Raw genomic sequence first — 288,358 nt, forward strand, 5'->3', positions numbered from 1 at the left:
CTCTGAAACAATTTTTTTTTTATAATGTAACACAATTTTAACAGCATTTAATGCATCAAATTTGTGAAGGTAATGCATGTTAAGAAATATTTAAGTCTCTTTTAGAGATAGATTCACATTTCCTGCAAAAAGTCATTTCTTATCTGATCTGTTGCTTTATTGCTTAGTCAACTGTCCGAAGACTGATTTGAACCTCATAAGTGACACCAATAAGGCATCACTCATGAGGCAACTAAGCCAGGAGATAATGAAGTAGGGTGGCGAGTTCCTTTGCCCATCCAATGCACACATCGCTGTAGAGCGGCGGTGTCCAAACTGGATATCGTGATTACATCGTGTCGCTCTACAAACTCTCTGTCCTTACGAGCAGGAACAGAATGTTTCGTACAGAATGGGAAGAGGAATTTATTCGCTGTTCTGTCGGAGAAAATGTAATATGTTGCTTTGCTCAACGGTTCAATTAGTAGTAGTATATAGAGGCGACATTACAGGGCATTACGCTGGAGACACAGGCATATAACAGGTATTGTTATTATTATTATTATTATTATTATTATTATTATTATTTATCAGCAAGTGTTACCATAATTCTTATATACATAACTGAATATATAGGCCTACATCTTCCCTTGAGGGATAAAATAATTACTACGCTATATATCCATTTCAATTTCTTTCTTAATCTGTTGATGACTATTATCAATTATTTATTGTAATAATAATAATAATAATAATAATAATAATAATAACAATAATAATGATAATAATTATTGTAAGAGGAAAATGTAGATGTGTTTAGTTACATGTAATTCTAAGTGTTAAACAATTACAATTTACTGTTAAAATAAGATAATTTGGATCAAAGAAATGATTAACATAATGAAGGAAAATTGGTATATTAAAAATAAAAATTATATTCGACAAAACTAATATTTGAAGAATGATCATATTCTAGAGATGAAAACCAATGTCTTTTTCACAATCTGATTTTGAAAGTAGTCGATGCTTGACAGTCCTTTTACATTATGTACACAAAAATACGCTATTTTCACCATTTATACTGTCATAAAGAAAGTAGGCTTACATTGACCAAACGTTTAATACATTACTATACACCATTTATAAATTAAGTTCTGTAAACCACAATTAGATTGACCCAGCGCGTGTTACTTTGGCCTACACACGATAAGGGGTTTATACAATTTTTGCACTGCGAGTTTCACCCACATCATTTATTTCTACGCGCCATACGATAATCGGCTATTTTAAGAATAACTCCCGCTATCAGGTTTGTCTATAACGGCCTTTGTTGAACACCTGTGAAGTTCATGGCGTTTGTTGTTGTGGAAAGAGTAAATTAATATTGTGTAAACTTCCTCCTTAACAATGAATACCGGTGAATGAAAAAATCAAGTAACTGTATTTTTTAAGCTCGAAGTATTCGCACACAAGATAATATGTAAACAATATTTGATTCCCCATGTTGAATCTTTCGTACACTACAGTACTTTAACACTTGAATATAAATAATTGATTGAATGGCGATCTTACTCGTGTTAATTATGTAAGCATATGTGCTTACACATACAACCCAAAAACCAAAAACTCAACACACTAGAACAATATGAAATATACAGACACACTAAAACACACCCTAATCAAATTCTCAACACACAGATCAATTTCAGAACACACATACTATTTGACACAACTCTTCATCACACGAACGCACTCATACAACAGGCAGCGAAGTTGAGATAGCGCCGAGATCTAGTAGGCTCTGAGGATGGTGTCAAGTAACACCGAAACAGCTGTAAGTCACACATGCTTACATAATTAACACGAGTACTGTTCTCCAACCAGGAGATCAACCGTGAAAGGAATGTGCTTACTATTGCATCATCTATTGGAGCGAAGTAGATAGATAATATTACCGTTATAACGTCAGTTTGAAAACCATGCGCTCTCCTGCATATATTATTTCCTGTATGGAGGGATTAAAAGACCAGGAGATTAACAGTGATCTAATTTTGTAACTAGGGTAGTATAAATATGTGTTTATCAATGTTATCATTTGTGCTGTGAGAGCTAACAAATAGAGATACGAGTACCCACGTATGTGACCTTATGACATCTTATGACATCAACATTCATTCACAGCATTACCCCGCTTCGTCTCATTCTCCAAGGACTTTCTCGTGGTTGGAGTACAGTAAGATCGCCATTTAATCAATTATTAATATTTGATTATTGTAAAACCGATTGGCAGAATTTTCTATCTAAAAATAAATAGCACCTATTCACGTGGATAGGGGGGGGGGCTACATTGGCCCAGGCCAAAGTAATACCTAGCGCTAAATTTTCTTTCGTTGTAACTGTTTGCAGGCCATGTCAGATCATTGAAATTTAAATGGCCATCATTGGCTGTTGGAAACTTCGTGTAACTCGGAAAAGCCAGTTATATCCAGCTGTTATCACGTAAATGGAATTTATGCTGACTATATGCATGCAAGTGTTACTTTCCGGTATTGGGTATGCCCCAAAAGATAAACATTTTATTTTACCAGTGGCGAAGAAAATACCCCCTCCACAAACAATTGAAGAGGGGTTTTCTAAGTCTTCGAGGCGTCAACTTAAAGGGTACACGGGAAAAACGATCAAGGTCCATCAAAAATCGAAATTGAGTTAATAATGTCATCTTAGGCCGGGTGCACACACAATCAGACGCGACGGGACGGGAAGCTACGTTTTGCTTTACAACGCCTAGCGACAGCTTAAAACTGTCTGCTCGCGACAACTGATTTGCTGGCTGTGTGAGTTTGAAAAACTGGCTTAGGCTAGAAAATGGCGTCAATAGAAGAGGACTGTCTATATGAAAAATTCTATTGTATTTGGTTATTATTTCCTAAGGACGTTTAATATGCCCAAAAATCTATATGATTGAAAGAGTCTTAAAATTAAATACTACTAATGTATTGCACAAACGTCATTTTGTATATAGATGTAGATTCATTTTCCGGGCTGAGAGGCCGTCGTCTATAAAACCAACTAATAGATAGTTAAACCAACTAATAGACCACGGCCTCTCAGCCCGGAAAATGAATCTACATCTATAGACTCCGGCCGTGAAAGCCTACACTGCAAGGTCATTTTGTATGTTTATGACTACTGCACGACTCACAATAAAGAAAAATAATATATTAAATCAATAATGAGTGACAGTGTAGAGCAGATAATTAGGCTTACTACAAATTACACTGGTCAACAATCATATTGCGCCAGACATAAAACTAACAAATTCTTACTAATTTCGACCTCCTGAATTCAAAAATAACAAGCACTTCGGGTTTTCCAGATATACAATATAATTCATTTTCTTTGCATTTTATTTAAGAAATCATCGCATTTCGTGTGTAACTATTTTGTTTTACAAATGTGAAGACTCATTATGTGAAAAAAATATATATATTAGTAAAGGGTGGTTCAAAAAGAGAACCGGGTTTGATATATCAAATTGAGAAGTTTATTTCTACAATAAACAGAAACAAAATACATAAACATGTTCATATAACCTTCCGATTTCATGTATGAAACATGATGTCGGGCATATGACCTCCTCTGCTGCGCTGGCATGCAAGAACTCTGTCCATGAAATTCACTATGACTGCACGACAAGTTTCCACTTCCATTTCGCCGATAACTCGTCCAATTTCCTCCTTCAAGTCATGGATGTTTCGGGATTTATTGGCATACACCAATGATTTAAGATGACCCCAAAGAAAAAAGTCACAAGGAGTTAAGTCACATGACCTTGGTGGCCATTGATGATCAGCATTGCGCGAAATGAGGCGATCCGGGAACTGCTAATGGATCAACTGAATTTTGTAGGGATGGTAATTAAGATCATACCGGAGAATTCTCCATACTGAAGCCCAACTGTTGGGAACGTCGACGAATTGATTTCATTGGGCTAACAGCCACACTGTTACGAACCACCGCAATGTTCTGCTCAGATCGGCCAGAACGACGACGCCCAGGACTTTTATGGTTTACTGTTGAACCCGCCTCAAAGAACATTTTCATAAGTCTGCGAAGTGTTGATTCATTCGGTGCTTCATTACGCCCTATAATCGCGCGAAGTCGCCTGACAGTTGCAGCATAACTTTCTCCATTGTGATAAAACGTTTTCACGATTAACACACGTTACGCACAAGTGAACTACTCCATTGTTGGGGTAAAAACATGTTGGAGTTGTTCATCTCGCCACGCATCTCGCCGTGTGGCGATTAGGAAACAAACCAACGATATATAATGGGTAAAAACATGCTGGAGTAGTTCATCTCGCTATGCATATCGCCGCACATCTCGCCGTTCAGCGGGAATCAAACTGGTTTGATTTTCAAGATGCAGCTGCCTGAAACTAGCGTTCTGATTGGTCGGTTGTCGCAACGGAACGTCATGATTCTCTCCATTCGTCCTCTCAATGTAAATGCTCAGTTGTGATACTGCTGGCCGTGTACATTGTTATTTATTAATAACAAATATTGCCGTGTAGATTTACAGCCATGGATAAGGAGGAAGTAATAAGGAAATAAGTCGTACCAAAACTTGACAAGTGTTAATGTAAATGAGATAAATAAAGACTTTCAGTGGCAGTAATTAGTTCATTTTCTGTTAAATTGTTGGGCAGTTTCTTTTCTTATTTTTTTTTAATTTTGCAGTTCTTAATTGCTTATTATATTACAGTATGTTCATTTTTAAAGCCATTATTATTATTATTATTATTATTATTATTATTATTATTATTATTATTATTATTATTACGTTTTCAGAACAAAAAGTGTTTATACCGACGTCAAACTTTTGTACAATATTTTGAAAGAATATGTGTTTCTTATTGTGATTGACAGTGAAAGATTTTTGCTAATAATAAGTAATAAATTTTGATAATAGTACATTATTATATACTGTATAATTATTAATTACCTGAGAGTCACTAACGACCTCTCTTCAGCACTGATTGGTTGTTTATGTATGTTAGTGCACACTTTTTGGATTTTAGATTCTATTAGCATCAAGATGTAATTGAACGTTGACAGAGACATTCTTAAATATTCGTAAAATCTATCTGAAAATGCCTTAAGCTGCTGATATAATTTACAGAATTCACCAAGTTTAGTGCGTTCCTTATTGATTGGATGCACGCTGTATTTTCTTCTTCTGTTGGAAAGTAACCACCACTTCATTGCAGTACTCGTAGATAAATCGCCATCACTGTCAGAATTTGTAAACATTTTTAAGTACTAATAGGTACGACCAATAAATTTATTAGTGTTTACCACGTTGTGTTCGTGGAGAATCTCACATCTGTACTCATTGTCCGCGTAACGGCGAGAATCATGGCGAGGTGAATTGCTTCACTATGTTCTGCTGAGGCGAGATGCGAGATGCACGGCGAGGTGAACGGCGAGATGCGCTACTCGGAGAGGCGAGATGAACAACTCCAACATATTTTTACACTTAGACACAGAATGCGAGAATGCAAGAAATTCAAACTGAGTCACCAATCCGAATGTTCCTGGAAATAGAAACTAAACAAAACAATGTCACCAACCGACAAACGAAAATTTACTAGCCGTTTCAAAACCGGCGCTCTTTTTGAACCACCCTATATAAGTAGGCCACCATGTAAGAAGCACTTGTAGAAACGAAAATTATTTTATTGCCCTTTTACGAGTCTATTTGGAGGAGGTGAAACAGGTTCGCGGTATGAATTCGCTTGAGTTTACCTGATTTTACTTGAGATGTGTGTTTTCTTTCACTGAGCTTTAATTACATTATTGTAGTTTATATTTTGCAGTAGACCACCCTGTCAAAACCACTTCTAGAAGCGGAAATTGTTTTATTGTCCTTTTCGGTTCCATTTGGAGGAGAAGAAACAGGTTCGCCTTATGAAATCGCTTCAGTTTACCAGGAGAATTCCGTGGTGTTAGTATTCTGTCTAAGACGTGTATTTCTTTAAAGTGTGCTTTAATGATAATATTCAAAGTACAAATGGATTTGAAGGTTGTAGCATTGCTTTTTGGAATGCAATTAGGCTACACAAAATTTTGCTGCTTTCTGTGCGAATGGGACAGTCGCGCATTATAAAATAAAACAACGAACACTAGAGCCAGAGAAAAAAAAAATAATACATCAACCCCTTGTACCTCAAAGCAAAGTAATTTTACCCCTTTACACATTAAGTTAGGGTTAATGAAGAATTTTGTTAAAGGGATGAATCATAAATCTGAAGCATTTAAACATATCCAGGAAAAATTTGCTGCTATTAATGATTGAAAAATAAAAGAGGGAGTTCTGAATGGACCACAATTAGAGAAATAATGAAGGACAATCACTTCGAATCTTTGTTGGAAGGAAAAGTGAGAGCCGTCTGGATTGCATTCAAGGAAGTTGTATTAAATTTTCTGGGTAACTGTAGAAGTGATAACTATAAAGAACTAATAAATAATTTACTGTTGGCGTATGAAATTAAGGGTTGTAACATGTCCCTGAAAATTCACTTCCTTCACTCCCATTTTGACTTTTTTCCCCGAGAATTGTGGCGATTTCAGTGATGAGCATGGTGAGCGTTTTCATCAAGAAATTTTAACTATGGAAAAATGCTAGCAGACTATTGTTGGACTTTAACTGTTGATGTACCTGATGCCTAGTGTAAAATAAAATGCAGAAAAAGAAAGCTGTAATCTTCTGAACAGTGAATATTTAACCTTATTATCATTATATAAAGCAATATTTTGAATGGATATAAATTCGAAAATTTCTCAAAAACCGTAACTAACAACTATTGTTTATTGTCATATTCGTATTCAGGAGGCTCAAATTATATAGGAAACATGTATCACATGCCCAGCGCAAAAAAAAAGTTAAAATTTGTTACGCAGTGTTGTTGTTATTATTATTATTATTATTATTATTATTATTATTATTATTATTATTAATTATTATTCACCTGGTGCTTTCATCTTACTTGCAATTTTTCAGATTCTTTTTAGAAACCACATTATTGTCGTGATATTGTTTCAAAGACTACAGAACGTATCTTTCCTATACTAAAACAACTAATTTATCCGCATCCAGCTCCATTATCAATAATGTGCACTACACAACAATAGTCCATGTTGAATCTTGCGTACACTACTTTTAACACTTGAATATAATTAATTGATTAACTAGTGGACTTACTCGTGTTAATTATGTAAGATTTGTCCGGCTTACAGCTTTAATTATGTAAGTCCACTAGTTAATCAATTAATTACAACAATAGTATTCGTAGATAGTGAAAGCGTGCAATCATAGCCACTACTAACGCATGCGCAGTACACTGCAGCTATCAGACAGTCTCCTCGCGACGAACGTCTAGCAGTCATTCGATGTTGTCTCTTCGTGTCTCCTTGTGTCTGCTCGCGACCGTCATGCCGCGTCTGATTCTGTGTGCACCCGGCCTTATAGTGGAAAGGGAGTACTATCATGTGGTCTAGTTAGATTTCCGTCAAAACGATCATGGTCCTGGAAAATAAGCGTTAAAGTTTTCATGTAGCCTACTTCAGAAGAACGATCAAGCTCCAGTCGATTCTGTGGAAGAACGATCAAGGTCCATTTTTCTAATCTGCTTTTCCTCCTATGTTTTGCCGTATAATGCTGCAGGCTTGTGTTGCTGGCAATTTATGTATAATGACCTGAATGATAATTTAGTTACTTTTTCACAGTTGAGTAAGAATGCAATGATTATTTTCGCACTAAAGTAAACAAGGTCTTATTTGCAGCTTCTTTCAGGCTTGTGTTAGTTGTTCCGGATGTTGCCTTAAAATTAAGTCATAAGTGAAATGAAAGTACCGGTACCAGAAATAACGGAGAATATAGCTATGCAGAATGCGAGTACGAAGAAAATAAAATTTTTTTGACATACGTACTTCTAACTCATCGAAAAGTCATGAGTCAAATTACAGAAGACGCTCGTTTAAGTGTTCAGGATTGAGGTGTTCTCAGAATATTTTACTTATAGAAAGGAGTAGATTAATGAGGGAATGAAGTCTAATGGATTCCTATGTTACATAGAATGCTCACCTGACAGGGCTTATCATTGTAAATACTATGAGATCATAGGCCCTACAAGAAATATCCATTAATGTTTGCGAATTATTACAATATCAGTTTTGGGTATTACAGAAGTGATGCATGTATTTGCGATAAATTTAGAACCAATATATCTCAGCTTGAATCAGAAATAAACAACTATAAAGATACAACTCAGATACACAATTTGAATAGACAAAAACCAAATCTCACAACGAGTCAAAATGAACTACATAAGAGGAAAGGAGATACTTTGTATGAGGCAAAGCTTTCAGATTGTTTGGATACGTTTGAAATCAGAAATTTTATGATTAAGGAAGCAATTTGTATGGATTATCAGAAGAATCTTCCGATTCCTAAAATTTCAGCAAGTGAAGCGTATTACCGCAGGCAACTATAGTTTTTTTCGTGCTAAGTCCACACACTTTCTACTGGGAAATCTGTATTTTGTACGTAATGATGAAACGGTTTCGAACAAAGCGCCTGATGAAGTAGGCCTATGCTTAATGTAGTGGTGTCCACACCTGTCGAGTAACGGTCAGCGCGTCTGGCCGCGAAACCAGGTGGCCCGGGTTCGAATCCCGGTCGGGGCAAGTTACCTGGTTGAGGTTTTTTCCGGGGTTTTCCCTCAACCCAATACGAGCAAATGCTGGGTAACTTTCGGTGCTGGACCCCGGACTCATTTCACCGCATTATCACCTTCATTTCATTCAGACGCTAAATAACCTAGATGTTGATACAGCGTCGTAAAATAACCCAATAAAATAAAAAAATGTAGTGGTATTTCTGTTTTGAAATTCCGCCTGACCCTGTGCGTGAATTCTATATGTTCTTTGAATCCTATTGAGGACAGAATAACAATTTTGAAGGTTTTTTTTTTTATAAAAACAGCCCTTGTCACTTTTTTTTTTTTCAAAATGAGATTACGATGTCATAAGCTAAATGGAGACTTCTACTACAGCCTGGATATATCCTTTACATGAAAATCAGCCCATGTCAAGCGTGAGGACTTGTCAAAGATTTGGTGGTTCTATAAAAATAACCCATGTTATTCGTGGTTTCGACTAAAACTGCCCATGTCTTTAGTTACATTCTAATTGGTTATTTAGATTGATTCAATCCAGTATTGCTTTCAAATACACAACAATGCAGTTTTTAGGATCTGTTTTTTCACTTCCTGTAATTGGTAGTGTTTGTAATATTATATAGTGGCTTCTACACGAGAGGATGCTAGTTTTCCGCTGCGGAAAAGAAATAAGGTGGAGAAGAAGCAAGACATTATAAGAAGATTAGAAGTACAGGGGAAAGAACATATGAACCATGTTGGGAAGCATGTGGAAAGAAAAACTATTGGCGTTGATTGTAAGTAACCAGTAAATTTCTGTAATATTTGAACTGTGACAAGCAAGTATTTATTATTTAATTATTAAAAGGTAAAGCACAATGAACTAATTGAAATGTAATAATAATTATTAAAAGTCGTATTATTATATAGTCAGTCAGATGGAACATTTTTTTAAATTTCTAGATGCAAGAGATACCATTGCTTCGAGACAGTATTCGAGGAAGATCGAGATGCATTATTCCATAATTTCTAAAGATTAGAATCGAAAGATTTACAAGATTCTTATTTAGCAGGGATGATTAGATGTGAAACAGAGACGTTCCCGTAAGCAGAATATCAACCCTTCAGCAGCAGAGAGCACAGCGTTTGCACACAGGGGAAGTTTGTTTTACAAGGCAAGAGTTACGAAGGACGATGCAGTAGTTGACGTTCCAGTATGTCGGAATGCCTTCATAGGCTTCCATGGAATAACACGAGGACGTCTCCGTACCATTCAGGCGTCACTGATGAGTGGACAGACTTCGCTTAGAGATTCTAGAGGTAAACATCAAAACCGACCTAAATCTGTACCAGAGGAAACTGAGCTACTTATAATGGATCATATTAGTTCTTTTAAACCTCGGCAGTCACATTACTCCATCAGAGACAATCCCCAAAAACTCTATCTGCCAGAAACCCTCACAATTAAAGATATGCACAAAATGTTTTTCGGCTCTTATAAAATTAATGTACCTTACAAAGTATACTGGCGCATATTCAAGGAAAAATTTAATATTTCTTTTGGCTGGCCTAGATCAGATACTTGCACTCAATGTGACACTCTCAATCAGCAGATAAATACAACTACAAATAATGATGACAAAGTAAATTTCATAGATAAAAGACAGCTTCATCTTTCTAAAGCTGAGTCTTTCTACAGGTTGAAAAGACTTTACAAACAAAGGGCACAAATGAATCTGGCAACCGTCTTAAGTTTCGATTTTATGCAAAATTTACCTGTATCACATCTAGAATCAAATATTCTCTACTATTCTCGACAATTGTGGCTCTACATTTTTGGAGTGCATAACTTAGCTGATGACCGTGTCACATTGTTTACTTATCACGAGAGTGTTGCAAAGAAAGGGCAATGTGAAGTCACATCCATGCTCTTTCGATATTTGAAAGAAGAAAATGATTTGAAACAGGAATTAATCTTGATATCAGACAGCTGTCCTGGCCAAAATAAACATTTTGTTATGGTTTATTTCTGGTACATTCTTGTGCACTGCTTCGGTATGTTCAAAAGAATAATTCATCTCTTTCCAATGCGTGGGCATTCCTTCCTGCCCAACGATCAGGATTTTTCGATCATAGCAAAGAAGAAACGAAAGGTGTGCGTGGAAACACCTGAGGAATGGAATGATATAATATCTTCCTGTAGGTCCCAACCAAATTCATTGAAAGTCACGAGGATGCATCACCAAGACTTTCATAATGTTAAAGAGGCAGTGCAGAAATACTTTCGTAAATCTTCTGGAAATGAAATGAAGCTTAAGGGTCTTAGGATGTATAGAATAGATCGAGAATCACCATTCATAGGGGTAAGGGACTCCTATTCAGGGGCATGGAGATCAGTTAATATACGTAATAGGTCAGCAATTCCTCAAGAGCTCTCTTTTCCTCAAATGTGCAATGTACCTCCAAAAATAAATTACTCTAAAATGCAGGATTTGAGAAAACTTTATGGTTTATTAAGACCAAGCAATCGTCAATTTTTTGAAACTCTTGTACAAGAAGAAGGGACTAACATTCATGGTGATGTAGACATTGATAATTCAGACAACGGCAGTGGGGAAGACAATTATTGATTCTAAATTTACTAGTAATGGATACTACTTGTCTTGAAACAAGAGTGGAAAGTCCTCTGTTGAAATGTTGCTGTGAATTAATTCTATCATATTTGACAATGTTTTGTTCATAAACATATAAAATAAAATATTACCAATGTTCATTACTGTAGTGCTGTAATATTTGAATTTTGTAATATATTAATGTTTGAATTGTTGAAAAATACATAAAATTAAATATTATCCACTTTTATTCCCGTAGTGGTGTAATATTTGAATTCTGTAATAAATTAATGTTTGTTTTTTCATAAACACGTAAAATAAAATATTACCAACGTTTATTACTGTAGTGCTGTAATATTTAAATTATGTAATAAATTAATGTTTGTTTTGTTCAAAATACATTTAATTAAAATATCGCCAATGTTTATTGCTGTAGTGCTGTAATATTTGAATTTTGTAATATATTAATGTTTGAATTGTTGAAAAATACATAAAATTAAATATTACCCACTTTTATTGCTGCAGTGGTGTAATATTTGAATTCTGTAATAAATTAATGTTTGTTTTTTCATAAACACGTAAAATAAAATATTACCAACGTTTATTACTGTAGTGCTGTAATATTTAAATTATGTAATAAATTAATGTTTGTTTCGTTCAAAATACATTTAATTAAAATATCACCAATGTTTATTACTGTAGTGATGTAATATTTGAATTTTGTTATGAATCAGTTTTTTCAGCATCAAGAATAACAATCTATATTTCAAAATTTTCAGCCAAAAACAACCCTTGTCACACATGCCCACCTTCAATAATTTATAATAGTCATATTTAAGCGTTAATTAATGCGAATTTTATGTTACATTATTTCACATAACCTGTAGAATTATTATCATAAATGTCTTGCTTATACTACAGTCTATGTAGATGGTAGAAAGTTTTTTGCTTTTCCTGAAAAATTAACTTTTTTGACAAGGGCTGTTTTTATAAAAAAAAAACCTTCATTTTATTGTGATCCGATTTTCCCATAATGAAGAAATTTTATTGTCCGTCGGCAACATTTCCAAGAAGAGGCCATTTGTACCTCGAGTGCAATAATAATATGGAATTTATAAACAAGAAGATAAGATGTGAGCCGTTATAGCTGGTTTGCGAAACCGGATTTTCACTACCTATCATAGTTTCCCCAAGTGCATCATGATGCTGGGTGGGTACCGGTCCCATACACTGGCCGAAATTTCTTAAGAAAATTTCTTCTCCCAAGAGGATTCGAACCAGCGCGCATTCTGTAACGCGAGTCATAGGCAGGATGCCTTAGACCGCGACACTACGGTACGGGACTTAATTTTATTTATTGCTTTTTAAATTCAAATGCTATTAAACATCCAAATTAGTCTACAATAGTCATTTTCTAACATTATTTCAATTATATTTCAAACCAGTGAAAAGAAATCAGAAGAAGAACAATGCGAAAGAGTTAAAAATTTTCTATCGCTTTATATGGTGACATATTTCAAAACGGCAACATTCAATGACTTCCAGATAAAGAAGCAGTTCTGCAGACCCGCAGTACAAGACCATAGAAAGGAAAACGAGTTATTATATTTTGAAATTATACATAAAACTGCCAAAAAGAAATTAAATCTTTGAGATAGAAGTGGTGTTTCACTATAATGCACTTGTATTCCATGTATCTCGAAGTTTCCTGTTTGGACCTTGATCGTTCTTACTTTGGAAGTTTACACATTGTTTGTTTATATTGTATTTTCCATTGTTGCCATCCAAATTTAGAACAAAATGTCATGGTATAATTAGTAAGAAATCATCGTTCTTTACATTCCACTACGTCAATTTCTATTAAATACACACATAACTAAGTATTAAGTGTTTAAACTTTAAAATTCGTTTTTCTCGAAACTTTCTAAAATGGACCTTGATCGTTATTCCCGTGTACCCTTCGTATATAAAAGATCTATAGTTTTGTTTTGTTTATTTTGTTTTTCAGCCTTATCAATATAATGTATCTTTGTGTACCTCTTGCGATACCATTTTAGACACTGTATTGTAAACATTACTTGTAAACAAGAATTTGTAGTATAAAACATTGGAAAAGTTTAAATATTTGTCTCAAAATAAATATTTGTTTCCTATTTCAGGCAGACTTATTTTTAAGACTATTATTGCCAGTTTGTAGTTCAATTTCCCAGGTGCTGTATTACATTGGCCCAGTTTAATTTTACTATGGTTATAAATGAGAAAACATAGGTTGTCAAAGTAACTTTGGCCCAGAGCTTTGAACTAAGTTTTGTCACATGTACTATTATCCGTGACTATTATGTTATGATTGTTGAAATGCTTTTACGAAATGTTCCCGCACTCATATATGAAATTTGGATATTTATCTCCGAAATTTTTACAAAAAACCAGCAAAAGAACATTTAAAATGTATTTCAGTGGGTCAAAGTAACCCTGGTTTACTGTATGCTATAGTATTATTAAATCAAATACCTTGCATTATACTACATAACATTGTACATCGTCGTTGATTTTATGAAATCTCCTATGTGACAATACAGAGCATAATTTTCTGGAGGAAGAAAAAATTAATTACACATCAATAGGCCTACACTGATCCTCGATGATGTCATCATATTCACCAACGTTTTCTAACGAATTATCTAATATTCTTATATAGGCCTGTTGATATGTAATTACTTTTCTCTTTCTCGTGAAAAAAAAAAAGTTCTATACTGTCACATAGGAGATTAACATTGAACCATTCGATTTAAAATAAGCTAATCTCAGTTATCCAACATTGAACTAACATTCGATATGTGTGTTGTGTTCCCCTTTAAGTGATTTACAGTAAATTGTGACAGTCAGATGAAAGTTCTCTAAATAATTACTTACTTGTTTAAAATAAGGCTGAAAGTTAGAATTATGAAACAAGTTATATTACCTATACTACCAGTTGTTCTGTATGGTTGTGAAACTTGGACTCTCTCTTTTAAAGAGGAATAGATGTTAAGGGTGTTCGAGAATAAGATGGCTTAGGAAAATATTTGCGGCTAAGAGGGATGAAGTTAAAGGAGAATGGAGAAAGTTACACAACGCAGAACTGCACGCATTGTATTCTTCACCTAACATAATTAGGAACATTAAATTCAGACGTATGAGATGGGCAGAGTATGTAGCACGTATGGGTGAATTCAGAAACGCACATAGAGTGTTAGTTGGAGACCTGAGAGGAAAAAGGCCTTTAGGAGGCCGAGATGTAGATGGGAGGATAATATTAAAATGAATATGAATCTAGGGACTGAATTAATCTTGCTCAGGGTAGGGACTGATGGCGGGCTTATGCGAGGGCTGCAATGAACCTCCGGGTTCATTAAAAGCCATTTGTAAGTTTGTAAGTGATGTAGTGACATGTAATGAAGCAATGTTCTTTTATTTCTTGATACCTCTAGCCCGGACGCGGTATACTATTAAATATTTATATTAAAGGCTAAAAAAATCTTATTTTAACATGAAAAATGAAAAAAAAAAAGTTTTTTTCTTGATTTATGAAAAACATAAAAGGTGGCTAAGGCTCGTTTTGAAACTATAGGACTCAAGTTTAAGAACCGCTGTTCCATTACACATACAGGGCAATTACAAATGATTCATCAGGTTTTAAGTCAAATATTTGCGATGCAATCATGAATCGAAAGAAAAACTCTGATGGCCGGTTTGTCCAAAGTATTGTTAGAACACTTAACGACTGTTAAACCTTCAACAGTCTGTTAATACAGTTTTTCCATTTGTTCAACACCAGTTTGGCTTAACAGGTTCTTAACCGGTTGTTAACTTTAAATGTAGAATTTCAGGCCGTTAACTCATTTAATAAACAGTTAAACATGGCGAATAACACCACAGCTATTCAGACAAAATTTGTGAAAATAACATGTTATGTTTCTCTTTGAGGAATGTTTAGAGTAAGGGCCGGTTTCACCAAGCTTCAGTAAATCAGTCCAAATGAAACATTAACTAGTACTGAACATTAAAATATTTACACGAATACGTATATATTATGTGCGAAAATCGAAAAATCGAAAGAGAATTGGGAGGACAAATTTAAAAGGTACGCAAAACGCGTCCTTGCAAGGGGTTGGGGGCTGTACAAAACTAAGTATGTGAGCTCCAAGCCTGTTGGCCACTAGTTTCACTCCGGGTTACGCTGCTCCACTGAAGGAGCTCTAGAAAATTTTGAAGGGGAAGCCGAAATGATATTATGTGCGCTGTCTCCGTAGACTTCAAGGCCAGCAGCTATATCTGCCTCGTCGCGCTAATTACGTCATAACTCTCCGGTGGAGCAGTCAGTAGCGAGTTGGCTTGCTATCCCATGGGCCCGTGATCAATTCTCGGCGGTAACAATTTTTTTTTATTAACGTAACTAATTTTTATACATGTTACCTTTCTTCATTTTTTTAATTTTGTGTAGTGGAACGAATTATTTCGCAACTCTGGCTCCACTAGGAGAATTTAAAAAACTCTTGGGAGATCAATTTTCTTCCCGAAATAAAACTAAGATAAACAAATAAATTAAAGAAAAATAAAATAAATACACATGTGGATCTAATACATTGTCCACATGCCACCGGCGTCTATCACTGCCTGGCATTTTCGGGGCATTGAGTCCACCAGATCGCGGAAATAGTTCTGGTCCTTAGCGAAATCTTCCCAGGTAGCCAGAACTTGATCCCAGAACTGATCTGGATTTTGAGGTGGGATGTCTCGATATTTGTCAATCCTCTTTTTTCATGCTTTTCCGTGAACCGTCTTTGAACGTTTATGGCGGTGTGCGCGGGGTGATTATCCTGCTGGAAAATTAAATTTCCATCGGAAAGAAAACGATTATAAATTCCAAGAATCCAGCTCTTTCGCTTCTGTTTTAAAGCCATTGCAAACATATCTTATCGCTAGCTATAATATAATTCTAATAAATGAAAGTTAATATACCAATTAAGTTTTGTTATGTTTCAAATGCACATTATGTATTAATTTACTAATATTTCTTAGGTACCGGTATGTAGTTATAATAATCACTTTCATGTCTTAAAATAAAACTCAATTGCATGTTACCTAGTTGACTAGTTTCAGCTTTGTCTCAGCCGTTTTTATGATATTCTAACCTATGATCAGTTTCTTATAAAATTTTGAGTACCGGTACCACGATCTTCGTGACGCGGTATCTTTTGTGAATTTTTGTGTCATTCAAATTATCAAAATGATCGGTTTTTAAATGGTTAACATTATCTCCATTTGACTCTTAATTTTCGAGCAGTTCCAGATATAACAATTCTGCGTCGAAACGTTCCGCCATTTTATATTGCAACTAATGAATAATTAAAAATTTAAAGACGGAAATTTCTATCACTAAATTTAATGATAGTTTTACTGGTTCGTTAGGCTAAAGATGCTTGGTGAGATATAAAAATGATTTAATGAACCAGTAAATACATTAATGAATCATTAAAACCTTAATGAAGCTTTGTGAAACCGGCCATAAGACTGGTAATATATAATTTAAAAGATATTTTGGAATATTAATATAGGGAAGATAATCTTTATAAGTCAACTGATTATCATACTGACGCTTATTTCGGTGCTGAGCTATTACCCATTTAATATTGAGGAAATGTGCGATCTCAACGTGGCAAGAAATTGAAGTCAGATTTGAATATCCTACAAACAGAAATAGGCCACTTGTTCCAATTCACCAGCTACTATTAACTCTAGATTCTATGTTACTGGCTCTTCAACTATATCCGATGTCAATAGTGCTTCAAAATACGCAGTGAGTAAATAATAAAATGTTTCAGCAGCAATTGCTTCTTTAGGACGAAATTACATATAATTTATGCATGGACCTGAATTAGAGAATTTTATATGATACGGAATTCTCCTCGGGGTTTTGTGTACAGTTGACTACACATACATTCGTGTAATTATTGTCACCTAGTGGTCATAATGCTGAGATTTTTCTAAACAGAAATTCGTATTTAGCATTATAAAATATAGCCATACTTATAATAATAATTATTATTCAATAGTAGTCAATGCAACTTCATTTATCAACTCTCTGTACTGTATGAATCATGGCTACTGTAACAGGTTATGATTTTATACATGTTTCATGACTTACTCTACAGTACAGAATTTAAATAAGTAATAATAATATCAGCCAATAAGAAGTGGTCTTACATATGCAAAATCATTACCAACTGCTGTTGAGTAGTTAGAATAGTATTAACGACAGTTAAAGTTAAGTGTTGGTTATTTTAAACAAAATTGTGTTGGAAAAATGGAAAACATCTTAACAAAACGTTAAAAATAAACCAGCTGTTAATTTAACATTTGTTAAGCCAAATTAAACATTACTTGGAAAAACTGGCCATTAAAGTTTATTTTTCCATTGTTCTAACTCTGGCGCGTGTAGACAGACGGCAGCACAAGCATAGTTTTCAAAATGGTGTCTGCAGCAGAAAGCGTTCGCAGTTTTGGAATATGAAAAGTCCTTTTCCTTTGTTACCGTACAGCTTGCGTTCCGGAGATAATACCCTGGAACCTCACCACCAGGTCACCAAAATATTCTGCGACGGCATAGTCAATTTAAGGCAACTGGTACCGTGAGCAAAGGTAAAAGCAGTGGACGCCCAGGAGTTTCTAATGAAACAGTGGAGCGAGTGAGGGCGAGTTCCATTCGCAGCCTTCAAAAATCAACATACCGGCCAGTAGGGAACTAGACATTCAGCAACAGACTTTATGCAAAAATTTTACGAACCCGATTGCGAATGAAGCAGTACCGCATACAGTTACTGCAAAAACTAAAACCTGAAGATCTTGTCAAACGGTATGAATTTTGTAATTCCTGCAGGCCGCTATGGAGGAGAATGATGATTTTGAGGACTTTCTAGTGTTCAGTGACGAGGCCACATTTCACTTGAGTGGCAAGTTACTCGTCATAATGTACACATCTAGGGCAGCGGTGGCGAAAATGCTATCGTGCGCCGAGCCACTGTGTAAGCTGCAACGTGCATAGAACCTATGGAGGGAGGCGGACACCCGAAGGGGAATTGAAGCAACTGTCTGACATTAACGGTTTTTCATTTTCCTTACGTCAAGCACTTAAATAAAATTATATACAGTACAAGGTTACAAACTAATGTTTAGTACGTGTAACGAAGAAAGAAATGAACAAAAAAACATAGGACACATTATCACAACCTGAAATTAATTGTCTTCAGAAGGTCTCTGCGGCAGAGTTTCAAAATCAGGAATTATGTCGCTTACTGCCAGTCGTAGTTGATCACGAAGGTATTTGTCTGTCAGTCGTGATCTAAATTTGATTTTTACTATTTTCATTGTTGAAAATAATTTTTCACAAATGTAAGTTGTAGCGAACATGGCTTCAACAGAGCAAGCGAAAGAACGAAGCTTCAAATATTTATTTTTTGCCAAAGATTTGAAAAGTTCAGCATTTGTCAAGTCCTTACATCTAGCTTTCATTTAACATCACATTGTAAATATGTGAATTTAAATTGAAGATCTAACCGCATTATTCGAACATCTGCTGAAAAAGGATCGACGTACAGCGATGATGATGATGATGATGATGATTATAATAATAATAATAATAATAATAATAATAATAATAATAATAATAATAATAATAATAATAACAACAACACTTAACCTTTTAATGTTTCTTCAGTAACATGTAGTAACTTATAATGTCGTTTTATGTTATACAACCGTTTTCCTAGTAATACTTGTGAATAGCCTAAATCATACATTTAATATTCTCATCATATTGTCAGCAAAAAATGAATCCTCCCATCCTACTTGAAACTTTCGTTTTTATAGAGGTAAATGGTTTCGAAAGAGATATTGCGACGATACGCCACTCGCAGGTCAGAGACAAATATACATGGAACGGAGTTTGACTCCAGTGAGTGAGAGGGTGGGGGTTGTAGGTAGGAAGCAAGGGAAATGCACTGCAAGCCACAATGTGCTCGTGAGTCGCATTTTCGCCGCGGCTGATCTAGGGTATCGAAAAACCACGTTTGACAGTGCAACAATGAACGAGAGTCTCCAAAAGTGAACGTGTTTGCTGCAGTGTCTAAATCAGTGGTGACCAAAACTCGAACTGCAGTGATTACATGCGACAGACAGCCTATGGAGTAAGGAGACGAAGGAAAGGTATTTGGGATGAAAACTACAGCCAGTGGTGGTTCCTGCACTAACATCTTGATCAATCCCGCGGATAAAAATCTCAATCTTTGCTGTATCAGTAATGTCGCTGCTGTCATCAAGAGCTAGTGAATAATATACGATTTTTCTTGCTTTCTTTCAGCCTTCCTCTTGAATATAATCAGGAATTTTCTAAATTCTACTCCCGATACTTGGTCGAGAAACTGGTAGTTTTGAAAATTAAAAACTTCTTATGGACAAGTTATTTAAGCTATTTTAATCATTACTCTTTTGGGAAATTCTGTTCTATTAAATGGCTTTGGAGTGAGAGATATTTCAAACCCCATTAGGTAGCTGACTTCCTTACATTTATTTATGTCATCTTTCTCTTCCTGGCTATGATTTAAGACATGTCATTTCCTGGCGTTTAACAGTTCGTTGCACATAATATTGAATCAGTTGTCCTAAAATATATATATTTTTTATTTTAGTAGGTTATTTTACGACGCTTTATCAACATCTTGGGTTATTTAGCTTCTCGATGAGATGGTGACAATGCCGGTGAAATGAGTCCGGGTCCAGAGCCGAAAGTTACCCAGCATTTGCTCATATTGGGTTGAGGAAAAATCCCGAAAAAAATTCAACCAAGTAACTTGCACCGACCAGGAATCGAACCCGGGCCACCTGTTTCGCGGTCAGACGCGCTAACCGTTATTGCACAGGTGTGGATCTAACTTAAAAATTTAAATGAATAACTAATAAATAGTTACCCTCATCTAAAAATTAAGAAGATTAAAATTGAGATAACACCTAATAATTTTATCCTTCTAGGGAGAAAATCTAAAAATATCAATATTAATGCACGTACAGAAGAGTTATAGAAACACATACTTTTTTGTGGTCAGTAATAATAATAATAATAATAATACATTATTCACCGTGGCAATTAATGTTTCTATATACTCCTAATTGAACCGTTGAACAAAGTAAACATATTACATTTTGTCAGACAGAACTACAAAAAAAAAGTTCTCATTCTTTACGAAACCACTTCTTACTTTTTGTCAAGAGACAAACTTTGTAGAGCGACATAATACCGCCACTGCTTGTCTTCAGTACGCGAATTAAACACAAAGCAATGTACAGGAAACTCCTCGTACCTGTTTGAATGACTGTGATTACACGATGTAATCACGACACTCGCTTTGGTCACCGCTGGTCTAAATCAAAGGTGTACGGCCCTTCCTTTTTTCACGGAGCTAACTGCAACCGGTATGTCATTCCTCGATATGGTGCAGCAATGGTTGTTTCCTGGAGTGAGTGAGGATTCCAATAACTTCATATCCCAACTTGATGGGGCGCCACCCCATTGGTACACTAAAGCGCATCGCTGCCTGAACACTGAATTCCTTCCCCGTTGGATTGGGCGATGCGCTGAAGATGACTTAGCGTTATTACAGTGGCCTCCTAGATCCCCCGACCTAACAGTCTATGACTTTTTTCTCTGGGAGTGTATAAAAGACATAGTGTACGTGCCACCACTACCAGCAACTCTGGTTGAGCTCAAAGATCGAATTACAGACGAATTTACGACCATTACCAGGCATAAGCTACTACGCATATGAGACGAACTTCAATATCGCATCGATGTGTGTCGTGTAATGAGAAGCCACATCGAATACTTGATTAGGTGTGTCCGAAAGTTGAACAGTTTCTGTTTATTTTGGTGTGTCATACATTATATTTTTCTTTATGCAGCCGCTTGAAACCTGACGAATCATTCGTAATTGCCCTGTATTCTCCTTCCCGTGTCTATGTGTAATCTCTTCTTTCCACGATACCGTCGGAACAACGACAGATTCACAACAAAGGAAAGAGGTAATGGCAGAGTTTAAGATGAAGGTCGTTGGTGCAGTGACGTTGAAGATAATAATTGTGATAATGGCAACGATGATTTTCCATTAATTGTGTCTTATTTTACTCACCCACTTTGCTAATTCGAAGTAATCTGTTTTCGGACACTTCATAACTTCATCGTAAACTTGTACATCAAGAAATGCAATCTCCTGAAATACTGTAACGAGATCAAATCTGCGCTCAAACCTGTCTTCATCATCTTCATCGAAGAATTCAGGATACCGCCTGCAATTAATTATAAAGGAATTGGAACATAGATACATCACAGTCACGAAGCTCAATACGTAATAAATATGCATCCATAGAATGTTGCTGACCACTAGGATCGCTACTATCGCCTCATTACAGACAATACGAAATAGTACAGGCACAGTCTATTGTTCCTAGTACTCTCAAAACTCAAGCTTCGTGACTGTATATACTACACTGTGGGTACATTACATTCATAGTTCTATGTAAGGATATACGTAACATTATGAAAAGAAGAGAGACAACTATTTATAGTTCCATACTTCCCCCAAAATATGAAGGTGCTACCAGAAATTCACGATTATAAATAAAAATATCTCCTCTCCCAAGCTTCCCTCAAATAAGTAACAAGGGATTTATGAAAACCTTTGGATTGCGTCACATGACTATTCTTTTATGTAATTTTGAGGTTAGGTACTAGTAATTATAGATTTAAGGTTTAAAGAAATACTACTACAGGCAGGATGAGTACATCCTCTCCAATAATGAGATAATGGAGCGAAACGGACTGTGTAACGATACAATGAAAGAAACAGAAATGGGAGGAGAAACACTGTAATTAAGAAGTGCGCGTTATCCTAAATGAATTTTAAGCCGTGAAGGAGAATGTATGACAGCTCCAAGCATGTTCGCCATTTGTCTTTCTCAGCTTTTCATCGTTAGTTTGAATGAACTTAGATATCTGGCTTCTGCAGTTCATATGTTTTCTATGGACTTTGAGGTTGCACTCGGAAAGCTACAATTGAGACACATTAATTTCTTCTTGATTCATGGCTTGCCGGATATTCACTCACCCATCAGCTTCCACTTTCCCTATTTATAGACCAGTCTCTCATCAATGTCCGTCTCAAGGATGGGATGGAGTGAGGTGAGAATAACAGTCGTGATCCGTCTTCCTAAATAAGCCGTAACTTGCAAAAAAATTCCCGCTGTCTAGCAGGCACGAGCTCACACTGTTCTACCCCCTTATGTCACAGTTTATGAGTTACGCGAGAGTGTTCTAGAACTATTGTAGTCCTTAGTACAGCAGTGAGTGTGGTCCAGTGTTGTGTGTTTCGGGATAATAGAAACCGAACGAGATGCTAGCACTAATGATATAATTAATTCATTGTTAGAGTATTCTTTTTCAAGAAAGGAATAATACTGAAAGAAGGAACATTTTAACCCTAGAATGTATAACGGGGTGACGTGTCACCCTACAAAAACTTATATTTTGTTGCCACATCTTTGGATAGCTTTCAACGGCTCTCAAATCACAGGTATTCATTCACTAGCCTACTTAGAGTAAGCTTACATAGTTTCCATTCTTCAGTAGGCTGTGAATTTCAAAGCAGTAAGTGCACGCGTTTCACGTGCTTCTTGGAGTGGTTAGAAACCCCAGATATACAAACACGTTTGTAAGTTTTTATAGCCGCTTCTTTTATTGGATTAGTGATGGCTGTAAGAGGTGATGATATAAACTCTGATGTACGTATCGGGACCTGGACTGAAACAAATGAAAAACCAGATTAGCTTTATGTCCCCGCGCTAAAGACAAAAAATAAATAAATAAATAAATAAAATAAAATTATCTTGTGTGCAGTGTAACAAACTGGCATGCTCAGAATACAGGAGAGATATCTGCGTTGAATGTGCAAAATGAGGGTATACTTATCCTGCAAGCCTCAAAATAATACTAAAATTACTTGAAAATTATGTAATATTGTTAGAAACATGTCTCTTCTAAAAACAGTGTATTCAATTTTTAAGCAAACTGTAATATAGTAGTATATCCCAACTACATGTTATAAATTTTTTAATTTATGTGTGAAAAATAATAGTGTGACAAACAATTTCTGTTTTTTAAATATAAAATAATTACATAATTTTATAATTTATCGGTTACCAGCAATTTTCAAGCATTGCATTTCCATTATAGTTATTAAGTTCAGAAATTCTTACATAACATATCCATAAAGAAAGCAATACAGAATAAAAGCCATTTTACACAATACACCCAAAAGAATATGTGGGGCGACTAGAAACTCCAGGTATACAACCAAAGCTGTCAAAAAGGGTATGCAGTCCAGGGTTAAATAAAGACAACCCTACATCATCACTGACAATTTTTCTGAAAGATAATCTTAAAATGGGAGCTTTCAACACATCCTGGTATGGGCAACATAAATGGTTATTTGGTAACGTGGTGAGAAATAAACTTTTTTGTTGGGAGAGTTTTCTGCTTTCAATAAAAGAAACAGTGTAGCCTATTGAGGGCTACAGCGACCCAGAAAATTATTTCCAGTAGAATTTCAACACAATATAGCTACTTTTTCAGCTGAACATAATACTGTATTATGTATGAATTGCTTCATTAATAGGCTTCGGGACTTGGGACCCGATACAATAAGTTTACTGTGGATGTACTATAGGCTGTTGACTCGTTGCAGGGGTGAAAGGTAGAGATGTGTTGAGGTAACAACGTTGCTATTTAGAAGAGAGTACGGTAGTATGGGGACACACACATGTGTACAGTACATTCTGAAAGTAAATATACATTACACAATGATAATGTCAAAAGAATGTGAAAAACATTTATTCTCCTGTCTTTTATAAGCATTTGTGTTTAATTATACACAGTGTTAATGGTGGAAATAAACATGGAGCAATTTTAATTTCACTTATCCTGTTGGTCGTCTTTAGGAAGTGCAGTTATAGTGTCGAATTGCAATGTACTACAAGATACTTTCTGAGTATCTCAAACGTAAATGTTTTTCGCTTATCTGCCAAACAAAATTTACACTGTGAAAAGCTGCTCTCTACGTCGCATGATGTGATAGGAGCAAAACGAAAAGACTTAACATCATTGCAGTCTCTAAAGAGACAGTCCTTTATTCTCGGGTGACTGACTCTGTCCACTAATTTGCTGTTTATGTTACACAATGTTCCATATCCGTTATATTTACATAAACTTGATTTCCACTTCTGTTTTACACGTTCAGTAACCGGTGTACTTGGTGTCTCATTAATTCTCTATGCCATTTCCTCAACTAATTTGAGGGGTTCCGGCATCTCTTGTTCTGACTTTTCTAACCATGTAATAGTTTCAGACACAGTTTGAAAATAGTTATGTATGAAAACCAAATTATTCGTCAGAACCTTCAAATTCAGAGCATTTTTCTTTGCGTAATTGTTGTCACTCATTCTATAGTACCTCCACCCACTGTACGCTTTACCACTATACTCAGTACGCTGTTATGCGGATTTCCCACTGAACTGTTCTATTGGGTCCGAAGTCTCGAAGCCTGTATCATTACACTGAGAAAGTTACTGAAATAAACTCACAACATAGCAACTTTTTTGTGAAGACATTTAATTATATTTCATTAATAATAATAATAATAATAATAATAATAATAATAATAATAATAATAATAATAATAATATATTATTATTATATTAATAATAATATTATTATATTATTATTATTATTATTATAGTAATAATAATAACAATCACAATATCATCAATAATAAACGTGGGAGGTAGCCTACTGAAACCAGTTACATCAGGCCTCATCAAGAATTTCGGTCACCGGCAGCTACTGGTATGAGGTCGTTCTAAGCCAGCGCTGTGCCAATTTAGCTATCATGATGACTTGTGATGATAATGCATTAATGATACTATGATAGTAGCAAAGAAAGCCGCTGTTTTCGGATATCTGCGCTAGAGCGGATTTATCCACCGAAAATTTGAGAGGATCCGTCCTCACTGCCGTAAGTGAGAACCATTAGCTAACTGTGTAGCGGCGAGATCTATATTTCGCTGTCAAATTTAATGTAGAGTTTATTTCAACTTGTGTTATGGAAAATAATAGTGTTGTGGAGAGTACTCACTTTTCGATCAAGTCACAGATGCTTCGCATATAACGACTGAGGGAAATTCAGTGTTCCAGTTCTGATATGTAGTTTCCACGCCGAAATTGATTGGGTTTTCTTGAAAAGCGATCCAAGATGCTCTTATGAGATACGCCGAACCGCACCAGCACAGCAAAACACACATCAATCAAAATAATCTGAAACAAATACACGATGAGATTACAAGTTATTGTTATTATTGTTATTATTAGGCCTTGCAAGTTAATGAAATGTCTTCTTTTTTTCTCAGACATCACAGACAATGCAGGATGCAATATAAACTCGTTTCATTTCAACATGAACCAACATAGCCTACTTTTATTTTGCAAGTTTTTGCATTTTTCGAACTTCTACTATTACAGGTCTTTTTTAGGAAATGCTCTATTTTTTGTTGCATTTTTGCAATTTTCTTCTTTTGAACGAAATTCTTTTAAGGAGTAGTCTTCTACCTACTGCAGATTGCTTACGCAATTCGATTGTGTCATGCAGAAATTGTCCTTATGATTGCGTCACCCTTGACTCCTGATCACGTGTGTTACGTGCTCCCCCCAAATTCAACGCAACAGAACAAATAGGTACTGCAGCCGCAGTGCCCGCAATCAGCATATTGTATCTCACAAGTTAAGGCGTAAAAATTCTTGAAGTAAAGCAAACAGCGATCCTTCTGCTCTTTACTGCAATGCAAAATGAAAGCTACGTATGTCTGGGAATTTCGGTTCCTTCTACTGTAATATTAAAATATGCATTGACGTGATTTCGTAAAATTCGTTATTATTATTATTATTATTATTATTATTATTATTATTATTATTATTATTATTATTATTATTATTATTAAAATTTTGGTAATTCTATTAAATTTTAATGCTATATTTTCAGAAATGTAAGGTCGTTTTAGACGACATTTTTATGTGATTTTAAGTCATCGACTTCGAGTCCTATTTATTACACATTTTATATAGATATAATAAAACCTGTGAAATTAACAATCTCTATAACATGACCACCTGCCTTACTTGACCACATTTTTTATCGAATCGGGAAGTTTTAATTTGTTTATAACTTATATAAAATTTACTCTGTCAGTTGACTACCTGTTTTAACTTTAATCTTGACCACAGTTCGGTATATTTTATGCAATTTTTACCTAATAACTTGACCATTGTAACAATAGTTGTTGCATTTGTGTAGTACTGTACAGCAAAATGTATCAAGTTCAAATCTCAAGCATCTTTAAAAATTTGTCTGTATTACTAACCAGGTGTATATTTCTATTTCATTCCCAAGACTTATAAATAACATTGTCCATAACGAAACCTCAAAGAGTCTCAATTTCGTTCATCCCGATGTTGTTCCCCATATTTCAGTAAAGAAGAAAATCGGCTAGTTTCAGACTTTTCGGTAGGTACTTCACTATATTTACAGATTATCGACGACGAGGAACTCTCGCCATGGCGAACAATCGATTTCAAATTACGCAAACACAGTTGGTGCCCTATTTTTTCGAGATTGAGATGGTAGGTTTTCTATTAGCGTAGGTCGAATTTAGACGTTACTCGTACATTATACGTTCGAGGAGAGTAAAGAGTAATTGTGGAGCACTGTTGGTGGAATGACAAGGGAAAAACAGGAGAAATCCGAGGAAAGCCCTCAAGACCTTCACTTCGTCCACCACAAACGATTTCGCTACCACCGAGATTTCAGACAGGGTCAGCGGTCGTGGTAAGCAAGATCTCTACCAACTCAGCTACAAGTCGTTCCATGGTGGTTGAAGCATGACCTTGAATGCGCTGTGAACGAAAATGCGTCTACTCCGTAAGATTTCCACACGTAACCTGCGCGAGGTAAGGCCATGCTTCAACTATAGTGGAACGGCTTCTACTAAGACGTCTTACCGTCAAGGATGAAAAACACGCTGAAAAATACGATGTAGGTTTGTCTTGTGCTTCGATTTCATTCTCCATCCTTTATTACCACATCGCTACTAATCTTGTGATTGGCTGAGTTCCTCGTTTCCACGTAAACAAACACAGAAGCCTGTAAAGGAGAGCATAAGTCATTAATCGCAAGTTTTCAGAAGAACGAATGCAAAGTTTGAAATGAGGACCAATGGCATTACGGTGGGCTGGAAATCGGACGCTCTGCATCATTATGGAAGAGAATCGACATATGATCTCTATACTATCTGAAGAAGTACAGTATTCACATGGAGTTTCTGCCGCGCAACAGAGAGTTTATGTCAGTATCCCAGTGTCTCCATAAATGTATTCCGACAGCATTTTATGACGTGTTTTCCATAATTAAATTATACCCTATAATATTAGTTTTTTCAGCAAGACCATGACTGTTTCTTTCTGCCCCTTTCATGACCAAAAACTTTTACTGATTTCGATAGGTCAATTGATGAAAAGTAATGATTCAACGAATCCCTTCAATTGCATGAAACGTTTATGATCTTCTTGATTGTTTTTTGAGCATAGTTGTGATTGTAAGGAAGTTTGGGATTTGAAATGAAATTGGGATCTATTTTAATTTCTGTCTTTATATTCCCCGCATTTAAATTTAACAAGGCGTAGCCTTCTAATTAATTATTTCATAATTGCTTCCTCATTCCATGAGGCCTAGTCTCGAGACTACAATGCAATTGATAGTCTAAACGGTTCACACATTAATATGACGCCGATCAATTGTTAAAAATTGTAATTAATTATTTGTTATTTCGACATTAATACCATAAGTACTTCAGATTTAGATTATGCCAAATTAACTATTTGTGTTTTATACTTCCCGCATTTGTTAATCAATCCCATTTGTGAAAGAATAATTTTTTATTAAGTTAAAATTAATTTGAACGTTTCGTTAAGTTTTTACATTATTGTACTCGTATATATTTCCCTTCTGAGCGGAACAGTGCATCTTTATGCTTGCGTGACGTAGCGCCCTTAGATAACGTCACCGTATTAACAGAAAGTGTAATCAGATTTCTAGAATGTCAAGAGCATAAAGCTATGGTTCCGCTACGGCGATCATCGCAGAGCGAACAACGCCGTCAATTAGCTCTACGTGAAAATATACGCAGCTGGTTTCTTTACGACGTTCATCGCTGGCTGCAGCGATGTGCGTTGGCGTTCATCGCTCTGGATTGATTTCACTTCAAATTGAGAGCGATGATCGTCATACATTCAGAAAACAAAAGAATGACGGTAAAGCAATATGGCTTCAAAACGTGTACAACTTCTCAACAATAAATGACGATATTTTAATTAATTTTGTTTCCAGTCATCCTGCCTGTATGATATGGGTTCGAAAGTATATAGAGATGCCCATAAAAATAAATGTTGTGGAAGGAAGTTGGTGAAATTATAGGGAAGGGTGACAGAGTAACTTGTTTTCGAGATAGGACAATAAACAATATTACAAATTAACTTTTTAATGACAGTGGTTATAAAAATGCCGAATTGAGTGTTTTTAAGCAGGGATGTATAAACAGGGTGTTAAGAGAATCTCTTCCATGAAATTTCAACCTTTAATAACGACGATTACAGTAATGTAGGTCTAATTAATTAGCCTACTCGAGACTATTTTAAAATTCAAATGAAGTGTGTCTTATCATTAGATTTCAGTTGACTAGCTTGGCCATAGCTTGAATATTGAACCCACTACAATTTATAACGAACAATGTAATTTATTTTGTCGACATGATTTGCTCGCTCGGAAAATACAAGTATTTTTCCAGAAAAGCTAAAACAAAGAGGGCACAATATTCTTTCCCTTCACCGACTTCTGCGAGCTTTAGCTACATACTGCATATTGATAAACACAGACCTAGTATTAGTCTGCAGCCACATGTATTTTCAATACGGAATAAAAATCGTTTAATGCCTACCTATATATTCTAATCCACTGTTGTAGCCCCACTCCACTTGTTAATTTACCAACATAACATGCGAAAGATCCAGGATGAATTACTGTAGCCTACCTATGTGGCCAGTTTCCTTAGTATTGCTCCTGCACCTGTCGAGTATTAGGTTTGTAACAAGCAGACGGAGGAAAGCTACATATTTCTGAAAATTATAGAATTTAATAAACATGAATAATTGTTTTAACATAATTGCAATGTCATTTCACGGTACCGGTAGGCCTATCTTAAAGTAATAGACAATTTCTCGCTGGATGGTTTTTCAACAAATGAAGTAGGATTTCTCTTCACATCACTTTCAATTAAAGACAAAATAAAATTGAACTGCTCTATGGTAAGTATAAAATAGTCTTTGAATTTAATTTGATCAGTAGGCCTAAGTATATGTCTACAAATTAGCGCATTGAAACATCCTTCTGTACGTCTGGTTTTAAACATATCATTGGTTTGGAGTCTTCTGTCTATTGGTGTACATTATATTTAATTCGGTCATATTCTTCTTCCTCAAGAAGTAATACAGAATTATTTTTTCCCTATATAAAGCCATTTGACAACTTGTAAATTCTCAACTCAAGTTCATTGTTAAACAGCTGGAGAAAATCGATATTGATCTGCGATGTCCTCGATCGACTGATTGTCGATTCTTAGAAATCGATTATTCTCTACAGCAAAGACGGCGATGTTCGCTGCAAAAGGAAACCGCATAGCCGACGTTGAGCGCTGAGCGATCATCGTCAGCGTTGTTCGCTCGGCGATGATCGCCGTAGCGGAACCAAAGCTCAACGTTTTATGTTAATACATCGTTAGGCCTATAGGCCTATGAAAATGTATTTTTCTCTCTACGTTCAGTGAAAGCAAAGTAGGGCCGCGTTTAGTAGCTCTGAGAGCGGTGAAGAGGAGCTAGGGGAACGTAACCTTTCGACATATGAGTGCGATATGCCGAGCTGAGATAACATTCATTAGGGTATATCATTCGTTGAAAACATTACCGCTCCATAATCTGTAAAGGTCCTTTTTAAATCTCTGCCTCTGTGCAACGTCACAGTTTGCGTTTAGAGGGAAGAGAGATAGCAAAATGTTGTAATGTTTTAATAGCTACTATACTAAAAAGCATGAGATTTCTGCGGATGATATTAAGGTGCGTACACACTTAGCGAACGAACAACGAACGATTGAATTCGCTGATTAAAATCGGTACGTGTGTACGTCGCAGCAAAGGCAAACCGATCGTTTGATTTGCTTTCGGAAGTGTTCCGTCGTTTGTCGGTACATCAAAGGAAGTTCGTATTCGTTGTGGACGGGATTTTCCACGAGTTAGTAGTTCGTAGCAGAACGCAGCGCTTAGTTCAATTTCACTAATAGGATGTCGAAACTGGAGTGGGCGGAAGACGCTGTTATAAATCTTAATAATAATAATAATAATAATAATAATAATAATAATAATAATTTATTTAACATGGCAGAGTTAAGGCCATACGGCCTTCTCTAACACTCAACCAGCATATAGGGAGCAGGAAACTTCATAGAATCCCAAGGATCCTACTTACCACAATAAAGTAAGAAAACATGATGTTTGGGAAACTATTGGAAAGATGTTCAGCTGCAAGATAGGCGAGTCAAACACGTGCAAAATTTCAAAATTTTTTGTTTATTTATTTTCAGTGGATACATGTTTGTTGTTTATTGTAGGGAGCAGAAGTCAAAAAAGAAAATTGAAAATTGAATCCCTACTGATATCATTCCGGAGGGAAAGACAGAAGTCCACAAAAAGATCTGGAATGGGGAGTGATGAAGTGTACGAGTCAACTTGGTTCGCGTATAAACATATTATGTTGTTCCTGTTGGACAAATTCACGCCCAGAAAAAACAAAGTTCCAACCTTGTGCACACAAAATAAATTATTGGCACTGAAAAGTGTCTTTTCGTAAGCATGATGCGCATTCGACAAACACAGACAAATCTCTCTTTTTAGTATTTTAAGATAATTATTGTCAGTGAGGTATCCGTGTACTGAAACTTTCCCCTGTCTTGCAGTCGTACCTTAATAAAATCTTCCAGTTCCTCAATTATAGCTGTACATACTTCTGGAACAATCCTGATAATTAGCTGTTTCGACACTTTGAATAAATATATTAAACTTTTATACGAATTTCTTGTAGCGAGATATCGAACTGTTAATGCTAGTCTTTACTAAATAGGTATTGCTTCTCGCCAGCCCGTACCTTTCTTGGAAATTTTTGGCCCTATTTTGCACAGTAATACATATTTCGAAGTCTGTTTCTGAAATGCGACAGAAGTTGTAAAACTGTCCCGATTCCATTCGACGTAAATCATGAAGCAAGTCAGTGCCTATATTATATATATATATATATATATATATATATATATACACACACATATATATATATATATATATTTTACTAGGTTATTTTACGACGCTTTATCAACAGCTTAGGTTATTTAACCTCTGAATGAGATGAAAGTGATAATGACGGTGAAATGAGTCCGGGGTCCAGCACCGAAAGTTACCCAGCATTTGCTCATATTGGGTTGAGGGAAAACCCCGGAAAAAACCTCAACCAGGTAACTTGCCTCGATCGGGAATCGAACCCGGACCTTCTGGTTTCGCGGCCAGACGTGCTAGCCGTTACTCCACAGGTGTGGACCGTCTCTATATTGATTGTGACTTTCGTAGAGTGGCGTCTGCCACCATCGCCTTTTGGTGTTTAACTTTCTTTTTGTTAAACTGTCTATAATAACAACGGCTGCGCTTGCTATAGTTATATTTCCGTCTGCCTTTATTGCGGATAATCAGCGAACGTGAATGTTTTCTGACAATTTGCTGGTGATTTGTACGTTGCTCCAAACAGCGAACGAACAACGAAGTTTTGCTTCATCATTCGTTCGTTGTTCGTCCGCTAAGTGTGTACGCACCTTTACAGGATCGAAGGCTCATTCGACAACGACCGAACATTATTGATTGGCGTTGCAAGAATATGACAAAAATTAAACGATTTAGAGCAGAGCAAAGACAAATTGTCTCTATGAGTCTTAGATAGACACCGATTTGAAATTCCAAAAAATGGTGGCAGAAAAGAAAAGATGTTAGAAGGAAACAAGTCCAAAAGGCTTATAATAGTAGAATAGGTTTCGAAACTGAATTTCTTGATGGTGGCTCAACTACTGGTGACCACCACAAAGAAATGAATTCCACCAGCTTTGAAAAATGGCTGAGTAAGCGAGTAACTCAAAACTTGCCACCTGCCTCTGTAGCACTACGAGTCTACTAAGGACGAAATAATTCAAGTAAGTGGAGATGATGGAAGTGGTTGTGATGATGACGGTGATGGTAGTGGAATGAAAGTCCTAGTGCTAGTGATAACTCTGCCTTAGCTATGCCTTTGGAGTGAAAAACACACTGTTTTATGTGAGAGTAATAGACTGTGTATATAATTATACAAATTGGGTGTAATATAAGCAGTAATATGTAGGTTCTGTTGTCAGGAAGTCAAGAGGAGAATAGCAATGGCAAAAGAAGGTTTTAATACAAAAATGAGCGTCTTCTGCCGACCTCTGGAAAAAGAACTAAGGGAGAGACTAGTAAAGTGCTTTGTGTGGAGTGTGGCATTGTGTGAGGCATAAACATGGACATTGCGACGAAGTGAAAAGAAGAGACTAGAAGAATTTAAAATACGGATATGGAGAACAATAGAGCGTGTGAAATGGACAGATAGAATAATAAATGAAGCTGTGTTGGAAAGAGTGGGTGAAGAAAGAATGATTCTGACAGAGAAAAAGAAATTGACTGGGTCACTGACTAAGAAGAAAATGCACTGGAACAAATAGTGACCGGAAGAAAAGTTCGAGGCAGAAGAAGATATCAGATGATGGACAACTTTAAGATACACGGATCATATGCGGAGGTTAAGAGGAAAGCAGAAAGTAGTGAAGATTTGAGATTGCTAGATTTGCATTGAAAGAACCTGCCTTTGGGCAGAAAACTATGAATATCCATTCATTCATTCATTCATTCATAGTGTTCTACCCAAGGGCAGGTCTTTCACTGCAAATCCAGCATTCTCTATGTCTCTCCTATTTTCTGTCTTCCTCTTTGTCTCCGCATATGATCCATATATCTTAATGTCGTCTATCATCTGATATCTTCTTTTGCCACAAACTTTTCTCCCGTTCACCATTACTTTTAGTACATCCTGCAGTAGGCACTTTTTCCTCAGCAAGTGACCCAACCAATTCCTTTTCCACTTGTCTTCAGTCTTGGTTTATCTCTGCCGGTGAATGGCAGTTGGGATTCGAGGTTTTTGTTTAATCAAAATACAGTTCTGTATTAACAGTAAGTGTTTTTACTCACGAACTGAGCTATCTATGGGGACGTATTCTTTATGAAGTGTATATTACACTGTCTGCAGCACATTAACGTATAATATAGAGAATGAAGTTAAATTGAAAAATAATCATATTTATATTGAAACACATTTTTTAAAATGCTGGCATTTCATTTCGATACAGGCTTCAGTTCTTTTGTGCATATTATTGCACTATAGACTATTGTACCGTACCTACGTAATTCCAATTACCAGTTTCGTCCTTCTTGCTGGTAACTCATGTTGAAATAATTCTTTACCTACTCTATAAAAGAGTACCTTACGTACTGTAAATTAAAGCTTCACTTCTGCCCGATCCGAAAAGATAAAATTACTCAGTCATGCTATCTATTGTGCGTCCAAGTTGTTTTGTCGCAGGGTCATAGAAAGGGGTGAAATCACCTGACAGTTAATTGCTTAACGAGGCTCTTTTATTTAAGTTATTTTAAACAGTTGTATAATATTATGTAGACGTCCAATTCATAACATAAATTAATGTTTTCAGAAAATAATTAAGACAGCTCCGCCACTAGACTTTACAGATTGGCGAGCAGAAGTGGGTGGGGGAAACCGGGATGCGACTTAGGCAAACGGACGACAGTATCTGTACGAAAATATGATTCAGTATTGAAAGCTCTTTCGTCACTGGAAAACGCGAACATATTTCTGGAACGTACTATACTCACTAACTCAGTACTGTTTATTATGACCGTAAGGCTACTTTGACAGCATACGCGGCCTTGGTTCTGTGTGGACGGTTGGAAGTTTACTAGTAGAGGGGGGGGGGAGTGAAGTACATTCAAAACTCTGGTACAATAAAAATTCAAGTAAAAATAAAATGATGTCCCTGTAAAATATTTTTACTTACTTCACAGATTTTCTACGCAATAAAGTTTGCATACTACTAGTTTTTCAAATCTACATCAAATAAATAACCTATTGATAAATTTTATAAAAATATGAAAAATTAATATACAAGATTCTACAGGGAAATATTGTGGCTACATGTTATTAAGTCCTTCGTCCTTATACTGTTGGTATCTTTCGACTGTATGTTTTAGTCTTCTGTTGATCCTCGCGTATGCGTACCTTCCAGCGTAGAACTCTGTTAACATCTAGTGTGGGTGTATGTTATGGGTTGTCATGATTAGGTCATAATTAAAGATAAGAATTTACCCGCAGACACTACAAGGTTAGGTATGCATAGAGCATACATGGGCACAATTTTCGGTTACGTCGTGAGGCACTCGATTTGAAATAGTTTGTTTACTAGGAGAGGAGACTCCAGAGTAGGATGGGAAATATAAACTGCTGTGACCTGCGTCACCTTATCGTAATCGCTAAAGCTGTCAGTGGCGAATTATTAAGAAAGTGCTTGGATAACGTGAGAGATTCGAAAACTTTTATTCAATTTGGCAAATTAATTCGGCAGCTTTAATCATAAACCTCTTTACTATTTCTCCATCAATGAATTGATTTGAATCACAGGCGAGAAATTGCAACTAGCCAATAATATTCCATCACGTTGTCTACGTTTATTTTCTTGAATATTCCGACGTTTCTCAAGATTACTTAATAGATTTGCACGTTCTCGGCCTAAAATAATTTAAGAAAATCATATTTCGTTTTCTACGCACATTTGATATTTTTTTTAATAAATTTCTTTTGGAAATAATACGTACAAATAACATTTAATTCCTCGTACCTTTCAATGCAGCGTGTTTAAGGTATAATGTCGTATTTAGTATACTATGCAAATGTTAAGATCATAAATTTTCTTCGGAATAGTACGAAAAATAACATTTAATTTGTCTTACCTTCTAACTCAGCATGTTATTTATGACATAAGGAGTAATGTCGCTGTATATTAGATGTATTAATGCCTAATAGGATTTTCGAGCATAACATACATAGTATTTTTCCCCTTCTAAACAGCAAAAAAACTCTTCCTCCCATTTCTCATGAAATAATCGTTTTCTAACGCGTACACACTGCTTTGATAATGCCATTATGCCACCACTGATATTGCTTATGAAACTGATATAGAACATGACCACGCCTAGTAGCTACGTGAGGGAGGAACGGGTACTGTGACGATGATGTCACTCAGAGCAATAAGCTCTGTGAAGGTCAGTGAGGCACAAATTCTCAAGTGAGGCACGATGCCCATCTGTGGCATAGTGTGTTCGTTGTACGCACGAGAAACATACCCCCATTCAATTGCTGCGACACAAAACACATTTCAGTTGTAACCTGGTCATACCTCAGGCTTCACGCCATTCATGACGTAACGACAGTTTAAACATAACCAACCTAATATCCTCATGTTGTGGTATAAATTCCTACCTTTAGTTATAATCTTCTTGCTTTTACTGCACAGTACACACTTGTAATACATAAGCAAATACGCGTAGATGATCCAGAGAAAATGATTTGGTACGAGTTCACTATAGACCCCTACCATTTTGTAGTCAGTCGCAGAATGCAATGCTTCATTATTTTGCTGACACTACCCTTTAGCTTCTCTAAAGCTACATCTAAACCAGAGGTCATCAGCATAGAGCACCCTCGGGCTAGCGTCTCTTACCCGCGGATAAACAAATGGAGTACTACAAGGAGATCCGATGAGTCCAACCCTATTCAACACAGCCACGGCAGATATGAACAGAATCACCAATCAATTACTCGTTACTAATGTATGCAGACAACATGGCGCTAGGATCAAGTAACATAACGGATCTTCAGATGGCAGTAAACAGATTACATGAATGGGCAGAAGAAAAGGAATTCAAAAGAAATAAAAGCGAGACAATAATGATGATCTTTAGAAGAGGGGGAAGAAAAGCAGTGGAAGACAGGATAACAATAGATGAAGAAGAGCTCGAAAAGACGAACTCCAACTACCCGGGCATTACGTTGCAGGCGACAGGGCTTTCTTTCAGATTACAGTGTTGCCAATTTAGGGGTTTTCAGGGGGAAGTTTCGAGAGATAAAAATGTTAGGGGGATTTTTAGAGGAAAGATAAATTTTAGAAGGGTTTTTGGGATGTTTTTCTAAACTACGTCATTAGGATTTATATTAGAATTAATTATAATGAAACTACTGTGTTGTGTAATTGAACAATGAATATCATGATTATGAATCTCTCTTCGGCCAGTATCGCATCTTGCAAGCATGTTTTCTCACTTGCTCTCTTTATTACTCGTATTATGATTATGACGCTCTCTCCAGCCCGTCGTCGTGTTGCACATATGTTCTCCTTGTCTTGTTTAAGTCATGGCCGACACAACAATGTCTGCAGTAAAATGCAGTTAAACAATTTCTTCAGTCTAAATTTATGCTTTTGATACAACTGATTTTCATTTCTTTTATATTCTACATTTCTATGTTTTCTTAATTAGATTTCATTTTATATTAAATATTATACGCAACAATTGTCAGTCGTGTGATCTATGAATCACATTTATAGTTGGAAACTATTGTCTGCCCAAGTAAAAGTCGGCACTCGACAAGGTGCAAATGTTATGGACTTTCAGTGTACTGTGGCAATATTTGCAAAATGCAACACATTGTTATCCCCAATGGATAAGTAGCCAAGCAGTTCGTAATGCGAGAACGAATTATGAGAAATCCAAAGAAATTAAATCATGATTTAAAATAATGTATGTATGACTATTACTTTTTTCGCCCAATCTACTTATAAAGCAATTTCAAGGATATGTATCTTTGGAATAAATATCTTATTCTAATAATTAAAAATCCTTTCATGTAAGAAATTAAATTATTCTTTTTTATACTTTCACGTATAAATATCAACTCTGTAACATAATTTACAATTAATGTTTTGATTTTCAGGTAAGTCAGTTATTAAATACAATAAATGACGTTAAAATGTTCAATCTTATGACTTATCAATTTAATATTAACATTTTTTAATACATGTTAAATATAAATAATGTATAAACGTTTTCTCCTTTTACGGCATCATCAGATACAATTTGCTTCTACGATATCTAAATTACATAGTGGAATTTTTGTTTTCTCTTATAGTAAACCATCAAATTGGTATAATAATAATAATAATAATAATAATAATAATAATAATAAATAATTATTATTATTATATAATAATGATTCAAGAGTTTTATGTATTTTACTTGTTGGAAAAAATTTTAGGTTATCACTAAAGCTGAGACATCCAGGACGTTTGTCGTTAAGTTACGTGCACCCAAACTATAGCATAGCAAGTAGAGATAGCAGGGAAGGTCAGTGTACAGGCTCTGTACCCTGTTCTACAGAGTAAACAACAGAGAATAAGGTGTATACTCACATGACGAATAAACTGGAGCTCAGGTCTCGCCATCATTACTGGATTGGCGAGTCTGTTGCAGTAAACACTACTTATGTTTTGATTACGTCTTCAAACCCTTTTATAATGTGTAGCAGAATAGACTGCAGCATCCAGCATGTCCACCATCTCATTACAACGGCGGTAGAGGGACTCCAGGAGCTATTTCATTGAATTTAGTAACCCGACCTGGTGCCTTAAAATATAAATATTTCTTTAACATTCGATATGGAATTGTTCACATCCCTATAGCAGGAGCGAACTTCTTCGGCTATTCGATGTAGCCCATGGGTAGGATAACTTTCGGCTAAAGTAGCTGAAGTTCCTTATCTGCTTTTAACATGTAGCATTCGTGATGAAAATAACTACATTTTCATTATTTATTTCGTCTGGCCATATTGTAAGAGTGTCATAGGCGTTTGAAAAACTTTGATTATATTTAAATGATCCACTTTCTCAAGAATTTCAAAGGTTAATAAAAATTTTTATTGGGCTTGTCTGGTAGAAGAATGCCCGTAACGACGTTTGCAACAAATCGTCCAGCGGCGTCTGTGCTTTCATCGATGGAAATACATATTTTACTATCTCCTATAGGCCTACTTAGTCGTAAGCAAGATGTAACATCATAATGGCATTTCGGTATATAGTATTTCCGTAAAGTTTACTGACTAGGGAGTTCCCTTTTCATGTATTTCAGCATAAAGCTTTTAAAGTGTGTATTTTCAAGTTATTTATTGGTATATTGACACATACCATCATTTCACATAAATCATGAAATAATCTTTATATCTGTGGTACACATTGAATTCTAACTTACATGCGATTGTTGTCCTTCTTCCTCAGTTGAAACTGTCATCTGTGCTTTATGTTTTTTCGTATTAAAATGTTGTGTTACGAATTTACGTTTCGTACCTGTAATTTCTGTGCTACGTAAATTTCATAGGATATTTACCCCACTTACTGCGAAATGATGTGTGTCTAATTCCTCCATCAACTTGTTTACTGTTGATATAATTTATGATTCTGCCATTATAAATATTATACGTTACGTAAGATAGATAATACAACCCTGGAGGTCTGTTCACTACACAGCGTAAATGTGTTCTGATGCCCAACTCGCATGTCTGTACGCAACCACTCCCCCACCCTTTCATACTATTCACCTTCGACAAACATCGAAATACAGTTAACTTGATATCATCCTTAGTCCTAGATGTCTCAGGTTTAGTTATAACATACATACATATGAAATTTTCTCCTTTCTACCTGTCAACGTGGTAAATCAGAATATTTAATGTTATTATGATAAGTCGAAAAAACTTCAACACTTTGTGGAGTAGGTATAGATATCTATAATTTGTGGAGTGTTTTATATTGTAGAATAATATAGCCGCAAGAAAATTATTACTTTTGAATTGGTTTTATCAATGATACCTAACGAAAAATGTACCAGAAGTTTACTGCTTAAGCAGTGAGTTGAAGGATCCGTAACTTTCAAAACCGATTGTTTCTCAATATTCTTATGTAGAACGAAAAAAAACCATTAAAAATAGTAAATTGCTTAAAATAAAGTCTTTCGTTTTTCAATTTTAACAGTACATATTGTATTATTTTAGTGCATATTTCCTGGATTTTAAGTGCATACGTGCAGGCATATTTTTCCGCTTTTTACTGCTTATGAATCCGCCTCCCCTTCCACTTATGAGGTTCCAATCTTTTTCGGATTTTTTATTAAACAACGATATCAGTAATATCTAAAAAGTAAATTATCATTCTTGCACATGAACGTGCTTGTTCAATTTCTTAACCAAACTAGAAAAACAAGAAAGCAAATTCCTTGGACGTGTGATTAGCATGGAGTAAAACCAACACAACACAAAACAGAATAAACAGTAAGAAAAACTTATTACTCAAACTCACCACAAGTTCCCACTTTCCTACCCAGGCTCATTGATTTTATGCTCAAAAACACTATTACTATTGGCCTACCAAGTTTTTTTAACTGGCCTATATTTTATAACCCATTCTACAATTGGATAGGTAGGGTTAAGTAAGGCTATTATGATAGAAAAAAATCAATCCTTTGCTCTAAATTTTCTATCAAAACATACACAAATTGGAAAAAAGTAAGTTATGTGCTACTTTAGACATATATGAAGGATTTGGATTTAAATTTATTTTCTACTTGTAATAATGGATAAAATTAAAACAAAACCAGTTTATCATAATAGCCTTCTGTTGTTTGCTATTGTGACAGGCCTACACCTAGAGGGCTGTACTTAACTCTGGCCATATTATACAGAGCAATGAAGTAAGGCTATTGTGATACACACCTGTAAAAATTTGGTAGAAAACATTAAAACTAACTAAGATTTATCAATTTTTGTAAGGACATCTTTTTCCCATAAAAATCTATACAATTCATTAAAACTTTGAAGCGGTCGGACCTCGTTGGGGCGCCATAATATGCGGCGGTCGTCGGTCGTCGTTGGGGCGCCAGAATCTGCGACGGTCGTCGGTCGTCGTCGTTGTTGCCCACGACGCCTTTCCTTGCCCTCGGCTGACAGCTCCGTCGTATATGGAAAGTATCTCAAGGATGGCACGTTGATGTCAGTAATTAAAGATGTACACTAATTAATTTGGGCGCCAGCCTCCTCGAGATTACTCCGGTAGAGGTATGAGATTCCCAGGTCAGCTGCAAAAACGGTCGGGACATGGGGTTTGGGAGACGTGCTCGTAGGTTGAAATGATGTAGGCGCACACCAGAAGTTGTTGGTAAGAACTATGAAAACGTTTATTATTATTAAGTGTTCGTTTCAGATTAGCAGAAATGCGCGTCCAAGTGTATAATATCTCGCTCTCACTTCCCGCAAGTTGGTAGACTAATTTCTGAGTTCACGTAATTATATATTTAGTACTATAAAACACCAGTAATATAACGGAGAGTTCATAACGTGATGACAATTTACTCCTAATGTAATAATAATGATGAGAAAAGAATTCAGACTTATGATAATGATGCAACACACGACTTCTTACTAAACCCACTGAAAAATTCTAAGTCCGTAAATTGTTATCCTTCCTAGTTAGGTTCGCCGAGAATATGTGGAGTACGTCCTCTCTGTACGCTGTCTATATGCCTTCTGTCTCTCTGCCAAATCTACCCTCTACTTTCAACCACCAAACTTACAATTTCGCCCTCCTATCTATAAATCACGTGTCTCTATTAAGAATCCTGATTGGCCATGATTACTCTTACGTCACTTAAGACGTGTTCTTCAAAAATTGTTCGTTAACTAGGTCCTCTCCTACTTCCGGTGTTCTGACAATTCTCTGACATATACCAGATCATCTCTTTTGGAACCTGGCTTGGCGTCATCTTGCTGACCACCCGCAGGCAAAGTCCACGCATTCCCTCATCGGTCAAATCTACGCCTGGACACATGTTTCCTGTCCGCGTAGCTTGGCTCCGGCCTTCCTGCCCACCTGTTACTTCCGTCTCACATTCTGAAACTTTCTTACACGCCCCACACTTACTATCCATATGAGAATATTAACACGAAATACTAATCTAATGAAAACCTCCTTATCCTATACGAGGAACCGTCTCAACTTTAACACCTTACTGTCAATGCTAGAAAATTCCTTATGTCCAAATAATTTTTTGTGCGTAAAGAAATACTGTAGATTGAGAAAATTATGATACAGTTTGTATTGCTGTAATAAATTAAAGTAAGTTTTGAAATAATTATTAATGTCGTTCCAAACTTATGTTCAATTTTAGCAATAAGAAGAATGACTATTAAGCTAAAATGTATTTATTTATTTACTCTGGTGGAGTAAGAAGAATGACTTAAGGAAAAATTACTAGATAAATAATAAAAATAAATCTATATGTGTAATTTTATAACTTATACAGTATTTTAGGTGCCAAAATGTCAATTCAAACATTACTCAAGAGCTAAAAAATTATTAAATACCCACCAATTGATCAATTTCCTTCATTGTACACATACTATAATAATAGCCCTAAAATGTGTATCACAATAACTCCTCTTATTCACATACTAATTACTACTAAATTACTAATCATTCACACCTTTGCTTAAGAGAAAAATGAAGCCGACAATATTCTGAGTGAAAGGAAAATCTAAAAATTATTCTATCTTTATTCATTCAAGAGCAACAACAAAAAGTAACAGAGTATCATATCAAAGTTTTTTCAAGAAACAAAACTGCCTTTTCTTTTAAGAGGAGACTCCACTGAAAACCATGAAAAGTTTTCAAAATATTTTAACAGACTATTTCACTTCTTTAGAATGTATATTTTCATACCAAATTTACTACATTAATGTAGCGGAGGAGAATTTTCATAGGTGTGTGTTACATAAATATTAATTTTACTTTCAAATCAATTTTTCAGTAAGTTTATTTTTCTTGATTCAACAACAAATTTTTTATGCCAAATATTAATTGAATGTATAGTAATGTGTCTATATGTCTTGTAAATGTAACAAAAAAAAAAGGAAGCTTAAAAATTTAAATCTCCTACTAAAAACTAGGGTTTGAAAACATTTCGTAAAAAAAATAGAAAAAACCAAAAGCCAAAAATATTTGAGAGTTTAAAATTTGGATTTGTTAGTTCTTTACATAGTAAATACGATCGCAAAAATTGGTTGAAAAATAATGATTAGGAAAAAAGTTGTCATTTTTAGTGGAGTGTTCCCTTTACATTTATGAGGTTGATAATGATTTTTTAAAACTCTGTTCAATATTGTTCCTTAAAGAGCATAAAATTTACTTCCATAACCGCAGTTTTAAAGATTTTCAAGCTGAGCCGTCGGCACACTTTAAACTCTGTATCAAATTAACCCGCTTTTTTTTTTTTTTTTTTTTTTTTTTTAATACTGTATATACTCGCCCTACTTGACCCTGTATGCAACTCTTATTCTACTATATCACCTTTCAGTCCAATGTCTTTCGGATTGAGCAATGAAGCGCAGGCCGTGGACTGTCGTACATCCCAGATACTCCTTTACTGCAGACACTGAAGGATAAGCTTCACAGATTCCGGTCGTGAAAATGGGCCATTGTTTGGTGTAAAATTCATTACGCTAAATTCCGGAAGTTAATGCAACAACCGGGCAATTCTATTATATAAACGGAATAGAGAATAAATAATCTGAGTGTACATTTAAACACATTTATAAAACAATAAATTCAAACGCCTCCTACCGTTGAAGGAAGTCAAAACAAACTGAGCAAAGACCGAAGTTTATTTACCACAGCTGAATTTAACGTAATTTATTAAATGCTAAACACATATCGAAATAAAAACATTATACATTCTTGCACTTAGATCAATACCCGTATAATGTTTGATCACGCTATGGTCTCTGTAAGATTAGTAAAGCAGATAAATCACTGCCCTATGAAAACAATTGCATGAAGTGGTAGGTTTAGATTTTGGAAAATCATTAATTTATGACGTAACAAGCAAGTATACGTGTCAGTATACAGCATTTAAATATCTGCAATCGTATTCAGCCCCTTCATGATCCACATTTACATCCTATACGGAATCTTGAAGAAGAGAAAAATGCGGCTCTTGGAAACTTAATTTTACTAAATCGTCTCTTCCCCCAAAGACCAGTGGGAGGAAACTTTCAGAAATTCTAAGAACGAGATCTTTCCAAGCTTGGTGTCAACTGCTACATGAAGAGAAAGGAGTGATTATGTATGCTGAGTGCTCTAAAGCTAATTCATGGATGTCCAGCAAAAAACCTCTTTCAACATCTGAATACGTCAATGCGGTGAAGCTTTCTTGCAAATTTATTCCTGTAAGATCCGTTCCTGGCAGATCCTTTAATACAGTGGTCGTCAGCACTCGCTGAAATGTGCAATGAGTACGCAATGCCGTCCCGTGTGCACTGTCGTGCAACAGGGAGAGATAGAGAGCATACCCGCTAGCAGCTACGAGAGCACTATAGTGCACGTCGTTTTCCGCGGGTAAGAGAGGCTAGCCCCAGCGTGGTCCGTGCTGACGACCCCTGCTTTAATACAACCAGTTGTAGGCATACTGACTGCAGCGAGACAGAAACTATTGGTTACGTATGGGGATTCTACAGGAAAAGCGGAACAGATATCATAGAGTGAGGACAAGTATTGCAGAAGTCCTAAGACACCTTGGTTGGGAAGTTTATGAAGAGGTTCACTGCATTTCGGCCACAGATTCCAACAGGCGCGCGGACATCATAGCCATCGACAGGGTTAAGGATAAGGCCATGGTATTAGATCCAACCATCCGCTTTGAGAGAAACTTCTCACAAGCGGACGACGTCAAGAAGGAAAAACAAGAAATATAAGAACCATGCCTACCTTTCCTCTCGTCTAAATATAACATACCTATTAATCAGTGGGTCGTCAAAGGTATGTTATTTGGAGCAAGAGGTTCCCTTCCAAAGTCTACCTACCAACTATTAGTGAAATTAAAATTCCAAGTCTTTCAAATACAAAACATCTTATTACAAATTCTTAGAGACTCTTTACATATCATTCAATATCATCTATATTTTCAAGGACGGCAATTTTGTCAATATGACATTCGGCATCAAGCGCAGCCTAAATCCAAAATTTAGTATTTTTTTAATTAATCGACTTAAAAAACTTAACTGTTCTGTATTCTGGATCCTTGTGGTCACCCTCACTGGAGGGCTGATGATTTAATCAAATCCTTCTCAAGACCTTATTGTAAGTAAGTCTTTCTCGTATCGTAGCAAGTATTGTAGAATATGCATGAATTCACACAGCAAATCGATAAACATCTGGTAGAAATGCAACAAATTACTTAATAATAATAATAATAATAATAATAATAATAATAATAATAATAATAATAATCCCTAATAGTGATAATAATAATACCTAATAATATTAATGTTTCTGATTGAGGTTCTGGCTGATATGTAGGCTATATCTATTATCAGGCAGTACATCTCACTGGACAATGCTATGTGTCAGAGGAAGAACAAATTGTATGTATGCATCTGAAGTCTGATTAGTGTCACAATACATTATGTAGTTAATCGGCGATGCATGCAATGAAGGAGGAAAGGAACTGGCCACCCTACCCCATTATCTACAAGCCTAGTTGCCTCATAAGTGGTGCTTTGTTAGTATCACTTATGAGGTTCAGACCTGTCTTCGGACTGTTGACTAAACAACAACAACATTAGAAAGTTCCGACGAAGTTGAGAAATAATTAGATGTTAATTTGCATCTGAGCAGAGCATAGGTTATTATGAAACTAAGAAAAAGAAACCGTGGTTTGATGAAGATTGTTGCATCGTAGTAGAAAGAAGGAAACAGGCAAATTTGAAATTTTTACAGGATCCAGTTGAGGAGAAGAGAGATAATCATTTCAATGAAAGACGGGAAGCAAGTCGTACACTTAGGAATAAAAAGAGAGGTTACTTGAAGGAAAAACTGAATGAGGTAGAAACAAATAGTAAGAATAAAAACATTCGAGATTTATATAAGGGTATAAAGGAATTTAAGAACGGATATCAGCCATGGTAAACATGATCAAGGATGAGAATGGTGACTTGCTTGCAGACACTCCATCAATCCTAAACAGACGGAAAAACTATTTTGCGCAACTACTAAATGTACATAGGCCAAATAGAAATGATCGGGACGAAATTGGAATACAAACTGCTGAGCCATTTATACCCGAACCCACGCTTTCAGAAGTCGAAATTGCGATAGAAAATCTGAAAAAGTACAAGTCTCCAGGTATCGATCAAATTCCAGCAGAATTAATACAAGAGGGTGGAAGTGCATTACATAGCGAAATTTATAAACTTGTACTTGCTATTCGGGAAAAGGAAATTGTACCAGAACAATGGAAGGAGTCCATAATTGTACCTATTTTTAAGAAGGGGGACAAGACTAACTGTAGTAACTTTCGAGGAATATCACTTTTGTTGACGTCGTACAAAATTTTGTCCAATATTCTTTTGAGAAGATTAACTCCGTACGTAGATGAAATTATTGGTGATCATCAGTGCGGTTTTCGGCGTAATAGATCAGATTTTTTGTATTCGACAGATAATGGAGAAAAAATGGGAGTTTAAGGGTACAGTACATCAGTTATTCATAGATTTCAAAAAGGCGTATGACTTGGTTATGAGGGAAATATTATATGATATTCTTATTGAATTTGGTATTCCCAAGAAACTAGTTCGATTAATTAAAATGTGTCTCAGTGAAACATACAGCAGAGTCCGTATAGGTCAGTTTCTATCTGATGCTTTTCCAATTCACTGCGGGCTAAAGCAGGGAGATGCACTATCGCCTTTACTTTTTAACTTCGCTTTAGAATATGCCATTAGGAAAGTTCAAGATAACAGGCAGGGTTTGGAATTGAACGGGTTACATCAGCTTCTTGTCTATGCAGATGACGTGAATATGTTAAGAGAAAACCCACAAACGATTCGGGAAAACATGGAAATTTTACTTGAAGCAAGTAAAGCAATCGGTTTGGAAGTAAATCCCGAAAAGACTAAGTATATGATTATGTCTCGTGACCAGAATATTGTACGAAACAGAACTATAAAAATTGGAGATTTATCCTTCGAAGGGGTGGAAAAATTAAAATATCTTGGAGCAACAGTAACAAATATAAACGACACTCGGGAGGAAATTAAACGCAGAATAAATATGGGAAATGCGTGTTATTATTCGGTTGAGAAGCTTTTATCATCTAGTCTGCTGTGAAAAAATCTGAAAGTTAGAATTTATAAAACAGTTATATTACCGGTTGTTCTGTATGGTTGTGAAACTTGGACTCTCACTCTGAGAGAGGAACATAGGTTCAGGGTGTTTGAGAATAAGGTGCTTAGGCTAAGCGGGATGAAGTTACAGGAGAATGGAGAAAGTTACACAACCCAGAACTGCACGCATTGTATTCTTCACCTGACATAATTAGGAACATTAAATCCAGACGTTTGAGATGGGCAGGACATATAGCACGTATGGGCGAATCCAGAAATGCATATAGAGTGTTAGTTGGGAGACCGGAGGGAAAAAGACCTTTGGGGAGGCCGAGACGTAGATGGGAGGATAATATTAAAATGGATTTGAGGGAGGTGGGATATGATGATAGAGACTGGATTAATCTTGCACAGGATAGGACCGATGGCGGGCTTATGTGAGGGCGGCAATGAACCTTCGGGTTCCTCAAAAGCCATTTGTAAGTAAGTAAGTTGTAAGTAATAATAACAATAATGATAATAAACCCTAATAATGATAATAATAATGATAATCCCTAATAATAATGTAATAGATTAATAATAATAATCCCTAATAAAACAATAGTCCACACCTGTGGAGTAACGGCTAGTGCGTCTGGCCGCGAAACCAGGTGGCCTGGGTTCGATTCCCGGTTGGGGCAAGTTACCTGGTTGAGGTTTTTCCGAGGTTTTTCCTCAACTCAATATGAACAAATGCTGGGTAACTGCTGGACTCCGGACTCATTTCACCGGCATTATCACCGTCATCTCATTCAGATGCTAAATAACCTGAGATGTTGATAAAGCTTCGTAAAATAACCTACTAAAAATAAAATAATTAATAATAATAATCATAATAATAATAATAATATGAAAAACTAACAAACCAAATAATTATAACCTGTCACTGATTCTCGACCTAACGAAATGTCGCTTTCTATCAATCCACCTATCTAGCAAGGCATACCAAAAGCCGGAAGAAACCAAAGCTAAACAGGCACTGACACTCGACCTTCCGAAAACTCGCTATCTGCCCGTCTATCTACCTACTACCAAAAGGCGTATCTGCAAGGTAGACCATAAAGACATTGGCCGCACCCATTTCAAATGTGTGAATGTAGTGTACTGAACGCTTACTTAATTTATGCCTTATGTACATTTGTGAAATTATTCCGTCTCTCAATTTAATCTGATCAATTATAAAACGTAACGAAATTCGACACTGTATAATGTGCTGCGTAGCAAGTTGGAAGATTCAATAAAGTTAACAATTAAACAAATAGTAATGAAAGCATTTTTTGTCATTAGCATGATAGGTACACTATACGCAGACACATTTGATAAAAATGAAACCATAAAATGGTGGGTGAAAGAAAGATGCCCACTAAATATCTTAAATCAGCGGCTAAGAATACAGAAGGATTAATGGATTAATATATTGAGCGCTATTGTTTTCAGGTACTCACCATGAAGAGTAACACATTTGTCGTAGCTTGAAGTTATTTGAATCCCTATGAAAACTGCATTATCGAACAACAAGAATCATTGTGGATGCTCTCCGTCTCCACCTTTAAGAAATAATACTACTCTCCCCTCCTCCGACCCTGAACGAGCAACAAACTGACAAGAGTCTATTGAGGACTCTTGTGATTGGTCAGTTAGACGTGCCCCGTTCTTACCGCTGCAAACATGTTTCAGCATGTGATCTGTGCGAGAGGGAAAAAAATGAGCTGTCAGAAAGACAGTTTGTTACATAATAATATTTTTTTAAATTTTAGTAGGTTATTTTACGACGCTTTATCAACAGCTTAGGTTATTTAGCGTCTGAATGAGATGAAGGTGATAATGCCGGTGAAATGAGTCCGGGGTCCAACACCGAAAGTTACCCAGCATTTGCTCATATTGGGTTGAGGGAAAACCCCAGAAAGAACCTCAACCAGGTAACTTGCCCCGACCGGGAATAATGATTAATATTAGATATACTATATACGAATCTATCGACAAGGAAGTTCATCTCAGACTAAAATCTATTCCCCTCCATACCCATTGGTGGTACAGCCACGGCACATGATAAGGTCACAGGACAGGTCTTGCCTCCTCTATTGTACCTGCCGAAGGCGATAGTTTAGTTTAGATTTTTTTTTTTATTTTGTTGCGTACAACACCGTATACGATGGTTTTGAGTTATTGAACTGTGTTTTATGTAAATACTACCACAAATATTATTAATAATAAATATTAAAATTTTTTTTAATTACAAGAGGAGTAGAAAATGTTAAATGTATCTTAAGAATATACTTTATCTCAAAAATATAAAGAATTTGGATTCAAGATAAATACAATATAAGTTATTTAGACATATACCTCATAAAGACAAAAATTCAAATTGATGAGAACGTACGTAATATTAATAGCAAAATACAATTTAAAATAACTGAAATTAAATTTGCAAAATAATTATTAATCCGTTATAAAAATTAGTATCTCCTTGTTTTCCCCTTGCATTCCTTAAATTCCCCTTGTTCTCCTAGTTCCGAGCGTTGTTCGTCAAATCCAACTTAAATACGGTATGTATTATATCTAGCTATCCACCTCTTCGCAGGTGAACGCACCCACACATAGTTCTACGTATAGAGCGTATACTATAGTAGACATGCAGCGTAGTAAATCTATGCACCTGACGACAGATGATGTACCCACACGTAGGCCTGGGTTCTGCGTAAAATAGCTAGTATAGTAAAAGTATGTCCCTGTCGATTTTTCGATATTATACAGCTCAAACAATCGCTAACACTGTTGTTTTATTACTACCAGTTTCTCTATAAAAATAAACCACTGGCGTAGTCTATGAGTTGGACTCTGAATTCGAGGTTACTCTCGGACGTCGGTTCTTATGTGAGGTGAAATTTAGATAGGGGCACCATTTCGGCACACAAGAAATGTCACGAAATCACTGCTGCCTGTCACAGACATCGGGACTGTCAGTCAAAGGCTTAGGAGTTACCTGTTACAGACCTCCGCCTGTCACATAATAATCTTTTTACTGTCTTCGGCGTACTGCTGTCACAGGTAAAGTGGTGCTTAGTCATATTCCAGTTTGGCTGAATCCGATTATGTTGTAGGGTTACTTCCTTGGTTTCACCAGCTAGAAGGCGAATATCAGGTGATCCCTGCGAATCCTAGGGTTTATCTCACAAAATACCATCTCACTATCACTAATCCTACCTACACTATTTTCCTGCTGTTCTTACTAAAAAGTGGAGGTAAACAAAAGCCTGTGGTAGCTAATGTATTCCTCCGAAAAGTGCCGCTTTCTATTGGTTTTTACATTCGAGCGCCATGGGCATAAACTGAGCTCAGAGAACACAGCTTATGTAATATACAGGGTGTTAGGGATATAAGTGCAAATATTTTGGTTTTTTATTTGGTTATTTAATGACGCTGTAAAAACTACTAGGTTATTTAGCTTCGATGGAATTGGTGATAGCGATACGAGATCTAGGATTCGCCATAGATTACCTGACATTGGCCTTACGATTGGGAAAAACCTCGGAAAAACCAACCAGATAATGAGTCCACGTGGAAATCGAACACACGCTCGAGAGCAACTCCGGATATTTCGCAATTTTTCCATAAATGTGTCACGAATTTTACGGTCAGATGCTTTATGACCAGAGACTGGAACTTCGGCAGAATGCCTTTTTAAATGTGTTAAATCTATCTCCATTTTGAAAGTAAATGTGTAAGAATTATACCTTTGTGATTGAAACATCACAGTTTTATGTTGCTCTTTTCTGTCTTTTTTAATCTAAATGACTAATTTACAAAATAAATGCTTTTTGCCTTTATTTGATTATTTATCTATTATTTATTAATTTATTATTAAAATTGCCTACAGATATATTTTAATTTATTTCTATAACCGCTACAATGAAAGAGACTTCACCGAATGTATATTATTGTCTTTCAGTCAGTTCATATTCTCTTTGCAACAATGACTGCTGCCGTGCAAAAATGTATAATAGTAGGCTTTTTAATTGTCACTTGTGTTTATTTAACAAGGCAACAATGAGTGCGGGTCTAACGTTATTTATAACAGTTATTTTTCTTTCAGTTTTCATTGCGACGTTGTTGTCAAGATGTCGAAATTCAGTGTTCCTTTACGCAGTAAATTGCAATGTTACGTTAATACTTTTGGATCCGACGTATTTTGTATTGATGGTAAAGTACTTACATGCAAAATATGTGAGCAGTCAGTAAACTACGAAAAGAAATATTTCATATAGCAACATATCAGTACAACCAAACACAAAAATGCAATTTCCAAGGCTACTGGGAAGAATTCTTTGTTTCCAACAGTAATTGCATCTTCGAGTCGAAAATCTCAATTTGCATTCGACTTATGTAAACCTTTTCTTGCTGCCGAAATCCCTTTGTAAAAATTACAGAATCCTACATTAACACAGTTTTTGGAGAAGTATACGAACGAATGTGCCTAGCGAGTCAAGTTTGCGAAAATGTTACTTAAGCGAATGTTACGCTGACACAATGAAAATCATTAAAGATGAAATTAAAAATAAGAAGATCTGGATTTCTATCGACGAGTCATCTGATTCTACGGTTCGTTTCATTGCCAATGTCACTGTTGAGCCATTAGATCCTTCAGAAGACGAATCAGTGAAACCATTCCTGCTTACAACATAGTGTCTGGAGAAAGTTAACAATTCAACTATCGCGCAGTTATTCACCAATTCATTAGTTACTGTGGCCTGAAGAAATTCAATACGACAACGTGTTACTTTTCATCAGTGACGCTGCACCATACATGAAAAGGCTGGAATAACTTTAAAAGTGCTATTTCCAAACATGCTTCACGTGACCTGCGTAGCACACGGCTGTCACAGAGTGTCAGAAGAGATACGATGCTTGTTTCCGGATGTCGATAATTTGATTTCCAGTATTAAGATCTTTCTAAAGCCCCATCAAGAATTTTGACATTTAAATCCATTGCATCGAGGGAAATAGCATATCTAACATTAGTGCGACCGTTAATGGAATACGGAACTACATGTTGGGATCCCTATAGAATATATCAGATAAATTCCTTAGAAAGAATCCAGTATAGGGCAGCTAAATTTGTTAAAGGTAAAAGAGAAGATGGGAACGATACGATAAAAGAACTTAAATGGGAAACTTTGGAAAACAGACGTAGGAAAACTAGAATAACATCATTGTATAGAGCACATCTAGGTCAGAAAGCATGGGTAGACATAACGGCTCGGTTAGAAAAGCCAACGTACTATGGTAGGAACGATCATGATTTTAAAATCAAATGTAGGAAACAGAAAACGGATGTAGGTAAATTCTCATTTTTAAATAGAACTATAAATGATTGGAATGACCTACCTGCAGCGGTCTTTGAGGGCTGTCCTTCCTTAAGGAGATTCAAGAATAATTTAAAGAGTTGTGTATAAAGTGAAAATTAAAATTAAGGTGACATTCAACATTTAATTTTTTAAGGTGGCATGTATTTATCTAGCCTGACGAGTTTACTTCCTTGGTTTGAATTGTAAATTATTTAAAAATAGCGTGTAAGAGGGCCTTAGACTAGAAATGTTTAGTTTAAATGTAGTTCTGTTTATAAGTACAGTATGCATAAGAATGCAATTATTTTACTTATTTGAACTGTTGTATCAGTGAAGCGAGGTGAGTCAGTGAAGTTATGGTTTTACAGTGCAGTGAACAGTTCCGATCAGTGATAATTTATAGCGTCAATGAAATGTGTTCTATAGTGTCAGTGAAATGTGTTACAGAGTGTCAGTGAAATGTGTGCTAAAGTGTCAGTGAAATGCGTCATAGTGCCACTACAGGGAATGAGATGAGAGTAAAGTGAAAGACTATTGAAAATTATGTAGGACCTATACATAATCATGTAGGTTGTGTTGTAAAATTAGGTGTTTTATTTTATGTTTTATTATTATTGTGTTAAATTCTATTGTGTATTCTTATTGTATTGTGTATAAAATTGTATATGTGTTGTAAATTTTATTATGTATTGTAAATTTTATTGTGTATTGCTTATCATTTTAACTGTGTATTGTTAATATTGTATATACCACTGCCACCGGGTGCTTGCCCACTTGCAGTGTAAATAAATACATACATACATACATCAAATACATCTCTGCCCCCCAAACCTATCATAACGAGATAGGGGACATGGGTCTCAGCGGCACTTTACTACGCTTCAAATTTCCTGACTATGACTGAGGTGGTGAACGCTCTGAAGGATGAAGGATCTTCAATTGTAGCAGCCAAGAAAGTTCTCAATTCTTCGGAAGTGAAAAATGATTTAACTTTCATTGCGGCCGAGTTTGGTTTCCTGCCACAAGTGATCTGCCGCTTCAAGAAAGAGGGCAGCCTTTAACGAAGTCAGTGAAAATTGTGGATGATGCAGTGCAAAGAATGAACAGTGTACCAGGGAAACGGAGTTCATTAGTTAGGGAAAAGTGTAAAAATGTGTTTTCCAAAACTTGCGATCTTGATAAATTTAGAAAAATTTCAAAATTTCTACAAGGTGATAGTTGAAATGGATCCTACAATGATGCTATGTTTTAGATTTGCTCCAATAACCTCTGTCGAAGTTGAGAGGTCATTTTCTCATACGAAATATGTGTTATCTGACAGGAGACTCAACATGACCCCAGAGAATTTAAAAAAGCATTCGGTTGTCGTGTGCAACGAATAAGGTATTGCAATACATAGGCCTTTTAAAAACATTTTCATTTTTGTGACAAGTACAACCCTAGCATTTTGTTTAAAACTTTAAAGTTCTTTAAAATATGACGATCGAGTTATTGAATAGTGTAATCTAGTAAATAAACGGGCCTAGTGCAAGGTTTTTGTAATTGCCTTTTACTAGGTATTTTAGCTATTTATAATGCCTTTTTTGCTTGCCTAATTTAGCTATTTATGATGCCTTTTTACCTGCCTATTTCAATAATTCATAATGCCTAAACTTCCGGTCTCTTTTTATGACTGATCCTTATGTGAAATGCCTTTATGTTTGGACTATACGCCTGTATGTTTAGACTTTCTCTTGTCTCCATTATACACTCTCTTCCTCGGGCAGTTAAGTGTCATTAAGCTCGCAGAAAGCTCGTGCATCATTTGACGTAGTATAGAGGAAGGATTCATTGACCCCGAATTAGCCGATATTCATTAATGTACGGAACAACAAGATAATCTGCAATCGTGGTAAGGGTGCTCTATTAGCTACGATTTTCAAATTAAGTTAATACTTAAATTTTATATTATTTCCATTTTGTATCATTAAACCATATTCTTCCATTATTAAATTGTATTTGTAATAGTCGTAACTATGTCAGAAGTGCCCTGATTTTTAACGACTCCTTATATTCATATCAACTGTTAGTTTTTTCTAGTTTTACTATTTTCTTCTCGTGTAAAATGAAGCGAATGTCTCTCGGAAAGTGTAGGGGACAAATTGAAACAAAAAGCTGCATGCCCTGAGTTCGTATAGTAAGCTCAATATATGAGGGGTCTAGAAGCAAAACTGACAATGTCCACTTCACCAAACTTCATAGGAGAGATGAATTTGTTAGAACTCAGTTACTAAACAAGATAATTTCACGATTTTTTCTGGAATAAAAGTTTTCTACTCTTATATCACTTAGAAAACATACATAACCTAGAATCTGTACTCTTATATCACTTAGAAAACATACATAACCTAGAATCTGTAATGAACTTTGTGTACTGAGATGATGAAAATAGGAGATTGCCAGGTTTACAAAATAAGAACAAACGGAGATTTCCAGTTTTGTATCCAAACATACTGTGGGGATTGCCACAATTGTATTTTAATTGCATGGGAAATGACTGTTCAAATTAAGTTCAATGGTTGTTCTCCGTTGACCCTAGGTCAGTAGGTAGCATCCTGTTGCATGCATGTCGAAGTGCATGATGGGAATTTTGTATAAATGTAAGGTATAAATTTGCAAACACAAACCTGTTTTGTACTGTTCCTGGAATTTTGGTCAATAAAAAGCATCACACAGAATTTGTATTAATATATTTCTTTTCCTGTATTTCTTTAAACCATGTATTGTGGGTCCCTATCACCACGGCATGGCGCATCCTCAGGTTGCAGATAGAGGAGACGGCCTCCAGATATGGAGGGTAGCTGCGAATATATTATATAAGCAGTCGTGGACAGCCGATAAGGGGAGGTCCTCCAGCTTTAGGGTTGGGCGAAGGGCTAACAACCCATTACCGTAAAAAACAGCTAGTTACGAATCCATACAATAAGCCTCGGAATGACGTTTGAGATGGGCAGGGCATGTAGCACGTATGGGCGAATCCAGAAATGCATATAGAGTGTTAGTTGGGAGACCAGAGGGGAAAAGACCTTTGGGGGGGCCGAGACATAGATGGGAGGATAATATTAAAATGGATTTGAGGAAGGTGGGTATGATGATAGAGACTGGATTAATTTTGCACAGGATAGGGACCGATGGCGGGCTTATGTGAGGGCGGTAATGAACCTCTGGGTTCCTTAAAAGCCATTTGTAAGTAAGTAAGTATTTCTTTAAAAATGGTCCTATTTAAAACGTAGATTTAAACTGAAGATTTACTAATTTACCTATGTCGAAAACATATATTTCTGTACAACAAATTAGAAACCATCAGGAAAAATCCAGCATAAATTCAAACAGTATCCACAGTTTTTTTTCCTTCCTGTAAAATAACTGAAAATGGACTTAACTCGTTTTGGGAGAAAGTTCTTGAATTATGTTAATATTTAAATGTTTTTACATGTCTCTAAGAGATTTCCATAGATTCGTGAAAAACCGTTTCTGAATAATAAAATATTCTTCCAATTTATTTTGTGTAATTTAGTCTATAAACAGTATGGAGGCATGCTAAGTTAGTTTAAAGAATGTTGCATTTACACTATTTCTAAAGGGCACAAAATATTTATTGTAACTCTTACAAAAAACAAACTTAGGGTGAAGACATCGGCAATATTAAGAGTATCAATATATATCCAGTATAGCATTATCTGTCCACAAAATTATCTTGTTTTTGTAAGGAAAGGAATGCGATATAAAAATCAGATAATAAAAATACGAGTAATGACTGAACCAAAAATATTATACCTCATATATTGTGTTCTTGCGTGATTAACTAGCTATAGGATTACGAGCCCTTACTAGGAAACTGACACGCGTGACATTTGGGAACCTTTTATCTTCACAGCACTCAAAATGAATTCCTTTTGTAACATTCGTGATTATCAGGTTATAATATCAGGCAGTGAATACACGCAACAAAAAGTTCTTCACCTATACAACACGAATCAAGTACATAATTTCAATATGTCTGGAAGTCAATGGAATGTTCAAAGTTAAAGAGCTAATTCGTGCTACTCTTAGGTTCAAATTTTGACTGGTACATTACCTGATTGTTTTTTTCTTTCAGTTTTTAGTAGATATATTTTTAATTCTTTTACGACGCTTTATCAACTGCTATAGTTATCTAGCGTCTGTATGAAATGAAGCTGATAATGCCAGCGAAATGATTTCGGGGTCTAACGCCAAAAGTTACCCAGCATTTGCTCTTAATGAGTTGACGGAAAACCCCGGAAAAATATTAACCAGGTAACTTGTCCCAATCAGGATTTGAATCCGAGTCCGCTCATTTTACGTTTAGGCAGGCTAACCGTTACTCCATAGCGATTACTTCACCGGATATAAGGCGAGTACTCGTATCAGGCAATACCATGACATAGTTATATAGTCGATAACTAGTAAAAAGGAACTTGTACTAATGTAATGGAATTCTACTAAGAATTTCCATATGAGTTAAACTTAATTATACAATAAATGATGATCAGGTGTGCAGGTGGGGGGGGGGGAGGGTATTGATGCGAATGTATAAATTTTGTTCCAGTAAGCGATTCAGAACTGATATTGAACATCTTTCGACGCATGCGCCAGTTGACTATGTTTTCAGAACTAATTCAGAATTTTACGTTGTTGGAACGTTTCTTGAACTGTTCTTTCACGGCCTTCGGATTTTCTTCTCATATATTCATCTTCCGAACTTAATTCTTCGTAAAATATATCGCAATCAACTTCGAAATTACTCATGATTGACTATTTTTTTTTATTTTACCCTGCATAGTCTCGAAGCATTTTAACAATAACTTCAGAGTAAACCATCTGCGCATGCGTCAACAGTTCAGAATTCCCAGTCCCTGCTCTTAATTGATAGACTATTTCACTCGTTCCGAACGAGTTCTAAAGCACGTTGGCACAGGTAACTGAGAATTCAGAATCGGTTCGGAATCAGTTCTAGACTTGTTGAAACGCACATTGAGCAACTGCGCATGAGTAGGCAGTTCAGAATCGATTCTGAATCGTTCTGGAACAAACCTATAGTCTCTCATACCAAAAAAATGCCAACCTTACCTTCTAGTGGTGCACTCTGCTTTTAAAACATACGAAGTTATGGCGACTAAGAGCCAGATAGATAACCAGACATTACCTGTGGTGATAGGAGGAAATGCCTTTCGCACAGTTAACAAAACCTGTGACCTGACAAGTACCTACGCCGTAAGGTGACAGCCCCACCAAGGTACTCGAATATTATATTATAATCATGCGTAATATCTTGAACAAAACTGATTAAAGAAACGAAAGTAATGAACGGATTAAAAGAGTGAGTTATTTTAAGTTCTTTCATTATATAAATTTCAGACTCTCACGTTGATTGTATTCTGTTCTTTAACTTTTTGTTAAATTTTAACTGCTTGTATACTTTGTGACCTTAACTCTGCCAGAATAAATAAAGAATTATTATTATTATTATTATTATTATTATTATTATTATTACTATCGATTGCTTTGAATTGATAGCTTCCGGTTTTATATCCTGCATATCCCAACATTTTGGAAATATAGTAAAACCCGGGTTATATGTAACTAAAGGTAAATTATTTAAATTACGCACAACTCAGAACTACGCACAAGTAAAGCTTGAACATAAGATAATTTTCGAATGAATAGGAATCAATTTATGACAACTTAAGGATTCTCTTAAGAGGGGGGACATACACCTTTAAATATTTTTATATACTGAAAAAATGGTGAATTCCTAGGACAATTATTTACAGTAGGCTACTATCGTTATTAAAAAAAATGTATGATATTTAAGTTGGAAAATTTTTTTAAATTCTTCAGATCGTTTCCAATAAACTCTAATTCTAGTACTTTCAGAATATCAGTTCGACTATTGTAACTTCTAAACAAAGGTCTCTGCTTGTTTTGCCCCAAACTAGGATAGGGCCTTAACTTGCTTCAGAGTAAGTAAACACTACTCCCTTCCACTAATTAAAACTCTACCTGCTGGGAAGAGCGCTCCCCACTCCCCGGCTGAAACATCAGTGAATGGACAGTACAGCCGATAGAAACTATAATGTCGTCACTACTGTCGGCTAGGGGACACGTGACAACTAGTTAAGGATGCCTATCCCGATACAGCTACTTTATCCGAACCTTAATAATATATGGACAAGCTTTGAAATAGATCTGCAAGTTCTCAATAAGTCGTATTGTGGTTAAAAAAGTGTTTGGGAAAATGATGACGTAGTAGATTAAGTATAAATCGACGGTACAGTTGTAAAGGCAAATAACTTGAAATTTAGAGTTCTGATAAAACTGCATTTTAAAGCTTTATGTTGCTGTATAAAATCAGAGACACGTTGAAATTATTCCAGATTATGTTAATTACATTTCATTATCTAAGTTGCTATAAGTTTCAAATTCGAGTGTGTTAATTGGTATTTTCACAGCAATATGAAGCTCTAAAATTCGGCTTTCTCAAAACTCTTAAATTTTGTGTTGTTTCTCTTTTGTACTGGCCCGTCGAAATTATTCTTGTAATTGACAATATCAGCAGTTCTTTTACAATCAGCAAATGGGGATGAAATTTTATGTTATATATTTATTACGACTAGCTATACTGACTACTTATCTGTGGAGTCAGCTGTGTAGATAAATATTTACCGACAGAGTCGTTGCCCAGGGTGCGCCATAGGAGACTGGTCTACACTACTCCCGCGATGAGATGACATGATGATGGGATGCCACAGGAGGTACCAGAGCTACCGGAGAAAATCCATGTCTTATCTGGATCAAGGCCTTGCGCAACACAAGTTATAAATCGGGGGTACACCGGGGATAGAACCCAGCGCTCTAGCCACTAGATCACCGTGGCGGTTCAATGTTATTATTATCATCTATGATAACCATGAAGACAACGATTTGAAACGGAATCACCCAGTTGGATTAATAATTTTAACATATAGGCCTAATCATAACTTACATACCTCAAAGCAGAAATAATATTTTACGTATCTAGGTTTGATATGTTACTATTATAAAGAAAACAGTGAGAAGAAAGTAAATTAATTAGAGATAGAACTAAGAAAGGCTCAAAATGAAAGTTTTTTTGGTGCAGTGGTAGTTACACTTTGAAGCAAAATTAGTAATGTTTGCTAAATCTTACAGGATGATTCTCGAAGACTGTGCCACATTTCAGGATCTAATTCCTGGCATCATTGTGAAGAAAAAATTTCATATATATACATGTGTCTTATTTTGAATAATTTTGGATAAAATTACGGTTCTTTCTTCCGTAACACGCATCCTTGTGAACTCCTCTCTCTCTGGACGACTGCAGCGTTACAGTACAGCTGATAGCAGCGACTCAAAGTCTCGTGACATCAGGGTCAGGTTTAGAGATAAAGCAATACCGGTACAACGAATCTACCTATAGTCGCGTCGCTGTTATTTCCGGCGTGACTCCTCCTCTTTCCTTAGCCTTAGGAAGTGAAGGCTCTATAAAGTCTAGATTGGTAGTATCGTTCACCAATTTTGTTCTTTCGTTGCCGAGCTACCAGACGAGTTACTGTAACATGGGCCCATCATGGTCTCCTAGAAAATAATTATAGTCAAGCATTGAAAGGTTTATTCTTTACAATCGTATTAGGTATTTATGTCACCGTTTTATAAGCTTACGAATATTTAGAAGCACTCTTCGCTATCTATTTGCCGCACCGTTAAACATTATCATGTCGTAGCTCCTATGATAATAAATCAAACGCACTGTAATTGAGCAAATAATTGAGCGACAAATAACATCCTCGTGTGCTTTCTATGAACACCAACGAAAGAACAAAAATGGCGGGCGATTATATTAAGTATTTATCGAGTCTTAGAAAGTGCATAACGTCATCAGCAGTGAATGACAAGACGCACACGTTTAAATGTAGCCAACCTGCAATGTGATTGGCTGCAGGAAATAAGAGCAACGGGACTATAGCATCCGAATTCAAAATAACGGAAGTTAGGAAATGTGTAGCGCGAAGTTCACACTCGGGCGACTTCATGTATCGCTGCAGAAGGTGGGGTCTTTGAAAACCGAGTTTAATACAGATTTTTCAGTAGACGCGCACGGACGGTTTTTCGTCCGCTTATCCGCCGCGGTTAGAAAATCACTTTCATAGAACACATTGCTTGAAATTGATGTGAACTCACGAGCGGATATTTTACAGCAGCGGTTTTAAAAACGCAACATGCTCTATTTTCCGAGCGGAGCGCCAACCGCGCAATATTATGAAACACGTGTCAGAATATGTTAGTGTGCACTAGCTGCAAAACAACCGCTTAATAATGAAATTGTGATATATTATCTCAACGCAATGGAAAGTCTTCGAAAAATAAGGAAATAAGAAGCCTAATTTCAAAGACTCCCTCCTACAAATTCTGAAGGATAGTAGAACAGAAGAAATTGATAAAGATAAATCTTTCTTGCTCTCATTATTGCCGACTTTTCGAAAACTTTCACAACAACAAATATTGACAGTAAAAATGGAATTTTTTCAAGTAGGCCTATTACAAAAATTCATTTTTCACCTAAATAGCTAATCCAGGTCACCCAGTCATGGAGGATATCAAAACACATTTATGCATATCAATTCTCACCTCCCCTCTCCTTCAAATGATCATGTTCATCTGGAATGCCACCACATAATCAGTCTACACATTTGACTCAACCTGAGCAGATGGTTCCACTTCAACAGATTCAGACTCCTCACACAGAACAGACTTCATCTACAGCAATGTATTTTTCAACATATGTACCCAATTCTGAACAAACGCCGTCCTGCATTAGGCTACACCCAGTGGTTTTTCATTGTCGCCTAGTGACAGTACAGTGCTCTCATCAAATTAATCTGACTTATTCGAACTGCATTAACATAAACATATTAAATAACTTGCTTCATATACTCGTATGTAATGTCTTATGTAAATTGTAACGATTGAAACTAAATATAAATATTGTTAACCTTATGGTGACTGCTAGTCTTTCTTCTGGTGGTACTGCCTACTGATAAGCTATGTGTGGCTGTATGAAGTTTAATAATACGTTGAATGAATTTTTACTCATTCTAAAATATCCAGAAAGTTTTTTAGGATATGATACGGAAATAAAATTTGGAGCTCCCTTATTGTTCAAGTTTCGCTTACAATATACTGCGCATGCTGTACAGTAAACAAGAGTACCTGTATATATGGTACTTGTGAACAGTCGTGCGAAATTGCTGCCTAGGCCTACATACAGGTTGTGCCGTTTATATTTCGGCACGTCAGTTTCTCCTTTCCATTTCTTTCCTTTTCTTCTATCCTTATGCCTTTCTCTGTTTGTTCTAGTTCTTCTTACTCTTCATAGATGGCTTAGCTTCTCTCATCTTTCTATTTTTTTCCGTTTTCTCTGGGTCTGTTCCTATAACCTGTGATGAGTTGAAGCCTGGGGAGCAGTTATTATTTTATAATAACGTTTGCCAATTGGTTAAGATCGAGGGAGCAGTAAATATTTCATAATAGCGCTTTCTGATTGGTTAAGATAGAGACGCCTAGTTTCATTTCGATTGTAGCGTCAGTCTGGTGGATGGACTCTTTCAGGTCGGATGTGTGCCGGCAGTTGAGGATGTGTGTTGTGATGGGCACCAGCTCCTATGTAGGCCGGGGATCGAACTGGGTTCGATAAGTCTACTAGAAGCTGCATAGTCCACGGTGTTGTGGGAATCTGCGAGAGTGTATCACAGAAGATATTCGTGTGGAATTTAGCGGCGAGTTTTGGGATGTACTCATTATCTTGAACTGCATTCATTTTCCTGACTGACTAGCGTGCAGTCAACTCTGGTTAAATACTGGTCGGTATTCTTTATTTCAGATTATCGTTTCTCTAGCTGTGATATAACTAAAAGCTTACCACAAACTACAAGCAGTTCAGTGAGTTGGTTTTGCCTTACGTTTTACTTAGTTTTTGCAGTAGAACGAATTTGAAGAGTATGAAATTCACAATGAAGGCACCCATTGTTGTGTGACGTTTGAGGGGTGGCCAATTTGTATGTTACGGCTATGTGTGTGCTGAGTGATGGTTATGTCAAGGTTGTATGACAAGATGGATGCCAGCGTGGGGAAGTACCTACCTATGTAAGGTAATTAGCTGGATTTGGTTTATGTTACTCTGTGAAGAAGATATTTTCTGCGCTACGAATTTATTCTGGGTTGTTTATTCAAAATAAATAGTTGTGTTTAACATAGTGAGTGTGTGTTGTCACTTGACTACCTCGACACGTAGATTACTATCCTGATCATAACGATTCATGGCAGGGTTATTTTATTATTTAATTGTCTTGTATTCCAACCAGCAAGACTGGATAGATAGAAAGGCCGAGAGCGCCTCAAGGTGGACTCCCATCAAGACTCGCTCCAAATTTTAATTCCGTATCTGTACAAATTGAGGGAAAGAAGACAGAGGACGGACACTGGAAAGTTTTCTTTTCTCAATCGTACTATCAGGGACTGGAATGCTTTACCTGCAGACCTACTAAAGGCTTTACCAACAACCAGAAATGTATTTAAAAATAGGCTTAAGGACTTTACTAATAGACGATAATTATACACAGTATTTAAAGGGTGTAATTGATATTTTGTTATTGAAGTGTTCTATCAGTGAAGAATTATGTTGTGTCAGTGAAGTGTGTTGAGTAGGTGAAACGTGTTCCTGTCAGTGAAGCTTTATAGTTTACAGTGGCAGTGCAAAGTATTTGAACAGTGAAATGTTTTTAAAGTGTTAGTGAAATCAGGATAGAATCAGTGAAATGTGTCGTAGTTCCAGTGCAGTGAGTGAGTTGACAGCGAAATGAGTGTAGTGTTGAAAGGTACTTGTGCAGATATGAACATATCATACTCGTGGGTTTTAGTTCGAACATAGGTTTAAGGTACAAATTACATTTACTTTAAACGTAATTTAAACTGATCGTGCTTCATTTAATTTAGGATGTTCCCTGTTATTATTATTATTATTATTATTATTATTATTATTATTATTATTAATTATTGTTAGTATTAATTATTAGTATTATTATTAAATGTATTTTTTATTAATTGTGTTTATTATTGTCTTTATTGAGTGTAATTAGTTACCACTGCCACCGGGTATATACCCATTGCAGTGTGAATAAATACATACACGAATCTGTCCCTTAAGCAGTCTTTGGCTTGAGAGGGGATGGACCCACATTCTCTTTCTTCGCTGCTTTCGAAGACGTAATATAAATATTACAGATTTTCCATAAAATTCATGTTTTCTTCTTGAGTGTTATCAGCTAGAGCTGCAGTAGACTGAGAGAACAGCGGTTTTTTCACCGTTCGTGCGCCCACTCAAATCAAAAGAGCTGTTTTCTTACTGCCGCGGCTAAATATCCGCACGGACAGAAATCCGCTCGTACGCGCTAACAATATGAATATTCTTTAATGAAAGTGTAATAGTACACTTTGTACCATTCTCATAAATAATTTAAATGCTTAAAACTTAATAATTTCCACGTTTATGTCTAACATTCAGGAGAGTGTAACTCAATTTAAAAAATGTGACATAAGTTCATATGAACTTCTGTCATCACAATGATGTCATAAATCAGATCCTAGAGTATGGCAAAATCTTCGTAAATCATCCTGTATTTAAATGCCTTATAATTCTCTGATGGTAGTAAAAAACCAATGCCATCGTTTAGGTGTAAGATCACACACAAAAATGGAATCCTGGAATAGACATCACACTTAAATTATCTCGAATTTTATTTGATAGATAAGCAAGATGAAAATGAACAAGAAAAGTTCAGACTCATCGAAATAAAATGGAATCGGTTATCGGTTGAAGTGACTTTCCGTAGCAGTATAAAGAACATAAGATATAGATAAAATGTAGAAAACAAAAAAAAAAAAAAAAAAAAAAACAAACAAACAAACAAAACACACACACATACAATTTAATACAAAGTCAAGAAACAATGAAATGTGAAAATACTGGTAATATTTGTGGACTATAACAGATAATAAGTTTTCTAAATGAGAATTAAATCACCGATGAATATAAAAGAAACGGATGGACCCAGGGACGAGTGGAAATGGAACGACCTAGTACCCATTAGCTTTGGGATGGAAAAGGAGGGTGAGGGAGGAGAAGCAAAAAGAATAATAATAAGAAGGGTAACAATTTCAGCTCTGGCATGGAAGCAAAACTTCATAAATCTTGTTCGTTTGGAATGCTTCAGTTTTGTTACATTTTTGGACAATAAATAAAAGTACACGATTTACTGTTACATATTTATTGAATAGCAACTTAGCAGGCTGTGAAGGCCAAAACATTATCGAAAACATCAAATAATACAAACTAATGCAAATGCTTGGATGACACATTACTGTCTGATCTTTTCATTTATCTCGTTCGCATGCATAAGTGCTAATTAGTCAACCAGAGAGCCGAGGCAAAGCGGCAGTAGTCTTGTAATAGTTCAGAGATACAGAGATAGCGCTGTTGAGGATGGAAAATCGCTACGAAGCTAGCAAGTCGCACAAGCGCACGAAATAGATGAAAAATTTCTAGGAGAATGTGTATCGTGATAGACATATGGCCCTCTCGGGGATACGACATACAAGGTTTCTTATATTTATGAAACAATATACACCTCAGGACTTTTAACTTTAGTGCAGGTTTTTTGTTGTATATACTTCACTGTGAAGAATGAGTGACTAAGCAACAGAAAAGAGAAAAGAATTACTATGTCAAAAATTCAACTCGTAAAATCACAGTAATATCAATTCCATGAGTGTCTTAGGCATGTCAATAAATTTTTATTCACTTGCTACTGTATGAATACGTAGGTGGGTACAGGATTTTCTATTCTTACGTTCAAATCACCTTTAATCAGAGTCAAAAGTCATCAGTTCATTATCATTGAATGATTCAGTTTACTTAAATTCTACACAAGGATTAAAATCTATTACGCATATTTTGGTGCTAGACTTTTAACGAATCAAAATTTAGCACACAAATCAAAACTTTTTACACTTATTTAATAGTAAATATATACATTTTTTTCTTTTCTTTCTTTCTTACTTTCCGTTCATTTCATTCTGCTCCTAATCCATCTCCTCTTCCTTCTCTCTTCTCTCACTTAATCCTTCTTTCTCTTAATATTCTTCCCTTCCTCTTTCTGCTTTTTCCTTTGTTCTATCTTTCACCCTTTTCCTTTTCCAAATTTTATTTCTCTTCATCCTCTTCCTCCTTCGCCTTTTGCTCTTTCCCTTTCTCTACGTCTTGTCCTATTTATCTTCTTTGTTCCACTTTGTGCTCGTCTGCATCTTTCTTCTCATCCTCTTTATTCTATTCTTCTTCTTACTTTTCGCTTCCCGCTTCTTTTCTCTTCCCAGTATATTCTACGAAATAATTCCCTCTATCTTGTATATTCCGTAAATGATTCTTTAAAAAATCGACGAAAGGGAAACGAATGTTTACTATACATGTGCATTTTTAGTGGAATAAATGCTATCTGAGTGCAATTAAGACATTTATGCTCGACCATGCCGAAATGTAGTAATTATACACCTGGTAGAAGCCCTTTAATGGACCTCAGTAAAGTACACCTATTCATTAAAGTTCAGATTTTCCACCAATCAGAAAGCAATATGAAAGCGCAAGTATAGATTATTCTCGGATATGCAATTGAAAGACAACTAGCGAAACGTCACGGAGACTGGAAATCCAATACTATCGCAGAAGGTTATGTTCTGTTACTATAATAATTAGCGTTAATTGTAAATAATATTCAAATAAATTCAATTTGTCATCTCGTTTTTCAATGTCTAAATCAATTTCCAGGTTATATCAAGATTAATGTTCATTTTACTCTCTAGATTATATCAAGGTCAATGACATTTGTTCCTGGGAAAAAATCAATACTTTCGCGTTTGCGCACATCTCACAATTTAAGAGATTTTGCACAAGGTCACTTCCGCTCCCCAGTCAGATAAGAATAATATGAATACTTATGAATAATTTCAAGTTAGAAATATGGTCAAGCATAAAAAGTCGTATGAAACTTGCCTATAATGGTAATTAAGACGCTCGTATGAAAATTATGAAACTCGCTTGCGCTCGTTTCATAAAAATACTCGCGTCTTAATTAATACCATTATAGGCTCGTTGCATAATGTACTATTGTGTGACAAAACTGTTTATCAGATCTCTATCATACCACAGCGAAAATATTGGTGAGATATGGGATATTAATTTTACATGTGTCGCGCAGGCGGATAAACCTGCTTTACAGCTGGGATGCGTTGAGTATGCTTGGCATTTTCTAGGAAGGCTTGAGCTTCCGCTAGACGTTTCATCCTATCCACTTTGGGTGCGATGTTTTTTGCACCCTGGTTCATCTGAAAAAATCAGAACTAATAGAAGTGTACAAAATATAATTATCTCACAACTAATTTATTCACTGTCTATATTTAACATAAATAATTTTATTATTCATTATCACAATTTTCAAACTGCATATTTCAGTGCGGGTTCTAATTAGTCATGCCAATCGAATGTCGTGGAAATTATGCCAATAATATCAAAATATATTTTTAAATTAACGAGTGGTATTCTGATTGTGAGTAGAAATCTATTTTTATTTTAAAATATTTACCACAAAGTGCATATACAGAATGTTCATTAAGTATGAAATGTTACCCATAACATCTTAAATTCTAATTGTACAGAAAATATTATAAAAAAGCTGTTAGACATAAACCACACAATACAATACCATACACGGGTTCCGGCTATTTAATCCAAGAATATTTCACACAAGGGACAATTCAACCAAAATATTTCACCCAAGAGATTTAATTCAAGAATATTAATCCAAAAAGAATTCACCCAATATATTCCATTTTTACCCTCACCCTAGGAACATTCACGCAACAATATTCCCATATCCATATTCATGGTAATATGGTAATATTTATATTTTGTAAACAGTTTTAAATTTGCAGTTGCTCATAAATCTGGTCTAATGGTTGGCCAGGGGAGAAATTATACAAAGTGAAAGGAATGGTATGATTTTGGTCCACAAAGGTTATCTATACAACTTACACTCTAACTTGCATTCTAACAGAACTAAATTTTATTGAGTTTGTAGAAAAAGACCAAATTGCACAAAACGGGCTATTACTATAGCGCCGGATGTACAGGTTTTGAAGGCTATTGGTCACGATCATCCACCATCGCTAGAAGAAGTGGAAGCCCTAAAGCGTTTTATTAGGTTAAAGAGAGCTGTAGAGAATGAGCCTGTTGCAAGTCCAGTGTAAATTATCCAACGTGAGCTGGAGGGTGTACCATCAGGAGTACTCCCGTTCCTTCCTTTGCGTGAGTCACTAAAAAGGAACATCAATAAAATACGTCAGAGGAAATTTCCCTCAAACCCAAAGTCACTATCAGATCTTTATGCTTTACCGCAAGCATTTCGAATAACAACAAGTGGTGAACAGTTTTTGATGTTTGATAATTTTGATACCATAACAGTTATGATGAAGAAGACTTTGATCGAATAATAACATTTGCTTCGAAATCCTACCTACGAAAACTGCCCGTTCTGCAACCTGGTATACAGACGGGACATTCCATACAGCTCCAGACATATCTACACAAATTGTTATTATTCATGGTGAATATGCAGGCGAAGCCTTTGTTGTTTTTGTGTACGCTCTTCTGTCCAATAAAAGAATGGAATCGTACTAACTGATTCTCACGTTAATCGTGCAGCAATACTCCAAATATGGATGGGATAGATCAGAACCATCTGTAATAATATCTGACTTTAAAATGAGTATTATCCCAGCAGTTGAGAGTGTATTTTCTCGTGTCACAATTAGTCTGTTTTTCCATCTAAAACAAAGTGCTTGGAGAAAAATCCAAGAAATGGGGCTTCAGGCTTGTAACAGTCGTCGTCGCCCTCGGCTGCCAGCTCCGAAATATGGAAAGTATCTCGAGGATGGCACGTCGATGTAATAATTAATTATATATACTGATTAATTTGGGCGCCAGCCTCCTCGAGATTACTCCGGTAGAGGTATGAGATTCCCAGGTCAGCTGCAAAAACGGTCGGGACATGGGGTTTGGGAGACGTGCTCGTAGGTTGAAATGATGTAGGCGCACACCAGAAGTTGTTGGTAAGAACTATGAAAACGTTTATTATTATTAAGTGTTCGTTTCAGATTAGCAGAAATGCGCGTCCAAGTGTGTAATATCTCGCTCTCACTTCCCACAAGTTGGTATACTAATTTCTGAGTTCACGTAATTATATATTTTGTACTATAAAACACCAGTAATATAACGGACAGTTGATAACGTGATGAGAGGAAAGAATTCAGACTTATAATAATAATGCAACACACGACTTCTTACTACACCCACTAAAAAAATTCTAAGTCCGTAAATTGTTATACTTCCGAGTTAGGTTTGCCGAGAATGTGTGGAGTGCAACTTCTCCGAACACTGTCTATCTGCCTTCTGTCTATCTGCCAAATCTATCCTCTACTTTCAACCACCAAACATAGAATTTCACCCTCCTATCTATATATCACGTGTCTCTATTAAGAATCCTGATTGGCCATGATTACACTTACGTCACTTAAGACGCGTTCTTCAAAAATTGTTCGTTAACTAGAACATCTCCTACTTCCGGCGTCCTATTCTCTGACATATACCAGATCATCTCTTTTGGAACCTGGCTTGGCGTCATCTTACTGACCACCCGCAGGCAAAGTCCATACATTCCCTCATCAGTCAACTCCACGCCTGGACACATGTTTCCTGTCCCCCTAGCTTCCCTTCGGCCTTCCTGTCCACCTGTTACTTCCGTCTCACATTCTGTAACTTACACGTCCATGCTTCTTACTATCCATATGAGAATATTAACACGAAATACTAATCTAATCAAAACCTCCTTATCCTATACGAGGAACCGTCTCAAATGCCCTCTCATAACAAAGAATATTCCCAAGGGAATATTTGTTGTTATGAGACGCCCCAAAATAATACCTTCGCTACTAGTCTCCGGTGTCCCCTAATTAGTCACACTTGGATACACCTTTTGCTATGCTTATAAACAATGTACAAATTTACACTTACAATTATTACATATTTACAACTATTCACATGTATGAATCTATATACACACCTCACGCCTGCTTACATCTCACACGCCAGTTTAACTGACTTCTACCTGACATATATACAGCATCCAATCGTAACATTCAGGGCACATCCGAATACAATGGCGCTCTCTCACTCACATTCATGATCGGTTCCTTGATACATACTTATACTTATAACATAGAAATAAGAATTATGAACCACAAAAAAAAAATATACGCTAAATAATACATAATACATTTTAAAATACCAATTATCCCTTTATATTATACTTCACACATTAGCTTCAGCCTTGAAAACACATTTACATTCATAAAACCGAAATAATTATTAACCAGAATCAAAATTATACCAAACGATACATAATACTTCTGAAATACTGACTCTATTTATCATATCTCATACATGAGCTGCAACCTTGAATACACATCTCGAATAACGTCCCCTCAATATAGAGGACAACTTTATGTCTCGAACTAAAAATGAGGGTCTGGCACTTAATATTGATTCTAAAAAATGGATACATATTCAAATCGAATCATTCAACCTCTACAAATGAATGAACATAAATGAAGTTAATTTAAAAAAATATTCTATCATTATTATTAATCATTATTAATTCTTATTAATATCATCTTTAAATTATTGCCACAGGGAATACTACTTATCGCATGATCTTATAAGAAAACACACAAAAACAACTAATTCTGAAGGTGGCAAAAAGAAAACAAAAGTAACAACACTTTTCACGAGGAAACATTTTCAGCACTGAAATCAGTTCTTGGTTCTAGTTGCTTATACCGCTCAAAGACTACATGCACAAAACAAACACATTCTTATTTTTCTTATAATTAAAATCATATTATTTTTCAACTTTACACAAATTCTCGTTTATTAACCTGGTACGTCGCCTGGATGTCTATCATAAATCGGATCGTCATTCTCCGAATGGGATCGTCTGCGGCCTTCCTCATATGTCATTGTGCCATTCTTAAATTGACAGTTTACACGTGGAGACACGCTACTCCTCACTTTAAATCTACCAGCATGCTTCCACTTAACTTTTTCTCCTCCTGCAGAAAAATGAGGCCTCCAATAGCCCTTCCTATATTCACTCCTTTGATCGTTGCAGTACCGCTTCCTATTGTTAGAAAATCGGTTCACAAAATATCGCGTGTCATTATTGTAGGGTTGTAAACCATGACCGCCAGCACTGTGTGGCCGATCCCTACTCCAACCGTCATTATGGTCATTGCTTTTGTACCCTCTGTGGGGTGGGAAGGCTTCTTCTGCCCTCCGCCCCATGTTTGTGATGGTTTTAGCATTCTCTTTCTCGCTCCCAAACTCATAAAACTTTTCGATTACTCTATTTACTTGCTCCTTGAATGCTCTATAACTTTCTAACACCTGGCTCTCTAACTTGATACTGTCCTCGGCTAGTCTATACTGCAATTCATTATTATTCTCATCGAGATTATCGTCCAATCCATTAATATCCATATTTATATTACTTTCCACCTCATTATTATTTTCGGCTACCTTAATATTCAATTCCTCAGTATTCTCATTAATATCCTCAGCTAATTTACTCTCCACTTCATTACAATTTCCTGCCATCGTATTATTCAATCCATTAATAATCTCAGCTAACTTATCTTTCAGTTCAGTACTATTTTCATCTAGTTTCTCTTTCAACTCATTAATATTCACAGCTAATTTAATTTCCACTTCATTACAATTCTCAGCTAGTTCATTACTCAATTCATTGATATTCTTAGCTAACTTATCTTTCAGTTCAGTACTATTTTCATCTAGTTTTTCTTTCAACTCATTGATATTCACAGCTAATTTAATTTCCACTTCATTACAATTCTCAGCTATCTTATTATTCAATTCACTAGTATCCTCAATCAATTTACTTTCCACTTCATTACTATTCTCGGCTACCTTATTATTCAATTCACTAATATCCTCAATTAATTTACTTTCCACTTCATTACTATTCTCGGCTATCTTATTATTCAATTCACTACAATTCCAGACCAGCATAGATTCCAATTTCCTATAATTCCCGGCTACTTCATTTCTCAAATTAACGAACTGGCTCTCTAGCCTGCTAGTATGGCTCTCTAGCCTGCTACTATTCTCAGCCATCTCACTCTTCAAATTATTACTAGTTTCTATCATTTCGTTCCTCATCTGATTCATCTGCTCCAATATCCGCTCTAACACATTATTCGACATGACATTGTCCGAACCTAGCGAACTTTCTTTATCTTGGCTAGTACTCGTCCCTGCTGTAGTCTCCATTTTTTTTTTTTTTACTTCTAGTCTGGCTCCTTAGCGACATGTAATATATAATATATCTTCAACAATTCCCCTTAAACTCAAAAACAAAATAAACGCTACCAAAATGAATTACACACATGTACATATATATGGACACAACAATTGAAATGAAACCCTTTATGCTTACGTATCGACGTCTTCTAGGTTACGCCTGGTTGATCGTCTCCCCCACCGTCCATCATTGTTCTCAGCTGTTTGGGGTCTGCATGGTGTTGTGGCTGTCGGTCGTTGACACTGCATGATATTGCAAGCTGCTCTACTAACACTGCGTCGGCTGTCGGCTCTCGCGTCGATCCCCGCTGCGATCATTGTTGCCATCAGCCGCATTAACCCTGCGTCGGCTGTCGTCTCTCGCGTCGATCCCCGCCGTTGTCATTGTTGCCATCTCGAGCCGCATTAACCCTGCGTCGGCTGTCGGCTCTCGCGTCGATCCCCGCCGTGGTCATTGTTGCCATCTCGAGCCCCACGTTGGGCGCCAAATTTTGTAACAGTCGTCGTCGCCCTCGGCTGCCAGCTCCGAAATATGGAAAGTATCTCGAGGATGGCACGTCGATGTAATAATTAATTATATACACTGATTAATTTGGGCGCCAGCCTCCTCGAGATTACTCCGGTAGAGGTATGAGATTCCCAGGTCAGCTGCAAAAACGGTCGGGACATGGGGTTTGGGAGACGTGCTCGTAGGTTGAAATGATGTAGGCGCACACCAGAAGTTGTTGGTAAGAACTATGAAAACGTTTATTATTATTAAGTGTTCGTTTCAGATTAGCAGAAATGCGCGTCCAAGTGTGTAATATCTCGCTCTCACTTCCCACAAGTTGGTATACTAATTTCTGAGTTCACGTAATTATATATTTTGTACTATAAAACACCAGTAATATAACGGACAGTTGATAACGTGATGAGAGGAAAGAATTCAGACTTATAATAATAATGCAACACACGACTTCTTACTACACCCACTAAAAAAATTCTAAGTCCGTAAATTGTTATACTTCCGAGTTAGGTTTGCCGAGAATGTGTGGAGTGCAACTTCTCCGAACACTGTCTATCTGCCTTCTGTCTATCTGCCAAATCTATCCTCTACTTTCAACCACCAAACATAGAATTTCACCCTCCTATCTATATATCACGTGTCTCTATTAAGAATCCTGATTGGCCATGATTACACTTACGTCACTTAAGACGCGTTCTTCAAAAATTGTTCGTTAACTAGAACATCTCCTACTTCCGGCGTCCTATTCTCTGACATATACCAGATCATCTCTTTTGGAACCTGGCTTGGCGTCATCTTACTGACCACCCGCAGGCAAAGTCCATACATTCCCTCATCAGTCAACTCCACGCCTGGACACATGTTTCCTGTCCCCCTAGCTTCCCTTCGGCCTTCCTGTCCACCTGTTACTTCCGTCTCACATTCTGTAACTTACACGTCCATGCTTCTTACTATCCATATGAGAATATTAACACGAAATACTAATCTAATCAAAACCACCTTATCCTATACGAGGAACCGTCTCAGGCTGCATATCTGTCCTTCGTACCTGTAGAGGAAATTTCGTCAAATTTCGATGCTTTATTTCCGACTATTCCCAGACAAATGGCAGATTTTGCTAAATACTTTCAGAGGATATAAATTGGTGTTCGAGCAAGAGGTCGTCGTCCTGAAGTTGAAGCTTGATACCAGCCAGTGTTATGAAACCAGTTTCAAGCAGCTAGAAACAACGAGCCTCGTACGAATAATATAACCGAAGCCTAGCACACCAGGTTCGCAAACATTGTAGTTAAAAAGTGTCCATCATTATACAAGCTAATACATCACATATAGGAGGAACAATCAGATATTGACACGATGGCCCGGGAGTTAGATGTTGGAAGTAGAATCAGAGAACCACAAAAAAGGAACTACCAGAATCTGAACAGAACATTGCATCCTGGTATGATGATTACAAAGATGATGGTAATATTATTGGATATCTGCATGCTTGTAGTCATAATATGACAATGTAAATTATGGTGCTTGACAGAACTACGAAATTAAAAATGTAAAACATGAATCTAATACATAAAACAATAACATTATACATTTGGGGCAATTTTCTTTGGTTGAACATTCTTTTGGATTAATAATTTTGGACAAATTATTCAATGGATGACTGTTCCGAGGATGAAAATGCTCCTGGGCGAAAATTCCCTGGATGAATTGGCACCAAACCCCATACACATATGGACAAACGAATAATAATTGCAGCCAAGTTGTCAACAGTTGAAATCGTTTCACAAAATGCTGTTTCTTCCTAATTCCATACAACTAAGAGGAACAAACAGTTTTACATCAACAATGGGAAAAGACTAGAATTTTGGTATATGGTATACACATTTGAAACAACGAATAATGGCACCCAACTGTCAACAATTGAAACCGTTTCACAAAATGTGGATTCTTCCTAATCCCATAAAACTAAGGGGGAAAAATAGTTTTACATCAACAACGAGAAAAGGATAGAATTTTGTTATACTGACCATAAAATTTAGAATAACAAATAAATGTAGCCAAACAGCCAACAATTGAAACCGATTCTACCTAATTCCTTAAAACTAAGTCGAAAAAAAAGTTAAAACCGCTTCATAAAATATTGAACATTCTTAATTCCGTAAAAGTAAGAAATTAGATTGTCTTAACAAGAAAGCAACAACAAAGTAAGACTAGAATTTTGTTACGCGGAATACACATACATGGAACAATGAATGATTCCAGCTGAATTCTCAAAAGTTGAAACCGTTTCAGAAATTGTTAAATCTTTCTAATTCTATAACACTAATGGAAAAAAAAAATTTGAATCAAAGAACAACAAGAAAAGGCTAGAATTTTGTTAAATGAAATACAAAATATTATTTTAACAATGAATGACTGCAGTCAAATTATCATCAGTTGAACTCGTTTCACTAAATGTTGAACCTTCCTAATTTCACAAAACTAATGGAAAAAGCTGTTTTATATCATAGCAACAACAAGAATTTTTTTATGTTTCTGATATAGGAGTACACATTGTCGTTCAATCTGAAATATGCAGTATTGTAAATATTTTGTTTGTCGTTCTACTAGAAGTGTTGATCATGGAATAATTAACACACTGTTTCGTCCAAGTCATAAGTAAACCTATAATGTTAATGACGTAATGCACCACTTTTATTAAACAGCTGATATACCGGTACTATTTGTGTGTTGCAGAAAAGACAGAACGCTAATTAAGTTACATGCCACAAATCACCATGGAGTGGAGTAGCATCATCTGTACTTAATCCATTAATTTTATTACACTGAAGTTTAATAAAAATTTGTCTCACCAAAAATATGGATTACCCAACAAATTTAATTTATACAAATTTTAAAGTATCAACTATTGAAGAAATTTATAAATATAGTTTACTAACTTACTACCACCGAAATCAAATAAAACATAAATCTAATCGATATGAATATCATACTCGAAGACAAAAGTCCACTTTCCCACTAATTGAGCCTAAATGTCATACAAGTGCAACACTTTCACATGGTACTAGTTCCGGCCCAAGACTTTATAATAAAATTACAAATCATTTTCCAAATTTGAAACATTTTAAAATTAAACCTTTAAAAAAGAAATTTATAAAATTATTCATGAAAGATATTATTAACAAATGGTGTATTTTTTAGTTTTTTATTTCTGTCGACTATATTCTTGTTTTTATTGAATGTCATTGGTTTCAGTCTGATTGTCAATTTATATTAAATATGTTTTTCTCTCTTTTTCTCTTTATTTTTTTTCGGTTGTCGGTCTGAATTAAGTTAATTAGTGCATTTAGTAAACTGTCTTTGTAAATTTTATGTTATACTATTGGCTAAGACACAACGTACACGTGGTTGGTTCTTACCGGTAGTGGCTAGAAACATTTGTCTTTGTATACTTGTGAACTTGTACTCACTTATCTTACTAGTTAAATAAAAATAAAAATAAAAATTATTATTGATAGTCATGAAAAATATTCAAATATTATTATACTCTATGGACTTGTGCTTGATCACGTATTTTACTTCTTTGAATCATATTTTCCTGGACATTTTGATGACGGAAGAATGCTTATAAATTGCCTCGTCTATGATTCAGTGCTTCAGACAGCCCGGATTCTATCCCCGTATTGCTCGTAATGAAAACTGTAGTGAACAAAGCAGATTTTCATAGGAGTTTTCTCAGTGTATAGTCCGGGTCAGCTTACTTCATACCCTAAGGGTGAAACCTAACCATTTTTCCCCCCATTACTACATATTCTAGTGGATTGTGTTGATTTTATAGTTTGCAGGTTGAATTTTCTTTTGCCAACTTCGTTTCGAATTCCGATACTGACAAATACTACAAATTGTAGTGATTTTGTAACTGGTATGTTGGCAGCTGAGACAAATATTGACAATATTTGACGATACTGGAGTTCCATGAAATTAAAATGTAGTAGATTTCTGAGCCGGTTACTGAAAGCTAGTGATATTTGAACATATTAATAATTAATTAATATTAATATTAATATTAATACATAATAGTTATTTTATGTGTTGCGTTGTGATAATAATTTAAAACTATAGTCAGTAAGTTTTCGGAGTTTGTACTAATAATTTCATGTGGTCAAACAAAATACATTTTCAGGTTAGGTCTCGTGAGTCAAACCAAAGAATTTCGTATTGCCAGAAAAAATACTTGACAAGTTCATTCCTTTCCCGTATAGTTTGAGTATGAAAATATGTGACAAATTATTGTATTATTTAGAATAACCTTCCAACATAAAGTAAGGTAAGTAAATAAGTCATTTAGTATGTAAGATCATGTGATATCTGGTAACAGTTGGCAACACTGACAAGACGGCAATATTTGCTGTTTAGGAACTAAGTGATCCTCACTATAATCCTGTTTCCCTCTTTTATACCAATAGACCTACTCTCCATCCTTCCACTCCATTTCATAATCTACAATAGTTAAAATTAGACTGGGATTAAGTCGGAAATAGTAAAAGTCTCAAATTGAAAATACTATTTATATAAGAAGCATGTATAAATGTAAAAGAGTTAGTTAATTATTCTTTTACTGATACAAGATTTAAGGGCTTGGAGCTCAGGGTCAAGAATAGGTAGGATAATCACCTGTCAGCATTGTATTCACGAATGCCATCCGAACCACCTATCAAACTGGAACAATCATCGCTTATTGGGCGCACAAAGGACCAATATAAACCTAAATGTATGGACCGAACTCCATCTCGCAAAGCTAGCCAGCCAGCCAGAGAGTTGAAAAATGGCAGTTTGCATGCCGCAGTGAAACGTAGACTTTTTCAAGATGAGTTCTGCTTTGAGCTTAGACTACTCTAATGGAAGAAAATACTGTAGCTGTCCTTATCTGGACCTTCATAATGGAAGCCAGCGCGTCCTCATTTCAGTTGCACTGTAAACTAGTCAGAGGCACATTCAACTTACGGCATTGTAACCGGCTGTAACGCGCTTGTTTATTGGGGAGATCCGGCAACTCTCTTGCGGAGTGGAAAACGAATCGACGGTGATTCAGGCCTACAGTCTCGTATAAATAAGGCGCAGATAAGAGGTAATAGGAAAACGTTATTCTGGTCTTACCTTTTATCAAAGCATAACATGTTGAAAATGATATCCACATTTCTGAATGCAAGAAGCACATCGGTATAGAAATAAATATGTAATTAAGTAAATATGTAACTAAATAAATAAATACATAATCAAATAAATCTTTTCTCTATATACCTTCAACCGAGAAGATAATTTTCACAGACAACTGTCTGCAAAACCATCAAGGGCAACTATTTCAGTAATGTACGAGTATAAGTCACCATTGATCCCTTTTTCGTGATTTCTCGGAACATACCTGTGAATGTTGCTGTTGTGTTCGTTCTCCTTTCCTTTCCTTCTTCAAGTACTCGGCATTTACGAACAGTCGCATGGTGAAGTGGTAAAAGAGTTCCACAAAACTCAACAGACTGGCGCCCACTAGGAGTCCAGCCGCTCCTCCCATAGACACTGAAGTCACATTTTACAAATATTGTAACGAGTGCGTGGACATATAATATTCAGTATTTCATATACTACTGTCAGTCATCAACGAGTTTTAGCCGAGTAAGGACGTGTGCTGAAGGAGCGGAGTCTGAACAGCGTATAGAGGCATTGACATACGAACGAGTGATAGAGCGGAAGGTACATTAGAAAATGGAAAAAGTGCTACAACGAGAAGTGATAAAGAAGAGGAGAAATGAAGCTAGGAATGGAGGACTACAAATGCAGAACAGTACAGGAAACTCGAATAATCAAGTGGATATAACATCAGGAAGCTTGATATGCAGAATAAATAACATCTGTGCGAAGATTGATTATCTGGTACGGGATAATGAGCAAATGAAAGAGAAAATAAAATATTATGAAGATAAGCAAAGAAAGAAGAATTTAATATTCTTCGGGGTGGAAGAAGAGGGTCATGAATATGAAATGGATACATATGAGACTGTATGCAACGTGTGCGATAAGATTTTTGGTATCGACGTGAGAGTGGGCCACATTGAACAGACTTATAGAATTGGGAAAGGAAGATTTAGACCTATTTTAATTTCTTTCGTAAGCATGAGAACAAGAGAAATTATCTTAAGGAACTTAAGAAAATTAAGAATGACGAAAATAAGGGTTGAAAAAGACGTAAACTATGAAACAAGAAGAAGACGCAAAGCGCTGATACCGTTCATGATAGCTGCTAGAAGTAAGGGAAATTTTGCTAAGATATATGAAGATAAACTGAAAGTCAACGGGAGATACTATGACCTGGAGTTTTGTGAGAAGAATATAAATCATCCGGAATTTGGATTAAATAACGTGGTAGAGAAACATCAGAGGCAGACTGACAAACACGCGCAGCGGGAATCGAAAGCAGGAGTAGAGAATGAAATCAAGCGAACAGTTCAACTGGCTTCGGAAGCAAACATTGGAGCTAATGTAGAATACGAGAAGCATGCGGCAAAAAATGATGAATCAGGAGTCGAAGCAAGAAGGCGTCACACGCAGAAAGAAGACATTGAACCAGGGAGCAAAAAACGGATCACCAAGCTAACAGACAGGAAGAAGTACACTTCTAAGAAGAGTGGCATAAAGGCTACAGCGGCAAAGAAATATGCGAATGAGAAGATAAAGAAAGGTTTAAGTTGTGTCATGATGAATGAGTCTAGTGAAGAAGAGGGAGCTACTGATGGTTATGAATCGTGTGAGCGGATAATAGAGGTAAGAAGAAGGAAAGAGAAGGAGAGGAGTCCAGGGTTGGGAATAATAGGAGAATCATCGAAGGGGAATACGGAGAGTATAAGGAAAGGAGTCTTTGCGAGTGCAGATAAAAGTGCAAGTTACGAAAGGGACTGCGGGGAAGAGAAGAAAGAAGTCGAGAATACAACTGACGACGAGTGCGCAGAGGGTCAAAGATCAACAATCGTGGAGATGTTTGAGAGAGAACTAAATAAGATACGCGAGAAAGTAGACGAAACTTATATAAAATGCAGCGAGTTATGTGATATTTAAGGACAACTGTCAACGAGAGCGCAGAGGGTCAAGTTCAGAAATCGTGGAGGTTTTGGAGAGGGAACTAAAAAAAGATGTGCGAGAAAATAGGTGAAACTATATAAAAATTCAGCGAGTCATGTGATAGTTAAAGAAACAAGGAAGTGCAAACTAAGACGTGTGAAGTGTAAAAGTGAACCAGAGGAAAGATCTGCTTAGTCTGAGGCATAGATAAATTGAAAATCAATGATAAAGTGTACGTTCTCGAATACTGTGGAAAGAATTGTGACAAACCAGAGTTTTGGACTGAAATCTAGCAAAGACAGGTGAATCAAGGCGCATTGAAACGGAGGTTCAATGGACGCGAAAATATGCGTACGTCAAGGCAGCACGCTAGGAAGAATGGAAAAAATGCATACGACACAAAACTTCAATATCAATGAAGCGAGAGATGGACAATGACGATACCTGACGTCTACTTCGAGTACGAAACAGCTGACCAGAATAAACCAAGGAGGAAAACATAACGTGCGGACGAAGGATTAGGGAAACAGCTGGAAGTGTTTGAGGTCAGGAGCATAGACAAGATTAATGGGGTAAATGCAAGAGAAGACATGAGAAGAACGAGTGAAGGAATGAAGCGACTACCAGATATTAGTGATTGTGAGGACTGAATAGATAGGGCGTTGGAGAGGTTATAGCGAAGAAGAAGAGTGCTAAAAAGTGAGTGCAGGAAAGTTAGAGGTGGCAAAAGTGTAAGAAAAGGAACAGAGAAGAAAGTGTTAAGTGTAAGAAGATAGGGTAAGAGTGTAATAAGATAAACTATCAAACAATGAATACAATGAGAATTAAAGTGGGGGAAAAAAAATATATATGTGTGTACTGTATATATCTGAACAAATGTGAAGTGGAATGAGAGAGAAATTGGAAGTGTAGGCTAATTAAGTGAATTAGATATTTGATGTTTTTCAATGTTTTGGATTGGGAGTAGTAGCAGGTAATATAACTGTAGGAGTATTATCGAAATAAATATATGGATAGGGGTAATAAAATAGGAAATTTAGGAATGAAAGGGAAACAGTCTAGGTAGGAGGGAGAGAATAGATGAGAATAGAGGGGGAAGGACATATAGCAATTCAGTCATAACAGAACATTAGAAAGCAATCAAGAAATTCTCGGCAAAGAATACCTTAATAGAAAAGAGTTATATGTATAAAGGGATGGTGGATCGAAAAACAGAAATGTGAAGGTCCACCATAACTGTGAATTGTAAAGTTGAATGACAAATAAATATCAATATCAATATCAATATACTACTGTTGTATATATTGGGTCATTACTATACAGAGTGATTCACGAGGAGTGAAGAAGAAGATGGCAAAGCTAGCCATCGAAAGCTTGGAAGCAAATCTCCAACTCACCTGGCTGAGAACCCGAGAAGAGTAATTCTATGTGTCATATTCTTAACCCTTAAGCTGTCGCGCTTAACTACCCCACCCACTTTAACCGTTATTATCTCGAGTATGGGAATTCCGATTTCAAAAATATTTACTGTTATTGTTGTCTTACCAACTCCAATAAAGGCACTGAAAGTTTCAGTAGTACACACTTACTGAATACGTAGTTACGAGCTCTGTAATATCTGACTGGGGTGTTCACAACACCTCGCGCGACTACTTAAGGGTTAATGTTTTCAGAGTTACACTAATTTGTAGTTGTTAAAAATACTTTTTATTCTTTGGTTTTAAGGTTAGAAGAATGTTACAAACAGAGACTGAACTATTCAGAACCATACTTCCTTTAATCGGCTAGTATTCTGAAGCTAAAATGTGTTGTTAATCCCTTAGATGCTTTCTACAGATTTTTTGTTTCAATTTTTAACTAAAAATTACATTATTCTTAAGCACTTAACACAACAATTGTTACAGATCACACGAATTCCTGCAACTTGATTCTTTACAGTTCAATTTTGTATCCTAATGTACAGGCTTAAAAATTTTACAAGAATGACGTGATTTGTAACAATTGTTCTGGAAAATGCGTAAGAAAAATGTAATTTTGTGTTTAAAAATTGAGAAAAATTTCTGTACGTAACAACTATAGAATTCACAACAACACATTTTTACCTTCATAACACTAGCCAATTAAAGAAATTGTACCTCTGGATAGTTCATTCTCTAACAGTAATATTCTCTTACCCTTAAAACTAAAGAATAAAGGTATTTTTTAGTAACTTCGAATTACTGTAACTCTGAAAATATTGACAGCAGGACTCATGTTTATATGACTTTTTTGTTCAAAATGCCTTCGAAAACATGTTCCGTACGTGGCGGTAACTCCTCGTCAATCGGCCTGTATATCAGGACCGACTGCACATGTCCAGCCTGCCGATGCAGCATCTTGCTCCCGAGGCTCCCATCTATCAACTTACCCTCAAAATGTGAACTACTATAGTTCGCTTCACTTGTACACGCTTTGCTTGCATTTTATACGAAATCACTTATCACGTGCTGGTATGTGAAATAGTTATGGTGCGTCATTTGCATACCTATTAAAGAACGTCTTTTTGTATGTAAGAGTTATTTTATATGGGTGAAAACTTTCGAAGATGGGAACACGAGCATCCAAGATGAGCCTTGTAGCCGTCGCTCTCGAACTGCCTCCACGGAACGCAACAAGGAAACGTTAATGAGTTCTGGGATGCATGTTGATCGAATTTCTTGAATGGACAGGCCATAAATGCTGTCCACTATATTCAGACAGTTTTGAAGCTCCATCGTGCATTGCGCGAGAAATGCCCTGGAAAGAAGATCATCCTGCAACACGATAACGCGTGGCCTCACACTGATCGTGTCACCGTGGAGAAAATCAGAAAACTTGGGTGGGAAAATCTTCCGCAATCTCCCTACAATCCCCCACTTGGCACCCTCCGACTACCGTCTTTTCAGTTCTGTAAAGTAACAGCTGCGAGGCCAACGCTACGAGACGCTGGAGGACATCAGGAAAGCAGTGCGTCAGTGTCTTCGGGAAGATGAAGCGGACTTCTACAGCAAGGGAATTTTCAAACTTACGAAACGGCGGGAAAAATGTGTGTAAAGAAATGGAGACTATGTTGAAAAGTAACTGTAGATTAAGATGATGTACCTGGTTTGTCTAAAAAAATAAAAATTAAGATTTATAACAATGGGTTGCTCATAACTTTCGGTATGACCCTCATAATAATAATAATAATAATAATAATAATAATAATAATAATAATAATGTATTAAAACAGAATGTAGGCCTACTAATAAAAGTATAAATAAAGAACTGTTTTTCAGTTATAGACATTTAACACTGATTTGATTTACTTCACATAAGGGCATGATAAAAATTCGTAAATACTGTTTTTGTTATTTATTCATCTGTATGTGAATAATGCCAAACTTGTATTAACTTTCTATAGTTGCATACTTATTTTACGCGCTTCTCTTTACGTCCATGTCAAACTACAACTGAATAACTCTATTTTACAAATTATATTGCAATCCCCCTATAGAGTATAATAAACTCTTTGAAATAGATTATATACATAATATGCGGACTCCTTTTGTGTATAGGAATGGTCTCCATGTAATTTTCGTTCCACCAAGTCCTTTTTTTATATCAGTACTAGTGGCTTGTGCAGCAAACGCTGCAAATTAAGTTCGTTAGACGTTTAAATAAAAATTTTTCAGATTGATTTTCAACGAAAAATACCAGACATTTTGAAAATTATTTGCTAGCATAATAATGAAACATACTACCTCTGGATGTTATTTGTATGCCAAATACTTTTTCCTGAACCTATCCACCTTCAGTTTTTGAGTTTTAACGCGAAAACGTAAGTAAAAATGTCAGGACGATCATGTGGGAGTAAAGCAATAGCTATTTCAGATCATTGTGGATTGTAGGTGAAAGTTAAAGAAATTCAGGGTTTCTATGCTTTGGAACAGTAGACATACCATCTTGGTGTAGCTGCTGCATGTAGAGCTTGAAATTTATTGGGTAAAATCATTTTATCTTGCTAAGAGATCTTGCTGAAATGATCGGGATACTACAACATTTTCTAGGCCTCTTACTTTATCTATAAGTAACACCGTCTTTCCTTTGGAACTGTAATTTTTGCGCTCTCTCGAGCCAATACTGAATCTAACCACACCGCCATTAAATATATGAAAAAGACCCAAGCCACGTGATTAATAACTATAAAATATTTGATTTTTAATAATAATAATAATAATAATAATAATAATAATAATAATAATAATAATATTATTATTATTATTATTATTATTATCTTACGCAAGTTTTGTAGTTTATATATTAACATCATGGCATTAACTATAATAATAATAATAATAATAATAATAATAATAATAATAATAATAATAATAATAATTCATTTTTAATGGTAATAATGTCATCAAACCACCTCTAGTTTCGTAGATTTTTATATCCAATACCAGCTGTATTCAGAAAATTACACACCGCAGAATCAGACCTGTAAATAATTTTTAGTAAGTTTTGAAGCTTTTCATAACCAATTGAATTTGAACTCTAGCAATCCTGCAGGTCATGGCCTTCGTGTAATAGCTATTGTTTATTGTAGTGTGTGTTTTGTTTGATTTTTAAATGTAATTAATTCTCAAAACTGACGAAAGATGGATTTTGGAAAATAGGAACATTATGTAGGAAAACTGACATTTCACTGAAAACTACTATTTTTCCGAAAAACTTTGGGTTCCAAGCTTCAAAATGAGGGGTCATTTATTAAAATCCGTTCAGCCGTTGTCCCGTAATTTCCATTACCAGTTCAAATTATATACAGTATATATAGATACGTGGAATATAGAATACCAGTAACATAATAAATAATTTATAAATTACACAGCTATACATACAAACTGAATACAAGAACACAGAATAAATTTAACTTCAATATAAACCTTAAAACTAGATAGTTTTAAATGTAAAAGGTATCTAAATTGATTTTAATATCAATGTCTCGAAAATATTCTATTTACCATTATACAAAACTAACAAATCTATAAATTTTGTTATGCAAGTCTTATACAAGACTTGGATTTGTAAGGCCTCTGAGTGTACAATATAAGCTACTTACTTACTTACAAATGGCTTTTAAGGAACCTGGAGGTTCATTGCCGCCCACACATAAGCCCGCCATCGGTCCCTATCCTGAGCAAAATTAATACAGTCCCTATCATCATATCCCACCTCCCTCAAATCCGTTATCCTCCCATCTACGCCTCGTCTCCTTCAAGATATGTTTCCCTTCGGCCTCCTAACTAACACCACTGTCTGACATATACAGTCACGCAGCTCAATACGTAGTATATATACATCCGTAGATAGTTGCTAACCACTAGGATCGCTACTATCGCCTCATTACAGGCAATGCGAAATAGTACCTGCACAGTCTATTGTTCCTAGTACCCTCATCAACTCAAGCTTCGTGAATGTATATACTAGACTGTGCTAACACTCTATATGCAATTATGGATTCGCCGATACGTGCCACATGCCCTACCCATCTCAAACGTCTCGATTTTATGCTCTCTTAGCCTCAAAAAGTTTCCTAAGCATCTTATTCTCAAACACCTTTAACCTCTGTTCCTCTCTGAAAGTGAGTGTACAATATAATCATTCTATTTTTTGTTCATTTGTCATGAGTTCTTTTTTATACCAGGCAGCATAAGTATAGATAAATAATAATCTTATTTGTTAAAATTAATTAGGCTATCTTACTTGTTAAAATAGATCACTTTGAGAAAGCACTGGCAATTCTTGGCGGTGTTGTCGACATACAACAGTCAGTAGCCTGTATAATGGACTGTCTGAAACTTTATAGACTTTCTAGCCTTGTGTCGATGACGCACTTACACCTGAGGTAGAGTGTTTTAATTAGCCTACGTATATTAATAATAATTACGTACCTACAAGGTCAAGTTTTCCTCTTACAACAGTCCTCTTAAACAATTCTGTTGGTAGGTGATTCAGTACTATATCCAGTTCAGAAAATCCGGTCTTAGACCTGCAGAATAAGAAAAATACTATTCAATAAAATTATTTTTAATAATGACCTTTTTAAAGCTTATAAACTTATTGAGCTATCAAGTGCATTCACAGAGACCATAGAATTTTCGCATTTCTTTGAAAAAATTTGCAACAAAAAAATTTTATACCGGATGTCCCAAAAGTCCCTGCATTGAATTTAAGGGATGATAGTAAGTGTCAAAACAAACTTTTTTATTTTTCAGGCAATTTAGGAACAGCGTCGCGTCCTTAGCCTGCTTGACTGCATTATAATTATTGGGAGCGCTGTGTAAAATAAAGCAAACACTCTGCTGGATAGATTGCTGCCCGCCCACTCCGTGCACTGTTAGAGGAAGTGCTCAAAGTAAGCGTCATTGAACCCTGAACAGAGCTCACAGCGACAAACCATTGCCTGTCGATTCTCTTAAAGACCAGGGATAGCACGTATGGAGTCCACTGCGGCTTAAGTCCCACTTATCTACAAGAGTGGCGTACATTACCATATTATGCCTATGACACCATAAGAACTTCAGGCTGTGAGGTCAGGAGATCTTGTTGACCAAGCAACAAGTCCGCTATAGCCAACCCATCCATCTGGAAAAACATTGCCCAGGAACGCACGAACAGTATGTGTGAAATGTGTTGGGTGACCACCATGCTGCAACCACATGCCTTGCCTTGCCGTACCGCCGAGAGAATCGTCTCCAGTAAAGGGGAAGGGTTTCTTGGAGAAGGCGCAGGTAGGTTTCGCCATGGAGACGGGCTGAAAGTCAGACGGGACCAACCTCCGTAGCAGCTGAACAAATAGCACTCCTGATTCTAACGCCGTCTAGCAGGCTAAATGTGTAACGCCGACCCTAAGTTGTGTCACAATAAATGTTTTTTTTTTTTTTGGTCTCCTCTATCAATCACTAAAAGTAATCCACGGTCTTGTGGGACAGCCGCTATTTTGTGTTTTATCATATTATCAAATATTTCGTATAATTGAGGAAATGTTTATACTGAAACTTAAAGAATGTTAGAATATTATATTGGTTAATGTGAGAAATATCACTCACGTCTCAGTGTACATAACTGGAGATTTCACGCGGTCATCCCAAAATGAAGAGAAAGAAGGTGAGAAAAAAAGTTGGTAATCTGAGCAAAGGAAGAGAAGAAATAAAGAAAAATTAAGGGGATAATGAATAGGAGAAAAGACAGAGGAAGAAGGTCGTAAAAGGGGGATGATTGCAGTAAAGGGAGAGTAGGAGGAAGATTATGAATGGGGAATGGTTGGGGTGAAAGGAGAGGAGGAAGAAGATGGTAAAAGATGGATAAGAATAAAAGAGAGAAGAAAGAATATCGTAAAAGGAGGATCGTTGAGTAAAAGGAGACGAGGAAGAAGATCGTAAATGGAGGATAGTTGAGTTAAAATGAGAGGAGGAAGAAGATTGCAAATGGAGGATGGTTGGGGCGAAAGAAGAGGGGGAAGAAGATCTTAAATGGAGGATAGTTGAGTTGAAAGGAGAGGAGGAAAAAATATCGTAAAAGGAGAATAGTTGTAAAGGGAGAGGAGGAAGAAGATCATAAAAGAAGGATGATTGGGGTGAAAGGGAAGGAGAAGATCATAAATGAAGGATAATCGGGGAGAAAGGAGAGGAGGAAAAAGATAGCAAAAGGAGGATGGTTGGGGTAAAGGGAGAGGAGAAGGAAGATCGTAAAAGGAGGATGGTTGTGGTGAAGCGACAGGAGGAATAAGATCGTAAATGGAGAATGATTGGAGTAAAGGTACAGAAAGAAGATTGTAAAAGGAGAGTGGTTGTGGTGAAGCGAGAGGAGGAAGAAGATCGTAAATGGAGAATGATTGGAGTAAAGGTACAGAAAGAAGATTGTAAAAGGAGAGTGGTTGTGGTGAAGAGAGAGGAGGAAGAAGATTGTAAATGGAGAATGATTGGAGTGAAGGTAGAGGAAGAAGATCGTAAAAGGAGAATGGTTATGGTGAAGCGAGAGAAGGAAGAAGAAGATCGTAAATGTAGAATGATTGGAGTAAAGGTAGAGAAAGAAGATCGTAAAAGGAGGATGGTTGTGGTGAAGCGAGAGGAGGAAGAAGAAGATCGTAAATGGAGAATGATTGGAGTAAAGGTAGAGGAAGAAGATTGTAAAAGGAGAGTGGTTGTGGTGAAGCGAGAGGAGGAAGAAGATCGTAAATGGAGAATTTTATTTTTTTAATTTTAGTTGGTTATTTAACGACGCTGTATCAACTACTAGGTTATTTAGCGTCGATGAGATTATTGATAGCGAGATGATATTTGGCGAGATGAGTCCGAGGATTCGCCATAGATTACCTTGCATTCACATTGCGGTTGGGGAAAACCTCGGAAAAAACCCAACCAGGTAATCAGCCCAAGTGGGGATCGAACTCGCGCCCGAACGCAACTTCAGACCGGCAGGCAAGCGCCTCAACCGACTGAGCCACGCCGGTGGCTGTAAATGGAGAATGATTGGAGTAAAGGTAGAGGAAGAAGATCGTAAAAGGAGGATGGTTGTGGTGAAGCGAGAGGTGGAAGAAGATCGTAAATGGAGAATGATTGGAGTAAAGGTAGAGGAAGAAGATCGTAAAAGGAGGATGGTTGTGGTGAAGCGAGAGGAGGAAGAAGATCGCAAATGGAGAATGATTGGAGTAAAGGTAGAGAAAGGAGATTGTAAAAGGAGAGTGGTTGTGGTGAAGCGAGAGGAGGAAGAAGATCGTAAATGGAGAATGATTGGAGTAAAGGTAGAGAAAGAAGATTGTAAAAGGAGAATGGTTGTGGTGAAGCGAGAGGAGGAAGAAGATCGTAAATGGAGAATGATTGGAGTAAAGGTAGAGAAAGAAGATTGGAAAAGGAGAGTGATTGTGGTGAAGCGAGAGGAGGAAGAGGATCGTAAATGGAGAATGATTGGAGTAAAGGTAGAGGAAGAAGATCGTAAAAGGAGAATGTTTGTGGTGAAGCGAGAGGAGGAAGAAGATCGTAAATGGAGAATGATTGGAGTAAAGGTAGAGGAAGAAGATCGTAAAAGGAGGATGGTTGTGGTAAAGCGAGAGGAGGAAGAAGATCATAAAAGGAGGATTGTTGGGGTAAAGGGAGAAGAGGAAGAAGATCGTAAAAGGAGGATGGTGTGGTGAAGCGAGAGGAGGAAGGAGATAGTAAATGGAGAATGATTGGAGTAAAGGTGGAGGAAGAAGATCGTAAAAGGAGAATGGTTGTGGTGAAGCGAGAGGAGGAAGGAGAAGATCGTAAATGGAGAATGATTGGAGTAAAGGTAGAGGAAGAAGATCGTAAAAGGAGGATGGTTGTGGTGAAGCGAGAGGAGGAAGAAGATCGTAAATGGAGAATGATTGGAGTAAATGTAGAGGAAGAAAATCGTAAAAGGAGGATGGTTGTGGTAAAGCGAGATGAGAAAGAAGATCATAAAAGGAGGATTGTTGGGGTAAAGGGAGAAGAGGAAGAAGATCGTAAAAGGAGGATGGTTGTGGTGAAGCGAGAGGAGGAAGGAGATAGTAAATGGAGAATGATTGGAGTAAAGGTGGAGGAAGAAGATCGTAAAAGGAGAATGGTTGTGGTGAAGCGAGAGGAGGAAGAAGAAGATCGTAAATGGAGAATGATTGGAGTAAAGGTAGAGGAAGAAAATCGTAAAAGGAGGATGGTTGTGGTGAAGCGAGAGGAGGAAGAAGATCGTAAATGAAGGATGATTGGAGTAAAGGTAGAGGAAGAAGATTGTAAAAGGAGAGTGGTTGTGGTGAAGCGAGAGGAGGAAAAAGATCGTAAATGGAGAATGATTGGAGTAAAGGTAGAGGAAGAAGATCGTAAAAGGAGGATTGTTGGGGTGAAAGGATAGGAAAAAGAATGATGTAAATGGAGGATGGTTTGGGGCAAACGGGGAGGCGAAGAACTAGCAGAAGGAAGAAAAGAAAGAGGGCTAAAAGGAGTTGAAGTGAGAAATGGATGCCAAAGAGGAGGCAAGAAGTTACAGAAAATAGGAAGAGATATGCCAGAAATTAAAGAAATTAAATGCAAATCCAGGTGGTAAATGGGGAGCTGGAAAATCTAAGCTGCTATGTCCAGGATAATCTCGCTAAAGCAGGAATACAGAGGGCACTGGAAAGAAATGATTAGACTGCTGTTCTAAATGTGATCAAGGCTAAATTCATAGGGCTTTAGTCCCATAGCCCAGTGGTTCCCAAACTTATTAGCACTGCGAATCCGCTTTCCATAGATCGGTATTTAGCACGGACCCCTTCAAAGTCGTCAGTAGAATGATGGGTAGTTTGTATTTTGTAGTTGATATGAAGCGAATATGACTAGTGATATTTCTGTTATATGTTCCAAAATGGAATCAATATTTTGACTGTATATCTGAATTAAACGGAACGTAAATAATATAATACTGCTCTGAAAAAAGTAAGTGACTTCCATTAATATGTTACAGCAGACCTGATTTTAAAAGTATTGAAGCAAACAGTACAGTACTCTAATTCCAATACAATCTTTGTATAATATCCGTGTACTGAAAAAGAAATTCAGTTTCCCTACTTCAGTAAGAATCATGGAACCGTTTATTTCTTGTGTTTAAAATATCTTTATATTTAGGATCACATTAGTTATCTTTAATTTCAAGTCTGCTACCGCATTTTGTCGGTTTCTTAACCCTCGCAATTTAGCTGCTCTAGAATTTAATGCTACTTACCTGGGGTCTTTTTTGACCCCAAGAATATTTGTTGTTAATAATTAGAATATTTTATAGCTTATTGCTTTTTATATACAGTATAACCAAATTGAAGTTTTTATTGCACCTAGATTTACTCACTACGTTTAAACAATGAATTAATTAATCACTTTAATTAGTTTAATGGCAGACTATTCTGTGTCTGTGTCTGTGTTTTTATTTTTTTCAATTATCAGAGAACACATTCACTTTCCTTCAAATAAAGCACAAAAAGGAAATTGTTATAGCATCAAGTGTTAATTATTATGTTTATACAATTTGTTAATTAATTATTCTCATCACCTCCTACAGTAGAAAGAACAAGAAATTAATTTTACGAATATAAATAATTACTCGTGACCTACAACATTTTACCCATAGCCTATATCAGGCATGCCAAAACCCTGCACTTAGTGCAGTCGCGCACATTGTGCACTTGCCTCTCTGCGATGTGCAGTTCCTATTCCCCTACCTGGAGGGAGTGAATCGGCTTGGAGGGGAACGCGACAAGGCTGTACATTACCTGCAGTAGCATAACAGCTTTGGTTTCAGTAACACAGATCAGTACGGGTGTGCTCATTGAGCTGTGACTGTGAATGTGTTATGAAAACTAAATTGAGGAGTCCACAGATACAACGAAAAAGAGAAATCACGAATCATATAACATAATTGTTATAATGTTTTCCTCAGCCAAACAGTAATTATTTTAAAATGATAGGCTTTCATCATATCATGTTGACCTAATAGTGATGTGAGAATTGAAATCAGGTTAGTAAAGTTCTCAAAATATGATATTCGCCAGCTCTTATTTCTCAATCAGTACTCTCACGGCAAGACAAACGTGACAATAGCGTTGTTTTGGAGTCTGTACTAACACAGCCATCAAAGGTAGACGACTTACAACTTTTATTTGATAAGCTGATAAGTGATGAGAATATTGAGTGGGGAATACATGTGAAGCTATTAAGGTTGTAAGGAAACGAAGAAAATAGCTATTTGTAAGGCGGAAAATTTTTCTGGAAAATATATATAATGGCGAATTTTCCATTTCACGTTACAATATTATGTTAATATACTTACGTTAATAAATCTTTAAACCTGACATAAAGAAAATGTCCTCGCTTCACAGTTTGTGAACTACTCTTTTAACTCATTTCAGTAACGCCCCCAACTTGCTGATACTTGCTCTCAATGTTTTCCAAATAAATTATGTGTACATTTAAATTCAAGCTTAATTTATCCAATTTATTAATAATAATAATGTGAATTTATATTAACATACAGCAAGGAAATGATTCCAGTGTAAAAGCCTCACAGTGTCCTACTGCATGTAATAGGGAGTAAAATATTTTCTTTAACATTTATGCGCCAATGATCCCAATAATGCTTGACGAACAATGAAAGAGTATTACTTTGAAATAATCAGTATCTACTACGTAAAATGAAATACTGTGTTCGTTTTTTGTTGTTTCGAAATTACTGCTATATTTATGTTTTCTTCAAATACTGTATACAAATCATGTAAATAAATTATTCTTTACAAACGACTGCTTTGTAAATTATAACTGAGTAAGTCTATTGTTTCTTGTGATACAACTGTCAATTATAGACAATGACAATAATTGTGTTTTTGTCCTTCTGCTAAGTGTGCTTATAATGTCCAAATGTCAATTTAATTGAACACTAGAAGCGCAGAATAGCTTCTTGTACATCCCTCCCGCTAAGAACTGGTAAGAGCAACACGTGAACGACGCAATCTGCACAGACCGGCGTTCCGCGCACATACACTGCACATTCAGTGTCTGATTTCTGACATGCCTGGTCTAGGGTCAACAGTATTCATACAGAAAAATACAGGAAATATCTGTTCACACAAGTTGTGGAAACGGCATTAATGTTTCGAGGATCATTCTAAGAGTCCTTTGTATTTCGCATGAATTTTCAGCCAAAAGTAAAAAGAAAAGCTGACATTCACTTAAACGTTTTTCCGAAGTGTCGCACGATAACTCAAAAAGCTGATCTTCCTCCTTTTCTGTGAGCCTCCATGCTGACAAAGAGAATTTAAATCTACATATTGTTAGAATTAGTAAAGGAAAATAATCTCTGAGTTAATCTTCATGGTATTAAGATTACGTTCAAGCCAACGATCCCTTATAGACAAAGCTTACAAAATGTTCATGGTTATTGCGTCTAAGCATGCCCTACACCTTTTAATAATTTTAATAACACATGAAGGCTTTGAAAAACAATCGAACGAATTTCTAAGTTATACCAACAATGATCAATGCGCTTGAGACATTATTGTGAAAGAAAAAAATCTTCTTTCAGTGTCATACTCTTTAATAACACACGAAGCTGCCGGCAATATTGAACGAATATGGGTCATTCCATGCATAAAGTATGTTTTTGAACCATAATGTCTCAAAAGTTAAAAATATTGTAGCAGGTTATTTTGTATGTTCCAAATATGAATTTCACGCAATATTATATTTATGCCCTTCATAGTTTGGCAGCAATCAGCATTTAAAATATTAGTTTAACAAAGAACACGGGTTCATTCATTCTTACTATGTAAAGGAAGATGGAAAAATCATTTCAATGCAATTCGAAAAAGGAGAGCCTTGTTTATAAATGCCCTTAAAATGAAAAAAAGTATATAATTTTTTTAATAGTTACCCACCGTAAAATAATTTAAAAAAATATAGAACTCAGGATGCACCTCATTTTACAGACGAAAACACATGTTTTTAATTTTTTAGGGTATATTGATTCCACTGTGAAAATTTCAGAATATAGAATTTAATACCATGTCAGTTTTTGTAGAAATAACTCACCGGAACAAAGGAGCTCAGCAGATAGGCTCTCCCTTCGTACAGAATGCTGCGCGATCAAGGTCAGGGAGACGGTCATTTGAGATTACTCATCGTTACAAAGTCTCACGAACGCTGCGATTGCCTCATACAGCAAGCGATTTTCGACAGTCGGAACAAAGATTAATAATTTTATTAATTTAATTATTCACAGGTTTTTTGAGATTATGTCATAAAACTTCGGAGATGGATAGGAATAAGATTTTCTTTAATATGAATGAAATTCGCATGAATTTAAATTGGCGCATTCGAATATGAAACTATTTCTTTTTTTCAATGATGCGTTTTTATGAGCATGCCTTAATATTATTCGGATTAGTCTTTAAAATATTAAAATACGGTTATTCAGGTTTACAATGGCGTCTGTTTAGTTTCGATGACACTTCATGTAGAGTGTCTAGAATATTTTAAATGATGGATAACATACAACTGCCACCCATTTTTCAGTCATCCGTATGACTAAAATATTAATGACATGGCGGTCATAGTTGGCAGTTTAATTTATTTTCATAATAATATATATAAAAAACTGAAATTAGATTTTGTGATTTTTGTAAGAAAATAGTGTTTCACATTACTAGCTTGTATTCTTTCAACTTTAAAGATACAACATTAGAATAAAATAAATATTGTACACGTACTGAAAATTTCCATGTTGCACTTCATTATACATTATACCCGTAGATTTTAGTTTCCCCATATAGCCGCTACGCCCCAGATAAAGAACGGTGACGCAACAGGGCGTCGCGACGCACAGTTTGAGAACTCCCGATGTAAGTTGTGCCAACAAGAACAAAATATGCCAATGCACTTCTAACATTATTGCCACATAAAAAAGTAAAAATTCTTTTAAAGAAAGAAAAATTGTCTCTATCCAGAATATACACAGACCCTCAGAATGAGCATCGGGGACCCCGGGGGTCTGCGGACTCTGCTTTGAGAACCACTGCCACAGGAAATGATAATAAATATGATGATGATGATGATGATGATGATGATGACGATGATGACGATGACGACGATGACGATGATGATGATGAATGAAAGTGTTAGAAGGAAAGATAGATGAACAGAAAGAGACGAAAAGAAGAAAAGACGCGGAAGAATGGAAACATAAAAAGAAGAATGGGAAGGCGATGAAAAGGAAGAGGAATAAAAGGCAGAGAGCGGAGTTTTATCTAATGATAGAAAATTGTATCTACTTTGCTAGTTGTTGGATGCAGAACACAGATTTACGTCAAAAGCCAAAAGAAAGTAAGTCCATAATCTCCATTTTGAGATATATGATATATATTTCTTCACAGCACTTCTTTACATGTAATGGTGTACCTCACATTTCTGTATCCGGTGCCACCATTAACATATTATTACAATAACACATTAATTGCAGTACACGTCTACACAAATACTCCCAATTACACTATGTACCTTCTTTGTTCCTTGGTCAATCTCCCCTACATTTCAATTGATATTCTCTATTTGTTGATTAATCCTAATATATCTAATATTTTATACTCCTTTCACACCCCCCCCCTTTTCCTCTAACTACTATTCACTAAAATCTCAATTTCAATTTTTCTCTATAAATTATCCTATTGAATTATTTGTCTTATTTGTTCTTTGACCTTTTATTCATTTTCATCCTGTTCCAATGTTCAACTGTTAGTACTAATTTTATGCTGTCACTTGTTCACTTCTCTTAACCCTTTCTCACTATTTTCACTCATTCCTATTTGCGCTCACTTCCACTTTCTCACTATTCTGCTTACACCTAATCCATTGTCACTATTCTCACTTCCTATAAATACTTATATTTTTTTCTGCACATCTGCTTATACACTTTCTCTCTCCCCTATACTTCTCGATCTTTTCCACTTTCACTTTACTTGCACTTTTTGATCACAACCCCAATTTTTTTACACATATCAAATACCTCTGCTAAATCCTCAACTGTCGCAAGTTCTGACCTTTCATTACTGTTCTTCTCTGCCTTATTTCTGTCTTTGTCTTTCTTTCTATTTATTTCTTCTTCTATTCCTCTTTTATTTCCCCCCCCCCCCCACACGCTTTGACTTTCACATACTAGATTTCCACTTACACTTGCACCCTTATTCTTTACACTATTTCCTTCCTTATCACTTTCCGACTCTTGGTTTCTCTTTTTATCACCCCTGGCCTTTTTTCTAGCGCCCGTGTTGTTTGTTCCGTTATTGTCAGCATTGCTCTGGAGTGCGCTAACCTTACCGCCATCGTATGGAGATTAGGAATCCGCTTACGCTGCACGATCACGTTACTGTTTTCTTCTCCTTGCTGTGTCACCATCTTTACACTTCCTCGTACGTCAATATGTGGGTTCCTGAACTCTTTACTAATCACTCCTGTTACCATGTGTTTATCTGCGACAATCACTTGTTCCGTCCTTGAAGTTGGGATGATTTTCTTCTGCTCCTCCCCTCCGCTTATGTAGCTAACGTCGACTCTCTGTTGCCTTCTCGTCGCTTCCCTCTGCAAAGTTGAAGTATGTCCACTGTCCTCTTTCGTTCTTCTCGTTAGTCCAAATTCTGGATGACCTTCATTCCTCAGGCAAAACTCCAGATCATATCATTTTCCGTTCACTTTCGGTTTATCCTCGTACATTTTAGCAAAGTGACCCTTCGCCCTCGCTGCTTTCATATAAGGTAGTAGCCGTTTTCTTCTATTTCTTAATTCAAATGGCATATCTGTTTCCACTCTCAATCCTGAACCACAGAGCCGTCCTAGGTTATTCAGAATAGCTTCCCTTATTTTTGTATTCATAAAGCTCAAGAAGATAGAACTTTTGGTTCCGTTCCCTAACCTGTACGTATGGTCGACATGTTCTTCTCTCAACTCGATATTAAAGATCACTTCACATAAATTTCTCACTTTCTCAAAGATATCCATCTCTTTCTCCCGGCCCCTTTCTTCGACCCCGAAAATTATTAAGTTATTTTTCCTCGTCTTGAGATCGTAGTCACTCATGTACTTCTTTAATTTGTTATTCTTTGTTATCAACTCTTCTATCTTTTCACTGATGTTTTCTACATGTAGTCTTAAGTTTTCTAAAGCCTGGTTCTTCATATCTACTTCTACTTGATTCAAGCCTGCATTATTATTCCTTTCCTCTCTACTTACTTCACTTACTTTATCATTTTCTGATGTCACTTTCTGTAACCATTGTTCCATCTTCTCTTACTGTATTCTTCGCTTCTTCCTCAGGCCAATAGCCTTTATACTGTGTTAGCGAGTTGTGCACACGCGACTGCTCTCTCCGGCGTTCTGCTGTAAACTGATTTTGAGATATCATGAAATCAATGTTCCACTTTGCATACAGCTTTATGACTTACTTATTTTCTTTGATATCGAAAAATATACGCAACTATCCATCCCTGCAATTCGGGTGTACTGACACCAAAACAAACACAAAATACTGTAACTTACTACACAGAGTGAACCGTAAGTAATGTCATTAATATCAGAGGGTTATTCCTTGAAATAATCTGAACAATAATGTTTAATACAATAAATTTTGCTCGTTTTTTGCTTCCTTTTCGGGACAAAATTTTTTTTATGAAACATTTGATAGCGTGTTTTGGGAAAGCCACTGATTGAAATCTCAATGCGATCAGTCAATTTAAGAGGGTAGTGTATTATATAGGGGATAATATTAAAATGGATCTGAGGGAGGTGGGATATGATGGTAAGGACTGGATTAATCTTGCTCAGGATAGGGACCGATGGCGGGCTTATGTGAAGCCGGGTTCCTTAAAAGCCGTAAGTAAGTAATAAGTAAGTGTATTGTGAAATAAATGGTTGAATGAATTTTGGTTTTGTCCTCTAAATGTGCAAAAATTTGATCCGAACAAATGTATCATTTTAAAATTCCTTTTCAGAACGAAACGTTACTTTTGTTCGGATCAAATTTCTGCACATTTAAAGGACGAAACTAAAATTCTTTGAACCATTTATTATCACCAGGCTTCGGTCCTGGGCACAGAAACGCATGAAGTTCCGAACGCACGGCCGATAGTGTTGTGTTGGTCGAGTGGCGTGGGTAATGGAGCGCGCTGTTACTTCGTGTGTCAACATGTAAACAGTCTGTCACAGTACGGCACAAAATATATTTCACTCTGTACAGATGCAGTATATGCAGTACATTCCTAGTGTAGACAATAAATGTTACCATTAAAGTATTAACGTGAGTTCTAACCTTCAATCAGGTGTCCCTACGCCGAAGCCTGTTACACGTACCGCAGTCAAGCAGCAATAGGCCTACACACAACGGTAATGCACATTACGGACCCACCTGTGCTGTTGCAGTCGGGTGACTGCACACGAGTCATGACGTCATTTATACTCCGTGTACTCTAAACCTCATACTGGTTAGTCTGTGTCCCTAGGCCGAAGCTTGATTATCACAATACACTGCTCTCTCTTAAATTGACTGAGATTATTTACTTCTCCCAAAACACGCTATGAAATATTTCATATAATTTTTTTTTTCGTCGAAAAGGAAGAAAAAACGAACAAAATTGTAAGAGACTTTTTTGTTTGAAATGTCTCAAAGAAGAACCCCATGAAATCAATGACATTACTAATGGCGCAACTTGAACCCAAAAATCCATGTTTTGATGCTTGCATCCTTTTGCCTTCTGACGCAAACAGTGTAGGGTATTATACAGTTAACGAAGAGATAAGGGATTGTTAATGTACAGGTATGGTACTTACTTTTCGTTGACATCAGTAACACTGCGTAAAAATGCTATACGTTTCGTTTCACAGGGTTCTTCACATTTGCAATAGAATCCTGTTGTGTTTGAGTTCGGATCTACCTTCCTTTTGCTGAAGACATCAAGATATTTCTCGAGACAGAATAAACCGTTCATGTCGCAGTGGTACTTCTTATCTGAAAGGAATTGGATTTGTGGAATTACACGTTGTGGAATATGTGAATTTTAATGAAAAACGTAGTTCAATTACTCAAACTTATATGCAATGAATTACTGAAGAACACCTTCTTCAAAATTCATTTTTCCAAAAGCAATCGGTAAAGTAAAGCTATTTCATTATAGGCAAAACAATCGACACTAAGTAGATATCAATTCTACGGGCTGGTATTGATTTTCTCTTAGAGCAGGAAAGGCAATATGCCGCGTCTGAGCAAGTCAGAAGTAGTCCGTCACTTGCTTGTACGTGCTCCACTGATACCAAGCGCACTTGAAGGGGGAAAGACTAGTAAGCAAGGATTACGTGGAAGAAGGGAAGCGTACATCTTCAAACCGTTTACATCCCGACTGGGGGTGACATTCCTTTTCAGGGACCCAAAATGGGGAAATGTCCAATGTATAATATGCAAGAAGCACGCGATGTGCAGAAAATAATTTAAAACAACATTATGTAAATTTGCAGCCTATGTACTGTACATACAGGGACATCATTTTATTTTTTACTAACATGTTTAATATTAACCTGGCTATACCTGTAGAGAACCGGAAACACAGATTGCTACCCCTTCCACGACTGTAGTTCGATGATACTGGCGTAAAACACAAACAAATCACTCTACTAGATATAGGAGGGAAGAAAATTAGTTCATCTCTTTACGTAAACTAGGAAATATCGCGATTTTGAGTTCTATAATTTTCATTAGGTTTTTGTTTAATCTTAATACAGTACTGTATTAAGAATAAGTGTTTTTACTCACGAACTCAGTTAGCCATGCGAACGTATTCATTATGGAGTGTATATTAATTATACTGTCTACAGCACATTAGCGTGCAATATAGAGAATGAAGTTAAATTGAAAAATAATCATAATATAGATATTTAAACACATTTTTTAAAATGGTGGCCGTTCATTTCGATACAGGCATATTATCGCACTATAGACTATTGCATCTAATTCCAATTGCCAGCTTCGTTCTTCGTACTAGTAACTCATGTTGAAATAATTCTGTACCTACTCTATAAAAGAGTACCTTACGTACTGTAAATTCAATCTTCACTTCTGCCCGACCCGCACAGATAAAATTACTCAGATATGATATCTACTGTCCGTCCAAGTGGTTATGCCGCAGGATCGTAGAAAGGAGGGAAATCACGTGGCAGTTAATTACTTAACGAGGCTCTTTTATTTAAGTTATTTTAAACAGTTGTATAATATTACTTAAACATCCAATTCCTAACAGAAATTAATGTTTTCAGAAAAGAGCTAAGACAGCCCTGCTTTTACAGAGAGGCGAGCAGAAGCAGGTGGGGGAAATTGGGATACGACGTAGGCAAACGGACAGTACCTGTGCGAAAATATGATTCAATATTGAAAGCTTTTTCGTCACTGGAAAACGCGAACATATTTCTGGAACGTACTATACTCACTAACTCAGTGCTGTTTACTATATGCGGTCTTGGATCTGCATGTAGAGGACAGCTGGAACTTCATTAGTAGAAGGGGTGGGAGTGAAGTACATTCAAAAACTCAGGTACAATAAAAATTGAAGTAAAAATAAAATGATGTCCCTGTATAACTATGAAAAGTTCTTCTCTACAATTGAGTATATGAAGCCAAGACTGAGAGCAAACATAAAGGATACAAAATTGAAAGCTGTTTTGCGGCTTGCATCATTAAAATATGTTAATCCGGATATTGGAAAAATAAATTAAGAAACAAAGAAAGGAAGCTCAGTCGGTTAAGGCGCTTGCCTTCCGGTCTGAAGTTGCACTCGGACGCGGGTTCGATCCCCGCTTGGTCTGATTACCTGGTTGGGTTTTTTCCCCAGGTTTTTCCCATCCGTAAGGTGAATGCCAGGTAATCTATGATGAATCCTCGGACTCATCTCGCCAAATATCATCTCGCTATCACCAATCTCATCGACGCTAAATAACAGTAGTTGATACAGCGTCGTTAAATAACCAACTAAAAAAAAACAAAGAAAACCCATTCTCCCAGAATATAAATTCTGAAGATGCACAAGCTTTTTTGTTACACTGTTCGAAGAGACAAAAAATTGTTTTGTAATAGATTACTTATGTTTGAAATGTCCATGAAATTAGAAGTCAGTATGACACCTGCCAAAATCAAAACGAATAGAAAACATTTTCACGAATTATTTTAATTAGGCAGGCAGGCAGGCAAAGATGGATGGATGGATGGATGGATGGATGGATGGATGGATACAGACAGACAGACAGACAGACAGACAGACAGACAGACAGACAGACAGACAGACAGACAGACAGACAGACAGACAGACAGACAGACAGACAGACAGACAGACAGACAGACAGACAGACAGACAGACAGACAGACAGACAGACAGACAGACAGATAGATAGATAGATAGATAGATAGATAGATAGATAGATAGATAGATAGATAGATAGATAGATAGATAGATAGATAGATAGATAGATAGATTTATTGAGCAATATTATACATGCAGATGTACTATATTAACATAATTTTCTCTTAAATCCAATGCATGGGTCTTCTGACCGTACGTGCTGTGTAAAACAAGTCCTACTTTGTAGGTTTCAGCGCTCTCATCTATGATTAGATCCAACCACTTTCCAAAAGAACACACAGATTAAAATAAAAATGGCACAAACAAAGCACATTATATAATATATCCTAACCTAAAACATTGTTTTAATTAAACAGATGTGTTATTTTTACTCCTATTGTTTTAGTACATTTCGACTTAAAGGGATACTGTACTTCCATATCTTACATTGTTACATTCCTCAATTTTGGATGCACTTTTCTCAGAAGTTATAAAAGATACAAATGTAGAAAAAATATGGCATAAGTAACATAGGCTACCTTTATGTATACAACGGGTTAAATAAATTTAACATTCTACTGAGCGGTTGGCAATACTTTTTCACGGTGTATCAACTGACGGCTAACATATCATACCTAGAGCTCTATATAGAGTAGCGTCATTTTAATTGTAATCACCTGGTATATAAGGATGATGTCGATCGATGAAAATTGTGATTATAATGATGACATCAATGTCGAATATAGTGATTCGAATGACAATAATGAACGCGACTAGGCAGAGTAAAGTTGTAACAGTGATGATAGGAATGAAAATATTTTATTAACGATATTGAAGACAACAATGAAGGCGGTGATGATGGTAGTTAAAATGATGAAAACGAGAATATTATGATGTTGATAATGTTAAAGTTGGTGACAAAGAAAATGGTAATAATAACTATGATGATGATGATGATGATGATGATGATGATGATAGTCGTAGTTCTGTGACGGCAACGAAGAAGACAGCGATGACTATTTTACAAGAACTTAGGCTTATTGACAACTAAACAGTAGGAAATATAATTTCAGGATTATAGTCCGAGTCAGCTTAATTATTGTAATATACCTTATTTTATTTCAAGGAGTGCAGTTCGGTGTTCAAATAAGCCACCGAACTGCACTCCTTGAAATAAAATAAGGTATACCACAGTCCAGTATATACAGTCTCGAAGCTCAAACGTAGTAAATATGCATCAATAGATAGTTGCTGACCACTAGGATCGCTACTATCGCCTCATTAGAGACAATGCGAAATAGTACCTGCACAGTTTATTGTTCCTAGTACCCTCATAAACTCAAGCTTCGTGACTGTATATACTAGACTGTGGTAATACCTTAAGAGTGAAATCTAACCTTTTTCCTGTATTAGCACATATGCTAGTGGAATATATTGTGATTCTCTAGATGTCAGACTGAATTTTCTTTTGCCAACTTTGTTTCAAATTTCGAGTACTGACAAATACGACAACTGGCAGTTATTTTCTAACTGTTATGTTGGCAGCAACAATTTTGGTATGCAGTAAAAGTAATATGCTGAATGGAAGTAACTAAATTTCTGAAATTTGAATGTAATTAATAATTAATCAATAATACCGGCATTAATATTAATATCAAAACATATGTAATTCAGTTGTGTTGCGTTGTGATTAAAACTGAACACTATATTCAGGTAAGTGTAATTAAATGAGATATAACTTATAGACCTAGGCCCACTTGGTATGAAACATACACGTGGCTAATGAACAGAAATGTATTTCTTAGTGTTCAGATTTTTATTAAAATCTCCAAGAGAGGAAATAGCATAGTAGCTACTTAGGAGTATGTATCGCTATTTTAACTAGGTTATACATATCAAAGTGGCATTCTGTTTCCGGAATTCGTACTAATCATTTCACGCGATCAAAGAAAATACATTTTAATATTAAAGCATATTAATCTACTAATTACCAAATAACGTGCGAAAGGTCCAGGAAGAAAATATAGGCTACTCTTTCACAAATTATTGAAGACAACTCTCAAAATAAAGATGAGATGTGGAAGTAAGTAGATAAAAAGACATTATTATTATTATTATTATTATTATTATTATTATTATTATTATTATTATTATTATTATTATTATTATTATTATTGAGTGTTAGTTGGGAGGCCAGAAGGAAAAAGACCTTTGGGGAGACTGAGATATAGGTGGGAGGATAATATTAAAATAGATTTGAGGGAGATGGGATGTGATTGTAGAGACTAGATTAATCTTGCTCAGGATACAGACCGATAGCGGGCATATTTGAGGGGGGGCAATAAACCTCCAGGTTCGTTAAAAGCCGTAAGTAAGTAGGTAGGTAAGTAAGTTATTATTATTATTATTATTATTATTATTATTATTATTATTATTATTATTATTATTTCAGTACATGGAATTGTGATTTCACCCTCTTTGGTGATATCTGGTATTAGTTGACAACACTGAAGAGACGGCCAAATTAGTCTTCCAGGAACTACTCTTACATGATCCCCACTATACACACTGCCACACTTAACATGGGGTGCGCCAGATGTAAACTTACCAACACCAGGCATGTAGAAACTGGTGCAGTTGCAAAACTTCAGTTGCAGTTTTAAGCGACAATTGACGGTGCAACCGCCAGACGAGTATACGGAGTAGGTTTGCAAGTAATTCTCATCAGAAAAACGGCATCTTCTTTTCGTAATATCAATGTCTCGAACTTCCGCGTCGTTTTCTATATCATTGACTTTCATATAATGCTTCAGCTTTCCCTCATTCGGTATAACAACGAATTTATCGTCACTTGTAGTTAAGTGTGGTACCTCTTCATTTGGTAATATAAACACCTGTGAATAGAAATGAGATAATTTACAACCTTCACAAAAGTATGGGATAGAAAATGCTGACACGTACAACTAATAACTTCATTCAAATGTGCAACAAAATAATATGCATTTAGTAGATCCTACTTGTATGTATGTGCAGGCAAAATGAAGTACAAATGCTACCTGTACTTAGGTAACTGAAGCATCCCAATATCAAAGTGAATGATAAGCCAGGGTACACCAATTCATAGCAAGTTTGAAATCGCTGGGATAACCTAGAATATTAAAGAGCACCTTTCGAAACATTGTATGAAAAATATGAAAGCTATAAGCCAGTAGTGTCAGAGTTGTAAGCTCCAAAACCAGTTGTGGAGCTAGATCGGAGCTTGAACTTGCTTATGTCTGTGGAAACACCGGAGCACGCAACCAGTCTAGTGGAGCGCTCCGCTCCGTTTAGTCTCTGTCTGAAAACGCTGCTATAGGCTAATCCCAAATTGTGCCCTTTCTTATATAGAGTGAACCGTAAGCCATGTCACTAATTTCCGGGGGTTAATCTTTGAGATATCTCAAACAGAAAAGTTTAATACAATTTTGCTATCCTTTCGGGAAAAAACTGTTTTAAATTAAACGTTTGGTAGCGAATTTTGGGAAAACTATTCAATAAATTCCCAATATCCTCTCTGAAATTAAGAGATCAGTTAATTCTGATAACGGATGACTGAAAGAATGTTAGTTTCGTCCCTTAAATTTTGCAGGAATTTAGTCCTAACAAATGAAGAGTCCACTGCAAGAATGTTGGATGTCACTTTCTTGTCGAAAATGAACCAAGACCGTCAATGCATAGCTTAAGACATATAGAATGTACATAGAGAGTTACATGGCATTAACACTGATAGTCATTGTCTAGTAATGATCGGAAAATCACAGTTAAGCTTTGACCGCTAAGCATTTCAAACTTTCAATCGCTTCTCCTGCAAAATGTATTCCAAATGACATCCATCATTCTTGCAGTGGACTCTTCAAATGTAAATTTTCGTTCCTCAGAGCAATTTTAAATGGTAAAGAACCGTGAAAACGTTGTAAAAAGTTACTGCCTGGAGTCAACAAATACTTACTACAGCTCGCGTATACGTTACAGCGATGGTGGAGAAAACAAGATATGTAAAGAATGAACGTAAACATAAACAATCGCGTTTAAAGACAGCTCTTGAAATTTACATTGTTTTAACAAGTTTATCGGTTAACTACTTTAAAAAGTGAAGCGGGAGGTGAAATTTACTTTCTCTTAAGTAAGTTTGCCGGTTAATTAGCCTACTTCAAAATTGAAGTGGGAGGAAACTTCCTGTAAAACACGTCCGATGAATAGGAGGTTCACCAAACAAAATTCACTACTCGCAACCCCAGTAGAAAAGTGTCGTAAGTCAAAAAATTGGAATTTTGAGTTACGTATGTCATTGATATGGTTCTTTATGCTCTTTCATGCTAGAATACTGTCATAATTTATTTTATCGATTTTACAATTGAATCAGTGAGTAGAAAAAGGGAATAACTACTTTGAACCCAACTTTTCAGGAAACAAAAAAAAAAACTTTCTACAGCTTTTCTGTTAAGTTTGATTTAAATGTTGTCAACAGTAAAAATGTTCACTATTGTTTGTAGTATATATATTATTATCATATTTTGCTCTATGCCTTGTTAATATTTGTATACAAGTTTTTTAAATTTTAAAACTTATTTCCTTTTTCCACTCAATAATCATACACTTACTTTATTAGCTTCCTAACCTCTCCTCCATTTTTTTTCGTCTTTAAGAATGTATATACATGGTTAAATAGGTTAATAACGACTTCCACATTACAATTTTATGGAAAAAAATATACAGGATGAATCAAAAGTCTAGGACCATATAAATATCTTCTATATGCTTGATTTTCGATTACTATAGGTGTTATCAGTATTTGTAAGACCAAATGCTCTACCAGTGACACATTCGATTCTAGCTCTCAGCTATTTCAAAAGCCGCCATTTTGAATGCAACTTCGAAATTTTAAATGGAAAGGGGGTCATGTAGGTACTCAAAATCATGTGGAAGTTTCTAGGAAAAACAATGGTGCAATCCGTTTTGAGGTATCTCTAATCATTTTCAAGTTATTTAAAGATAACTGTCTAATGACACAAACATTAGTTACTGCATCTACAGATATTTTGTAACATGGTACCGGTACGGTACTAAGGAGGCTTTGGAAAAGGTGCTTTTATGCAATTCTGGTAATTAACTATTCCTGCTTTACTGTTCGGTTAATTTGTGATAGTTTCAGTGCATTGTTGTAATTATGTGAAGCTTTCCTGTAAGAAATTTCTTGATGGCATTATCGAAAGAGGAAAGAATTGATATCATTCCTCGTTCTGTTAGGTTAAGCCACAGAAATGTTGCAGCAGACTGAACGAACAGTTCCCTAGACTTTAAATTGGTCGACGTGGACCAGTGGAATGGCTGGCCATGTCTCCAGATTTAACACCTCTTGATTTTTTCTTTTGGGTTTACATAAAGAGCTTGGTAGGATGAAGAGAAAATTGAGAATGTGGAACATTTAATGAAATGTATCATTGAAGCCTGTGCTAAAATCACCCCGGGTATGCCACAAAATGTTCTTTCCATATTCTCAATTTTCTCTTCATATACCAAGCTCTTTATGTAACCCCAAAAGAAAAAATCAAGAGGTGTTAAATCTGGAGACCTGGTCGACCATTCTACTGGTCCACGCCGACCGCTCCAATGTCCAGAGAACTGTTCGTTCAGTCTGCTGCAACATTTCTGTGGCTTAACCTAGCAGAATGAAGAATGATATCAATATTCTTTCCACTTTCGATAATGCAATCACGAAAATAAAAAAATTTGTTACGGGAAAGCTTCAAATAATTACAACAATGCATTGAAACTGTCATAGGTTAACCAAACAGTAAAGCAGGAAAAGTTAATTACGAGAATTGCATAAAAATACCTTTTCCAAAGCCACCTTAGTACTGTACCATGTTACAAAATATCTGTAGATGCAGTAACTAATGTTTGTGTCATAACTTGAAAACTATTAGATATATCTCAAAACGGATTGCACCATTGTTTTTCTCAGGAAATTTCACATGATTTTGAATATCTACATGACCCTCTTTCCCTCATGGTATGTGTAGAAAACAGACGTGTTGTTAGAAAGATTATGAATACAGAATATGTACATCCAAAGCTTGCGAAGATAAAACATCATTCTCCTGTACAGGAATAAAGGGAAGTGACAAGTTCTGCATGTAGTCGAATAATAGCCCAACAACATTTTCCCTTTGTTTACATGTATCAGTTACTCCATGTAGCTTATTATTTGTTTATTATAAAACTTGTTTCAATATTAGCTGTAATAAAACAGCCGAGTCAGCCCTGGCACAATCTTGAGTGGAAAAAGGGAACTACTACAGAAGTTATTTCCTTCTTCCACTCAACACAGAACAGACATGAGATTTTACCCGGGTAAGAATGCTAGTAATATTCCCTTTTTCAGTTCATCCAATGGGTCTATCATTGAGGAACAAAATAGGTATCTCAGTTCAATTTAGCAAAAAAATGTAGTTATTCCCTTTTTCCACTCACCGGTTCAATTCTATAGACGATGTTCAGTTTTCTATTTTATACTATCTCTTTAATGTGAAGAAGAACACTGTGGTATCAAAAGTTGCAATAGTTTTCCATAGCGATTCACTTATTAAACTGGTCTACAAAGAAAATTTATCAAAAAAAGTAATATGCGAATTTGGCTAAGTTTGGACTACTGATTTCAAATCTGTAATTAGTTTTGTTTCTAGCACGTACAGATTTTTAGATAATTAAGGGAGATGATAGACTGTCATCCATGTGAGAAAAGTATGAATAATTATTGAAAATTCTCTCTTTTTAAGCAGATAGAATACTTTATGTGCATAATTATTATTTTTTATACTGTTTAATTCCCATAACATCCGCAGCTAGTTTGCCGTGTTACTTGATTAGTCTATATTAAATTGATACAACAGAAAAGACAAAGGCAATGACAACATTTTGACAATACTCTATTTGGGACTCGAAGAGCTAGAATGTGATGATGGTTCCATCAGTCTAATATATACAGTCACGAAGCTTGAGGTGATGGGGTACTAATAACAGCAGACTGTACCGGTACTATTTCGCATTGTCTGTGATGAGGCGATAGTAGCGATTCTAGTGGTTAGCAACTATCTATGGATGCATATTCCCAACGTATTGAGCTTCGTGACTGTATATACTAGACTGTGGTTTCATACTTGATTAAAGTTTAGAATTTAGATGATGATGATGATGATATCTTCCAGGGAAAAGTTCAGATACGAAACCTTTTAATCAGCAGGAACTGAATGATTTAATTAGAGATCTCTCTAAGATCTCTATCTTAGAGATATTTCTAGCTCTCTTAGTAATACGTTACTCCATCTAGTAGATTTCTTTGAAGTCGTATTTCGTGTTCCGTATGTTACTACAGGTACAAGTTGTTTTATGTTCAAATTCATTTCTTCTATATATTTTCTTCATGCTTGAAATAACTCATCTCCTGTTGTATTTCCTTGGAATGCAATGACATCGAACAAATATTCGTATACAGAAAGATCCTTCGTAACTCCGCGGGTAGATATTATCAATTCTACTATATCAATATCTGTGTTTCCATCTAAAGCGAGAGATTAGACCACTGTTTATACCTTTGATTTTATTTCTCGTTCAATATCCTTTATCCTCCTTTGTATTGTCCTTGTGGATAATTTCATACTGTTATAAACATCAGATTATTTGGGACAAATAATGTTAGCAACTTTATTCAGAAATGTTTTAATGAACTCTCTTCCATTATAGCACTTCAATGATTTTGCGATTTCCAAAGCAATAACATAACTTGCATGGACTTCCTTTTGACTCGTAGCTTGTTTCATCATATTTTAGTACCGGAACTATTATTTGAATTAATTTGTTTTAATGTAATTGCTTCGCCCCGTCCAGCCCTACAAAAAGAAAATTATTTGTATACTTAATTTCTACTGTATACATTTACGTTTACAATTACATTGGATATGTTAATGCGTACTTATGATTTTTGATAATCGTAATGTCGCTACACGTTTAATTTATAAGTGTCTATTATAATTTTAGAACACAAGAGGCGTCTACATTTTCACCATGTGCAACAACAAATACTGTTCCTCCCATTCTTCCTTAAACACACGTTTCCGAACAGACGTTGAAGATTTCGAGAAAGAAGCAATAGTATAAATTTAAGCAGGTAACTCGGCACTGATAGAACCCTATGTACTGGAGTTGTAGGGGAATTGGACGGAAGGGAGGGGGTGAAGCAAAAACAGTTCACTGCGCTGCCCCTTAGGCGTCACTATTGCTAGTGATCATGATGACATTTTTGCCGATCCCTGGCATATACAGTCAGATTGGAGACTATTCATTGACTCCTCACAGCGAAGTCTGAAGGCTGTACTTCTCCATAATGGTAATTTGAAACCTTCCATTCCAATTGATCATTCTGTGCATCTCAAGAAATCTATGACAACATGAAACTGCTACTAGAGACACTTTGTTAACTTGGTGCTTTCTTTCGTGGAAAATATTTAGTTCAATTATTACCTAAGGAAAAGTTTATTTCTGCAGCAGCAAGGTATAACACATGAAGCAGAAGTTGAAAGGAACGTTATGAAAGATGTTGCTCATCCCTAAGTTTGTTTTATGAGGAATTTTAGATAAGGGCGCAAATAGCGAGAGTAGCTGACGTGCCCTCTTTAAACCCCACTAACTAACTCATCCCTAGATCCAATGACCTTTAATATAGCCTAATGAAATATATTTTTTTCGGAACAATGTTGAAAACGAGAATGATTTCGATGGTATACAGGTAATGACAATAATACTAAAAAGTTCAAAGCTTTAATTTTTATGTTATTAACGAAATATATGGGCAAAATTTATCTTCCTGAACATTACAAGAATGCATGAATCCAACTATGAGGATAATGCTAGCTGGTCAGACTTGAAGACAATAAACATTTAATTCCAGATTTATAGTGTAAGTCTTCCAGTTACTAGTAATGGAACTAGGCAGAACTGCGCTCCGTATCAAACATTAGTGCTAGATAGTCCGTCTCTAAATTTAATAAGCGAAGAACCAGTCCTCATACCATTAACAAATGCGTCCTTACAGAATATACTGAACAATAGCTTATACTGAACATTTGCCTGAAAATGAAGCTGGAGAGCAAGTTGGCGACAGACAGGAAATCAGTGAAACATCCAGAATATAAGCGTTGAAACAACTAGTATGTTGACTACCACCTACTTTAGTTTCTTTTTTCTTATATTTCACCTCGCACATTTAAATTTTACATTTTCACTCTAACTCTCCCTGATATGAGTTTCTACACTCATTCGGGGAAGCATTATTTCTTACTTACTTATGGCCAGGGAAAGGATTTATATGTAAATACATATTTACTTATAAAGCTAATATAATTTATATTTTGCATTATCTTTATGTTTCACAATGTGTAGGGTTGAAAAATCCTACTTTTATTTTCCATATTTTTCCATATTTTAGAGTTTAGTACATATTTTCGTTAATTTCCATATATTTTCCATATTTCATATAAAACAGTCCATATTATATTAGGTTTAACAATAAAACAAAACAAAATTCCATTAACTTTTAAAAATACATTTCAACAATAGAGATTTAAACACATGTTCAGTAATCCCTTTAACATCAGAGTTATTTGAAAATTAGCAGTCCTATCAACAATGGGAAAGTAAGTTACAAAACTGTATTAATTTAATTTAAAATTTTTAACAGACTTCAGTTGTGCAGCTCAACAGTTAAATGCCAGTCAGAGTACACATAGGTTCAGTTTTGTAAATCATACTATAAAGACGGTAAATATGCCAAAAGTACGTCATTCAGTCAATTTAAAATCAAAACTAACAAGTTACATTTCAGAATTTAAAGAAGATGGTTTATCAACTGACAATAAAATATTATTTTGTAATTTGTGTCAGTGTGCAGTATCATCTACACAAAAGTTCCTGGTGCAACAACACATTACAACTAGTAAACATCAGGCCAACAAACAACTAAATTCCAAGCAGAGACAATTGTTTTTAACACAACCAACAACATCGAATGTAAGATCTGAGTTTAACATCGACCTGTGCCGTTCTCTCATCTCTGCTGATATTCCTCTCTACAAACTAAAGAATAAGGTCTTCAGGGAATTCCTTGAAAAATATACTCAACATACAATCCCGGATGAGTCAACACTTAGGAAGACGTATGCTCCATCCATCTACGATGAGACAATACAGAAGATAAGAGATGAAATTAAAGATAGTTCAATTTGGGTTTCCATTGATGAGACTCCCGACAAAGAAGGTAGACTTGTTGGTAATGTAGTTATCGGTTTGTTAAGTGAACAATATTCTGAACGAATTCTTTTACATGTTCTAGAAAAGTGCAATAACAAAACTATAGTTAAACTGTTCAACGAAGCTATGGGTATCCTGTGGCCAAAGGGTATTATGTACGATAATGTGTTATTCTTTATTAGCGATGCTGCCCCTTATATGGTCAAAGCTGGACAAGCATTATCTGTTGTATATCCTAAATTGACTCATTTTACTTGTGTGGCGCATGCATTTCATCGTGTGGCAGAAGTGGTCAGAGACAATTTCCCTAAAGTAGATTTGTTGATTTCATCAGTGAAAAAAGTATTTCTCAAAGCTCCCAGTAGAGTTAACGTGTTGAAAGAAATGTACCCTGAAATTCCATTGCCACCAAAGCCAATTTTAACTAGATGGGGTACATGGCTAGAAGCAGTTGAATATTATGCCGAACATATAGACTCTATTAACAATGTTCTCCTTGCATTGGACTCTGAAGATGCAGTCTCAATTGATACTGCGAAAACAGTTACCTGTGACATAAGTGTGAAGAATGACTTAGCTCACATTCAGCATACATTTTCATGCATCATAAAAACGCTCAAAAGTCTCCAAAATAGGCACCTTTCACTATCTGAAAGTTTTGAAATTATAAATAGTACTGTGGAACAACTGAATCGTGGTAGAGGTAAAGTTGCAGATGCAGTAAGAGCTAAGGTGGACACTGTACTTTCAAAAAACCCTGGATATGAAGAACTACAAAAGGTTGTTGCTGTGATGAGTGGTGAATCAACAGTGAAGATTAACTTGGACTTATCCCCAGCAGACATTGTGAAATTGAATTATGTACCAGTTACTTCTTGTGACGTCGAACGCTCTTTTAGTCAGTATAAATCTATCCTCAGAGACAATAGAAGAAGATTCACTTTTCATCACTTGAAAGAAATGTTTGTAACCTATTGTTATGGTAACAGACAATAAAAATTGTGTTTTGTTGAAACTACATTGGAAGATAAGGTACGTCCATTATATTTTTTGTTTAGTTTGATTAAAATGTACCAATATTTAACGTACATAGTCATTTTTTTATAATTTTAAGTCCATATTTAATTCCATATTTTGGTAAAAATCCATATTTAATTCCATATTTTGGTAAAAATAACTACATATATATTTACATATTTCATATATTTTTAGTCCATATAAATCCGTTCCCTGCTTATGGCTATTAAGGAACCCTGAGGTTCATTGCCGCCCTCAAATAAGCCCGCCATCGGTCCCTATCCTGTGCAAGATTAATCCAGTTTCTATCATCATATCCCACCTCCCTCAAATGCATTTGAATAGTTCCCTCCCACCTACGTCTCGGCCTCCCCAAAGGTCCTTTTCCTACGGCCTCCCAACTAACACTCTATATGTATTTCTGAATTCGTCCACACGTGCTACATACCCTGCCCATCTCAAACGTCTGGATTTAATGTTCCTAATTACGTCAGGTGAAGAATACATTGCGTGCAGTTCCACCAACCAAAAAAATTCTGTCTCCTGAGAGATCAATATGTCTGCCAGAGGTAAAACGATATCTCTAGCAGTGCAAATAGAGACAATGCGAATCAACACGCAGAATATTGTTGACACTCTAAATCAAGTTCTGGGAAATGTAAAGAACCTAGAATCAGACATAAAAGATTTAAAAAATGAAAATTATCAACTTAAGAGTCAATTGTCTTTGCTAGCAGGTGAAAAAATCGGCAAGGTCACGGAATCATCATGCATTCCAAAAATCTCCCAGACATCATTCAGTGCTGTTGTTGCAAAAGCGCCAACCTGCAAACAAAGTCAGCGCAAAATTACACCAGTGAGTGTTGAAAATTCAGCAAACGCTGCAAATTCTTCGGCCGCCGACATGGTCTGTAATCTTGCCACATCTAGCAAAGACAAACATGAGAACGAGGTCACAGTTGTAAACCATAGTAAGGTCTCTCCCTTTAAAATAAAGTCTGACTTCTGAGGAAACAGAGTGGATCACGGTTGGAAAGATTGGATCAACCAGAAAGAATAAAAAAATTGTAGTTGGGAACAAATCAATACCCAATGATATGGGAATAAAAACAATTCCTAAAAAATTATTTCTATTTATTTGTAGACTAGCCCAATCACTGCGAGCCACTGAAATCAAAATTTCCAAATTCGTATGCATCTTTCAAAATTACAATCAATTTCGATAATATTGTACGAGCTTAGGACACTAATATCTGGCAACAAGGGGTTCTGGTCACTAGGTTTTTTAAAAAGAGACAACCCCAAACACAGGCTACATAAAAACTAATTCCAGATCGCTAATAAATGACAAAAATGAAAAAACAACAATAAATGTTTTATATCTTAATATACAGGGCTTGGATAGCAAAATTAATCTACTGGAAACTTTTCTCAACTTAAACATCTCTTCATTTTTATGTTTCACTGAGCATTGGTTGCGTGATTATAATATTGACTATATAAATTTTGATGGTTTCAAATTAGGTGATTATTTTAAAAGATCCAAATCATATTCATGGAGGCTCAGCTATTTTTATGAAAAGCAAACTTAGAATTCAAACCAATGGAATTTAATGAATTAAAAATAGAATTTCACTTCGAATGTTCAGGAGTAATGATTGACTGATTTAAATGATAATTATTTGCATTTATAGATCTCCTAGCGGTTCTTCAAATATTTTTAATACAACTCGAAAAGCTTCTTCAAATACTCATTAAACGGCACAATTACACAGTAGTAATCGATGGAGACGTAAACTCTCACTTCGATGTCTTATTAGATAAAACAGCCTTACTACATCTATTAAGGCAATTTAATTCCTATCCAGGAAATTATACTCTAACGAAAGGAAAAGCATGCCTCGATGATATTTTTATAAATAGTAAGCAGGAAACATACAACATTCTGGTAAAAAAAATCCCCTATCTAGACTACTCTGCTCTTATATTGCAATTGCATATTCAATTGAGAAACGAATATAAACAACCTCAAATGGTTTAAAAACATTTATTTACCACTGAAAGAGTAATGGAATTCTGTTATAGTATAAACAATATTGATTGGGAATCCTTCTTTAATGTTAAAGACGCAATAACTGCTTAAATTTTTAATAAATTTTTAAATTGACTATTAGAATATTTTAATTTAATCTTCCCAATCAAGGTTTTTATTAGGTTATTTTACGACGCTAGATCAACATCTCAAGTTATTTAGCGTCTGAATGAAATGAAGGTGATAATGCCGTTGAAATGAGTCCGGGGTCCAGCACCGAAATTTACCGAGTATTTGCTCATATTGGGTTGAGGGAAAACCCCGGAAGAAACCTCAACCAGGTAACTTGCCCCGACTGGGGATCGAACCCGGGCCACCTGGTTTCGCGGTCAGACGCGCTAACCATTACTCCACAGGTGTGGACTTCGCAATCAAGAAAGTAAAACTGAATAACAGTGAAAAAACATGAAAACAAATGGTATTCAGAAGAATTAAAACAGATGAAAACCCAACTACTAATACTACACCACATCTATAAGGAGACTGGTCTGCCCATAGCTAAAAATAAATTAAAAGAAATTACGAAACAGTACAGAAGCCAATTAACTCAAACAAAACTGAATTATAATGCTAAATTAATCGTAAACTCTGACAAGTATAAAACTGCCTGGAATCTCATAAATAGAGAAAGATTCAGCAACAATCAAAATCATATAAACAATCATAATATATCGCCGAAAGAGTTCAATGAATTTTTCATTGCCACAGTGGACATAATGAAATCCAGAATTCAACGCTCTGAACTATCCCCTATGGATATACTAAACAGAAATGGCAAAATCTCTTGTGTGAGGTATGGGATACAATAAAAACCTTGAAAAAATCAAATTCAAAAGATGTTTATGATATGTCAAATGATTTTAAAAAAAGTAATAAATTCAAACATATGATCAATATTTGCCTACAACAACGCATATTTCCCGATCAACTAAAAATTTCGAAATAATCCCAATATATAAAAAAGGTAATAGCCAAGGCCAAGTAGTTACAGACCAATCTCTACCATTCCTGCGTTATCTAAGGTATTTGAATTTGTAATTTTCAATCAAATTTATGATTATTTTGAAAATTCAAATATCTTTAGTACTAAACAATTTGGCTTTAGGAAAAGTAAATCAACAAATGATGCAATTTAGCTTTTAATAACGGAAATTTTAAGAAATTTTTAAAATAGGTCACCAGTTAATGCTACATTCTGTGAGCTCACTAAAGCGTTCGATTGTGTTGATCATAATTTAATTTTATCAAAATTAGAATTTTATGGTATTCGAGGAAATACACTAAGGGCCGTATTCACAGACATTCTTAGCGCGGGCTTCCGGTGGGTGATCAGCGAACTGACGTTTTCGTATTCATAAACCGGTGTTAGCGATATACTATGCTATGAATCCTGTACAAGTAACCAGTCGATAGCCGGGGCTAGTTTAGCACGCTCGTAGCGCGGGCTAGCGAAATGTCTATGAATAGCACCCTTAAATGTTTTTAGAACCTAACTTCATGGCAGAAGGGAATTAGTTGCTAGAGGTGAAAATTGGTCAAGTCTCAACACTACACATTATGGGGTTCCACAAGGCTCAATAATTGTCCTCTATTATTCTTAATAGCAGTAAATGACCTTCCAGAATTCATTAAAGCAATAACAATTATGAATGCATATGACACTACTTTCCTATGTTCTTCCCGTGCTCTAATGCAATTACATGCTCTTAACAACGATATTCTATGACAGATGGCTTTATGGTTTGAATCTAATGGTTTTTTGCTTAATCAAGAAAAAATTATCAACAGAACTTTTAGCCAAAATTATATAATAAATAAGGACAACAGAATCAACTATACAAAATTTCTAGGACTTTTTATAGACTCCAGTTTAACATAGGATAAGCACATCGAATACATATTCACAAAGCTACCAAGAGTTATATATTTGTCAAAGAAATTAACGACTTGCGTTTCTCAAAATTATTTAAGATGTGCCTACTTTTCTTTCTTTCATTCAATAATTCGATACGCCCTAATTTTCTGGGGAAATGGAACCGAAATTGGAAGAGTCTTGATTTTGCAAAATAAAGCCATTAGAATTTTATGTAAATCAAACAATCTGGAACATTGTCGGACACTTTTCAGACAATCACAGACTTTAACAATCATAAATTTATATACATACGATCTAGTATTTTACACTCTACAAAATATCGACAATTACTCTTTAGTGGCCAATATACATGATCATGAAATTAGAAAGAGTGAACAAATTAATATTACATATTGTAGATTAGACAAAAGCAACACAAATTTTTCAATTATGGGGATGAAATTATATAATACGCACCCCAGTCATTATTATAAATACCAATAAATTGCTTCAAAACTAGATTTTACAATTGGTTATTAAATAATCCTTTTTATTCCGTTGCTGAGTTTTTCAACACAAACATGTATAAAATTGTTTTCTAATAAATACGTTTAATTGCAAATTAGTTACAATTAATACATTAAGAGTGAACTGTTTTCTTTAATTTAAAAGTTTCAAATTAGTTCATGTTTTCATTGTATTATTTAAATTTTACTGTTCCTTTTATTATATATGTTTTCGATGTATTTTGACGAAGCCTAAAACTATATGTCTAGTGTCCAAATAAAATTCAATTGAACTGAATTAATATTTAACGTTACTCTTTCCATGTAATGCATATTTCCATTTTAAAATATCAGTCATATAGAATTTAATATAGTAATAACAATAATATTGCACCTGAACAAACTATGAAAAATTATTTAATGTTCGCATCTGAGACTAACAAACTTTCAAAAGATACATTTTGCTGTAAAATTTTATACGATTTAGCAGAAATAGAGAAATTTGGTGTCGAAATTTATTATAAAAATAAATACCTTAAACCATCTATAAATGGAGCATGTGAAGTGGACAGACAGAATAAGAAATGAAGCTGTGTTGAAAAGATTGAGTGAAAAAAGAATGATGCTGAAATTGATCCAAAAGAGAAAAAGGAATTGGTTGGGTCACAGGCTGAGGAGAAACTTCCTACTGAAGGATGCACTAGAAGGAACGGTGAACGGGAGAATAATTCAGGGCAGAAGAAAATATCAGATGATAAACGACATTAAAATATACGGATCATATGCGGAGACTAAGAAGGAAGCAGAAAATAGGAAAGGTTGGATAATGCTGGGTTTGCAGTGAAAGACCTGTCCATGCGCAGAACACATATATGTATGTATACCATTTATGGTCCTATTAAAACAGTCTACAATCTTAAAAGAGATTGGAACCTCGTAAGTGACACTAATAAGGCATCACTCACGAGGCAACTAAGTCAGAAGATGAGATAGAGTGGCTAATTCCTTTCCTCCTCCATTGTATACATCGTTGACTACTATATGTGCATTTAGAACTGGCCAAGGTCACGTACAAATGTGCAGAAGTACAAACCACGCACAAGTCACTGAACTGAAAACTGTGAACTGAAGCACTGGTAATTTCGGATGTCCCAGCTGACTTTAGTTGATGAGAATGGTTCAGGATTGAGATAAGCACACGTGGCAAATGCAGTCCATTACTTCACCTTGAGCCGTCAGTTCGAAATGCACAGATAATAGTAACATACGTATTACACTAATCAGACTTGAGATTTATACAAACAATTGTACTTCCTCTGACACATGTCGTCAAGTAAGATGCACGGCCTGATGACAGATGTATCAGCCAGAATCTCAATTAGAGTTTTATTAAAACATATTATAGATTATAAATCCATTTACTCTCTGAGTGCCAGCTTTGAAATCTCGGCAGGAATGCGGCGTGGAACGGATAATGAGGTGATGACGTGCGATTGTACTACACTACATTAAAAATACGTATAAACCGCGGCAGAAATGTGGCGTGGAAGCGATAAGCGGATAATGGTGTAAGACTCAAGACCTAATGTTTGTACTACGGAGGGAACCCCACAAACACTGCCTAGCTGGCCGTGCTGAGTCACGTCCCCCCCGCTCCCCACTTCCTAATACCGCACGGTTTCAGAGCTGGCGCTCAGACAATAATATACGCCTTCGGTTTTGCGAGCTTGTGAATGAAAGAATAAGATGGTGAAATTACCTTAGTGTCTGTTTTCATATGCATGCTCAACATGCCGGGACCTGTGCTTCTGTTAGAAGTCATGAACAAATTGTTTTGTTTTCTGAAAAGAAAAAAAAGGTTTGAATAAAATATAGGCTATAAATAAAAAGGACAATGTACTATAATAAAATGAATATTACGTTTATTCTATAGAAAAAGTAACGATTTTAACCTTGTAAGCTAAGATTTTTTAAGGGGTTAGATACAGCTTACAGCAGTAAAACTTTTGGAAATACTAAAAATTGTTCTCCATTACTCTATCTTGTACAATAATGAAAATTGGTACGTGTAAAACACTGTCCTTCTGCTATATGAAAAAAATATTTCTACGATTTAAAATAAATTATATATATATATATATGTATGTGTGTGTATATATATATATATATATATATATATATATATATAGAGAGAGAGAGAGAGAGAGAGAGACTATTATTTTTCAAATTTCATAATGGTGGTAGTTCACTGTGCAGTGATGAAGCATTTCCCTCATAACTCATAAACTTGTTAACTTTACATGTTCTCTCTCTCTCTTATTTTATTGTTGAAACTCAAGTTTACAATATCATGCTCTTTCAACTACATTCCCCAATAAATAATATTTTTGTTATTTTGTGTTAGAAGAAAATACTAATATTTGACCATTTTTTAAAAGAATTCATTTTTTATCAGACAATCTATCAAAGGCAGAGAAGTGATCTTGCATCATGTTGTAGATATGACAAGCATAAATACACACAAAACATTTCATCACAGAATGTTGGATAATTTTTTAGTTATGTGGGAAAAGCTTCATCACTGCACAGTGAAATGAATTTTGAAGAAAAAAATGCAAATAATTTATTTTTAAATAGTAGGCCTAACAGTAATTTTATCATATAGCAGAAGGACAGTGTTTAACTCCTTAATTCATATTATAATTATTTTTTAAAAACAATACTGATTGTTCAGTCTTACATGTAAATCCTCTTAAGAGACATTTGACTTAAAGCAAGGAGTCCAGATGTAAATTTCTTTAACTATAGTAGAACTCCATTATTTTATAAGCAGACTTATAATGCAACCAAGCGTCCAGCAATATCGACATCATGCAGTTTTCAGAGCTGGTACTGGTAAGACGCCACCGAGCAGAGATAACTTGCTGAAGTGAGAGAGAATGAAATCTTTTCGCCCTGTAACTGTCAGTGAATTAACAGGCAGGGATTTGGACAGGCGTATAACATATAACTGCATATTTCTGGTACCCTACTCGTAGTTTTTCTGATATGTGACCGCTCGTGAAACCACATGGAATCCACAAGTCTCTCCTCCACATTGAAAACTCTCTTATTCACCTTGCCAACTTGTACTCTTAAAATAGCTGGGAACTTTCGTGTGTTATGGTTTCCTTCAGGTCCGCCAGATGTCTCCCACTATGATCACATCACAAAATACTTCCGGCAGTATCATACGAGTAATACGGACACAATTTTCATGCACAGACTGTTTTACAGGAAAAATAAATATGTGTACTGGGACTTATCGCCTTCTATGTACATTATGTCTTGAGAACTATGTAAGAGATGAGAGTTTCCGTCAACCCTGAAGCACAATCTGCAAATGAAAACACTCCCAGAACTACGAATGGGGCAGAATCTTTTCACAAGAATATCAAAAGGTACTTTTACTCTTCACATCGTCGATCCATATTCTATAGGCATCCAACAAGGAAAACTCCGTGCGCAGAAACCAGCGGGCGTGACTGTCTCGCGCAGATGACGTATGCTCCCGTTCCCAGCATGCTCTCAAGCCTACTACAGGGAGTAAGAGGGGTATAGCATACGTGCCGCGAGGAGTCCGAGCTGAGTTTTGTTTGTAGGATACCTATAACACAGACCCTGAAGGAGCGACAGAGAAAAAAATGTATTTTAATGCGTTCAACTTCTGTAAGACAAAGTCGAGATAAGAAAACTCTGGTGGAACGATGTTTCAGGACAGATAAATTTATTACAGTATGTCACGCTAATGGAATATAGATTTAAAACACAAAATAGGTAATAACCTATTCTTATTAACACGTAACGATCAGGTTGTGGTGATCATGTGATTTTAAATATAGTTACAAGAAGCAAACTCATTTTCAATACACGTTCATTCATTCATAGTTTCCTGCCCAAGGGCAGGTTTTTACCTGCAAACCCAGCTTTCTCTAATCTTTCCTATTTTCTGCCTTCCTCTTTGTCTCCGTATATGATCCATATATCTTAATGTCGTCTGTCATCTGATCCTTCTTCTGCTCCGAACTATTCTCCCGTTCACCATTCCTTCCAGTGTATTCTTCAGTAGGCAGTTCCTTCTCAGCCAGTGACCCAACCAATTCCTTTTTCTCTTCCTGGTCATTTTCAGCATCATTATTTCTTCACTCACTCTTTCCAGCACAACTTCATTTCTTATTCTGTCTGTCCACTCCACACGTTCCATTCTTCTCCATATCCTCATTTCAAATGTCTCTATTCGCTTCTCTTCACTTCGTCGTAATGTCCAATGTTCCTGTCCCAGACAATGCCACACTCCACACAAAGCACTTCAATAGTCTCTTCCTTAGTTCCGTATTTTGATGTTGATACTTTTCAGTAGCCTTCTGCGCAGCTATACACGCTCTCAATTTTATACTAACCCTAAGATCATAATAAACAGATAGCAGCAAACTGTTCGTGACACGGCTAGTCCCTTGGACTCATAATGCTATATATATGCCTACCTGGTGTTGAGATTGTTGATGGCGTAGCAAGTCCCGAATTCAGATTCAAGTGGCAGGAAGTAGTCACAGCAATCAAATTCCACGCTGTTCCAAGCACAGAAATGAAATATTTGTGTGCAGTTAAGTCGATACTGAAATTAACCACAACAGATCTGTTATATACTGAGAAATGAAGTGGGCCCAGGTTCAATTCCCTATAATGAGAAGGGGGTGCATCTTGTACATCTGCCATTCATTTTTCTTGAGTTACGTTCTTGCGCCATGTTAATCACATGACCAAGGTGTCGGTGCTGATTTTAAATAAAATTTTAGAAAATATAAAAAATAAATGGAAATATCAACACATAGACTAACTAGCTTCAATGACCTGAGACAGATGGAGTCAGATATAATCAATAAATATAATTGAAATGCTCTCTTGAGACTTGAGAATTTAAGGGGAATTGAAACTTATGTAAGTTTATACATACAGTAGAGTCACGATTATCCAAGACTACTTCGGATAAGGAGAATCTTGGATTATACCGATGGTTACTGAAAACTATGTTTTGATTAGAAATTAGACAAACTATTTACTTAATAGAGTAAATACAGTACGTCCGCAAACTCACTCCGCAGCGAGGAGACGGCGATGTATATGCTAGAGGCGGCAGTAATGTTGGTAAGTGGGGTTCACCGCTACCGGCTGCAGTTATGTTGGAAGGTGGGATTCACTCCACTCGAAGGTCAACACTGAACACGTGTGAATGATTTTGCTGCCAACTGAACTTCTCGCTTGGAGATCGAGCGTCTCTTTCCGTGCGTAGTGAGTTTGCGGACACATTGCAGAATGAACAAATCAGGCTAATATGAACTCTAGACGTTTAAACATACTGTACGTTTATTTACAATTAATGACCTTTAGAGAACCCGAAGGTTCATTGCCGCCCTCACATAAGCCTGCCATCGTTCCCTATCCTGAGAAAGATAGATCCAGTCCCTACGATCATACTCCACCTCCATCAAATCCATTTTAATATTATCCTCCCAACTACGTCTTGGCCTTCCCAAAGGTCTTTTTCCCCTCGTCTCTCAACTAACACTCTATACATGTTTCTGGATTCACTCACACGTGCTACATGCCCTGCTTATCTCAAAGTCTGTATTTAATTGTATACATTTAAAAAAATCTACTAACACGAAATATCGTACAATATTTTCAGTACTTATTTTTTTTTTTTGGATCGGGCTCGGATAACACGAAACGTCGGTTAATCGAAACTAGAATAATCGAGACTCTACTGTACCCAGTGCTATAATAGGACCGGAACGTAGTTCCAGTAAAAATAATATTCGGGTTCCATAGTTCCAGTATAAATAATATAGGAAACGACTGATGAAGAAATTTGGGTGGTTGTGAAATAGCCGAATTTCAGTTTTTCTTTTTTTTTTTTCAACTATTTTTTTTCAACTATAGCACTGACTGTTACATCAGCTTCTTGTCTATGCGGATGACGTGAATATGTTAGGAGAAAATCCTCAAACGATTAGGGAAAATGCGGAAATTCTACTTGAAACAAGTAAAGAGATAGGTTTGGAAGTAAATCCCGAAAAAACTCGTGATCAGAATATTGTACGAAATGGAACTATAAAAGTTGGAGATTTATCCTTCGAAGAGGTGGAAAAATTCAAATATCTTGGAGCAACAGTAACAAATATAAATGATACTCGGGAGGAAATTAAACGCAGAATAAATATGGGAAATGCCTCTTATTATTCGGTTGAGAAGCTTTTGTCATCTAGTCTGCTGTCAAAAAATCTGAAAGTTAGAATTTATAAAACAGTTATATTACCGGTTGTTCTGTATGCCTGTGAAACTTGGACTCTCACTTTGAGAGAGGAACAGAGATTGAGGGTTTTTGAGAATAAGGTTCTTAGGAAAATATTTGGGGCTAAAAGGGATGAAGTTACAGGAGAATGGAGAAAGTACACAACGCAGAGCTGCACGCATTATATCCTTCACCTGACATAATTAGGAACATTAAATCCAGACGTTTGAGATGGCCAGGGCATGTAGCACGTATGGGCGAATCCAGAAATGCATATAAAGTGTTAGTTGGGAGGCCAGAGGGGAAAAGACCTTTGGGAAGGCCGAGACGTAGATGGGAGGATAATATTAAAATGGATTTGAGGGAGGTGGGATATGATGATAGAGACTGGATTAATTTTGCTCAGGATAGGGACCAATGGCGGGCTTATGTGAGGGCGGCAATGAACCTCCGGGTTCCTTAAAAGCCAGTAAGTAAGTATAGCACTGACTGTACCTCTATATTTTCTGTGAGTCAGCTACAGAATGAACTAAAATTAGGGTGACCAGACGTCCTCTTTTGTCCGGACATGTCCTCCTTTTTAGGCCTTGGCCGGGGTCAGGGCGGATTTTTTAAAAAATCAAGAAATGTCCTCTTTTTCGTAATTTGTATGCCTGATACAGTGGAACTCCACAAATAGACACTCACTTTCATATACTTCACGATACAAGGTAAGTCAACGCATCCTGCCCCGTGCTGCACAGGGCTAACCAGGTGAACCAGTGCAGTAGTGTGCAGATACTCGTACACGTTGGTAGCAAGGCAGGGAACAAAAAATGTGTACTTATGTTGAAGCAGAAGTTACAAATATTGGAACGGTAAAAAAAAAGGTGAATCAATCAGAGCCATCCCTCAAGAATTTGACATTTCTATCAGAACAGTGCATGGGATAAAACAAAATTCATCTATGCAAATCAATATTTCAGGTATAACTCCCAGGTTCGATACCCGGCCCCAGAACGATTTTTCCCTCGAAATTATTCAAAATTCATCTAATTACGAGGCATTCTGTAGTGATTATAAGAAGTTTTGTTATTATCAGTTGATTGTAGGATGAAATCACAGCTTATTTTGTGTAGTTTCCTCAATTTAATCAATAAGGATGATGTATGTTCTCTATTGAAGGGTATACACCATTTTAAAATAATTTAATACACTAACACAACTATTACATGAAATGCTAAATAAGTTTTTGTAGCTTTATTCTCTTCAGCTCTAATCAACAGTAACAACAATTCAGGTTGCCAGGCGACTATAGAAAATAATTATGTGAAAACAAATGAATGAGATGTATAAACCATTGAATGCTCTTTCATATTTAAGTATAAAAATATAGGGGTGCCATTTGAAATTTCAAAGTGGGGGTGGCTGGGGTGGGAGGTGAAATCTAAAATGCAATTAGGCCTGGTTTAAGACTTCCCCTTCAGTATCTAAATTTACGTGTTTTTTTGTTTAAATTGAATTCAATTTAAATAATTAGTTACTTAGAGTGGGATGTTTTGAAATGAAAGCCTTGTATGTAGATACATTTAGGGAGTTTTTCCTCCAGAAGTTTGTTTTATGTTTCAAATGTATACTTAATCACGAAGCTGTTTTGTTATAAATTTTGCATATACTACAATATACTGTATTATTTAAAAGTATGTACCGTACGTTAATTATTTATGTTTCGGTCCGCACGCCATAAAAACAATGTACAGCCCTTATGTTTACCAATGTCCATAGTACTCCGTAGAAAGACAGAATTCGTATCTCGTCTCGCACACGTACAATTGCTGTGTCTATTTGTGGAGTTCCACTGTATTTTGAAATTATCGGATTTGAAGCCTTTTTCAAGTAATTTTCCTCTAGGTGGCAGCAGCATCGACAGACTATACTCTTTGCTAACGATCATAACCCTCTTTGCATACAAAACAATATTAGGTTAAATTCGCATTTTGTGCGGTCTTTTTATGTATTTCGATAAAAATTATAATTCCCTTAGCTTGCATATGTAGGAGTAGTTAACTGTAAAATCATTTTATATTATTAAGTTTTATCATAACTATTTGTAATGAAATAGACAATGACATAATTTTAAGTATAATATAGGCCTAAGCCTAAATCTAAATAGTATAGCTCTGGCCTTCTATGCTCGAGGTTGCGGGTTCGATCCCGGCGCAGGTCGATGGGCATTAAAGTGTGTTTAAATGTGACAGGCTCATGTCAATAGATTTACTGGCATGTAAAAGAACTCCTGCGAGACAAAATTCCGGCACACCTGCGACGCTGATATAACCCTTGCAGTTGCGAGCGTCGTTAAATTAACCACAATTTTACAGAGAGGAGTGGCGTTTGGTTTCCAGAAGACGGCAACAGCTGTTATGACATCGGATTGTTAGATAAATTATTCTTCTTCTTATTATTGTTGTTGTTACTGTCATCATTTTCCTTGCAAGTATTAGCCCTTTTGGCCTGTTACGATCTCAAAGAAGAATTCTCCTTTACTATGCTGCATATCTTTACGTAGAACTACGTCTGGGTGTGATCACCTGTCGACAGGTGCATAGCTTTACTATGCTGCATATTATACTGGACTCACCTAACTGGCCCTGTGAAGAATCCAAAAGGAATGCATCAACACTGTTACTTACTCCAAAGCTACTTGAAACCACGCCCCTATTCGCCAGCTTCCGAACTGATAATGTCTACATTACAAGCTTCATAAAAACATTAACGAATCACTATACATGCATTAACCCCTGCGGTAGCTGAATGGTCAGACCTTTAGCCTGTCAACACCTCTTATAAGCTCCAGTACATTCCCACTTTCAGCTTCCTTTGTGATGTTATCTTCCGGTCAGGGTCGGTGAGGTGAGACCCATACTGTACACGCAGCATGTATAAAGACTCGAAGAATTATACCAGGCAGCGAAACTTAGTGCCCGATGAGAGAGAGGAAGGTATAAGGTATATAGTTTCAGATTAGCTCTCCTGGAGTCCCTTTACTGTGTACAACAGAACGCGGCGTGGGTCGTGCCCCGTTGAAGTACTGTGCCTTAGCTGTTCCTACGACGAAGCACCGCAGTCGCCTGCTGCTCACTTGCTTTGTGTTGCAGTCGACGAGTAACTTACATCATGGACTAGAGACCACAGAATTTCGCATTAATTTCTAAAAATAATTGTGATAAAATATTATATTTCGCGTTTTATCGCTAATTAGCTGTAAGATAATCTGTAGTAAGACCGATAAATCTCAGACCTCTATTGGCATTTATTAGGGCTATTACGTGAATAAAATAAAAGTATAAATAATATATCCCTAAAATTCGCTCACAAATTGTTAATAATTGTATATTTACGAATACTTAACATATTCAAGCATTCTAAAGTTGAGATACATTGAATATCGATTACTGCAATAAAGAAATTGGATGTTATTCAGTAATGCCAATTGCGAAAAGAGAAATGCAGGTTTAACAATGTTAATTACATGTACTCCACTTTTCTCTTATTATTATAACAGAATTACGTCTTCATTATCTGCTGAAATCATAATATAATTTAAACATGTTATAATATAATTACGAATAACCTGATTAATACATTAATTAAATGAAGAATTATTGAAAACACAGTTATCAAATCTGAATGAAGGAGTGTAATTTTTTTCAAATAGCCTACAATGGACATGGAATTAGAAGATGAAGATCTGGAAGTAGAATTTCACACATTATTTAGTACTTCGTCGTTACATTACACATTACATCGAGAACTAAGAACTATGTAATATTGTGTGGAAACAGTAATATAGCAATGCTTATGTATTCACTCTACAGCGAGACATGTTATGTTGTTAAATAGTGAAGCCATCTCTGTATAGATAATTAAAACACGTATTTTATTACGCCATACGGAAGGCAGTTTGATCAAAGACCTTGTATAGGTCTTTGTGTTTGATATTCGCTGATGTTACATAAATTTGAACATCTGACTTTCTATTAATTGTTTAATTTCATTCACGTAATACAGATTTTATAGGTTAGAATTAGGTTAGTTAACTATGGGCGCGGGACCATGTGTCAACTGTGCCTTATTTTGACCGTTACTCCGTGCTACAGAAAGGATTTTCCATAGATCGACAAACGCATTCTCGCTGTAGTGTGTAACGGGACTGAAGCTGCATCTACACAGTTCAATTTTCCATGCACGTATGCATGCAGTCTGCGAAGAATATTGAAATGATCAAGTTTAAAACGTACGTTCAATTAAGATGTATGAAGATTTTGTGTCTACATGGTGCGCCGTTTTGAACATCGTCTTCACTGCGTAAATATATTAATTAATATTAGCAATTATTAATCTTGGATTCATTGCTTGAATGCGTAAAGTTGAAAGAACAGTTTAACCGTGTATATGCATCTTAATGGATTCCTGCTCATCAATTTACAGGGAAACAGTTGGCGACACCGACTAAACAAAAGAATGACCACGCGGTAAATTGATAGCGATAAATCTAGCTGCAAAAATTATCGCGATGTTTGACTGTGATTGGTTGGAATTCAAAATTTCATTACACTTAATTGGTCGAAAAAGGAATGACGTCATATAAACGAAATAGTCGCAATAATTTCGTATAAATTGAAAAGGAATTTTTACGTTAAGAAATAACCCTATATTACGTACTAGGCGACGAAATAATTATAAAAAAGGTTTCATATATAAATTTATTTTACATAATTACTCAAATTAAATACAACTTTATAACACTGAAAAAAAACATTATTTGTATTATGTAACATCTGCTGTTTCTATTTGTGGAATGAAGGCTTGGCAGAAGCCACAATATTATTTTCTTTCATTCTGCGCCTACGGCCACTAACAATTAAATTATACGAGTGAGAAAAACCTTTCTGCGTCAACAGACGCACAAGGAACCTAGACACATTTTAACACAGCAGATGTAAATTCAGGGTAATTTAACATGAGAGCTCGTAATGCCTCAAATTTAACATTGGAAGTGTTGGATGATTGCTTCAAAACTATTTATTTCAAAGTAAGAAATGCTACGCTGCAATCAGTACTTTTTAAATCCTTGAAATAACTCTATGTTTTAATCCTTTCTGTGAGTGCATTAACATTATCAACATTCATCTGTACAATATTTGCTGGGTTGAATAATTCATTTAAATTTATAAAAAATGAATATCAATCATGTAAATAGTACTTTTCAATTTACTTAATCACCAGTTTACTGACATGCTTCAGTTATTCTTATATTCCAGTCTTTCAATCCAAACAGAAATAGTTAATTTGCCTATCGACTCTCCTACATTACCGGTACCAGAAATTACTATCGGGTCATCATTTTGTTTTTACTAACATTTCTAATATTAACCTGGTTATACCTTTGGATTAACGGTGGAGAACTGCAAACAATATGTTACCTCCTTCCACAACCGGAGTTTGATGATACTAGTGTAAAATACAAACAAATCACTTTACTAGGTACAGGAGGGAAGAAAAGTAATGCATCCATTTACGTAAACTAGGATCTATTACGATTTTCAGTTTGATAATTTTTGTTAGGTTTTTATTTACTCAAAATACAGTGCAGTATTAACAATAAATGTTTTTACTCACTAACTGAACTATCCAGGCGGACGTATTTATTATGCAATGTAGTCTATAATATACTGTCTACAATACATTAGCAAACAATTTGGAGAGTGCATTTCAATTGAAAAATAATCAAAATCTGGATATTTAAACGAATTGTTGAAAATGATGGCCGTTTAATTCTATACGGGCTTCAGTTCTTTTGTGTGCATATTATCGAAAACGTTTTTAGGCATATCTTCTGAAATTGAATGTATTGTTTCTGGAATTTAATTCTTTAATTCTTCTTTTGTTATAGGATGTTCAACAAACACAACTGTGTTACAGTAACCCAAAAGAAATACTGCAAAGCATCAGTCAACATTGGGGGCATAATCCTGGGCCTCTTGAAATAATAATTATATATCTACTCTTAACAGAGTACCTTACTTACATATTGTAATCACTTCACTTCTGCCCGATTCGCACAGATAAATTTACTCAGATTGCTGTCTACTGTCTGTCCAAGTAGTTATGTCGCAGGGTCGTGGAAAGGGGGAAATCACGTGAGAGTTACTTAACGAGGCCCTTTTATTTAAATTATTTTAAACAGTTGTATAATATTAGGTAGATGTCCAATTCCTGACAGCAAATGTTTTCAGAAAAAAACTGACAGCCCAGCCACTAGCTTTTACGAAGGGGCCAGCAGAAACGGGTGGGGGAAACAGGGAAGCGACGTAACCAAACGGATACAGTACCTGTGCGAAAATATGATTCAATACGCAAGTTACCTTGGGGTCGCAAGCACGGCATATCTATCGACGGAAGAAAACTGACCAATCTACGCTTCGCTGATGATGTGGTTCTGTTTGCCAGATCCAGGAAACGATTGGAAGAGATGCTGAACGAATTGTGTGAAGAAAGCATGCCAGTAGGCCTAAAAATCAACACCAGCAAAACCAAAGTACTGACAAATGACGCAGAAGGGCAGATGATCGTCAACAATGCGAACATCGAATTTGTCACGCAATACATTTACCTTGACCAGACTATATCATTTCAGAACAGCATGGATAAAGAAATTGATAGACGAATAGCATCGGCATGGAGAAAGTTTTGGAGTCTGTCCTTCATCCTAATGGACAAGAGCCAGAAATTGCAGAACAAGAGGCAGATCTTCAACAGCTGCATTGCACCTGTATGGGGCGCAATCCTGGTCAATCACCAAGAAACAGGCATTAAAATTAGGAAGATGCCAAAGAAGAATGGAAAGGAAAATACTCCGAATAAGCCTGAAGGACAGAATCAGAAACGAAGAAGTACGGCGACGAAGCGGCGTAGAGGACGTGGTTACACTCGCTAATAGGACGAAATGGCGCTGGGGAGGACACGTGGTACGAATGCAACCTACCAGATCGGCACACAGGGCGACACTGTGGGATCCAAGAATTGGCTGGAGAAACCGTGGACGACCGAGAACCAGATGGGGGGACGAGTTCAAGTTGCAGTTAGGAGGACTGTGGACCAGAATAGGACGCCAAAGAACACGGTGGAAGGACGCAGTCAACCAACTTTGAGCGGGAGCAACACCAGTGCTAGTGAAATTGTGATGTAAATAGACCATTAGGTCGGCTCTTCTGATGGCCAAGACTTGAGCCATCCCTCCCCAAGCAGGAGGCCTTGCCCCACTGGGGATTTACGGCTTTATTATTATTATTATTATTATTATTATTATTATATTATTATTATTATTAATGAATGTACTTCATTCACTGGAAAATACGACTATATTTCTGGAACGTACTATACTCACTCAATACTCTATTCTATGACCGTAAGGCGACTTTGACTGCATATGCGGCCTTGGGTGGAAGTTCACTAGTAGAAGGGGTGGGAGTGAAGTACATTAAAAAACTCAGGTATAATAAAAATTGAAGTAACAATAAAATGATGTCCCTATATATTCATTATACACTTCAGGTAATTATGCGAAAATTTTTGGCTTCTATCTACCCCTCTCCGCTGCTACTCACGCGCAATTAAATAAACCTGTACCTACAGTTACGCAAAAGCAAACCTGTTTCACCGGGCTCTAAGCTTCGCTGCCTGATTATAACTTTACTACACAGAATGTACTCTTGCTTAATAAACTGAGACAGTCTTTGTAACACAGATTAGAAGTCGGCGAGGCAGACGTATTCCTTCACTCATCCATGCAAAAGTAACATGCGCACATGCAAGTGGCAAACATGACAAAGGCAATAGTACAACCTAATGTCGTTTTGGTTGTGTCTGCATCAATATGAGTAACTATGTGAACGAAGAAAAGATACTGATGCATATTATTTTCAAATGGCTGTTTTTCGGGAACCATTGAGAATAAGGCATACCCTAGGTTTATAGGTCTATTTTATTTTTCCTTTATATTCGCCGATATTATCACCCCTCAACATAGGCACTCCCTCTATATCATTATGTTGAGAAACCGTAATATATCTATATTATTCGTAGTTGTCCTTTCAATACATTAACACAACTCACCAGTTTAACAACCTCACTGTAGTTACCCGTCGGACATTTGTTAGTTTCGTCGTAAACATCGTCTTCGAAACAATTTGTGCGCATGTAATACGGTGAACCTCGAAAGAAGGCAAGCTCTCGATACACATCTATCAGGGAATATGCTCGTTCTTGCATGTCTTCGTCCTCTGCATTCGCGAAGAATTGAGGCAAATGTCTGGAAAAATTCGGGATGAAATTATCTTCTAAATGTGCAGTCTACAAAAGTAGAAATTTCGAGTATTATTTTACATCAATACAGACAGATTACTTCCTTTCTGTACTCACTTGTCAGTATGTACGAAGTCTTCCGTTAGAAACGCGACTGGTCCCCGTAGCCCCGAACGGCATGCATGTTATAGCACGGCTCTTTCAGCGGTAACTAGAGTTCAGTCGTGTTCCTAACGGAAAACAGTGTGTGTGTGTGTGTGTGTGTGTGTGTTTTTAACCAGCATGCTCCACTGCTTTTCAGTGCAATACTACATGCTATAACAGGCCTGCAGAACTGTAGCTCCTGAGAGCACAGCTATACTCCCCTTTCTTACCCCACCCACCTTTTCTACCAGCGCGGTCATGACGTTCTAGTTACGCTCGGCTGCATTAACATTCATTCGCGGCGGCAGGTATACAATACGCTATCAAGAATTTACAAATGAACAGATAATAAAATCCTTAGAAACATACCTTTAGAAAGTAAGAGAAAAATGAATGAGGGAAATAAATAAATTAAAAGACAAGTAAAATAAATTTTAAAATGTATGTGTGTTAATAATGTAAGAAGGTCTACCTATGTGTATCGTCCTATTACTAGTAAAGCCGATTAAATCCACTTTTTATGTAAAATAAGTTAAGGACAGTCCCTGACATGTCTTTCCGTGCTCTGTATTCTACTAAAATGAAATAAGTCCGAAATGTTGCTTGCAGGCAACAAACCAATTACTTTATTTGAAGAATTTATTTTGATTTTTCGTGCATTAATAAAGTTTTAATTCCTGTTTTTACAAAACTTGTATTACTGGTCTTAACTGGTTTTACTAATAATAGGACGATAAATAAATTGTACGTTGATAAGTAAGTGATAGCTATATGACCGGATGTCAATACTGTTATTCAACATTGTAACGCATTCCAGCCAAATATATATATATATATATATATATATATATATATATATAAAATAAATAAATAAGTAAATACATAAGTAAATAAGTAAGAAAGTAAGAAATTAAGTAAATAAATAAGTAAAGAAGTAAATGAATACATAAGTAAATAAATAAATATATAAATAAGTAATTAAGTAAATAAGTAGGCCTAAATAAGTAAGTAAACAAACAAATAATACGGGTACTGCAGTTTAAAGAGAACTGGAACATGGCAAAATCTAAACCCATGAAGGAATACTACTTCCAAAGGAAATAGTAATATGATTATTTTGTTGTTGAAGACGAAAGAATCGCTTGTTTACTGTGTCCCATCCAATTTATTTCCACTCGTCATTTCAATATTAAACTACATTTCAACAAAGACCATATTAAGAATTATGGAATGCACAAACTTTAGGATAAGTTCATTTTTACGAACTGTATATTGATTATTTATTTATATACTGTAAAATTAAGGACGTCACTCGTTGTGTTCATTTTTAATTGAAATTAATATTGAATTTCAAGATTCATTACTTAAATGCTATAAATTTATGTTTCCGTAGGTGATGATAGGAGAAAAGTTTTCGAAAATCTAAAACAGGTTAGGTGCAAAGAAATCTCAAAGGGTGCTATTCACAGACATTTCGCTAGCCCGCGCTACGAGCGTGCTAAACAGGATTCATATCATATATCATATCATATCATATCATATCATATCATATCATATCATATCATATCATATCATATCTCATATCATATTATATCATATATCATATCATATCGTATCGTATCGTATCGTATCATATCATATCATATCATATCATATCATATCATATCATATCATATCATATCATATCATATCATATCATATCATATCATATCATATCATATCATATCATATATCATATCATATATCATATCATATCATATCATATCATATCATATCATATATCATATCATATATCATATCATATATCATATCATATATCATATCATATCATATCATATCATATCGTATCGTATCGTATCGTATCATATCATATCATATCATATCATATCATATCATATCATATATCATATCATATCATATATCATATCACATCATATCATATCGCTAACACTGGTTTATGAATACGAAAAACGTTAGTTCGCTGATCATCCACCCAAAGCCCGCGCTAAGAATGTCTATGAATAGGGCCCAACGAAACTACCGACAGAAAATCTAGCATAATTGTAAAACTTGAAACGAGATAACGCATTATAAAAACAATGAATTTAGTACAATGCTTTTTGAAAATTACATGCCATCACTGATGGACCTTTGACGACAAGAGAAGGTAAATAACTCTACGCGGAAGTCGATCATCCCCAATAGAAGTGGAGTGAGGCTGACATCATATTTCCCCTTCTTACGTGTTCTGCAGGCTTGTGCTATAATTTTCAATTTACATTTTTATTTGCCTCTTACAATATTATTGTCAATGTATACTATTATTTCCAGTACAATATTGATTTACAATTATTTATCAAAATCTATTGATTTTATGAATGACAGAAAGTTATTGAAGTGTTTATTTAAAAGATTCTCGTTAGTCACTGGCCAGTTTCCTCTGGATTTTTGAATGCCCTTTTTCAGAACTTCTTCTGTTTCTCGATGTGTTAACATAAGAAAATTATATGGTTGATGGTCTGGCTTCTTAACATATGTATGTCGGATTGTCGCTTATTCCAAACCGATATGTGTGTGTGTGTTATTTTGTATTTGTGTTTGAGTGAGTGAGTGAGTGAGTGAGTGAGTGAGTGAGTGAGTGAGTGAGTGAGTGAGTGAGTGAGTGAGTGAGTGAGTGAGTGAGTGAGTGAGTGAGTGAGTGAGTGAGTGAGTGTGTATTTTTGTAATTTTAAATACTATTATAGTCACAATCATGCCATAGTATGAAAGAAAAATTCATTAATATGTCACATCAACGGACGTATATATGTCATCCAACATCGTAAGATGAAGATTACATGTGTATTTTTTATTTTAGATGGTTATTTTACGACGCTGTATCAACTACTAGGTTATTTAGCATCGATAAAATTGGTGATAGCGAGATGGTATTTTGCGAGATGAGGCCGAAGATTCGCCATAGATTACCTGGCATTCACCTTATGGTTGGGGAAAACCTCGGAAAAAACCCAACCAGGTAACCAGCCCAAGCGGGGATCGAACCCGCGCTCGAGCGTAACTTCAGACCGGCAGGCAAGCGTCTTAACCGACTGATCCACGCCGGTGGCTGTGTATGTATGTATGTATGTATGTATGTATGTATGTATGTATGTATGTATGTATGTGTGTGTATGTATGTATGTATGTGTGTGTATGTATGTATGTATTTTTTTAATAATATTTTTTTAAAGCATGCCCCATTACATAATTTTAGTAATACTACATGCATTATACAGGGACATCATTTTATTTTTACTTCAATTTTTATTGTACCTGAGTTTTTAATGTACTTCACTCCCACCCCTTCTACTAATGAAGTTCAACCGTCTTCCACACAGATCCAAGACCGCATATACAGTCATAGTAGCCTTACCGTCACAGTACGTTCCAAAAATATGTTCGCGTTTTCCAATGACGAAAGAGCTTTCAATATTGTATCATTTTCGCAAAGGTACTGTCGTCCATTTGCCTACGTCGCATTCCGGTTTTCCCCACCAGCTTCTATTCGCCTCTCGGTAAAGGCTAGTGGCTGGGCTGTCTTAGCTCTTTTCTGAGAACATTAATTTCTGTTAGGAATTGGACATATACGTAATATTATACCCATACAACTGTTTAAAATAACTAAAATCAAAGGGCCTCGTTAAGTAATTAACTATCACGTGATTTCCCTCCTTTCTACAATCCTGCGACATAATCACTTGGACGGACAGTAGATAGAATGTCTGAGTAATTTTATCTTTTCGGATCGAGCAGAAGTGAAGATTGAATTTACAGTACGTAAGGTACTCTTTTACAGAGTAGGTACAGAATTATTTCAACATGAGTTACTAGTACGAAGGACGAAACTGGTAATTGGAATTACATACATTAATCGAAATGAACCGCCACCATTTTGAAAAAGTGTTTAAATATCCATATTATGATTATAGTTACTAGTACGAAGGACGAAACTGGTAATTGGAATTACATACATTAATCGAAATGAACCGTCACCATTTTGAAAAATGTGTTTAAATATCCATATTATGATTATTTTTCAATTTAACTTCATTCTCTTTAGTGTACGCTAATGTGCTGTAGACACTCTAATATACACTGCATAACGAATACGTCCGTATGGACAGCTCAGTTCATGAGTAAAAACACTCATTGTTAATACTGTGCTGTATTCTGATTGAACAAAAACCTAATTAAAATTATCAAACTCAAAAGCTTGATATTTCATAGTTTATGGATGAATTACTTTTCTTCCCTCCTATACCTAGTAAAGTGATTTGTTTGTATATTACGCCATCGAACTCCAGTCATGGAAGGGGTTAGCAATCGTTGATTCAAAGATATAGGCAGGTTAATATCAGAAATGTTAGTAAAAATAAAATGATGTCCCTATACATATACATATCTATGCATTTACACACTAGTAGTATATACATGGGTTTCTGACAAATATTGTTCTGATGACTTAGGTGTTTAGTTCACTGTGTTAGATTTGAAGTATCTGTTTTTAGAGTTTTCCAAAATCTATTGAATTGATAAAATGGATAAAAGGTTTCAAATAACATGTATGTATGTATGTATTTTTTATTTTATTGCGTTATTTTACGACGCTGTATCAACATCTAGGTTATTTAGCGTCTGAATGATATGAAGGTGATAATGCCGGTGAAATGAGTCCGGGGTCCAGCACCGAAAGTTACCCAGCATTTGCTCGTATTGGGTTGAGGGAAAACCCCGGAAAAACCTCAACCAGGTAACTTGCCCCGACCGGGATTCGAACCCGGGCCACCTGGTTTCGCAGCCAGACGCGCTGACCGTTACTCCACAGGTGTGGACTGTATGTATGTATGTATGTATGTATGTATGTATGTATGTAAGTATGACACAACACTGGACGTTACAACTGACAGAGAATATATATCTCTGTGGCCAGGAGGAAAAAGGTCTTAAGTCAAGTGTTTGTAAAAATGAAATTCTTATATATTCTGGAAGCGGAAACAATTCTCTACACTCTAGTAAAACGGTTAAAGTCAAATAAGACTCCTGACTGGATTTATAGAGCGTTATCAAATGTCCTAAGTACATTTTGAATCGAGCACACACAAAATAAAGGACTTAAGAATAGTTAATATTTTATTCCTTACAAACCAACATATGTTTACTTTCATGCTTCCCAATTAAAAAGGTCTAACTTGTATTTTAGCCATTTTATCACATACTAATGCCCTTTCCTTTTAAAACTTTAAGCACCAGGGTAAACATCCTATAATTGTTTAAGACACATTTTGCATTCCTAATAGTTTACATTTCTCATTTGTTTTGACATGAAAAAGTATTATGTTTAAATAGTCCTTTCTACTCAGTTTTCGTTCTAGTCTTAAAAGGGCTTAAGTGTGGCTATTTCTGTAAATAATCAAGAAAATTGTTAAATAGCAACATTACCTATTTTGGAAGAAATATAAACAAATAATATCCAGGAAAAACTTCTTAATTTAAAAAAAACTCTGTAATTGACACTAGTTTCAATCTTTCTACTGCTCTCCTCAAAAGTATAAAATTTTTACTTAAGACCTTTTTCCTCTTGCCCACACATCTATACCCCAGCCATGGCTTGTATACGATGTTACAACTTTGTAGGCTACATTAACTCTCGCTCAGACAGTGAACATTTTAAAATATTTTTTTACTTGGTTATTTAACGAAGCTGTATCATCTACGAGATTACTTAGTGTCGATGGAATTAGTTATAGCAAGATAATATTTAACAAGATATTAACTGACATGCGCCTTACGGTTGGGGAAAACATAGGAAAAAACCAACCAGATAATCAGCCAAACGAGAATCGACGCCTTAGCGCAACTCCGAATCGGCAGCCGACTGAGCTACGCCGATGGCTTTAATATTTGTTGTACTTCAGCCGATCTATGCAGCACTAACATTATTATTGCTAAAACAAAGATGTCCGTCTGCATGTTTCCAACTCTTCTCTGGGAAAACCTTTGGCATGTTAGTATCAGGATACTCTCCATGATCTTCTTGCATACCAATACAAATGTAATTTTAAATTTTCAAGTTGGTATCGATTACACATGTTCTAAGCCAGTATAAGCTAGTCTCATATTTATTTTTGAACCTGTAAAAGCTTGGTTAAATTTCTTGTCATTTTTAGGGTAATATGAAGAAGGTTACAGAAGCCTACGTTGTTACCATATTTTTAGTGCAATATCATAATGTAATGAAATACTCATAGACACTTACATGCGCATAACACCTTCGATGTAGTCGTCATTATCATTTTCGCATATAATTACGGAAGGAAATTTCGTGTTCCATTGAAGGTATGTAGTTTCGACGCCAAAATTAATTGGATTATTTTGAAAGGCGATCCAAGAAGATCGGATTAAGTATGCGGATCCGTACCAGGATAACAGAACACAAACCGCCCAAAATAATCTGAAAAAGAAAGAAAACATTATACTTGTGTACATTAAATGCTTATTTGAAATCCAATGCCGTCATCGTCATCTCTTTGCTCAAAATGAGGGCGAAAGAAATTATGTATTATTTAAAAGAAGTTTTTCGCGTTGGGGCACCCTGTTTATATGCATATCGGGACTACCAGTAGGTTTTAAATACAATAAGGAAAATATTTTTATGTACTGTATACAGAGTTCATCCTAAACTAAGTACACTTAACACATATAGATTTAGGAAACAAAACAGATTAATTGTTAAATTGCTTTCTCTTTTCTTAAGCTAACTGAGTTTAAAATTGAAGTTTAATACACATGCACTTTTGCAGTTTCTACAGGGACATCATTTTATTTTTACTTCTATTTTTATTGTACCTGATTTTTTTAATGTACTTCACTCCCACCCCTTCTACTAGTGAACTTCCACCCATCTTCCGCACAGAACCAAGGCCGCACATGCAAAGTCGTCTTACGGTCATAGTAAACAGTACTGAATGATTAGTATAGTACGTTCCAGAAATATGGTCGCGTTTTCCAGTGAAAAAACGTATTCATTATTTAATCATATTTTCATACAGGTGCTGTGCGTCCTTTTGGTTACGTCACATCCCGATTTTCCTCACCCGCTTCTGCTGGGCTGTCCTAGCCCTGTTTTAAAAATATTTTCTGTTAAGAATTGAACTTCTAAATAATATTATACAACTGTTTAAAATAACTTACATAAAAGGGTCTCGTCAAGTAATTAACTGTCACGTCATTTCCCCCTTTCTACGACCCTGCGACATAACCATTTGGACGGACAGCAGATAGCATGTCTGAGTAAAATTATCTGTGCGGATCGGGCAGAAGTGAAGACTAAAGTTACAGTACCTAAGGTACTCTGTTATAGAGTACATACAGAATTATTACAACATGAGTTAGTAGTATGAAGGACGAAACCGTAAATTGGAATTAGGTACAATAGGCTATAGTGTGATAATATGCACAAAAGAACTGGAGCGTCTATCGAAATGAACAGCCATCATTTTCAACAATTTGTTTAAATATCCAGATTTTGATTATTTTTAAATTTTATTGCACTCTCTATACTGCATGCCAATGTACTACAAGACAGTATAATATACATTGCATAATGAATACATCCGTATGGATAGCTCAATTCGTGAGTAAAAACACGTATTGTTAATACTGTATTGTATTTTTATTAAATAAAAACCTAACGAAAATTATAAAACTCAAAAACGTAATATTTCCAAGTTTAGGTACGTAATTGGATGCACTAATTTTCTTCCCTCCTATATCTAGTAAAGTGATTTGTCTGTGTTTTACACCAGTATCATCAAACTCCTGTAGTGGAAGGGGGTAATAAACAGTATTTCCGGTTCTCAGCCGTTAATCCAAAGGTATAGTCAGATTAATATTAGAAATGTTAGTAAAAACAAAATGATGTCCCTGTATATTTGTATATATAGTCCGCCGAGTTAGGTCTATGGTAGCGCGTCTGCCTCCGAACTAGCCGGCCCCAGGTTCGATTCATGTAAAATTTCTACTTCGGGACTAGGAGAGATGGCGGTGCGCAACTTCTAGTCACTAGATTGTGCACCAATATGCCTGGGTTAAATCCCAAATCTCTCCGCAGTGTATATGAAGATAAGGAATATGTCACTGTTGATAGTGATTCGTCCGTCGGATGGGGACGTTAAGCCTGGAGGCCCCCTTGGTGCTATTCGACAGGTGTAGACTACGTATCGGCACTGGGTTCATCATCATCCTCACTCATTCCGTACAATACACTTACACATACACTCACATAGTACACGACATACGGCTAGTGCGTCTGGCCGCGAAACCAGGTGGCCCGGGTTCGATTCCCGGTCGGGACAAGTTACTTGGTTGAGGTTTTTTCCGGAGTTTTCCCTCGACCCAATGTGAGCAAATGCTGGGTAATTTTCGGTGCTGGACCCCGGACGCATTTCACCGGCATTATCACCTTCATCTCATTCAGACGCTAAATAATCAAAGATGTTGATAAAGCGTCGTAAAATAATCTACTTAAATAAATAAAAAATACACGACATAACTCTTTTCAGATACACATCATGCATAACGTAGCCCGCGGAAATGGTGTGCAACTTGAAAATGGGTCACAGTCCTGCCATCTATCCGCAGTATGTGGGATCCGAATTACGTTAAGTGAGGTGGGTAGGCAATAGACACACACACACCTACTTACTTACTTACTTATAGTTCTTAAGGAACCCAGAGTTTCATCGCCGCCCTCAAAATCATAGGGCCTACAGAACAACCGGTAATACAACTGTTTTATAAATTGTAACCTTCAGCTATTTTGAGAGCAGACTGGATGATAAAAGCTTCTCAACCGAATAATAACATGCATTTCCCATATTTATTCTGCGTTTAATTTCCTCCCGATTGTCATTTATATTTGTTACTGTTGCTCCAAGATATTTGAATTTTTACACCTCTTCGAAGGATAAATATCCAATTTGTCTTTTCGGGATTTACTTCTGAACCTATCGTTTTACTTGCTTCAAGTAAAATTCTCGTGTTTTCCCGAATAGTTTGTGGATTTTCTCCTAACATATTCACGTCATCTGCATAGACAAGCAGCTGATGTAACCCGTTCAATTCCAAACTCTCTCAGTTGTCCTGGACTTTCCTAATGGCATATTCTTGAGTGAAGTTAAAAAGTAAAGGTAGTAGTGCATCTCCTTGCTTTAGCCGGCAGTGAATTGGGAAAGCATCCAACAGAACTGACCTATACGGATTCTGCTGTACGTTTCACTGACACACATTTTAATTAATCGAACTAGTTTCAATAAGAATATCATATAAAACTTCCCTCTTAACCGAGTCATACGTCTTTTTGAAATATATGAATAACTGATGTACTGTACCCTTATACTCCCATTTTTTCTCCAATATCTATCTAATACAAAAAATATGATCAATAGTTTATCTATTACGCCTAAAACCAGACCGACGATCCCGAATAATTTCATCTACATATGGAGTTATACTGAATGATCGCTCTTTGATTTTAAAATTAAAGTTTAATACACATGAAATTGTGTAGTTTCTATATTTGTATATATTATTACATGCTGTCTGTATTTTACTCTATATTTATCCTAATATACTGAATGGTCACTCTTTGATTTTAAAATTAAATTTCAATACACATGGACTTTTGTAATTTCTATATTTGTATATATTATTACATGCTGTCTTTATTTTACTCCATATTAATGCTATTGTACTGAATGAACGATCTTTGAGTTTAAAATTAAAGTTTAATACACATAGGTTTTTTAGTTTCTATATTCGTATATATCATTACATGCTATCTGCATTTTATTCTACATTAATGCTATTGTATTGAATGGACACACTTCAATTTTGTAAAATATTTTGTATAACTAAACTGAATTGCGTCCGAGCACGAACTTCTGCTCTTTCGAACTGCAATGCCTAATGTAGATGAAACCTAATGTATTAAATAAATAAATTTGGAAATATACATCATTATAGATAAATGTTAGTGGCTTAGTAATGTAATTATTTTATTTTATTTAAATTTTTAGTCTTATTTTTGAAGAGTAACCAAGGGATAGGAAAGTCGCTAACTTGTCAGGCACTGATAAATTCAAGTTTAATTTATTCCAAAATTTGTAATTGTCCATCAAGTGAAGAAGAAATAAATCATTGAAGATAAACGGTGATGAAAGTCAGTTAAAAATAAGTAATTTTTCACTTTATATAGTGCCAAAGTGGATGAGTAGTGTCGATATTGGATACAGGTGAGTTAGCCATTAGATATACCACAATCAGCTATAAGATCCAATGCTGATGTTGACACGAAATAGTTTCGCGTTTATTCCGTAAATAATACTTAAGGTTTTATCAGTTATTTAAAAAATTCTTTTAAAAAATATGACAGAAGAATTCATTTCTTATTCTGCTTTATGATAAAAGATATGTGAAGAATATTTAATGAAAAGTGACCTTAAGGTGCCAGATATTGCAGCCTATACATTTCGTTAAAGAAAGTTTCAAACATAAATAGGATTTTGAAATCTAGAATAGAGATGGCCTTTTTAACAATTAAAAAAATTTAACAGAAGATCTGAAACAATCATGATGAAATGAAATTAACTTAAATCTCTGCTGTAAAGCATATCAGAGCTAATTAAGACAAGGACAGTGTACAGGATTGATATAAAGAAAAACAAGTGTTGGTAACATAAAACATTTAATATTTGTAAAATATTAGTGGATCATTTCAGTAATTCAGCCACATAATGAATCAGTCATTTTTCTTTCTCAATTAAATATCGTGTAATTCAAATACTTCCCAAATATTTCGCTAAAAATTAACATTTCGTAACGAGACATTTATGCAGCGATGGGGAAAAGGGGTGGAACGAACATAAGCAGCAACTTACTCCACATCTAAAACAGCAAGGTCAGGCCTATTTCGTTTGATTGTTTACAAGGCGAGTCCAAAGCTGTGCAGTGGCGTAACCCAGGAGAAACGCGATGTAATAGTTGTGTTGTTATACTTCTGACCTAAACTAATAGGGTGCTGATAAATGTTCATAGTACGAAAAAAGCGTTTATATTTGAGCAATTAAAATGTATTTACATAAATAGAACGAAAATAATAACTGTGTTACTTCATTCGGTAAACAGATCGAATGATTAATGAACAAAATAAATAGAATGCAAATACTTTTCTTGCAACGGATGAACTGACAGCACGAATAATTAACAAATATATAAATAATGTTACAAAAGAAACAGCAATATAATAATAATAATAATAATAATAATAATAATAATAAATACTTTATTGCCAGAACAAAGAAACATATTGATTTTTTTAACATAAAACACTCTAGCAGTCCCAGAAGCAGTAAGTTACATACTCGTGCTCAGGGAGTATTCCACATAATGTTAAGACATTTTTATTAAATAACAGAGTAAAAAGTAAAAAAGAAGAAGAGAAAAACACAGATATTACAATAATTGAACTTTAAATTTTCTCTGTTAACAGCAATTTTTAATTGATTTTTTTAAGAAGCGGCATTAGCAAATTGTATGTTTAGGAATTTAGCTATTATCATGTTATAAAACCTGGGGCCGAAGTTGTTACTCCCTTCCGAGAACACCTAAATTTCTCTACTATATGTTTTGAGAAAAGAAAACTAACACGAAGTATGTTTGTTGCTAAACAAACTGAAGCTGGCTCGTCTTTGGTTTTTAATTAATGTTTTAATTCTTCCAATTTCTGGTCCTATTTAAAAAGGACATAAATTAGCGTTTAATCTGTAAAACGACTACACAAAACCGTCACGATACCGTAATATCAGGATTTCTGTTATAACAATGTCACCACGATAAAAATACAAATTCATATATTTATCTGCCAAATTCTTCTCACTATTTCTCATTATTATTTTAATTATTTTTTTATTTTTATTATTATTTTTTTTGTAATATGTTAGTATTCTGTTCTTTAACTTTTTGTTAAATTTTAACTGCTTGTATACTTTGTGACCTGGTATAGTGTAAGAGAAGGTCCTATGGCCTTAATTCTGCTAGTATAAATAAATAATAATAATAATAATAATAATAATAATAATAATAATAATTATTATTATTATTATTATTATTATTATTATTATTATTATTATTATTCTGTTCATGGAGGGATTTAACATGCCGGAACACACTAAATAAGGAGCAGAATATCTCCTTGTTGCACAACGAACACAATGCTTTGTTGTTTCGAGGAGCACAAAGGTACTTATATTCCCATTCGTCTTTGTAAATGTATCTTTTTACTTTGCTGTGGAACATGATTCCACCACTGATACTCGCAGAGTTGTGGTCGCGATTTGGACGGAAACAGATATAGGAATGAGTAGTCTGCTAGCTAGCAGTGGGAGGGGTTCAACTATGACTGAGGGGAAGGGAACACACTGTGCTACGTTTCCCCATCGCTGCATTTATGTGTTTTATAGGATATGGAATTGTAATGAATAGAGACGAGAATTTCATGCACTATAAAATAAAAAAATATGCCTGCATTCATGCACTATCAAACTATGAAACATGCACGATGAAGCGAAAAATACATTAAAATGTGCACTTTCATTTTTGTTCCAAATTTCTTATTTCACTTTACTTTTTTTTGCACAGTTAACGACTAACAACATTTAAATTGGTTTCTGTGAGGTTCCTGTGCTTGTCAGTCAATATGTTTTGTAGGCAGAGGAGTTATGAGTGCAAACTTGAACGAACATATTTGTACAGTGTCAGGTCAAGTTCTTCATTCAAGTTTTCGTCATAAATAAACTTCTTCACTGAACAAAAGATTCCGTAGTCCAGGTTCGCGTTTATGACCCTGTCCAGTTTATTTTAAAGAAGTTTTGTAATGTTTTACAAAGAATAACTGTCATAGAAAATATTCGGGAACAGAATAGCAGTACTTACCTCTTCATTGCAACAACTGCAGATTACAACATATGATCTAATAAAATCCTTTCCTTTCTTCTACTGTGCAAAGAGTACACTTTGGAATATTTGGAGGCATATGAGAAACACATTAACACACATAAACAGAATAAACAAACGCATTAACACTTACCTACTAGGTTCACACACTGCAAAGACAGTTTAACGAATGATTCCAATTTTAGAAGAATTTAAATTGCTACTGGTACTGGAAAAGGGAGAGAGTATTTACAACCTCCCTGAAAAGGGTACTTTTGACCTAAATTATTTGTCTTCAGTTTCCTAGAACCGAAACTTCTCTATGTATCCTCTCTATTGTTCTCAAAATATTTATCACACGCAGTCTGTAGAGGGTCGTCGGTAGTGTTGTATAAGTGAACTGCATCCAGCGAAAGGTCCTCTAACATCGTATTGTGAAAATCTTAACATTTCATTTTATTTTTCTGTTATTTTTTTTCTTTTCCTTCCTCAATCCTGATTCCTGAAGCTAAAATAAGGGATATAAAAATCGAGAAACTGAGGTGTCCACTCAAAACAATTAAAACATGCATTTAAACTGAATATAATGTATATTGTATGCATGATTAATGTAAAAATTGTTTAAATATGCATTATGCATGTTCTTATTCCCAAAAAGGCTAAAACATACAAATATGGGGGAAAAGTATACATATTTGGAACCGGAAAGTAATGAAATGGATAAGTACTAAGTTTGAGCTATGTCCTATGTTCCTATAAAAACATGCATTTGCATGAAATTCTCGTCTCTAGTAATGAGCAGACGGCGGATTTTCGGTCCCTACAGAGGGACAAAATAGCATGTTCCTTGGCGTATGGAGGGAGAGTAGCAATGAGTTCCCTGCAACTGACGTACCGTACACTTAACGTTCAGTTTCGGAACCGAAAATTCGCTGTCTGGTAACGAGACCTTCAAAGTGATCAACATGGAAGAAGACATTTTAGCTACTGCAACTGTTATAAATACCAGCTCTTTGACGTCTAATCCTGAAGAATAGATCATCCAAAAGGTCCAACTGAAAGGTTTCACTTACCTGCCTTCTCTGATGATGAAGCCGATACGTAGCCCCAAAACGTTGGTTTTTTTCTGCGCCTATGACACGGTGCAGAAACCCCAAAAATCTAGCACCGGCTATTTATTAATAAACGTCGAAAAACACTTTAATATGGGCCTATTATTTTATTTGGCTTAATATGAAAAAAAATGTAATATATAATTATAATAATTATTCTTTACTCTAAATCACCTCTCAATCCAGTTTCTGTCTCTCTGGGCAATGAACCGCAGACCATGAAATGTCGTATATTCCAAATACTCCTTCAATGCCGCTAACAACATGGTGCAGACAGATGACGAGGAATATGGTCAATGAGGTATAGTAAAGTCTACGGACAAACATATACGTACTGATTCAAATGCTTAATGTTTGCTGGAAGAAGCGCGTAAATCTAATAGCGAATACAACCCTAGAATGGCTTATCTGTACCTATAAAATTAACACTTTCCACAAATTGATAAGAAACTTCCCTTCCGCTGAACCAGGTAAAATAACGGTGTTAGCCAAAGAAGATAGTTTTGATATAAATTGAATATTAATACAATTTTCTTAACATTTTAACAAGACAAACATAATAACATCACACATTTTTGTATTTTCCCTAACCTATGTACTATTCTGTGTCACGCTACGGTTTCCATGAGAATGATGGAAAAGATAAATCACTGCCACATGAACAACAGTGCATGGAGTGGGCAGGTTTTCCGAATGAGGAGAATTAATAATTTACTACGATAACTACTCCACACAGTCACGATACGAAATGGGGCTGATATACATTCCACTTCAGAATTAAAAAGAGAAACATTTGTGCCATTGGAGGATAGAGGTTTATAAAACTCGACAGAGTTAATAACATTGATGCGATCTGTCCAATTTTCATTAGATTCCATACTTATGTTGTATGCAAGTAGGAAAAGGGTATAATTGGTGACGATAGTAAAAGAGGATTATATAATTCTAAATTTTGAGTTACCGTAAAGTCACAGATTTTATTTTCAGTCTGATAAATAGTAGGGAAAGAGACTCATTATGTTTCAATTTCTTCTGAAGTTTTCGCATTGCTGCAGTTTTTGCAACAAATTTTCTACGTCACCACGCATTCATAAATGTCTGAGTTTAGTTACAAATCTTCAAATAACAGCTTCATAGTAGCGATAACGAATGACCTATCAATAAAGGTTGAACCTATATTCCTAGCAGTATTGTCAAGTCTTTTTCGTTCTGCACAGCCATTTTATGAGGAAACTTCTTGCTTCATGTCTTTTATGACTTAAGGGGTTAGGTACAGCTTATAGCAGTAAAATTTTGGAAATATTCAACATTTTTTCCCCTCCATTACTGTATCTTGTACAATAATAAAAATTGGTATGTGTAAAACACTGTCCTTCTGCTCTATGAGAAAATATTTTTGCGATTTAAAAAAAATTACATTTTTTTTTTTCAAATTAATTTCACTGTGCAGTGCTGAAGCATTTTCCACATAACTAAAAAACTATCCAACATTTTGTGATGATTTTTTTGTGTGTATTTATGCCTGTTATATCTACAATATGATATAGGCTAACATCACTCCTCTAACTTTGATAGATTGTCTGATAAAAATAAATTCATTTAAAAAATGGTCAAATACTTTCTTCTAACACGAAAAAAAATATTACTTATTAAGGAATACAGTTGAAAGAGCATGATACTGTAAACATGAGTTTCAGTAATAAAATAAAAGAGAGAGAACATGAAAAAGTTAACAAGTTTGTGAATTATGAGGGAAACGCTTCATCACTGCACAGTGAACTGCAACCAATTTTAATTTGTAAAATATTTTTTTAAATCGTAAATATATATATATATATATATATATATATATATATTTTTTTTTCATATAGCAGAAGGACAGTGTTTTACACACACCAACTTTCATTATCGTACAAGATACAGTAATGGAGAAAAAAATTTTGAATATTTCCAAAAATTTTACTGCTGTAAGCTGCACCTAACCCCTTAAGGACGTTTTGAAAACATACATATACAGGGTGAATTGTAAGTAATGTCATTAATTCTGGTGGGTGACTCCTCGAGTTAAGAACAACAAAAAAGTAAAATACCGTTTCGTTATATTTTGAATAGTTTTCCAGAAAAACGTGCATTTTAAAATACATGACTTATGACAGATTTAAGTAGCTATCATAATATAGGGATGCAATTCGAAATTTTCAAATGGATGGGGAGTGAGGGACGAAACCTGAAATGCAATTAACACTAGTTTTAGACTTCCTCCTCAATATATAAATTGAAAGCCGCCATGGTGGCTAGAGCGCTGGAATTATAAACCTGTGCTCTCGGGTTCGATCCTCGGTGTACTCTCGATTTGTAACATGTGTTGAGCAAGCCATGGTCCAGGTAACACAGGGCATCCCAACAAATCTCCATCATCTCATATCATAGCGCGTGTAGTGTAGACAAGCTTCCTATGACGCATCCTGGGCAACGGCCTGTCGGTAAATTCGTCTAAGTAACTGACTTCGTGTGGGTGAATGACGTAAGTCAAATACTCGTTGTTAGTAAACAGATATTTCGTCGTTGATTTTATGAAACCTCTAATGTGACAGTACAGAGCATAATTTTTTCAGGAGGAAGAAAAAAGTAATTCAATATCAATAGGCGTACACAAGAATATTAGATAGCCTAATTCGGCAGAAAACGTTGGTGAACATGAACATCAATTCAATTCAATTCAATTTATTTGGCCATTACACATACAGTTTTAGGCTTCGTCAGAATACATTGAAAAAACATATAAATACATTTTAAAAAACACTAATAACAGAAACAGTAAAATTTAAGTAATACAATGAAAACATGAAATAATTTGAAACTTTTAAATTGAAGAAAACTAACTAAATTGCAATTAAACTTATTTATTAAAATACAATTTCATACAAATTTGTGTTGAAAAACTCAGCAACAAAATAAAAAGGATTATTCAATAACCAATTGTAAAATCTAGTTTTGAAACTATTGATTAGTAATTTATAATATTGACTTGGGAGCTTATTATATAATTTCATCCTCATAATTAAAAAGTTTGTATTGCTCTTGTGTAATCTGCAATATGGAATATTAATTTGTTCACTCTAATTTCATGATCATGTATATTGGCCACTAATGAGTAATTGTCGATATTTTGTCGAGTGTAAGGTACTAGATCATATATATATATATATATATATATATATATATATATGATCTATACAAATTTATGATTGTTAAAATCCGTGATTGTCTGAAAAGTGGCCGACAATGTTCCAGATAGTTTGATTTACATAAAATTCCAATGGCTTTCTTTTGTAAAATCAAGACGCTTCCAATTTTGGTTCCATTTCCCCAGAAAATTAGGGCATATCGAATTATCGACTGAAAGAAAGAAAAGTAGGCACATCTTAAATAATTTTGAGAAATGCAAGTAGTTAATTTCTTTAGCAAATATAGAACTCTTCATAGCTTTGTGCATATGTATTCAATGTGCTTATCCCATGTTAAACTGGAGTCTATAAAAAGTCCCAGAAATTTTGTGTAGTTGAGTCTGTTGTCCTTATTTATTAGATAGTTTAGGCTGAAAGTTAAGTTGATTGTTTTTTCTTGATCAGTGTAGGCCTGTTGATATTTAATTACTTTTCTCTTCCTCCTGAAAAATTATGCCCTGTACTGTAACATAGGAGGCTTCATAAAGCAACAACGATATCTAAATTGAGAAAATGTTCTTTGTTCAATTTAGATTTAATTGAAATAAGCAACTGTTTAGAGTAGGAAGTTTAAAAATGAAAACCCTATATAATCAATAATACATACATACATACATGCATACATACCTACATACATACATACCTACATACATACATACATACATACATACATACATACATACATACATACATACATACATACATACATACATACATACATACATACATACATACATACATACATACATACATACATACATCACTCCTTTTTTTTTAATATGCTGCATGCATTCTGTTCTTTGTGTGTTCCTTCGTGATAGTCTTTTTGGTTACACGTGTTACCAAGGAGATGATATATGAATATCGAACAGTACAGTGCAAACCAACTGGCTGCAATCACGACTTTCCCTCATAGTTTAGTGCTGTTGTCACATGTATTTCTGTAAACTTAAATCAGCACTAAATTAAACTGACTTCATCTAAGATCAATGTCATAAAACAAAAATAATAGTCAGAACTCTGTTTATTTTCTGATATTCGATGAAAGGTGAAATCCAGTTGCTGATGTTTATGCAGCCAGCCTTAAACCAAGTTCAAAATTTGTAGACGTGATCTGAATCCATTTACTATATTAAAAAACAAAGTTATGTTTTAAGAACGACTCTAGAATACAGGAAAGTAGCTAAACATCGGTCTGCAACGTTGCGAGAAATCAAGACCAACAGTACTGTGTGAAGTTGTCATGCAAGATTCGTGATGAAGGTCACATTGTGAAAATTCATAATCGAAGCCGGTGAGAAAATGAAGTACCATAAAGGGAAACGAGTTTAAAGCCAATGGGTTAACTACAGAGTGGAAATGAAATAACTCTGCAGATTTCCAAAATTTTTAACACACACTTTTCGGTAACTATTGCGAGTAGGGTCGTGATTTTTATCCATATCGATAGAAAATCTAATGAACAATAATTTATCCCTCTGGCGTATTTCAATAGTGTGGACGGTTTTCGTGTAAATTTAATTTAAAAACCACTAATTTCAAGCCAATGATCGATGCGAACAGTTTGCAACGTTGTTGCCAGAAAGGCAAGAGGGAGGCAATTCACGTAGTATGAGGTCGTTGACCTCTTACACATATATTACGAGAAGAAAGGGGACTGTTAGCGACGGGGTTGCCGGACTGCTGTAACTTCCAACATAATTTTCTAATTAACCGTGCATTTAATCACAAAACGTAGGCTAATATAGGTTTTCTATTCATTTACGTGTACCCTGTCGTCCCTTTCAATCGACAGTAATATCAACAGTTGTTCTGATTTAGGGAAAATACTCGCCTTTCATTCGCTGATCTACCGATACCTATTTATCCGTCTGTCTGTACGTCTACCCGTCCACCCACTCATCCATCTATTTATCTAAAGAAAAAGGGAAGTGCAAGGAGAACAAGGAGAATACAAAGAGAACAAGGGAAATACAAGGAGAACAAGGGAAATACAAGAAGAACGAAAGGAATTCAAAGAGAAGAAAAAGAAAACAAAAGAAAGACAAGGAGAACAGGGGAAGACATTGTGAACACGTGGAATAGAAGGGCAACAATAAGAATACAAGGATAAAAAGGGAAATACAAGGAGAACAATAGGAATATAAGGAGAACAAATGTAAGGCAAAAAAGGAATACACGAATAACAAGGGGAATGCAAAGAGAACGAATGAAAAACAAGAACAAGAGGAATACACGGATAATAAGGGGAGTACACGGATAACAAGAGGAATACAAAAACAAGAGGAATACAAGAAGAACAGGAAGAGAAGGAAAACAAGTGAAGGTAAACAAAATAAGGGGAATACGAGAATAATAATGGCGAGGAGTTGAATTTTTATGTAACTATTATTTACCAAGTCACCTACCGTACCTATGAGAAGAAAGGCGTAGTTTTACGCCAAAAATTGTTCTACTTTCAGTCCTCTCTAAATATCTCGTATTACTACTTAATAAACTCTACCTTAGACTCATAGACCCATGGGGGGGACAAAGCAAAACCATAGAATCCCCATATAACCGGGGTTATGGGGGACATCATTTACCTCCTCCCTCCGTTACAACTTGACCGTGGTACAGTATATCGGAAAATGATCATTTAGTAAAGGTATTTCCGGGGGGCATGTTTCTTACAGTGTTACATCCATATCCGCGATGTTTCGGACCGAGTTGTATAGGCTTGAACTGTAGATCTACTGTACAGAAACACATGCATACATCAATAAAACTACGTAACAGTGCTAACAGAAACTTTTTTTATATGAAGCTTGCCTTCCTGAAGATATCATATGAAATGTAGACTCTAATTACTTTATTTAAACTCGTCTTTAAGTTTATACATTATAATGCGATCACTTTTCTTTTTTCTGCATTGTTGTGCAGCATGTTATTCGTACATCTCCAAGTGGCGGCCTGATCGCCTGAACATCTGCAGACTTCTAACACATGAGTACAGGCTGTTACAAAAGAAACATTACAGTGCTTCCATTCCTGAAGGGTATATGTACGTGAACGACCACAAATATTATCAGAAAATGCAGGCTCTAAATTTCTAGAATTTAAAAAAGAAATGAACTCACAATTGAACAAAAATTAAAGTGTACCATAACAACACTTATTAGAAATTAAATATCTGATAAAAGTATAAAAAGGTTACTAATAATATTTTAAAAAATTCACTTTTTACTTTAAATTAAATTTTCCGAAATTTGACAATTTTCACACATATTATTTCATAACTCCACAACCATTAGAGATAGAATTCTGAAATTTTGTACACTGATTTAACATGCATTTATGCAGAAGGTGGACTACAATAATGCCCATTTCTTTGAAAACAGAAAAATTAGATCACAAAACATTATGCAAATTTTAATCTAATAAAAAATTAATTGCATTAAAATAAACAACTCTACATGTCTGAGAGCAGTCGACTTTTCAGAAATAAGTGTTTATTACATTCAGGAAAAATATTAAAGATGTCAGAGGGACCATACCAATGTTATGGTTACCAAATGACGTAACTGCAGAACTCTTTTTTTTTCATACTCTGATAAAACTGGTTGGAAAAATAATATTAGTAATCTTTTTTATATTTTTATCAGATATTTAAGTTCTGATAAGTCTTGTTGTGGTACCTTGTAATTTTTGTCCAATTGTGAGTTCATTTTCTTATAAAAATTTTAGAAATTTAGAGCCTGCTATTTCTGATAATATTTGTGGTCGTTCATGTGCATATACTCAAATAAGGTATAGAAATTCTTACAAATTCATAAATTTAAATAAATATTATAGTTCCAGACACATGATCTGAAGACATTAATTCCTCAATTTAAGCACAGAAACTTAATCATAAAGAAAAGCAAAAAGTATCTTTTGAATTCAATATTTTCTAATGTTAACAGAAAAAAAAAATAGTTCAGGTAAGTTTGGGGGGGGGGATAGTGCCACTCCATGCTCCCCATAACTCCGCCTATACTTAGACCACTCTTATAATACAACACAAGACCATCAGCGTGGTCTCTGGTAACTGGAATTAACTCATGATCCGAAGTTGTGCTGTGTAATAGATCCAGTAACATGAAAATATGATACTTATTTTAAAATATGGCTAGAATCATCTATAGTAGTGTCAACTATTCTATCTACACAGGAATGGCAAAAACAACGGAATTTTGGCATAATATTAATTTTTATTATGAACACAATGTAATTAAAAAAATAATTTAATGAAGTGTACAATAAAATTATGGAAGTCATATTCCATAATCGATGCTGAGAAAATTGAAGTAAATTTATATCTAAATTTATTAATAATTAGATTATGGTTTCTTCATTGGTTTGCGGAAACAATTAGGTGTCAGCAACAAGATAAGCATGACAATATCGAATGGCGGATTGAAATTCAACAAACTATTACATTTCATTTGTGAAATAGTATATGAACGAAATAGTTATTAAAATATTAACTGAATTGCGTAATAACCAGTTTTCTTTCGCAGTCCGTGTTCACAAAACGATATCTAGCTAGGTAGCTCTCATGAACAATATGAAATACTGAAATAACATTTCATACCACATTTGTTAGGAAATAGGAAGAAAACTGAAAGAAAGTAATAACTCTCTTCCATGAATCATATATTTTCTGTCACCATTATGCGAATGAATTTTGCGCAACCATTTCACGCTTTGGCGTCATTGAAAAATAACAATAATATTGTTTACTATCATACAATTACATTCACTTTACAATAGTTCGTTCATAATTATAAATTACTCGTGGAAACATGCTTATTATTAAATATTTTATTTGCCCTTAAAAGCAACTCTCGCTTGGTAATTTTAATAATACACATCGACAATAACGTTTACTGGCTCCACAAAAACTTTGTTCGTATACTTCAATTTTAAATGTGGTGCGTAGAAGTGCACATGATAGGTGAGCTATCGTGACGAATATAGATTGTTTTTTGGAGTAACCTAGACGTTATAACGATGGCCATTTTTTATCACGATACTATTTCATATATACTTTACAGGAGAAGTTTCATCCCTCTCACCACAAATTGCAGAGGACAAATAATGATCTGTTCATGGTCTCTCGTTTCCCTCATCTATTTCCAGGCATTGCTTAATCTAACACTATCGACAGTTCATCAGTCTGCGGTAAGTTTTATTCCAATTTACTCGTATGAATCATATATAGTATTTCTATTGCATTCGTAGTAATACAGTAGGATAAGATTTTGTACCAGCCCTGCTCACATATATACCAGATTGGTCATTCCCATGTTATTAAATGGCAACATAAAAAAAGAACAACCACTACAGCTTCCATTGTCGAAAAGGCATTTTTGGTAACGACCGCTAGATAGAAGTAAAGTTGCAAGCTATTACCACAGCTAGTATATACAGTCACGAAGCTTGAGTTGTTGAGGGTACTAGGAACACTAGACTGTGCCGGTACTATTTCGCATTGTCTGTGATGAGGCGATAGTAGCGATCCTAGTGGTTAGCAACTATCTATGGATGCATATTTACTACATATTGAGCTTCGTTTCTGTATATACTAGACTGTGCTGTTACCGATGCAATTCCATAAGGGTTATAACGTGACTATTTTTACAGTCGCTAGATGGCAGCATAGTGAAATTGATAAAGATGGTTGTCTTGGAAGTCCATTACGCTGACGAATCTGTTATATATGATCAGAGGTACCAGGTTAAGAATGAAGAAACAGCATTTCTGAAAAATCTTATTACTAAATTTCTATAAAAGTTAATCCATCTCCTATTTTTCCACACTATGGTTTCTCGAATTATAATATCGTGACCCTCCTCAATTAATATTTACGTTTTTGAAGTAGAGCCCAGTCTTTTTTTGTCACAAAGTATGAGGAAGATAACTTATGAACTGACCGTCACATAAAAAAGCAATCTCCTCGCCTTCTTATCCTTTTATTCCCCTTCTTATTGTATTCTCAATATTTTCTCCATTATTTTCCTTCTCTTCCCGCTTTTCTCATTGTAGTCCCCTCGTTTTTTCCTTTGTTTCCTAGTCTTGCCCTTGTTTTCCATGTCTTTTCTTGTCTTCCTCTTGTTCTACTTGTATTTCCTTCGTTGTCCTTGTTTCCTCGCCCCTTGTTTTCCTTGTCTTCTCCTCTTTCCTTTTCTTTTTTCTAAATATTTCTCTCATTGATTTTCTTGCCTTCCCCGTGTTCTCTTATACTGTCTACATTTTTAGAGCTATGTCCTTCATTTTTTACACATAATCACAGTGTGATAAATAATGATGTGGTGAAGTTTCATTTCTGTCAGTCAATTAGTTTCTAAGTTACTAACAAGAATATAAAAAATGCATAATTCAAAATGAAATGTGTCCCTCAATTTTTGAGTAAAATATCTGACTTTTTCTTGTAAGACCAGTGGCACATTTAGAAAAAGACATTACGTATTCGTTTTCCTGAAATCTCCACTAAAAAAAGGAAGAAAAAATGTTACAACCACTGCATATCTAAAAATAAAACTTTTCCATTGCCACTATAAGTATTTCATTTTTTATTTTAAAAGGTATTCATTCAATCATAAAACCCGTAAGCTATATCGTTAATCATAGTATGTAGAACATGCAGTAAAATTTTCATGTTCCTAGCATCAAAACTGCAAGAGTCTTTACACTTCGAACCTGACGAAATGTGCTGAAAAAAAAGTGTGAGAAACCAGTTTGTAAAATTTGCATGGTTTTGAAGTTCAAGGGTGCAGCCATTTATATAATGCGTAATTTTTATGCTTTCGAGTGCGGCAGAGCATTGAAACTTGTTCAACATATAAATAAGATATTGCTGATTCATTTTTCACAAGAAAACGAAAATGCGATTTTTTACTGAAAATTATCAAAATTTCAGCCGTCTCCCACCTTAAAGAAAAGCAACGTACAATATCAATACTGACAAAACGGGTACGAAACTGACAAAAAGGCTGTGCAACTAAATTCACAGTGACAGTCAAACTAGCCAGAACATTCACAACGTAATTTATTTGGTTTGCTCTTGAAATTCAAGTGCCCTTTTATTATCACCGAATCGTTTTGATTTCCAAAGAACGGAATGCTCGTAGGACTTCACTTTTTCCATTGGGGTCGTATCCATATTAGGCCTACTGCAATGATGAAACCTGGACTGGACACTCTTTTTAATTGCTTTACTTCACGACAGTTTATCAACTACGATGGTTATATAGCGTCTGAAAAAATGAAGGCAATACATAAATACACACTGTTCTGCTCAAGAGCAGGTCTTTCACTGCAAACCCAGCTTTCTACAATCTTTCCCATTTTCTGCCTTCCTCTTTGTCTCCGCATACTATCCATACATCTTAATGTCATCTATCAACTGACATATTCTTCTGTCCCCAACTCTTCTCCCGTTCACCATTCCTTCCAGTGCTTCCCTCAGCAAACAGTTTGTTCTCAGCCAGTGAGCCAATCAATTCCTTTTCCTCTTCCTGATCAGTTTCAGCATCATTCTTTCTTCATCCACTCTTTCCAACACAGCTTCATTTCTTATTCTGTCTGTCCATTTCTCAGGTTCCATTCCTCTCCATATCCACATTTCAAATACTTCTAGTCGCTTGTCTTCATTTCGTCGTAACGTCCATGTTTCTACCTCATACAGTGCCACAAAGCACTTCACTAGTCTCTTCCTTAATTTTTTTTCCAGAGGTTTGCAGAAGATGTTTCTCTTCTATTAAAAAATGTCTTTCCTCCTTTTGACTCTCTGACAGCAGTTCATGTTAATGCTAATAGTACACTCGAAGTAATCTATTTAAAGGTGTCCACTTGCTCTAATAAAGGTGTTAATGCAGGGAAATGAGTCCTGGGTCCAGCGTCGAATGTTACCCAGCATTTGCTCTTAATGGGTTGAGGGAAAACCCCGGAAAAAACCAATCATAACACGGATCCCCTCGTTTCACAGTACGACATGCTAAACGTTACTCCACAGCGGTGAATACTGAACACTTCGAGAGCTAAAACAACCTGTATGGCGGCGGAAAAAAAAAAAAACTAAAAAGAAAAAGACGAAAAAAGAAAGCAAATTCTCATGATTTCGCGTATTATTTGCATAAAGTTGATAATTTTGACAAATTTACTTTATTGTTCGATTTCACGTTATTTCGAAAAATAAAACATACACATTAAGTTTGGTTTATTAACGTACATAATGCCTAGAAACAGTTCCCAAGCATTCTGAGGTATTTAATAAAGGCCGTTTTTATCCCAAACAGGAAAAAAACAGGTCAATATCAATCGAGAATCCAGCTTCCACCACAACGTCTTAAGCCTTTACTTTTACATAAACATTACTTCTAACAAAGTTTCAGGTAGGCTACTTAAAAGTAAATTGAATTTTTAGAGATCTCTTTTTCACCTAAAGATTACATATATTCTATGATATAACGTGAAACACTGTTGAGAATTACTATGATTATTATTAAGAAACATATCGGTAACAATTATTCAACTGCAAAAGTTTAACACTTCTTAATATGTAGGCCTAATTTGTAATATGATAGATGATTATTTTCAAAAGAAACACTTTGCTCTACCTGCCAGTAATGTTTTGAATCCTCTTCTGCTTCTAAAAATGTTAATTTTATTATAATTTCTTATTTGAAAATACGGTGACCAACTCTGCCGTATTTTCCAGGAACTCCAGTATTTGAGCTAATATTTTAATCTTCCCGGCTCCCGTATTGTTCTTCTAATCGTTCCGTATTCTTATTCATCAATCATGGTCGCCAATTTGGTTTCTGAAATCTAATAATAATAATAACACCCGCCAAATATATTTAGATATACACTGACATTAATATCGATAGTTCAGTACGGTACATATTAATCAATACAATTCAGTTCCGGTAATGTTACTGTATGCATATATGATTGTGGAGTTTTTTTAATACGCATAGCAGGATAAAAATTAAATGTTCTGCCACATCTTGTTGACAAATATAAGTACGTTCAAACTCAGGAACATTGTATTTTCAAATTATTGTATTAGACCTCGAGGCTTTCCTGGCGTTGAATATGGAATACTTCTTCTCGAGATCCCAGCCAGGTAAGTTGGATAGATGCTTCCAAATTTTTGATAACTAGCTCTGCCCTCTTCTTCAGGGATTGAAGTGCCGTGGAACCATATCTAGCCGGTATATAAGCGGTCAGTAGGGCTTTCCGCTGCGGACCAATCAGGACCTAGTCCCGACCGCCTGACGTGTTCTGGATGGGACTAGGAACTAGCTCCTGATTGGCCCGCAGCGGGAAGCTCTACTGACCGCTTATATACAGGCTAGGCATGGTCCAATCCCTGAAGAAGATGGCTGAGCTAGTCATCGAAAGCTTCGAAGCAATATCGAACTTACTGGCTGAGAACCCGAGAAGAATTAGGCCTATTCTATTGTACTCAAAGTTGAGACTTAAATCATATTTCTATTATAGTTAAATTGATAGTTTTTATTAAAAATATAAACCATTCTATCAATGAGCCTATGCTTCAGATTCCTAGAAACTCTGCTAAAATTTGTCGTGCAAGTCTCCCGTACTTTTTTGATCTGAAGTTATTCGCCCTACTAGAAAATTCTAATACAAATACGTTTCAACTTAATTGTTAAAAATTAAATTGCTTCGCTTCAAAATCGTCAGCTCTGCCTAGGGGGGGTCACTCATAGTTTGAGAAACCTTAATTATAAACATTGATTTATTTTAAAATGACATTTCTCCAAATTAAGTTGCAAGATAAGAATAAAACTAGTATAATCTACTCGTATTACTGCAAAGTCTGTTGTTAAAAATTATGTGGTTCCAAGGTAAAATGTATTGTCATTTCTTGCAGTTTTTCAGGATCGAGCATTTGAAGTAACAGTATAAAATCATAATAATAATCATGAAGAAGGATGGGTGGAACGGAGAAAAATTCTCTCCGGCACAGGGACTCGAACCCGGGTTTTCAGCTCTACGTACTGACGCTTTATCCACTAAGCCACACCGGATTCCAGTTCCGATGCTGGATTGAATCCTCATGAGGGTTGGCATCTAAAGGGAAACTAAGAGGTGGAACTTAAATTGAGAGGATTCAATCCGGCATCGGAACTGGAATCCGGTGTGGCTTAGTGGATAAAGCGTCAGCATGTAGAGCTGAAAACCCGGGTTCGAGTCCCGATGCCGGAGAGAATTTTTCTCTGCTCCACCCATCCTTCATCATATGGTAATGCAGAATTCCTGCACGGAAATAACATACGTAGGCTACTTCGGTACATCACAATAACATAATAATCATATTTTATAACAACGATTTACAGAGAAAAATAATAACGATATGCATGTCATATTTTGTCACAATAAAGATATCATCAGGATACACAACTTATCTCAAAATCTCATTTTAGCCAAAAATTGACATAGGCTATCACTTTTTGCCTTGGAAGCACAGAATTGTACCAGATAAGTACGTAATGTTAATTGAAATCGTAGCTAATTCTGAAAATTATGTATTCTTTGAAGTCACTTACGCCAAACTCGAGTAACTCTTACTTATAAAGTAAAGATTAAAAGTAGTTAATCTCATATTTATGTTCTCGAAGGATTTTACCAAGCAAATACATACCAGAACACTACATACGTACTAATAGTAAGTATCTATTTGACTGGCCAAATATCTCTCAATCGTATACTAAACAAAATGTACCTATTTAGCTAGCCAAATATTCTTAAATCACATACTCAACAGTATTTGTCTTTTTGTCTGGCCAAATATCCTTAAATCGCATACTCAACAGTATTTACCCCCTGTTGGAAAATTATTCTCAAATCACATACTCAACAGTATTTATCTACCTATTTGTCTGGACAAATATCCTCAAATTACATACTCAATAATATTTATCTACTTATTTTTCTGGCCAAATATCCTTAAATAGCATACTCAACAGTATTTATCCGCCTATTTGTCTAGTCAAATATTCTTAAATCGCATACTCAACGGTATTTATCTACTTGTCTGGCCAAATATCCTCAAATTACATACTCAACAATATTAATTTATCTACCTATTTGTCTGGACAAACATCCTCAAATCGCATACTCAACAGTATTTATCTATTTGTTCGGTCAAATATCCTCAAATTACATACTCAACAAAATTTATCTACCTATTTGTCAGGCCAAATGTTCTCAAATCACACACTAAGCAGTAATTATCTACTTATTTGCCTGTACAAAAGTCTCACATCTCATACTCAACAGTATTTATCTATTTGACTGGCCAAAATTGTCTTATTGCATACTCATCAGTATTTGTCTACTATTTGGTGGTCATTGTTACCGATACCTCAACGAACTGCCTGTATTACATGTATTACAATTCACACTACGAATGCAATTTCGGATATTTCTGAGAGGAACTATTCGTAATTAAAAATCATTGAGCTAGAAGAGTAATGACATTTACAATGTAATTTGGTATTATTTTCAAATTTACTCCTTATCAGGTGCTCGTGAGGTCAAGTAAGTTTGGTGAAGTTGGTACTCAGAGGCATACTTATATGAAGATTTTTTTTAGTAATATATATTTTTAAAGTTATATTGTACTAGATAAGATGAATTCTGTCATCTCGTACACTAAATATAGAGGAAGTAATGCGTTGCGAAAAAAATATTGCCAGATTTTGACACAGAAGACATTAAATTCTTCAATTATTTTAAATATATAATTATCTTTCTATATTTTGTCCTTAACTACACTACACAATTTATGCTGCAGGACTATTAGATACTTCTAACGCGCATTAATTCTCATTTAACTGCAATCATTCGTATAAAATCATCTAATGTTTTCCAAAAAAAAATAATTAAAATTTTATCCAGGGGCTCTAACGAATTTTTTAATTAAATTTCACTCATTTGTAACACAAATAATGGTAGATAATTTTTCACGCATATCAATATTCTACAGTTCTAACAGATTTCACATATAAACTAAGATAAGTTATGGGACTTGTTTATTATTAATAGACAAGTAATAGAAGACACCTTTTACAATACCTGAAAAAATAAAATTTAACTTTGTCGAGTATTTAATCTAATTATGAGTTTGTAGCACAAGATATTGTTGTTACAGCACATCATTTTCTACGTTTGTTTCCATAATTGTCTCACGAAGTCTAGTTAGATGTATTTTTTTTTATTTCTACTATTTCCGCTAAGACATAATAAGAATAAAAATAATAATTACGATGATATGATGATGATGATGATTATTATTATTATCATTATTATACTGAATTGACTATTAACATAGACGAGTTGGTATGGTTACAATTCATGATAACACGGAATCATGTAATACAGTACATAATATAAAAGTAGGCCTATATGGATTCAAAGACTTCTTTATTGATCTTTGTGATTATTCTGCCGCTACCTGGCATTATTTCCATCTCTAGCAATGGATATACTTTATATTACAGTAAAACCTGGGTTATACGTAATTATTATTTGTACTGTACGGAATTATGCACAGATCCTGGCAGAATTACATTTAATTGCATATAAATTATTAATTCTGAATTGTACGCAATTCGCTTTTGTAAGTAGTATTCTTTTTAATTGAGTTTAAATTGTACGTAATAAAATAAAGTTTCATTTTAACTTCACATGATGTCTTTATGACCTTGAATACATTTGAATCATTTCCCATTATCATCAAGGTCAGCTGTGGGATACGGTGAACATATGAGCCATGTACCAGTGAAGACCGCTGACTCTTTACATTAATAATTTCAAGGTTACAGAACTCTTACCGATAAGACAGCAAATTTACGCAGCCCAGGCGAATAGAGAGCCGATATGCTCCATACTTACAAGTTAGCTTATTATCAAACACTTTCCCTAAAACAGGGATTGTCTAAAAGATAAAGTATACCATTTACAAAAACAAAATTTTGAATAGTACATAGGCCTATTACATGGATAATTTGTTATGAATATAAAAACCAATGCAAGAAAGAGAAAAAATAAATTACAGTTCAATGTCTTACCTGAGGTGATTCCTTAACAATGCAATCGAACCTTTCAACGCAAGTAAAGAAACATTGGTAATTATAGATGATGGCAAATGAAAAGCCTTTGCAAAAATCAACAAATTGCTTCGGGATGGATCCTCTTGCTCCGACCATCAAGCCTATTACTTCTGTCTGTTGTAGTTGATATTTCTCTTGATAATACGGGATTGTTGGTTCATAGATGAATTGTTTCTCCTTATGGACATCTTGCGGTTGGCTCGTGCAAGTTTCGAAACGAACTGTAGGGTCAATTATAAAATCTCTCCAATGGCCCTGGAAAGCGATCGTATCTATCCTACGATGGTGGTTGATAGACCATGAATCTCTTCGAAAACAGTAAACCCCGTATTACGTAGTGCTTGAGCAATGGCGCTTCTTACTTTGAGGTGTCTGGTATTGCGCAAAGCCTCGCCATGCGGGCAAGAACCGAGGACGTGTGGGAGAGTTTCTATCTCGCTGTCGAAATGACGGCAGCGGTTGTTGTCCATGGTCCTTCCAGGTATAGCACGAACTGCTGCTACGTTACCAGCCATCTTCAAAGCATCACTCCATTCGCTGCATGTCAGGCCTTTCTGATGAGTTATCCAGCGATTAGCAGGGGATGTTCCGCGAAGAGTTCAACGCCCTTTCCTTTGTGGGGTAGTTCACACCATTTCTTGAAGTCGAGATCTCCCTAATCTTGATCTAACTTTCCGTAAATCGAGGAAATCCTGTTTAAGATTAAATAAGTGGAGTCTACTCAGGCAGTCTTCACTCTCTTGAATAAGATATCTGTTAGTTAATATAGGCCTATTCGATTTGGCGTACTTGTGGAGAGTGCGTAGGGAATTGAGGTGTTGTAGTACAGATTCTCATCGAGATCGGAAGAGTTCGAGACCTTTAAACTTCCTGTGACTATAGATCGTGCTATCTGGGAGGTCAGAAGGGAGTTGTAGAATTTCTTTAAGGATACTCCGAATCATCTTATCCGAGTCTTGTAGGAATTTTAGAGGAATTCGTTCTAAATAAATCGTTTGGAAAGGGTAAATGAGTGTTGGACATGTTCCAAATATTTGAAAACAGTTGTAGGTTACTCAGTATCTATCTAGCAATCATGTGTGACAGTAAAATGAAGAGCTATTCGCTAGAAGAAAAAGTTAGATTTATGAAAGGAGGTGAGACAAATCGAAACAAAAAAAAAAACGATGGCATTGAACAGCAATCTTGTATGTCAAAAAATTCAACAAATGTCTCGCATAAAAGAATATTTAAATCTCTTCTTGTGAAGTTTATACTCATTCCTTGACCTCAGATGTGTTTGCAGAAGAATCAAGAAAATTGGTTGTGATGTAAATCAAGTGAAGTCTTATTTCGTTCATATTTCTGATACACAAAGTTGCTGTTCAACACCATCGAAAATCTGAAATTGCGAGAGGTTTGTAATAAACATGTATAATAATAATAATAATAATAATAATAATAATAATAATAATAATAGCCTAATGTGTCCCTTGAAGGGCAAAGGCCTCCTGCTAGAGGGTAGCTCTGTTTCACTAACGCGGTGAGCTACTCCGCGTTAGGTTGTGTCTAGTGTTTCTTTGTCTGGTTGGAGTTGATTTCGCTGTCACTTTGATTAATTTGATTTCACTAACACTTTTATTATATTGAATGCACTTTCACTGAGTCAACTTGGGATGTTGTTTGTGGCTGGCTCTGTCTTCGTTTGTAGTCGACTTCCAATTGTTCTCCATGTTCCCCTGCTTCTTGCTATTCTGGACCATTGCTGGCCTGCTTGTGTTGTGTAGAAGTCTGCCCACCTCTTCCTTGGTCTGCCCCTGTGCGCGGGTCCCACATGGTGGCTCTGTATGTCCATCTTTCGTCTTTCATCCGCGCGATGTGGCCTCCCCACTTCCACTTCAATTTGTTTGCTCTTTGTGTGACGTTTGTTGTTGATGCCATTTGGGACAGCGAATCATTGGAAAAAACATGTATAACATAAACATTAATAATTAAGATATCTTAACATCTGAGTTCATGGTTCAATAACATATTTTATAGTAAGTTATGTGGTGCATTTATATTAAACACTGAAATTCTAGTAAAAGAATGCTTAAGTGCCCCCCAGCTCTCATAAATATTGTGTTAAACTGATTTCTAGTCATTCGAAAATTATCTTACATTCAAACCTTATTTATACGTAGTTTCAAGTTGTGCGTAATAATGTCGTGGATTTCATGCTCTATGTTCGATTCAAGTTTGTCGAGCGTGACAAGAACCAAAGTCTGCTTTGAAGAAGCGGATCTGTCTTGCTCGCTCGGTCTTGCCCCTTGTAAGATCTGTGCCCTTTAAGTTTGCTGGCATCTCCTACTAGCGTCGTGCATTACAGGCGCTATGTTCGGTTCAAGTTTGTCGAGTATGGTGAAGTTCGATATTTGTTTTGTAGAAAGCTTGTTTGATCAGCCTTGTTATGAAATATTCGCTGTCCTCCCACCCATCCATTCATGTTTTAACCACTTAAGTATTTTAGTGCATATCGTACTATTAGTTTTCTATGTGGAATAAGACGAATTGTGTAACATCTTGGTTGCCTCTCTCATCTTCGAACATTGCAGGACACTATCTCCTACACTCCTCTCCCACCCTTCATGCTTTTAGCTGAGTAAGGATTTTAGAACAAATCTTATGAAGTTTTATTTAGATGTAAGGACAAGTAATTTTTATTACAAAAATATGTTCAAACTTCGACAGAAATAAACGTACATATAGGTACATCACATTATGTTTTTAAAATACATGACTGTTGTTACTATACCAATTACAGAAAAGAAAATAGCTATAATTACATTATTCACATAATATTCAAATAAATCACAGTTACTCAGTAACAATATTTGTGTGACTATACTATAGGCAGTAGGCCTATGTTCGGTTCAAGTTGGTCGAGTCTGACGAAGTTCGACATTCTCGATGTTCGCTCTGCAGAAGAAAGCCTGCCGTGTTTGTTCCACTTTGTTATAAAAATATTCGTTGTCCCCCACTCCCACCCCTTCATGTTTTAGCATAGACCTTGCGATTAGTTTTTCATATAAAATAAGACAAAGTTTGTAATGTCTTGGTTGCCTCTCATGTTCGAAAATTGCAGGACACTATTTTAAACCGCTTAAGGATTTGAGCACATATTTTGCGATTTGTTTTTTCATATGGAATAAGACGAAGTTTGCAATGTTTTGGTTTCCTCTCTCATGTTTGAACTTTGCACATACTAGTCGGTACTTTGAACCTATACGTTTTCTAAATAGCTATATTTTGTTTGATTTATTTATACGTATATTTACATGAATGTTTTAGTCATAACAAGAAAAATTACCTATACTCATTACTATTCGTAACTTCGCAAATATGTGCCTGATATCCTTATGCAGCTAAAGCGTAAAGGCGCAGGGAGAGGAGGAGCTAAGAAGAAAGGCACCGAACTTAGGCCTATGTAAGGAAGAGAAAAGATTGAACAAACGCAAAGGAAGCTTCAGTTCTACAAAGACTCTGCAAACATGAACCGAACATAAGGCCTCTTATCAGTTTTCAATGGACTGTGTTATTTTAGTTTACATGCCTCACTTCCACGTACTGTTGGGATGCCTATGGAGTAGGGCGAAGTTTGTAGTATCTCGATATCCCCTCGCATGTTCGAACATTGCACGACACTAGTGCGTAATATACTGTAAATTATTCCCCTTCAGTTACGTACAACACAGGTCCTAGCATATTTATATACGATATTTTCAGTTTTATCCTTTCGACATTTTGAACAGTGTAATGTTTTCGAGTGATTCTCGTAATTGCCATTGAGTGAAGAGACAAACTTCATCCTCATGTCACATTTATAATGTATCTTCTTTAACATTCCGATTTTAGACATTCCGTCCCAATATTCCGATAGTTGTTGGGACGCCTATTAGCCCCAATTTTGTTGGAATATGCTAAAAATAATCTTGCTGAACAATGACCCAAATTGATGTTGAAATGTATATACTCGTAAATATCATTGCAAACATTTCTGAAGATTCCAACACTTATGACAAAGTCATGTTCATTGAATTTCTTCATGTGAAGCAGTTTGCTAGTGCAAAGTCACACAGTGCAATAAAGAGAAAAAATAAGTCCATATGAGAAGGATAGATACTCGTAACTTATGTTTCAGCATTTCTCCTATCAACACCTGACATTCAGAAACATTGCTAAAATTACAGAAATTGGTTATCCCTGACTGGAACCAATGCTCCTGTAGAAAGAGAACATGAACAAGGTGTGGACATCGGAGAAAACAAAATTGAAGGTTGGCACATTAAAGGCAACGATTAGACATATCGAGGTTCGACTGTATATGTAAATACGTACCACAACAATGGAAACAGGTGTTCATATAAAATATTTGAATATATTTATGTATTTATAATGTACAGTACATAGCTATACAAAATATATTTAAATAAATTTCCTACTTTGTTTTTGAACTACTATTTATTAGCGACGATGAATCTGCCTCGTGGTCACGTGACTGTCATATCACCGGCCTCCTGCACTTCTCAAACCAAATCTTAACTGTTGAGAACTACAGTACGATTATTTAGTCCTGACAGTTCTCGGGAATGTGCGCCTGGGTCAGGCGAGTCCATTAAGTTACGCCAAGGGGTGTTCAGGTTAATCCGTCGCCTGCAGTCAGAGCGATCGGATGTCACGCATGCAGTATATCATTGTGTTTCCAGTACAGTTAAGGTGTATTGCATTCCTTTACCGACAGCTCGCCCCTATCTCTACTCTGAAACTCTCCCCACTACTCCTATTACTTCCTCTCTGCTGAGCTGTAAGGACTAAATAATCGGTCTGTATATGAATGAAGGAAGGCAAGTCAATACGTGCTGTTTGGTTCTTTGTTCAGTAATACTGTAATAATATGCCACCGAAGCAAAAGTGTGCTGTAATTACAGCAAAACATCATTTCAGTGACTATAAGTGTGGGAATTTCTTTTTACTTTCTTTCTAAAAATCCTAAGATTTTCACTCAGATACATTGAGCTGCAAGGTGTAATTCGCAGGAGTGGCGACATCCTTGTCTTTTAGCAGTAGTACAGCCGGAAATGTCATTTAAAAGATGAGTAGGCCAAATTATCTTATGTAAAGGTTAATTTTTGGTCCTACAGAATTTATGTTATGGTAACAATGGTTACTTATTAGAGGAGAAAAATTTGCTCCTGCGCCGAGGATCGAACTCGGGTCCCTGGTTCTACGTACCAAGCGCTCTAACCACTGAGCTACGCCGAAGTTCAATCCACAGCACCGGATGGAATTCCTCTCCTCTAGTGTTTTTCCCTCCGTGGCCTTACTCCATATTCTACTTATATATTGACATATAGCCTATAAAGTCAAATGTCATTATAAAAGGAGCGCACTCAATTGAATAACTTGGTGGCCAAGATTCCACATGGGCCCAACATGTCGAACATGGATGTCCTCACCCAGTACTAAAAAACTGAACGAGATTCCTTGGTTACCTAATATCCTACTAATATACATTAATTAACTGAAGTAGACATTTTTCATTAGGACATACAGTCGTTGTTTCAACTCATGAAACTTCATAAATATTCTCGTTTTAAATGTTAATTGAATTTAATATAAAAACAGATTCACTCTGATTTTTATATTAACACGAGCCGTAGTTTAACAGTTACTAACATAACGGAGCGTGCACCGCTGTGGAGTAACGGTCAGCGCGTCTGACAGTGAAACGAGCAGGCCCGAGTTCAAATCCTGGTTGGGACAAGTTAGTTGGATGGAGTTATCCCTCAAACAATTGAAGCAGAATTGCTGGGTAACTTTCGGTGTTGGACCATGGGCTTAATTTGCCATCATTAATTCACTTATTATCATCATCATCATCATCATCATCCATATCATAGACCGAGTTAAGTTCACGGTGCGGCGTGATGTACTTGTACAAGAGCGCGGCCGTTCGACTACCCAATCATTCACGTAATATGAGTGGTAAGCACAATAAGCCTCAGGCTGCAGTGCAAGCCTTCGGGCCCCTCCTCCGTACAAGAAAAAAGAAATATAACGGAGCCCTTTCCTTGAAATTATTTTAAACAGTTGTATAATATTACGTCGACTGCTAATTCCGTACAGCAATATTTTCAGGAAAGAGCGTAACAGTCTAGCCACTAGCCTTTACAGAGGGCCAGCAGAAAGGGTAGGGACAACTGGATGCGACACAACTATTCGGACGGACAGTAGTACAGTTCCCACCGTCCCCCAGAGGTTTCTCCGCACAACAAAGCTTTTGTCAAGTAATTAATTACGTAATAAATTCTCGAGCTCATTTCGTCAAAATACCATATCGCTATGACAAATTCTACCAATGCTACATAATCGCATAGTAGATACAGTACATCGTTGACAAATAACCGATTAAAAACGCTTAATAGGTACAGAAGCGTATTTTGGCCTAGGCAGATAGGCAGCTGCCTAGGGCGGCTTTTAAGCTATTACTGTTAATTTTTTTATTTTTTTAAATTTTATTCATTCATAACTCTTTAAGAGGGTAGCCTACATGAACTTAAATGCACAATGAAAAAGATATGAATAACACTGGCAACAATCAATTCACATTTAATCAAAGGTCTGCTAACGAAAAAAAGGACTGTTTTTCAATAATAGTGTCACAATGCGATCATAGCACTTTTTTCAATGTGAGACTCACGTGATAACATTAAATAACTTATTGGTATTATATTACAATACGTTAGGAAGGCAAATCTCGTTGCTCGCAATCATAAGCTTTAACGAGAGACGCAGCTAACCCTGTCATAAGTGTAGCCAGTATTATCACTCAATAATGTAACCGAGTTCTTGATTTAGGATCAAAACCACATTCAAAAGGTGATCTTTTTCCTCGATCTTCAGACTTGAATTGAAAGAAAATACCGCCAGCCAATGTAGCAGCCGGACGCTTGGTAGATCAGTTTAATTTGAAACGGTAAAGAGTGCAGTTGTTTGTACCTAAGTGGATTATATTTTAATATTCATTATAATGAGTGACAGTCGGAAAAAGTTAAGTGGTTCTCAAAACCGAAAACACCTCTGATTGAGATTCTGTCTGATATCTGCATCTATTATCAGACAGTACATCTCACATGACGATGTGTGTCAGAGGAAGAACTGCATCTGAAACCTGATTAGTGTAATATGTAGCTAGTCAACGATGTATACAATGATCACGCTACCCCATTATCTCCTGGCCTAGTTGCTTTATGAGTGATGTCTTGATAGTGTCACTTGTGGGGTCCAGACTTGTCTTCGGACAGTTGACTGAAAAGCAATACCGGAAAGTCGCGAAAGACAAAGCAATAAAAAAAGAGGAAATTGTGAGAAAAAGTGCAAAAATAGATGAGCTATTTAAAAAACAAACACAGTCAACTTGTTCCAGTTCGAGTCTAGATACCTCATTCAGAGTGTAATAATATGGCGAACAGTAGGTACCGAAAATGGTGGAACGTGTGGTTTACCTGAGTCAGGCGTTTCCGATATTAGAAACTAATAATAACGCGGGTTCCGCGCCGTGGCGTCGTGGTCTAAGGCATCCTGCCTAGGGCTCGCGCTACGGAATGCGCGCTGGTTCGAGTCCTCATGGGAGAAGAAATTTTCTCATGAAATTTCGGCCAGTGTATGGGACCGGTGCCCACCCAGCATTGTGATGCACTTGGGGAGCTACGATAGGTAGCGAAATCCGGTTGCGAATGCCAGCTATAACGGCTGGGGGGATCATCGTGCTAAACACATGATACCTCCATTCTGGTTGGATGATCGTCCACCTCTGCTTAGGCATGTGGCCGTCAGGCCAGCAGCCGGCTGGTCGGTCTAGGCCCTTCACGGGCTGTAGCGCCACGGATTATTATTAATAATAACGCGGAATCAATTATTTCAGTTGATCCAAATGACAGATTCACTCCTGGCTTAATGTATAATTAATGAAGCCATGTTGGAAAGAGTGAGTGAAGAAAGAATAATGCTGATCAGAAAGAGGAAAAGGAATTGGCTGGGTCACTGGTTAAGAAGAAACTGCCTACTGAAGGATGCACTGGAAAGAATGGCGAACGGAATAAAAGTTCGGGGCAGAAGAAGATATCAGATGATAGACAACATTAAGACATATGGATCATATGCGGAGACTAAGAGGAAGACGGAAAATAGGAAAGATTGGAGAATGCTGGATTTGCAGTGAAAGACCCAGCTTTGGCTAGAACACTATGAATGAATGAATTATGATCTAGTAAAGAATATCTTGTTACCGAGCATAGGAACCTCGTTTCTGACGACTACATAAGCATTTTTTAGTTTTCCCAGCATCCCTACTTCACTTACATAAAGTAACACAAGAATTGCCATTGTTTTACAAAAATTTTATCTGCCTGTCTTTCCTTCTTTACGACCTAATGTTCGTTTTATTGTTCCACACATATGTTGAAATTTATGGGTCTCGTTATCGATATCTTTATCATAAACAATTGTCGTTGTATTATAATATGGCAGGTAATTAAATTCACAGACTCGATCTATTAACTTCCTTCCAATTACTGCCTTACGTCTTACACGATATTTCCCTCTGAATGCCAATCTATTCATTTTATTTTGAGATACTTTCAGATTGTATTATTTCGTAACAGCCTTTGCTGCATTTTTTTTTTTTTCACCTTCTGTCGTGTTCAAGGATGAGAATGGTGACTTGCTTGCATTCTCTCATTTCATCCGGAACACATAGAGCAAATATTTTGGGCAACTACTAAATGTATACAGGCCAAATATTATCGGGACGAAATTCAAATACAAACTGCTGAATCATTTATAACCGAACCCACACTGCCTGAAGTCGAAATTGCGATGGAAAGACCGAAAAAGTATAAGTCTTCAGATATCGATCACATTCCAGCAGAATTAATACAAGAGGATAAAAGCGCATTATCTAGCGAAATTTATAAGCTTGTACTTGATATTCGAGAAAAGGAATTGTACCAGAACAATGGAAGGAGTCCATAATTGTATCTATCTTTAAGAAAGGGAGAAAAGACTAACTATAGTAACTTTCGAGGAATAGGCCCTATCACTTTTGTTAACATCGTACAAATTTAGAGAAGATGTAGATGAAATTATTGGTGATCATCAATGTGGTTTATTTAGTGATTATATTAAAAATGCCAGAACCAAATTTTTAAACTCTGTAAGAACACATCCAAATCCATTGCTCAATAGTTTTGTAATTTCTCGTGTTTAATGAATGAGTGATTTCTTGTAAAACACTTCACTCTTGGTGAAAGTGTTTGAATGTAAATTGTATTTTTATACTGAATCATGTACTATGTTACATACATCTTGTAAAAGGCATGGGTCCTGGTACTTAAATAAAATATACATTTCTGGGGGGTGGGGGGGGGAATCCAATGTGGTTTCAGGCGTAATAGATCGACTATTGATCAGATTTTGTGTATTCGACAGATATTGGAGAAAAAATGAGAGTACACCAGTTATTCATAGATTTCAAAAAGGCATATGACTTCGTTAAGAGAGAAGTTCTATATAATATTCTTACTGAATTCGATATTCTCAGGAAACTAGTTCGATTAATTAAAATATGTCTCAGTGAAACATACAGCAGAGTCCGTATAAGCCGTTTCTGTCTGACAATTTTCCAATTCACTGCGGGCTAAAGCAAGGAGATGCACTATCACCTTCACTTTTTAACTTCGCTCTAGAATATGTCATTATGAAAGTCAAGGATAACAGGTAGCATTTGGAATTGAACGGGTTACATCAGCTGGTTGTTTATGGGGATGTCGTGAATATGTTACGAGAAAATCCACAAACTATTAGGGAAAACACGGGAATTTTAATTGAAGCAAGTAAAGCGATAGGTTTGGAAGTAAATCCCGAAAAGACAAAGTATATAATTATGTCTCGTGACGAGAATATTGTACGAAATGCAAATATCAAAATTGGAAATTTATCCTTAGAAGAGGTGGAAAAATTTAAATATTCTTGGAACAACAGTTAACAAATAAAAATGACACTCAGGAGGAAATTAAACGCAGAATTAAAATGGGAAATACTTGTTATTATTCGGTTTAGAAGCTATTGCCATCCAGTCTGCTCTCAAAAAATGGTTAGACAGAAGGTGCACTGCCTGGCAGCAGCCCCACTCCCACTTATTTATGCATAAATTTGTGTAAATTGGTGGAAAACAGCAAACATCAACAATTTTATTTACACGACAACATATAAAGTCCTCTCAAAACGGCGTTCGTAGAATATTGTTTCACAGTGCTCCATTCGTACCCTGTCTGAAGGAGCAAACTGTCAAATTGGCATTTTTGCTGACAAGCAATATGTCTTATAAATTAATTTCTATTTGTTAGTCAAACAATCTAAACGCGAATTAGATTGAGTACATCCAGCTTTCATTTCACTTTATAAAAGTAAAGGAGAGGCAATATTTCGGAAAAAATTTTCAGTGATAGTAGGATGGTAAACATGTGTGCCTAGGATGACCAGTTTTGTTATGGTCCAGCAAGGGACATCGGCAATTTCAAGAAAAACCACAAATGCTTATCCAGTCACTCTCTGTTTAAACGTTGCAGAAAATATATGTAACAGTAAATACAATGATAGACCTTTGCACACTATATTTATATAGTATCTCAACTTTTTTTAATTAATTGCATAAGCATACATAACTCTTAAACATAATTCGCTGGTGCTCGTGTAAAGGGGGTTAAGTCCAATTGTAAGGTATGTAAACTTCTCTCCTTTGGTACTGAACAAAACCCCTTTGTCAGAAAATATGGAGCACTGTAACTGCATTATGGATGGAAGAATGACTTAACCCCTTTAACACAAGAGAAAAGTAATTGTGTGTAGTTCAAATCTGTACTTATTCCAGTTTAGTGAAATCACACTTAACCCCCTTTACACGAGCACCCGCGAATTATAGCCACTAAGAATTCAACTTCAGTACTGATGCATGCATGGAAGTCTTTCACATAATATTGTACACACTGAACTCTAACACACACATTTTACAAGTACTTGTCTGAAGAATGTATCTTTTTAAGGATCTGTTCATTCCCATACAGCTTCACACTACGTTCTTCACATGAGAAATGAAAGTTTGTTTTCGCTTGTAAAAAAGTTTTAACTGTTGACTTTTCATCAGTCCAGATTGAGTTCATTGTGGAGAAAAGTTTTTCAACTGATGAATTACTGACTGGAAGACACATGATTAATGACACTATTTTGAGAAGATTTTGAAATGGAATGGATTTTTTTGTTTTTAAACATTGAAAAACATCATACCACTTTTCACCTGTTGGTTTGTCACAAAATTTCTCATTTTTTGAACTACTTAAAAATGGATTCTGCAGCAGTTCTAACGCTTCGTGCAATGTGAATGCTAAAATGACCAAAGACAAAGATGCTATGTTCTTCTCGAAGAGTGCAGAATATCTCATACTGTGCTCGCTGGTTCTTCTGTCTCATACTGAGAACCGTTCAGAAATGTGCATGAATCGCAGCAGTTCTAGTAAAATGTTACTGAAACAAATTAAAGCTTCTGGGGACAAAATTAATTTTCGGGGAGAAAAATGGGGACATTTGCTCCCTGGGGACAGTAACTCAAAACTGGGGACTGACCCCCGGATATCAGGCATGTCTTGTCGGCCTATATACTATTTAAAAACGATGGTTTCTTTTTAGCTAAAAAAATTGCTAAGTGTGGTTTTCTCAAAGAATAAAAAGGTACTGAGAATTTTAGATAACACAAAGTTTATGATATACATAATTTTTACTATAAAGGAATATTATGATATTCGACGGAATAATATAGTAAGTAAAATCTAAACAGAAATGACCCTCATATAGTTCACTTACTGTTTTCTCTACCTGTTGACTGTCATGCAACAGATACCATCCTGGCTCAAGCCCTTTTAAACTCTTAATTTCCCATTGACCCTGTTGTCGAAAGTTTGAACGAGGTGAATTTTCTTCTGCTAGCCACCATTCTTACCTATTATGCTACTGACAAGGAAAGCTCACGAAGTGATAATGGATTTTCACAACGATTGTTCCCCATACATTCCATAAATGTCTACATTCAGAAAGAACCTAGTTTTCGAGATATGATTTTTTAAATTCTTCAATCCAGAGCTATAACAGCTAATGCAAACAGTGCTATGTGCTAGACATATCGGCAATAAATCTCATCTAGTTGCATACCATATTGTCAAAATCTCCTTAAACAATATGAAATGAAAATGACATATCAGTTACATAATATTCATCAAATTTACTATATAATGGTCTATGAAGGAATGATAAGGAAATGTAAGCATATCTGCAATTACTCACTATAGTGATCACTGTAGTGGAAATCGTTGCAAAAATGCTCAAAACACACCACTTTGCACCACGAATATTTCAGAAAAATAAGTTTCTCATAGTCAGCTTTAACATCAACAGGAAAGCAGAATTCTGCAGGAGTAACGAATTCATCAGGTTTGTTGCCAAGGTACTTGGTTTTATGCCAGCCATATTCAAACATATTCAAATATCTAGGAGATGAAAATTGATTATGTGTTAAGGACTGCAATTTTATCACGTTATGTCTCTGATGCAATATAACATTCGTGACAAGTAACAAAACACTATCAGAGAACGTCCTAATGAAATTTTTTCAAGGCCTAAAGCCATAAACGTCAAGAGGGTGAACAATCGGAGCGCTGTACTTTGGAATTGTTAACACTTCCACTATTTTACCTTCTGGAGTTATTCTTTCTATATGGAAAATCATATTTCGAAGGCTAGGCCTTCTCCGGATGTAGAAATTGATAGGGAGATTTCTTATTTCAAATGGAACATATGGGAAGAAAACCGTTTATCAATTGATAAGTCTTCCTTGTGAATTAATCTACTCCCACCTAAGAAATGATATGCAACTCTACCTGATTAAAAAAATTTCACAAAAATCTTAGACGTCCATATCTAAAGAAATAAACATTAACTAACCGATATATTACAAATTTGTGAAACTATTGTTTATTTTAGTGTTACTTAGAAGAATTATGAATTATAAAAGTTTTTTTTGGGAAATGCATTCGTTAATTGGCTTCCATCAACTTACAGAATGCTGTTTCATCAGAGAAGACCAGAAGAAATCAACAAATACTGCCAAGAAACCACGAAAACTCATTTGAAGGAAATACTGATCAGGAACTGAAACCACCAAGCTATTACTTAAATTTGAAAAACAAGAAAATGCATCCTGATTATAAATTGCCATTACAGAAAGATCAAACTGATCGTTACCATAATGAAAGTCTACCAAAACAGTTTTTACTTGAAAATATTAGTCATGTGAAAAAAGCACGTACCAATATTTTTAAAAGCCACTTTCAGCCATTCAACAACCTCAATAGTGAACTCAACATCTCATATATTAAACACGACAAAACTAGTAGTCATTCTAACCTTGACTCTTATAATAAACTAGTAAGTACAACCTACAATAGGCCTACGTATCTCGGAGTAACTAAAGAAATGGGGTTAATGAATAATACTGAATTACATAGATACCAAATAAAACGTTCAATAGATGACTATAAAAGCTTGAAAAAAAGCGACTTTGACAATCTTCCAACAGTTAAATCTATGCCTAATCTAAAACCGGCATTAGATGAAAATACATTTCATATTGATGATGATGTACATCCTGATTTTGAAAATATCATAAGAATATTGCATCCAGTATCTGCAAAACTTCTAAATTTCAAAGATATTGCTAACCAGAGTCTAGTGAAAATGAAATTTGTAAACGACAAATTAGATCAGTTTGAACTTCAAATGTGCAGTAATGAAACTAAAAGCCCTTGGGAACAAAGTAGTGCATGTACTGTGAAAACACTACGTAATATTGCAAAGAGACTACTTGTAATATTAAGTAAAACAAATAAAAGAGATTATTTAGGGCTAGACAAAGTGATCAAAACTATTTCAGCAGCTGAATCAGACCTAACGACAAGACAATTACTTGATGCTATACTTAGACTGTCATCAATAATAATAGAAGGAAATATAAGCTGCAAGGAATGTCTAGAAAATAAAATTATTTCTTGTCCAGAAACAGACAATACCGGAAATACTGATACTGACAATGATTTAGATAATAGTGACATTTCAGAAACTATTCATGGTCTTGACAAACAATTTCCGCATGAAAATAATGGAGCACCAGTTATTTATCTGACTTCTAACATTAATCTGAGAAGAGATAATAGAAAAAGCGGTAGAAGGTTTGGTGTGCCACAATTGAGATCAAGAAAACGTTATAATTAAAATTAGCCTACATATTGCCTATCCAAGTCAAGAACCAAACTAGATCAAAACAATATGATTTCACTGACTGATTTGCGATTGGTCGAAAGTGAAAGCCAAGACATGCTATAAAATACAGTCCTGTAAATATTTCATTATATAATTAACGTCTTTACACATATTATGTCAATTCAAATCAATGCAATGTAATTAATCATTATGTTAGATTAAAAGAAATCTAATGTGCTTGATCTTTTCTGTTTACTACGACATAATGATACATTAATATGGTTCTTGGCTTGGATAGATAATATTCAATTCACTGAAATGCAATTAAATATAGCACTTGTTTCATTTTATCTCTTACATAATAATGCCCATGATTGAATGCAGGCTATTCTTGGAGAAAGTTAAAAGTATATTTGTTGAAAAACAAGAATCGTAGGAATTAAGGGAAATGTAGGACTATCTTAAATAAGTTTGCTTTTTCATATACGGTATTTGTAGTTTAATAAAATTCAGGCATTTCAATGCAGCCTACACATCCGAGTTTTTTGTTTATGTGCAGGTTCTCTCCTAAGGTTTAACCCAAACTTCAGGAACACATTGAAAAGATCTATAGGAAAAATTTTCAACAGAATCACATGTTCGTCGAAGCTAGACTGATATGATAGTAGTTAAAAAAAATCTCAGATTGTTTAAACAACTTGGCATCAAGATTTGTAACAGCAGTCTAGCCTCGAGCTTAACTTTGACCTGTTTGCAAGATTCGTAACTTTGACATGTTTATCAATATTCATAATACTAAATAAAATACATTTTACGGATATTGCTATTTCTCCTTCTATATGCGGATCCAGGGAGGAGCTAAGAGACGTTATAACCGCTCCTTGACCTATATGATAGTGCACAACTTTTGTAAGAAATGTTTTAATCGACACTGGCTATCTATTCTCGTAGTTTGGTTCAAATATTTGGGACATACCGGTAATAATGACAAATAAGATACTGAAATAAAAAGAAATAAATGTTCATCTTAATGTTCCAGTTGGCTTTGGGATTCTTAATGTTAAAAGAGTTCTTATACATTTACTTTTTATATTTGGAAGTTCATCTGACAAGAAAAAAATACATTAGTGAAGAGAAGCTTATGATATTCATTTTATTGAAATTTTAGATTCTATGTTTATAGGTAATAGAGTGAATCCGACGCAATTTTTTCCTTAAAGAAGAGATGAAATATGCAGCTGATCATGAAAAAAGGTCAGCAGAATAACCACAAGCATAATAAACTGCATTTGTATCACCTATTATAAAATTTACAGCAATGCGAAAGGGGTCTGGTAGCAAATGTTTTACTCTGAAATACTTCTTAGAATGATTCTATGCTATTGGTTCTTCATACTGAATCTTTACAGAATCAATAATTTGTGAAAAGATTCACATTAGACGACATAGTTGAGTTTACTCTTTCTAAAGTAGCTACAAAGGCATGTATAATATATATTATTTTATAATTAAAGTGTATTTGACAAAATAAGATTGTTTTCGTCCTCATTACAAGGTTCCACGGAAAGGAGAAGCTAAGTCACTTTTTGTTTATTTTTTATTTTTTGGTCCCAACTGCTAGCTCATAAAGTGAACTACCGTATCTTTCTAGTAAATCAGAATGACAAAAAGCCTGCATTGTAACATGGTAATTTAAACTAAATGAAATGTAAATTAATCATGTCTTTTCATGTAAGTAGGGTCCACTAAAATTAAGAAATGGTTCCCTTAAAATTTAAGAACAGTGACTTAGCATGTTCTTTCCATTGACCATTCATTTGGTACATAAGTCACTCAATTCAGCAGGAAAAAGAATAATTATCTGGTATTTCAAAGCTGACACCAATTCTTGAAACTTAGACAAACACAAATTGTATTTCTTTAAAAACAATTTAACAGATTACAGTCAATTTTACCAGTGAAGGACCATATCCTACTTTTGCTTTAATAAACTTTTACAGTAGGCCTACTATTTAAAAAGTCAGAAGGTTACAATATTGTACAAAAATACAGCACAGATACCAGTAGCTACAAAAATGCATCAGTAGGAGTCCTGAAACAAAGTTACCTTTGGCAAGTAAAAAACATAGCCTAATTAACTGTAGTTATCTTTCTGCAGTAAATTACGAGGCAATGTTAATTTCTAAGGCTTATCAAGCAAGTATTTTAAATGTAAGGGAAGCTGTTGTACCTAGGGACAAGTTGTACCTGGGGACACTTCGTTTATCTTCAAGGTTATGTGGTGGAATTTTTGTTTTCGCAGTTGACCACTTTAATTTCATCATTCAGTTGTTCTATGAATGATTTACTTTTTGTTGAACCAATCTGGAGAGATTTTATTTAAAAAAAATCTGTTTTTGAATCTAAAAAGTAAGTAATTGTCAAATTAATTAATTATTTTTAATTGATTCTTTAGATACACAATTAAAAACTTAAATCTATATTTTTAAAACCTGTTATTCTAGCTATGAATCCATGTAGTTATTGGCTTGTTTTCGGTACCTCAGTCCTGAAAACTTGCTGAGATATATTTTACTGATTCTTGATGTACCGGTACCTAGGGACGGTGTACCTGGGGACAACTGTCTTCAGGTGGACCTTATTAGATTTTAAATATTTTTGTAAACAAGTTACTCTTATGATGAGTAATCAAAATCAGTATTTAGTAATGACTTTTATGGGGTTTCAGCTTTAGTGGAAATGTCATGTACCGGTACCAAATTACAAGTCAAGAGACAAATCTCCTCCCAGGAAAATAGTAACTCATAATCCTAAAAAAGGAAAGACAAGCGCTTTAACAGATACGTCAGAGAAAACCGAAATAGAAGAAAGATAAAGAAAGTTGAGTGAGAAGAGAAATATGATGAACAAAGTTCAGAAATGGAAGAAGTTGAAGCCACAAGTTCTGTTTCCAGAAGATAAATTCAGAAGAACTGCAGATGAGCAGGGGAATGTGTTAGTACTAATGATAATGATGATGAAGATGCCATTTAAACTCTAAATTACACTGCTCGAGCGAATTTAGAAGAAATAAGAGAAGAAAATTTTGTTCTCAATCATGTGGCAGGAAAGAGAGACTAATAAATTATAAATTTTTGTCGGTAGAATTTGTAAAAAGATTTGTGAAACAGAATTTCAATCCATCTTGAGTCTTGCGTACACTACCGTAGGCTACTTTTAACACTTATTAAGAGAAGATTGATAAATGGGCAACTTACTAGTGTTATATATTTAAGAACATGGGCGTAAAGCGGTTTCGGTATATACACCATCATCAGAGCCTATTACCTAGAGCCTAGGTTCTGACGATGGTGTATATACCGAAACCGCTTTAAGCCCATGTGCTTAAATATATAACACTAGTAAGTTGCCCATTTATCAGTCTTCCAGATTTTGAAGTTCAGTATCTAAAGAAGTTTACCAACTATGACAATTTATTATTATTTTTTTTTACATTATGAGCAATCAGAAATTATTGATCTTCCTTCAGAGGATATTGTGTTCAAACTTCCCCATCTTCTCAAAGAAAAGATTCAAGCCTAAGGTGCACTAAAAAATATGTTTTCAAAATGTCATTTGAAGGATTTGCCCTTGGATAATAAGAAATTGGAAAGCCTAATATTGTTTCCTGTCAAGAAAATTGAGAGTTATTTTAAAACTTGGCAACATTATCACTATTGTTATTAAATTAAATTTAAAGGCAAAATTTACTATTAATAATAATTAGAAAACAATAAATGTTCTGTATTTTGTAGAAATATAAATTTAATAAAATATTAGTTACATTAATATTATGTTGAACCATGCCCCAAAGTATGTCATTCTATGTCCTAAGGTACATCACCCTTATGTACCTAGGGACAGTAAGTAGCATTTTAGGAAAATTTTTAAAATCTATACAAAAAAATTATTTAATTGAAACCTTTTTCTTTTTTTAAGATACTGGTACTTTACACTTCAAAGATACTGTTGTTAATAATAAAAAGTTATAAAAGCTTATACAAAAATTAAAAAAATTGAAATTTAAAAACTGTCCCTGGGTACAACAGCTTCCCCTATGATGAGAAAAGTCCATTAATTGGCCGAATACACTCCAAATAAGTCAAGCTAAGCAGTTGTTATTTAAGTTCAAATTACTATTCTATAAACGTAAAGGTAATAATATTATTATCTTTGTATGTGATGGAGAAGAGAATACTAAAATCTAATTATAGGACCAAATGGAGTAAAAATCTGCGATAATATTCGCATTGTAAAAAAAAATGTGCTTACTTAATTCCTTCTTAATGCTGCATGTTATAATGTGATTATAATATTTAAAAAATGCCATTTCACTTCCGTCCAAAATCCTACAAAGATATTTTTGTATAAATCTGATCCCATTAAAATATGATTATGATGAAAAATAAAATAGATATAGAGAAATGTCGTTGCTTTTCTGTTCAGAATTTTACCAAGATATTTTTGTACAAATATGATACTGGTACTATTAATGCCAACAACTTTCTTTTTCACATGAATATTTGTAATAGGAATAGATACATGTCATTAAATACCAGTACAATGTTAGCAAGTTCTCTTAATATTTTAAGGTTATCAACATGTTTTGTGTTGTTTTGAATGTCATTATAAATGAGATGACTCATTTGAGAGAATTAACGTAAAATTCAAGGCAAAAGCAGGCATACGAATATGAAAAGGAAAACTCATTAATTATTTTAATAAAATTAGTATTGTTAATTACCGTATAGATTTCTCTTCCAGTTTCAGTAAAATTTAAAAAGTGGTACCAGTATTAATATGAGATCCAGTATCTCTTACTGATTCATCTTTACTATTTTCTTGATATCCAATAGATTACATTCAAAATAGACTGTTTAATGTCATACTTCATTGGCAAGTCTATTGTGCTATATGGCAGTAAAAATTTTTAATAGACTCCCTATGGATTTAAAAAATCAAACTCAAAACATAAGATTATTCAGGGTCAAATTAAAGAAGTACCTAATTTCTCACGCCTTCTATCCTGTAGTTGAATTTATGACATTCAACAACACTACATGAATATTCTGCATGAATATTTCTGGCTTGTATGAAGTACTGATATTAAATCTTTGTGTTGTACTAGCAGTCTATATTGTAAAACTCTTCTGTATATATTTCAACTAGACTGTGACTACAATTAAGACTTTATAGTATGGTACTATTAAGATATTTTTGACATGTTCCATATTCTAGCTCTGAAGTGATGTACAAATACTCTGGAATGTAAATAAATACAGTACAATACAATACAATGTTGAGAAACCACTGCTCGTAGATAGCTACATTTTATTGTTAGTAGCCGCAGATTTCAACATAAATTCACAATAAAATTGTAATAAAATAACACAACACAAGATAAAACATAACTTGCATAACAAAAACATACTGTAACTTACATATCATAACATTCTGTAGATCGTATGTTAGCATTATGGGACAAGTAAATAATATTGTTCAAAAATATATAACACATAATTATTACACATCTTGATGACAACTTTTAACACTGTATCACTTAGGAATAAATAAATAAATAAATATACAGTAAAATCCCTCGTATCCAGCACTCAAATAACCGGCAATACCAAAACAACGGCACTTTTGGCTAAGCCAAAGAAAAAAAAAAAATCACTTTTGCTGAGATATACAGTTTGATAACTCTACGTTAATTTAGACTTGGTCCACACCTGTGGAGTAACGGTCAGCGCGTCTGGCCGCGAAACCAGGTGGCCCGGGTTCGAATCCCGGTCGGGGCAAGTTACCTGGTTGAGGTTTTTTCCGGGGTTTTTCCTCAACCCAATACGAGCAAATGCCGGGTAACTTTCGGTGCTGGACCCCGGACTCATTTCACCGGCATTATCACCTTCATTTCATTCAGACGCTAAATAACCTAGATGTTGATACAGCGTCGTAAAATAACCCAATAAAAAAAAATTTAGACTTGAAGGAATATTGATAAAATTTATGGCTTTGAACTTTACTGCAAATTAAATATGGTCTATATTTAAATTCACAATTTGGTCTTCAACTAGTCTTTGTGCGAGATTGTGCGTATTTGCTTGTTTTCCACACAGAACCAATACGTGGTAAGTGTGAAATACCACATTCAGTATTCCCAACGTAACACACATAACAATTTCCCTCTTCTTACCGCTTAAGCGCGACATTCATTTTACTGTTTCAGGCTTTTAACATATTATTTTTAGAGGCGTTTAACATAGTAATAATTATAAATTGGAAACTTACCACTGCAATTTCACCTAAATTGCAATGTTAATTATTGTTTTTAAATATTTGCAAAAATTAAGTAAAGTCTACTACTCCACGAAACTTATTGCATTCCTGGTACAAGTAACATTAAGGAAGCCGTGAAAAAATCAACAAGATTCCAGATGCGGATGTTATTACTGCAATATGTTATATAAATAATATTGTTAAAATATTAAAATGAAAAATAAATCATTACATAACCTTACCGTTTGTTTTAAGTTCGCATTTATAGACTGGGGGAAAAAAAAGACAGACGTATATCACGGCCTGCTGGACTATAGTAAACACAGAAAACATTTTATAGCAACTATGTTGAAGAAAGATATTTTGGTGTTCCGAAGTTGCCGTCATTAAACAGAAACCAACATGGAGATTTCATTGCAACTAATTAGAAATTCGTCTTTCAGGTATGTAATAAACGAACTTCGCACAAAATAATGTACGATACACGAGCAGTATGTTTGTTTTCATGTTCTCGGAAATTAAAAAAGCTCAACTTCGTTTCGCTTTTTCAATTTTATCCTCGACCATGAAAACGTCAACATGCTGCTCTTGTACCGGTAACATATATTACTATTGGATGACTTTGCAAAGGTAACTAAGTTCTTTGTAAATATTAATATTTTTGGTAGATGAATGGTTTAGCTTTTCCTTCGTTAGGAGAGTCCGTCATGGGGGTTTCGAGTCTTTTCTCAATTTATTTTTGTTCATGGTAACACCAGGAAACACATGCTCTGTTGCTGCGGAATAATGTGATCGACACAGCACTATTTTCACAAATTTTGTTAAATTTTGGAAAATGTATTCGCCTACAGAATTTTTAGTTTCATAGACAGAGTTACAAAGTTACATAAATTTCTGGTTTCTCCATAAAAAGTACTAGCTTACTAAACATGTTCATAGAGTACAAGTATTAAACTACAGCTGGCCAGTCTCCGGCCCTGAGAAATTTAACATCTCAAATGGACATGGAAAAAAGAAATTGTATGAGAAAAGTTCTTTACTTCTTGAAAGAGTGAAAATATGCCGAATATGACCATTAAATTACTAAAATATGCTCTTTCACATAGAAATGGTCAAATATGCATAAATATGACTTAACAAAGTACCGTACTTTATCAATTGGTTTTTTCATAACAAACATTTATATATATTTAAGGAACATATCAGTCTTACCAAAAAATATATGCTACGTTATAAAATACCTAGTCCTATTTAGAAATATCTCCAAATTAAATGGCCTTGCCACTTGTTTATATGGATAATATGCAGAAACTAAGAGGAAGGCAGAAAATAGAAGACTGGAGAATGCTGGGTTTGCAGTAAAAGTTCTGGCATTTAGCAGAACACTATGAATAATATGTATGTCACTTATTCTAAGTTGTAGGTGGCATGCTGGGGATGTAAGAGATAATGATATCTCCATCAGCCTTTCCCACCCAAGTTCTAACCTTACCTTTACATTACACATCCTATTTACAACGAGGCAATAGGGATCAAGTTATAGCTGTATGGCAGTTCCAACATCTACAGAGGAAATGATGTAGAAACACATGCCTGTCTAGAGGCTTACTAAATTACTTAGGGGAACTTCATTACCAGTACTGATAAATTCAAATTTAGTTTTTAATGAAAATACAGAAACACATTTAAATGAGTGAAATTTAAAAATAAAATAAAACATCGTTAGAGTTCTTATGGAAGAATTTAATTTTATCGAATTTTGTATTCAGAACATTCTCTGCATGAGGTATTGATAGCATCTACAGTTCCTATTTCTTTGTAGGTAATTAAGAAATAGTAATTAGTTCTTACTTGCTGAAGCTCACAATGTAGGCACATAGCATCCAATGGCATTAATTTCCAGAAACCAAAGCCAATACCGGTATAAACATTTTGATATAAACATTTCTGAAAACTTAGTGTATACACCCTATATTTTCTGTAATGAGAAAAAGAGAAACACTAATTAACGTAATCTATAGTGAAAGATAAAAAAATATCAAAGTATTATTTTATATTAGTACAATTTCTAATTTATATAATTCAACTTGCAGAATGTTGCTTCGGTGGAGAAACCAGACAGGAATAAGAACTTCGTGTCAAAGAAAATGTTGTCAAAAGGGCAGAAACCATTTGATCTGTTACCACAAAATCTTACAGAACATAAAGAACTGTCATATCATTCAATTCAGAATAGCAAATTGAAGCTGTCGAGAAATTTGTTATCATATCGGCGTAATGAAAATAAAAGTAACATAAACTATTCCCATATTTTTTCCATGTATCCTGGAATAACATACAATTTATTACCAAGGAAACGAAGACAAATCATTTCAATGATGGATGATTTTTCAGTAAGAAATGTAAGGATGGATCCTCAAATGAATATAGAAAAGCCTTCTCACGAGGTGAAGTTGGTTAATCCCTCATTAAATGAAAATTATTACAATTTAAGAAAGCAATTGGATAAATTTATCAATTACAATAGTACAGAAGATGAAACTGTGAAACGATATCAAAGGTCCAGTACCTTTAGAAAATCTTTAATAAAACGAGGAAATGCAAGAAAACGCAGAAGAGATTTTGTTAAAGCGAATAGTCTGTATAGATATGAAATTGATGAGAAATTTGTTACACATAAACCAACTACAAGATATATTAATACTTCCATTAATGCGAGATATTCAGACGATTCCTCCAGTGAAGAAGATTGGGACTATGGTGAAGAAGGAGAAAATAACGAAGTGTCTACAGAGCAAACAATGGCCCCACAATTCAGACATGATAAAAAGTTGTCCTCAAAGTACACATATTCAAAAGAAAGAGACAACTACAATGCAGTAGAAGATATGTTCGTCAAAACAATTCATTCATTACAAAGAATTTATCAAAACCTTAACTCAACATTTTCATCACTTACCGGAGTTGTAAAACTACTTCAAAAAGTAGAATATCTTCTTTGCTCTACTCAAGGAGACGATAAAATATCAACGAGAAAATGTCCACCAAACGTTTTGTTGGAATTTTTAGGAATAGTGATTAGAGTGTTAAAACGCACTAATAAAGCAAATGATCCAAGATTACAAACAATAATTAGACCTATAGAAGCTGCTGGTGATAAATTACATTCCGAAACAATCCTGACTGCCGTAAAGAATGTGTTATTATTAATCGAGGAAGCTAAGTTGAACTGCAAGGAATGTAACAACAATTTATCAGTACCGGTACCTGGCAATCAAACTCCTCCTGTTGACTATACTGAACCAGAAGATATAGGTGATTATGACTTCACAACCAGACCCACAATTTCTATTCCTAGTGTAGGTGGAAACAGTAGTGTAAATGGTAGTAAAGGGGGTCCAATCATATATATAACTTCAAATATAAATCTTAGGAGTCACGACCAAAATAACAAGAAAAGAAACTTACGATCCCCAAAATTAAGGGTACTGAACAATACTCCGTGAATGAATAATTCAATTGTGCAATTAACGCTACTGTAATATTATGTTAAAACATATTTTACAAATTCTTAAACATTATTTTACACAAATTAAAATTTTTTAAGTCACTGATTCTTGTGTGTTTATTCCTCAATTAATTATAAACTATTATGCCATAAACCATAAGTAATTTAATTTATAGGTAAAATGGTTAAAATAAGAGAATGAAGACAGATCATATCTAACAGGCCTATTTGTCTATGAAAACAGCTTCAGAATATATTAGTATATGGATGGATTTATTGAGCACTATTATACATACAGATGTCTCGGTTACTATATTATCAGAATGTTCTCTTAAATCCAATGCACGAGTATTCTGAACGTATGTGCTGTGTAAAACAAGTCCTACCTTGTAGGTTTCACCCTCTCACCTATGATTAGATCCAACCACTCTTCAAAAGAACACACAGATTAAAATGAAAATGGCACAAACAAAACACATTAGATAATATATCCTAAACTAAAACAGGCATAAAAGTGTATAATTGAGGAGTTACCATTATCCCTTCGTCAGTTCGAATCACAAACTTCAACAGCTGAAGTTCTAATCTGTCTCGTCTTCAAGAGGAACAATCCAGTCTTCTGTTCGCATTCTCTATTCCCCATGAGATCAAGACATGTAAGCGAACTCCTATTCTGATTTCGCATTGAGGATGGTAGATATTTTCTCCGGATATGTTCCGATTCGACACACCGCAATAAAATATGTCTCCAGGAGTCCTTTTCCCCGCACAGTGGACAAAGGCGCTCTCCTTCTTCATTGACAATTTTATTACCCTTCCATGCCCCCAATCTTAGCCATGCTAAACCTACTTTACTCTCTGTGTTACAAGAATTTATGTAGTCATACCTCCCCCAGTTAAGCATGAGAACTGATTGTAAAAATATATTAGTAACATCATCATAGACTACTAATCTACAGTACATAGCCTATATGTAGTAAATCCATACAACATCAACCTTTTAACTCTATTCACTATATTTTTTTACTGGTAGGACTATGTAATTTTTTCATGAAGTTGTAAATAAAAAACATTTCACTACTCTCTCGTACGTCTGTAAAGTATCTCTCAACTAATTACCTGCAAGACCTTAAAGGCAGGGTGGCCAGGTGGTGAAATGCCTTTGGAGGACAAAAGTGTGAAAAAAGAATGCATTTTACTAAAAAAGAGGACAACAGGCAGTTTCATGATGTCCTCATCATGTAATGGCATTATTTTGTACAATTAAATTTTGCGTACAGTGTATTTTTGCTTTTATATTGTTGATTTTAAAATACATCTCAATTCTAAATTTTTTTTCTATTCTAACACCACACATACTGACGTGCAGTCATTTGCACTTCTTCTACTTTTTGCGATTATGTTGAATCCTGTTATGAGATTGGAGCACCAATAGGTCGAATTCTGTTAGTCCCTTATGGTAAAATGACAGTGACTAAGGAAGTAGGCAGGATGGATGAAGATGAAGGTGATAATGACGGTGAAATGAGCCCATGATCTGGTGCAGAAAGTTATCCGGCATTTGCTCTTAATGATGTAAGGAAATACCCCAATAAAAACCTCAACTAGGAAAATTGTCACAACCAGGATTCGACCCAAGTGAAAAATATAAATAACATTAGCAAGAACTTTCTTCATTGAGTATTTTAATTTCTTACAAAATATTTCATGCAAACATAATTACACAGTACTTTTTCTTTTTTTTTTTTTTTTTTCATTTCCTGTCTTGGGATAGATATTTTTCATTTGCTGAAATTTGTTTTCATTTGCAGTTGGTATCTTTTAACCCAGTTTGCCTGAAGTGAATATTTTTTCTTTCTTTCTTTTTTATATTAATTATGAAAATCTTTGCATGTTATGTTTTTTAAATTTTAAAGTTGCACTCCATTAGTAGTAGTGGTTAAGAGTCCGTTTCTTTCATCTGACCTCTACACCTCCATCAATGAAAATATTTTTTCAATATTAATTTTGGACTCAAGCAAACAAAAATAAAATTCACAAATTTTAAAGTTCATAAAAAAAGTCTTCATTTTTAATTTGAAGAAAAATAATACTCCACTGAGAATCCATTTCCCGGTATCATCAATAAGAAATTGTCATTCTTAACACATAGTTCTGCTTTAGTTCATGATATTGGTCAGACAATTTAACATCATCAATCTGAGTGATATGTATATCTATCTATTATCACGCAGTACATCGTACTGAAAATATGTATCAGAGGAAGAACAATATTGTCTGTATACACCACATCTGAAGTCTGATTAGTGTAATATATTACTAGTCAGAGATGTATGCAAAGGAGAGGAAAAGGAACTGGTCACCTTACCCCATTATTTCCTTACTTAGTTGCCTCATGAGTGATGCCTTATTGGTGTTTCTTCTAAACACGGGTCTCAACAGGCTTCATTATCAGATCACATTCAAACCCAACAGAAGTGGTGTTTACAAATAATAGGCTTACATCATGGCGAAGATAATCGGTAGTCAGGTAAAAGACAGCGTAGTATGCAATACAAATTTAAAATCAATTGACGTGTTTGTGAAATTTATATTTATGGAATCTATGTTGTAATATTGAAAGTTTAACTGCACATTCATACACGCAATACATTCACATTATGTTCGCTATTTTCATTTTCTATTACAGTAAGTGAAAAAGCAGAACATACAGAAATGACAAAAAGCATACATTATTATTATTATTATAAACGAAAGTAAGACAATTAATACAGTTAATCATTCATTCCACTGGACTATTTTTAAATATAAATAATATGAAGAATCATAATTATTTTTCTCTGATTGTAAGAAGATTCTACAATAATGTCAACAGTGCAATATTGATTATGCTCATAATGAACTCAATTTAATTTTCTACCGATCTATTTACAGAATCATTGATTTCGTCTTAAGAGACCAGCATTTGGTTTTGTGTTATTATTTCCTTTATGTAATCTATCACTTTTTATAGCAAACTTCGAAATAATATTTCCTAATGTCGAATCACTCGACACTTTCCTGTTTATGTATGTTTCTAGGAATTCTTTATGCAAGAATTTCCAATTTTTCAACATAGGATATCAGCATGGACAAAAGCGTGGCATAAATCTTCAAAAAATTCAGTTTCATTATTTGGAAATAATGAAATTGAAGATGTTGCTTACTGTTCGTTCACTTGTACAATTATAAGCTGATTGTCTTTTAGAGCTGCAATGCTGTTGTATGAACCATCTCTGAATACTACTGATTTTTAGATTACCGATACATAAATTTTATTGCATTTAATTATTTTCCCATCACTAGAAAAATACTGTCTACCAAACTCCTGTATAAGTAATTAAATTTGTAGCTTACAGACTTCATTCATTTTTTATCACCGATATTCTGTCGCAGATACAACGTCCGACCACCACATCACCTTCGAAACATCTAGTTATGCACAAAGAGTGCACTCATTCTCCTCCCCCTTCACGATATCATTGCTGTCGGAATACAATAGGCGTTAAGTGACCTTGGATCCTCCTGTTTCAAAGGTAGTGTATAAAAAGTCCGCAGCCTACTTTTGAGGTCCAAACAGTAGACTAAACAACAACAAACAACAATCTCAATGTCTTTCCATGTCATATATCTTAGCAAAAAAGGGGAAACACAGTAGATCTGTTAAACTGCATCAACTCAAAACTAACTTCTTACAAAAATACCATCCATTTGTTCAAGTACCGGTAATTAATACAAGATTGATATATTGATACCGGTACAGTGCATTTTTTCTATGAAAAAAGTGCCAGTACTCACCAACATTCACATGTTGTACAAATTTATAATATGAATAGCATGAAGTTTGTATCCATTGCCAACTGAACGATTCATTTTGCCATTATAACAAAATTGTTAAGTTTAAAAAGCAAACAGAGGAGAGCTGCTGATAATGTGTACCATTGTGTACTGCCACAAAAAGAGCAATGAATATGTTGCTAATAATATTATATAAGAAATATTGGATCTAGAATTTACTGTAACCTTTATCATTGTTGTTGTTTTATTGTTTTATTTACGTTTCATAGTATTCATACATTGTTTCTCAGCTAGAATATGGAACATGTCAAAAAATCTTAATATTACTAGGCCTATATGATCTTAGTTATAGTCACAATCTAGTTGAAATATATACAGAAGAGTTTTACAATATAGTCTACTAGTACAACACAAAGTTAGTTGGGAGGCTGGAGGGAAAAAGACTTTTGGGGAGGCCAAGTCGTAGATGGGAAGATAATATTATAATGGATTTGAGGGGGGGTGGGATATGATATGAGACTGGATTAATCTTGCTCAGGATAGGGACCAATGGCGGGCTTATGTGAGGGCGGCAATGAACCTCCGGGTTCCTTAAAAGTCAGTAGGTAAGTAAGTACAACACAAAGGTTTAATTAATTGATTAATTAGCGCTCGGAATGCTATACTATCCACTCTCAGTTATACTCAGACATTTTATAAAGACATCATCGACAGGTTTGCTGCTTTAAAAGATAGGAAGATTGACTTGGTAAGAAAGAAATTGGGTGAGTTCTGAAATAAATTAATTTTCCTGTTTGCATGTGTTCTAGAACTAGTAAAATTGTACGTAGTTTACGAATAATAGGCCTACTCATTATATTGGTAAAACTGTCCATGGATTTGTGTATGTGAACAGCACTTCACCTATTTTCTTTACGACGAGCCGCTACTGGTTTCCAATAATCTAGTAACATAGTGGGATACTGTTTCAAAGTTAAATCTTTATTAGCAGAGTTAAGAGAGAATGGGTAGGTAAGTAGAAGTTTGTAAACCTTTTTCCAGAAAGTATTAGCAATTTTTTTCTTCCAATGCAGAAACACTTGAAATACAAATTAATTTGCCTAAAACCAATGAAAACATACAACATAGGTATAAAAAAACATAGGCCTAGGTGGTACAGACCAAGAAACAAAATTTGGTCCATCTGAATTTTCCAAGTTTCAGTTATAACATACTCGGTGCTTACTGAGCATGCGCAGTAAATTATAACTGGAACTTTGAAAATTCAAATGACCCAACTTTTGTTTATGGGTCTGTACAGACAGCAGACAGATCAATTGAAGACCTGAGAACGTTAAGTGAATAAAGACTAAGACAGTAGTTTTGAGATAATCAAGAAAAACTATTTTCATCATTTTCTTTCATCATTCAGCAAATGTCTTAATAGTCATTGAAAAATGTCGGATATTTTTTAACATTGTACCGTATACCATTAAAGTAAATATTGATTGAATCTCCATGAATTGATAATCCATGTTGAATTTTTCGTACACTACTTTTAACACTTCAATATAAATAATTGATTAAATGGCGATCTTACTCGTGTTAATTATGTAAGCATGTGCGGCTTACAGCTGTTTCGGTGCTATTCAACACCATCCTCAGAGCCTACTCCATGAATTATTAATAAAAAATTACAATGGACAGTTCTCACGCTCAATCAAAATTTTGAATTTCTTTCTATACAAGATGACAAAAATGTGAACTTAAAACACTATCCACCTTAATAACCTTACTTACAATGTGTTTTAACATAAAGAAAATAATCATTTCATGTCATTATAGTAAAATATATATTATTTTAATGTACCGAAGTACATATGATATTTCCAAGCAGATATTCTGCGTCATCATACGATAAAAAACTAATGGAACGGAGAAAAATTCTCTCCGGCGCCGGGATTTGAACCCGGGTTTTCAGCTCTACGTGCTGATGCTTTATCCACTAAGCCACACCGGATACCACCCCGGCGTCGGACAGAATCGTCTCAGATTAAGCTCCAACTCTTGGGTTCCCTCTAGTGGCCGCCCTCTGCACTATGTCATACTCCATTACTCTTTCATCGTATGATGACTCAGAATATCTTCTTGGAAATAGCATATGTACTTCGGTACATTAAAATAATATATATGATATGCGTAAATCACTTCGTGATTTAAGACGGCGCTTATTCCGTCGGATCCCGGCCAACTAGTCACTCATAACGAGTGCACCTCAGCACATGTGTGGACTTCGGTCCTACATTCATAGACATCCATGACGTATTGCAGAGGGCGGCCACTAGGGGGAACCCAAGAGTTGGAGCTTAATCTGAGACGATTCTGTCCGACGCCGGGGTGGTATCTGGTGTGGCTTAGTGGATAAAGCATCAGCACGTAGAGCTGAAAACCCGGGTTCAAATCTCGGAGCCGAAGAGAATTTTTCTCCGTTCCATTACTCTTTCATCGTATTATAGTAAAAGTTAACTAAGTCCCTTTATATTATGTTTAACAAAAATATAAATATCCAGTTCTCACACTCAAAGAGAAAACTCAAATTACTTCAAGACAACATGCGTATGTAAATATAAATACTAGTTACCAAAATATTCATGTCTGCTGTCAGGAAACATATCATATTCATATGCTAGTATTGTCACTGAGTCCATATCTGTGTCCTCTTCTTTACTATTCCCATCTACTCCATGAATATGTTCGTGCTACTGTTTATACACTGGAGGAATGAACTTCTCAGGCTTCAAAATATCACTCAGTTTTTTCTAACTTATTGGCAATGGCGAATCGTACAGCTTTGCAGCAAAATCCAAATTAATTTAATCCACATGCACTCCTTTCTTCATAGCAACAAAAGTATAAAAAATGAGCATGTGTGTTACCCTAAGAGTGAGATCAGGATGTTTGGTCTTTGTCCACTTCTCCTTCTCAACAAAAGTGAAAATATAAAAACTGATAATATTCAGAGCTGTCTAGTTCTCTTTGTATGAAATATTTGACTATTCTTTGTGAAATATTTGACTATCATTTCACACCAATAGATGGAGTAAGAGCTATAGTTGTGTTTGACATTAAAATCTCAATTTCATAAAAAATGGTCTTTATCCACTTATCATTATCAGGTCTTCAATTGGGAGCCATTTGGAACATAAATTTTTCCCTTGCCTTCCAGTAACAGTCACAAATCGTGCTTGATGTTAAAGCAGGACATTAACACATGTGACCGGAATCCATAACATCATCCGTGCTGCATAGGCTACAACTTGGACTGTTCAGTATTTCCAATTGGTGTAGATGACTCGCTAAGCAATAATATTGTATAGCCAATCGGAATTTGGGAACAGCTTCCTTCTGTGGCCAATCTGTAACGACTTTATCATATTTTTTCCAGTTCTTTCAGACAATATTTGCTCCCGTTTATTCTTAATTTTAGCATGAATTGACAACTGATGAATTTGTGTAGCCTTTTTGCAAGATGGTCTAACTTACTTCTTCATTTCCAGCTACACCACACTGACATGATATCCACTGTGTGAAAACTCTCTTATAATGACTAACAAGTGCTTTGATGTTTTTCATGCAATCTAAATTTCCTTAGTAGTTATACTGGTAATAAATAATTTGCAGCAGCACAAATTCCTACCTTTGAGTCCGATAAAATGATCATCATCATCCTTGCATGTACTGGACCTAGTGGCCTGTTACGGTCTCTTGCCAATGCTTGAACGGTCTGCCCAAGGATCTCTTGCCCACAGGATGGTAATTTAAAATTTGGCTTGGAATTCTAGAACGAGGCATTCTGATGATATGTGATCTCCAGTTTTGTCTGTATTTCTGTAGGTATTCCGTAATCGGTTCAATCTGCAGTTCTTTCATAATGTCAAAATTTTTAATGTGATCCATTCTCGTGTATCCCTCTGTACGACGCATAAATCTCATTTCTGCCGCCGTTAATCTTTGTGAATCAATATTACGAATCGTCCAAGCTTCACTACCAAAACAGAGTATAGGTCTGCCCAATGTTTTATAAATTCTGGTGCGCGTGTGTTTTTGTACTAAGGTTGGTCTGAATATCTGATTAATTATCCCCATTGCTCTGTTCAATTTAATAATTTTCTCATTCAAATCCTTTTCTTCTTCATATGAAATTTGCTAACCGAGATAACTAAAATTTTTGACTTGTTCGATGATCTTATTATTGATGCATATTTTGCTACAGACTGGTTCCTTTCCTAAAAAAGCCATCACTTTAGATTTGTCAGTTGAAATTTCCATACAGGTATTGAAACTTTCTGCCATTTGATTAAAGTTGTAAACCAAATATTGTAAATTATCTTCTGAAGTTGCCATAAACACAATATCATCAGCAAATAATAAAGTATCTATTTGGGGCAAACGACTTATCAGTATACTTCCATGTGGTTTCAATCTCCATTTCTTAATAATATGATTCATGTATATTATAAATAATAGAGGAGATAAACTACAACCCTGTCTCACTCCTTGATTTATTCATTTCCATTCAGAATATTTGTTTTCAATCCTAACCTGTATATGATTATTATTATAAATATTGTAAATAGCTGTTATTAATTGATTTGGAATACCATCATGTGCTAAAATATTCAATAAAATGATAACATTGGAAAAAGCTTCATCCTTGCACAGAAGTTGGATTAGAACAGTATGAATGGCTACCTTTCCCCATCTAAAGAAGTACGGCATCATCTTTTCCAAGTGATAAGTATGCTATTAGATCTATGCAAGAGACAGTAAATATCAATACCTTAAAAACAATATACTTTGCATACTTCCACTCATTAATGAGTTTTGGAATAATATTCTGGGGAAATTCTACAGAAGTAACAGTACCGGTATGTTCCTATTACAAAAAAGAGTAATTAGAATAATAGTAGGTGCCAAATCTAGGAAATCGTGTAGGACCATTTTAAAAAAACTGCAAATAATGACCATGGATTGTCAGTAGACCTATATTCTTTCATTAATAAACTTTCCTCTTATGTAATCGTGAAAACTTTGTAACTAATTCAGCACGTCAAAAAATGACTTTCATACTCCATCGGTAAATCTATTGTGCTATCAAACAGGAGTGCATTATATGGCAGTAAAAATTTTAATACCCTCCCTATGGATATAAAAAAAAAATCAAACTCAAAACATAAGGTTATTTAGGGTCAAATTAAAGAAGTATCTAATTTATCACGCCTTCTATTCTGTAAGTGAATTTATGACATTCAACAACGTATCATGAATATTTCTGTCTTGTATGAAGTATTAATACTAAACCTTTGTCCATTCTGAATCTTGCGTACACTACTTTTAACACTTGAATTTAATTAATTGATTAATTAGCGGACTTACTCGTGTTAATTATGTAAGTTTGTGCGGCTTATAGCTGTTTCAGTCTTTCACACACCCTGCCTTTAACCTCAGCTGACGGCTCCAGCTCATAGTCAAGTACTGACTGCACCAGCCCAGACCATTGAGCCGGCAGCCAAGGAACATCGAAGCATGCGCAAGTCCCTTTTTTTTTTTTTTACACACAAACCCCAAGATCATAAAGAAAGACCACTCATACATACGATTACATTCTGCCGGATTACAAAAACAAACCACTCAGACATACCATTACAACTTCCATGGCCAAGAACATTGAAAATTTTCTAGAACAATATTGTGAATTTTATTAGTAACAACAATGTAATTTATTCGCCACAACAATAATTCCTTTCTACAATTCGCCTTAAACGCTCTCGTCAACAATTGGATTTTCACTTAACACAGTATTCGTTATAGCACACCACCGACGACAATGACAATCTACTTGGACTATTACGAACAACAATGAACTGTTAATCTTAACTAATATTTACAAAGCACTATTTACAAATCAGAACTATCAGTTCTCAGTTCACAGTTCTTCTAGCTCAGTCACTCGAGTTCACAGTATCTCGAACCACAGACCTCCAGAGACAGTTCACTGTACTCGAACTCAGGTCCCTCCAACTGCGGTCCACTGCACTCGAACTCAGGTCCCTCCAACTGCGGTCCACTGCACTCGAACTCAGGTCCCTCCAACTGCGGTCCACTGCACTCGAACTCAGGCCTTCGGATGCTGACGCAGATGCGGACGCACACTCGAGTCGAACTCCGGTACACAAGACTGGCTTGCTTGCTCTGGCTTTCTCACTGACTGGCTGACTAATCACCTGAAAACTGCTGTCGTTCCTTCGCGACCGTAATTTATAACCACAGCGACGTAGCCTCGAAAGTTCGAATTCGCGAGTCTTCCATTTCGACGGATTTCTCGGCCTCTGTAGGCAAGCAGAAGATGCGCGCGCAAACTCTCTCCACTCTCTCGCCGCGTTGGCCCTTTTCCCTCTCAGCCACGCGCCATTCCAAAGTGCTCCGCGCGATTTTCTCTCTTGCGGGACGCTGGTCGTGAGTTCGAATCTCACGTCGCTGTCACAATATTATCAACGCAGATCAAAACGGAAAATAAAGAGTACCAGTACCAACTTTTTGGCAAAGAAAAATACTATACAACATTATACATTTACATCATGAAACAAGTTGTTACCACATTTACAGCAATAAATAATATGAGTTATGAAAAGATCAGTTTTTAGTGGTCATAAAGCCAGATGTTTTAGCATATTTCTAAATACCCGGACGAAAGGCCAAAAAAGGAAGGCATATCCTCTAAAAGCCAGACGCCTGGTCACCCTACTTAAGGTAAAATAACACCTGTCACAAACAGAACTGTCACTTGGTAGAATATAGATTTTGTAATATACTTTCATTTTCACGTTTAATAAATTTTATTAATATTATTTTATCATAGAAATGTGATGTATGTAGTGTATAATCACAGTATAGTATATACAGTCACGAAGTTCAATACATAGGGAATATGCATCCATAGATAGATGTTAACCACTAGGATTTTTTTTTTTTTTTTTTTTTTTATTGCAACACAAATTATATACAACTATAGCAATAACAAAACATTTCAAACAGACAATACTTAATAAAATAATGGTCCCATATCAATGTTGAATAATCTGAGTGAGATTTTCCTAGTACAACAAAAGCAAATATTTCTGTACACATGATAGAATTATTATACTCCTACATACAAAAAGAACATTGTGACATTTTAAGAGTATATGCATTACTTTAACGTTCAGTTCAATAGTATTTCAATTGCTCTGCTTAAATTTATTAGTTATCACATAATTAAGTACAAAAAATAAGTCTCAAAAAGTTAAAGAATCTTAAGTACTTGTTAAAAATAAGAAATAATTATAATAATCATAACAATAATAACAATAATATACCCCCAAAATATATTCAGTGATCATATTATCAGTCAAACAACAACAATTATTGCACTGATAAAGAAAATGAAACCTTTCCTACATACTACAATTTTATGAATTGATATTTTTATTACATTATTTCCATATAAATGTGTGGACATTGCTTTAACATTTTAATCCAACATTGTTTCCATACAAAGTGCTAATCGCTTCACAATAGCTGCCTGTGTTGTCTTGGGTTTATAATAAAAACTTGGCTTGAGTATAAAGTTTAAATCTATGTATGTTACAGGGATATGCGCGATGTCACTAATATCCTGAATTGCAGTTTCCCAGTATTGTTTACTCCTCGCGCACTCAAGAAAGCGATGTTGAAGATTGTCCTCTTCTTGACAATAGGGGCAGAGTGATGTCCGGGCTAATTTGATATGGTATAATTTACTGTTAGTTGGAAAAATATCATTGACCACTCGAAACCATAGGTCTTGCTGTTTAAAGGTCAAAACACTGTTTCGTATATTCTTCCAGATCCGTTTCCAATTATACACAGGAAAACGGCACACAATTTTAGGAGCTGGCAAACTTCTATTCATATACTTATAAATATGTTTGGCCGTGACAGAATTTAGGATATTTTGTGGTATGTAACTGATTTCCTGTTTGAAAGTGCGTATTTGTGGTGCATGACTTGGCAGACCTCGTAAATCCGGTGGATTCTCTAACTTGGTTATGGAGACCCATTTAGAGAAGAATGTGAAGGAGAAGTCATCTCCCTGTCCTTGGACGTGAAGAAGATTCCGGTAGACGAACAGACTGAGTGCTTTAGTGTAAGGGTCAAAAACTCCTAAGCCTCCTTCAGATTTTGCCAGGGTTAACTGATCTCTTGGTACTCGCAAGATCTGTCGGTTCCACAAAAACCACCCTGTAGCAGAACGCAATTTCTTACCAATTAGACTTGGAATGGGTAAAATTTGCGCCATATACCAAGCTTTCGACAAAGCATATGTATTGATATATTGCGCTCTCTTCACCAAGTCAGCGAATCGAAATTTTTGTGCAGACAAGACGTGACGAACAGCATTAGTGACCGAATTCCAGTTATATCGTATTGTTTGACTCAGATCGTTGAAGAAAGTGACGCCTAGGATTTTAATGGACGAGTGAATGCTGAGCCAGGATCGCTACTATCACCTCATCACAGATAATGCGAAATAGTACTGGCACTGTCTATTGTTCCTAGTACTCTCATCATCTCAATCTTCATGACTGTACAGCTTGATTCAGGGATTCTGGCCCCTGCAAAAAGTAAGTAGATAGACTAAGAGCGAGTTACTCATCACTACTGGCGGGCTGGGTCACATAGGTCAGGCTGCGCAGTCATAACACCTAACACTTCCTTCTTATCATGTCGTGGTACACTCCGTCTTAAAACAAACAATACTAAAGTCTTTAAATAAAAAGGTAAACAAATTAATAAAGGAGAAGGAAAAATAATTCAACTAAGGAAACTACCGTTCCACACAATATTCTTCCACAAGTCCCGTTACTAACCACTACGTCTGTTGACTAAACAATGTCATGATGACATATATTTTCTTGACATGAGTGTTCATCAGCTTCGAGCATAGATATTATTTTCATTTTTCCTCTTTCCTCTTTCTCTCCTTTGCACGTTTGTGATTAAATTTCTTTCTTATGACGCAACATACAGCTCGCTCATTAGCCAAACAACCGAGAGCAGGGGCCATTAACGCTGAATTGAGCTTATATACTAGACCAGTGGTCGTCAGCACTTGCTGAAATGTGCAACGGATACGCGGTGCTGTTCCATGTACACTGTCGTGCAGCAGGGAGAGATAGCAAGCATACCCGCTAGCAGCTATGCAGTGCACCCTGGTGCACTGCATTTCGCGCGGGTAAGAGAAGCTAGCCCCAGCGTGCTCTGTGCTGACGACCCCTGTACTACTGTCTTCGCGCTACGAGTTGGCGCGGGGGGGTAGATAGGCGGGACGGGGGAACTTAACACTACACTCTGACCTGAAAACTTCGTCCACTTCTTGGCTACACGGGAACGGAGTCAGACATAAAAGATTCCGCATCTTCGGTGCTGTCGCTATGACTACCATTATCACATTTTTCAAAATTTCTGGAGTATGATCTGTCCATGATAATCGTCTGTTTATGTTTCAGCCGTGTATATTAATTCGAATCTCTCAACAAAGCCATTAGCTCCACCGCCCCCATCCTGATGAACAACAATGAGTGTTCTGGACACATTTACGGTAGTCAAAACTCCCGTAACATTTTTATCGTGCCAGAACTTCGGAAACGTTAAATTGGTAGGCCTATCTATCTGCATTTCGTCCAGATACAAAATCGGTTTTTCCACTTTCCTAAGCTTTCTTATTTGCTGTAGATATCTTCACGTATTCTAATTTATTGTGTTTTCCTCAATTTTTTTTCGCTGCACACTTCTTCCACCTGAAATCCTTTTTCTTCAGTATTCATCTTAATGTTGTCTTTCATTTCAAACCAATTTTCTCTTGTAAAAGGGTGGACGTTTGTTGCAGCTTGGTACTATTTTTTTACTTGTTATTTAACGACACTGTAATAACTACTAGCTTCTTCAGTGTCGATTGAATTGATGATGGCGAGATGGTATTTGGTGAAATGAAACCAAGGATTCGCCATAGATTACCTGACATTCGCTTTCCGCTTGGGAAAACCTCGGAAAAAACCCAACCAGGTAGTCAGCGCAAACGGGAATCGAACTCACTCCCGAGCACAACTGCAGATCAGCAGGCAAACGCGCTACCTCCTGAGCTACGCCGGTGGCCCTCTTTCTTTTTCAAATAAAGATTCTCAATTATATCTTTTTTGCCAATCTCCCGTCGAAGTCATCTACATTTGCATTTCGGTAGTCTGGACGTTTACATTTTTTTTCTCCCTCAGGTGTCGACAACGCACTTTCTTCTGTGCAGTCTTTCATTTCATTCCTTATACGCTGTATTGTTCTTGTGTATAGATTAGAGTACTTTTCTACCTTTGCTGTAGGTTTCGTAAGAGGAATGCAAAGGCATTGTTGTTCTTTTTCTTCATCACAGAATTATTTTTCACTTCTAATAATATTCCTTTCTTCGTTATAGATTGTCAATCCTTGTTTCCTCTTTGTCGACATACAGTATTTACAATAAAGAAAAAACTGCTATAAACCTAAATAACAGTATACTATAACATAAATTCTATTAACTATATTATTATCAACACTATTAACACGAAAAGCAAAGGATAACTAAAGCAATACAAGATTTGTGGTAACTGAAAACAATCGTCCTGTTGAAACTAATAAAACACTACAGTAAAAACCCCACTATTATTTTCACAAAGTCGCAAAGATTCATAGACACGTGCAGTAGATGTTTGTGAAACAGGAATATTGCAGTGAACAGCGCGGTGTGCATGCGCGACTGTTTCCCCTCCGCCCCGTCTAAGTACTTCAGCCGCCTTCTCCTGGCGTGACAACAGTAGACTGTGGTATAATTATAGTAAACTGAAACATGTGACCTAACATTTGGTTCGAGTCTGCCGATTTAGCTCTGTGTTAGCATGTCTGCCTCCAGACTAGCCGGTCTGGGTTCGATTCCTGGCGGGGTCAGAAATTTTCGTGTAAAATTTCTACCTCGGGACTAGGAGAGGTGGCGGTGCACAACTTCTAATCACTAGATTGTGCATCAATATGCCTGGGTTAAATCCCAAATCTCTCCGCAGTGCATATGAAGAGAAGGTATATGTCACTGTTGATAGTGATTCTTCTGTAAGACAGGGACCTCAAGCCTGGTGGTCCCCTTGGTGATTTTCAACAGGAGTAGGTTACATGCCAGCACAGAGTTTTCCTTTCTCTCTTCCTCATCATCACCAACATCTTCATCCATTTCCTACACTATATTTACACGAGCACATAAGTATACACTCACTCTAGTTCACGACATAACTCTCCACAGATACATATCATGCATGGCATGAGCTGTCAAAGTGGTGTGCAACTTGAAAATGGGTCACAGTCCTGCCATCTGTCCGCAAATGCGGAACCCGAATCACGCAAGGGAAGTGGATAGGCATTAGATACACATACATTTGATTAGATGAACTTTGAGTGACAATGAAAAAAAAAATTAATTGTGGGCCTACATTATTTCAATGTAAGTAGTAAGTATATTCTTGTGCATACTACGCAGTTTGTATCTGTATCAAGATATATGAAAAAGGACCGTACAGACACTGGCTGTAGGCCTACGTCAAAAATATGCTCAAAATGAGCACTACTATTAGTTATAATGCAGAAATCAATATCTTACATCGTCATAATATTAGCCTAATTCAATTCTTGTATAATCGTAGAACTGTACTGAAAATACTGTATAAACGATTGTTTAATTAGTCGTAGACGTTCACTAGCTCATTCCCCGAATTTAGTAAATATTTGTGATTTTCATTTGTGGGAAAATTTAAAACAGAAAATATATGAGAGCAATCCATACACTGTTGAAGATCTGGAGAATGAAATAAGGTGATTGTGAGTGAAATTACAAATATAGAATTGCAGAAGGGTTTCAGAATTTTTTACACAAATATTATTTTTGCATCCAGAATGTTTGACATCATTTGCAACATACCGGTACACATTGATAAAATGTAAGTTCGACATAAGTCTTCTTATTACATCTTACCAGCTCATTATTTACTTGTGCGTGACTCTAGTCCTAAATCACTGCCAATTCGTTTTCCTTCAATGTGAGAGAGCAGTCGAACCTTCCCACTAGACACTCATGCTATGACTGCTTGTAATGCTGGTCAGTTGTATATTAGGGTGGAGTGAGCGTATTCCGAATCTCACTGGTGAGCAATCCGATGGCATCACGGTGTTCCGAATTCCACTGATGACGTCATTGATGCTCCACCGGTGCCATCAACTTGCAGAGGTGGTGGCAGTTTCCATCAGCCGCCATCAGTGAATCTGATTGGTTCTTGTATAGGGCGGGAATTAGCAGACGAATAACATCGTGCACTGTTGTGTCATGGCGGTGTGTTCTGCTTTAGTTCTGTTGTATTGTTTGTAATGAGCACAACGTAAAAACAATATGTTAATGGCTTATGAGCGAACATGTCAATGGACCCGTTATTACTACCGGTTCAAGAAATAAATTGTTTATGCTATCTTTTCTTTGAACGAGATGGCAGTACGAAAATTTCGCAAAATTTTGCTAGCGTAGCATAGACAACAACTTGTACAGTCGCCATGACAGCCAACGATACTTCCAGCAGTTTTGTTCCTTATTTCGCTGCAACATGACGTCATTGATGCCACCGGACCAGTGAGATTCGGAATACTCTGAGTGAATCTATACATGAAATTGTTTTTTATCTGTTTTCTAAATGTAATAGTTGCAAAAAAAATCTGTATTTTCACTTAACTTTGGAATGTGAAAAATATGAAGTTTCTATATTTAATTTTTCAAGTTTCTTAAAATTATAATTTTTTGCCTCTTTGTAGTTCTATTATTTTATTTTCATTACATAGCTAATGAATTGCTGTAAAATCACATATTTAAACTTTATTTGGAAGACTCTAAATTTGGGTTGCAGTATACAGTATTTTTGAGGGGATCCAAAGGGACAAAATATATAGTACCGGTATTTTACATAAAATATGACAAAAATTCCATTTCAGCCCATTTTTTTTTTAATTAGAATTTATTCTTGTTTTCTTTTTCATTTCTTTCTGAGTGGTAACTAAATCAACAGGTCCAATTATCACCCTTCTTTCTGTTCTTTGCTCTAGTAAAACATTCTTTCTTGTTTTGAACACGGCAGTCTTTATCACAATTAGGCCTACAGTATTATTTTTTTTTGCATTTGCAACTGCATATATCAAATAATTTGTTTGTTTCTTCTTTGAATTTTGCAATGTTGTCATTTTAGTTGTCGTCACTATGTCGTTTCTTACAAGGCTTCATTAAGTTTGTGTATTGATCATGGTAAGCACGAATCAATTGTAATATTCCTGAATGACTGACTTTCGGAATTTATGCCTTTACCTGGATTTCCTTAGTTTTGATAGCAATTCTTTCTTAAATCTCTCCAACAGTAGGTTCCTTTCATTTTAAGTCAGATTTTAATTCATTTTTGACCCACAGATAATATTTCATTACGGGTACGTCATGATAGGTAGGTAATTGTGATGGATTCAGCCCCTCTGGCATTGCGAATACAGAATATAAGATCAGATATCTTGTTTTAATTAGAGATATTCTGATTTAAATACCCAGTAACATAAGAAGAATGAATTTCCATTAATTTTATTATATTAATTATATCACATCTAAGAGTTTTGTGATTATTCCCAATTTTCTTATAAATTGAGGCTTCTGTGACACTTCAAGATGAAACAACAGGAGACCAAAAATATGCCGAGTCTTTTAACATGTATTTTTTAACACGTTCCTGGTCTCCTGTTCAGAGTAAATCACTGGAGAATGTTCTCTCGCTAAAAATGTGAACCTCAAAATTTTGTGAAAATTTCAAATTATGATGATATTAATTTAGAGAAAATATATTTTGCATTGTTCTTTATGATATCACCCCACAACTTTTCCCTGGTATTAAATTTTGATTCCATAAACTTCATAGTTTCACTCCAACCTATTGTATATGCCATGCACTGCACTCCTAACTATGGTTTTAAAAATTTTAATCTTCGTTTCTTTGTAACATGCTTTTGCCATAAAACCCCATTTAAGGTAGACATAGTTGATTTTCCTGAATTGTTTCTCTTTCAATCTCCTTGTCTTGTTTCCTATAACTTGTACAATAGTGCCCATTCCTTCTAGTATTACATCTTAATGAATATCACTAATAGTTACATTAGTTTATTTTCTTCATGTTTACATTTAGACCAAATTTTTACATTCCTGTATCAATTTCCTGGTGACCTTCATATTCTTAAGCTAAAAGGAACTGATCTTTAGCAAATTGTAATGAATATAGTTGCATTGTCATCAGTTTGAATTCTCATATTCTTACAATTTTTCCTTAAAATCACTGAACTTTCCTCTGAGTAAATTTTATGTAGTGTGGGCGACAAGTAACATCCCTGGCATTATTATTTTGTAACCTGAAATCTAGACTTTAATGTATGGAGAAGGAGCCCAAAAGCTTACACCGCAGCCTGGGGCTTATTGTGCTTACCACTGCTGTTCTGGCAATGATATTTGTTGCTGAACAGTTACACTGTTATGACTACAGCACACCACACCATGAACTTAATCCAGGTTATGGTAATGATGACAATGAGAATATGTGAATAAATTATAGCGAAATGAGTCCAACGCCGAAATTTACCCAGCAATTCTGTTTCAATTAGTTCAAGGAAAACCTTAGAGAAAACCCCCCAACCAGATAACTTGTCCTAACCAGGACTTGAACCCGAGCCGACTCGTTTCCCAATCAGACATGCTAACCATTACTCCACAGCAGTGATAGATATTTTCTGACTTTCGCTTTCGACATTGAGTTACTCTTCGAAATGTCTTATTATAATAGAATTTACTCTAGCTCAGTGGCGATTTCTCTTAAGGAGCACAGGAGCAGTGCACCACCTCTTTAAATAACACATGTTTTTAAATTTATATCAATGAGCTGCAGTAGACTATGTGAGCGACATAATTCTTTATTATAATACGGTACTATGTAAAAATAACGCTGCACGTGTACTGTTCTTGTTGACGCCTGGGACTTAGGTTTACCACTCGACACTTGCGGCACACTGTTCCATTCGAGCATGAGCAGTAGTAGAGTTTCACTGGCAGGCTTTGGAGCATGGTAGGGAGCCAGTACAGTGTGCGTAAGAGGGGTTAGGAGCACTTTCAGATGTGTTCTGCAGTCGCTGTTGGCCCGTTCTATCATAAATATTGCAATTAATAGTGTGCAAAATCTTTTAAATATGTAATTTTCTGTAAGAACTTTACACGAAAAGATAAAAATAAAGACGATGGGTAGACGTACACAGGAATTAAAATTATAAGTGACGAAGAACAGTAATAGAGAAGTGACAAGAAAATTCAACATTCGGACTTAAAAAATACAATATGTGGCTGCAATATAAAAGACGCTGTATTTTGTTTTCCTTGCCTATTGTTCGGAGGCGAACATTCATTGACAAAAACAAGTAGGCTACGTGTTATGAATTGTATTTATTTTTCTGTTTGAATTTAGGACTGTGCGTAGTAACTAAATAATTTTGATTATCGTTCTGTAGGTATGATTGATTTGAAGCACATGAATGAAAAAATAAAAACACGATTCTTCAGCTGCACACTCAACAATAATGTTGAATTAGCAGTGTTGGGTCAAACAGACATACAGACACAATTGGATTGTTGCACTTCACAATGATAAAGTTACCAAGAACAGATATGTGCTTGCGGTTTTGTTGCCTTTAAGAGGTCACGATGACGGAAACTCATCTTTAAACGCTAGTATTTTTCTGGCCTCATCAATTTTAGTTCTGAATTAGACGCACTCTTAAGGAACATTTGGAAAGAGCAACAATGTTTAAGAGCACATCAAACACTATACAGAACGAAGTCCATCAAGCCATTTTGATGTATGCCATGGTGAGATTTCAAAGAAATAAAGAAAGCTGCTACTTTTAGCAGTTAAGGCTGAGGAGACGACACATGTATCGAATGCTTGTGAACGTGTGAACTGTGTTATAAAACGCAATATAGCGAAAACAATAATTATTATTTACGGTAGGCTGCAATAGAAATTGAACACTTTACTTTGCTATTACTGGACCACATAGGAAACTGACTAACTGCAATTTCTTGACTAACAAAATTATGTAAATCTATATCTATATAACACATATTAGTAGTTATGTCGTGGTTAGTACCTATAATAATAATAATAATAATAATAATAATAATAATAATAATAATAATAATAATAATAATAATAATAATAATAATAATAATAATAATACGATAATAATATGATAATCATAATCATAATAAATATTTGTGCACCACCAGGATTATTTATCACCACACGCCACTGCTCTAGCTGATTTTAATAGGCCTACTACCCACAATTTAGTTAGAGATATGACAAAATTCAGTTTTGAACTAACTTAAGGTCAAACAAATGGCAGATCCACCAAATAATGACAAAGAACATGGTCAGGCTTAAAAACAAAGTCATTAACAAACTGTAAACTTTACTGTTAGAAGAACTAAACTTATTGAACAGAAAAGTTTGGATGAATGGAGGGACATGAGAGTCTGACATGGAAAATACTTCAAGAGGGAGAAGAAAATACTGCCATCAATAGAAAAATGTTTGGCAATAGTGGGTTAATTCTTTAACGAGGCTTTATGTTGATCATTTTGATATTTTATAGTGTTCCTCATATTTTTTTGTCAGTGTGTGTATGACATGCATGTGTCTATATCATATGGTAATCATCATCCTATCAAGTCCGTAAAAGGTCTTATGTCCTAGTACTTGATAGGATGATGATGTTGATTATGATGATGATGATGATGATGATGATGATATAGACACACACACACACACACACACACACACACACACACACACACACACACACACACACAATAGCCAACCTGAAAGAACTGTCGTCCCATTTCTGTTTGTACTAAGATATCTCATCCTCTCAAATATTAAACTATTCATTACCGGTATATAATTATATTAAAATTTTCTAACACAGTAACATTACCATTATTTTAATATACGACTTATGATTCTTAAATAGTTCCTCTTTTACCTAGTAGGCCTACAGCACTTCACACATTTTCAATTGTTAACCTATAAAATATATGGTAAAGCTTCAATATGTAGCCTATACGCCACTAGAAAACATTTATAAAATACCTTGAAACCACTAGAATTTATAGTATGAATTAATGAAAATTGGATGTGATCACTAAAAGAGCTAGATACCCACCCAGGCTGCCCTAAATACATACCGTACCTTACTTATATACGAAATTAGTCATGGTGAATGAAGAAGACCACCATAACTCCTTAATGTGATGTAATATGAGAAAGGGAATGATGGGATTTTGAGTGTCACCAACTGTGGAGAATGGCGTGAGTGGGATGTGATATGAACCTAACTTCTCTCATAATACTGCACACCTAACCTAACTTAACCTAACCTAACCTAACCTCTCACATAATACTAGGTCTACACACCTAATCAAAGCTAACCTAACCTCTAACATAATACTACACACCTAATGTATATTGTTTTCAATGTTGCCGTGCGTGCTATGCCCATTTGACAGCTACCTAGTGAATGAAGTGGGAAGGATGCCAAGAAGGGGTCAACTCGGCATCTCATTGAAACCACCGCTTACTGTTTTTACACGTTGTTCCTGAAGTGCGTTTTGTATAATAATCGAAGCGTTAATGTAGTAAACATCCCATATTATATATATATATATATATATATATATATATATATATATATATATATATATATATATATATATATATATATATATATATATATGCTACACATTGCAATAAGAAGTCAAATGTGTTGTGCAGTGATAAATTTGTGAAAAATTCGTTTGGGCCTACATATTGATTCTTAAATATTTCCTCATTTACCTAGTACAGTACAGCACTTCACACATTTTCAATTGTTAACCTATAAAATATATGCTTTTCCTACCGTAGGTATTGACTGGCTTTAAATTATGCTTGCAATATGTTGTAGGCTAATGTTCAAAGAAATAATCTAAATATGAAAATTATGGAAACACTTTATATTGACAAATTCAATAAAGATAATTATATTATGACTAAGATAAGTCAGGAATTTGTAAATGGTGTCTTGTAAATTCCTCGGCAATATTAAAAAAAAAAAATAGAAATTTATTATTCGGCAAACCTGTAGAGGTACTTGATGGGTACGAACAGTTTACGACATTACACACAGTGGTACATTTTACGAAACTTCTGGTCAAAACACCTAGAAAGTTATATACTCAATCCAAGGTCATAACAACTAAAATCTATTATTACAGTACTGGTAATACATCAATAGGCCTATTACATAATATTAGCACTGCAAAATAGTCATTTCTTTATGATTTCATTCAATATTTTGTTTTACTTCTAAATCACGGAGTATCAGAACTTCTTTTGATACTGGTACTTGAAAAACCAAAGCATAACAAACTGAAAAGATTCACAAGTCAATTTCAGATTAAACTATGTTATAGTAAAATATGTCATACAGCCATCCAGCCTCTAGATAGAGGTAAGTCTGTCAATTTTACAATATTCATATAGGAAATCCAAACAAAATATGAACACTGACTTATAAATAGGGAAGATCTGTAATAATATACAAAAATGGAATATGAATAAAGAACCACATCACTCACATTAAACATGTAGGTATCAGTTTATAAATTTCTTGTCACACATATTCATTAAAATTTTAATAAGAAGGAAATGATGGCCTGAATGGGCATTAAGGTTTTCACTTAATGTTTTTATTATATTGTGACACACTGTTATGTGATATCTGTCACATTTCTGGCCACACAATTCAAACACGCGACTATCACTGGAGTTATGATATTATGTCTTGTCACTGCTTATTTTGTGATAGAAACCATAGGACGTGTCTTTGTTCCTGTTTTTCCTTGGTCCAGTTTCTGTCCAACATTACGTTGGTGGCGTAGAAGTCTGGATCTATCACTCTCCTACTGTCCTCTTTGCTTCTCTTCTCTTCAGAGTTCAGGTGTTCCATGTAGGATTTTGTGTGATCGATATCACTTCAGTCAATCAGCATATTTCGAATCTCAGCGCTGAACAATCAGATGGCATCATGGTGTTTTGAATTTCAGCGTTGACGTCATTGATGCTCCAGCGCTTTCATCAGCATGCAGAGGTGGTGGTTGTGTCCATCAGCCTCCATCAGTGAATCTAATTGGTTTTTGTAAAGGGTGGAAATTGGCAGACAAATGACATCGGGCACTGTTATGTCATGGTGGTGTGTTCTGCTGTGTTGTTTATAATGAGCACCTATGTTAAAAAAATATTTTAATGGCTATGAACGAACATGTCAACAGACCAGTTACTACTACTGGTTCAAGAAATAAATTCTTGTGCTCTCTTTTCTTTGAGCGAAATGACATTATGAAAAATTCGGAAAATCTTGCTAGCATAGCACATAAAACAACGTGTACAGCTGACATGATAGCCATTGAACCTTCCAGCAGTTTTGTTTCTATTTTGCTGCAGCATGACGTCATTGTTGTCCACTGGGATTTGGAATACGCTGACTGTTGTCTCATGGTGGTGTGTTCTGCTGTGTCGGCCTGAGCGGCGCAGTTGGTAGAGTCTGAAATTCTATGCCCGAGGTTGCGGGTTCGATCCCGGTCCAAGTCGATGGCATTTAAGTGTGCTTAAATGCGACAGGCTCATATCATTAGATTTACTGGTATGTAAAAGACTTCTGCGACAAAATTCCAGCACACTGGCAATGCTGATATAACCTCGTCGTTAAATAAAACATAATTTAATTAATTTAGGACGTAGCTGTAATAAGGACCCATACTCCAAAATGTTGTTCTGAGATGTATAGAGTTGAAATTTTTAAAGCAGTGCATAAATGCACTAACCAATGAGTATGAAACTGCTGGTTAGGTAGTACTGTGTTTTTTACATTACATAACAGAAATACTAAAAGCATTTTAATCAAATGTTATACCTATATTTAAAGAATAATGTATTAAAGTAATAGATGTTATGGGCCTCTTTTCTGGAGAACATACTTTCGATTCAAAAATAATTATAAGCTGTATGTAATTTATAAAATTTATCATTATTTATATTTTTATATAAAATACAGCAATATTATTAATAATATTAATTAACAATTTCAGAACTTGAGATATGTTCCACATAACATAGCAATTAACGAACAGTTCGAAAAGTTAGAAATGTTTTCAAAACAAAAAAAACGAATCATGAATGTTTAGACTTTATGACATTTTTTCCACACAAAATAACAAATCACGAACATTTTGAAAAGTTAAAAATGTTTTCAAAACAAAATAAGGAATAGAAATTTATCAAATAAGGTAACACATCATGAACTTGTTGAATAGTAAAAAATGTTTTTCAAACGAGGTAGGACATTATTTTTGTTCACTCCACATCCATATTTTCCACACGATTTCCCTCCTCATCTCTGTCATCACTTTCACTCTCCTCTTCATCTTCCATAGTCTCAGAAGATTGGAAAAGAGACTCATAAAATGAGCTGTTTTCTTCTTTTACATATGGAAATAAGTCTCTGACATCCTTAACTTTACTTTTCTTCAGTGGAACTCGAGACACTGATTGAAGATCAAATATTGGAGGTCAGTTTTTCATGTATGAACATGTTCTATAGATAAAGGGCCTATAACATATATTAAAATAAACAAGTTTACTAGCATTGTTGTTAAAAATTTCTCAGCAAAACTTTGTGGGTATAACTAAGAAACTATGGAGAATCGATTTATGCATTCTCTGGAAAAAGGGCCTATGGGGCTATGGGCCCTTATTGCAGCTACGTCCTCAATTACATGTACGCTGGCAGAGTATGCTGGTACTCCTTATCTTGAGAGTGTGATGTGGATTGTTTTTTTAAATTTTGTCTGTTTTTCTGTGAGATGCGTTATGCTGATATTTCCACTTATATTTTGTGAACTTGTTTTTCCTACTAACCTTATTTGCTTGCAGCTTATTTTTGTTCTGCCTTCCATTTGTGTTCAATCTCTCTTTACTGTCTCCTAACGTATCATATCACAAATTTCGCCTAAAAATTCATTATACAATTTTAAGAATATAATAGTGTGAAGTACTTTACGCACCTGCAGGAACTGAATCCATTTCTTGATTTCATTTTGTACTATAAGTGAGAGTATACAGAGTGACTCATGAGGATTTCCGAAGACATTCTGAACAAAAAATGTCATGTAAACATTTGTCCTAATCTCAATATTTTGAAAGTTACACTAAAGAAAAAAGGTATTTTACTAACAACTTCAAATTAGTGTAATTCAGAAAATATTGAGATTAGGACAAATATTTATATGACATTTTTTGCTCAGAATGTCTTCGGAAATAAGTTCCGTAAAGGACGATAAATCCTCGTCAATCACCCTGTATACACCCCCTTGAAGATGTACTCTCTCTCACAGTGCCTAACTACCGGTAGTACTTACTTACAATAAGCAACGTATTCACTCATATACCCTAACCAAGCGCATTATGAAGACATAATAAACAGCAATGAATGCCCCAATACTTCCTCCTTATCCTATAATAACAATAACAAACGCACTCAAAGATAAATTTTTATATATAGCGTTTAGGCCAGAAATATTATAAAATGTACCACTGTGCGACATTAAACTACTCGTACAGTCATGTGGTAAAATGCCAGCAAAAAATTATCTCTCTTAAATACTGAAATTTCCCTCATCACACAAAAGAAAGAGGTACTATAGTAATAAGAATGATAGATACAAAATCATCAGAAAATACAACAATAATTGTAACATTGTAATACTGGTACACAGATTAACATTAAGTTTGGAATGCAAAAAAAGTTCCTTCTTTAGCACTGTAATGAAATTTACAAATAAGTTAAATACGCATAGGCATAAGTCATGACAACTATTTTTTTTTTTAATGCAGGCATGGTTCGAAATATTTAAATATGCAAATTAAAGGGCCGGGTATGTGTACTAATGACATAGGGTATGGCAGGGATTAGACATCCATAAATGACACAGCATCATGCTACTTGAAAGGGCAGGGTATGCATGTGCTACTTGAAAGAGAAGTATGTAGGGAATGTTAGGGTAGAATAGCGATCAAACATTCATAAACAACATATCATCATGCTACTCGTGTTTACACGGTAATTGAAATAGTGTTACAACACACATACTCACCCTAAAAATCCATAGAGTCACATTCATTGAGCATGTCGGTCGACTCACAACTGCATTACACATTACATCACTCTGTGAGATAACCATATCACACTGCCATCCATAGTGCCACGACTGCTCGTACTATGGATGCACGGCACTACGGTGGACTCACAATTTAATTAATATTGGTCTTTGTGAGATAACACTGGCATATAGTGATGCGACCACATACTATGGATTCCATACGACATACGACATCTCGTGACTACATCAATTGACTTTGAAAAAAAAAATTGCCATGACTTATGTCCCAACCCCTCCATCTCTCATATATTGTAAATTTCTTTTGTTTGCATTGGTTTGATGTTTATTTAAAATTTCTTTTGGCGATAGTAGTCCTCATTGTTTATTAACAGTGACTGTTAAGTAAACCACAGAAAAATAAAATTGTATTTAACATAACTAATATCTTTATGTCAATGGAATGAAGTCCATTTTCACACCAGCTTTTATATTCCAATTAAATGTTTTGTTTATAATTTATTCTGCAATTTATTGTGAAATATTTTTAATAATAAGAGCTCTTGTTATATGTAAAGAATTTCTATTTTACTCCAAAAAAATAAAATAAAATTTCAGGATGCTCCTGTGAAGAAGAAAATAAAATTTCAAGAAGGCATCAACAAAAAGGGAATATTATCGAAACAGCATGATGCAGCATTTAGTGGTCCTATATTACTGAACACTTGGGTTCACTCACTGACCAAAGGCTCAGCTCAGAATTCCAAATTATTCTATGCACGAAACTCTTCACTGATTAGAAATGGTTCAACTTACTCATTGAACAAATATTTTGATTCGTATTTAGAGAACTTGGAATTAGATTACAGAAATTTGTCTTCTAAGCAGCTTTCTGAACTACAGGACATGTTGATATATAAACATTTATTCAGAAATATGAACATAACTAAAGAAGAACCGCTGTCAACCAGTAACCACTTTAATAATAACAATTTCACAGGGCGATCAGCACAGGGAAAAATACATAAAATCAAGAAACGTTTCCTACCTCTCATTGCTTACAATGACATAGGATATACCAATATAACTGCTGGTAGAAGGAGAAGATCTAATGTGCAAAGAGAAAACATATTTAACAATGCAAATTTCATAGCCAATGGTAGACGACATAATGGCGATTCCAAAATATTGAACAAGTTACATACTAACAGTTATTTCATTAAAAGCACTCGGGATTATTATAACTCGAATCAGAGGAAAAAAATCCATACAAAATTTAATCCATTTTCATCTGTCAATCCAGAGGTGGAAAAAAGATATTTATATGGTAACAAAAATAAACATCACGCGATGAAAGTACTTCAGATGGATAATCAAGATGACAATTTTTTGGCTTTTGGTCCTTTCGCGATTACACTGGAAATGTTAAATTCTTCATTATTAAGGCTTGAAAGAATAAAAACTTATGCTGCAACTAATTTGAAAGGATTAACCAAAGTATTTCATGACTTGAGCAAAGTACAGGATGAAGAATGTGATTCTAATAATACAAATGGCATAAAATGTCCGCCAGATATTCTGTTGGCGATTATAGGAGATATGACTATTATTTTAAATAGAACCAGTGATTTGAACTATGAGAAATTGAAGAATATAATAGGAAAAATAGAAGAATTTGGATTAGAGCTTGACATAAGTGACTTAATAGAAGCTATTGAAAGTCTTCTATCTATGCTGGAGGAATCAAAATTAGGCTGCCAGAACTGTTGTAATGGATCTAAACAGGTAGTGGGAAATGGTAGGCCTACTGGTAATCGTTCACCAACTATTTATCTCACATCCAATATAAATCTTAGAAGTTTTGATCAAGCTGCTGGAAAAAAGAAATTAGGAGCTCCAAAACTAAAGATGAGGAAAACCTCATAATGACTGAAATAATTGCAACTCTGTTGTTTTATTAATTATGTATATTTTATTTGACCTTACAGTAAAATTTTCTTAAAAAAAAAAAGAAGAAGAAGAACTTTATCCTAGATGAGAGGCATTTCTCTCTTGGATAACCTCTTCTAACTCATGATTTATCAACTTTTTAAGATAATTACATTACATTTATATTTAATATTTCCTATAAAAATTGTATTGGGATCTTGATAACAGGTGAAATTTTACTTGAAAGTACTTTCTAATTTGATAAACATCATGTAGCTTTGATACCATCTAACAGAATGAATGTTACATAAAGTGAACTTGAAGGTGTTACTGTTTTACGAAACAATGTCTAACTAGAAAATACCCAGCTGAAATTCAATACCGTACGACTTCATGATCAGTAGACTTTCACTGAATTGTATGTGATCGCAATTTAATTATATATCTATTGTGAAACAAATAAATACTTCGTTAATTAAATGTGTTAATATTTTCTCTCTTGGAAATATATTTTAAACCTAGCATTCTGCAGCACATAAGTAACATCGAATATTTTGCAGACTTCCTTCCGTATGACGAACATTAAACAATAATACCATATCTTATAGTTGGAAGGATACAGTTGATTTCATTTGTAGCCTATCTCACTCAGAAGTATAGGTTAATAGAGTACATAGACCTTATTTTGAGATCATGCTCATTTATCGTGATCTGTGTTTACATATATATTAATGATCATTACACCATTGTGTGACTGGACATACAGGTAAGTAAGTATTTTTTTATGTCGTATATATTGGTAAATAATAAATACATTACGGTTCTTTCCTTGCAACTAGTAATCCTTAATCACTATACAGTTATTAGTATGAATGGTGTGTGCAATTTTGTATCACTAGTAGTAAAGTAGTATAGCTTCTTCCTGTTCACAGCAACAATGGAGAGCCATCTACGCGAATAAATTGTTTTCAGGACCGCAATATGGATCATATGAGGAGACTAAGAGAAAGGCAGAAAATATGAAAGATAGGAGGAAGCTGGGTTTGCAGTGAAAGACCTGCCCTTGGGCAGAACACTATGAATGAATGACCAGTCGAAATTTGTACGTAGTTTCAGTTATTATGTGGTGATCTCTTTTTACTGCTGACACACTCGAATCATACTATTGATCATAAAAGCGTCAGGTATTGAAAATTGTCTTCTGTTCTCAGCAAACTAGATAATTTTAATCAGTTTGTCACTTATCGAAGTGTAAATTATTCTTATACAGTAATAACAAAGAAATACAGAACGACTATTCGGAATATATTTTGATATGGGTATTTTAAAAATCAAATCATTGAGGAGCTGAGTGCAATAACAGCGTTAATGTAAAAAAAAAAAAAGCTTTTGAGAAAAAATTAAAAATTAAAAATTGTTAGGGACAAAATCTTTACATTTGGTAATAGTCTTATTTTAAGGGGTACATTTACTTATTTAAATGGCTTTTAAAGAACCCGGCAGTCCCTATTCTGAGCAAGATTAATCCACCACCACCGCCGCCGCAGCCACCGCCACTGCCACCGCCACCGCCACCGCCACCACCACCTCCTCATGGTTTAGATTTCAAAGCCTGTTCCATCTTCAGATTGAATTTGACTCCACCTCTTCCTAGGACGTCCTATAACTCTTTTATCTTTACCTTGCTGTATAAGTGCTGGAATTCGTTCATTACTCGTTCGAGACATGTGTTCCTTTCATTTCTGTTTGTTGTCTTCTATTTTATCATTTAAAGTGTAGATATTTAGCTAATTCTTCACGAATGTCATTATTACTTATGAAATATCTTCTTGTACATCCTTTCACACTACGAAGAAATCTCATCTCTGCAGCTTGTAATTTACTTGTCTCGTTCTTTAACAATTCACGACTCACTTTTAGCACTGGTACTGCCATTGTTTAATAAAAGTTTAATTTTGTTTCTTTTCTTATTGTATTTTATAATGTTCTGTTTATTGCACTGCGTAATTAATAATTAATTAATAGTGAGCCCGAATGTCCCTATAAAGGGCAAAGGCCTCCTACAAGAGTGTACCTTTTGTTCTCTAATGTGATGTGATAATTTGCATTAGGACTGTACTCAGCGATAGTAGTCTGTATAATTGTATTGTATTGTGTCTATATTGTATACTTATTCACTGTTTACACTTGGTCACTTGATTGGTTTAGATTGCCACACTTTGTTACACATTTGTTCATCAATGTTACTTGTAGAATTTTCATACGTTGTGAAGTTGACGTTCAATGGTTTTCCATGTATTTCTGCTTCTTGCTATGCTGGACCATTGTGGACCTGCCTGTGTAGAAGTCTTGGGCTGCCTCCGTGTCATTTGCCTAAGCGTGTGTCCCACATGGTGGTCTTACACGTTCATCTGTCATCCTCTATTCTCGCTCTGTGGTCTCCTCATTTCCACTTCAGACTGATGGCTCTTTCTGGTATGTCTGTTGTTGATGTCATTTAGGATACCTAACGCTTCATTGGAGATTTTGTCCCATATTGTTATTCCTAGTATCTTGTGTTCCATTTTCCTTCGGCTTATTTGCAGTGTGTTCATCAGAGTGTTTGTCACTGACCATGTCTGGCACCCATATAGTAGTACTGGGTAGATGCAGGTTTCTAGCATTTCGAATTAGAGTCTTCTGCTTATTTTCCTGCTGGAAAGTATAAATTGTACCGCATTTCCACTGAAATTTATTTATTTTATTATCAATATCTCTACCTATTTCATAAGTATGCTATAACCTAAGCAATTAAAATGGGACACTATTTTTCTAAGTGTTTATTATCAACTACCATTTTTGAACGAATGGGAAATTTACCACTGTGGGCGATTACTTTAGTTATATTAGTTGATATTTTCAAATTAAAATTCTCTTTTTCTACTTGGTGTAATTTGTGTACGGAATACTACAATTTTGCTTCTTTGTCTTGTGTTAATGTTACATCATCAACAAGTATTAAAACATTTAAAAATTATTTATATTTACTGATTCGTATACCTGGATTCACCACCATATTGTAACCTTGTCTGAATCTCCAATTTATGTCTTCCATTTTTGATGAGGATAGAATGTAGAAATCATCATCATCATCATCATCATCATCATCATCATCATCATCATCATCATCATCTCGAATTTGTAAATGCATGTACTAATATTAGTATATGGCTGTATTGATGTTTTTCTTCCTGGTACTTTGCTCTGCTTTCAAAAAGGAGACTTTTCATGCGAGCAATAAAAATGATTTCATACCGAATGCCTGTATGCGATCTAAGTCCCTGAAAAAAAGTGAGGCATCTGTCACAGTGTTATGAATTACAGTAACTTTGAATAAGTGGCCGGGTTATTAATTTTTAATTTTTCACCTAATAGTGTGTTAGGTTCTACATGGTGACCCAAAATGCTTACTTCGACTTAATATGGATTACTTCGGAAAGTACTGGTATATAATAATAATAATAATAATAATAATAATAATAATAATAATAATAATAATGATTTATTTTAGCTGGCAGAGTTAAGGCCGTAAGGCATGAACTTACAAAGAATTCAAGCTGTAAGAACAATTAGTCTAAGAGACAGTTAATATCTCCTACTTTATTAAGCCTACAGCTGCTATTTGAAGTAAATCAAACTATTTCCAAAGGAAAAATAAAAATAAAAAATATTATGAATCTGAAAATCATAAAATTGCAATAAATTATAATTATCGGCCATAAAAGATAATAAAATTAATACCACTCTAACTTCAAAAAATTTTTTTTGAGAAACAGCACATAATCCACCTAATCTTACTTACTTACTGGCTTTTAAGGAACCCTGAGGTTCATTGCCACCCTCACATAAGCCCGCCATTGGTCCCTATCCTGAGCAAGATTAATCCATTCTCTATAATCATATCCCACCTCCCTCAAATCGTGGGTCCCTATCGCTACAGCATGGCGTGTCCTCAGGTTGCAGATCGAGGAGACGGCCTCCAGATATGGAGGGTAGCTGTGAATATATTGAATAAGCAGTCGCGGACAGCCGATGAGGGGTTGTCTTCCAGCCTGGGGGTTGGGCGAAGGGCTAACAACCCATCACCGTAAAAAACAGCTTGTTACGAATCCTTCAAATAAGCCTTGGAATGGGATTGATTCTCTGGCACGACCACAGCAAAGGAATAAGGTTTTGAAATTTGGTACTTGGAATGTTACAAGTCTATATAGAACAGGAGGGGTAACATTAGTAGCAAAAGAACTAGCTAGATATAGAATAGACTTTGTGGGAGTACAGGAGGTTAGGTTAGATGGGAACAGCATAACACAAATAGGAGATTACTTGTATTATAGGGAAGGAAATGATAATCACCAATTAGGAACAGGATTCTTTATTCATAAAAGAATAAAATCAGCAGTAAAAAAGGTCGAATTTATCAGTGATAGGTTATCGTATTTAGTACTTATGGGTAGATGGTGCGATATCGTAGTTACAAATGCTCATGCCCCTACAGAAGAGAAAGACGACCATATAAAGGATAGCTTCTATGAGGAATTGGAACAGACTTTTGATCAGTTACCTAGATCACATGAAAATTTTATTGGGTTATTTCAATGCTAAAGTAGGACGGGAGGATATTTTTAAACCGACTATTGGAAAAGAGAGCCTACACATAACTAGTAATGACAATGGAGTTAGGTTAGTCAACTTTGCCACATCAAAAAATTTAATTGTCAAAAGTACAACATTCCCCATAAGGATATACATAAATCCACCTAATCTATTGTTCCAAAATGTCACTGTCAGAAAATAGCGCTATGAAAACTTCAAAGATCTTTTTTGTGTCCTGAATTTCGCAGCTGATCATTTGTTATGATCACTTATGACTACAGGAAGAGAAAGAAGAGTTCATCTTTGAGCAAGATGATGCACTACCTCGCTTCCACTGCCATGTGCTTGAGTATCTCAACAAACATCTCCCTGAATGTTGAATTGGCCGTTGCACAGCTGAACACTAAAACTTGAAGAAATGGCCTCCTTATTCACCTTACTTACTCCCTTGTAATTTTATTTCCTATGGAGGTATGTAAAGGCAAATTTTTACGTTCCTCATTTGGTCTGTAACCTGTAGTAGCTGTGGTGTCCCACCACACTTGCAGTACAGGCAGTAGATGGTGAGATGTCGCGCACTGTGTGGGGGAATTGTAATATCGCCTAAATGTGTGCTGTGTGACTAGAGGTTAACCCTCAGTACTTGCGCCATAATTTGTGACACCAGTACTCACGTGTATTACCTACTTGTAATTCATCTCTTTTTCTTTAATAGTCAATTCTTTTGCACGTTAGAATAGGCCTATGTAATTTTACAACATAACATTACTTTACTGTTTCTATTAAACTGTGTAGGATATGTGTTTAGCGCCATTTTAAATTTAATATTTAAATCATAGTGGTATTATGATGCAAAAAATTTAATTAAAAACTCTATTATTATTGTTATTCTTCACCTGACATATTAGGAACATTAAATCCAGACGTTTGAGATGGGTAGGACATATAGCACGTATAGGCAAATCCAGAAATGTATATAGAGTGTTAGTTGGAAGGCCGGAGAGAAAAAGATATTTGTGGAGTTCGAGACGTAGATGGGAGGATAATATTCAAATGGATTTGAGGGAGGTAGGATATGATGATAGAGACTGGATTAATCTTGCATAGGATAGGGCCAGATGACAGGCTTATGTGAAGGCAGCAATGAACCTCCGAGTTTCTTAATAGCCATAAGTAAGTAAGGAAGTATGTTAAGTATTATTATTGTTATATAGATTTAGTTGTCAGTTATTATAAACTACACTCTAGAGTTATTATCTACTACTACTAAAATTTAAGTTACTATTAGAGCGCTTTCAGAATAAGAAGACATATAAGGCGGAGCTAGTTCAGGCCGGTCTATGTCGACTAGCCAGTGACAATGAAGCGGTGTTGCCTAGTTAAATCGTCGCGAAGTCTCGCTGAAGCGTCGCGTATTAGTTTCTTTCTTGCGCGCACAATACTTATGGCTAGGAATGAATTTTAAGCTATGACATTCGATAGAGCTCCGAATTCTGAATCCAACAGTACAAGAATGGCAATTGTATGTCAACTGGTTCGCGTGTTATCGCTTTAAGACTAAACAGAGATATCCAACCTACAGCATAGAACATATTTTGCTCTGAATTCCGTCTCTGTAAACGAAGATAGAATCTGTTTATTTTCAAATTCAGATGTGGACTGTTTTCTCTTCTGTAATGCGTAACTTACCATAACAATGTCTCTTGAAGGGATTGCAATTGGCTCTGGTGTTTCATCTGTTATACGCAAAGGGATAGTCCCACGCTCACAAGCGAGGAGTATGGTATTTTTGTACATAATTTTTTTCAGTGTGTGTCAGTTCTTCACAAACAAAGAATCTGACTGCAGAGACGTGTGGTTTAGAAGTGCATACGTTATCTCATATTCTCGGACAGGACAAAGAGACAATTAAAATAGGTGGTATACTTGAATTTACCTCTCCTGGAAAATAACGCAAAACAAACGTGTTAATTATTTGTACAATTTTCAGAACCGTATATTACTTCATCGTACGATATTTTAAATACATTAGTAGTATGTGTTAGCAGTGCCATTGTAATAGAACGTGGAAAGAAGAAGAAAGCTGAGAATAATCATAGATACGATTTTCACTTTTCATTGGAATATTATACATGGTATAAGACGAAATATTGCATAAACATGAGATGTTTGGATGATATTATAAACATAAACACTCCTGCCTCTTTTTCCATGAATTATACGAAGAGCATTAACAACACTTCCTTAAGAGCATCAGAAAACTTTATAAAATGAAGCACATTAACTACATCTCACTTTTAAAATAAATACAAGCATGCTAGGAACGAGGAGATTTTATAATTCCAAAACTCAATTTTTATTTTAAAAGCCTTTCGTTATATATATTACACTTTATATGATTTTTTTCTAATATACAATTTTATCTTCAATATATTAACGATATTATGGGATTACGGTTTTCATATTCGCTGCTATACAACTACCTTCACTCGTAGGTTTATATTGCCACAGGCCAGAGTGATAGAACATAGAATCCTGGACTTCTAGGTAGGTATGAGCTAGAGGATTAAATTAAATTAGATAGGCTTGATTTAATAAAGTAAAAGGAAGTAATCTTCAGTTTCAATATGAGTACTGAATTAGGCCTACATATGAACAGATATGCTTATATTCTTACAGCCGGATTCTTAGCCAGAATATGGAACACTGGACCTCTAGATATGTAAAAATTATATGCTAAAATAAAATTAGATAGACTTAGTTTATCAGAGAAAAATAAAATAATCTACAGTTCCAGTATGAGTACTGAATTATGTATCAACACACATTATGATTACGTTGCATTATAGCCTGATTCGTAACCAGAATGTAGAACCCTGGACCCCTAGGTACAGCTGTCAAAAGAAAAAGTGGCCGCTCTCCTGGAACAAAGTTCCCTTCGGGTATCTTCGCTACAATTCGGAGACAGGCGATGTTACATGTTGTTGGACCACGTTGCCTGATGAGGTCCTGCGTTCGACTACAACCACGTGCTTTTTATGTTCTTTTTTGTTCTGTTTTTGAGAGAGACAAACTATACATAATGGATCCTTTTTCTTTTACGATTATTTTAGTAATTAACATCAGGTTCATTAATATATTATGCCATGACTTTATCATTATGATATTGTGGCTGCAAATGGAAAGAAAAAAGATTTTATTCTCAATAAAAATATCTTTCGTGGCATAAACAAAACAAATTTACTGGCGTCGGCCTTAAAACATTCAAACAATTAAGCGTTCAGAAAACAAAACAAAAAGCCATAATTCAATATTTAGTCTATCTTCCTCTTATCTCGATCAGCTTGCAGTCGAGTGGGCATGGAATTGACTAGTCTATGCAAATAGCGACTGTTTTTAGACACGATATTCCAGGCATTCTGAACATACATAAGTGTTCTGTCCATGGGCAGGTCTTTCATTGCAAACCCAGCAATCTCCAATCTTTTCTATTTTCTGCCTTCCTCTTAGTCTCCGCATATGATCCACATATCCTAATGTCGTCTATTATTCTTTTCAACCAGAGACCCAACCAGTTACTTTTTATCTTTCTAATCAGTTTCAGCATCATTCTTTCTTCACTCACTTTTTCAAACACAATTTTATTTCTTATTCTATCTGTCCACTTCACACGCACCGTTCTTCTCCACATCCACATTTCAAATGCTTCAATTCGTTTCTCTTCATTTCGTCGTAATGTCCATGTTCCTTCCCCATACAATGCCACACTCCACACAAAGCACTTCACTAGTCTCTTCCTTAGTTCTTTTTCCAGAGGTCCGCAGAAGATCCTTCTTCTTCTATTTAAAGCTTCCTTTGTTCATGTTTGCAGTTTTTCTTGGGAAGGATAGGCCTAAATGCGGTAACATCCCGTTGCTTTCCGCACACCACTATCTCTTTCGCATCTTATTAAATTCCAGGGGGCCCAAGCGTGGAGATGAGGAGAGTGGATTTGACTAATTGGGCCCTCCGGGCTTCACCGAAAGTCACGGCAAGGGTTAAATATTAATTCTATCAGGATGTTTGACCCTATCAGAGATCGGGAAATCTCAATTAGCCTTTGCCCCCCGCATCCTGGACTAGCTTCTACGAATCATCAGAAAATATTAGAGTGTGATTGGGCCAATTTTTCCGAAAATGTTTCCACACTTTTGCCCTCGTAGCTCAGCGGACGAACGTCGGAATTTAGATGTCAACGTCTCAGGTTCAATTCCTCGTTACTCCTTTTCATTTTATTGTGGTTCAAGATAGTATAATGTAATAATACAAAAAGCAAAACTAATAGCAGTATTATGCAACTGGATTTTTCCAAACCTAATATTAAATTTATGTTATTTATATCGCTAAAGAACGATTAGAATATAAATAACTTGAATATTATTTATACAGTATCACTAAAGAACGATAACACAATATAAAAATGATAAATATCGGTTTGTTTAATTAATATAAGATATTATATAATACGTGTTTAATTATCTAAATAAAGTAACCTATTTTACAAAGAAAGATGTTTATTTGTGTTATAATAATTACCTACATAAAATACAGATTATTTATATTGCGAAAGAACAATAACAATATAAATAACTTGAATATTATTTTATAATGCTAATGAAGGAAAACAGAATATAGGGTAAATGATAACTTGAATATTATTTATATCGCTAAAGAACGATAACAATATAAAAAACGTGAATATTATTCATATCGGAATTTCACAGATTTATTACAGATGTATTTAAGAAATTGTAGAAGAATAGTAATTAGTAACAGTGTCCTATTTATTCTTCTTGGAACCAAATTTGTAACTTTTAAAAGTGTGGTTACTATGTTGAAGTGTATGTGTTGCAACGGATGCTTGATTTGTTATGTATGTGAGTCAGTTATGGGATGCTTGATGTCGTCGCAATGTCGTAATTATAGTTTGATTGTGTTTGTGTGACTATTGTGTATTAATTTATGATGTATCGTATGGAAAGCTGCATATTTGTGTTATAGAAGTGTTACGTATGTGTGTTGTTAATGTTTTTGTATGTTTCAAATTGATAACTGATATTTGTTTTGCAATCGCAATGCCTAATTTACGGATTGTTTATGTTTTGTTTACATCGCGTAAACTAATTTAATTTTCTTTTCCATTTCTCTTTATGCTTATCTGTTTTGTGTATAAAACTATAGCCCTAACATACATATGTAAAATAGGGCTAACCCCCCTGGAGATATAATAATAATAATAATAATAATAATAATAATAATAATAATAATAATAATTATTATTATTATTATTATTATTATTATTATTATTATTATTATTATTATTAATATCGTTATAAAACGATAACAGAATACAAATGATGACTTGAATTTTATTCATATCCCTAAAGAACGATAACAAAATATAAATAACGTGATATCCATCAAGAACGATAACTGGATATAAATGATAATTTGAATATCATTTACATCGCTAAAGAACGATTAAAAAATAAAATGAAAGCTTGAAGAAGGCGCGAACCCACAACCTTTGAATCATTAAACAAGCACTCTACCGCTGGTCTGCGAGGAGCAGATATGGAACACTTCCATAGTTCCGGAACTGCTTGTACAAGCACATGCATCGTGTAACATCGCCGCGACCCGAAGTGGACTTTGAAAATATTCGCTGTTCACGAGTGCGGCCACTTTTTTTTTTTTTTTTTTTTTTTTTTTTGACAGCTGTACATGTATAAGCTAGAGAATTAAATTAAATTATATAGGCTTCATTTAACGGAGGAAAAATAAAATACTTTCCAACTTCAATACTAAATTACGCATCTACAGATATGTTTTCGTTTTGTTATCCCTAGATTCTTAGGCTGCCCCTACAAACAAACTGTACCTTATCTTTCCTCTGGAGAAATAAACAATAATAAGTTCAGCTTTGCTGTACAAGGAAGTCTGAGTAAAAATTAAAACATTCTTTCTCAGACATTAGCAAAGTAAATTTCTACATATCTGTCACTTTATTTCGCAAGTCATTGACTCCAAGAGCTACTGATCTATGAAGCTAAGAAGTAATAAAAATTGAGATGAGAATTACTTCAGTAAGAGTAATTATATTTAAACATTACACACAATGAAGAAACAGGTCTCGACCCGCTCGCGCAGCGAGAGATCTGCAACTGATATGTTCTGTCCTTATCTGTTGTCTCTGTCTTCCACGTCTCGTGCACCGTGCACTGTGTGACAACGTCGAACTGTTGCTAGCATTCAATTGGCTTAGGCCATATGCCTTCTTATTCTGAAACCGCTATAGGTGCGAGTACACGCCTGTTTCATATGAGAAGAAATCATTGTTCTGTTTTATCAAATATGTCCACGTAATCACATATAAGTTACTGCAGAATAAAATAACACTGTAACAGAAGAAAATATCTGTAAAAATGTCTTTGAACAAATTATAGGAATAAATCAAATTACAAAGGAAATCGAAAATATTCTCTTCTGTTAAAAATGCTGGCGTTAGTACTCGAACGGATTATAATATTGTATTTTATTGTAAAAAGATATAGGCTATTTATATTGCTACTCAGAAAAAGTCACAGTTACACCCAAACACTCCAGACATGAGGACTAAACTGTAACAGGAAGATACTGAAAATTTCACGCTATCAGCATTGAAAATGGAGATGTGAAGACGTAATAAACAGCAGTGGGTTACAAATGTATGCCACACGAGTAGCCTACTGGAGGGTTAATGTATCGAGAACTAGTAAGATAACCAACAAACTTGGAGAGATTTCCTGTTTATTGGCATTTATTGCGTTACTGTAGCCTTAATAAGAAAAATTATTGTGAAATCGAAGCAATCATTCTGAGACACTGTATATCACAAGGTCCAAATTACTGATGTTACCATTACCAGAATAAGCGTGATGGTATATCTTTATATAAAGAAAATGTCCCTAGTATTGAAAAAAAAAATACTTCAGTCACACTTATTTAAATTAATAAAGCCCGCATACATGTACATTCTACACACAAAATTGACAATATTTCAGAAGCAAAGTCACGAAGAATTGCGTTTATCATTTTACCACCCCGAGTTAAACTAAAAAGAATTTATCTGAATACTGTACATACATGTTTGAAAAAAAGTTGTTAAAGCTAGAAAAAAATATATTATATTTTATTTAACGACGCTCGCAACTGCAGAGGTTATATCAGCGTCGCCGGATGTGCCGGAATTTTGTCTCATAGGAGTTCTTTTACATGCAAGTAAATCTACTGACATGAGCCTGTCGCATTTAAGCACACTTAAATGCCGTCGACCTGGCCTGGAATTGAACCTGCAACCTTCGGCATAGAAGGCCAGCGCTATACCAACTCGCCAACCAGGTCGACTTTAAAGCTGGATGATAACAGAAAAATGACGGACGAAAACTTATCAATTTCCGCGTATGTTGTAATAAAAGAAGCGAAAATATCTGACAAATTGAAAGACATAAGTATTCTGTATACGGGTACTAAACTTGAAACAGTAATTCACTCGGAAGGTGATTGAAGTACAGTGCGTCTTCTTTTATTTCACACAATCTCGCAAGTATGGTATGAGTTTCTTCTTTATCCACTCCAAGCTGTCTAAGATAAAGGCCTCTGATAAAAAAATAAAACGGGCGAAACGCAAGAAAATTGGACTTACCCATTTACTATGGAAGGGATTTAAGTTTTCTTTTGGGTCTGGCTCTCTGAACGAGCAAGAATTGATTTAATGGTGATTGTACAATTGAAATGGATATTTTTCTCGTTTTACTGGGCCTATACAATAAGCGCATGTTTATATTTTTCATTTCGTTGCATTAGAATGTCATGGTTTTAACTGACCAACTGCCTGAAAATTTTTAAGTTTGTTATCTAAATATAACTTTAGTATTACTAATCAACAAATGACAGGTACATTGTTACATAAGGAAGATGATTCTAATTTTAGGCGAATTTAAAAGTCGTAAAAGCAATTTTTTAATTGTTGGTGGTTAATTTTGTCATTCTAAGCCAACGATTTGCTCATTAACTCTGTCCGAAAAGAACAAAGAAAGTCAGCTGAGAATTTTCAATCAAGTTGTTAGATTTCTTAGTAGCCTAGTTCTACAGAGTATAATGTTGTTAGAATATTCAGAGATAAAAAGCATAGGAAAGGAAAACAGAGTTCGACCCAGAAAACCTTAAACGATGTAATATTTTGTGTAGAATTTTTAATGTAATGATTATTACTGGCAATGACAAGTTACTGTCCAAGGGATTTTTTATGACTATCTTCCTGGCCACATGACGAAAGCCAGTAACACAGTTGTGAATAATGAAAATGTAGCTTAGCTGAAAGTAAACAAAACAGGTGCACTCTAGCTAGTAGCAGTAGTGTTTAATCCTTAAATTTGCAAAATATCCTTTAGGATACAACAGGTTAATAGGCTATATGCTATAATTTTAATAGAACAATAGAAAAAAAATTGGTAGGAATATTAAAATTTCACAATACTATAATATTGTACAACATATAATATATGGACATTGCGATAGTTGTTTTCTTTACAGTCCGACACAGTTTAATAAACTAGTGTGAGAAATGAAGTTTTGCCAGTTTAAGGGTTAAAATACATGGTGTATCAAAAGGTCAGGTCAATCCTTAAAGAGGTGATTCAGGACCTTATTTGCAACAAAAAATCCTGATATATTTTTTCAGTATTCATCCCAGTTTCCAGTTACACTAATATCAAGTACTGTATCTATTCCCATTTCATTCCACACCTAATGGACCTGTCTACTTGAGAGAAGGTAGGCACAAACACACGCTTCAGAACGCCGCCTGACTTCTTGCTGTACATTATCCAATCTGTGCTAGTGTATCTCCATTGCAATGATTATGGAGATTTGTTGGGATGCCACAAGGGAACTGGAGCTTCCCAGAGAAACCCCATGTTTAATATGAATAGAATATTACTTCATGTAAGTGTAAATTTGAGGATAGTAATACAATTTGAGTACCAATTAATAATCTTAATAATGTATAATTTAAAGATTATTCTGTAGTACCTAATAATGTTAATAATAAATGTCCAACAATTATACTGGCTGTACATTAAAATCATAAAAGTGCCCTGGCACTGTCCTGCCTCGAAAAATAGTACACTGACGCTGCCAGGACCCACCAGGCCTCAAATACACCCCCTGATTAGATCGTTTATCGGTTTTCAGAATAATTATATTTAAACCTTAAAATTATATTTCCCTCCTGACAAAATATTATTTCCATCCAAGAAACACAACGTCTTCTACAAACATCTGAATGTCATTTTGGGCAAAGGTGCTGTTCCAGATCTAAAATATTTGATACTCTGTATCTCCAATTCAAAAGCTAGTTGTTAAGTTCTTGTTCCAGAGAACGCCTCAATCACAAACTTTTCTTTATTTTTTTGGCTAATTGGTTTTTCTATGTTTTATAATAAACTGAAATAATAATTATCACTCATCTCTTATCTGATCGGTAGAATGAACTAATTCCTTTGAAATAGCCTCCATTTACGTAACTCATTTTAGTGTTACTCACACGAAAACCGTATATGCGAAATTCAAACAATGAAGATTTTAAAATAAATTTTATCTGGAAATTAACTATACGAAACAATCATAAACCATATTCAATACAACGTATAACTTCGCACTTGCTATGAGTGTGGGAAACTGAGCTGTAAATGCGTTGTAAAAAATAAAGCGGGTAGTCTACAGCAGGGGTTCTCAACCGGTGTGTCGCGCAGATCCATGGAATGTGTCGCGAAATTTTGGAATTGAAAAATGAATTTTATGTCATCCAGAAAGTCTCTTTACAATGCAATTTTTATTTGCAACGAAGTCTTTGATATGGTATATTTTATTTTGAGATAGACTTTACCAATGAAACGTGAACACCTGCAACAATGCTCAGTTTAGTTTTTCATTTTTTCAACCGTAAGGCCACGTATAGAGAAACTCTGTGCAACCCACCAAGCACAGACTTCACATTAATTTAAACAGGCGAGTTTTCAAAAACCATTAATAAAAATCTTTTATCAGACATCCAGCTTAGCTAGGGTGGGATTTTTGAAACATACTTTTGTTTTTTTTTTTTTTTTTCCTAATGCCATTCAAGCTTGTTCTTTTAAAATTTTCGATTGCATGTTAACGTCACCCTATCTACAACATTGGATGTCCGACACTACATAGAAGTTATCAGTGCTGGTTTTCTACGGTTTTCTGGTGGAACGCGCTGAAACAGCGTTCCAACGCCTTTTTGTTGCATTTTTCGTCATGGAACCGAAATATGTGTGAATAACTATATTTTTAATACAATTTTGCTTTGAATTCCACTTAGATCTTGAAAATTTTAGTTGGACGAAAAGGTTAATAACGACAAAATTTCCATGCAGTAAACAGTAACCATCTCCCCATCTACTATAAAATATTCTACACAGAGTTCTACCGCCTTTTTCTCCAGAAAAAAGTACTGGTTATATTATTATTATTATTATTATTATTATTATTATTATTATTATTATTATTATTACTATTATTATTAAAATCAAATAAGTGTGTCGCGATATTGTGGGTGATCAATAAAGTGTGTCGTCAATCAAAAAAGGTTGGGAACTACTGGTATACAGATATAATGAAGTCGGGAAATGACAAACCACATAACATATTAACGTTTCCTTTGACCAACAATAATTAATTATTTTTAAATAATAGGCATAAATCAGCTCTAAGTGGAGCACATAATTTTGTGAAAATTTATATTATATCAGTAAAGTTCTCAGAATATGATATTCACCAGTGTTTGCTTCTTAATCAGCATGAATGTTATGATAAATTAAACGTGACTTGGAGTCAGTATTGACAGATACTTATAAAAGGTTAGACGACTTATGACGAATGGTGAGCATAGAGTACGAAGGAACGGAAATAATGTTATACCTTACTTAAAATGAAAGTGACTGAAGTATTGTACTTAGTAAGAATTAAATATTAGTAAGAACGTTCTGCAGGAGTTAGCTAAGAATCAAATGAATTAAAATGAACCGGTATCACAATTTCACAAGATACTTATTTAAAATATACAGTATGTTAAATATAATATATTAATGCTAATTTAAATTACATGTTCTAAATGTCTCCTACTTCTAATTTAGATTTATACGTTACAATTTTTTAATATAGATACCGGTACTTCAAAATCATGCCATTATAAATGTTCAGTCCATAATTAGGGCTGTACTTTTTTCCAGCAGTTGTGACGCATTTTGTATTTTCAAATAAATATACTTATTTATACTTGTAAGGTTTTCTCTTGTGGAAGTAATTTAATAATTTATACTTTAAAATATGTTCCAATTGAATAATTGTTTTCGACATCGCGTTGCCCAAACTGTCCCAGCTTCAGCGCCAGTACGTATGAAACTTCTAACCAGTAGTAGACAGACAGCGCAGTGGATAGAGCCGATAGATAGGAGAAGTAAAAAATCTAGGCTGTTCCCCTCACCTCAGCCCAATACTCTGTTATCAGTTAACCTGCATCTCTCCGACTGAGATCTGAACTTCGAAATCTACAAATCACAGACAGGGCAATACAGTTTCCGAAAACTTGATAATTAATACAGGACTCCTTCCTCCTAATTTTCCATTGGAGTGTAAAAGAAAATAGAAACTGACACGAGAGGTAAGTTTTTTTTTTTTAAGTAGGTTGTTTTACGATGCTGTATCAATATCTTAGGTTATTTAGCGTCTGAATGAAATTAAGGTGATAATGCCGGTGAAATGAGTCCGGGTTCCAGCATCGATAGTTACCCAGCATTTGCTCATATTGGGATGTCGGAAAACCCCGGAAAAAATCTCAACCAGGTAACTTGCCCCGACCGGGATTCGAACCCAGGCCATCTGGTTTCGCGGCCAGATGCGCTAACCGTTACTCCACAGGTGTGAACGAGGTAAGTTTATGAAATACACATTATTATTATTATTATTATTATTATTATTATTATTATTATTATTATTGAGTTATTTTACGACGCTGTATCAACATCGCAGATTATTTAGCGTCTGAATGAATTGAAGGTGATGATGCCGATGAAATGATTCCGGGGTCCATCACCGAAAGTTACCCAGCATTTGCTTGTATTGGGTTGAGGGAAAACCCCGGAAAAAAACCTCAACCAGGTAACTTGCCCCGACCGAGATTCGAACCTAAGCCATCTGGTTTCGCGGTCAAACTCTCTAACCGTTAATCCACAGATGTGGACTACATTATAGTGATATACTACATTTTCAGTGCAGAATACTGTAACTTGTAACTGACCGTGAAACAAGCGGCCCCGGGTTCAAATCCTGGTTGAGACAACTTACCTGATTGGGGTTTTCTCAGGGGTTTTCCCTCAACCAATTGAATCAGAATTGCTGGGTAACTTTCGCCGTTGGACCCCGGACTCATTTTGCCATCATTAATTCACATATCACCATCATCCACACCATAGCCCGGGTTCAGTGCGGCGTGCTGTACTTGTACAAGAGCACGGCCGTTCGGCTATCCAATCATTCACAATAAGCCTCAGGTTGCAGTGCAAGCCTTCGGGTTCCTCCTCTGTTCAAGTTAAAAAAAAAAAAAAAGAAACAGGAAGTGCATATACAGCATGGTCCAGAATAAAGTATACCGAAACTAAAGAACATAAAATTTAATTGAGAAACATACAGTATTAATCAGTAATTTATATACTTACTTACTGGCTTTTAAGGAACCCGGAGCTTCATTGCCGCCCTCACATAAGCCCGCCATTGGTCCCTATCCTGAGCAAGATCAATCCAATCTCTACCATCATATCCCACCTCCCTCAAATCCATTTTAATATTATCTTCCCATCTACGTCTCGGCCTCCCTAAAGGTCTTTTTCCCTCCGGCCTCTCAGCTAACACTCTATACGCATTTCTGGATTCGCCCATACGTGCTACATGCCCTGCCCATCTCAAACGTCTGGATTTAATGTTCCTAATTATGTCAGGTGAAGAATCTGCTGATTTTATTCATTTATGAATAAAGAATTCTGTTCCTAATTGGTGATTATCATTTCCTTCCCCATAATACAACAAATAATCTCCTATTTGTGTTATGCCATTCCCATCTAACCTAACCTCTTGTACTCCCACAAAGTCTATTCTATATCTAGCTACAGTAATTTATATATGTTGTAAAAATTCTCCATTATTCCTTAGACATTTTTCGTAACGCTCATGAAGATTTATTGAATACTTTTTTGTTGTCACTGTTGTTATAAAGTGAAGGGCATGTCAGCTCATTTATGTTTGTGGGTATCGAATCTCTGTATACACGTTCTTTCAGGATACCCTCCAGATATGCATCATGGGAATTCGCAGGAAAGGGGTATTCTTGATGGTGGATCTTCATGAAACTCCTCTTCATAAAATTCACATACTGCTTTCACACTAGCTCCGTCACCTCGACTGACAGTGTACGAACGAAAATAACGCTCTACAAGGAATTCTTTTTCTTGGATACTGAGTACCATTTTGATTATGTTTATTTCATAGCCTTCTTTAGCAACTGAAGTAACAACAGTGTATACCAATGTCCATTGTTACACCAATTAATGCCAATGGCGGGATCAGTAACTGACCCCTTCGGAGTTTATAGTTTCTGCAGTAAAACTAGGTAAACTATATTTTTGTAATCGTTATGACTTAACGATCTTCCATATAGGTTTTATTAAATTTATTTCCATTTTACTTTTTTTTTCTAACATATATAAAGAAATAAGTTCTAAGAAATATACAATTTTATTTATTACTGGAGGGCGGAAAAATGTGCGTTACCACGCGATACAGGTTAGTTTGGTCTGAAGTATGGATGGCGACACAGGTACAAGCGCAGTAACATAAATGCACCAAGAGAGCGACCGTACAAGTAGGAACCAACAAATGAGTTTCAGTGTCAACTTCTAGTCGTATGGAAGAAAGCCAGGTGTTTACAATATTGTTTATTGTCTTTGTTCAGGTGGCAGTGTTGTGTAAAAATGACTTAAAATATCTAAGTCGAAGGATTTGGAATTAAACAGTCTAAGAAATAAATACGGAAGAGAGATTTTGATCCCGCAAGGGGAAAATATTTTCCGTGCCATGCCCAAATGTGAAATTAAAATACGTAGGAAATATGACGTAGAGCGGCATTATAACAGCAAGAAACATACCGAAAACGTAGAAAGGTCTTTGACATTAAATAATGGAAAACATACATGGTCTGAATTTAATGTGGATTTATGTAATATGATGATTTCTGCAAATATTCCGTCCAAGAAACTTGATAATCCACATTTTATAGGTGAAAAGGTGAAAGAAAAATTCCACAGGTTCTCCAAAAAAAAAAAAAAAAAAAAAACGGTTATACAGTTCTGTGTAACATTTTGAGTGAAGGGAAAACCGACGATACAACGGCGCTTTTTTCATTTGCACCTCTAACATCTTGTGACACGAAAAGACGCTTTTCGATGTTGAAAAATTATTTGAGTGAGAGACGTCGAACTTTCTCTTTCGATAATTTACGAATGTATATTGTGGTTCAGTATAATGCATCCTTTAATCATCAGGTGGTGGCAGGTAACATTTGAGGTAAGTTTTTAAATCATAATAACTATATTACAACTTCATTTCAGTATTTATAGATCGATTGAATAAAGTGATGAGATTCTCATTACCAGACTGTACTCTCTTGCCGCTGTTTACGTGAGTGAATGACAACAATATAGTCCGTTAATACTGAACTTAAGGCATAACGCACATCTTTCCGTCCTTTATTTATTACATTCATTATCAGTTTTATTAAATTTATTTTATTATTTTTTTTCAACAAATATGAAAGAAATAAGTTCCAAGAAATATGTAATTTTATTTATTACAGTCATGTAATGTGATAATGCATAGTTACAGTATATACCCTACATAAATACTCATGTAAACAGAAACAATCATTCGAATTTTACATCTGGATGTGGACGTCTTCGTAAGGGCTGAACTTCTAAAACAACAAGTATTTACATGTAATATTGCAACCAGGAACCTGTTATTTTCTCATGTGTTGTTATAGCTCAAAATAACATATTTATAAAAACAATAAACATTTATGAAAAAAATAAAAATTATGTAATTATTCAAAGAGGTAGATATTACCATGTTCTTCTGACTCGCTACTTTCTTTCTATTATACAGTATCCTGTTCTGTAGGGTACTGAAGAACATCTTCAGTTTCACTATTACAACTATCAAATAAACCATGTTCTTGAAACCCCATTTCAACATCTGCGTCCTAATTCCTCTTAAAGATATTGACAGTGAAAAGAAAGAAATATAACCTTCTAATTACTGTTACCGAGTCTAATGTTATAATAAATTAATATGAGAATAACAAATCCAATGCGCGCATATAGGCCTACCGATAACAATTACTTTCACTTGACAGCCGCCGAAACTTGATTTTTTGTTACAGTGTGTATAATACAGGGACATCATTTTATTTTTACTTCAATTTTTATTGTACCTGAGTTTTTTAATGTACTTCACTCCCACCCTTTCTACTAATGAAGTTCAATCGTCCTCCACACAGATCCAAGACCGCATATACAGTCATAGTAGCCTTACGCTCATAGTAATCAGTAAGTTCCAAAAATATGTTCGCGTTTTCCAGTGACGAAAGAGCTTTCAATATTGCATTATTTTCCATTTGCCTACGTCGCATCCCTGTTTCCCCCACCTACTTCTATTCGCCTCTCTGTAAATGTTGGTGGCTGGGCCGTCTTAGCTCTTTTCTAAGAACATTAATTTCTGTTAGGAATTGGACGTCTACGTAATATTATACCCATACAATTGTCTAAAATAACTTCAATAAAAGGGCCTCGTTAAGAAATTAACTGTCACGTGATTTCCTCCCTTTCTACGACGCTGCGACGTAACCACTTGGACGGACAGTAGATAGCATGTCTGAGTAATTTTATCTTTTCGCATCGGGTAGAAGTGAAGAGTGAATTTACAGTACGTAAGGTAGGTAAAAAAAAAAGGTAAAGGTATCCCCGTAACATGCCATGAAGGCACTTGGGGGGCATGGAGGTAGAGCCCCATGCTTTCCGTGACCTCGGCACTAGAATGAGGTGGTGTGGTCGGCACCACGCTCTGACCGCCTTTTACCCCCGGGAAAGACCCGGTACTCAATCTTATAGGAGGCTGAGTGAACCTCGGGGCCGTTCTGAAAGTTTGGCAACGAGAAAAAATCCTGTCACCACCTGGGATCGAACCCCGGACCTTCCAGTCCGTACCAACTGAGCTACCCGGCCGCCATAGAGTAGGTACAGAATTATTTTAACATGAGTTACTGATACGAAGTACGAACCTGGTAATTGGAAATACATACAATAGTCTATAGTGCGATAATATGCACATTAGAACTGAAGCCTGTATCTAAATGAACGGCCACCATTTTAAAAAAATGTGTTTAAATATCCATATTATGATTATTTTTCAATTTAACTTCATTCTCTATATTGTACGATAATGTGTTGTACACAGTATAATATAACTTACACTGCATAATGAATACGTCCGCATGGAAAGCTCAGTTCGTAGTAAAAACACTCATTGTTAAAACAGTACTGTATTTTGATTAAACAAAAACCTAATGAAAATTATCAAACTCAAAATCGCGATATTTCCTAGTTTGCGTAGCTAAATGGATGAACTACTTTTCTTCCCTCCTACACCTAGTAATCGTTGATCCAAAGGTATAGCCAGGTTAATATTAGAAATGTTAGTAAAAATAAAATGATGTCCCTGTATAACAACAATAAGAGCCATGAAGGCTTAAAACAGGTTTTCTGTAATAAAAGAAATATTGTGAAAAATATACTTTGGGGTAAGTAGTTGACCTCTCTATTGATATGCTACTGTTAACAATGCCGTCAATAATTTGAGCCATGTTGTAAATTATGTATAGTTAAGTAGGATATTGTTGTTTGGTCAACTATCTGACGACAGGTCTGAACATCATAAGTCATACCAATAAGGCGCCATTTATGAGGCAACTAAGCCAGGAGATAATGGGGTAGGGTGGCCAGTTCCTTTCCTCCTCCATTGCTTACATCGCCGATTAGCTACATATTACCACGGCCGAGATATTACACTAATCAGACTTCAGATGCATACAAACAGTGTTGTTCTTCACCACCTCTGTGGTGTAGGGATCTCTTACGCAGAGGGTCCGGGTTCGATTCCTGGTCAAGTTGAATTTCCTGATTTTTCAGTGTTTTCCCTCAACCGTAAGGAAATTCGAGCCACAACATCCCTGAATATCACCGGCCTCATTCATCACCGAAATCATATTCATAACAAATCAGTAATACCTATACAGTCGCCATCTAGTTCACAGCAATAAAACCAATCTCAACAATAGTACACAGGCCTTCGGATTTCACCCAGAAGATTAACTCGCGATATGACCAACATGTTAAAGCGCGTATAAATAACAGCGAGGGGGAAAAAAGAAAAAAAATATTCTTCCTCTGACACATATCGTCAAGTGACTTTTACTGCCTGATAATAGATGTACTTGTCTCGCGCCGTGGCGTCGTGGTCTAAGGCATCCTGTCTAGGATTCGCGTTACGGAATGCGCGATGATTCGAGTCCTCATGGGGGAAGAAATTTTCTCATGAAATTTCGGCCATCATGGGCTGTAGCGCCATGGATTATTAAAAGATGTACTTATCAGCCAGAACCTCAAGGATAAGAAGTTAAAACTAGGCCTGTGTGTGGAAACTGGATATGTACTATAGAATGGGGTAAACCTGTCTATAAAAAATTAATCATATCAAACCTATTTGTGACTTAAAATAATGAAAAATAATTAAGAAATAGAGAACAAATAAGGAACTTTGAAAAAATGTTCAGTACATCTGACAACGACGAAGACGATTATGATGATAGTGCCGGTTGTGCTGATTATTATGTAAAAGAGGTTGTCTTTATAATTAGTACTAAAAAGTGGTGTAGGTCTTGATATTTTCTACATTCTACCTCTTCAAGAACGATTTATTCAGTTTTACTAATTGGGAATAGGAAAAATGTCAGATCATGCGGTTTGACAAATAGAAACTTGGTTTCCAACTAAATTAAGACAATTATCGGTAAGAAAACTATAGGGTACCGAAAGATTTTTATGAACATATTCGATACTATCTACGACAGTGTCCCAGTATGTAGATAGTATTGAAGTCTCACAAAGTATCAATAAATTTTCGAGGAATATATTAGATCAGTTTAATATCAGATCGTGGAAATGACTTACAAGGTCATTGTATGTCGATTCCTGTGCTCCATGATGTATAAACGCAGAAAATGGGGACGCCAACTGCAGCAGAATGGGATCCCGGAACTGAAAGTGGGACCGTTTCATCTGGATCAATCAGCACGGGATGGCCTGTCTCGGTCAACGCTCGCTCTCAAGTTCAGTGATCGGCAGCAAGTCAGCACGACGCTCAGCTGGACAAACACAGCGCAGTGGCCGCCAGGTTCTGTGATCGAACCTTACCGTACGTACAAAACATTTGTCTTTCTATAATGCGATTCCAAACTAGGCCTACATGCTGTCAAACAGCGCCAATTATAATTATTGACAATTATTATTCTAAACTTTACGCCATTTTTCAACTAAAGGCTACTTAGTGCGACATATTGGAGAAATGATGAAATAAGATCAATAGGAAATACCAAATTATATTGAATAACATCACGAAACTGTCAGGCGAAAAGCCGTGCTAAGACTGGGCCAAGGAAATTTTAGTCCAATCGTAAACTTCAGCTTATTTACTTCAATTTAATCCTTCTAACGATCTACACAACTGGCTTCGTATGGCTGAATGACGAACAGCCAAGTACCCGCCATTAGTTAAAAAAAAAAAAACTTAATCCTTTCTTCTGTGACTGCGTACAGTATTTATGTAGTCTACAGTCGCGACAATGGATAGTTGTTGGGGAATGTAAACACGCCTACGAGCCAACTACAGGTTGAGGTAAAGAGCACGTGACCTTGCGTGACTATCCAACTATTTCTTGCCGCGACTGTATGTATGTATGTATGTATGTATGTATGTATGTATATAAAACATGTTTTATTTAACGACACTCGCAACTGCAGAGGTTATATCAGCGTCGCCGGATGTACCGGAATTTTGTCCCGCAGGAGTTCTTTTACATGCCAGTAAATCTACTGACATTAGCCTGTCGCATTTAAGCACACTTAAATGCCATCGACATGGCCCGGGATTGAACCCGCAACCTTGGGCATAGAAGGCCAGCGCTATACCTACTCGCCAACCAGGTCGACTGTATGTATGTATGTATGTATGTATGTATGTATGTGCAGTGTTACCAGAAAGTTTAGAGACACCTTATAATTATTATAAAATGCTGCAATGGCCTTAAATTACTAGTCGTTAAAACTTAACTTAAGAATATTGCTGGAGAACCTTTTAAGTGTAGTGCAAATATTCGTAATTTAAATATGTATTTTATTGATTAAGGCTGGTTGAGTGGAAGAGAAGGCCTTATGGCCTTAACTCTGCCAGCGAAAATAAAACATTATTATTATTATTATTATTATTATTATTATTATTATTATTATTAAATTATTAGAGAAATTAACAATGCTTTTAACTCTTGATTAACAATAGGAAAGGCCAATTTTTATTGCAATTTTGGTATTTATATGATGGCTGTTGGTCCTTATAGATAATATTTTATAAATGTTTCAAATTAAAAATCTTACATTTTCAGCATTAAAGTTGAAAATGAATGAATAACTACTACTTGTTGCACGATTCTCAACTGTTGCTGGATGATATAGGATATATTAATCTTTATATTAGTAAAGATCAAATATTTGTAAAAAAAAAAAAAAACAGTATTCTTTCTGAATGTCCTAGCCGTTTCTAAGGTTTGAAGTTTTTTTTAAATGGAAAATTTTTTATCTGTTCATCTGTAACATAGCGGTTGGTTACCTAGCGCCTTCAAGCGGCACGCAACAGTATAGGTTTGTATGGAGTATAGATCGGCGCACCCGACCCTGCTACACAGTTAAGGTCTGCTGTTCAGGGAACATGTGAAAGCAAAACTTAGCTGGGCGCTTGGAGATTAGTGTCCTAGTAGAAGAATTTGGTAGCCAGCACTTCATTAGGAAAGAATAACATGTATTTTATCATTTTTTATTTTAAATATTCAAAATGTTTAAGTCATTCATCGTAATGTGTAGAGACTCGTAAAGGACGCACTTATAATTTGTTTTGTTTTAAGTGTGTGCTGATATTTATGTCTTCTTCTCATTTGCTAATTCAAACTTTTATTCAAATCTAAAGTATCTTAATGCGTTTTACTTACTATACAAATCAGATTTAAACATATTCCTGGCAGTATGTAGCCATTGGCGACAAAACGTCGTATGTGTTGTCTGAATAGTTTATCGAGTTCAAAATTGTTTAATACTTCGATTTCTTTTATGTCACTACAAATTTAATAATATATAATCTTAACAAAAGCGGTTGTAGGAATAAATTAGAACGTGCTTTTTAGATTCATATTGTTACATTTATTGCGCATACAAAACCACACAACAATACACAAACAAATTTACGCTGCTCGTTAGCCGGTTCTCGGTGATTAGCGGGAGGGTAAAACAATAAAACAAACCAACCATACAACAATACACTAACAAATTTAAGAGGCTCATAACTCATAACTTAACAGATTATGAAATGAGGTTTTGAAACTGCCCGCCTTCATTCTCCACACATTTTTAGCATATCTTTAGAATTCATCACTCGCTGTAGTTCATTTTTACAAATTCAGGCCATTTTCTGACGAATATTATCTTTGAGTTCTTGTATGGTGTATGAGAAATTTTCTAGGAGAATTTTCTAAACGATTACGAATGCCATGTAATCTTTCTTCGGTGAGAACCCTATGCTACTTTTTTGGTTTCTTAAACTGGACATTTCCAGTTTCCTGAAATTTATGATAAAGATTAAAGACCGTTTTACGATCTGGAGCGTCTACGCCCGGGAATCTTTCTTGAAACCGTCTTCGAACTTCACGATCTGACTGCGTTATCACATATGAATCGTAAATAAATAGACGCTGTGCCGTTGTAAAACTCACGAGGCGTAATTGACATTATGCATACTGTCGAATTAAGAAACGAACAACGCAACACACACCCAGGAACATCTGCGCTAAGACCGCAAAGTCAACACGCAAGCAAGTAGGCTTGCTACTCCTTCCGGTGCGCGGCAAACGAGTGGGGGGCTCGCTCATAGGAAAAACCCCGCGTCGCGGGGAAAGCGTAACTGATCTCACTGTAGATTAGATAAGACAGGCAGCAAACATATAGGTAGACAAGTAGAATGGTAACTTGAAAGTTTGAAAATAGAAATTTGAAGTTAGATTAGCTTAGGTAATTTTATTAGATAGATAATTGGATTAGGTAACATATTTATGATGTCTATTATGCGTAATCAGTGTGTCTGTTCTTGAAGTTGAACGCAATTGTGTTTTTTTTTTTTTTGGTTTGAAACAAATATGATATTGTACTAAAATTATTTCACTTAATGTGCATCGTACACAGATAAATTGACTTGTATATACTGAATATGATCAAAATGCAATCATAAGTTTGGAAAAAATAGCTGTACACAGGTGGGCAGATAGACAGGTAGACAGACAAAAGATCACTTTCTCGATATCAATGATGAGAAATACTAAATCAGATTTTTCAAAATTGTTAATGGGAATGTAAAAACGATTCGGAAGACTGTTTGCAATTAGCAACAAATAAACTTATAAGTATAGTAAAGGAATATAATTTAAAGATATCATCAGCCAAAAGCAAAATTATAGCCTTCATAGGTAAAAACTATTTAAGAGCTAAAATAGTCATAGAAGGCAAAATAATCGAACAAGTTAACTGCTTCAATTACCTAGGGAGCAATGTATCATACTGCCAGAAAAAGGATATAACTTATAAAGTGAATATGTTCCAAGGAATTTATTTATTTATTTATTTATTTATTTATTTATTTATTTATTTATTTATTTATTCTGGTGTAGTTAAGGCCATCAGGCCTTCTCTTCCACAACACCAGGAATACAAATACAATAATATAAATAAACAGAAATAAATACACTATAATATACAAAGTAAAGCTGCTCAAGAAATAAAGAGAGAGAAAAAAACACTATAAACAAAGTAAAGCCACACAAAAATATACAGGTTGCAGTCACACAAACTTTAAATGAGTGATTAAGTATCATAATTAATTCCATCCTAACTAATTAACTAACATAAACAAGAAACTTGCACTTTTAATCTAGGTTAAAAAGAAAAAAAAAACACAAATCAATACTTCTAGCAATACCTAAAAAACATTAACTAAGACAAAATTTTCCAATTTAATTTTGAATTGTGATAAAGTCCGGCAGTCCCTGACATCATTAGGTAACGAATTCCAGAGGCGAGGTATTTCTACAGTATAGGAAGATGAGTATAAAGACGTTCTATGATGAGGGATAGAAAGAAGTGCTTGATGTCGGTTTCGAATGTGTGGCACTATAAGAAGGATCTTAGGACGTAAAACTTTGAAGTCCACACAACTTAAATTTTATAAAGTTATGGCAGTCCCTATGCTCACATACGGCAGCGAGAACTGGACTTGGAATAAATCAGACAGAAGGAAGATAGAGGCTGCAGAGATGAGATTTTTGAGATCGGTTGCGGGGTTTACTCTCTTAGATCATAAAATATTTGAAGACATACGTGCATAACTTAAGATTTTTAACCTCATTGATAAATTATCACAATGTAGAGAAGGCTGGAAAGAACACATTGAACGTATGCATGAAGACAGGTTCCCAAAATTACTTTTGAACTATACCCCAGTTGGAGGACGGAGTATAGGTAGACCTTATAAAACATGGGAAGATCAATTTCCCTGAGAAGAAACGGACCAAATGGTCCAAACCTTGATGATGATGATGATGATGATGATGATGATGATGATGATGATGAAAAAGAAAGGATGGAATAAAAAGAAAGGCATACTGTGCCAGCAACTGGAACCGAAATCTATTCTACTCTTAAAATAGCACGTTATTTTCGCAAGACACACCACAAGTTCAAGACCGCGACCCACGCAGAGCTACTTAGAGGACATTTTTATCTATGGGCAATGTGTGTCCAGACATGGATGCTTCGGCGAGGATAGCAGGATTCACCAGACACAATGGCATCCACCGTGACACCAGTATATCGCAGCACTGGACTTTCAAGTTCTGAGAACCGTGACCAAGCTTCCTTCTCCACCTACTACTACTCTTCTCCCTCTCTTCGTCCATTTCTTCTGTTATTATCGAGTTTTTCTTGCTTGTTTTTCATATTCTTACAGTTATATACATGGTGTCCCTAAAGTGATGGTGGGGTTTAGAGGACTATTTTTTTAATGATTAGAGATAGAAATATAATATTGGTGCCGGATAAAAACAAAACTCTCAAAGCTTTTTGTCTGTAAGTTTGCGGCATTGAAGGAAACTAAATACACAAGATGGATTTCCCAAGGAAAAGTAGACTACAATGTGTTTTGTGGATGGCAAAATTTTAATCTGTGACTCGTGTACGACGTGAATTTCGTTGCGTGTTTAACGAAGCACTACCACACGAGAATGACATTAGTCGTTGGGATAGACAGTTAAAAGAGATTGGAGGCCTATTAGAGAAAAAACTACTGGAAGACCATCGACAGATGATGAAACGGTAGAAGTCATCCGAAGAGTATTTATTCAGATTCCAAATAAATCAGTTCGTAAATGTGCCCAACAATTAGGCCAACTGTCCATAGAGCTTTAAGGAAACGTCTTCATCTGACGCCTTATAAACTTCAATTGTTACAAGCACTTCATCCAGATGTTTATCACAAAAGGCATGCGATTGCTGTGGACATGCTTAATGAAATTGACAACGACCAACAGCCACAGATTCAAATTTTGCCAGTCACAAAAAAACAGTGCACTTTTCTTTGCACATCCATCTTGTATAATTAATGTAACAATGAAAATTATTGAATGTGTTCGATTTATTTTTATTTATTTTATTATTTAAATTTAGATATAGGTTAATACAAGATATAATTACAACAATAGAAATAGAAATAAAATAATATAATCAATATAAAAAAGAATATACAGTAATATTAACAACATTTGAGGACCGAATGAGCAGCGCTCGTGTTCGGTCACAGTTCAGATAAATTATTAACAGGCCTATAAGGGAATATACAAAATAAAATAAAATAGAACTGAAATTAAAATATATAATTTAATATATTAATATAAGAGGATTATAGAAAATAAAATAGGAACTAAAATTAAAATTACAGCTGCAATGAAATTATATAATATATTATTAACATAGAGAAGAATAATATCGTACGTGAATAAAGTAGGATAATTTATAAAAAAATATATATATTCTAAAATTATAGAATAGAAAATTATAATATGGGCTGATTAATTCATATACATAGGCTATAAATTTATTTAATCAAATTGAAGACATTAACATATTTCTAATTTTCTTGTCATTTGTTAGTGGGTTACATGTTAGAAGTTCTTGGTGTATTAATTTAGCTAAAGAATTATACAACCGAGGGCCAAAATTAATGTTATGCTTTAGACCAGCAGATGTGAAACATGTTTTTCTCTTCAGTGCCTCAAACTTACAGACGAAAAACTTTTGAGAGTTTTATTTTTATCTGACACCGATATTACGTTTTTACACCTATTCATTTATAAAATATAATCCACTGAAACCCCACATGACTTTTGGAACAAAACGCATATTCCTCTTTGTCGTCTGGTATATAGACGGATCAATGAAGGACGGAAGAGCTGGTGTGGGCATTAAAATACCAAATTTTGGCTTGTCGCAAGTTCTAAAACATCTCCAACCATTTTTCAAGCAAAAGACTATCTACTATACGACAGCCAGGCAACCCTAAGATCGTAAAATAATTTTGAATAATGAATACTCTTCACGTCTAGTCTGGGACGGCCTAAAATCATAATGCAACTGACAAAACGAGAGTGTCAGGACATGAAAATGTGAAAGGTAATGAATGTTATTATCGCCTTGCTGAAGATGGTGCAGAGATCCTTTTCATTACAGAGAGTGTAGGAGTAACAATTCCACACGCCCTCACTCCACCTATATGGGCCCTTGACTTGTCTTTTACATCAGCTGGTCCAGAGACGGGTCCGTGTACTGAGACACGGTTTGGTCCATTGTGCGCTCTTATATGCGATGATTGTTCTAGTCCGACAGGTGGCCTGGGTGACATTCGTGCATCCGACGCTGATAGCTGGGTCATCCTGGCTCAGCCCCTGATACAGCCAGGTCCCGTTTCGCTGACTAGTAATCTGATAAGCCCCAGGAGCTCGGAGCCCCAAGCCCTTCCCGATCAGTCGAAGCTGACAGGTGGATCATCCTATTCTTAATAGCTCCTCTCTTACTCCAACGTCACTCGAGCCAGCCAAGGTGCTGGACGAATATGAGGATGCTCGAGACGGAAGTATTGCTCCTGATCAGGTCAGATATTCCCCAGCATATATCCTTTTAATTTTGCGAGAAACTGTGAACACGCAATACGTTTTCTGCTGATTTATTCTCTATCTACGCAATTCAATTCACGATAGTCAGCATTATCAGCTAACTAACTGTTCACGAAACTTGAGTTGTTGAGGGACTAGGAACAATGGACTGTACCAGTACTATTTTGCATTGTCTGTGATGTGGCGATATTAGCGTTCCTACTGGTTAGCAACTATCTACGGATGCATATTCCCTACGTATTGAGCTTCGTGACTGTATATACTAAACTGTAATAGATGTCTTTGGTGACGGTGTTGATACGGAAGCATTTCCTTGCCGACAGCTGATTTTTTTAGACATCGTTTGGTAAATTTTTCTAGCAGTAGCGTCGGATAATCTTATGTTTATTATAGGGCTGCCAACTGTTTTTGAAGAAAATACGGGAGACCCAACGATCTGCAATATTTTTACACAAAAACTGACAAATTAATCAATTTAGTTAGGCTTAAATTACGAATATATTGAGGCATTTTGTCTCGGGTAATAGTTTTAAACGAATTGTAAACATTCCCTGCATGCGTTGTTCAAGTCGACTGTGATTTGCAGTTCTGATTTGATTAGATGTTTCGTGTCTATGTTTCGAACATCTGTTCACTTATTGTTCATAAGGGAAAACACTCTCTACATGAGCCTTGCTGCCTGGTATGCTTACAACACAATTCACTTGTTTTTTTTAATATAAATTTCTATCTCTAACATTGTTTGATTTTAAACTGTGACCCCTGAAACTACTTCTGGCAAGTATTATTTTCTACAGAGATTGCACGTTTCAGTGTAACTCTGGAGCAACTGAATCCATAATATAAATCACCTTCGATCATGAAAAAATAAATGAGAGAAGAAAAATATGGAAGTCGGGAGACTGTTAAAAGTTAGAGCTAAATGCAGGAGATCCCAGAAAATACGGGAGGGTTGGCAAGCCTAGTTTATTGTTCTCAGGGAGGAAGAGATTGTGAATTATAGTGCCCAAAAAGTTTGTTCCGACACGCGGCACAAAATGATGCGGCGTCATGTCCTGTGTGAAATTTTCCGCAGCAAAGGCGGTGTGATTTCCTTAAATGCCTCCCCTCCCTAACACCTTGCTACAAATCTTCAATTGTCTGGAATCGATGGTTCGAGACATGTTGCTTAATTATTTCTCACAGGGAAATCACACCGCCTTTGTTGCGGAAAATTTCACGTAGGACGTGGTGCCACATCATTTTGTGCCGCAACAATGATGGTGCCCATACTGATGTTCTGGATCACTAAACAAGCTGAAACTTAAAGTATCAACATTGTCACACATCAACTATGACATGTTCAAAATGGATGCACATCAACATACAAACAAGGAGGAGGGGTGATAAGACTTTCGGATCTTACTGTACTATTAACTACATAACCAATTGAGTTGATAGCTGAACAGGTGACATATGCCACTCTAGCACCGGCTGTGACATAAATCTTTACGCGAGGAAGCCACCAACTTGTATCATGGTGGTTGCGAGTTGAAGAAAAATATATATTGCAATAGTGCAAATTGCCAATTCGTGGGAAAGAGTGGGGTTGTTCAAACACACCCAACTGGAAAAAAACCTGACAATTGACATGCTCTCGGTTCTTTGAACTAACCCAACAGAAATGAAATAACCTCGGGTACTGAAACATTTTCGTGTATACGCCACCGATATTTAGCAGATGCCTTCAGCTATGTAGTAAATCCTTATATGGCAGGCACAAAATGAGCAGCATTCCAAATTATAGTACATGCAGTTTAAACGTTGAACCTACCTCTGTAAACCTCACAATTTTTTATGCTCCAAGAGGATTGCTAAACTATTTCTTAGGGCTGTTTAAAAATCGCAAAATGTTCTTCAGTCAGTTCTGGTTTCATATTATTAACAGCAAAGGTTAGGATTCCTTGCGAAAATCAGGATCCCTAGAGTTCCGATTTTAGCATACAATATTTGCTCGTTTTATTCCTTAGTTACAAATCATATGCTATCATCATATAAATGCGTTTCAAGTAATTTACAACTAAAAGTCATATTTGTTACTTTCTTTTTTAGCAATGTTGTGCTTAAATCAAGCTTAAGAATATGAAAAATAGGAAAAATAGAATACAGAAGAAACATAGACATTGAATGTCTTGAAAACTGAGAGCTTCAAATCATATATGATATAAGTCCTGCGCCTCAACTCCTGAACACGAAATATTCTTGGTGATGGTGGTGGTGGTGGTGGTGGTGGTGGTGGTGGTAGTGGTGGTTGTGGTGGTGATGGTGGTGGTGGTGGTGGTGATGATGATGACGACGAACGATTAGTATTTACTTAGGAATAGATATAAATATATTATATAAATGTATGAACACACAATATGCAGAAGTCACAAAAAATCCACTAAGTCCTGGTTACATAAAAATTCCTAAGTGGAATTACCTTCTATGTGACGATATTATTATAACATCGTAATAAAGATGTAGCCTATCGTTTGCTTGAATGTTAGGCCTACCGTATTGTAAGATGTAGCCTAATAAAGATATCGTTTGCTTGTATGTTACTATATTATAAATTAATAAAGATAATATGGTTTACTTGTTACGTTACATATCATAAGATCTTAATAAAAAGATATCGTTTACTTGCTATGTTACCACATATTATAAGATCTTAATGAAGATACCATTTCCTTGTATGTTACCATATTACAAGATCTCAATAAAGATACAGTTTGAGTGTATGTTACTATATTACAAGATCTTAATAAATATAACGTTTGCTTGTATGTTATCATACTGTAAGCTCTTTATAAAGATATCGTATATTTCTATGTATTGTGACAGCGACGTGAGATTCGAACTCACGACCAGCGTCCCGCAAGAAAGCAGATCGCGCGGGGACGGCGCGCGGCGGAGAGAAGTAAGGGGAAAGGGCCTACGCGGCGAGAGAGTGGAGAGAGAGTGCGCGCGCATCTGGTGCTGGTAGAGAGGAGAGGGCTCTGGATTTTTCTGGAGTGCCATCTCTAGAGACGCGTGGAACTTTCGAGGCTACGTCGCTGTGGTTATAAATTACGGACGCGAAGGAACGACAGCAGTTTTCAGTTGATTAGTCAGCCAGTCAGTGAGAAAGCCAGAGCAAGCAAGCCAGTCTTGTGTACCGGAGTTCGACTCGAGTGTGCGTCCGCAACTGTATCAGCATCCGAAGGCCTGAGTTCGAATGCAGTGGACCGCAGTTGGAGGGACCTGAGTTCGAGTGCAGTGGACCGCAGTTGGAGGGACCTGAGTTCGAGTACAGTGAACTGTCTCTGAAGGTCTGTGGTTCGAGATACTGTGAACTCGAGTGACTGAGCTAGAAGAACTGTGAACTGAGAACTGATAGTTCTGATTTGTAAATAGTGCTTTGTAAATATTAGTTAAGATTAACAGTTCATTGTTGTTCGTAATAGTCCAAGTAGATTGTCATTGTCGTCGGTGGAGTGCTATAACGAATATTGTGTTGAGTGAAAAATCCAATTGTTGACGAGAGCGTTTAAGGCGAATTGTAAAAAGGAATTAGTGTTGTGACGAATAAATTACATTGTTGTTACTAATAAAATTCACAGTATGTTGCAATATTATAAGACCTTAACAAAGATATCGTTTGGTTGTATGTTACCATATTGTGAGATCTCAATAAAGGTATCGTCTACTTGTATGTTACCATATTGTGAGATCTCAATAAAGGTATCGCTACTTGTATGTTACCATATTATAATTCTTAATAAACATAATTGTCTAATTCTATATATGTTACAATATTATATGATCTTAATAAATATATCGTGTGCTTGTATGTTACCATATTGTAAAATCTTCATTATATCAATAATTGTGCTTGTAAGTTACAATATTTTAAGATCTTAATAAAGGCTGCGTTTGCTTGTATGTCACCTCACTACTAATGACAAATGTGAGAAATGTACTGTACTTTTAAGATAAAGATATTCCACTTTTATAGAAGAAATAGAAGACGTCTTTGCTTAAATGAAACAAATTCATTATCCTTTGTTACATTAATAGCCGTTACCTATTGTAAATAAAATTATAATTTTTCTTAATTGAAATAAATCTTAATCAATAAAACTGTGTATTTGTTTGCACCTACAGGAGGTATATGTAAATTACTTATCGTATAAGTAGGATAAGAAGTTAAACACTAGGTCTGTGTGTAGAAATTTAAAATGTACGTAAAATGGAGTAAATTTGACCTTGTAAATTAAAGAGCCCTATTTCTGACTTAAAATAAATCATAGTCTACTTAAGAAATAAAGAAAATATAATTAACTTCAAAAATATGTTCAGTACATCTGATATCACGTTTAAATTCCTTTTCATTTGTGTTCAGGTTTACCCAGGCTGCCAAGTTTACCTCAGCTTACGGCATGAAAAATAGCTCAATTCAGAGGAAATATTAAGGAAGTACGCCAAGCGATATACTACCTTCATATAAATCCTTACCTAAAAACTCTTCCCCTAGCAAGCAAAATCTGAAATTACGCGCCTGTATTCATTTTCCTGCACATTTTCTTTTAAGTTGCAAGTTAGGGGTGGGGGGGGCTGCCGCGCAGTAACTGAAATGCTCCCGCGTGCAATGAACTGCAGTATTAGTTCCACGCAGCTGTATACAACAGAGCGAACATTGGTTTCCTGATTAATTTCCTAGGCATTTCATATCCTTGCCTCCCGTCTTCTACGAAAACAATTTAATTAGTTGTGTTTCCTTGGATTAATTAGCAGAGTATTAGTGGCAAGTGTCGGGGAGTTATTGTAGCGTCTCAACCCCAATCTGGAAGGACGGGTAGGCCTAAGTTTTCGCGTGCCCTGGATATTTGATTTTCTCAGTATCTTGTGAGTTTTTCTTAATTCCTTCCTCTGAACATTTCCAGGATTATTACTGTTATTGCTTTGTCTATGATGTGGTAAAGCTTTATATCAACTGCCATTAGCACAGTAACCCTAAGGCTAGCTAATCTTACCGGCAGGTCTCTTATAGCACCAGCGTGCATCCGTGGCTGCTAGCCGGGTATGCGCTTTCTACCTCTCCCTTCTACATATTTCGTTGCACCGCTTACCCGTTATCCATTTGAGCGATTGCTAACGACAACTACTTTATGTCACAGTATCACAGCATATAGTCCACGCTGTGGAGTAACGGTTAGCACGTCTGACCGTGAAAAGATAGGTCCGGGTTCAAATCCTGGTTGGGACAAGTCACATGGTTGGGTTTTTTTCCGAGGTTTTTCCTCAACCCTCTAGGTAACTCGGTGTTAGACCTCGGATACATTTCGCCATCATTAATTCACATTTCACCATCATCCTCCATATCATAGCCCGGGTTAAGTTCACGACTCGGCCGTTTGGCTACAAGTATCACTCACAGAACAGAAGTGGTACACACAATAAGCCTCAGGCTCCGGGAATGGTAAGTTGAGCAAAAATCTACCTGGGACCAACTTGAGATATGTACATGGAACAATAACAAAGGTATGTATATTCCAGAAAAACTCGTCCGGTAAATTAGGAATCTGAGTAAATGAAATAGCCTATGTAAACTGAGCAAAAGATATGATAAAACAACAAAAATTTCATTCCCACTTTCAAGGACTCCGGAGTGACAGTAGGCTATCAGACGTATTTTACCGAGAAATACCTCATATGGGTCTAAAAACGTGGTTAACAATTTTGTATTTTATTTGAAATAAAAACATTGATATTATATTAAAATAATATAGAAAAAGGACAGTAACTTTATAAAAGAAACAATTATATCTTCTTTATAAATCTCGTCATGATGTTTCGCCAATTCCTCATTTTTTGATACGTAATCCGTTTGACCTTACAAACCTGTGTCAGTTTAGTCTGGGGTTGTGCGTCAGTTTAGTCCGGGGTTATGCGTTAGTTTAGTCCCAAACCTGATGTGTCAGTTTAGTCGACAATCGCTGCTCCCACTGGGATGTTCAATGTTTAGCAATGAGAATATTGTCGATTTTGAGATGTCAATACACATTGCTGCACTCTCAGTAAGGAGTCAAGCTAAACTCGTTGGGTGCTGTTTCCATTTGCTAAATTTACCTAAACATTTTGCTTAATTTATGTGTTTTGTTTTTCAAACATTTCATTGATTTTACTCAATTTCCATATCTCAGATTAGACTCAGGTAAAATTTTGTTCAACTTACCTACATTCTCAGGCTGCAGCGTAAGACTTAGGGTCTCTCTTTCGTGGCAAGAAAAACAAATTATAGCATATAAGAAAAATAAATCCAGAAGCTTCTGCTAAGTAAGTCTAGCTCGGTCACTTTTTAAACGTGCAATTGTTCCGCAGTGTTGCGTTCTGAATCAAGATCGATAACACAACCGAAATTAATTTCACAAATACGAAAGTCAATTATACCATTTGAAGTATTGCATATTAAATATTTTCAAGTAGTTTATTTTATTAGTACAGTGTAATTAATATGTCAATTATACTATTGTTACAGGAGCGACTGAAACATACAGATGGTGTAGGGGAATGCAATATTGCGTTGAAGGTGAGTGGAAGGGGGAAGAGCTTGAAGAGCTGATGCAACCTTGAACTTACAGACGCAAAGAGAAACAGGAGGCCTTGCCATAATCACGTCACCCATTACGTATTTCTATAAAAAAAAAGAAACAAAAGACAGTTGGAATGCACAATGTAAACAGATTCTAAGTTTAATTGCAAAATAATATAAAAAAACTGTTACGTTAGTTACGAAATTTTAAGGTAGAGCTAAAAAAAAACCTTGCGGACATGTTTTGATAAACAACATTCCTAAGAAACAAAAACAAAAATTTTATGTAAATCTTGATAAACACGAGAATTTTGTGTGTAAAAGGTGCTTGACGACGTCGGATAAACTAGCCATGACAGTGCTTTCAGAAGATTGTGTCATTGGTGAGCTAAGAAAATGATAAAGATTTTAATAGGTTTGGAATCATAGATGCCGACAGCTTCAAATATTGAGAGGGAGCAGGACTATGCACAAAAATCCGAGAAAACTTTAATTGCTCTTTCTAAAAAAAATTCTCACATATTTCATAAAGAATAACATCGCCTGATTTTTCATGTAATATTAATGGAAATTGTTAAATCAGGCTGGCCGAAAAAACTATATCTTTTATACACTATTTTTCCCTTTCAGTGCTTTGCTCGCCCTTCGTTGATCCTCGCAGCGATGATGAACATGCGCTATTAGTATCATTGCCATTACTATAACTTAATTTATAATTTTGTTTCCGATCATTGTGCTTTTATTTTGGAGAGTTATCTTTATCTTCCTGAGACATTGTTGTTTTATTTTTGAAGTTCATTATAATTCTACACTTCAAAAAAAAAAGTCTTTCACCTGAGTAAAATGCTGAAAAATTTCTGCAGATAAGGCTACAGTTAGGGTCAAAATATAGGTGTATTATACTACACTTCGGATCTCTGCACATACATCTTACATCATAATCATGTATGAAGTATGGTATAGTATACTATACTCTCAGAACTCAGGAGTTATTGAGAATTTATCTATTATCAATTGTTACATTGCAATCCCTGACCACTTAACAAGCACACACCCGCGAGGAAGGTCATCACAAGAAAGATCACTAAAACTGAATGTTGGTAACAGTCACTTTTAAATTTCGTAATAAATTTAATTTTTATGAAAAAGGTTAAACATTAATACTGCTTTCCCAAATGATGCTACGCAAAAATACAGTCGCTTACACTGTAAATTTAACTGATAATTCCGTATTATTATTTTCGCTTGGTATTACAACAGACCGTTACTGTTCGGAGGGAGCATTGAGTTACGTCACTAATTCAATGCCACAGCTGAATTTCTCTATGGATTTTAAATAACCATTTTTGTCTTATGTCTTAGTCTATTAATTCATTTTGGGAGGACGACGCCTCTGCCTTTATAAGTTAAGGAGGCAGAAAGTGCCTTGCCCCCGTCCTACAGTCGACGCTTATTTATATAATAGGTAGGAATGTCATTTTTTTTAGATTTTATTCAACACTTTCTAACGCAAAGAAATAGTAAGTGTGTATGTATGTATGTGTGTATGTATGTATGTATGTATGTATGTATGTATGTATGTATGTATGTATGTATGTATGTATGTATGTATGTATGTATGTATGTATGTATGTATGTATGTATGTATGTATGTATGTATGTATGTATGTATGTGTGTATGTATGTACGTACGTGTGTCGATATGTGTTTGTAGCTTACATTATAAGGTATGTGGCGTGTACATTGTTTTATGTATGTGCTTATGTATCTGTACGTATTTTCATATATATGCGTACTGTACTGTATAATCTATGCGTGATATAGCCTACAGTATACTATTGTAACACGTATTCCATTTTGTTGGGATCTGACAAAAGGTTTGCCTTAGTGAAAACATAATTATCTTAATGTGAAATGTACAGGTATAGGCTTACATAACATAAGGAATAAATATTTTCAATAGTAGTCTATAAAGTGTTGTAAAATAAACCAATTAAAAAATAAACATTTTGTCGTTTTCGAAAACGGGGACGAATTCAGAAAAAAATTGCCACAACTATAACTACCACAAAATGAAAAGAAAATTGAAACACATTTCATCTTCGTAATGTTTGTTGTTTATCTTCAAGTAATTGTTCATACGCGTCGCTTAAGAGGGGTGATGGGTGAAATTTCTACAGAGTCTTTCCGAGGTGGTGTTACAAACTTTCAGGGATGGTGGCGAAGGGCTCATGTATCAATTTGCGATAAGGAACCCTGGTCCGGAAGTGACCGAGTCGAAAGTTACAAGCAAAAATAGTTGTGTGGAAATGGAATAATTTTATTCCTCTGTACACCTTATTTATGTATATTTATATGTACATCTTACACATAATGTATTCATCTGACGCTGTTTACCTTGTCTACTTACAGTATTCCATTCAGTGCGCTGTCTGAGGGATGGGGACAGGAAACTACAATAAAGCAATGCAGATAGCTTAATGTGTAACGGACATGGTCGGTCCTAATATGCACATCTGTAGACAGCAGTGTATGTCTACAAGTTGCAGTGTCCAGTCGATCAGTCCTAGTCAAATGGAGGAGCACACGAAAGCAGAATATGCAGACCTGATTTTTCGAATACGGATGAGCCAATAGGAACAGTAGACAAGCTCACAGATTGTATCGGGGCAAGTACCCACGTAGGAGACATCCGGTCCATACCATATTTCCACGACTGTTCCAAAGGTTAATGGTAGGAGGGCACGTGTTGCCAAATTACAATTCCATTTCCACACAACTATTTTTGCTTATAACTTTCGACTCAGTTATTTCCGGATCAAGGTTCCTTATCTCAAATTGATACATGTGCCCTTCGCCATCATCCCTGAAAGTTTGTAACACCACCTCGGAAACACCCTGTATAAGACTAGTGGTATGCATTTGTTTCCCTATATCTCTACTACAAAGGGTGGAAAAAGCTTTTATATCCACGGAATACCTAAAAATAGAAATTTTCCACTGCCACTATAAATATTTCATTTATTATTTTAAAAAGTATTAATTTAATCATAAAACTCATGCGCCACTATTTTGTTACCCACAGTATATAAAACATTCATTAAAATTTCATGTTCCTATCGTCAAATTAAAAGAGCCTTTACACTTCGAACCTGAGAAAATGTGCTGAGACACAAAGTGCGAGAAAACAGCTTGTAAAATTTGCATGCAATTGAAGTTCAAAGGTGCAGCTATTTAGGCCTACATATTGCGTAATTTTTATGCTTTCGAATGTCGCAGAACAACATGCTCAACATATAAATAAGAAATTGCCAATTCATTTTTACAAGAAAACTAAAATGTGATTTTTGACTGAACATGACCAAAATTTCACCCGTCACCTACCTTAAAGAGACATATTCCTAGGAGGTGACTCCAATTTTATGCCAGCCCTTTTTAAATTCGATATTACAGTCTGATCCGTTTGGGTATTGATAATATTAATTTATTATTATAAAGCTATTATGATAGCAGGAAAAAATTCTTGCTGATTATATTATAATTAAGAGATGGGAGTTTCCATATATGACAATCAACAATGCATAATCTTAAAGGACAAATGAAATCGTAGATGATTAAAATGGCTACTACAAATCAAAAGCAGGCATAATGTGTTCTTTGGTATTTGAGAGTGTTAAAAGAGTTCAAAGAGAATTTCGACATGAGTATGGTGTGCGGAATGTACCTAAATGCGATTCCATAATGTTGTGTTATCGAACACTTGTAACAGGTTCTGTGTTAAAAAAAAAAACATGCAGTAGGTCGCAGGCGAAACCCAGTACGAGAAGCAGCTATCTCTAGGCTTGGTCTCCAAACTCCCCAGATCTAACCCCTCCTGACTTCTTCGTGTGGGGTTTTGTTAAAGACATTGTCTATTCACAGAAACCCAGGAACATTGATGATCTGAGAGTAAAAACTACTCAAGCTTTTCGACAAATCATCCCTCTTATGTTACAACGGACATGGGCTGAATTGCATCATCGTTATGAGTTGTGCAGGGTGCGCAATGGAGATCATGTTGAACTCTAAGGAATCTTCCATCTTTCAATGTTGTATGCACAAAGTTTCAACAAATAAAGTTCAGTAGTAAATGTTTTTATTGTATCTATACCCAAACGTGTCGCCCTGTATTTTAACCCTTTTCTTTTCTTCTGAGGTTGAAATGTAGCCCGTCACATACAGCAGGTTTTCATGAAAGAAGTTCTGTAATCTCTTGCACAGGATGGGGATCGATGGCGGGCTTACGTGAGGGCGGGAATGAACCTCCAGATTCCTTAACAGCCCTAAGTAAGTAAATGTTGCCTGGGTTTTTTTTCGGGGTTTTTCCCTCACTCCTATGGATGAATATCAGGTAACTTTATCAGGCGATTGGAACCCCACTCATCTTCGCCACTTCCTTTCCTCCCCCATCATCCTTTCCTCATCATCCTGTTTCTGGTTTTTCAGATTACTCTATAGGCGGCCTCCCGGAACTACTGGCTCTCTCGGCCGGCCTCCGTGGAATGTAGCTAAGCGACGTTGGATGGCTTCTGCAACGAGCACCCGAGGCGGACCTACTCGGGGGAGCAGTTTCGCCTCGGACAGACAGGGAGGCCTTGGGGGAAGTTCCCGAAGCAGGAATGGTATATGGATTTCTGTCGGCTGTAGGGACCGGTCGTTAGGGAGTCATGTGGTTGGGTTGGTGCGGGTAGGGGATCTATGACACGCAACTCATTTCATATCGAGGGTTAGCGCAATAGATTTCAACAGGTAGCAGTGCTGGGCCATCCATGCCCCCCCCTCACTTAAATTCCATTCCATTCCAAGTAAGTATGTACTGCTCGTCCAATGTGGTCCTGCCTTCTTCTTGAAGAAATCTGCCCATCTGTCTGGCGTCCCACTCTTCTTCTGCCGATCCTGGGATCCCACAATGTCAGTCTGTGCGTCCATGGACCACAGACGATGGACGCACAGACTGACATTGTGGGATCCCAGGATCGGCAGAAGAAGAGTGGGACGCCAGACAACTAGATGGGCAGATTCCTTCAAGAAGAAGGCAGGACCACATTGGACGAGCAGTACAAGAGACAGACAGCTATGAAGAAATTTAGAAGCCACCGTCCTCAGTGTGTAGTGTGGTGCGAATCTTACAAGTGCATATAGTGTTTGTGTACATATAACACTCCTTAGGATCGGCTCACCTAACGAGTGAAGTCTACTGAGCCAAGCCCTGTCAATCAGGAGGCCCTTGCCCTTACGGGATCTAGTAGGCTAAATTTATTTATTATTTATTATAACTAAGTTAGTTCTGTAATCTCAAGTTTCATATTTCTTTTGTCTATCTCCGGCACTTTCCTCGCTTTAAACGTTTTCAGAGTTCCTTTCGTTTCATACATTGTAATGAAATCTACGTAATCTATCGTTTCTTAATGGTTTCTTTACAAAATAAACACTATACATATAATAAATTAACGAAACACCGTCCATTATTACTACATATGAAATATCGGAATAATTGAACATGCATATCAAACTGGTCTGCAACAACACTTGCACATAATTAACAACAATTTTGTTCTCTTTCCGTGGCTACAAGAAGCATAAAGCGGTTATTACAATGCTGATCAACGTGCTGTGATGACGTCATCCATTGTTTCGACCAGAAAGGTAGTCCATTATATTTTATGTACAGAAGAAAACACGCTTACTTCCGGGCCACCCTAAACATCATCGGCATGAGTCATAACTCCAGATAATTGACCGATTGCAGACAAGTTAAGCAGTTTGATGGAAGTGTTCTGTTTAGACAAGATACGGCTTTTGAACACCGTGAGATATCGTTTTGTTATGTGTTTGAGATTGGCACTCCTTCTTTCCCACAAGTGTCCTTCGCCGTATGTGAAACCTTGATTCGTCAACGGATGTGGAAAGGTTATGGGAACCGTGTTCGTACACCACGATCACTGTTTTGGAAAAAATAAACTTTTTGACGAGAAATGTATAATTAATTGCAGTATAAGGAAGCATAAATCAATGACAGTTGTTACTTATTCGTAATTATGAATGGTTGGTTCTTCATTACCTTCGAAAATGTGTATTATTTTGTTTCCGCCTTGGTAAATTTTCAGCTCTGTTGTCTCCGGAGATCTAGTGGCTAAGGCATTGCCTCTACGCACAACTATCGTTGATTCAAATCCAATGTAAACATTTTACTGAGGAAATCTTCTGATGAGGAGGTCAAGTCCTTGAAAACTCAGTATTCTACTGCATGTACGATATTTTCTCTAGGAAAATGAATTTATTGTTAAATATTAGACACTAAAAATTTACGTAGCCTACAGTACTTGTAGTGATCAGATGTGTAGTTCCGGAGGATTTGCCGAAGTGCTTACTAACAAAGAACCGGAACTTAAACGCAATGATGATATGATGGTTTAGCGTTGTATTTATGTTCTCAAACGTACAAATCTGAAAACCTAAGTCTTTCAGTATTAATTTCATTCATTCATAGTGTTCTGCCAAAGGGCAGGTCTTTCACTGCAAACCCAGCATTCTCCAGCCTTTCATTTCTTCTGCCTTACTCTTAAGGCTGGTTCACAATAAACCGGGAACGGAAACGACAACGAAAACGAGAACTGAAATATTGTTAAAATAAATGTATTTAAATGTGGACATTCTCAATTACCTATTGTGAATGCTCACATATAAATATATTTATTTTAACATTATTTCAGTTCTCGTTCTTGTTGTCGTTTCCGTTCCCGGTTTATTGTGAACCAGCCTTTAGTCTCCTCATATGATCCATTTATCTTAATGTCGGCTATCATCCAGTGCTTTAGTTGAGCCGGAGCTCACCGGAGCTGTGTTCCACCGGAGCTGTTTCAAATTTTTATTCAATATTCTTATAAATAATTTTCGGGACGCAGAATCACACTGGCTACATGGAAGAAGATACTGGAAGACCGCTTCTTACCAGAGAGTTTATTATACTCTCGGTTCTTTGGAATCTTTTTCTCGGATGTGTGTGATCGTGTTGCCAATACTGTTTTTCTGGCTTGTATGAATACGAAGTATGCCAATTATTTCCGAAGCGTCCCGGGTTGTATCTGTTGTATCTTGTACTGTTCGAATATTACTTCCTATAGTACGTGTTCAGTCATGAGCTTTGTTTTGTTAAAGAAGCAGTAATTATTTTTAGAATAGTAGCCTTACTGTTTCAATATGAATTGAACAATACAGATATTTTACTGCAGAAAATAGTTAGTCGTAGAAAATAAGCTACTAGATCAGGGCTGGGCGTCGGGAGCGGATCCTCTAAACTGGGACGCTTAATATTCAACCGTCACTGAATCAACGCTGCGCGGTGTTCGGCGGGGAAGAAAGGGGATGAAGAGAAATCATATGACTCCCCGTTAGAGAGTATAATGTACTCTTGCTGCCCAGCCCTGTACTAGATTGTAGTATTTGTCGTAAAATCAGCAAACTTGGAATGGGAACATTCAAAGGAGTGAGAATTAAATTTTCAAAAGCGTGAATCGAGGGTGATAATAAAATAAAGCAACAAAAGAGCCAGAGAAAAAACATTTGCTAACACAGAGTATTTATATCTCACAAAATTCTGAATTCATTAAATTTCAATCTCACGGACAAAAGCTAAAATAATAATGTTCTTCTTCTTCTTCTTCTTCTTCTTCTTCTTAGTTTAACCTCTCCCTTTTAGGTGCATTTACACGACCCACGCCACCCGGGCCTTACAGGGCCGCGATCTGTCGGGAGAGGAATTAATCTATGGATCACATACATACTTTTTTGACCACACAAGGACACGGACGGCCTCTCTGGATGAGGGATCAGCTCAGTGCCAGGGCCACCTCCGATATAACACAAACATTTAAGACTTACACATCTTTCACTCACACGTATGAAAGGATTAAGGGAAGGATCGCCGTCCATGGCCGGACTTTCAAGAGGTACAATGCCAGCATTTGCCAGGAAATAACTGAGGAAACCATGAAAAACCTCAGTTAGGATTGCCGGCTCCTGGATCGAACCCGGGACCTCCCGAATGCGAGGCCAGTCAGCCCTCTACCACGCCGCTAGCCCGCTCGGTCAAAAGCTAAAATCCACAGTAGATAATATGAATGCTAAACAATTAAACTCCACAGTGTATTTTTCGTACAGTATATAAGGTTGCAAAACATAAAAGACCATTCAATGATTTCCCTTACGATGTAGAACTTCAGGAAATCAATGGCTTAGATATGAGTAGAGTTTTGCTACAAATTTCAGTTGTGCAAATATAACTGACCATATATTGAAACAAATGAGGGTCAAAATTATTGAAACAATATTTTCACGGAAAAATTGTTCCGAGGCCGGGTATCGATCCCGGGACCCTTCGCTTAGCGCACGAATACTCCCCCGACTGAGTTACCCCAGGGACTATACACTACACCGTCACAATTCTTCCCTTATATCCACACAACTCAAATGCGCTGACAAGACCCAGAACCCATCTTTGAGTGCACACGTGACTTAAATTGTGGCTTTCTGTTAACGTACCTCCAGTAACGAATATATTTTGCAAATATGGCTTTCAGGTAGTAGCTCCCTGTAAAGCGAAGCGAAGAGTCCCGGGATCGATACCCGGCCTCGGAACAATTTTTCCGTGAAATTATTCAAACCTGCTTTACCTGCTACTACCTGAAAGCCAGAATTTGCATATTGAAACCATAGTCCAGAACAATATGAAAATTGGTATTCTCGTTGACGAAGCCACCATAGTTAGCAAGAAATCTGTGCGTGTGATCTGTCTAAGGTGTGCATTTTCGGAAGAGTCTGAACCGATATATTTTCTCTGGGATCTTGTGGAACTCAATAAAACTACAGCAGCAGCCACTAAAGATGCAATTCTGGCCAATTTAATATCGCAGGGAATGGATGAAGAATTCTTAAAAAAAACCTTGTTGCATTTGCTTCTGATGGGGCCTCAGTTATGTTGGGCAGAAAAATGGAGTTGCAGCTGAGCTAGTCAAGATATTTCCCAACCTAACAGTTTGGCACTGCTCAAATTATCGTATGGAATTAGCAGTGCATTATATGAGAAATGATATTCAAGGCATCGATCATTTCTACTCATTTTTTTTTTATAAACTCTACTCTCTGTACAATATATCCCCAAAGAATCAGAGGGAGTTGATGGAATGTGCAGCATCCTTAAAGAAACAAATAAAGAAAATTGGCAAAATATTTACCATAAGGTAGGTCTCATCGAGTCTACGCATTGTGAAAAGGATATCGTCGGCTTAGAGTGTAAACCTAGTAACCGCCAAAAAGAAAATTTTACAACGGAAGCAAAAAACTAAGTTTAAATTAACTCTGAAACTTTAGGACCAAAACCAAAGTACAGCTGCAAATGTTCTTTCTGGGTCTGTACTTTGTGCAGGAAAGTTAAATACAAATTAAGCTGTAAATACGATTTACAAGGGACAAAAAACCAAGTAGCTTAAAATAACACATGAATCGTCTTCGTGCTTTACTACTACAACTACAACAGCTGCTACAACAGCAGCAGCAGCTACTGCTACTACCACCACCACCACCGCCAAACCTGCTACTACTACTACTACTACTACTACCACCACCACCGTCAGACTTGCTACTACTACTACTATTATTACCAAACCTCTTACTGCTATTACTACTACTACCACCACCTCCGCGAGACCTGCTACTACTACTACCACCGCCAGACCTGTTACTACTACTACTACTACTACCACCAGACCTGCTACTGCTACTACTACTACTACTACTACTACTACTACTACTACTACTACTACTACTACCACCGACAGACCTGCTACTGCTACTACTACTACTACTACTACTACTACTACTACTACTAATACCACCGACAGACCTGCTACTGCTACTACTACTACTACTACCACCACTACCTCCGCCAGACCTGCTACTACTACTACTACTACTACTACTACCGCCAGACCTGCTACTACCACCACTACTACTACTACCGCCAGACCTACTACTACTACTACTACCACCGACAGACCTGCTACTGCTACTACTACTACTACTACTACTACCACCGACAGACCTGCTACTGCTGCTACTACTACTACTACTACTACTACCACCCCCGCCAGACCTACTACTACTACTACTACTACTACTACTACTACCACCACCACCACCACCACCACTACACCTGCTACTACTACTACCACCGCCAGACCTGCTACTACTACTACTACCACCACCACCACCACCACCACCACCACCACCACTACACCTGCTACTACTACTACCACCGCCAGACCTGCTACTGTTACTACTACTACTACTACTACTACTACTACTACCATCCCCGCCAGACCTACTACTACTACTACTACTACCACCACTATACCTACTACTACTACTACTACTACTACTACTACTGCTACCAAACCTGCTACTGCTACTACTACTATCACCACCACCGCCAGACCTGCCACTACTACTACTACTACTACTACCACCGTCAGACCTGCTACTACTACTACCACCTCCGACAGACCTGCTACTGCTACTACTACTACTACTACTACCACCACCACCAAACCTGTTACTGTTACTACTGATATTACTACTACTAATACCACCACCAAACCTGTTACTGCTACTACTACTACAACTACTACCACCACCAAACCTGTTACTACTACTACTACTACTACTACTACTACTACTACTACCACCGCCAGACTTCCTACTGCAACTACTACTACTACTACTACTATTACTACCACCACCGACAGACCTACTACTACTACTACCACCACCACCACTAGACCTGTTGCTACTACTACTACCACCGCCAGACCTGCTACTGCTATTACTACTACTACTACCACCACCAGACCTGCTACAACTACTACTACCACCACCACCGCCAGACCTGCTACTGCTACTACTACTACTACCACCACTACCTCCGCCAGACCTGCTACTACTACTACTACTACTACTACTACTACTACTACTACTACCACCACTACCTCCGCCAGACCTGCTACTGCTACTACTACTACTATTACTGCCACCACTACCTCCGCCAGACCTGCTACTACTACTACTACTACTACTAAAACCGCTAGACCTGCTACTACTACTACCACCAGACCTGCTACTATTACTACCACCACTACCACCGCCAGACCTGCTACTGCTATTACTACTACTACCACCACCAGACCTGCTACTGCTATTACCAAGACCACCACCACCAGACCTGCTACTGCTACTACTACTACTACTACTATTACTACCACCACCACCACCAGACCTACTACTGCCACCTCCATCACAAAGACCTGCTACTACTACTACTTCCAGACCTGCCACTGTTACTACTATTACTACTACTACTACCACCACCAGACCTGCTACTGCTACTACCAAGACCACCACCACCAGACCTGGTACTGCTACTACTACTACCACCGCCAGACCTGCTACTGCTACTGCTGCTACTACTACTACTACTACCACCACCACCACCAGACGTGCTACTGCCACTACTACTACCACCACCACCACCACCTATTACTGCCACCATCAGACCTACTACTACTACCACCACCTCCATCACCAGACCTGCTACTGCTCCTACACCACCAAACCTGATACTGCTACTACTAGTACTACCACCACCAACAGACCTACTACTGCTCCGTATTAGGACCACTACTTTTCTCTATCTACATTAATGACGTATCAAATAACTTACAGTATTGCCGATATCACCTCTATGCCGACGACCTACAACTTTACATACATTCCAGACCCAATACGATCAATGAATCGATTGACAAGTTAAATTGTGACCTAGCCACTGTCTCCACTTGGGCGGCCAATTTCGGACTCGCACTTAATCCAAGTAAGACTCAAGCCATAATTATTGGACATAAGCGTTTAGTTAACTCCCTTAATAACAGTAATCTTTCAGTTGTTACCCTTAACAACACGCTAATCCCTTATTCATCTGTCGTAAAAAATCGTGGCTTCTTTTTTGATAATAATCTAAGTTGGAATTTTCAAGTTAAAGAAACGATAAAAAAAATCTGTTCCTCCTTTCACTCTTTGAGTCGCTTGAGAAACTTCTTGCCCAGCAACTAAAACTTACCCTAGTACAAACCCTAGTAATGCCGCACTTCGATTATTGTGACGTTTTGTTAAGTGATCTAAGTTCTGAACTGTCAGTCAAGTTACAGCGAGCTCAGAATATGTGCGTCAGATACGTGTGCAACATCCGACGATATGATCATATATCACCGTCCTTCGCAAGTCTCTCGTGGCTCCGACTTAAAGAACGCAGAACTTTTCACTCTTTGTCTTTACTCTTTCGAATTCTGCACACCTCAACACCAAATTACCTTTCGTCTCGTTTCTCTTATCTATATTCTAACCACGACGTAAATACCAGATCACTTATCTGTGGCACGCTAAATATACCTCTTCATAGAACATCTTGTTATTCCTCATCTTTTACAATATCCACCTCGCGTCATTGGAATTCCTTGTCACAAAGTATTAGGGGCTGCAAGACAACAAACACCTTTAAGAACAGCTTAAAAGATAACCTTATTAGCATTTCACTCCAATCATACTGATTTAAAATATTACTGACTACACTGTTGCTTTTTTCTTTAGACATCATCCTGATTGTGCTGCATTTTCAAAATTGTCTCATAATAATCTCTTTCTATTATCTAATATCATTTGAAATATATTAACATTCTATGTATTTTAGTTTAATTCTGCTACACAGTTTATTTCAGTGTTTAATTAATAGTTCATAGTATTTTGTTGTTTAATTCGTAAATAACTCTTGTATACATGTAACTCTCATCTAAATCAAATTGTTGAATTCTTTGTAAGTTCATGCATATGTATATACACTTTCTGCTGGTTGAGTGGAAGAGAAGGCCTTACGGCCTTAACTCTGCCAGCTAAAATAAATCATTATTATTATTATTATTATTATTATTATTATTATTATGACTGCCACCACCAGACCTACTACTACCACCTCCATCACCAGATCTGCTACTGCTGCTACTACTACTACTACCACCATCACCAAACCTGCTACTGCTACTACTACTACTACTACTACTACTACTACTACTACTACTACTACTACTACTACTACTACTACTACTACTACTGTCACCGTCAGACCTACTACTACCACCTCCATCACCAGATCTGCTACTGCTGCTGCTGCTACTACTACTACTACCACCATCACCAAACCTGCTACTACTACTACTACTACTACTACTGTCACCGTCAGACCTACTACTACCACCTCCATCACCCGACCTGCTACTATACTACTACACCAGATCTGCTACTGCTGCTGCTGCTACTACTACTACTACCACCATCACCAAACCTGCTACTGCTACTACTACTACTACTGTCACCGTCAGACCTACTACTACCACCTCCATCACCAGATCTGCTACTGCTGCTGCTGCTACTACTACTACCACCATCACCAAACCTGCTACTGCTACTACTACTACTACTACTGTCACCGTCAGACCTACTACTACCACCTCCATCACCCGACCTGCTACTATACTACCACCACCACCAAACCTGCTACTACTACTACTACTACTACTACTACTACTACTACTACTACTACTACCACCGCCAGACTTGCTACTACTACTACCCCCATCACCACCAAACCTGCTACTTCTACTACCACTACCACACTTGCTACTGCTACTACCATTACCACCACCGGACCTGCTACTACTACCACCACCACCAGACCTGCTACTACTACCACCACCACCAGACCTGCTACTGTTACTACTACTACCACCACCACCAAACCTACTACTACCATCTCCATCACCAGACCTGCTACTACTACTACCACCGCCAGACTTGCTGCTACTACTACTACTACTACTACCAGACCTGCTACTGCTACTACTACTACCTCCACCACCACCAAACCTGCTACTACTACTACCACCACCACCACCACTAGACCTACTACTACCACCTGCATCACCAGACCTGCTACTGCTGCTACTACTACTATTACTACTGCTACTATTACTACTACCAAACCTGCTACTGCTGCTACTACTACTACTACTACCACTACCACCACTACTACTACTACTACCACCCACCACCAGACCTGCTACTGCTACTATCTCCACCACCACCAAACCTGCTACTACTACTACTACTACTACTACTACTACTACTACTACTACTACCACCACCACTAGACCTACTACTACCACCTGCATCATCAGACCTGCTACTGCTGCTACTACTACTATTACTACTGCTACTACTACTACTACTACCAAACCTGCTACTGCTACTACTGCTACTACTACTACTACTACTACTACTACTACTACTACTACTAATAATAATAATAATAATAATAATAATAATAATAATAATAATAATGGTTATGGCAATAAGTACAAAAAATATTGTTATTATTATTATTATTATTATTATTATTATTATTATTATTATTATTATTTCCCTCTATCTAATCTCATATTTATGTGCCTTACTCTATAAAATTTGGACAGGAAATGGCAAAGACGTAATTACAATCAGATCAGGAGGAACAGTGAATCATGTTTACGCGGAAATAAAACGTTTGCAGCTAATCTAAAAGTGATAATGAATTTCTCTCGACTGTTATTATACTAGTCATAGAACCGTTCTAATCATTAATCATACTTTCAGAAAAATTACTTTCAATTCTAAATGTTGCTAATTAACAAGAGCAGTTAAACATCGCATGGTGTTCTTCTCCGTTATAATTGTTTTGCTTTGGCGATAAGAATCTTACTTTAAGATTATGTTCCTACAAGTATACAGTTAGCGTTACCAACTTACTGCACTCTTCCATATCTTCAGTGTTGGCGAATATTACCTTCCATTTCGAGGCACCTCTTTCTGTCTCATTCTTTTTCATCCGTCTGCTTCTTTTTCTTTTTATGCTTGTGTCGTCCTTTTCGCTCGCTTTTCTCTTCCGTCACTCTCATTGCCAAACTAATGATGATTTCTCACGAAATAATGGGAACAAAGTTGGATTGCTGGCATAGCACGAGAGAATTTTAGTGGACATCAAGTCTACCTATAAGAAAGGGTCTGGGGTAGATATTTTCAGATTGAAAGGACTTTGGTAGATCTTATAATATTTGTGGTGTTTAAATTAAGAACATTTGGGATTCCTGAAGGTTATGGTGAAGAAATAATTAATTATTGTTACCTTACTAAAGGGACTCTGACAGTTCTCATAACATTTTGTAATGAACAAATTGAAAGTTTAGTTGCTAAAGGCACCTAGTAAACCTTATGACTACTATTGTTTATTATATACTTATACTAAAGATCTCTCGATCCCAGGCCAGGTCGATGGCATTTAAGTGTGTTTAAATGCGGCAGGCTCATGTCAGTAGATTTACTGGCATGTAAAAGAACTCCTGCGGGACAAAATTCCGGCACATCCGGCGACGCTGATATAACCTCTGCGTCGTTAAATAAAACATAACTAAAGATCTCAACTATGCACTAAAATATGCACTTATACATGCATTAATATTTAAAAATGTGTGGTATAGATTGCCGGAAAAATCAAAGCACCGGCTATATAATTGATAATATTCAAAATGTAGTTCCAAAAAGAAAACAATTATTGTAATTTCTTAGTACTAATTTAATTAAAACCAGTTTGTAGGCGAAACTTTCATTTATTATTATATATTTATACAACTGAAGCAAACTGTAAGGGAAAATTTTAATAGGCCATACGGATTCCTCACCGCCAACAATTATTTATCTTAGAAGACTAAAAGATATCCTCTAATTAAGGTTCTGGCTCATCTGTATATCTATTATCAGGCAGTACATCTCACTTGGTGATATGTGTCAGAGAAAGAACAATTATTGTTTGTATGCATCTGAAGTCTGACTAGTGTAATATGTAGCCAGTCGACGATGTATGCAATGGAGGGGAAAAGGAACTGGCCATCCAACCCCATTATCTCCTGGCATAGTTGCCTCGTAAGTGGTGCCTTCTTGGTTTTGGTTGTGAGGTTCAGACCTGTCTTCGGTGACTAAACAACGACAAGACTAAAAGAGCAGATTTGTCTGTATTTATCGAATGCGCATCACACTTACGGAAGGCATTTTTCAGTGCCAACAATTATTTATTTTGTGTGCACAAGTTAGGAATTTTTTAGGTAAAGAGGGAGTAAGGAATCCGAATTCTGAAGTTTAACCATCTATGATAACGTAATTGTTCTGTCAGAACATATTCCCGCATTGAAAAATAACTGCGTAACTATATCTTTATTTTATAATTATTATTTTATTAATTTTATATTATATTTAATTTTAATGTGGGGATTAAAATAATGATGCTAATATGAAACCTTGTTGTAGATTATTAATTACTAATTAGTAGGGTTCAGATAAAATAGTTGTATTAGGATAGACATCCTTGGTCCGTGCATTTTGTTTACAAACATTAACTACGCCTGTATTGTCCATTCACTGATGTTTTAGCTAGGGAGTGGGGAGCGCTTTTCTCAGCAGTTAATGTTTGTAAACAAAACGCACGGATCAAGGATACCTATTCTGATAATCCTAACCGTGCTCATTACTATATTACAATAATATTATACAGATAATATATGCAAAGTGTTTCGGGAGTAATAGTAAATATTTTAGAAGGTGATAGTATGGACCAACGTTTCTCAAACTTTTTTGAAGTGGGGACCACTTTTTAAAGACAGAACAGTTCCGCGGACCACCTTACTCTTGTTCCCTTCGAAAGCAAATTTATCATTATCGTAGCATATTTTAATACCAGTACAGCCTACTTACATTTTAAAATTGAATTAAAGTTCGGTGCTTTGGTCCTCTGTTATGAATTCGGGCGGTTCCTGGCTGGGTTACAGGCGCGGCGCCAGATGTGCAGGAAAAAGATGTCGACAAACACCAAGTGTATAGTGCTTTAAATCCCTCTTTTGTTGCTGAGAGTAGAGTGGGAAGTCGATAGACGGGAAGGATAATAATTTCATAAAATGTCAGTACTGGGAGAAAAAGTGAAATTCGATTGCCATGTGTCATTTCCAAACTCTGAGATTTTAAGCTATAATGAGTCATGCAATTCGTTTGAATTTTATTTCTTCTTCTGTCTTTTTTGAAGGACCACAAGGGCAGACCTCGAGGACCACAGGTGGTCCGCGGACCATAGTTTGAGAAATGCTGGTATGGACCATTCCGAGTAAAAGTTTCATATGAACACGTTTTCAATTTTCAATGGGTGTGGAGATACACCTGTTGGAATGTTAAGCATAACAAACCTTACAAAGGGCAGGGCCTATGACGGAAAGGCAAATGACTCATTGATAGTATTTATTGATTATTTAAGTGATTTTAATAATTTGCAACTGTTTTAATCGTTAAAAATATCTCAGCTCCGACTTCAATGCACTTTTAAACTTTGCAATAGTACGTATAGCTCTTCTTGGCGTTCTTTTATGAATGTAGCACTATTAATATTGTTTGCGACCATTTCATCTCTTACGTTTACTTTTGCTTTGTAGACTTCGTTTTTCCAACAATCTCCAGAGATTACAACGTAAAAGAGTAAGATCTGGGGACCAATGATTGCACTGAACAACAAGAATTTTGCTCCGACTTGAAACAATGTGTTCCTTATGGTTTAGTGTGCGCTGAATCCGAAAATGCATCTCTTTTCTTCGTATCACGTAAGGATTTTAAGATATACTACGATATCGCTTTTCGATAAGCGCTCCCCAAGGAAACATCTGATGCTGGTTAGGGGTCGTAAACCAAAACAAAAGCTAATGCATTTTATTAGTTTATGGCTTATTTCCGGTTTGTTATGGTTGTTGGCATGTTCTTTTGTACTTCTAATAAATAAACAGATATTGGTCCCTTCTATTTAGTAAATTTCCTTACAGTTCAAAGTGAGGTATACACAATGAACAAAAAACAAGGGTGTGGTTTTCAGTATTTAAAAGAAAAGTGCGGTGAGTGAAAGCAAATTAAAAGAGGGCATTTTCATCGGTCCACAAATTCACAGGGTTATGGCTGACTGTTTGTTTGAGGAAAAACGTTCCGTTACAGAAAAAATGGCATGGTGCGCTTTCAAAGATGTTTGCTCAAATTTCCTTGGAAATTATAGGGCAGACATAGAACTTGTTGTGGAAACTATGTCACGTGCATATGAGAAAATTGAGTGTAATATGTAACTCAAAATTCCCTTTTTACATTCTCATTTGGATTTATTTTCTCCTAACCTTGGAGCGCTAAGCGACGAGCATGGGGAAAGATTTCATAAATAAATATCCGAAATGGAAATGTGATATAAAGGAAGATCATCCAACATCCTTGCAGACTATTGTTGGGTTCTTGTAAAAGCCATTCCTGGATCTATTTATAAACAGAAGTCACACAGAAAATTATTCTAAATATAAGTTCAAATTCCGAGATTTTTCTCTTTATAGGCCTACGTATGAAATATTTTTATTGTTGTTTTTTAATCTATGTAACATCATTTTTGTATCCAGTACACATTTTGCAAGTATTATGAGGCATTTGAATCCCTAGTGTGTTGTAATTTTACCAGTAGCAATGAAAAATTAAAAAAAAGAGAAGTTTTTTCATAAAATAATTCAATTAATTTTTCCTGGAAAATAGTAAGTGATGGGGCAATTCGGATTTTAAATTCAGATTTAGGGCACACATATTAATAATATGCATCTATTTTTATTTCGGAGGAAAACAGAAAGTAAAAATTTGTTGATCAATATTATCGTAGGCTATCCATCATTAGGTGAATGTTATGTTTAGAGACTATAATCTCTTACATGATCTAATGAAATACTGTCTTAGTTCCTTAGAAAACCCTAAATGAACATATACAACGTCAATACTGACTATACTTTTGTAAGTTAGATAATGCATAGTAATCGCAAAAAAATCTGGCACGAGAACTATCCGAACTGTTTGACCTAAAACGTAGAACATATGGCGCATAGTAGAATAATCAAACTTGATGACATTGCACATTATCTCTGTGTACATACTTGAAAAGCCAGGGTTACGGTAAGTTCACGACTCACTAAACGCTATAAAAATCTAACACATTTCAAACCACTCAACGACATCGGAATCTTTATAGAACCGGTTCTTTCTTACGAGTATTAAATAATAAGTTAAAATATGTGGAACTTAGGGACATAAAAGGAGAATTTTACAGAAACGTTATACTATAATAACATTTTTTATTATAGGTGTACGAAAGTGGAGGAAGTATTGTGATGTTGAAAAATAATTATTTACGATTTTCCATAATGGGGCATTAATTTTCAGTAATTAATAATAATAAAATTATTGTTAATTTTCAAGATCTACATGGAGGATTTTATAAAGAACTGTTTTCAGAACATGGGAGCAGTGATAGTAGGAGGAAGAAGAATAAAATGCATAAGATGTACTGATGATATGGCGTTGTTAACAGAAGAGAAGACTATACTAGGGGATAAGCTACTGGAGTTAAATGATGGCTGTGTCCAGCATGGGATGAAGATAAGTACAAACAAGACGAAGACCATGGTCATACGAAGAAAAATAAAGAGGCAGTAGAGCAAGTGGACACTTCAAATACTTGGGATGTACTATAAACAGTAACATGAATTGCTGCCGGGAAGTCAAGAGGAGGATAGGAATGACAAAGGAAGCTTTTAATATAAAAAGTAGTACCTTCTGTGCACCTCTTGAAAAATAACTAAGTAAGAGACTAGTGGTCCACACCTGTGGAGTAACGGTCAGCGCGTCTGGCTGCGAAACCAGGTGGCCCGGGTTCGAATCCCGGTCGGGGAAAGTTACCTGGTTGAGGTTTTTTCCTCAACCCAATATGAGCAAATGCTGGGTAACTTTCGGTGCTGGACCCCGGACTCATTTCACCGGCATTATCACCTTCATATCATTCAGACGCTAAATAACCTAGATGTTGATACAGTGTCGTAAAATAACCCAATAAAATAAAAAAGAGACTAGTGAAGTGCTTTGTGTGGAGTGTAGCATTGTATGGGGTAGAAACATGGACATTACGACGAAGTGAAGAGAAGAGAATAGAAGCATTTCAAATGTGGATATGGAGAGGAATGGAGCGTGTGAAATGGACAGACAGAATAAGAAATGAAGTTGTGTTGGAAAGAGTGAGTGAAGAAAGAATGATGCTGAAACTGATCAGGAAGAGGAAAAGGAATTGGTTGGGTCACTGGCTGAGAAGAAACTGCCTGCTGAGGGAAGCAATGGAAGGAATGGTGAACGGGAGAAGAGTTGGGGACAGAAGAATATGTCAGATGATAGATGACATTAAGATGTATGGATAGTATGCGGAGACAAAGAGGAAGGCAGAAAATGGGAAAGATTGAAGAATGCTGGGTTTGAAGTGAAAGACCTGCCTTTCTATGTATATGTATTCAATTTTCGTAATAATACCATCATTACACCTCCTTAAGAGTTATGCAACAGTCCTCCGGTGTGACCAGAGCAGTTATTCGGTTACAAATGCGTACAGCAATTATGTTTTCATTTACAGGAATTTTTAAATAAGAAACTTAAACTTATTAGTACCCAAAATGGAGTTTAAAAAGTCTCTTGGTAGATCAAGACTCCAATGGACGGACCAAGTACACAGTGATCTGTATTTAATGAACAGTAGAACTGAGTTTTTACAAAAAATTGTCAAGAAATCAATTTTCGTTTCTTTTTACGAAAATGTTCTTTTGGGCAGTTAGGAAATTGATGGTAGGAGGTTGTTTCCTTCTACGTCTTCTTTGACGTCCAGGAGCAATTTTTTTATAGACCTGCACCATACATCAGTATTACATCCCCCTCTCACAAACTTGTTTTTTTTTTCTCAAAACTATATTTTTAGATGTTCAAAATAGCCCATGAGCATGCAGTTTCCACAAAATTGAATAAAAATATTAGTGCTTTTCCATACATATATTATCTGAGATCAAACAATTTGAAATATTAAGTTGAAAATTAAGAGCTAAAAATATGTAAATAAAAATATAAATATTTAAATGTTTGAGTTTCGAAAAATTATTGTGCCTAAACTAATCGAGATATAATGCATTTATCAACATTAAAATATTGTCAGTCAATCTGGGTCAATATGAAAAAAATATATATACAAATTTTTTATATTTAAAAGTATTGCATTTAGAAAATATTTATTTCATCACTGTTTGCATAATTAAAATAAATTTTAATTTCAAACTAGCAATCCGATAGAGCTGAAAATTTGCACACAGCTTATTCTTAGTACATGTAAAAAACCGTTAAAAATTAAGTAAGTCGAATTAAAATCATAAAAATTTCAAAACTCAGTTCTAGTGTCGCTTAGCAAGTGGTCAACAAGACAGAGCTGAAGACTAGAGTCTGTGGAGAGTTCTAGTGAATGAGGTGAAAAACCGCCTCCGGTTGGAGTAGCTTACAATTGATTGATTGTATACATATAGATTCATAAAAGGTCTTTCCATAATGATGTATAAATGTTAAACTGAACATGATTTAAAATTACACGCATAGCTTGTCCTTCTGGTCATGCGTGTCACTAATAGCAAACTCTTCAGCATAGCACCTTCACTAGACGTCATGGTTACAGGTTGGTACCGATTGCTCCTGCCGATACAATAAAACATTGCTTTTTACTAGGTCAAGGTCCATTAATTCTCTCGTCTGGTACTTAAAAGCGGTGACTTCAACGCACGGATACGAATGGAACTTTTTCTTCCTCAATATGTGCTTTTAAGTTCATAGTTTCTTTATTATTAAAACACAGATCTTAACGCTGATATTCCATTATTTCAAATTATAAGGATTATTTTAAGGAAAATAACTTACTCGCGAAGATAATGTGGATAGCTGTCAATTTTAACTTCCTTGCAAAATACAAGTTAATAATCTTATTCTGACCTTAGTAATGTCCAAGAGCAAACACGTAAATGTAGCTTTATCAGCGTGTGCAAGCCGTGATTGAGGGTTCTACCTATTTCTCCAAGGATACAGATGTTCTTACGTTGTCGGCGTGATGTTCTATGTTGTTTTTATATGGAGGTGCTGTAAGTATCAATCAGCCGTATCTGTGGCTACAGTGCTAGCGTGCTGGCCTTTCGTCAAGGCGACCCGGGTTCGATCCTCAGTCAGGTCGTGATGGAATTTGTAGTGGACAAAGCAGATGTTGCAGAGGGGTTTTCGCGGGGTACTCCCGTTTCCCTCCATCATGCCTCCAATACTCTCCACTTTCTCCCTAATTTCATCTTCATCCTCAATAGTAAAAATAAGCTGGGCGAAGTCTTGGAGGTTGTATGGGTTTCCGATGCTGATATAGGAAGGGCTTGGGGTTCTGGGCTCCTGGGGCTTATCAGTCCGCGAAGCGGGATCTGGCTCTATCAGAGGCTGAGGCAGGATGGTCCATCTGTCAGCGTCGGACTCACGAATGCCACCCAGGCCACCTGTCGAACGTGGACAATCATCGCATATGGGGGCGCACAATGAGCCAAACCATGTCTAAGTGTACGGACCATCCCGAATCCAGTCCACGTATAATTCAAGCCAAGGTATCAATCATTATGGCTTTCTCACTATGTGTTCATCTAGTTTCTAGGTCAAGTTCGGATATTAAGTCAAATACTATCTCCGTCCCTAGAACCATAATAATGGAGCAGAAGACGGAACACTGACTTTTCAAAAATACTTAAAAAATCAATGAACATTTAAAAACAAAACTGGAAACTAAATAAAAATTAAATTTAACATAGAAAAAGAAAAAGCTATGTCCATGTTATTGTTATCTGAATTCGCAAACAAAAAAGACAAAAAAATTAAAGCATCAGAAAGTAAATAAATAATAAATAAACAAATGATAAAAAATTAATAACTAAATAATTAAATGAATAAATAAATAATGAAGTAATAAATATAAATAAATCAGTAAATAAATAATAAATATACACATACACAACCAAATAAAATACGTAAATAAATAAATAATAATTATTGAAGTATATGTTTATGTCTCGTGACCAGAATATTCTGCGAAATGGAAAAATTCAAATATCTTGGAGCAACAGTAACAAATATTAATGACACTCGGGAGGAAATCAAACGCAGAATAAATATGGGAAATGCGTGTTATTATTCGGTTGAGAAGCTTTTATCATATAGTCTGCTGTCAAAAAATCTGAAAGTTAAAATTTATAAAACAGTTATATTATCAGTTATTCTGTATTATGTGAAACTTGGACTCTCACTTTGAGAAAGGAACTGAGATTAAGCGTGTTTGAGAATAAGGTTCTTAGGAAAATATTTGGGGCTAAAATGGATGACGTTACAGGAGAATGGAGAAAGTTACACAACGCAGAACTGCATGCATTGTATTCTTCACCTGACATAATTAGGAACATTAAATCCAGACGTTTGAGATGGGCAGAGCATGTAGCACGTATAGACGAATCCAGAAATGCATATAGAGTGTTAGTTGGGAGACCGGAGGGAAAAAGACCTTTGGGGAGGCCGAGACGTAGATGGAAAATGGATTTGAGGGAGGTGGGATTTGATGATTGAGACTGGGTTAATCTTGCACAGGACAGGGACAGATGGCGGGCTTATGTATGGACAGCAATGGACCTGCGGGTTCCTTAAAAGCCATTTGTAAGTAAGTAAGTAAGTAAGTATTATTGAATACAGAAATAAATACTGGAAATAGATAATTCAATAAATAACTCTCTTTGTAAGCTTATAATTTGCGAAATATCTTGTTAATGTATCATTCAGTTATTACCACTCCGAGAAATAGAGGACAAGATCAGCAATCATAATGGTGTGCCAAAAATGTTCAGTTTCTCCAGTAGAATTCGGACCTGTTTTAATGGAATTAATTTTTAATGTAGCCGTTATTATTATTATTAACAGTTCACAATAATACATGGAACAGTATATTTAAAACTACAAATATGAGCAAAACGTAGGTACACGTACTACCAAACTAGAAGTGTATTTTCATAAGTCTCTATATATCGCTGTATGCTGAATTATGACCAGGAATCTTCCCAGCTACCGAACATATTTCCTCACACCAGCTGCTGGAATTTTTATGTTGCACACTATGGTCACGTCCAAGGGGCACATGCAATATGGCAAGCTGCGACGCATCTAAATAGTTAACCTTAATAAAAAAAATTCCAGCATCATAGCGATACCTTGCTCCGGTGTCATGAGTTAAGACTTGCCTGAAGAAAATATTGTGTGATGGTGATAGGGGGCGCGAGGGGGGGAGGATTACAGGTAGTATCAGTGACAGGTGTGTATGAGGGGAGTATGAGGGACCTGTGGTATGGGGTCATTCGGAACTCCCAGTCAGTTGGCAGTATTTCAGGTAAGGAAAACGAGGTGGCAGAGAATGTAGGTAAGGTGAAGCCCGTTAAGGCTGAAGAGTACAGTTTTAATTTAAATATATTGAGGCCGATTAATAGCAGAAGAAAAAAATAATACTTTATCAGTAAGCATAATATACAATACCTTTGTGGAGTAACGATTAACATGTCTGACTGTGAAACAAGCGGACCCGGGTTCAAAGCCTGGTTGGGACAAGTTACTTCATTGGGAATTTTCCGAGGTTTCCCCCCCTCAAACCAATTGAAGCAGAATTCTGTGGCTTCATGGCGAAATGTGATTATGTAATTTCTTGAAGTTTTCCAGGTGCGAGAATTTAAAGTTTGAACGACAACATAAAATTATAGGGCAAACCCTGATAATGTCGCAATATTAAAATTTTACTCCTCTAAAATATAATATAAAACGTATTAAAATTTGCATTTTTAGGCAAAAGTCTTAATTATGATTATTTCTACACGATACAAGCAAATTTGATTTTATTTTTAAACTAAAATGTTAACGTACGACAGAAATTAAAAACGTGTTGCGAATTATAATCGTTTGGACAACTCGGTTAATTTCGCAGTACTACTCTGGTAGTAATATTTATAAAATAAATTTCTACATATTTGGTGCAAACATAACTTCAATTTTATTACCAAAACATATGCAATGATTTATTTGTCTTACAAGAATTTTCTCTCGCTCAGATTTATGTTCTCTGCAAGAATGACACAAGAAGTCCTTGAAGTATGTTACACGTCCCTGACATTTTGCATGGAGCCACTTTTGCACTGCAAACACTGTATCCAGGCCTCTCCGTTTGCATAATTTTCGTACCGCCTAGAGCATGTAGCACGTATTTTCATCAAACAAAGATTTCGCACATTTTTTATTTGGTTTTGGTACCATATTAAAATCTGTCCCATCTAGATTCCAAATACGGTTGGGCTTGTCCTTCAGTCCCGAGTTACCTAGAATCCTCTCTAGAGCATCATAGAAGTTATTGAGGTTTTCTCGTGTCGCAGCAGCAGCCCTGTTGTAGAACTGAATAAGAAAAGCTTCACCGGCAAAAGCACATTTCTGAGCAACAATTTGGTGGATATTTTTCACTTACCACTCAAAAAAATCTCCACATTTTAAAGAATATAATTACTGTAATAAAATACTTACATTTCTTCAATTAAAAATAATACGACAAAACTTCCGCAACGTTTCACAAGTACACTCTTTTCACAGAATCTGACAACAGAATGGTAAAATTAGTTTTCAGTCCTGCTGAAGCTCGACAGAGCCGATACTTGTATTGCAGACGGATCTAGGTAGTGCTGCCATGTGCTGGGATTTTTTACAACATCAAATTTCCTCGGCCAATTACGCAATGTTAAATATAAAAACTACTGCGAAATTGTACGTGTTGCGAAATTATCCGAGTTTGTCCTTTAATAATGTTTTATAACAAAAGGTTAAGCCGGCAGCATACTGCATCGGACATTCTCTCTCGGACAGGACAGTTTTGTCTCGAAACATTCGATGTGAAGGTTGTTAAGGTGATTACACGTATTCTTATGAGACTGCAGGATACTGCATCTAACATTCTTCCCAGGGCATTCGTACGACGCAATAGGCCTATGCTGCAGCCTCATAAGAAAGCTTGTAGTCACAGTCACATCGGACGGTCCAAGACAAAACCGCTTTGCCCAAGACAGAATGTCCGATGCGGTATGTTGTCGATCTTAGAGAGAAAAATAATAAAGACATGTATATAATCTTTAACTACAATGAATATACCATCAGGATGCATAACATAACGCAAAATCTAATTTTCATCAAAAACTTACATATTACCTTTTGCCTTGGAACCATAGAATTGTTGGGTAACTTTCGGCGTTGGATCTGGGACTCATTTCGCCAAAATTTCTTCACCTGTCATTGTCATCATTACCATAGCCCAAATCATCCAGGTTAAGTTTACGGCGATTCGTACAAGACAGCGACTGCTCGGCGACAGAAATCATTCACAGAACAACGGCGATAAACACAGTCTGCAATGTAAGACTTCTGGTCCCTCATTCGTAAAAAAAAGACAAAAAATTGAGTGTGTTAAGTATATTGTTTGATAATTTGTTTATATACGTACATACACGAACACAGAAACAGTCATTATCATTTATATTCTAAAAAATATTATTCGGCCTTCTATAACAAAATTTCGTACAACCGTCTTCTTACTGAATTTAATTTAATATCGTTTAACTGTCACAGATTACTTGCTGAGCAACATTTATTGTATAAAACAGCGGTCATCAACACAGAGCACCCTGGGGCTAGCGTCTCTTACCCGCGGAGAACACACTGCACTATGGTGCACTCGTAGCTGCTAGCGGGTATGCTCTCTACCTCTTCCTGCTGCACGACGAGCACACGGGACGGCTCCGCTCACCCGTTACCCATTTCAGCGAGTGCTGACGACCACTGGTATAAAATATTCAACTGATTATAACGAAATATTGCCACAAATCCAGCTTGACGCTTCGACAACAAATTTAAGAAATCGTCAGTTGGGACAATACGAAGAACCAAACATCTCATTACATAACAATTTACCACTATTAAAAATGTGTTCCAAATTCAATGAATTATGTAAAAAAATGGGATCCAGAGTTCAGCATTTCTTATATTAAATACAAACTTGTTTTTTAATAGATTATATTGAAGATGGTTGATTTAATAGTAATTTATGTAACTAGTGTATAATCTTGGTAATTACGGCTCGAATAATGTTTAGCGCGTGAGCATAAGGGAGCACGCTAATTTTCACAGTTGTCAATAATGAAGATTACACACGTGTTACATAAGTTTTATGCTATTCTAGCATAAAAATATATTAAAAACTGTTATAAATTTACAAAATGTAATGTTATGACGTAGTAGAGACATGAGTACTGGATATGACGTAATATATTGCATGGTTGCTAAGTAACCGTTTCTAAGACAATGTTACTTTGTTGTTGTTTTGAAACTTTTTCTTACAGGTACTGTACGTTGTATAAAATTGTGTTGTGAGGGCGATGATGACGTCATGAAATACTAGTTGCTAGGTAACCTTTCCTGGCACCAATTAGGCCAATTGTGCATGATTTAAAGCGTCATAACAAGCGTGTTTTAATGCTAGGAATGCATAAAATAATATTGCTATTCATTTATTACTCTAATTTTCATTTACAAGTTTTATTTCTTGTATTTATTTCAGTATTTATTCATTTTTATTTGTATTTTTCATTTATATTTATATGTGTCTTTTATATAGCCTACATCTGTAATAATCTCATTTTTCATTTGTATTTATATCTGTACTTACCTCTTTTTCATTTATTTTTATTTTTTCATATTTTTATGGCATGTAACCACAATTTTGTACTGTCTATTGCAATTGGGGCTTTGCCCTTTTACACACAAATAAAATAAACATACAGTATGCAGATAAATATGTTACAGTATAATTGAAAAGTGTGATTCCAAAACTCCTTCAGTCCATTTGGCCATTTTTATGATATAGGTATACAAATATATGGTTATGTTTGAGACCTCTATGATTATATTTTAAACTTTTTTCTTCCAAAACAACGCCAATCCTTGTCTAAAAGTTTGTGTTATTGTGCATGTCACTTTAAAACTAGTTCAGTCCGTAGACCGATGGAAGAAAAAAAAAAAAGAACTTAACGCGTTTTGGGATCACACTTTTCAAGATAATACAAGGAGCACAAGAGTAATACAAGGAGAACAAGAATACAAAGAGAACAAGCGTAATACAAGGAGAACAAGAGTAATACAAGGAGAACAAGAATACAAAGAGAACAAGAGTAATACAAGAAGAACAAGGGTAATACAAGGACAACAAGCGTAGTAAAAAAGAAAACAAGGGTAGTAAAAAGAGAACAAGCGTAATACAAGGAGAACAAGCGTAGTAAAAAGAGAACATACGTAATACAAGGAGAACAAGAGTAATACAAGGAGAACAAGCGTAGTAAAAAGAGAACAAGCGTAATACAAGGAGAACAAGAGTAATACAAGGAGAACAAGAATACAAAGAGAACAAGCGTAATACAAGGAGAACAAGCGTAATACAAGGAGAACAAGAGTAATACAAGGAGAACAAGAGTAATACAAGGAGAACAATAATACAAAGAGAACAAGAGTAATACAAGGAGAACAAGAATAATACAAAGAGAATAAGAGTAATACAAGGAGAACAAGAGTAATACAAGGAGAACAAGAATACAAAGAGAACAAGCGTAATACAAGGAGAACAAGAGTAATACAAGGATAACAATAATACAAAGAGAACAAGAGTAATACAAGGAGAACAAGGGTAATGCAAGGAGAACAAGGGTAATACAAGGAGAACAAGAATAATACAAAGAGAATAAGAGTAATACAAGGAGAAGAAGGGTAATACAAGGAGAATAAGGGTAATACAAGGATAACAAGGAAAATACAAGGATAATAAGGGAAATACAAGGATAATAAAGGAAATAAAAGGATAACAAGGGGATATAAAAAGAACAAGGGAATATAAGGATAACAAGGGAATACAAGTATAACACGTGAATGCAAGAAAAACAAGGGGGAGGTTGCATTTTTAAAGGGCAGTCAATTCCGAAGTTAGTCCAAGCCATACATAGTGGTGAGAAAATCGTAGTTCTAGTGAATATAAGGAGAACAAGAGAAATACAAGGGGAACAAGGAGAATTTAAGTGCGAGTAGAACAGTAAGAAGGCAAGGAAAACAAGGGGAATACAAGGAGAACAAAATAAATACAAGAAGAACAAGAGGAATGTAAGGAGAACACGAGGAATGAAAGGAGAACAAGAAGAATACAACAAAAACAAGGGTATTGAGTTTTTATGTGACAGTAAATTCTTAAGTTATCCCACATACTTATAGTCAGAAGAAAGACTTCGTTCTATTTCAAAAAATCCTACGGGGTCGAAACGCTAGTCAGTGCCACAAGGGACTGCAAGTGTTAGTGATGTTCCACTACCATATGTAGATCGACCCGGAAGAGACAACATCGAGAGGGGTAATGGGCATCTCTTTCTGGTCCAGATAAATAGCATATGGAAGCCGTTCTTAAGTTTGTAGAGTCTGATCGTTAATGGAATTGCAAAGAATGAAACGTCGAAGTCAGGACTGCATCTTCCAAACTTTATGTGCGACATTTTGAGAAAGGAATTAAGAATGCATAAAGTGTCGGCAAAGAGGGGGTTCTCTACTTGCAGAAATAGTAACAAATGGAAACACTGAGAATTCATCTTGAGGATTTTGAGTAAGAAGGTGAATATTTTCTTTATCGGATCGTTGAAACCGATTAAACGTAATCCAGATAGTCACATCATGCGGATCAGAAATGAAACGACAGCCAAACCAGTCAGCCTCATGCCCCAAGAATCTTAGATAAGAATTAAAGAATGTGAAGGTTCTAATTAATGTTAATCCTGTCCGTATTTTGTAGCACAGCAACAGTCAGTAAACGCTTCAACGTACCATCATATCGTGTACAGGTCTCTATCGCCTTAAGCACGGTTACTCGCTGTTGTAAAGACGATCCGGTATCTCCGGATGGTTTGGAGTTAGAGGCCCTCGGCAAGTTACCGCCATCTTGCGAGCAACCAGTATGTCTTGTCTTAAAGAAACGACTGCGCACGCGCAGAAGAAGAAAGTTGTTCGTCTTTTTTTTATTTTCTCTAAGAACTGTTTCAGCAGCAACAGACTCTACGTAGATTCTGGCTGTTAGTAGATGATAGTAATTTGTAGTGTCAACAACGAGTGACTGTTAGTTGTTCGATATTTGCTTGTTTTCTCATGTGTGTTTACGTTTTTCTCTTGAAACGATATTTCTTCCGCCTCACGGGACAAACTGTGATATTGTAAACAGATGTGAGAAGTGGATTATCGACTGTGTAAGTGAATTTAAGGATTATTAATTGTCGTTGGGTAAAAACCGGAGGATTTATTTTTACACGTGAAGTGCTTTGGTGATTGCATATAATTAATGTGGATTTATCATGTGGAAAAGGGTAAATATGTCACAGTGTGCTTACTTAATTAGTGGTGACATTTGTGTCATCATAAGAATAATCTTGTTATACATTTTGAAGTCTTTTTAATGAAAAGGAATATTTTGACAGGCATAAAAAAGATTAAAATTAATAATTACAATTTTTAAACTATATATAACAATTCATTAGGGTCTATACATCTAGTTTGACAATGTAAATTATACAATTATTTTCAGAAATACGACCTCATTTGAGAATTTAGTTTACTTTCTATAAAACAAACCGAGAATTTCTAATGCAGATTTTATTTACATATTTTTTTTTAAGATCTACCGGTACATATCTTGAAAGTGAATGTAATGGAATATTTCACAGTCTTTATTTAAATAAAACTGCTACTGTCACACGATTAGCATTTAATAACACAAGGCGATTTCAAATTATATTGAATTCAAGTTATAGCGCAAAATATCATACACTTTCAAGTACCGTAAAAGTTTTCTTTGTAATATTCAAGCGTTAGTCCCACTTGAACTTCCACATTCATATCAGAGGTACCTGATTATACAATATATATCATTAAGTTAACTAAATAAAATAACAGAAATAAAGAAATAAATAAATCGACAAACAAAAAATAACAAAATAAAAATGATTAAAATACGCAAATAAATAAATATATAAACGAACAAATAATAAATAAATAAATCCATAAATTGGTATAGGCCTTATATAAATAAATAGTAAATAAATAAATAAATAAATAAATAAATAAATAAATAAATAAATAAATAAATAAATAAACAAATAAACTCACAAATCTACAAATAAAAAATAAGAAAATAAAAATGAATAAAATGAATAAGTAAATAAATAATCCAATAAACAAATATTACTCAACATATAATTGTTTATTAATGCACAATATAGAAACATTTAATTTTTTTATCAATCATTCCAATTCAAAGAATTTTTTTCTCCTAACAACGTATGGTAAACTTATTACTGGAACCAAAGGGTGTTATAATATTGTAAAAAATACTTCAATTTAGTTATAAATATGCTGTAATAATTTTATACTGAAGGTAAATAGCCTATGAATTTATTTTTTAAATTAAATTCAACTTTTTATATAATAATAATAATAATAATAATAATAATAATAATAATAATAATAATAATAAAGAATACATCGTAAAATTAGTAAATTTTAAACTGCATTACGCTCAGACTACAAATCGTTAATAAGGAAGGGGGCTTACTAAGCAAAACCCAGATGTTATCGGGACATGAGCCCATTCTCTGACCTCCAAAGATGATTAGATACTCGTGAGACGTTAAGATCCTTGATTTAAAATAAGGAGTTCACATGAAAGAATAACATGGAGGTCAGCAGTGGGAATATGGTGATATAATCGGTGGTTAAAATTGTCTCGAACTCTACGTATCCAAATTGATGGCAACAACCGCAGGTGAAATGGCCACGACTGAGACATCACTTCCGGCGGAAACACCTCGTGACGTAATAAAGGGGAAGATAGCACGCTTCATATGCTTCTTAAATGCAATTAACAGCTGCAGAGCGATTTGTAAGGCTCACTCAACACCAGGAGGTCACTGCACCGTGAAGATGTGCATTCACTTGGCAGGGTTGGCATCTTTTCAAATTAATATTGTTCAAAAGGAAGGGTTGCCAACTTTCGAAAAGTAGAAAATATAATATTTTTAGGTGTGTTCGTTTAGATTATTTCAAAGACGTTTTATAGTCTAACCGGAATACTTCTATATCTGGATTTTTACAGTATTTTTTTTTTTATTTTAGGTTTTCCTTTATTTATTTTGTATTTATTTGAGTTCGATAAACAAGGCAGAATATTAACTTTATCTAGTTCCTTTTAAAATTTTAACAAAACATTTAAAAATAAGCATTAATAATTAATTACTAATTCCGTTTCAAATAATGAATTACGAGTCACTTTTCTGGTGCCGTAGTGGTAGTGTGTGCCAAGAGATCCGAATGTGGTCCTAGGTAATGGATATTTCCTTTCCTCCCACAAGGTTTAGGTGTGTGTCTCAGCCTGCTTAGTCTTGTGTTATTTGAAAACATATCTTGCTCCTTGAACACATTACAAGGAGATTTGCTTCCATTAGGTTCCTAGCTTTAATTCGTAGTTGTATGGGAATATAGAACGACGTAATGAGTTCAGTTGAAGTTCAGAATAATATAATATAACACAACACAACACAATATAATATAATATAATATAATATAATATAATATAATATAATATAATATAATATAATATAATATAATATAATATAATATAATATAATATAATATAATATAATATATTTATAACGCTGGTTTACAAGCAAAACACATTAAGTCAAAAATATTAATTCTGAAAAAAAAAAGACGTTTGAAAGTTCTTGACAAAACTGAACCCTCAAAATATTACTTTTAGTAAGTTGTTTCTCTTTATGTGTACACAATTCTCAAATTCTAAGTTCACATACATATTTTATGTACATTATATATGCTTTTTTCTAAGAAGTAATATGTTTGATTAATGTGTTTTGATTGTAAACCGTCGATAAAATAATACAACGTAATGCAACATAACACAACAGAACACAACAAAAATACAACACAACATAACACAAAACATATCATAATATAATACCATGTTGTGTTGTTATTAAGTAATAAATAGGCTATTATATTATATTATATTATTTAAAATTTTTTATATTTCAAATTTATTCATAATTTACATTTGAAATGGTACATTTGAATAGATACGCGAAATGAGCATGTGCTATATTATATTATGTTATGTTTCGTCGCTGTTATTTATACTCGCTTTAACATCTCTGGTCGTATCGCAAGTTAATCTTGAGTGAAATCCGAAGGCCTGTGTTGATACTTGTTCTATTGTTGTGAACTAGATGACGACTGTTTATTATGTAGGCTATTACTGATTTGTTATGAATATGATTTCGGTGATGAATGAGGCCAGTGATATTCAGGGATGTTGTGGCCCGAATTTCCTGCCATTTGCCTTACGGTTGAGGGAAAACCCTGAAAAAATCTCAACCAGGAAATTCAACCCGACCGGCAATCGAACCCGGGCCCTCTGCGTAAGAGACCAGCATGCTGACCCCTACACCACAGAGGTGGTCTATGTTATATATTATGTTATATTATATTATATTATATTACATTATGTTATATTATATTATATTATATTACATTATATTATAGTATATTACATTCTGCCAATGTATGGGATCAGTGCCCACCCAGCACCGTGGTGAATCTGGGGAGCTATGATAGGTAATGGAATCCGGTTTCGAAAATCAGCCATAACGGTTGGGGGGATTGGGGGGAACATCATGCTAACCACACGATTGTAGACATGTGGATGTGAGTCCAGCAGACGGTTGGTCGGCCTTGGTCCTTTAGGTATCAGTTCCGTAATTTGAGACTGGAAAATAGCGACTTAAGCGATTTTCAAGTGCGTATGTGGCGCCCTGATATATGGACTCCATCACGGCGTCATGAAATGTTCACTTTCCTTCTTCAGTTTTAGGCGCAAGCCATCAGCATACAGTAACGTGGGACGAACAGAAGTGCTTGTGTTTTCTCTCGGGAAATACTGTTCAATTTGTTTAACGGCTCCGTTTCATTTAGTTGTGCTCTCTACGGTTCTCCAAGTGACTGTTTTTATGTAAGAACTGTTAACTCCTAACCAGAAGTAAGGGCGTGAGTACGATAAACTTAATTCAATACCAGCACAGCTGCATTAAGCACTGTTGCATTGTGCTCTGTGGTTTCCTCATGAAGGCTCAGAATAATAACTATAATCGTACAAATTGCACATTATATTAACAAGAACGTTGCGCCATGTGAAATATTCTTAACAAACAACTAGCCAATATAGCTCACTAACTAAGAAGGAAGAAACTAGTTACTTATCAGATGACTCATTTAAATCACTCATTGCCCGTTTGGTGAAACAACGAAAATGGTTCAATGGCAAAATCATCATGGCAGGGGAAGCTAAAGTTGTCAATAAAAATCTATTCCACATCCTTTTTCTATGAAAAATTACAGAATTTGTAGAAAATCGCGCTGTTATTGCTTTTATGAAAAATATTCACTTTTTGAATTGAAGGGTTCAGAGCCACAGTGGGCCAAGCGCCATTTATTAAAAATGGAGAAAACAAGAGTTAAAATTAAGTGATTACCATAACTTAACGAAACATATAGCAAGTAAGATGAAGTATAAACATTAAAATTAAATGATATGTCAATCTTCATTAAATTATGATATTTAACTTTAACCTTTGCTTTCTCCGTTTTTAATAAATGGCGCTTGGCTCGCTAAATTACAGCTAAGCTCAAGAAGGGAATCGAGACTAAGGACTGATTTCACCAACATGTTACTAATTCACAATTAACTAATTGTAACTTGGCTTAAATACGAAATCTACGTAAAGATTAATTTTTGGTCCTACAGAATTTATCTGTTCTTTAATAATCATTGTTAAATACGGAAGTTGAATCATATTTGATTCATTTACATTTTATCACACTAATACGTATTTACTATAAAGTCAATTAATTTAATTCCCAATTAAGTCATCACGGTCTTCGGAATCATAATAAAATCACAGTCTAGTACATATAGTCACGAATGCTTGAGTTGTTGAGGGTACTAGAAACAACAGACTGTGCCGGTACTATTTTCATTGTCTGTGATGATGCGATAGTAGCAATCCTAGTGGTTAGCAACTATCTATGGATGCATATTCCCTACGTATTGAGTTTCGTGACTGTATATACTAGAGTATGGTAAAATCGTAATTTCGAAGGTCAAGTGTCTTGTTAAGAGGAGCAGGAAGTGATGGCTGTAAGATTACAGAATTTCAGTACAAATGTTTAGTTCAATATTTATAGGTGTTTAGTGTTCAGAGTGAAATAAAAATGCCCATGGTTATTCAGTAAGTCATTTTGAATTTAGTGGTAACAGCCAAATGATTAGTTTCTTATCCGAGTGCAAAGGAAAGACCCTAACTGACAAATAACTTGTTTTCCCACTTTGCTAAATGTAGCTCATTATTGAGGTGCTCATTAATTGCTACAATCTTCACTTATATACCTTGTATTTTTTAAAGTTGTCAGGTGATGTAAATTGTAAATTCTAAAGCAAAATTTAGTTAAATATTTCATGCTTAGTGAAACAGAAAAAAATATTGAACTTTTATTAACAATTTTTTAAATTTTCTTCAACGCATATATAATTTTTTCTCATGTTCTGTGTGTCGTAATCATAAACCCGTAGATCTACTTTGTAGTACACAGGCTGTAAAAATTTCATGCAAATACTTATTTAGTAGTTTCAGAGAAAAATGCACTTAAGTTTGAAAAATATTAACTTACGGAAAAGTTCATTTGAAAATATAAAGGATGTATGAATTACATGCGCCGCCAAATTTAAAGAGGCCATTTAAAGAGCTTATCTGTACAGATATCCCTACAAATGTCTCCCAAAAAAATATAGCTCCTAGTATCTCTGAAGTTTAAGAAGTTTTGACTAAGGTTCATACTGTACAATGTACATTATAATCAACATTTTTAACCATGTCTTAAGGAAGGGACAGGAAATTTTGTAGTTTGCTGTCTCGAGTCACGAATTTACCTGTCCCTGCCTTATGACAGTCCTAAGCCTGCATAGAATGGGAAGGAAAATGTTGATTTCCAACCATATTGCTCTATTTTCGATCCGGGACCGAACTACTGTAGTACTGTACTGTTAACTTAATGACCCTGGGACCGAATTATTCCTATATTTCTGATCATGGGACCGAACTAGTAAACTCCGTATAAATTGACTAAAGCTGAAGAAACAGCCAGGACCAGACAATATATTTACTGAATTTTTATAACATCTGTTGTTGTTGTTGTTTAGTCAACTGTCCGAAGACAGGTCTGAACCTCACAAGTGACACGAAAAAGCACCACTTATGAGGCAACTAGGCCAGGAGATAATAGGGTAGGGTGGCAAGTTTCTTTCCCCCCCCCCCATTGCATACATCGCCGATTAGCTATATGTAACATTAATCAGACTTCAGTTGCATACAAATAATTGTTCTTCCTCTGATACATATCGTCAAGTGAGATGTACTGCCTGATAATAGATGTACATATCAGCCAGAACCTCAGTCAGAGGTAAAAACCAATTCTGAAGCAAAAATCTAAGTATCCCAAATGAATGGGTAAGAGCCACAGTTATACCATTTACTAAATGAGGAAAGCCAACGGAAGATATTAAATCATGCCGACCAATTTCGATGGTACCCATAATATCCAAAATTTGCATTAGTAGCCCTACCTCATGTAATCTTTCTGTTATGAAATTGTAATTATATATAATGAGATACCAGGTAAGTAATGAATTGAGCTCCAATTAAAACTATATGTTACAACAATATTTGTTACGTACCATAC

The 288,358-nt window shown here is 35.6% G+C and overlaps 2 protein-coding genes and 2 long non-coding RNA genes across 6 annotated transcripts in view; 2 read left to right on the forward strand and 2 right to left on the reverse strand.

The window, feature by feature from the left end:
* Positions 1-25,595: 25,595 nt before the first annotated feature.
* LOC138709108 (uncharacterized) lies at positions 25,596-48,612 on the reverse strand. Its single transcript, XR_011334831.1, has 3 exons — positions 48,518-48,612; positions 27,506-27,647; positions 25,596-25,768 (listed from the first exon to the last, which is right to left on the reverse strand). It is a non-coding gene; the product is annotated as an uncharacterized lncRNA (long non-coding RNA).
* A 16,196-nt stretch (positions 48,613-64,808) lies between these two features.
* Positions 64,809-137,704, reverse strand: LOC138697990 (sodium channel protein Nach-like). Its single transcript, XM_069823635.1, has 9 exons — positions 137,522-137,704; positions 130,894-131,089; positions 120,929-121,059; positions 118,165-118,246; positions 103,200-103,485; positions 98,040-98,217; positions 85,602-85,699; positions 77,963-78,114; positions 64,809-66,928 (listed from the first exon to the last, which is right to left on the reverse strand). The coding sequence occupies exons 1-9, from the start codon at positions 137,527-137,529 to the stop codon at positions 66,785-66,787; spliced, it is 1,275 nt and encodes a 424-aa protein (XP_069679736.1). The 5' UTR covers positions 137,530-137,704; the 3' UTR covers positions 64,809-66,784.
* Positions 137,705-153,513: 15,809 nt separating this feature from the next.
* LOC138709115 (uncharacterized) lies at positions 153,514-175,265 on the forward strand. Its single transcript, XR_011334832.1, has 3 exons — positions 153,514-153,572; positions 153,673-153,799; positions 174,949-175,265. It is a non-coding gene; the product is annotated as an uncharacterized lncRNA (long non-coding RNA).
* A 106,293-nt stretch (positions 175,266-281,558) lies between these two features.
* Positions 281,559-288,358, forward strand: part of LOC138697996 (uncharacterized) — a 500,028-nt gene continuing 493,228 nt past the window's right edge. For 2 of the 3 annotated variants that reach the window (XM_069823671.1, XM_069823650.1), the window contains exon 1: positions 281,559-281,745. The gene's annotated coding sequence lies outside the window, so the exon portion shown is untranslated. Of the gene's footprint in view, positions 281,863-288,358 lie in introns of all 3 variants that reach the window. The other variant, XM_069823660.1, reaches the window with a different exon arrangement.

The sequence above is a fragment of the Periplaneta americana genome, chromosome 1 (genome assembly GCF_040183065.1).
Source record: "Periplaneta americana isolate PAMFEO1 chromosome 1, P.americana_PAMFEO1_priV1, whole genome shotgun sequence".
Lineage (NCBI taxonomy): Eukaryota > Metazoa > Arthropoda > Insecta > Blattodea > Blattidae > Periplaneta > Periplaneta americana.

Excerpts from the sequence above, each read along its gene's own strand:
- LOC138697990 (XM_069823635.1), bottom strand. Across the intron at positions 121,060-130,893 it reads ACAGTGAGGTTGTTAAACTG|TATCGACTTAACTGCACACA; the intron begins GTGAGTTGTGTT and ends GGTTAATTTCAG. Across the intron at positions 66,929-77,962 it reads CACAACAGCAACATTCACAG|ATGAACCAGGGTGCAAAAAA; the intron begins GTATGTTCCGAG and ends TGATTTTTTCAG.